This window comes from Typopeltis vanoorti, chromosome 4 (assembly GCF_054136105.1).
Source record: "Typopeltis vanoorti isolate ZY-2024b chromosome 4, IOZ_Tvanoo_1.0, whole genome shotgun sequence".
Classification (NCBI taxonomy): domain Eukaryota; kingdom Metazoa; phylum Arthropoda; class Arachnida; order Uropygi; family Thelyphonidae; genus Typopeltis; species Typopeltis vanoorti.
In genome coordinates this window covers 61,785,639-62,066,124 of record NC_143552.1, presented here as the reverse complement: position 1 = coordinate 62,066,124, position 280,486 = coordinate 61,785,639, and the positions used below count along the sequence as shown (strand labels likewise).

The 280,486-nt window shown below is 35.4% G+C and overlaps 2 protein-coding genes across 6 annotated transcripts; both read left to right on the top strand.

Annotated features, from left to right (window-relative positions):
• The first annotated feature begins 3,892 nt into the window (after positions 1-3,892).
• Positions 3,893-119,588, top strand: rnh1 (ribonuclease H1). Of its 4 annotated transcripts, XM_090391832.1 has the most exons (9): positions 3,893-4,263; positions 23,340-23,446; positions 40,524-40,586; positions 49,533-49,641; positions 61,174-61,228; positions 77,781-77,865; positions 106,975-107,099; positions 108,025-108,114; positions 119,400-119,588. In XM_090391832.1, the coding sequence occupies exons 1-8, from the start codon at positions 4,148-4,150 to the stop codon at positions 108,106-108,108; spliced, it is 744 nt and encodes a 247-aa protein (XP_090247958.1). In that variant the 5' UTR covers positions 3,893-4,147; the 3' UTR covers positions 108,109-108,114; positions 119,400-119,588. The 4 variants fall into 4 exon arrangements, 3 of the variants coding, with proteins under 3 accessions (XP_090247958.1, XP_090247957.1, XP_090247959.1); XR_016548239.1 differs by lacking the exon at positions 106,975-107,099; XM_090391831.1 differs by lacking the exon at positions 119,400-119,588 and having other exon boundaries at positions 108,025-111,903.
• Positions 119,589-157,914: 38,326 nt separating this feature from the next.
• Positions 157,915-278,799, top strand: Dek (protein). Of its 2 annotated transcripts, XM_090391225.1 has the most exons (13): positions 157,915-158,020; positions 158,108-158,242; positions 203,579-203,786; positions 222,517-222,663; positions 230,671-230,747; positions 240,965-241,059; positions 250,922-251,064; positions 255,889-256,073; positions 259,048-259,177; positions 264,562-264,629; positions 273,417-273,500; positions 274,444-274,512; positions 277,491-278,799. In XM_090391225.1, exons 2-13 carry the CDS (start codon positions 158,201-158,203, stop codon positions 277,500-277,502), a joined length of 1,260 nt encoding a protein of 419 aa, XP_090247351.1. In that variant the 5' UTR covers positions 157,915-158,020; positions 158,108-158,200; the 3' UTR covers positions 277,503-278,799. The 2 variants fall into 2 exon arrangements, with proteins under 2 accessions (XP_090247351.1, XP_090247350.1); XM_090391224.1 differs by having other exon boundaries at positions 157,916-158,242.
• The last annotated feature ends 1,687 nt before the right edge of the window (positions 278,800-280,486 follow it).

The following is a 280,486-nucleotide window of genomic DNA, read 5'->3' as shown; positions in this document are numbered from 1 at the left end:
TATATATATATATATATATATATATATATATATATATATATATATATATATACTGTATATATATATATTATATATATATACACACACACCGAGCAATGACGTTCATCTCCCACCTAGAGACAATCACAAACATCCATGTTAGTACCGGAATTCAAACCCGCTACTTGTTGGTTGGAGTGCGAATATACTAACTACCCGGCCAACGTGGCCGGCAAGTAGCGTTTTTTCTCCTCCATGAGGATAAATGCGAGTTCCTGGAAGAAAAACCGTTTCACCATCGTATAAGATCAGTTAACTCACTTTCAACTGAAAAGCTCTTATATAGGATCTTCACATCATAGACTGGATTTGAACTGAGATTTTTCCAGTTGAAAGGCACGTCAAAACCGCCTGAACTATGGGAGGAAGAATAGCTTATTCATTTTTCGAAATTTATCATTTGTAATTTTGCATTTTCTTTCCTTTTATTTATTTATTCATGTACAGTATTTCGTTATTCGCTAAGTTTTTGGTCTGGTTTTGCTATATCCTTTTCTAATGGAATAAAAGGTGAATGGAATGAAAACAGCATAATGAAATAATTAAATACATGTTTAACTGGTTTTAATGTTTGTCTCTATCACAGAGACATAATCTGGCATATAAAATAAGCAATAACACAAAAATCCACAAACAGTATGTAGATATTAGACTGGAGGCCTGATCTCTTAAGAGGTATGTCCTCTATGGGCGATGGTAGCTAGCTTGGCTATTGGATGTGATATCCAAGAATGTTACTACAACCAACCACATTTAGTAAGATTTTGCTGATTTTTGAAATCTGCTTGATTCCATAAAAAACAACAAAAAATGACTTTTTCTACCGATATATAGAGAATAATCTTATTTGTATGTTCGGTGTCTTTTGGTGTAGCAACTATTTTTTGTTTTAATTCTTCTGATACTTTGTCATTATGGCATTCTACATCACACAACCCACCATCTATAATATTTAATCCTCCATCTCTACCACACAATCCTAGCCTAATCCTTCAGCCATATGGCTGGTGGGGGGTGGGTAGCTATATGCTATCACACTAGGAAGATGACCCTGCTAATAGAATTTTTGTGTGCTGACTGTGTGTATTCTTTGACCGATTTGTCTGTAGTGTTTTTTTTACGAAACCTCTTAATTTGCATCACAATTATTGAATTTACTGAAACAAAATAAAATACTACTTAGTTTAACAAGAAAAAAATATTTCAGAGTTTTATAGCTGATGTTTTTATTATTAAAACCGGAAAATTGTCCGAGCTAATAACTATCGGAAATCAAAACCACTGAAAGATTTTTTTTTTAATTCTCCGAAGGAAATAAATGAGGTAGTTTTAGTCCTATCTAGAGACTGAGGGATGATTCTTCACTCTTAGTCAGAGTAGGTCCCAAGTTCATCAGTCATTTATAGAAACCATCAAGGAAGAATATTCAAACTGACCATAATTAATTAATTAATTCCGTGTGATGATACAGCGTTCCCCCTTTATACAGGAGTTCTCGGTACCATCTAGTGCCCCCAAATTTTATCCGTGCTCCGGAACCGGCATAGGCTGACGAATCAGACCTATGGCTGGGTCAGTATTCCTGACTGTAATCCGTATGTGTCCTCGGACCGGTTTGCCTGCTTGCGGGATGAAAAACACCAGATAAACCTGAGGAAAAAAACCTCCTGTCCATGCCCAAGACCGGCTAACTTGGCTATGACTGAGGAAAATCCTTGAGCTCCTCACGTCGTTGACGGGAATCGAACCTAGGACACTCCTTCCCCAGGCATATGGTTGCAAATCGCAAAGCCACTAGGCTTAACGTGCGGACAAACTGACCTTGCACAGCATCCATAGAAACAATTAAAGATTATTCACATTGACTGGAATGCTACTTAAATAGAATGAAGATGATGGCATTATTGGTCAGAAATTTTCTTCTTCTTCTTGGCTTCGCGTGTTAGGCAATTGTTTGCCTGTAACGTTTTCAAGGTTTTAAAACGTCTTCTGCCAGTCTTCTCCTGGGTCTTCCTCTTGATCGGTGTCCCTTTGGTTTATATTTTCAGGCAATATTTGGCCATCTGTTCTCTTTCATTCTTTTTGGTCAGAAATATTAGCTGCAAATATTTAATAAATTTCATAAAAAAAAACAACAACTGTTTGTGTTTTATTGGAATAGAGTTATACGAAACCACAGTTGAATATTTAATTAACTAAGACTGGTTTTAAAACCAATAAATAAATAAAAAAAATCAGCTAACGCCTTTTATTCCCTTATAGGGAGTAAATAGGGTATAAAGGCGAGGCTTTATGCCCTATCTAGTTTTTGGGGGGACTGAGTGGGCAGTTCAATCTCCACCGGTAGCCAATCAGTGATAGCTACCCAATGCTATCACTAATTATAGCAGTCACCGATGAAGAGGCTGGCAAACAAGTGCTGTCATCTCTTGGTACTTAACCCTAACAAGATATGTCACTGTCTGAAATAATGTGGGTACTACGATCGATTTTCTTGAGTTTACGGGATGAAAAACCCGAGTTTCCGGCGGAAAAACCCTCTTGCCCATGCCAGAAATCGACTAACTCGGGAACCGGTTGAAGAAAGGCTTCGAAAAAGTTTCACCAGTCGGTGACTATACTTTAATTAAGTAAAATTTCGAGCGAACAAGCGCAGAGGACGCAAGCGTCACTTCCCCCTGAGCTTCACAGGACTCTGGTTTTAAACCAATATTTTAATAATAATAATAATAATAATAATAATAATAATAATAATAATAATAATAATAATAATAAATACTAGTTTTAAAGTGGTGATAACGTAAACTGTTAATTCTGTGATTTAGAAGCCTTCCCTCCCCCCACGCTGCTAATTTGTTTCCCAGCACTGAAGCATAATACGTTGCATGTGTGCAAGTATAGTAGTTCGCCCACCATTTTTAGATCCCTTCTTGGCTTGGTGCCAAGAATAGTCAATTCATGCTGAAGGGGAGAAAGAAATGAAAGATGTACGGATTGGTCGCCAACATGCGAAATCACGTGCTTTCTTGTCTGTCGCGATACTAGTACTAGCTTGATTTTTGTTGTTCTCTTTTTGCATTATTTTTTATTATTAATTTGTATGATGGATCCAGTACAGTCAACAAGTTATATTGTTACACGTTTCAGTAGCTCTTGCAAAAGAATATTGAATAATGTGCTGACATTCTGCGAAAAAGAATCGTCAGAAGGCCGTCTTCTTGTTCCCCTTTCTCAAGTCATAAAATGTGCAAGTGCAATTGCGGGCGTATCGGGGTCGACTGTTAAAAGAATTCGTAGGGAATCAAAAGGTGAAGGTAAGCCAAAACTTAAATCTCCTAAAAAAAAGCGCCAGAGAAAGAAAACCATCTAAACCGTAGCTCTGAATGATTTTGATGTAGACGTTATAAGAAGAACTATTCACGAATTTTACGTGCTCGAGAAAAGAGTGCCAACTGTTCCGAAATTGATTCCTGTGCTTAGAGAAAAAATGAATTTTCCTTGGAAAAGAGAAACTTTAAGGAAAATACTTCATGAAATCGGATTTTGTTTTAAAAAGTCCCAGAATAAAAGGAAACTTATCATGGAGCGAAGTGACATTGTTTTATGTAGAACGCAGTATTTGCACGTATTAACACTCTACGTACATTTTTCCAACTGTTATACAAGCAAAATAGTTACACTTTAAAAACAGCAATGTTCGTAAAAAAAAGCTAAATTTTCCGACATGTAATAATAAACAAACTCAGTTTGTTTATTATTACATCCCAGAAGACATACTGATTACCCTATTATCGGAATGGATTCTCCTTTTTCTGACATGCGCAGAAGTGTCGAGGGACCTCAAATCGGTGGGCGAACTATAGCTATTTAAATTTCGCGTTCGTAACACTTACAGATTGTAACAATTAAATTTCCTAAATTTTGGTTACAGTATGCGTGTGTAGTTTTAATTCGTGTAAATAAATTTTACATTGATACCTATTTTAGGTATATAAATGCTGCTCGATAAACTTTCTCATTTCTGATTAGGTTATTATAATGATATCTGTTTGACATATGTATCTCTATTTGTAAGGAGAGTAAGAGTATAATTGAAGCTTTTTTATCTATGAATCTACTGTTATTTTCTCAGTGGAGGATATTATCTCGTAGTATGGGAAAAGTACGATCTGTTACCTATTATGCAGTGAAATGTGGCCGTTTACCAGGTGTTTATTTTACGTGGTAAGTTTGAATGACTTGAAACAGCTTTTCAGGCAAAATTCGACATTCTATTTTATAGCCGAATATAACAGATTTATCATCATTCAGTTTGCAATATGTCAGATGCTTATTACTTATACAAGTACTGTTTTTTTTTTTCTTCTTTTTCCTTCTCCGTAGGGTGGTAACTTTTCCCCTTCATCTGGCAGTAAAGCCCTACCCACGTTATCTTCGAAGGAAAGAGATACCCTTTTACAGGGTGGTGCTGTCTTAAAATAATAAATCTGTAACATAAACAATACTTATTAATTTAATGAGTAATATTTATTTCTCTAATATCTAATTGAAAAAAGTTTATTTAATTGTGAGTAATAAGTAAATTTTTAAATATCGATGTAGGACATATATCAAATATTGTTATCAGTAACATTAGTTAGGAATTCTTGGATCCATGAGAATCATTGTGGGAGAACCACTTTGGATAACTTGCAGTCTAGTATACCACTCCTTGGACTTACTCCATATTGTCATATTTTCAGGCAGTGCATTCCATATATTTTAGAACGTACTTCTCAATCTTGTGTTCTCCATTTCCTTTCACAATTTCATTTAATCAGAGATGGTTCCTTTTTTTACTGTAGAAAAATCTCCCCTGTGTCCCCCTATAAATACTACTTAGCTCATTCATATCATCCTTTATCCACTAAACTGTACAGGTTGAGACCTCAGTCTGCCCTTATAACCAGTGTTCCACAATCTTGATATCATGTTTTTAACCTTTAAAGTTTCTTCAGACTTAAAAATTCCAGTAATCAGATCGGAATGTAATAATCCAGTTGAAGCCTGATATTGGGGCAGCATGCAGTTGAACTACATTATTTCTGTGGGTGAAGATCCTTCTCTGCATGGCTGCATACTTTTGGGTTGTTTTTCCTTACTTTTGCAATAGGTCCTGTAAAATTTTCAATTTCTGTCCACTATTATTCCAAGATTCCTTGAATCCTACAGTATGGTTCCACCAATAGAGCCTCCTGTCTGTGAATTCCATAATTCAACACTTAGACACATTAAAGTGACATCTCCATCCTCTTGAAGAGTCACAACATCAGCACTGTTAACTGTCTTCTCCATCTTCACATCTTCTGTAGACAACTCAATAGGTCATTGCAGTCCAATGAAATTATTGATATAAAGGATAAATAATAATACCTCCAATATCAGATGGCAAGTTACCAGTGTACTAGTCTGATATATAAATCCACATGTTATAGCTCAAATAATAACTTATTGTATGACTTTTTTGTATGTTGAGCCCATACACGAGAGGTTGGTTGATCAACATATGGTACATTAGTACCGTCTGTGGGTAATGGGTTGGGAAAGGTGGAGCTTTTTTACATTTGATTTAAAAGATTGTTTATTGTATTCCTTGGGAAACAAACAGGGAAAAGACTGTTCCACAATACAGCAGTTGCAGGGATGGAGGAGGAAAAGAAACTTGTTCTGTTGGTTTCAAGGTGTTGAGCAGCAGCTGCACATGTTCCAATGAGCTTAGTACTAGGTAGGAGAAATTATTGATGCTGTTTCAGATGTATATTTCCCATGGAAATATTTATAGAATGCACATAGTGCAGAAACCAAGTGCCTGTGCAAAAGTGGGGTGGGGGGGGAGTTAGTAAGAGATGGGGCATTAATAAGTCTAATTGCTCTTCTCTGTATTAAGTAAAGCATTTTGAGGGAGCTTTTAGGGCCCCACCCCATATGTGAAAGCAGTATTCAATAGCTGGGTAGATTTGCGATTTGTATGAAGTTCACAGCTGTTCAACTTCATACAAATTGTTTGAAGTGGGTGAAATAACGTCTTGAGTGAAAGAGAAATCCTAGTTTTTTAGAAGCTGAGGATGCAATGGTTGTAATGTGTTCATGTCAGAAGAGGCTTAATGTCAGGGTAATTCCAAGAAGAAAAATCTCAAATTATCTAGAAATTTGAGTGTTGTCAAAAATAATACTGGGAGAATTTTTATTTTTATTTTATTTTATTTTATTTTTTGAGATGAGACAGAACTGTGTTTTATTAGCATTGAAATTGACAAGGTTATCTTAACCCCATTGGAGGGTGGCTTGGAGTTCAGAATTGAGGGAGGAGTGCAATGTGTTGTCATTTGTAAAACTGTATTGGGTTGGAGGTCAACTGAAGTAGGTCACTGATATATAGCAGGAAGAAGGTTGGTGAGAGGATAGAACCTTGTGGAACCTCAGCATTAGTTGAATGGTGAGAGGATAAGGAATCATTCACCACCACACATAATATTTGTCCAGACAGAAAGCTGGCATTCCAACTACAGATGTCCTGAGACAGACCAAATGATGGTAGTTTGATTAGTAAGCCTTTGTGCCAGACCTATTTAAAAGCTTTGGAGATATCGAGTGCAACCACTTGAGATTCGCCAAACTTCTATATGGCATTTGTCTAGAGATGGGTGATGTGAGTAGATCTGTTGATCAGCAGCGACTGAATTCATACTGGTGGTCATTTATTAGGTGGATGCCTTCAAGGTAGTATAGGAGTTGGGATTTGATGATTTTTTTTTTTCCCCATTACTTTAGACAGGACTGAGGTGAGCGAGATAGGGCAGTAGTTAGATGGCAATGATGTGTTTACCCTTCCTTTGGAATGGGTTGAATATAGGCCAATTTCCAAGCTGTGGGATCGATACCAATGGAGTAAGATTATATACAGGCAACATAGGACAGGAGTCAGTTCTGGTGTGTACAAACTGGTGCACAAAGGCTTGCGATTGGAGGAATTCCATCAGGACCAGGAGACGTTTTTGTGTGTGTGTGTGTGTGTCTAATTTGGACAGTATTTTTCTGATCTCTTTCTGGCAAAAGGATATAGGGGACATTGTACGTTGGACATCTGGAATGGTTGGGGGCATTTACCTTTGTCAGTTAGGCCTGCATTTTGAAGCAAAGTGTGAAGCCAGGATATTGACTTTTCTGTGAGTGAGGATGCAATATAGCCAGCTGGGTATGATAGAGGTGGGGATAGTGTTGGGCAGAAGTTGCAGCTAGTTGCTTTGGTGAGAGACCAAAAGGCTCAGCTGCTGTTCGGACAGGCTGCTAGTGTCCTGCTCTTTTGAACTTGGGCTTGAGTATAAGTTCTAAAGGATGATGGCATTCTTGATTTGAGCCAGTTATGGTATGTTTGGTTTTTTATTTGTATAGCCTTGGCACATCTTTTGGAAAATCTGGGTTTAGTTAGAGAATGGCAGTTCAGAATAGTATGGGGGGATGTATGTTTCCATGCCAGTGAGGACTACTTTAGTGATAAGTTCGGCTTATATGTTTGGGTTGGAAGGCTAGAAGCAATAGTTTAACCATAGGAATGAGGTATGCAAGTCAGAGGCTGTCCCACTGGACACTGCTATAATGAATGAATGCCTCTTACAAAATTCAGAAAAATAGCAGTATGTGTATTTTCCTTATACAGAGTAAGTGATGGTAATTACAAGGAAAAGAGTTTTTCAAGAAAAAAACCTAATCACTGAATTCACTGACCATTATTTCATTTGCTTCAATCCTTATGATCTTAAATTGGAATTTGACAACATCCAATGTATTATGTAGCAGAATGGCTTCTTCCCATGGGAGTTTCAGCACATTCTTATCTTTTTATTAGCTTATTCCAGAACCTGTACAGACAGTTCCAGTTCTCTTATGCTGCAAGAACCTCTGAACCAATTTTGAAGATCCTCAAGAAACAGTTTAATGTCCACATTATTTTTTTTTCATGTCAACTGTATACCTTAGAAGGTAACAAGGGAGTCTCTTCTGTTTAACCTTGAAATAGCAGAGACTGTTCATCTCCTTTCCCACAGATGTTAACCAGGTCTTTGTGATTGCCATCTCTTACTTTGGAAAAACATGTTGAGAAATAACTACAGGAACATCAGCCTTTTTTATAAAAAGCCTGAGGAAGTCTAATCTATCACAGCATGGAGTTAACACTGACCACAGTATGTTCTAATAAGACTTGTCCGCTACACAGTTGCTTTCAGCTGATGAAAAGAATACTAAAATATAACTCAAAAGAAATAAGACTTAAAGTTGACAATAGGCTGAAACAAGCCAGTAGTTTTAATACTCTGAAAGGAAGTAGTAGTTTTTGTTCAAAGAGTGCTGAAGTGCTGCTACATTGCTCCAACCATAATGACCATCTTTCTATTTTGTAGGCTTATCCTTGCTAGTTGTAAGCAAATTTTTTTTTTTTTTTTTTTTAAATCACATCCTGCAATTTACTGTACTGTTATTACTATTATTACGGGCAACTCCAGGGAGTCATTAGACTCATCGAGGGAGCCCCAAATCATATTCATCACAACTATTCGACATTCATACAATATCTATCATACCTCACCTTAAACTCATTCACTGTCACAGCATCCACCACAGACTCAGGGAGTGCATTCCACTCATTCACCACTCTAAAAGTAAAGAACCCAGCTCTAACACCTTTACTAACCACACTTTTGCCCAGTTTCCATGGATGTCCCCTAGTCCTCCCACAACCAGCCCTGTTCTCAAAAATATCTTCTGAATTAATTTTATAGAAACCCTTCAGTAATTTGAATGTCTCAATCATATCTCCCCTCCTCCGCCTATCAACCAATTTTTGCAACCCACAAATCCTCAACCTGTTCTCATACGGTTCATTCCACAGACCTGCTATCATCTTGGTCACTCGCTTCTGGATCCTCTCCACCTCCTCCCCATCAAGAAGAAACCTAGGTGACCAAATCTGAGCACAGTAGTCGAGATGGGGTCTTATCAAGGCTCGATACAGAGGAACAATAACCTGCTTGTCAACGTATTCTTCAGCAACCAAGTGATTTGATGAGCTGATTTGGCCACTTTTGCAATGTGTCCCCTAAATTTTAATTCCTTATCCACCAACACTCCTAAATCTCGTGCCTCATCAATTTCCTGGAGCACGGTTCCACCAATGCAGTAAACTGCCGCCAATCTTTTCACCCCAAAATGCATAACCTTACATTTTGCCACATTAAATTGACATCCATTCTCCTTAGCCCAGACCTCCAATCTATCCAAATCATCCTGCAAAATTTTGACGTCATCTACATTCGCTATTGCCCTACCCAACTTCTCATCATCCGCAAACAAATGAACTGTTCCTCTCAGGTCCTTTCCTATATCATTTATGAACAAATTAAACAGCAGTGGTCCAAGAACAGATCCTTGTGGCACACCACTAGTCACAGGCCGTCTTGTGGACTCTACTCCTGAGTAAACCACTCTCTGATATCTCTCCGTCAACCACCCTCCTATCCATCTCACCAACCCTATGTCCATTCCCATATGCTGCAATTTACTGATTAGAATTCCATGTGGTATCCTGTCAAAGGCCTTAGCAAGGTCCAGTAGAATCACTGTAAACCCATTACCCTTATCCAGTTCAGCCGTCACTGTGTTATAATACGTGAGCAAGTTACTGATGCATGACCTACCCTTCACAAAACCATGCTGTCCCCGATACAGTATCCCATTTTCTTCTATCCAACCTTGTATTTTCCTCTTGACTATTTTCTCTAAGACCTTGATAATGATTCCTGTTATGCTGATTGGCCGGTAATTTTCAACAGCAGCCTTGGAACCACCTTTGTGCAGTGGAACTGTTTTCCCCTCTTTCCACCCCCTTGGGACTGACCCAGTCCTGAGGCTCAAATTAAACAAAATGGTCAAGGGCACTGACAATTCTTTGGCCGCTTCACGTACGATACGAGCTGGTATACCATCCAATCCCACAGATGTATTGACATTGAGGTTCTGTAATAGACTAGTTACCTCTACTTCATTCATCACAATTCCAGTATAAGCTGTTGGTTCTTCCATTCCTGCAAAGTCACCACCTGGATGATATACTCTTGCAAAGTGCTCGCTCAGTAATTCCACAATATCGACTGATTCGGTTACCTCCCTACCCTCAGCATTTTTTAAGATCATTCTACCATGAGCATTTTTTCTTTTACTTGCAACATATTGAAAAAACTGTTTGGGATTCTCTTTAGCCTGCGTGGCCAATTTCCTTTCGTAATCTGCTTTTGCTTTTCTTACCACCCTTGTTACCATCCTGGCCTGAGCTTTATACTGTTCCTGCGCCTGATGGTCACCCTTCTCCTTAAATTCCCTCCACAATTGTTTTATCTTTTTTTTGCAGCTCAAGCTTAATAGTGTTATTCATCCATTTAACCCCTACTTGATTTATTATTCGGACTCTTGGTATACAGTCAACCATTGCCTCCTGCAAACAGTTCTTAACCACCTCCCATGCGCTATCAACATCCAGCCCTTGCAGTTTTACATGCCATGGTATTGAGCCAAGCACACACCTAAGCTTGTCATACTTACCAGCCCGGTAATTCCACATGTACCCTGTCTTAATTGTAAATTCGACTCCTTTAGCCACCTCCCAAGTCATGATGACCTTATAGTCACTCTCACCAATTGGTGGCAACATGGTCATGTTCGTTTCAGCCACATTCTCATTTACAATTACTAGGTCCAGCACTCTCTGCCCCCTGGTATTTTCCAATACATGTTGCCGTAGATAGTTGTCCCTTAATAACCGCATAAAATCCAATTCCTTCCTCCCATGTGCCCTCTCCTCTTTACAGTCAATGTTACCATAATTGAAATCGCCCATAATAATTACCCTCCTTCCACTCATTTCTTCTATTTGCTTATGCATACTATCCCCACCATCCACTCCATCACCCGGTCTATAGCAGCACCCAATTGTATATTTTGTTCTGCTAGATTCTATCTCGCACCAAACAGCCTCAAATGTGCTTTTTTCCCCATCCTACAGTTCAACTTCTATACTCCTTGGCTGAAGCTCATCAGCTATCATCAATAACACTCCTCCCCCCTTTTTATTCACCCTGTCACTCCTGAACACGCTATACCCGTCGCATTCAATCCCACTAGCTTTATCATCTTCTGTCAGCCATGTTTCACTAATACCGACAACCTGTGGCCTGGAAGTGCCAACCATGGCCAAAAACTCTTCCTTCTTGTTCCTAATACTCCTAGCATTAGTGTACATGAATCGCAGAAGCCCATTTGTCCCAGCCCTACTTGGATGCCTTATACTAACTATCCCATTCTGATTTGTTGTCCGTTGTACTCGCTCGGGCATAATATACTCATTCATACACTTAACTGCCCCCCCTAAAGCCTGCATGTCTACTCCCCCCCCTTAATAAATCTAGTTTCCTTGAGTCTGTACATCCACTTCCATATCATTCATCAACACTCTTTCAAGTCTCCGTACACCAACTCCATTCAAATGTAACCCATCCATCTTATATACGTCCTTTCACCCATCGAACTCATTCCACACATCCACAAATTCCACACCACTCTCCATGCATAACCCACGCATAAAGTTATTGGCAATTATGGCCCTCCTTCTAAACACTTCGCTGTCATACCGCAGTAAGATACTCGCCATCCTAACTCTCTCACTGTTCTCTTTTGCTACCTCAAACAACTCCCTCACATCCTCTATCATTTCCATTTTGTCCTCTTTCAAATCATTCGTTCCTGCCACGATTATCATCTCTTTCAACCTCTGTTTTTGCAGTCGAATAGATTCGCTGACGTCCTTTATGTTCGCACCCAGCTGGTACGACTTCATTAAACTCTCAATTATTATGCCTCTTAATAGCGAATCCCCATACGGCACTCGCTCCTTCATTTTATTGACGTTTACGAATATTCTATTATTTGTCGTCACAGACTTCCGCCGGTTATTTGTCGGTACGTTCAACACACATTTTTCCATACGCTCCAGTTGTCTTTTAGCTCTGTGTATCGCACCATTCAAACGGGCAATTTCGCTACTCGCATTTATCTCACCAATTATGCTAGCATGAGGCTCTTATCTTTTGAAATCCACTGCTGAATTGTCTGTTCATTGATAGTTTGGAGTTGGAGGTCAACTGAAATAGGTCATTGATATATATAGTAGGAAGAGGATTGGCATTCAGTTTGAAATATTTGATTTAATCAAGTATTATTAAACTTCGTATGTTTACATTGTTCAGTGTTTGTTTTACTATGACACATGGACAATTAAAAATGCATATATTTGTCCTTGTAAATTTTGCATGTGGTCCTCAAATTTGGTGGACTATAATGCTGCATTTACAAGTCCCTTACCTCCTATGCATCTTTCATTATCACCACTAAATATACAGTATCCTATCTATGGAATCTAAAATTGGAAGTCCAGGTCTTTCTGTATACACAAAATATCTGTTCAAATTCATCTTTTTTTTTCAACCTGATTTATTCATCCCAATTTAAATAAACAACAGCTTGTCATATGGCAGTCTGTCATAGGCCATTTTACAAAATTGGGATCGCCTGTTGTTCCTTCCATCTACCAGCCTATCGTAATATGTAAGAAAACTGGTAAAGCACGACTTTCCCCTTAACAAAGCCATGCTTACCCTCGCAGATTTCTACCACTATTATCAACTATACTAGGCCAGACTATCTAATCACCTTAACCAGTATTATAATTTTGATGTAATGACAAAAGTGATGCCTTATTTAAGTCATTCCATTTTGTAAGGCCTGCATTTGGAGTTTAAACTGGCAGTGATGTCATAGTCCTGTTACATTATGAATGTCTAAGTTAATTTCTCATACCTCCTGCTTATTCACTAAGAGTTTCTTCCCCACTATCCCATACTCACTCACTCCAAGCCATTGGGGAAACAGTGCAGGAAAAAATAGATGTTATTTTGTGTAATAATAAATTGTGATATTGTTTTCATTTTGGTAAAATTTTGTGCATTTTTGATAGCTTAGCCTAAGTGTCATGATTGTGGAGCTTTGTGAGTTGTTACATTTTTCCTGAAATTTGTGTAGCTTGTGTTGAATGAGAATAAAATGGCAGTATGAATGAGATTGTCATGCCAGCAAAGATCAGTTATTTCATTATTATTTGTTGAAAGTTTTTTCATTTGGTTAGACCATAAATTAAAGATGCAAAGAAATTATATTCTTGGTTTAATCCTTTGTCTAAGTATAAGCAAACATAGTTTGCGTGTAAAGTATCTTCACTATGGAGCTACTTGTATATAGAGGCTAATTTCTTTGCTTCAATTTCCTTAGTATCCCATAATGGAAGCAAACCTCCTTTTGGACATGAATAATGCTGTGCATTGCAGGAAGGGCCACTATCCAGAATGGCTTTGACTGTTATTGAGATCTCATCAGTGGGAGCCGATTGCAGAAGAGATATCAAGGCTGAAGTAATGTAGAAGTCATATTTCCCATATACAAGTAGTGAGAAGGTGTATCACCTTATTATTAAAATACTCTGAATGTAATAAGGTAATACACCTTTTCACTACTTGTATATGGGAAATATAACATCTACGTTACTTCAGCCATGGTGTCTTTTCTAGGTGTGGCTCCCACTGATGAGACCTCAAAAGTCAGAAGTAGTAGATTGTAGTAGTAGTAGTCCTTCCTGCAGTGCATAGCATTATATATGTCCAAAAGGAGGTGTGCCTTTTGCATTATGGGATACTAAGGCAAATGATCATTAACCTCTATATACAAGTAGCCCAGTTGTGAACATAGGTCACATTAGTGGCATATTTAGGTACGCCACTAGATTAGTGGCATACCTAATACTGTAGTATAGGCCCGGGCCTAGAGCAGCAAATTTTGAGGGACGGCAGAAATTTCTGGGCTCTCATTTTTGTAATTATATTTATATTACAAATTTACGATATAAATAGGTTATGCATGTAAACATGTTCATTAAATTTGAGGGAGGGCACTTTCTGCAGGCCTAGGGGCAGGAAATACCTAAATACGCCACTGGGTTACATGCAACCTTAAGTTTGCTTGTACTTGAACAAAGGATTAAACCAAGAATATAATTTCTTGGCACCTTTAATTTATATTATTATTATGACCTCCATGGAATCTGTGACTCATTGTGGGAGGTCCTTTATCAAACACTCAGTTCATCATACTGTGACTGACTTGAATGCATTCATTATTGCCACACTTCCAGACAATGCATTCCAACCACCCACAATTCTCCACTCAAAAAAATCTACTCCTCACTCCCGTGCCCTTCCTTATGCAGATTCCAAGGATGGCCTCTTGTTCTTTCCATCTCCACTCATTCTCTGAAAAATCTGACCCATATTAATCTGGTAATAAGCCCTTACCAATTTATGTCTCAATCATATCCTCCCCACCCTTGTCTTTCTATCCACTAAACTGTCATTTGCATTCCCTCAATCTGCCCTTAAACTCTATATTCCAGAAACTACATTCGGCAATCATCTCTGAACTCATTCCAACATCTCTTCATCTTTTTGGAAACCTTTTTACCAAATTGCACATCTGATCAAACAACCTATAGAATACATTGTCTGATCAAAGCCTTATACAATGGAATCATAATATCCTTACTCCTGTATGTTGGTGTGTTTTTATTCATTTTCATAATGTTATGTGCTGTCCTCACAATTTTAGCAAAATCCCTCCAAAATTTCAGATCCTTATCCACCAACATTGCCTAGATCTCTCATCTACTCCTCTTCTCAGGTATCCTTACCAATCTTATACTCTTCATCCTATCTGTGCTTGCAAAAACTTTAAAATCTTACACTTTGCTACATTGAACTGGTATCATAGCTGCATTCATTTGCCCATTCAGAAAGTCTATTCTAGTCTTCTTGAATAGACTGCAACATCCATTGTATTTCTCTTAGTTCTTCCCAAGTTTACATCCTCTGCAAACAACTGTATAATACCTTTCAAGCCATTCTCAATATCATCATCAAATTCCTGACATGTACCCTCAAGGGGTGTAAGTATATGATAGTATTACATGAAAAATTTACATCATTACTAACTTCCTATCTACAATTTTCCTCCACATCAGTCTGTTACTTGTCAAGACTCCAACATTATCAGATCTTATATTTCTATTGTCTAATGCACTTTGTACCGTATCAATCCACCTATATCTTAGTCTTCCTCTGGGTCGTTTTCCTGCCAACCTTGCAGAGAACACTTGTTTTGCTAATCTTTCCTCACCCATTCTGTTTAAGTGACCATACCATCTGAGATTAGCTCTGCTAATGCATTCCTGGATGCTGACAATGTCAAGTTCTTTCCTAATATCCTCGTTTTTAATATGATATTGTCACTGATGCCATCTGTTCACACCTCTAATCTTTCTCAGAACTCTCATATCTGCGGTCTCTAGTCTTTGGTCAAGTGTTTTACTTCTGACCCAGCTCTCAGATCCATAAGTTAAAACTGGTTTGAACACTGGCTGCTATACAGCTAATTTAGTGTTCCAACTAATTTCTCTTTTATTCCATATGAATTTATTCATTTGACTTCCTACCATACCAGCCTTGTTGATTCTGTTGTCTATTTCCATATTTAATTTACCATCTTCACTAAAAATCATGCCTAAGTAGCTGAAATGTTTTACTTGTTCCACAGGTTCTCCGTTCACAACACAGTTGACATTTTCAATGATTCTGCCTATTTTCATTGTCTTTGTCTTTTTATTGCTGACCTTCATACCATATCTATTACAACAGTTATTCAATTTAGTCAGAGAATTTTGCAGACTAGTAGCAGATTTATTTAGAAGTATAACATCATCCACATAAACAAAAGAGCTGACATTAACATCTCCAATTTTGATATCAGGTTTAATATCACTTTCCTTCTTATATAATGTGATCCATATAGATAATGAATAACAGAGGGGATAATGTACATCCTTGTCTGACACCAGATTTAACATTAAACCATCTTCCTGTACTTCCTTCAATTCTAACTGTTACCTATTTTCATTGCTGACCTTCATACCATATCTATTACAACAGTTATTCAATTTAATCAGGGAATCTTGCAAACTTGTAGTGGATTTATTTAGAAGTATAACATCGTCCGCATAAAGCAAAGAGCTGACATTAACATCTCCAATTCTGATATGTTTAATACCACTTTCCTTCATAATGTGATCTATATAGATAATGAATAACTGAGGGGATAATGGACATCCTTGTCTCACACCAGATTTAACATTAAACCATCTTCCTGTACTTCCATCAATTCTAACTGCTAATTTACAACTCAAATAAAGACTAAGTATTGCTTGATATAATGCCCCATTGACACCATATAACTGTAGTGTTTTGAATAGCTTCTCTCTTGGCACCATGTCGTATGCCTTTTCCAGATCAACAAAACTTAAATACAGATCTTTGTTATGTTCCCATGATTTCTCAACTATTTGTCGTAAAGTGAAGATCTGATCCTGACAGCCTCTATTTGGCCTGAATCCAGCTTGTTCTTCACCAAGCTTTATATCTCAATATCATTTACATACAAATTAAACATCAGCAGCCCTTGGGACATGCTGGTGACTTTCCTCTTCTTGGATATTGCTCCTCTATTTGTAACTTGCTGATACTTATCAGACAGCCAGTCTCCAAATCCATTGCACTATTCTACTATCAACCCCATCTGTTCCAGCTTAATTACCAGCTTGTCATGTGGCAATCTATCAGAGATTTTAGCAAAATGTAAATATACTGCTGTGTATGTTTATCCTTTTGTCCAGTGTACTTGTTACAGTAAGTAGATTATTGAACATTGACCTTCCTTTAGAAGAAAAGATTGTGTGTGAGAGAGATAAATGGCAATATTGTTTACATTTTGGAGATTTTTTATTTTTGATAGCTTATCCTAAGTGTGTTAGGATTGTAAAGCTTTTTGTTGGTTGTTAGTTAACATTTTTTTTTTCTGAAATGTGTAACTTGTGTTGAAGGAGAAGATAATGGCAGTATGATTAATATTATATCATACTGGCAAAGGTCAAATGTGATTAATTGTGTAGGGTTCTTTTGATAGCATAGCATGTATGCTTGTGGTGGGGGGAGGTGGGAGGAGGAAGAAACATGTATAAGACCATGTCCTCGTGGATTATTTCTCTGGTTTTGAGAGAAATCAATTAAGGTGAAATCTGGTGTTTGGAATATGGGGCACAAAAACAGATTAAGGGAGTGGGATATGCATAGTCTCATGAATAGGAGGAGGAGGAGGAAAAGGGCTATGATTCAGACATCTTCTTCTTCTTCTTCTTCTGCAGCTTCTCCCACTTAAGTGGGGTCACTGTTTGTTATGAGTCTCCTCCACACCTTCCTGTCTTGGGCTGTCACCACATCCAAGTTCTTCATCTTCAAGTCCTCTTCTACCAGCTCCCTCCATCTCTTCTTTGGCCGCCCACGCTTCCGCCTTCCTTGCACATCCATCTGCATGACCCTTCTTCCCACATATTCGTCCTCCCTCCTAATCACATGACCAAACCATCTCAACCTTGCCTCCTGTATTTTCGCTCCTAAGTTCGTAACTTTCACTGTTCCCCTGACATAGTCATTTCTCAGATGATCCTTTCTGGTCACACCGCACATCCACCTAAGCATTCTCATCTCTGCTACTTCCATCCTGCTGATGTTATTTTTCCTCAGGGCCACAGTTTCTATAGCATATGTCATAGCTGGCCTCACTACTGTCCTATAAATTTTGCCTTTCAGATTGATCGGCACCCTCTTATCACATAACACTCCAGCCACCTCCCTCCAGTTCCTCCAACCTGCTTGTATCCTGCATCCCACTTCCTTCTCACCTCCTCCATCTTCTTCCACTGTCGAACCTAAGTATCTAAAGTCTCTCACCTTCCTGATGACATTTCCTTCCAGCTCTAGGTCTGTCTCCTGGCCACCGCCCACTGCGCAACACATATACTCTGTCTTACTTCTGCTCAGTCTCATACCTCTCTCTTCCAGTACTTTTCTCCATCTTTCCAGTTTAGTTTCCGCTTCTTCTCTTGTATCTACACACAGCAAGATGTCATCTGCATACAACATTGTCCAAGGTACATCTTCTCTCACCTCCTCTGTTACCACCTCCATCACAATATTAAACAGAAACGGACTTAATGCTGACCCTTGATGCAAGCCAACTGTTACTTGAAAACTTTCTGTCTGTCCCAAACAGGTCCGAACACTTGTCTTCACATTTCTGTACATTTCCTGCACCAACCTGACATATTTCTCCGGCACCTTCTTCTCCCTCAGACACCTCCAGACTTCTTGCCTTGGCACTCTATCGTATGCTTTCTCCAGATCAATAAATACCAGATGTAGCTCCCTTTGTTTCTCTCGATATTTTTCCATCATCTGTCGTAACCCAAAGATAGCATCTGTTGTTGATCTACCAGGCATGAAGCCAAATTGTTCCTTTGCAATCTCCACCTCCTCCCTCAATCTACCATCAAGAACCCTTTCTAGGATCTTCATTGTGTGGGACATCAACTTTATTCCTCTGTAATTTTTACAGTCTTGTGCATCCCCTTTACCCTTGTAGATGGGAACAAGAGTACTCTCCCTCCATTCCTCGGGTATATTTTCCTGTTGGCAAACTTTCATGAACAGGTTCCACAGCAGGTCAATTCCCTCTTCCCCCAGTGCCTTCCATGCCTCCACTGGAATTCTGTCGGGGCCCACCGCTTTTCCATTCCTCATCCTCTTCATGGCCTCCGTCACTTCCATTCTACTGATGTTCTGCACCATCCCCTCAGAAGGCTGCCCATCTTCTCTGTGAGTCCTTGCATTTTCCTCATTCAGAAGTCCCTCAAAGTATATTTTCCATCTGTTTCTTATGTCGACATCCCTCCATAATACTCTTCCTTCAGCATCTTTAATCTGCCTCACATGTAAGATGTCCTTAGCTGCTTTATTTCTACATTTCGCTAGTTGGTAAATTTTTCTCTGTCCTTCCTTTGTTTCTAATTGATCATACAGATTCAGATCATATGATTCAGACATAAATTGGTAAATTACACAGTCTAACACAATTTTTGCTGACTTTAATATGAGACTTGTTTTTTACTAATTTGGGTTTGAATAATAGGCTATATCTTCTGGAATTTTTCGAATTTCTTGATAAAAAGTTAGGAACAGATTTTTAAAAGTACATGCTTTCAGAAAATAATATTAAAAAAATCGATTTTTTTGATCCTCTAAATAGTACTGCCTCCTTAAAACTATCAAAAACTTACAGATTAGCGAAAAGAAAATGCCATAGAGGAAAAACGTGATAGAGAAAAATGGGTTTGATATTTGAAATCAGTGCACCCAAATTAGTAAAAAACAAGTGTCAGATCATAATCAGCAGAAAAAAAATTTTTTTGTTGTTGGCCAGTGTTATTTGTTACCAGGTTAATGTGAAAGAAATATTTCATAGAAGGGGAGATGGGTAGAACAAGAGGCCATCCCTGATAATTGTATGACCATCCTCGGAAATTCTTTGCATGGAGATTAGTTGAATGCATTACTGGTATACTGAATGTGGACATGTTTACATTTAAAGCATGGTTGGAGCTTTGTGTGTATGACAGCATGAACCTCCTGCAATGACTCTTGACTCCATGGAGGCCTGATGTTAATGATATATCACTAGCATAAAGACACTTTATCCTCTGCAGCAGTTACATTTTGCCATTTCTTCAACTAATATCCTCATAATCATTTTCTCCTATCCTAGCTGCATATCAAAAGAACTGGAACAATCTGATAAGGTGATTTTCACCTTATCAGATTGTTTGTTGACTCTTATCATTTGTTTTACGACTATATATTAATCTTTAGAATATCTTTAGAATACATCCAGGCATGTCAAGCAATGCTGTTATCATCCCCCCTCCAAAATTCCTCATTCCATATTGCACTAAGCTGTCTCTGAGTATTCTATAATCATATATCTTGTAGTTCCACATATCCTCTTCTCACTTGTTAAGTGTCTTGTGATCCATTTCACCAAATGGAACTACGATCAACACTTCAAGTTTGTGATGCAGTGATCAAATCAGACTTCAGAATCTTGTGTATCCTCTTTCACTTGCAGTCCAAATAGCTGTCTCTTAGAAACTCACTCATTTTCTTTGCTCCTGGGACTAACTCATCATTTCAATTTATATTGTCATAATTAAAATTAATTACATCACTCTCTGCATTTCCAGCATTTTATTAATATGCTAAATATCCTGTCTACATCCATCTCCTATCATACACCCTTTGTCCAAAAAGAAACCGAACTTTTTGAAAATAAAAGAAACTAGTGGCACCACCTGTTGTATCTTTTTGTTGTCGAAAGCAGCAACCTTCATTAATGTTGTGTCAACTGTTTGACATTTGTTTCATTAGAAGCCGAGTTATAGTGCCAAGAGTGACCGTTCATCAAAACTTGTGTTTTGATGAACGGTCGGTCATCACGATATTCATGCCATACGCAACGAATTCTCACTATCAATCACTTCGAAACTTCGAGATAAAACTCACCATTGACCGTTTGGCCAGGCAGAACGAATTCTTTGTGGATAATGCCCTTAGAATCATAGAAACAAATCAGCATTGTCTTTACTTTTGACTTCTCCAAGCAACTTTTTTTCGGATGCCCCTCTTCTGGTGGTCTTCACTCAGCACTCTGGCACTTTGTTTTGGGCTCATACTCAAAACACCATGTTTTGTAACCAGTAACGATCATTTCAAGGAAGTTTGAGTCCTTACGAGCGGTTTTAATGAGGTCCTTGCAGTGTTCAATTCAATACCTTTTTTGGTCGTCGGTCAACTTGTGGGGAACAAATCACAAATTCAATTTACGAAGGCCCAAACTCTCAGTCAAAATGTTGTTCACAGTTGATTTTGGAATCCCCAATTCATCTTCAATCAATCTCAGGGACAATTTCGGGTTTTCTTCGATGAAATTGTGCACTTTTTGGATGTTAACTTTGCCCAGTCCAGTTTTTGGACGGCCTGGCTTTTCGTCGTCCTCAAGCATATCACGACCACTTTGAAATCGCTTAAACCACTCATAAACTTGAGTATGGGATAAGCATTCATCACTGTATGCTTTTTGAAGCATTTGATGTGTTTCGGTAAAACTTTTACCAAGTTTAACACAAAAGTCAATCGCAGCTCTTTGTTTGAAACTCATTTTCCGACCATTCGTCAAAACACATGTCACTCTTGGCACTATAACTTGGCTTCTAATGAAACAAATGTCCTAAATAGTTGACACAACACTAATGAAGGTTGCTGCTTTCGACAACAAAATGATACAATAGGTGGCGCCACTAGTTTCTTCTATTTTCAAAACATTCGGTTTCTTTTTGGACAGAGGATGTACTCTGTCCCCATCTTGCTTTCCTCATGCAAACTACAGTTCCATATGTTCCCATCAATAAATTATCCTCATCTGTTTCACTTGTACTAGTGAGTTTACCAGTATGAATCAACTGCCACCTCTCACCTGTAATAGTACACTCCTTTATCACCACCTTACCTGTTTTTTTCTCAGACCCAACAGATTCCAATACGAGTCAGACTATCTCCCTTGCACATTTGTAATTCATCATATATTTGCTAGTTTTCAGTATTGATATTTCCCCAAATCCTGGTTTTTCCTTTTCATCTTGTACTTATTCATATACTTGCTCATTTTCCTCTGTCATTTACCCAATGTTTGATCTCATCTATCCTTCTCTTGCTTTTGATTTCCTCTTACTTCCTCAGATTGTTACTACTTCTCCCTCTACTTACAAGTTTCTTCAGATGGCTTTTGCCATTCTCAAAGTGCAGTCAATCTTTTACAGTTTGTTCCATCCTTCAAATTCATCCCACACATTTTCAAACTGCATTTTCTTCTCATGCAGCACTGCCAACATACCATTCACCTTTGTCATCTTGTTGCATGCTAACCACTCTTCTTATTAGACTAAAATCTCTTACTGTCATCAGTAACCTTCTGATATTCATTCCCATTTTATCTGTTCAAATCATGTGTATCAGCTTTCCTGCTCTGTAATTCCCTGCATCAGTCTTAATCTACCTCTTCCTAAAAACCAACTTGTCTGCATACTGTTTTATCACATCTGATATTGGAATCTTGGTGCTATACTTAAATCTTTTATTCTTTCTTCACTTTTATACCTTAGTTACTGCTCTAACTTATCATGGCACAATATGACCTTAAGTTATCTTTATACTGTCCTGATCAGTACCTTCTTATTTCTTGCCTTGATGGTTACGTTGGATTGTTGAGTACTGCTGGAATAGAGCAGTAATACCTTCCAGATTTTTTGTAGCCATATATGTTTAGTGTTTGTTATTTTTGGTTGAGTATCATTTTTGGATCTTTTTTGTATGGAATATGTTGGTTTTTATTTCACTTTATCTGGTGAACGGCTTCCTTGGGCTTTGTTCACATAACTTGTATGGAATATGTTGTATGGAATTTTTGTATGGAATATGTTGGTTTTTATTTCACTTTATCTGGTGAACGGCTTCCTTGGGCTTTGTTCACATAACTTGAGTTGTATCAAAAATAATTTTGATGCAATTGCCTTTTTTTTGACAGCTGTAACACATAATGATATATGTTCCAGATTACATGGATATGCTCCATGAAATCTGGAATTCATGGAGCATATCCATGAATTTCCAGTATTGTTTATTATATCAGTATAATTTTTAATAAACTATATGGTTTCTTGGTTTGTGTATTTTCTTTATGATGAAAATTGAGATTATATTTGCAATATTTAATAAACTTGTAAATCAGTTTTGCAATATGACAGCTGAAGATAGTTAGCCATTGACACATTCTGTAATGTAAGTTCTTCATTGAGGTTAAAATATAGTGATCTCTCAAATGATCTCTCTGAAACCCGAATTGAGGTTTGTTGTGCTCGATACAGTAGTAGATCACACAATGATTTAATTTCCTTGTTGATTGCTTGACACACATGTAGATTTGAGAAATTAAAACATGTATTGTGTTCTTATTATTACCATGATTAAGAATGCAATCAAACTAGATAATGTGTTGGATCATTGTTATTGCTGTACTTGGCATGGTTAATTCTTCTCTTTTGCTTTAAATTTCTTTAGGGAACAATGTCAGTTGCAAGTGAAAGGGTTTCCTAATGCAAAATTCAAAAAGTGTGTGGATGAAATTGAGGCTATGGATTTTATACATTCAGACATTTTAATTGAAGGTATGTAGGTAAATATTGAATATAAACTTCTTGCTCAGTTTTCTATTGAATTTTTTATTTTATTTTAAAGAATAATCATATTGGTTTAAATTTGATTTAAATGAAAATGGGAACAAATGGTTTTTAAATTATGCCTCCCTTTTTTCCCATCATGCAAGTAGATATTTCAGTGAAACAATTTCTTTTAAACTTTTATTGTGCAAGTTTACATGATTATTTCTTGACGCAACCTCCTGTGCTATTCACATCCTACTACCATCGTTCAAGTAGTTCTGTGCATCATTCAGTAGAACCAAATAGCTTATTAATGAAACAGTCTTGACTTACTCTGGGAAATGTCTTTTAAATTTTCGTTCGCTTTTGAAATCAAATGGAGATAAGTATTGGCCAGGACAACAACCAAAGTGGTGAATCTGCATTGTTTATGCAGAGTAAGGCATAGCTTCACTCTTGTGCACTGATGAGACTATACCTTTTCTTGTTGGAAGAAAAACTCTTGCTTGTCATGAAAAAAAACCCGCATGTCAGTTTTATTGCACTGGATCCATAGTGTAGCACTGCAACATATTAAGCATGAATAGTTGGTGTCAGTAGGCCCACACCATTTACATCCCACAAATTAGTCAGTACTAATGTCTACACACTCATTCATAGATTTCATTAACATTGGATATGTCAGTTTGTGGAATGTGTTTGTTGGAAACTTAAGCACTGTTTCATCTGCACCATTTTACTGTTATAATTCAGAATCCCTTTAGTGAAAAGGATAGTATAGTCCAGTGAATAAGAATAGTTTAATTTTAACTGAGCAGTGTCACTGTTGCCATGACAGTTCATCTTGCTGTACCATCATTGTCTTTTAGTGTAAGCTAATATGGAATGCAATTTTTGATATGCTAAATCCCAGCATGCCATCCCATCCTCATTTGTTCAGTACCCAGATTGGTACCTATTAATGGTGTATACTATGAGAAGGTGAGGATCGGATCTTTAGGTCATAAAGCCTAATCAGTTCTCCATATTGTTACATGTATTTTTATGTTTTCTTTTGTATTATCTTATGTACATGTGAGGTATCTGAATTCTTCTGTAATTATCTTTAAATTGTACTTCCTTAGTTGTAATGGAAACACTACTTATACCTCTCTCTTTGTATGTATGCCTACTCAGTACTTAATCTCCTTTGTGCACTGTGGCCATCACTTAGATTGATCACATGTGCAAATTAGATTAACAAGGGGATTGCCTTTTGGCTAGAGCCAATTCCCTTGTTACAAATATCTGGAGTTACCTCCTCGTTAGGTTCTGGAAAATTTATTTGTTACTGCTGCGCCATCCAGAACCCTTAGATTAGAAAAGCTTTTCAGTCAAGGAGTTAACTCTCAGACAGACACATGGTTAATCGTTCTATTAAAATACTTAGTTCAAATTAGCTAAATTTCCTATACCAATTTCCTATAACAGTTTGCAGTCGTGGTCTTCGTTAAACAATTAAATTCCGCTCAGATTCTAATAAGTGTTGCATTGGATTCATTTATCAGGCAACTAATTAGATAAAAAGTACAAAGGTTCATTTATTAAAACTCATTCAATATACTTTCACAAATATATACTCAGCTAAGATAATCACTTTCTTAAGTTACAGAACTTAATATAACAAACTATAATTTATATATCTGAATATTGGCATAAGACACTACTATTAAATCAGTTGATTGTCCTTTTGTATTCTTTGATCTACAATTCCTTCCAGGCATTAATTCAATTAATTTCGCATATGATTATACTATAACATACTAAACATAATCGACATTTATAATACATTAGACTATGCTCCTGGAGCTGTAACAGTTTGCTATTAGACAATACTAAAGTCCTGCCTCTTACATAATATGAGCTCTACTAATAAATTTTCCTGTTCACTATTATATAATAATTCTTTCTTCCACAACAAAAGAGACTAAGGTTTGTACATTACCGGATCTTTAAGACTTCTTCAGGTCTGTCCCTCAACCTTCAATTCCCTTTTACAGCTTACTTATTCTTTATCCTGACAGTCGTCTCACCTAGGCCAGGTTTGGAGCTCGCCGTCGTGATTTATCCTCTCCGATGTGGACGAGAAACAGCTCTGCTTAAGTTGGTCCACGTAGTCAGCTTCCGTAGATTTCCTCTGTACGCTGACGAAATGCCCACACCTGGCTCGCTACTTTGCCGCTTATCTCCGTCGAGACATCGTTCCGTTGGCTGGGTTCACCTACACATCTCAGGGAACAACTCGAGCTGGGCTCCATCGACTGACGGGCGCTGATGCTGAACAGGAGAGCATGAGGAAGAACTGGAATCCAAGAGAAAAAAAGTTGGTCGAACCTAGGGGAGCCAAGCCCTTCTATATTGCACCTTTAGTGGCACCTCATTCTGTGTCGCACCTTTTCACCCATCACTATTCTTCTGCACGCGGTTCCGTTCTTCTCTCTTAGCGTCTTCCTGGGAAGCTCACGTGTGCACCGTGTGTGTGTGTACGTGACTGCCGTAGGCTCTGCTGCTAATCCGACTGTCTCACTCGCATACCTTGAACTCATAATTTTATACACTAACATATATTTCACAGATTATTTTTCCTTTGTTAAACATACAAAAATAGGTAATATTCTTTATGTTGAATTTTTTCTTGACAATTATTCATAAGACTATTACACTTTTTTATAAAATCTTTATCAAGTAGCTTTATTTTTATCCTCCTACATGTTTCTATCTGTTTCTATTGGCATCCTCAGGGAATACAAATCAGTAAGCACAAAACGAAGGTTACAGACTAGGTTATAACCGATGGTTCTAAATCATACAAAAAATTGGTATTGTGCGTGTCTCGTTAATGTGATTTATTCGTGATGACTCATGACGTAATTGTTATGAAAGTTCATTTCTTTGATATTTAATGATCTGATAAAAGTTTTCCAAATTTCTGGTAAAATTAGACCTTGATTCTTGTTTAGGTTTTCAGTTTTATGGATGACTGTAGCTGCTTCTTTAAAGGTTCTCATAATGTATGGCATAAGGCTCTTATCCCACTCAATGTGATGGTTAGTAGAGGCAAAGTGGCATGAAAGGCCTGAAATGTCTTGTCTGTTATTTCTGACATATCCTATGTGTTCTTTCTTTCTCGTTTCAAAGCTTCTAGATGTCTGACCTACGTAACTAATACCACATGAGCAAGGAATATTATATACTCCAGAGTATTTGTAGAATGGGTGAGGATCTTTCGGTGATCTTAAAAATTTCCGAATAGTATTGATTGGTTTGAATGCCACTCTGATCTTGTATGGTTTTAAAAGGTTAGCTAATTTTTTGGAAAGATTGTTGACAAAAGGAATTGTAATTATACTGATGTATTGGACATCATCACGTTGTCGATGTGGTATATCAGTATAGCTCTTTTCTTGAGACTATGAATAATGCTAAGTTTCTGAGCTATATGATGAGCTGAGTCGAAATGGAGGTAATGTCCAGTATTTGTAGGTTTTCTGTATACAGATAGGTCGATACTATTATTGGATTGTTTCTTTATTAAAATGTCAAGGAATGGCACATTGTCACGCACAATACCAATTTTTTGTATGATTTAGAACCATCGGTTATAACCTAGTCTGTAACCTTCATTTTGTGCTTACTGATTTGTATTCCCTGAGGATTCCAATAGAAATAGATTGGCGAAACATGTAGGAGGATAAAAATAAAGCTACTTGATAAAGATTTTATCTTCTTTCTTCTTCTTCCTATCATGGAATATAGGCCATGTGGCCTGTTCCGGTCTCATGCCATCTCTTTCTTGGTCTTCCGATTCTTCTTTTTCCACTTATTTTGTATCTGTATAATATTTTTGGTAGTCTGCTGTTGTCCATTCAATTTAAATGTTCTAGCCATTTTTGTTTATACTGTGTTATGTAGTAATTAATTGGTTTGATTTTTAGGGATTGTAAGATTTCATTTGTTTTGTGGTCCCACTTGGTATATCCAGCTGTTTTTCTGAGGAACTTCATTTCTGCTGTTTGAATTCGTTTTTCATCTTTCCTTTTCATGGTCCATGTTTCGCTTCCGTATAGTAGAGTTGGTTTTGACAAGACATTATATTGTCTGATTCTAGTGTGTTTTTGTACCAGGGATGGCTTAAATATACTATTTATTATGCCATTTACTTTGACTAAGTTTGATATTTTAGTGTCTATGTCTTTTTCTTCTTCATATGATAGATCACATCCCAAGTATCTGAAAGTGTTTACTTGTTCTAGTATTTTATTATCTATCACTATTTTACTTCTTATTGGGTTTTCTCCTTTGAATGCCATTATTTTTGTTTTTTCTTTGGATATTGTCATATTATATTGCTTTGAGATATCATTTAATGATTTTAATGATCTTTGTAAGTCATCTTCTGATGTAGCTAATACTATTTGATCATCTGCAAATAGTAGTGTATCTATCTTCATTTGCGGGGTCATTTGTATACCAAATGGGTTATGCTGTTTCTAGATTGTTAATATTTCATTTATATATATATTGAAAAGCAGAGGTGAGAGGGTACATCCTTGTCATACTCCTCTTGATATATCTTTCCATTCCGAGGTGTGTTCTAATTTAACTGCTATTTTATTTCCTGTATATATTTCTTGAATAGATTGTAAAAGTTGGTTTGGTATGTTTAAATTGGTTAATATTTTAAACAATTTTTGTCGACTAATTTTGTCAAACGCTTTTTCATAATCAATAAACGCCACATGCGTTTCTTTTTGAAATTCTCTTCTCTTTTCTATTAATAATTTTAAAGTAAAAATTGGATCTATGCAGGATCGGCCTTTTCGGAAGCCATTTTGTTCTTCTAGTAATTTGTTTTCTACAATGCTGCTTAGTTTCTCTTTTAATATTCCTGCATATATTTTATATCCTGTATTCAGCAGGCTAATTCCCCTATAATTATTACAATTGTCTTTATTTCCTTTTTTATAGATTGGGATGACCAGTGCTTTTTTCCAAGAGTTAGGGGTTTTTCCGGACATCCAAACCATATTAAAAAATTTCAAAAGTCTTTCATTAAATTTTTCACCTGCATTTTTGTATAGTTCTATATTTATATTGTCTTCTCCTGGCGTTTTCTTATTTTTCATCTTCTTTATTATATTTTTCAGTTCTAACATTGTGATATTTTCTATTAGGTCATTCTTTGTCTTATAAAATTTTAATTCATTGTTCTCATCTGTCCAGAGATTTTGGAAATAGGTCACCCATTTTTCTAAATCTATTGTTTGTATTTTTATCTTTTCTTTTATTTCTTTATTCATGTATTTTATTACTTTATAGGTTTTGGGTTGTGGCTTAAATAAATCCTTTTCTAGTTCTGTTATGAAATTGTTCCATCTTTCTCTATGTTTTTTCCTTACTTCTCATTTTGCAATTGCACTATTTCTTTTATACTCTATTTCTGCTTCTATTGTTTTGGAATTTAGCCATTTCTGGTAACTGTCCTTTTTGGTTTTTATTATATTTTCTATTTCTTTGTTCCAGTCTCGTAGTCCTCTTTTTCTAATTCATTTGTGCTTTATTCCTAATGTTTCTGTTGCTGCTTTTGTGAGAATTTGTTTCAAATTTTCCCATTCATCTTCTATGTCACTTGATTCATGTGTGGTTTCTGTTTTTAAGTTTGTGCATTTTTGATATTGTAGTCTAACTTGAGGAGCCTGTAATGAAGAAATTTTGTAGCTCGGCTGGTAAGAATTTTCAATTCTATGTGTTTTTAGCCACTTTGGTTTAAAACGAATTTTTGCTGATACCATATAATGATCAGAGTTTAATTCAAAGCCTGATAAAGATTTTATAAAAAAAGTGTAATAGTCTTATAGGTAATATTCCTTTACATAGAATCATCCGATGTCAAGATACAATATCTTTAAGGCTTTCCAGTAATTTACAATTCTACTTATATACAAGTATATCCTTGTTGATGTGTTAAAGCTTGTTAAATCCCGAATGAAATATTTCTTAGTGAAATCTCTTCATTCAAGATTTAACAATATTCCTAAAAGGTTTTAAGGAGTTAGTTAACATGAAAGAAGTGATGAGAGATGAATTAGAGGTGGCTTTACAAGTGAAATAGCACACTTATGTCAAGTATTTCAGAAGACAAAGTGTGAGCTAGAGAATTTGTAGAGGCTAGTCAGCAGTGTAGTAGAGAATAATAAATCATGGAATTGCCATATAATACAGTGATTTCATGATTTATGGTGTGTTTAATGAGGTGACAAAATCGTTATTCCTATTGTGAAGGTCTTTCGTGTGTTTGAAGATATTACTGATGCCACTGCATTTCAGAAAGGGAAAATAAAAATATTGGCTGGAATGATTGATTTAACAGGTAAAAATTATGGAATACAAGAAATTTTCAGTTATTGAAATAAGAGAAAGAGTGATAGAATAGTTTCTCTTGCCATGATATGATAAGATGAATTAAGAAGGGCCATGATTGTGAATGAGTCATTGCATAAGCTATGTAGGAGGAATGGCATAATGTTTTTAGATCCTTTCATCCAAATAACTTTGGATGAAGGGATTTGTACATGTGTGATGAATTTGGAGTTGTTACTTGGAAAGATGCTTCATTTAGTGAGAGAATGAATGTGCAATATCAGTAAAACTGTTGGCATGGAATGCAAGTGAACAAGATTGAGAAGGATCATAGAATGCCGAGTGCAGTTTCTCAGTCTCAAATCTAAATGACTAATTAAGATTCAAGTTGTCATGTGTCCCAAGAGGATATTACAGTGCAGGAATGATGCAAGAAGTGTCAAGAATAAGAATGGATTTTTTGGCATTGGTTAACTTGGCCAAAAATTACAGGCATCACTGGCAATTCATTGCAAAAGGAAGATATTGTCATGTGGATAGAATATAAGAATATGGAGTTGCCATGAGAGAGCAGAAGATGGTCCACATGGTGAATTTTGGTGCATAAAAGAAGTTCTTCTTTGGAATCATCTAGTGACAACTAAGTCATTATTTTTTCCTTTTTATATTTGAGTATTTTTTGATTATCTGTAAGGGTAATGTGCTAAATTTTCTGATTTTTTTAATATTTGTTTTCTTGTACGTTGTATTATGCTGATGTGCAAAGCAGTGGTAGGCAATTTTAACAAGCATGATAATAACTAGTTAAAACAGCATGTGATGAAAGGTACCCATGGTTTTGAAAATATTGGATCTGGTAACAGCATCAGAATTTTGAATTAAGAAGGGTTATAGTTAGAACCACAGAGCTGGAGATTTATGTGACAAGCTTGGAACGCATCTTTTAGCAGTGTCATATGGCCTGAGAAACTAAAAGAGGTTGTCTGTAGTGCATAGGAAGTAGTAAAATGGTATTTAAGGATGCAGTATCAAATTTGCATACCCAAGACTAAGAGGATAAATCAGGTGGTAGGTAATGAATGGTGTCATTCAACTTGACCTAAAAAAAATTGTTAGAGAGTATATATAAATTTATCAGCAAGCTCATTAACAGTATATAGCATAGGCAAAAAAAAAAAAAAAGAGAGAGAGAGAGACCTTTATAAACTCAAGAAGCTGTAAAAACTCATCCAGAGCAGGCTTTTACAAACATCCATGTCCACGGCGGGATCGAACCTGTTGGGTGCAAAGCAGGTATGCTATCCACTCAGCTAACAAGACTGGCTGTTGTTTACTCACTTCCGTACCACCAGCTGAATGCTGATGGTAGGGAAGTGAGTAAAAGAGTATAATTAAAATACTGAGTGATCATCTTGCACACGTGTATCATCCAGATGGAAATGATAATGCTAATTGATGTGACAGGTATTGATATTGGAATAGAAGTAAATGAATTTGAGGTGTTTAGGATATCTAGAAATCACAATGTGAATGTACCAATGGAATTGGATGAGATATTGGCCCATGTTTTTATTTTAGAAAAGTGCAATAGAAATGCATTGGGTTGTTTGTCTCAAGGAATGAAAAAAAACAAGATAATTCCATTACATGAAGGAGGCTCCAAGACTGAGATAGCAAATTATAGCTTAGTTAATATTATTATTATTCGTGACACCTCCAAGGAGTCAGAAGACTTATCGCGGGAGGACACCTATTGTACAACTCTCCGTCTCCACCAGTACACCGATCCTCTACTACCAATCATCTACATCAGCACCATCTATTGCCCACCACCACAGCTAGTATTTTTGTCTGTAAATTGTGTGCGTTCTGAAAGGCCGGTTTGTCTGTATATAGGATGAAAAACCAGAATTTCCGGGAGAAAAAACCCTACTACCTCCATATGAGATTGGCTAACTCACCTTCGATTGAAATAGCCCATATAAAGATTCTTCCCGTCATGATGAGAATCGAACTCGGGCCTTTTTCCAATCGAATGGCGCAACATACCTTCATTCTTCCAATTGCGCTATAGAGGTGCTTAAGTCTATCTCAGAAGTAATGATAATGTTGGCTAAAGACAGAATTTAGGATGGAATGATACTACTATGAAACACGGCATGGCTTGGTAATTTCCTTACTTTCTACAATAAAGTGACAAAGTAAGGGAAGTATACCCTGACATTGTTTGACTTTGCAAAGGCATTCAATAAGATTCTGCATGGAACCCTGTTAGGTAATTTGGAGTAAATGGGGATGGACATGAAATGGGACATGGAAGGTATCTAATAGTATATAACGGAGGTCAAAGAAAGCATTAACTTTTTAATAATTATCTGACTTGATTGGTTAGCAGTCAAATCTCATGGAAAAAGAATGAAGCTGAATTTGTTGAGCTATTGTGACAGAAAGAACTCTAGATCAGAGAAGTGGCTGAGTGTGTGGCTATTCCAGTTTAGCAAAGGTTACATGCTTAACATCAAAGCAGGAAATTATTACCAACTAAAGAGTAAACTATGTTCAATTCCATGATATTAACTGCTAGATGGGAAGGATACTGGCAGTTTATGGGAGGTATTTAAAAAATACATCTGATGTCATATGAGCAGCAGTTAGCTAATGAAGCCAAAAAAAATCCTAGGGAGTTCTTTCGATATGTAGCAATCAAAAAAAAAAAAAAAAAAAAGATTATGGAAGGATGACATTGATTGGCAAAAATGGTATAAGGACAGCTGTTGTGGAAGATGATATTAACTGCTAGATGGGAAGGATACTGGCAGTGTATGGGAGGTATTTAAAAAAATACATCTGATGTCATATGAGCAGCAGTTAGCTAATGAAGCCAAAAAAAATCCTAGGGAGTTCTTTTGATATGTAGCAATCAAAAAAAAAAAAAAGATTATGGAAGGATGACATTGATTGGCAAACATGATATGAGGACAGCTGTTATGGAAGATATAGTGGAGATACTTAATGAGCAGTTCATAAAGGTCTTTCGTTCTTGTGAATGTGACTTCATGGAGAGATTGAGAGTAGTTGATGATGGGGAGAAGAGACTGACTGTAAGTGAGCAGTAGGTGTATGGGGGGGTTGAGAAAACTTGATGTTAATAAGGTTGTGGAACTTGATAATATATCATCACGTATTCTGAAGGAATATGCCAGGGAGTTGACATCTGCCTTGACATAGTTTTTTAATATGAGTCTTGCACTAGGTCAAGTTCCTAAGGAAGGCAAGATTGTGCCCCTTCATAAGGGAGATGATAGAACTCAAGTATCAAATTGTGGTTAAGTTGTTGGAGAAGCTTGTGAGCACCAGGGTCCAGAATTGGGTTGACAACAATGGTATTATCTTTGGACAGCATGGATTTGCTAAAGGGAGGGCATGTTTTAGTAATCTACTTACTTATTACAAAAAGGTGACAGCCTCCTTAAATAGAGGAGAGGGATACACAGTAATATACTTTGTAATAATTACAAAGTAATATTACACAGTAATAATAGCTTAATATTTTAATAGTTTCATATTACACAGTAATAATAATATTACACAGTAATAATAGTTTGATTTTGCAAAGGCTTTTGATAGATTACCACATGATAAGTTGATAGCTCAAACTAGAACCGATGGGGTTGGATATTAGATTAGTGCATTGGATTGGAGACTGGCTATCTGATCAGTATCAGCAAGTTCTGTATGGGGAGCAATATCCCGGAAAAGGAAAGTCACTAGTGGTGTACCTCAAGGGTCTGTTTTACAGCCATTACTATTTAACTTGTATATTAATGATATTGGCAAAGATTTGGATGGAGATATCAGTTGTTTGCAGATGATGCAAAGTTGGGATGAACTATGAAGAGTAGAGAAGATGATGTTATGGCCTTACAAGAAGACTTGAATAAATTGAGTTAATGGGCATGGGAATGGGATTGCGAGTTCAATGTTGCAAAATGTAAGGTTTTAAAATTTGGGAAACAAATATGGGATGTAGAATTTATGCTTGGTGGGGATATATTGTCAGATGTGGAGGAAATAAGAGATCTTGGGGTGATAGTGGATGAGGATCTGAAATTTAGGGGACACGTTGCCAAAATTGTGAAGACAACACAAAGACTTCTGGGAATGATGCAGAGGACAGTGACTTGTAGAAGTAGGGAGATTCTTTCATTTTAGAAATTATGGACTGTTATAAAGTCCATAATTTCTAAAATTAATTTTGTTATAAAGTCCATAATTTCTAAAATGAATGCTGATCACCGTGTAACACTAAATGAAAGGAATAGGGAGATTCTTGTTCCATTGTATAAGGCCTTGATTAGGCCATACATGGACTTCTGTGCCCAGATTTGGTTTTAAAAAGGACGAAGAGATGTTGGAAAGGGTGCAGAGACGACTAAGTTTCTGACCTCTGGAATGTCAAATATGAGGAAAGATTGAGAAGGTTCAATTTACAGAGTGGTGGATATGAGGAAGACGGGAGATATGATAGAGACCTACAAGTTAGTAAGGGGTTGTTATAGGATCAATGTTGGAGAGGTTCTATGGAAAATAGTGGGAGATCAGGGGAGAACCAGAGATCATCCCTGGAAACTGTATAAAGAGGATGTGAGCAGGAGAGTGAGAAGCAGGTTTTTTGCATGCAGAGTTGTGAATGATTGGAATTGCCTTGCCTGAGAGTATGGTGTCTGCAGAGAATTTGAGTGTGTTGAAGGCACGGTATGATGAGCTGTATGTATGATAAAAGGACCTCCTAGGTGAGTCTTTGACTCATTGGGGGTCTTGGGGTAATAATAATAAATTATACTTGAACTTTATATTGGCTTTATTAGTTGACCAGAGATTTTTTGAAATATATATACAATTGTCTACAAATTTCACAAGCGGTTCTGTCTGGCTTCTTCAGGACATGTGTAACGGTACATGGAACTCAGCGTTTGCTAGTAAAAAAGAAGAATGGAGTGACACTGTGAAATAAATTAAACTGACGTGTAACATCATAAGCATGGAACGTGGTGTATCAGTCATTGTTTTTTGAGCACGTTTATATAGTTTTTAGCGAATGAAATTCTGTTAAGCTGAGCGAACTTATTAGACTTTTCCAGATGTCTTTCAGAATCATTCCTTGATTTCTGTTTAGGTTTTCTCCAGAGCGGAGTACAACGGGGCCGCTTCTTTGAAGTTTCTACATTGAAAATTCTCTTCTGTATAGGGCATGGAGCTTTTATCTCAATCAGTGGTGTGGTTACTGATTGAGAAGTGATGGGCTAATCCTGAAGTGTCTGTTCTAAATAATAATAAATTATATTAGAGCAAGTGGAAGAAGTTTTGAATGGTGATTGATTAGAAACTTGAGGTTTGGGGGAAATATTGCAAAAGTAGATGAAGGTAACAGGCTACTGCTGCAATACTAAAGATGCTGAAATGTATATAGACCTGATAAGGCTACGTCTGGATTATTATGCTCAGATTTGGTCACTGTGATTTGAAAAGGATAAATTAACCTTGGAAAGAGTACAGAGCTGGATAACAAAAATACAGGTGGACTGTACAACGTTATGAGCATAATGCATTTGGAGTGCAGAGTTTTTTTTGTGTGTGTGTGTGTGTGTGTGTGTGTGTGTACACACAGAGAGAGAGAGAGAGAGAGAGAGAGAGAGAGAGAGTGTGTGTGTGAGTGAGTGCATGGGAGGACAAGGGGCCATCTTGAAAATTTATGAATGGAAGTGGTGAGCAGGAGGAGAGGGAGTGGCTTTTCTGCATAGTGGCAAGTGGTTGAACTGTGGAATACATTGCCTGATGTTGTAGTGAGAGCATGATCAGCAAATGAGCGAGTGGCTTAATAGACTTAATTTTGTCAAAAATGGGCATCACTGCAATGAAGCTTGAGACTCCATGGAGGTATTGATTGATAAGATTCACACATTTTATGTATTCTCTAAACGTATCTTAGATATTTTCTAAACATCTAAAATGTGTAACCTGTCATGTAAGTTCTCCATTGAGCATGTTTTCTTGTTCCTGTTTATTTTCTTAATTTGATATGAAAATCAGAATAAGAAAAATTCTTGCAGGTATTTGCTGGCTTAGTAGAATAGCATACTTTCTCTTTAGTTATCAAGTTCTGGTTTCAGATTTTTTTTTTTTTTAATGCCTTTTGGGTGATAGGTGAATTTTATTTCTTGGTGCAAAACTGTAATTTCTTCTTCTAGATAATGTTAACAGATCTACTGTGTCCGAAGTAGGGTAAGTTGCAGACACACGGAACCTTATACTCCAGAATAGGAAAGAAAGTTTGAAAAAACATTTGCATGCATACAACGGAAGTCCAGGCAAATATAAGGCAAGTCATCGAGAAGAAATTTTGTCTTAGGGTTTTCTAAATCTTCTCTTACCTGGGTCCACCGCTATGTAAGGTTCACAGTCAGAAATCTAAAGAGAAGCATCGTAGGTCTCGGAATCTCTTATCTGGGTCCGTAGTCACATCAGGTTTGATATTGGGAATCAAAAGAAAAGAAAGAGCTGCACATTGCCGTCATGTTAAGGGTTCTATCAGGGCATGGAATAATCAACAACTTGGAGAAGGAAGAAATTTAGCGGGAAATCAAGAATGAGCCAGCAGACAGAAAGAAAGAAAAGAATGAGCACTTATGTGTGAACAAAAGATTCATGTGAAAGGCAGTGTGCTGAACAAGAATGTATATCAAGTGCATTCTGTTTGAGATAATATATATTGATATTGAATTAGGCTAACACAAGGTATGCCTTATTGTCAGTTAATGTATATATGTCAGGCAGGTTTATGCTAGATTGTGAATTAGCTTGAAGGGAAGAAAATTAGAACTAAGCTTGCATTAGGAAGAATTGAGAATAACAAAAGAATTGTAGTTAAATTGTATATATATGTTAACGTGAATCATTCTGAAAATATTCCCTTGTGACTTAATTAAATGGTTTGTGAATAACACATTGGATTGATTCTGTCAATGCACTATCCTAAAAAATGTGAACCTGCATAAGATAGAAGTTTGTGATTAAAATTAAGCCATGACTAATTTAAGGAAAGAATTAATATAAGTGGGGAATACAAACGATATCTGCTTTGTCTTTAGTTTAAAATCTTATAATCTCGCACTCAATATATAGTCTGACACAGTCGTAAAACAAATTTGTTAGACTATAGAGTGTGAAAACATAAGATATAGTAGAAATAGATAGATGGCAGCAGTCATTAGTCAAGACAGTTGACCATTTACGAATATTAAATAAAGAAAACAAGGACAAAGCAGGGTGATAGAAAAACAGAATGCTATATTATTACACCATCTCTATTTGGATGCATGATGGACATAAATGGGTGGTTGACCATGAATTCCATGTAACAGGATGCATTGAGAATCATTGGTACACATGCCAATGGTCAAGAAAGACTTAACTGAAGATGCCCCAGGCCATCACTGCACCACCACCACCAGTTGTACAGTTCTTACCTGATATGCAGGATCCATGGCTTCATGGGATTGGCACCATATCCTCAGTCTCCCATCAGCACTATGAAATTCAAATCACAATTCATCACATTGCCAATTTTCAATTGTCCAGTCTTGATATTCTTTAGCTTATAGGCAAAGTTTTCAGCCTGGTGTTGTGCTGTTGGAAGTGGGACTCTCGTAGGTCAGCAGCTTCCAAAGCCGAGATGGTGAAGTGAAAGTTGCATGGTTCTTGCACTGACTTTCCTGCTGGAACTTCGTTCAGATGGGCGGTGATTTGAGATAACGTCTGACCCCTGTTGGTCCATATGATGAGTCAGACGGTAAAGCCCATGATCATTCAAGGCTGGTTGTCCTTTGCAGTTTGTCTGAGGTGCTTGTTTTTTTGCCAGAATTTTCATGTTCCTGGAATACTCCTGAAATTTGTATGAGAAAATCCAAGTTTGTCGACAGTTTCAAAACTCCGGTGACATTTCATCAGGCACCTACGATCTGCCATCTGTCAAATGCATCTAAATCCTACACCTTTCCCATTATACTTCTCATGACAAATGCTTGGGGAAGCCAACACTGACAGCTAAATATAACCACAGTTTCAGGCATGCATGTAAATGTGGGGTTCCAGTACAGAATTTGCATAGCATCTCCTATCCCTAATTCAATGGCACTTCAGTGTATTTCATCTATAGTGATCATAGCCACTAGCTTTAAAAAATAAAAAATTAAAAAAAAAAAAAAAAAAGTGGCATGAGATTTTACTGAAATAAATGACTATGTCCTTATATGCTTAAGGATACCACATTTGTTATGTTCATTGCTGGTATAAGTGGTTTGTTCTTGTGTGTATGTGTACATATATACATGCATGCATTGGTTATAGAGCACTATCTAATTCTAGGGAGCACTAGGGAACACATCTAATTCTGAGTTTTTAACTTTGTATGTTAAAATGGAATTTGAATTGTTTTTGTAGTGCTTTGTATCCAGTGACAATTGTTTTTAAGATTAGAAAATTAAGTAAAACCCACAACACCTTAATTATTTGTATTTTGTTTTTTATGATGAGTCAGTACCATGATGTTAACATGAACATTAATTTTGGATAGTTTGATATGCAGCATAACACAATCTCTGACCAACTATAGAACTATACATGTTTGGCGTGTGAGCAGGTGCAGCAATCCCTTGTTTAATGTGCCCCCAATTAGTGCATCATTATTTTTCGATACCCAAATTCGATTAGTGCGCCTAATATACATTTTTAAAAATAAATGTTACAGATTTTAAAAATTTTCGATCTTTGCATTTTTTATGGCTAACTATTTAAAAAATCACTCGCCAGGATGAAATAATTTAGTTACCAATTTGAAACATTTTAAAAGTTATTTTTTAATGGCATACTACACTATTTCCATGTACACTGTTCCAAATTTACTGCCAAAATTTATGTCATCTGCTTTACATGGCATTTTGCTGATCATATCTCTTGCAATTGTTTTCCTTACTTTTTTATTTTAAATTATTTTTCTAACCTTTAATCCTAACCTAAAAAAATGAAGGACATGGCTTGAAGATATAAGATCATGGACAGGATCACGTGGCTATGCAGAAACAAAAAAGAAAGCCACCAACAGAGAGAACTGGAAGGACATGGTGCTGCACCCTCTCACTGAGGAAGCTACATGAAGAAGAAGAACCTTTAATCATGAGTAAAAGAATTAGTGAGCAAAAAATAGAAGTGTGAAAATGATTCGAAAAGTAATCTCATTGGAAGAAAAACTTGAAATAATAAAGAAAAACGAACAAGGCAAGTCCAGAGCAGAGATAGGACAAGAACACAAAAATGGGTGAATCAACTGCTGAATACAAAGAGAAAGGTAAGGCTGCTTCAAGTTCATCATGCATGCACTCGAAATCAAAGTCTTATAATGATTGAATTGAGATCTTTTTACATGGATCGAAGATTGTAACCAAAAACGGATCCCACTAAACACTGGCCTTATTAAATCAAAAGCATTGTCTCTTTGTAACCTAGAAAGAAAGGGTTATCAATGATGGAAAAGAAGAATTCCATGTTAGTGCTGGGTGATTTGAGCGTTTCAAAAAGAGAAATAGCCTACATAATGTTCTAATCACAGGAGAAGCTACAAGTGCAGATAAGGAGATATCCAGAGATTTTGAAGAAAATCGTGTAAGAAGGAGACTGTTGTGATCAACAAATATTTAATGTCGATGAAACCGGCCTTTTTTTGGAAGCAAATGCCTTCCAAGACTTTTCTAGCCAAATCAGAGAAATCTTAGCCTGGTCATAAAGTTGCAAAGTTGAATGAAATTACTGCTAGCAATATGCGAGCCGTTTGGAAGCACATTCTTCCACATTGTGCAAATCATTTTAGAGGTTTTCAAATGAATCTAAGTTAATTAAATCTCATTCCGAGAAGTTGAGTAATTCCGACCTGTTAAATTTAGATACACAGCGGGAAGATCCTGAAGAATATGAAAAAAATTTAATCACTGACAAGCCCAAAGAGGTTTCACAGAAACAATTTCAAAATAGTTTTTGTACAATAGAAGTTTTTAAGCAGCAATGCTTAGAAACTGACCCTGGTGAAGAGAGAACCTGTGAAATTTGCAGAAGAGGCAATAGGGCCATTGTATGAAAAAAAGAAACACAATGCCTGCCAAACTATGTTAGCTCAATTCTTTGTTAAGAAGTATAATAATAAATTTATATTCTGAATATGTTTTGTCTTTCAGCTTCATGGTTTTCCTTTAACTAGGCCCTGAGACATACCCTAATTCTTTTATAAAAAAAATTAAGGGTCAAAGAAGAAATCTGTGGAACGAATTATACATTTTCCCATAGGTTATTATATTCAATTAGTGCGTTTTTGATTAATGCACCTGTTTTAAAGAATGCATTAGGCACACTAATCGAGAGATTACTGTATTTTGTGAATTATAGAACTTACTTTGAATTGTGATAATTCGCTTTATTAAAAGGCAAATTATGATTCTCAGTGGTAATATCTAGAAGAGGAAAAAATTTTTTCAGCATCTTTGTTTTTCTAGCTTTTTTTTTTAATCTTAAAATCAGAATGAAATTCATTTTTTAATAAGGATTATAATTTAATTAGATTAAATATTTTTAATTTTAGATTTAGAAACATTTGAACCACTCCCAAAACGTCTGAAAGTAGAGACAGTGAAGTTGGAGTGTGGTAAGTACTCTGCTGTTCATTTATTTATTTATTTTGATGCTGTTTAACATTGAATTTTAATGTTTTCTCTCAATCAATTCGACAATAATTTGTCTACAGATAAATTGAATTGATTTATATAACCTCTTCTCTTCAGGGAGATTTGAATAGACTACTGGCATGTGAAGTAAGAGGGGAATGTGTCACTTTAATATAGCTAGGCATAAGGTTTAAACTTTGAAATGAATGGGAGAGGGACTGTGCTCCAGGAGGTAGGGAGCAAGGAATCCTAGAATGATGCTAGACAAGAATCTGAAATTCATGCATTTTTGAGGCTGATAAGCTAGAAAATTAACTCATTCGCATAAAGGACGTTTGACCAGGAAGAAATCTGGATGTGGCAATTCCATTGATCAGGCTTCATCAAGATTATTGTGCATAGATTTGCTCAGCTCAGTTTCTGGGGAAGAGGATTTAAAAAGGAAGGGTAAGGTAGGTAACATGAATTATATCAAGCTTCCAAATGATTATGTGGATAATGTGACAAATTATACCTGGCTGTATCTGAAGAGCTTTGCAGATAAGAAGTGATGTAATTTGAAAGTTCTCACCTTTTGAGAGAAATACCTTCTTGGAGAATACAGAATAACCCCTAGAAATCCCATAAGGAAGTGGGTCCCCCCTCTCTCCATATTGAGCAGTGGGAATATGAAATACACTACCAAGAGTCAAGAATATTCAAGAATACTTAGTGAATGAAAATAATGTGTATTGGGTTTATGGCATCTAAAATGTTATGTTGTTGCATGTGCTGATAGAGAATTGTGTTGAAAAGGAAGCTTATTCTTCCATTATATTTGCAGCATTGGGAGAAGGTGGAGGTGAGGAAGGGTTATGTTTCATTAATTGTACAATAATACTATAACAATATATAACAGAAACTTGCAGTTTTCTTAGCTTGAATGCTAAAAATATCTTAAATAATTTGTCATGTGCTTAAGTGAGTTGTGAGCATGAATATTGACATAAATAAAATCACTTCTGGTTATTTTGCAGTTTTTTTTTTTTTTTTTGTAACAAATTACTATAAATTAGTACCAGAAATGTTAATAATGTTAGTTGCTAAAGCATCTAAGAAGGCAGAAGTTGTGATTGCATGTGCTAATAGAAGTGTATATTTAAAGCTTATTCTGTTATGTGTGCAGGATTAGGAGGTGGTAAGTGTGGAAGGGATATGTTTAGTTATGTATTTGATGTGTGCATATGTGACAAAAATACACATTTATCTGATACCATTCAAAGCATGAGATTCTAATTTTTATGACTATTATTTTATTGGCAAACCTGTGATAGTTTTCTGTCCAGAATTAATGTTCTTTAAATCTGGATTCCTTGTGGTTTGATTTAAAAAAAAAAAAAAATGCTTGCATAGATTACTTAAAAAGTATGATATAGTAATTCTGAAAAATCCTTATTCTCTTTATTATTCTTTTTTATATGCTGATATGATACACCCAACAAACACTCACAAGTTGGATGCATTGATAGTTAGATCTGTGCCCCAGGAAGCAGAGGAGGTATAGGATCAAGACATGATAGTTCAGAAAAAGCTGGAGTTCTTGTTTCATGTTCAGATTCTCTGGAGAGGATTATGTGACTAGTGTTTATTTATTTATTATATGGCTTGTACTCATGGTTAAAAGACAATAAGATGTGACTAGTATTAAAGCAAGGATTCAGATGTTAGTTTTGAGGGGTAGATTGAAACATATCTGCAGAGTTTAATGAACAGAAAAGAAAAAATGGTTGGTTATACATTAAAGGTGGTTAGGGAATTTTATTAGATGAATACCAAAGAAAATATTCACCATGAAGGAAGAGTGGAAAAATGAAAGGTCCTCCTTAGAAATTTTTAAATGTGTAGTAAACAAGGGAGCAAGAAGCAGTTGAAAGTTTATTTTTCACTTGGTTAGACTATAATAAATTTAGTTTAATCCTTTATCCAAGTGTAAGCAAACAAAGTTTGCACCTGAAAGTATCTTCAGGACTGGGGTAAGGTAGTACAACACCAGGAAACTCGTTGCAAAGGTAGAGCAAGCTAGCATCACTCCTATCTCCTAACCAAGTGAAAAATAAACTTTCAACATCTTTCTCTAAATCCAGAGTAATTTAATAAAAAGGTAGCACCCCTTTTGGCAACTCGTATAGGTAGAGATGACCTTGCTATTGCTTCTGCCTAGTATCTCCACGTCTGGGCCTGGCTCCCACCGAAGAGACTTCAATAAAGGTTGAAACTAGTCTGGGTAGTGGCCCTCCCCTTAATGCATAACATTGTACATATCTGCAAGGAGTTGTGTTTTGCATTATGACAGATATTGAGATAGGAGTGATGCTAGCTTGCTCCACCTTTGCAACAAGTTGCCCGGTGTTGTACTACCTTACCCCAGTCCTGAAGATACTTTCAGGTGCAAACTTTGTTTGCTCACACTTGGATAAAGGATTAAATTAAATTTATTATGGAGCAAGAAGCAGTTTTTTTTTTTTTTTTTCAACTTTGAGAGTGGGAGAGATACGGGTTGAGTATCCATGCCTACAACCTAAATATTGTAGGTAGGAAGATGGTGAATGAGTTTCAATCATCAAATGACAGAAGTTGGTGGTGGTTTGATCTCCCATGATTAGTCATTTGACTGCTTGGAGGTCTCTTATGGTAATAAAGCAGTATTAATAATACTTAACTATGTTAAATTGTTTAAAAACATCCAAGATGGACAAACCTTTTGTTAACTAGTCCCAAACACCATTCTTCATATTGTAGATCAGGGGTGAATGCTGGTCTGTCTTGAAATTCATGCTTGCTCTTGTTATCATCCAGGGAATGAGAGGTGTGATTGAAGTCTGACACCTCTCGCTCTCTGGATGATAACAGGGAGTGAGAGGTGTGATTGAAGTTTGATTAGCGGAATAATGAATTACTGACCATTTAAAATTATATATTTAGAAATTTATGTACATTTAATCATACAAATACAACATTTATTTTACAAATGATATTCTATTTTTTTCAATTTAGCTACTTGAATACAAATTCTACCCTACAGTTATTTATGAACTGGTCAATAACATTGTCATAAAAAGTTGGTTGTAACTTAATTTTCCCAAGCAACACACAACACACACACAACACACACACAACACACACACACACACACACACACACACACACACACACACACTTGTGAAGGCTGGCTAGAGCTACTTTGATTGCATATGGCCTATGTTTAAGACTACATGAAGGGAGCGGAAATGGCTATGCGTGCACATGAAATCATAGTGCTGCAGAGATGACCTGGAAACTCCCACAACTGGGCAAGCCAAGGTAGCTTTGACTAGGCGAACAAGCATCGGCCTTTGATACACAACGCAAAGCTCAATTATTGCCGCACAAGCTTAAGACATCTTCTGTCTATAAAAATAAAAGCCTAAATGGAATGCTTATAAATGCATGCATTTATTAACAAATAAATATTACTTCTTTCTCAAGTAATGAGCTTGCATAGCAAGCATGAAGAATTTGCCCCTCTTGTAGATGCATAATTTAAAACATACATTTAGTTAGGAGATAGCTTTATGAACCACTGAGCTTTAGATAATTGGTACCTAGAATTTTTCTAACCTGTTATACTAATTTCATGATTGACTTGTTGTAGTTACATTTTAAAAAAATTTAACATTGAATGTTTATATTTTAAAATCGGTTTAAGATGCAGAGTCAGCTAAGGCTTTGAAGTCATGTCACTCCTATGCTGTGTTATGATAACAAATTGAAAGAATGAAAATTTCCAGATTGGGTGATACATTATTAAGAGAGTTGAGAGAGAGAAAAAGAAATCCATTTATTTTTTAGTTTGTCATTATATATCATGTATGAAAAAATAATTTCAGTTTTTTCTGTCTTATGAGCATAATGCTCTAGTAGAGTGCTACAGAAGCATAGTGTGATCCTGGCAATGCTGATTTAACATCATTATGTGTGATTCTACATCAGGTTTGGTCATCTTTCATTAAGAATACTGGTGAGTTGAATTTAAATAAGGAATTGATAAGATTCTTAATTACCATAGAGTTGGGAGAAAGAAAAATTTGCATGATGAGGAAAACTAAGATGATTGGATACTCTGATTTTGTTCAGAAAATTGATTAGTGAACGAACCTGATATAATTCTTTACCAGCTCAATCCTTCTAAAAAAAAAAAAATAGGTATAACACAAATGGTTGATAACATTCTAATCCAGCAATAATACTCTTTGTTCATTTGATCATGGACAAGATATATATCAAAAATGTAGAGAAAAATTACGTAAATCAGGACTAGCAGCACATAGAACAGACATTAAGTACTAAGTACTATTGAAATGCTAAAATGACATACATTGACTATAACTTCTATGCTGGATATTCAAAGAGTCATCAAAACTGTTTAGAAAACCCCACCAGTGCAACAAGAAACAAAGTGATTCTACATCAGGTTTGATGATCTTTCATTAAAAACGTGGTGCATGCACACTTCTGATGCTCATCATGTCGTTACCCACCAAGATATGAGCATTCACACTTTCTGTTGTCTTTTCAAATTTATACTAATGTTACCATCATGCTTCTTGCAAAACTCCAAATGAATTATAAAACAATTCCTTTTTCCCCCTTCTCCTGATGCAGTGTACTGTAATCACAAAACTAATTGAGTAATAAAATTGTTCTTCACAGCCATCTTCACAAGTAGAATCAATACTCTATTTAAAATAGTAATATGTTCCACAGCAATCCTGAAAAGCCTTAATAGTGTAAAGGTTCCTCTCTTCTAATGATTGGAATCAAATACAGGTTTTTTCCAAAGGCATTGCTAAGGGCTAAGCTTATGGAGGTGCATGAAAATTGATTCAAGAGGAATCTTAATATTACAGCTGGTAGCCTTAGCTGTATGAATTCTGATTATAGTAAATAAAGCTAGACTCATTTCATTGATAAAGTAAGTATATATTCTATGTTTATAAGCAGATAATAGTGCTGCATATCTTGTGTGTATTAAACATTCGCTGTTTGTGTACTTTTCCCTTGTTCAGTACCTGATCCTACAGACAAGGAATTAGTGTGATGGAGATTTATTATAGTTAATGACTATTGCTACCATTTTTCATAATTTCAGTTAAAATTTATGTGTGATGATATTGTATAATTTCTGTGTCATATTTGTGTGTGGAACATGTTTGGTTAAATTTCTTAAGTAGTATTGTGTTAAATTCATTGTTTCTTGTAAGTGCTCTGGTACAAAATGGTGACAAAAGGCAGACCATTGGATAAGTCAGCATGAAAGACAAAGTGAATGCATGGATTTTTCAAGAATGGTACAGTGTGGTGAGTGTAGTATGTATGGGTGGGAAAATGTTGCGGATGCTTATATGAAAAGATATGTAATAAGAGAAATGAGCAAGTGGATATGCAGTAAGTGTGATATGCTGATGGATCACAAGGCTTCTTTGAATTAGAATAGGGAACATGGTGTCATAATTGAAACTGTTGTGAAACTTTTATGAATATTAAAGCATGTGAAACTGAAGAAAAGAGTGTGATTGACAATAAAGTGTGAAAATGATGAAAAAGAGTTCAATTAGCAGCAAGATGGTAAGTGGGCCTGATGGCAAGATATCGAGCATGAACAATAACAAAAAAAAAAAAAAAAAATTATACCAGATTTGAAAGCAGAGTTGGTAAAGATGATGAGGCAAGAGATGTAGAATGAAATAAAGAGAATTGGATATGTGTGAAAGAGTGAAGAAGGAAATGAAGATTTTGGTATGAAAGAGGTAACAAGACTCCCTCGTGAGGGCCATATCGGGATTTGATTATAGGGGTGTGGTGAACAATAATAGATATACAAAGTTTGTTTTCTGGGAGATAAAATGTGTAGCAGTTGAGGCATTGGATATGAGGAGTAAGTGAGCAGAACAGATGGTAGTGATAGCAGAACAAATGATGATTGGAAACAAGGAGAATATAAGGCTGGAGATCAGGAGTTTGTTGAGAGGGATAAAAGATGATGTGATAGAAGAGGTAGTCTGTGTTGCCCAAGTATTGAGAGTGGTGAGTTGAGGTTGGAGAGCAAAGATTATGAATTATGTTAGTGGAAATGTGTGAAGAGAAAGGAGTGCAGTTTGGTAATGTGTGGAAGGAGCTTGAAGGACATATTAAACTATAGAGTGATGGACTGAATCTAAATGGTTTTTGGTGAGTTATTTCGAGAGACTGCTGCTGGAAGGGAGAGTAATGAGTGCAGGGAATGAATTTGAGTAAGTGTAAGAAGTGATGTGAAAGAGCAGAAGGTAAAGAAGGAATCATTGAAATGGTGCATATGAATGGAGAATTGGATAGCACGAGTGTAAAGAATGAGAGAACAATCATGCAAGACAGACTGGAAAACATGAAGGAAGGAGGTAACTCAGGGTGGACAAGGGAACAGTGTGAGAAAGGTGTGTGTGTGTGTAAACAAGAAAGGAATGGGGTGGGCTAGGATGTTGGAAGAACGCTTCAGTTTGAAAAAGGTTCTTGGGTGGATAAAAGGAGAAAAAGGAATGGCTTGAGGAAGCCATGGAGAAGTTGCATGTAATAAGTGGTATCAGCAAAACTTATTATAGATCCAGAAATGAGCTGTTCTATTTATATATGAATTATAGAAGTATCAGAAAAAAGAAATGAAATTGTTGCAATTATGAGTTCATTTACTCAAAAATAGTTGGATAAGGATGACTTCTAGAAATTGGGAAAAAAGTGATCATTATGGATGATTTTAATTATGGCAGTATAAATTGGGAATGATGAGTTGCTATAACTGAATGTAAAGAAAATGCATTTCTTGAGTTTGAGGGACAACTACCGTAGCAGTATGGAATAGAAGGCATGCGAGGATTGAGGAGGATCTTCGATTTGATGCTGCTTGGGTGATATTTTAGAACTATATAATAGAAGTAATGTCTAAATGTATTCCAAGAGTGAGAAGGTTAAATAAGGTAGGTGCGAAATGGATGAATTAAAAGATTAAGCATGTGATATAGAGGAATAAAGCATTACGAAGGTAACATAAAGTGAGCAGTAATAATCATTTCCAAGAAGAACAAATGGTAACTCGTAAAGGTAGCAAAAGTCCAGTATAAGCAGCAGTTAACTAATAAAGCAAAAAAAAAAAAAAAAAAAAATCTTGGGAGCTCTTAATATGTCGACAGCAGGGAAACAAAAGTGATTATGATATTGTGGCATTGATTGATTGAAGAAAATGATATAAGGATAACTGTTGTGTAGAATATAGTTGATGTTAAATGAATAGTTCATAAAGGCCTTGTGAATGTGACATCATGCAGAATTTCATAGCCATGGAATAGGACTGACTGAGTGAGCAAGAGGTATGTGTGGTATTGAACAAACTTGATGTTAATAAGGCTGTGGGGCTTTGATATATTGCTATTTATTTTGAGAGAATGTGCCAGGAAGTTGACATATTAAACAACCGTGCCTTGGTGTGTTTCTTTAATATGAGTCTTACATTGGGTCAAGTTCCAAAGGAGTGGACAAAAGGCAAGATTGTACTACTTAATAATGGAGGTGGATAGAAATCAAACATTAAATAGGCCAACTGTGCGTGTCAAGTGTTTAGAGGTTAGTAAGAAACAGTGGTATTATCTTTAATGGAGCATGGATTTGCTAAAGGGAGGTTGTTTAGTAATCTACTTGATTATTACAATAAAGTGATAGCTGTATTGGATACACAGTAGTATATTTAGATTTTGCAAAGGCTTTTGATAGATTACCGCATAAGTGGATAGTCAAACTAGAGCAAATGGGTTTAGATATTAGATTAATGCATTGGATTAGAGATTGGTTGTCTGATAGGTATCAGTAAGTTGTGTATAGGACAACAATATCCTGAAAGAGGAAAGTCATTAGTGGTGTGCCTCAGGGATCTGTTTTAGGACCATTGCTGTTTAACCTCTATGTTAATGATATTAAGGAAGATTTAAATGGGATATTTCATCTGTTTGCAGATGATGCAAAGTTGGGAAGAACTGTGAGGAGTAAAACAGATCTTGTGGCTGTACAAGAGGATTTAAATAGACTGAGTGAATGAATATAAGAGTGGGGATACCAGTTGAATGCTACAAAGTGCAAGGTTTAAACATGGTGAGTTTACATGTGGTGAGTATGTTATTGGAAGTGAAAAAAATAAGAGATTTTGGGTGATGGTGGACACGAATCTAAAATTTAGAGGATTAGTTACCAAAAATTGTAAGGACAACAATGAATTCTGCCAGTGACCTGGAGGATACTGACTTGTGAGAAGATTCTTGTATCATTCTATAAAAGTTCTTGATTATGCCACATATGGACTACTGTGCGCAGATATGGTTACCCCTTTTTAAAAGGATGAAGAGATATTGGAAATTCAGAGATGATTGACTAAGGCAGTTTCTGGTCTCTGGAGTATGGAGTATCAAGAAAGGTTGAAGATGCAATTTACAAAATCTAGTGGATAGGAAAAGGAGGGATGATATGATAGATATATAAGTTGGTAAGAGGCTCTTATAAAATTAATTGAAGATATATTTCAGAGAATATTGGGAGAGAGGTGGGTGAGAACAAGAGGTCATTCCTGGATGCTGTATAAGGAGAGGGTTAGCAAAGGCATGGGAAGCAGGTTTTTTTGCATGGAGAGTGGTGAATGATTAGAATTCTTTGCCTGAAAGTGTGGTGGTATGCTGTGTGTGTATGTTGTAGGGACCTCCTGCAATGAGTAACTCCATGGGTCTTGGGATAATAATAATTATGACATTCTCTTGTATCATTTTTCATTAAAATAAATTAATGCCAGTCCAGTTTCATTTATACTTACAATTTTTCCTCTCCCCCTCTCTCATTAGAAAAGCAGAGTTCTATGGTACATATTTATACAGATGGAGCCTGTTCTCATAATGGAAAAAAAGATGCAAAAGCTGGTATTGGTATTTACTGGGGTCCAAACCACCCTCTGTAAGTTAACTTCTTTAAAATAAGTGGATGTGATGCTGCTGAATTTTAATTTTTTTTTTTTTTTAATAATTCATTGCAGAATTAATTTCTTTTTCATTAGAGTAAATATCTAAAGAACTATAGGTATTTACTCTGTATCCCATGTGAAAATTCCACATGAAAGCCGTATTTCTCAAGTTAGGAGTATAAAGTAAGCACAAAATGAATAAGATTAAGCAGGAATTTAAGAAAACAATTCCTTGAGAAAGATATGCAATAAAAAAGTAACAGGTGGCAAAAAAAAAAAGGAAATACAAAAGTTAGCTAGCAACCAAGCACAGTGAAAATGAGCTCAATCTCTGCAAACAGTATGAATGTTGTGACCAATGGAGACAGACAGACAAACAGACAGAGAGAGTAGTGAGTGGAATATATTGCTAGAACATGAATGCTTAGATTTTGCACAAGTTCATGGTCAATCTCCTACTTGAGTCAAAGTTAGATTTTCTACTACTACTTAAATGACTTGTGTTTTTTGGGTCAGTAATAGCTGTGTTGACAGTATTATTATTCATTCTTTGCTCCAAAAAACACAAGTCATTTAAGTAGTAGGACAAAATTTACTGCTACTAACTACATTTATGTAGTTAGCAATGACATTAACTTTTTTATTAGAGGGAAGTTTTATATTAGAAAATCTTGTGTATCTTGAAGGAAAATCCTAGTACTGACTTAGTGCTAGGCAGGGAGAATTTTTTATTTTTTTTTATGGGAATCCCACCCTCAGAAGACTCGAGAATCTTAAGATGTTGGTATCATTGACAGATTGAGGTTTTTATTTTAATTCACTTTATTTTGAAATGATTGGATTAGTCATGTGAAACCTAATTAACTAGACATTTTTATAGAAACATGTTGTAGATTATTATACTTGAAAAAAATGACTTAACACATGTAAGGGAAATTTGAATTTGTTAACTCCTAAATATTTTGCTCCCTGTAACGTGAACATCATTCAGATGGGGGGAGAACAAAAGAATCGGTTGCAACATTCAAAATATGAATGCAAGAATGAATTATATATCCCAAGTACATCCACTTGTCTCGGTTGCAGCTAAATGAGCAGGAGGGTAACACTATTAAAGCTCCAGGAAACCAAGTATAGTTGTACAATTCAAAATTGATTTAAAAAAAAAAAAAAAGAGCACTTTATGGCAGTAACTTTTCAAAATTTCATGCAGTCTGTTCAATTAAGATTCGGGCGATGATGCAGGATGATCGAATTAAATCTGTTGTAGTACAATATCTTTGTCTGTTCCCAATGAATTGTGTCTAGCATTGATGTGAGAAACAAGATCTGAGCTCTCTGATTCTAGAAATCTTATCTAATCTTGGTGTTTTGGTATTCTGAACTTAGCAGAACAACCCTCTATCCAAAACAGCAAAGTTGACATGAATAGGGTGCTTGATATATTCAATTTGTTATATTCCCATGATTTCTCAACTTGTTGTCTTAGTTGAAAAATCTGAATCCGATGACCTCTGTTTGGCCTGAAACCAGCTTGTTCTTCTCTAAGTTTCCACTTGCACAAATTTTCTTAGCCTTTTTTTCAATTATACTTGCACAAATCACACCAGGCATACTCAGTAGGGAAATTCCTCTGTAATTCTCATTCAGTTTTTTTTTTTTTTTTTTTTTTATATAAATGGGTACTATGGGAGTTCTACTCAGATCATCTGGTTACATTGCATGTGAATTACACAGTGTAGCCACTGTAAAACTTTTGTACTTCCATATTTGTGCATTTCTGGTCAAATGTCATCTACTCCAGCTGCCTTTGCACATTTCAGGATTTTCATGGCCTTTTCTTTTTTTTTTTAAGTATGGATATGTATTTCTGATGTCGGAAGTTTATTTTTCACTTGGTTAGACTATAATAAATTTAGTTTAATCCTTTATCCAAGTGTAAGCAAACAAAGTTTGTGCCGGAAAATATCTTCAGGACTGAAGTAAGGTAGTGCAACACCAGGAAACTCCGAGCAAAGATGGACCAAGCTCTCATCACTTCTTGTCTCAGTATCTCCCATAATGCAAAGCACATCGCCTTGTGGACATGTATACTGCTATGCATTAATGTTGGAAGTTTATTTTTTTTTTTACTTAGTTTATTTAGTTTATTACCTTTATCCAAGTGTAAGCAAGTCTTGCTTACACTTGGATAAAGGATTAAACTAAATGTATTATAGTCTAACCAAGTGAAAAATAAACTTCCAACATCTTTCTCTAAATCCAGAGTAGTTCAATAGTAAGGTGGTACACCTGTTGGTAACTCCTATAGGTAAATATGACCTCTCCAATTGCTTCTGCCTTAGTAACTCCACGTTCGGGTCTGCCTCCCACTGACGAGACCTCAATAAAGGTCGAAATCAGTCTGGGTAGTGGCCCTTCCCTTAATGTATAGCAGTATATATGTCTGCAAGGAGATGCACTTTGCATTATGGGAGATACTGAGATAAGGAGTGATGAGAGCTTGGTCCACCTTTTGCTCGGAGTTGCCTGGTTGCACTACCTTACCTCAGTTCTGAAGATATTTTCAGACACAAACTTTGTTTGCTTACACTTGGATAAATGATTAAACTAAATTTATTATGTATTTCTGACTGCATTCCTGTTGAGTGTTTTCTACCACCATACTGATACTCCTTGTTTCATATAGCCATCTTTCAAAGTAATTACTCCAGACATCTAAAATATCTTTATCTTCAGTTTTCATGTTGTCTTTATCATCTTTGATTCCTTTTTATAGTACTCTTTTCCTCCATTTCTAAGCTGTTTCAATAGCCTCCAGAATATTTTGCCACCAGCCTCACCACATACCTCTCTGGCTGAATCAGTCAATATTTTCTTCAGGGTTTGCCACTGAATCTCCACCAAGGTTTGGTTCTTGTTTTCAAAATGTTTCATTTTTTCATAAATAATGTGTATATTTTAGTCTACACTTCATCTCTGCAAGCTGCTCAAATTTTATTCCTTTTAAAACTTTCTTACATATGCTTTTCAGTATGAAATTCAATTTTATCCTGCTCAAAACTAAATATGATCACTTCCTATTTCAAATCCTCTGTATACTGTTGTGTCCTGAACAGTGGGAAACATCACTGTTGACAATAAATAGTCAGTGAGACTTTTTTTTTTCTTTCTTTCTTTCTTTGCATCTTCTCTCCGTGTGAATTTGTGCAAATTTTTATGTTGGAACATGGTGTTAGTAATTACCAGCCCATGTCCTAAACAGAAAACCAAAACATATTTATTATTAGCTATTCTCTTTTCTCTTAATTTTCCCAAAACATTTTTACATGTCCATTTTCTACTCTGCTGTTAATATTTTCAACATTAACGTTTACCTTTTTGTTGTCTGCTTCTTTCTCTAGCACCTCAAAATTCCTCCACTTTTTCCTTAGTAGAATTTCTGTTACATAAGCACAAATAGTCTCATTATCCCTTTTCCTATTGTGATAGTTGCCCATATCACTCTGTTGATATTGTCTGAATATAACATCTTATGTATATTGTTTAGAAAAATCTCTCCTGTTTATCTTTGTTTTGTCGGTAACACATTATATTTTTCTGACAGTTGTATTTCTTTTCTATTGATACTTCTTTTGTGTGTGTGTGTGTGTGTGTGTGTGTGTGTGTGTGTGTGTGTGTGTGTGTGTGTGTTGCTTGTGACAGTCTTGAATTGATATTGATTTGGAATATTTGAAGCCATTAAAAGCACAATTTTGTCATCTAATTTCCAAATACAGCCCGTCCTCATTCATTTCAGTATCCAGCTAGGTACCTAACAGGGTATACCATGAGAAGGTAAGGATTGGACATTAGGTCAGAAACCTTGGTTAGTTCACATTCCTCAAAGGCTATGTTGGAGCTCTTCTCCCAGTTATTCAGCTTTTACCCTTGAGCACCCCACCTTATTTTTCTTCAATGGAAAATGAAGTTGGGAAAAAACTAGGATAGGAATGAGATGTATTGTAAATTATACCAAAAATGACACTTGTATAAATGTTTTGTTCAAGCATTGCTAGCCTGGTTAGTTGAGTGGTTAGCGTATCCACTTTCCAGCGAACAGTGGGCTTGAATCCCACTGTGGGCATGGATATTTGTCATTGTCTTTAATTGGAGATGAATTTTATCACCAGTGTGAGACCACTACCTCACTTATTGGAGGCTTCAATAAGTTCCATGCTTTGTCACTAAAGCAGGGTTTCTGAACTATATTAAAAATAAATACAAAATATATAAAAATTGATTAAAAAAAACTTAAATATATATTCTTAGCCCATCCATGGTACAAATGTACTATAGATTTGCAAATAACCTTTTATAGGTGGGAACCACATAAAACGTAATTAAGTTTTTATTTTAAAAAAAATACAAAATATAGTAATATATTAAGTATATTTACACAAAGGCAGAGACAGACTGCATTTCTCAGTGCAGTGGTTGACTTTATGTAGTGTTTACACTCGTATGTTGTGATATAAAGCAGGTGGCAAAATAAGAGCATGAGGCTGAAAAGTTCTGATAAACGCCTAGAACAAAAATGACATTAAAGCAACTGATATATATCCACAAGAAAGAACATATCTTAAAACTCTTTTAACCTCCATGTTTCATCAAACTGTAAAAGAAAAAGATGTCAGAGGTTTTGAAGAAATTCGAAGTTGGAGATGCGGGCCATCAAGTTTTTCGTGCTGCAAGAAAAGTCCACAACTGGGATTCACCAAACTTTGCCTGAGACTTTAGTGGACTGTGCCCCAGCATATCCAACAGTTATCATATGGGTGATCAAGTTTAAAATCGGCATCCTGAGACAACAGATGTCCCCAGGTCAGGAAGACCTTCCACAGAAATCACACCTGAAAATGTTTATGCATGCCATGATCCTTGACGATAGACAAATACCAGCCAAAAACATTGTAAAGACTTGTTTGAGTCATTATCCAACAACATCTGGACATGCAGAAGCTCTCAGCAAAGTGGATCCCCAAATGTTTGAATGCTGACCAAAAGAGAGAATGTGTGTTGTCATCACAAGGAATTTTGGGTCATTTTGAATAATCAAGTACAAACATTTTTGGCTCATATTGTTACTGTTGATGAAACATGGCTTCATCACTATGACCCAGAGACCAAACAACAGTCAATGGAATGGAGACACAATGGTTCTCCATGGCCAAAGAAGTTCCAAACCCAAAAGTCAGCAGGGAAAGTTCTTGCCATTTGTCTTTTGGGATATGGATGGTGTAATTCTTACCAGAGTACCTCAGAAAAAAAAAAAAGTGAACCATTACAGCAGCAGTTTATTCAACAGCTCTGAAGGAATTGAAAGAAGTACTTATAGAAAAATGCCGTGGGGAAATTAGCAGAGGTGTGTATTGCTTTTTAAGAACAATGCACCATCTCACACTGCTCATGAAACCCAACAGACAATACACAGCTTGGGCTTTCAACATCTGCCTTACCCACCCTATTTGCCAGACCTGGCCCCATCTGACTATTTCCTATTCTCAAATGTAAAGAAACACTTGACAGGAACAAAATTTACCACAGATGAATCATATCTGCAGCTGAGGACTGGTTTGTGCAACAAAGGAAAGACTTATCTTAGAGGATTGCAAATGATGCAGCAGCATTATAACAAGCGTATAACACTTCGTGTGGAATATGTGAAATAAGGTGTAACTTACATGGTTCTATCTCTGTTCTTTCATGGTGATTATCACAACTTTTTAGCACACCCTTCATGTGCATAATCTTTATATTGAAATTAACCAGATTATGTAAACTTTTAATTACTAAGATTTTTAACATATATTCTAAATTGCATCTGAAAATTTACAAAGTAGGATAAAAAAAATTAAAAAATTTTAGTAATAAAATTTTTCTTGTGGGCCGTTGCCTACACTTTGAGAAAGGCTCCTCTAGGTGGTGCACATCTTTCATCACCTGCTGAAACACTACCACCTTGCTTATTTGGAGATCTGAAGTGGTTTAGTACCACTTTTGGTCTTCACAGCATGCCCTTCAGAGATCTTCCATTTGAGAATATAGCAGTAAAATGGTTCTGCCAACTGGCTGCTAGATAATACACAGAATTGAACTTGATAGTAACAAATCCAGAGGCTTTCTGCTCAGCTAGTGATAATTCCTGCTGCCAGTTACTCTAATAGTGATATTTCAGCTAGTGATAATTCCTGTTGCCAGTAATTTAAACAGTATTCACTGCTGACGGTCATCAAAACCAGATGTATTCCTAATGGAGCCTCAGCAACTACCGTCTACCTGAACCTTCTCCCCAAATAATTGGCTTTGGCTCAGAATTTCTCAACCAACTCATGCCATTCATTTGCTATGCCTACTGTTCTCCAAATTCAGATGACCACTAGCCTATTGGGGTTCATATTTGTAAAGCTTTGATTTTCAGCAGTCAGTTAACCCGAATAATGATCACCTTCCTTGGTGATTTCAGTGTCCACAACTCAAATTGTCTTCTCTTATCCATATCTACTTGATCAGGCAGGCAGTGTTCTAGGTATTTGCCATTGGCAGTGACCTAACACAGATGGTCCATCTTCCACCAAAATATCGGACAGTTCCCCTACCATCTTGTTAACACCCTAACCTCTTCCTCACAAGCATTTTCTTCCAAATCTACCATGGATGTCAGTTCTCTTTATAACTCAGACCACAACCTGATCAAAAGTTTCCTGCAATTTAGAAATCTGCACCCCGCCATTCTCAGTCTCTTGTCCTCCAGAATCACGAAGATGCAAATGGAATGAACTTGCTGTTTTCTACTATTTCTTTTCATAGTCAAACTACTGTCTCCTGATCCAGATACCTCAAAGCAAATAACAAATCTTCATAGGAATGAATGCCTTCATTCCTCATATCACCCAACATTTCTCACCACTATTAAATGGATAAGAATCCTATATTGTTATATAGCCAGTAAGTGAAACTCAAGATAGATAACTACGATCTATGAGTTTCAATGCCGAAAAACTATCGGCAAAGGCAATTCGAAGCAAAGGTGGAGCAAGCTCCTTGCTATTCTTGATATTCTCTCATAATGCAAAACACAGCTCCTAGGAGATGTAATACTGTCATTACATTATGAGGGGAGGTCACTACCCAGACCGGTCTCATCCTAGGAGCTGTGTTTTGCATTATGAAAGAATATCAAGAATAGTGAGGGATCTTGCTCCACCTTTGCTTCGAATTGCCTTCGCCGATAGTTTTTCAGCATTGAAACTCATAGATCGTAGTTATCGATCTTGAGTTTCACTTACTGGCTATATAACAATATAGGATTCTTATCCATTTAATATCTATTCAATTGCCAGAAAACTAGCCTTTTGGCTTTTTATTTTAATTTCTGACCACTATCGAAGCCTCAGTTGTCTAACAAGTGTGTTAATGCAGTACAATTCTGTGTAATTTCCCATTTTAAAAAAATGCATTGCTTCTTTTTTAATCCTATTTCTCTTCTTGGACTGACTTACACCCTCCAGTCTTTTCTGGTACAAACATCTCAGCCATGGCTTCTGCAGTTGCCAAAATACCTCACTGTACTTTTCCACACATGGCACTATTTTTCAACTCAACCACTAAGATTGTATGAATCCCAGATCTGCTCACATGTGAATTGCTGCTCATTTAGGGTGGTGCACCCAAACATATCTATTGTTGCTTGATGCTATTCATAAGAGGGGGTAGTCAGATTAAGTGATGCTGCTCCTTTCAGAATCACTTCAGTCTCTCTCTTTCACAGATATTCAGTTTGTTTTGTGCCTCTTCTACAGGTACTTTCATAATCATTGCTCTGTTGAATTGGCCACTGTCATTCTTCCACTTTCTTGAAAATCTGTAAGAACAAGATCAGCTTGCTTGTCAATATCCATTTACCATATACTTCAAACTCATCAAACTAACTTTCATTCAATCTGCCTGGAACGGCTTTCCTTACTGTCTTCTCCAAAGACAGCCTTTAACTATTAAAAAATTGTTGATCAATTTCTTCTTTCTTTTTACCCTCTAACCCATAATCTGCACTGATGTACTGTAAGTCTTGAAACTTTTCATTTTCAAGTCAGAAAAAATAAATTAAAAACAGTTATTTTTTTTGGTATTTTCAAAGCATTAAAACATTCTTTCAGAAGTGAGACTGTTCAGAGAATCAGTGTATGTACTTTGAAGAACCCTCCTAATTTAAGAGACAAAACTGGGGATCTCCATATAATGTATTAAGTAATGTAGATAACTTGACTTGGTAATCTTTGCCTTCCTTTTGTGTACTCCATTACTATTTGGATGCTAAATAAAGAGGGCTGGACTGTTAGCATTTCAGGACTTTTCTGTATCCTATATTGGATGAAACTGCATTAATATGATATAGCATAATCATATATCAAGCCATTTAAGACATTTCAGTGTTTTTTTAAAAATCTTCCTGTTTTTGTCAGGAAACTACCAAGTACAGAATTTAGCTTCTAGAACAACTTCAACACAATTGAAGATATGCTGTCAACAAAGAAGCATTAATGGAAAAGCATATTAAGTATATGTCAGAAAAAATAGCCACAGATCTCTGGATATTTCTTCATTTTTTTCTGATGTATCCTTAACATATGGAATGGGAATGGTTTTGCTGTAATCCTGTGTGTTGGGCGTAGGAGTGATGGGTGATGCATATAATATTTTATCCATTTCATATGGACTATAGTCATTGGTTAAAAGGTTGTTGTGAAGATCCCTAAGCTCAGTTTCAAGGGCTGTGTCATTTGAGCAAATAGCCCTGGTTTGGTCAGTAAGAGTTTTGAGGATGCCATACCTGTGGATATCTCCATATTTAAATCTTTCAGTCAGCTAGCTACCTTCATATTCTCATTCTGATTGATTACATCCTCCTGAACATTCAGGAGTGTATAGAGTTCTCTATGCTGCAAGTTCTTCTTTGAACAGACTGGTAGATCAATTAACATATTCCTTGAAGAACATAAAAATTACATCCAAGATCATCTGTATGTCAAGTCAGGATTGTCAGACCATGCTCTGGATTCTCCTTCACATAGCATCAGATAGAGAAAAGCATGTTTATTACATAGAAATCATTACAGGTGTGAGAGACTATTCTTAACATCAGCTATGGAATACTCTCCAACCTCAACAAGTGTGGTTGCATTAATTTACAAAGATCTGGAAAACTATCATTTTAAGACCTACCATATTTGCCGGCATATAAGACGCACTTTTTTTCTTTTGAAAATAGGTCTGAAAAACAGGGCGCGTCTTATACACCGATACTCAATTTTTTTTTACTTTCATTTCTGGAAATTTTCTCTGTTCAAATTACGCGATTTCTTTCTTGCTTCCTTGCGGTGTGTGAGGGTATTCCAGTTACGTAGAGTTCAGTGGATGCGCATGCGCTGTCATCGACAATCACAGCTGTGTTCCTGTTTGTTTAAACTTTCCAATTGTTGTTGCGGTTGTTGTAAATGGTGATAAATTTCTGCCGTTAAATTTTCTTAAATTTCTTGGCAAATTATGGCTGAGAAACGTCAGCATTGCTACAGTATTGTATAAAAGCCACGTGATTGTGTATGCTAAAGAACTTGGAAAGAGGGCTGCAAAGAGGCATTTTTGCCCCCCCCCCCCCCAACTGAGAAAATGATAAGAACTTGGTGGAATCAGGAAGAGGATCTAAAGAATCTTTTTTTTTCCTAAAAATTGTGTTCAAAAAAGGAGTGCGTCTCATACACCGGCAAATACGGTAATTGTCTGACTTCTTTAAAGTAACTTTAGTTATCTGGCCCAAAGAGAGCATCATATAAAAATGCCAGGTGTCAGTTAACTTATTTCTATTTATACAATTTAACTTATTTCTACAATTATTTATTTTGTGCTGTGTGTCTCAGTTATCATTGTGCTATGATTATGCTGGGTAGAAAACCAGCAAAATAGTGGGTTTAATAAATGTATTTTTTTTTTTTTTTTAACTCTTGGTGTTGTTTTGTATCATTTAAGTGTCATTATGTTCCTTGCAATTTTGGATTGAACTTCTGTGCTACCCTTCAGAACACATTTTCCAGGACTCACTAAGGTAATAATACCAAGGAACGTTTTGTACATTTTCAGAGCTGAAGTGGCATCCTCACCTTATCCATCAGTGGATAATATTGGATGGTGCAGTCTTCTATGCATGCTACATTCTGTAATTGAGTATCACTTTTTAAGATTAGTTGTTGGTTGCAAAAATTCATTGCTAATTTTATTATGTTGTAATAACTTTCATGTGACTGAACGTTGGTTTACTGTTTGGTTTGTAGAATTACATTTATGCCCATAAAATAATGGTTTATTGGACTTATAAATATTTTTGACATTTTGATTTACTTACAAGGTGTTTTTTTTTTTTTTTTTTTTTTTTTTTTTTTTTTTTTTTTTCTTATCCTGTGTTGGAAAATCTTTGTATATTTCTTAAAACATGAGAATTGGTTTGATTAATCAGTACTGATGAAACTTTTTTTTTTCTTGTTATATTCTACAGGAATCAGGTATTCTAATTTCAAGATTTGTTAGTTTGCTTCTGAAAAATTATTATAAATGTTTAATTATTTCAAAGATGAAGTTTTAGATGAGATGAGATTGCTCTTCTCGGAATTACCCTGACATCAAGCCTCTACTGGCATATACACATCACAACCATTGCATCCTCAGCTTACAAAAAACTAGGTTTTTTCTTTCGCTTAAGACGTTACTTCACCTCTAAACAGCTGTTAACCTTGTACAAATCGCAAATCTGCCCAGCTATCGAATACTGCTCTCACATTTAGAGTGGGCCTCCTAAAAGCTCCTTCAAAATGCTTGACTCAATACAGAGGAGAGCAATTACACTGATAAATGACCTATCTCTTACCAACTTGCTCCCCTCACTCTCACATAGACGTTTGGTCTCTGCAATTTGTATATTCTATAAATATTTCAATGGGAAATGTTCATTTGAAACGGCATCAATAATTCCCCCACTCTGTACTAAGCCCATTGGAACCCATACAGCTGCTGTCCAACATCCTTTCAAAGTACACCTTGAAACCCACAGAACAAGTTTCGTTTCCTCCTCCTTCATCCCTGCTACTGCTGTACTGTGGAATAGTCTTCCCCCTGACGTATTTCCCAAGGAATACAACATACAAGCTTTTAAATCAAATGCAAACAAGTTTTTCCTTTCCATACACTACCCATATACGGTACTAACGTACTATACGTTGACCAGATAACTTCTTGTATATGGGCCCAACATAAAACAAAAGATTCTGCTTTAAAAAATTGTAATGCAAAAAAAAAAATCACTGCACAAAAAGTCACAATGACAGCAACTGAAACATAGTGAAGGATCACTTCCTCCCCTCCCCCCCTCCAACCTCTGTATATATTTAGGAGTATTTATTTCTTGAACTGTTTGATTTTTCTTAATTATGACATTTCAGAAATGTAAGTGAAAGGCTTCCAGGAAGACAGACTAATAACAGGGCAGAAATCCATGTAAGTATATTCAGTTGCAAGCTGACTTGCATCAGTTATCAAAATGATTTTGAAGTCATAGTTAAATTTTTATATATTAATTTAATTTGATTACATAATCAAATTCTTGATACGTACCCTCAAGGGCTGTACAAGCTATTTTGTTAGAACCAGTTAAGTTTCCATTACTAATCTTAAATTTTCCTTCGGATTAGTCTGATACTTGTCTGCACTCTCAGCAAAATAACTAGGAGAGTTCCAATTAGCCTTTAAGGAATGCAGAGAAGCAACTGTGGCTTTTGACCTAATGTTCAGTCCTTGCCTTCATATGGTGAATGAGGAGAGGCTGGAAATTTGGAACTTTACTGAAAAATTTGTATTCTTTACTGTTTTAAATCAGAAACAAAGATGATGACTACTGACTTTTGTAATTTCTTGTTTCATGCATGATGCTATGAAAACAACACTAAAAAGAAAAAATAAAGCAAACTGTTAGGCTAATATTTTGTTTGTTCAGGAAATTGTAGAAAGAATTCAAATTGTATCTGGGATGTTCAGACTGGATAAGTTTATTCAGTTGTTAGATCATTTTGAAGACCATCACTAACATCTCTCCAAGATTTTTTGTAAATTAAGGAAGCCATACTTATCAAAGTTATGCGATTGCTTAACTTTTCATTCTGGCTTTTAAAATAGTCTCGTAAAGACTTCTTTGCAGCACTTTAGTTCCTCCATTTAATCCTGCATGAAAAGATATCAAGTGCATAATCTGTTAGACTTACAATAATGATGTTAACAAATAATTCTCTATTTAGACTTATATGCTGGTTTGAACTTATTATGGAGTTTAATGGAATAAATACAGCACATAAATAAACAAGTTTAATCACTCCTCCTATATTTCTTCTCAGTCACGGAGACATTGTCACAGAAACAATATTTAAAATTGCAAAAACACACAAATTTGAACAAACACTAAGCTTTGTCTTATCTTAAAGACCTATGAGGAGTGCCCTCTGTGAGCAGCACACAGATGCATCTTCTTAAGCTTCCCACCCAACACAGCTAACATTAGCCAGCAGCACCCATAGTGTACTCCTCATAGAACTTTCAGTCTAATTTTTTCCACTTTGTTTGTTCAAATTTGTGTGCATTTTTGCACTTTTAATATTGTTTCCTTGACAATCTCAGTGACTGAGATAAATATAGGAGTTATTAAATGTGTTATTTAATTATTTATATATATGCTGTATCATCATCTTCAAATTCTTGCCATATACCCTCAAGGGGTATACAGGATATGATAGTACTACATGAAAAATTTACATCATTACTAACTACAATTCCTATTTACAATTTTCCTGAAGATCAGTCTGTTACTTGTCAAGACTCCAACATTATCAGATCTTATATTTCTGTCGTCTAAGGCACTTCGTACCGTATCAATCCACCTATATATTGGTCTTCCTCTGGGTGGTTTTGCTGCCAACCTGGCAGAGAACACTTGTTTTGCTAATCTTTCCTCTCCCATTCTGTTTAAGTGACCATACCACCTGAGATTAGCTCTGCTAACGCATTTCTGGATGCTGACAATGTCAAGTTCATTCCTAATATCCTCGTTTTTAATATGATATTGCCATTGATGCCATCTGTTCACGCCTCTAATCTTTCTCAGGACTCTCATATCTGCGGTCGCTAGTCTTTGGTCAAGTGTTTTACTTCTAACCCAGCTCTCAGATCCATAAGTTAAAACTGGTTTGAACACTGTCTTGTATACAGCTAATTTAATATTCTGACTAATTTCTCTCTTATTCCATATGAATTTATTCAATTGACTTCCTGCCATACCAGCTTTGTTGATTCTGTTGTCTACTTCCATATTTAATTTACCATCTTCACTAAAAATCATGCCTAAATAGCTGAAACTATTTTCATTGTCTTTGTCTTTTTATTGCTGACCTTCATACCATATCTATTACAACAGTTATTCAATTTAGTCAGGGAATCTTGCAGACTTGTAGTGGATTTATTTAGAAGTATAACATCGTCCACATAAAGCAAAGAGCTGACAATATATGCTGTATTTATTTATTAAACCCCATAATGCATTAGCAAGTGTAGTTTTAATTTCAAGACGGGTGTTAGCTGATCCTTCTCTGTATATTGTAGGCCAAGTTATAGGGAAAGAATTTCATACACATCCTGGATGAATTAATGAAAAAATTTGTCCTTCAGAGAGCAGAAAAAAAGCTGGTTGGTGTGCTTTAGCTTTCTTTTTAGATGTACATTGAATGTAGTGGATGGAAATAGTTTTTGTTGATCTTATGTATCAGGTACAGGGGAGAATGGAGGGACACATATTTCATGTATTTTACAAAGGTTGTAGCTATTGGCAAAAAGCATGGTGAAGATAAGAGTTCTGTTCAAGTGACCATACCACCTTAGATTAGCTCTGTTCATGCATTCTTTAATGCTAATAATGTCAAGTTTGTTCCAGTATAGTTGATTCACTCTATTCATTCACTGTAGGGACCACAGAAACAGTTTGTTAATGGACTGATGTTGTACAGTGTTGTACTACCTTACCCCAGTCCTGAAGATATTTTCAGGCGCAAACTTTGTTTGCTCACACTTGGATAAAGGATAAAACGAAATTTATTATACTCTAACCAAGTGAAAAATAAACTTTCAACATCTTTCTCTGAATCCAGAGTAATTTATTAAAAAAGGGTGGCACACCATTTGGCAACTCCTATAGGTAGAGATGACCTGCTAATGCTTCTGCCTGGTATCTCCACTTGGGCCTGGCTCCCACTGAAGAGACCTCAATAAAGGTAGAAACTAGTCTGGGTAGTGGCCCTTCCCTTAATGCATAACATTAGACATATCTGCAAGGGGATGTGTTTTGCATTATGGGAGATACTGAGATAGGAGTGTTGGTAGCTTGCTCCACCTTTGCAAGGAGTGCCCTGGTGTTGTACCACCTTACTCCAGTCCTGAAGATACTTTCAGGTGCAAACTTTGTTTGCTCACACTTGGATAAAAGATTAAACTAAATTTATTATGAAATTCCTTTGTTAAATGTATGCAGGAATGCCACAGCCCATTTACACAGGAATCCATGTGTAAACTTAGGCTGCACAATATCAAGTTGCTGTTCCTTCAAGAAACTTGCCTCTGCAGATCTAAAGATATAGAACTTTTCAAGGCCATTTATTATTCTTAGATACTAATAGATATTCTTATTCATACTTATTGTCTTATTGTACTATTCAAAAGACACAGAAAAGTCAATTTTTTGATTAAGTTGAAATACTGGGTATGTTATACAGAGTAGCCCATAAGTCACGAAAGGATTTAAACATTTAACAACTTTTATTATTTTCATTCTTTTTGTTATAATGAAATACAGAATCTATAGTGTTTTATTCGTTATGAAAAACTATATCAAGTAAGTGCCTTCCATTTTCATATTTACAAAGACAGAGCCCTTTCTACATCATATTCCATGACAACTTTAATGTTTCAGGCTTTAGCACCTTAATTTCTGCATGAAGAGAGCTGTCAGATCTGGAGAACATGATGGCCAATTAATTGCAGATCTTTGTGAAATTATTCACTTGCCAAAAATGTGCCATGGGGGGGGGGGGGAATCGTAAAGTGATAGTCTATATTTGACCTCTGTTATACAAACTGGGTAGGCGATTTTCATCACGTGGTGTAAAAGCACCACTTGGTTTATTTTGGAAGCTGGGGGGATGGTTATCTTTAGAGAGCATGATTCCCAGACTTTCATTTGGTTATACTATAAATTAAGATGTCAAGAAATTATATTCTTGGCTTCATCCTTTATCCACGTGTAAGCGAACATAGTTTGCGTGTGAAGTCACTTCATGACTGAGCTACTTGTGTATAGAGACTGATGACTTCATTTCAATTGCCTTAGTATCCTATAATGCAATGCACATGTCCTTAGGGACATGTATAATGCTGTGCATTATGGGAAAGACCAATACCCAGATTGGTTTCGATCTTTATTGAGGTCTCAGTGGGAGCCAGACCCAGAAGTGACACCAAGGTTGAAGTAATGCAGAAGTTATATTTCCATATGCAAGTAGTCGCACCTTTTTTTATTAAAGTGTTCTGGATTAGAGATGGATATTGAAATTTTTTCACTTGGTTATACTATAAATTAAAGATGATGTAATACTTCAACCTTGGTATCACTTCTGGATCTGGCTCCCACTGATGAGACCTCAATAAAATCAAAACCAGTCTGGGTAGTGGCCCTTCCCATAATGCATTGCATTATGGGATACTAAGGCAACTGACATGAAGTCATCAGTCTATATAGCCCATCTGTATCAGTCTATATAGTTTATAAGTAGCCCAGTCATGAAGTGACCTCACATGCAATACTTGGGTAAAGGATGAAACCAGAATATAATTTCTTGGCATCTTTAATTTATTCCCAGACTTAAGTAACACTTGAATCATTAATCATTAAAGGTACAGCATATTCAGAAGCTCATCATAGGTGAGATGCATTGCAACAAAGCTGATAGCAAACACAATTTTGTAACACAACTTGAATTTTTTGTAGTATCTGTTACTGGCTTTAATTGATATTGGTATACTTGATCTTTGCATTGGTGTGTCAATTTTTTACTAGGTTCCTGAACAGATCAGCCACGTTGACTTCTTCATAGTCATTCACAAATATCTTTGCCTATGATTGGATTCAAATTACTCCCCTAACTCTCCATAAGCTATTGATTACAGAACAGATGTGCTATTTACCTACCAGGCTGACAGTAATGGGTAGAAGAATAGTTACTGCTAAATGGCACTAAACTTGTGTTAAAATAATACATTTTTAAAAAAAATTAAAGGATGAAAGTAAAAGTAGCAGATTGAATAGCTACTCATGATGGCTTCATAATGAGACCATCATGAGGTTCATAACAGTTCGTGAATGTCTTGGCAGTAGATGTATTTCATTATCTGATGTGAGACTGCCACTCTGCTTATTGGAGACTTAGCTAAGAGATGTGATTTAAATATGATACTTGACAAGAAATATTCTTGCTTTAATTTTATATCCAAGCATAAGCATGATTGTAAAGTAACTTTATGCTTGTGCTTGGCCTACTTGTATATAGAAACTACATTCCCATCAATTACCTTTAGTATCCCCATAATCTAAAAACATTAGATTATGTTTTTTTATATATATATATATGTAATCATAGACCTACTTGATTGTTGTGATATACATTTAAAAAAAAAATATATATATATATATATATATATATATATATATATTTGATGTTGTGATGAAAGTTATTTAAATGAGCCAAGAAAACTTTGAGGTTATCTGGGCCATGTTCCCATATAAGAAAAACATCATCAATATAATGGAGCCAGATTTTAGGTTTCAGCTTGGCCGAACAAAAAGTTCAACATTAAAACGTGCTTCTCTACTTTACTGAAACTCCGATCTATCCTTAGTGATGTTTTTCTTTAGGCTGACTATCTTCAGTTTCCAGGAGTATTCAGAATTATTTGTAGTTGTAGTAAACCTTGTTACGGACAAACTGATAAATCAATCTTTCTCCGTCTTGAAGAGCACAAAAGAGACATCTCTTATAATAGAATCCAAGCCAGCACCCTTTCAAGCTATATCTTGTTCTCTGTAAACTCTGATGAAGGCCACCAAATAGACTGGATTCAAGCTTCTAATATTCACAAATGTTACGATGAACTTGAAAGACCTATCCTGGAGTCGAAAGAAATTGCCCTCGATTCTACCCACATGAATAGCAACCTTAGCTACAATTTACCAGACTCTCATAGCTCTGCTATTCAGTACTGGTGTTCTCGCGAGATCACATGCACAGGTATAAATGTAGCTAGAACTGAAGCGCGGACTCCAATTCAAATTTAACTACAGTTTTTGATAGCTCTGTTGTTGTTCGTAATGTTTCTGTCGGTCTTTTTGTATATACCTTTGTGCTTTGACACCTGATGAAGTTGGCTTACCAACAAAACTAGTTGTGTCCTTATTAAACTTTTATTCTTAATTATCACAGTGTTTTAAGTCATTAAAATTATTGAACATACAGATAAACCAAGTCAATCTGCATATAAATAATGTGTGTGTGTTCCATATAAAAATAGCTTAAAACTAGATGTTTAATCTCTAGAGCAGAGTTGTTGAATTATCTATTCTTAGCCTACCTGCATGTAATGAGTTTATAACTGTTTGTGGCTGGGATTTACTTAAAATATAATTCTAAGGTTTGATTTATGTACACCTGTTATTTATCTAGGGAATATTTTTCACAGTGACCCTAACATCTTGTTTTAATTTTTCAGATGGCCACAAAGTAGGCCCTATTTAGTAAAGAATCTCACCTTAAAATGCATTGTAATTATTATTAAGAGGCTCCTCCAGGGAGTCAGGTACTCATCCAGGGAAGCTACATACTGCCAGCACCAGATGTCATACTTGTTCTTCAATTCATTCACGCTTGCACATACATCCAGTGGCAATCCATTCCACTTGCACACCATACTGAGAGAATAAACTAGATCTTACCCCTTCTTAGCAGCAGTCTACAAATTCTCCTGTTTGAGAATTTGTGTAGACTGCAAACACTAGCAATCTGTCTTCATAATCAGTATTCCACAATCCTGGTATCATTTTTAATGCTCTGCTAAACAAAAACCATGAGACCAGACCTGTGCACAGTAGTCCAAGTGAAGTCTTATCAAAGCTTGTAAAGAGGCAAAATTATTTATCCTTACATGTCAATGTTTGTTTCAACATTATAGTTATCCTCAGAGTTCTATTTGCAGTCCTGCTTTCTGGCCCTTGAACGTCAACTTCCTATCTAAGATCCCTAGCCTGCTCAGTTTCTTCTAGCATAAATAACAATGGACAAGGTCCATTGTTTTAGTGGTGTATCACTGATCTTTGTGATACACCACTGGTTACTTTAAATCTTGCAGACTTGCATCCCCATTAGATTACATTTTGATATGTCAGTCAGCAATCCTATTATCCATGCTAATAGTTTATAATAATCCATTATTCTTCAACTTATGCAGCAGTCTTTCATGCTATATTCTGTCAAAAGTCTTAGCAAAATCCAAAAGTATCAGTGTGCCCCTTCTCCTGTGAAGGAGAATTTTCCATTCTCCGGGTTGTGATAGCTTTTAACAAAACTGGTATTCATCAGTTGAACAACCTCTTCTGCATCTCACTGTCACACCCTCTGCATTCAGTAATTATTCGTTCACATTTATTCTTTTTTTGCAGCATAATGATAGAATTCTTTGGGGTTATCTTTAGTTTGCAGAGCTAATTTGTTTTCATACTCACTTAGCTTTCCATACAACAGTTGACTCTTCTGGCCTGCTCATTATAATTTTTATAACTCTCATCATCCTTATGCACAAAGTATTCCTTTCACATCATTCTTTTCTTTCAAATCGCTTAATAAAATTATACATCCATTTCACTCCTTTCCTATTTATGCTTAAAACTCTAGGGACACATCATAATATTGCATCATTTAGGTAATTCTTAAATTCTTGTGCCCTAGCAATATTTTTGTCATCCAACAACCGATACCATAGTGCAGAATCTAGCATACATATCATGTACTCCCATGACCTTATCAAACCACGTTTCCTCCACTGACATAATTGAATTATTCAGATTCACAATATATGCGGATTATTTCTGAATTAACCTTGTAGTTATGTGATCCATAGAAGGTGCCATATAAGGACATTAGGTATCAGTTAGAACTTAAGTTGTTTCTATAATTACTTAGTTTAGTGCTGTGTGTCTGACAGTTATCACCGTGCTCTGAAGATTCCAGGTAGAAAACCGGTAATATATTAGTAAGTTTAATAAATAAATATTTTTTCTGCTTGGTGTCAGTTATACTGTTAAGCTTTATTATGGATAATGAACAACACCTAAGTTTTTATGTAGTTTCATATTATTCACTAAGGACTTAAGGCATCTCAGTTGTTGCTACTGTTAGTGCAATTATTTTCTAATATCATGGTTGGATCTTCAAATGGTTATTGAAAATTGATTTGCTATTAGTTTATCATAATTGATTACCCATGCTCTGTTGTATGTACAATCCTGGACAATCTTGAAATGGAAATCCTAAATTTCTTCATTATGAAGAAAAAGTAGTTGGCTCATGGAAAAAAATCTGAAGTTAATGTGAAATCTTATATGCAGAGTATATACCAATAAATGGTGATTAGTTGAATTTTTTTTAGAGACGCTTGTTTCATGCCTAGTGATTGCACTTGTCATAAGTTAAAGAACAGTTGATTGCTCTCGGCATGTATAAGGAGGGCATTCTTTGAGCTTTACCATTAGTTTGTGTTTATGCACAGCTGAAAACAAGCCTCCATCTGTATGACAGCAGATTACTGTAGTTTTGTTATAAATCCAGCTAAACAAAATATGCAACTGTTTTCCGAATAGCTTAGGAAATTGAGTCTTTGGATAGTGGATTTTTTTAAGTTCTTAAAGGCCTAGAATACAAAGAATACACGTGTGTGTAGAAATGGCAACATCATGTCAGATTTTTTTTTATATTGCTCCCACCCCATAACCTATAAATCTAGAGTACATTTGTACCATGAGTAGTCAAAGAATTTTTTAAAATATTTTTATTAATTTTTTTATATATTTGTATTTTTTTTTAAATTTATTTTTTATGGTTTGGAAACCTTCTAGAGACCAAACATGGAACTTCAAGTCACTTTAGGCCTCTAATAAGTGGGAGAGTGGTCCCACATCAGGTTATGAAATTCATCTCCCAACTAAAGACGATCATAAACATCCATGTGCATGGCTAGATTTGAATCTGCTTCTTGGTTGGAGCTGATATGCTAACCACTCAGCCAACCAGACCAGAATGTGAATTTCATTTTTACACAAAAAAAAACAGAGTTTGGGGTTTCATTTTTTCCTTTGCTGTTAGGCAAATGTGGCTTAAATGACAATGTACAATATTTTCTTTAATTTATTTCCAGTTATGAACTTTTTTAATTCTCGTGGAAAGGCTTAGACGTTGGTTATACATTCTTACTAAATAGCTTAAGGAAATTACAATGTACAATAGAATATACATTAAAATAAATTTTAATACACTTCCAATATTTCGGCAACGTCACGTTGCCATTATCATAGGAACTTAAATGCAAGACACGTGCACGCAAGCACAACACGCAGTAAATGAGGAACAAAGCAGGAAGCTATTCTTTACCCTAAAAGTCCTGATGGTGCCTCCTAGCAGACAATGTTGGTATTCTTGGCTGATTGGGCTGAAGGTCTTCTGATGTAGGTTTCCTAAATTTGGGACAGTCTCATGCAACCAAATTTGTTGAGGTTTGGATTGTTTCTAAGGGCTGAGGCTGATTCCATGAATAGCCTTTCATATTTGAATTTACTACGGTGTATTATCGTGACTTTCTTCCACCGTATTCTATGGTGGGTACACAGCGCATGGTCTGCAAGACCAGAGTGGCTGTATTGGTGAAAACGGATGTAGTTCTTGTGTTCTGAAATTCTGATATTAGCTGTCCTACCTGTTTGGCCAAAGCAGACAGCTTACAACTGCAAGGGACTTGGTATACACCAGGTAGGTTTGGGGGGAGGGGGGTTGGTCTTTAGTGGAGTGGATAAGGGATGCCAATTTTTTATAAGGTCTGTAACAAGAAGTTAAGTCATGTTTTATTAGGATTTTTTGCAATTTTTTCCGAGGTGCCTCAGATATAGGCAATGGTGATGGATTTAGAGTAATCCTTGTTGTGAATGGGGGGGGGGATGGAGGTTATTGGTTTCAATATTTTTTGGATTTTTTTTGGGGGTAGCCATTGGCTAAGAAAGTGTTGAGAATGTGGTTTAGTTCTGTGGTTAAGGCATTGTCATTGGAACAGATAAGTTTAGCCTTGTTGTGTAGTGTCTTAATGACTCCATATTGTTGTGAGGGAGGGGGGAGGTCACTTCTTAGCCTGTAGAAGTCGCTAACAAATTAAAACCGTTTAACTCCATATCCCCCCCTCCCCGTATATATGGACTCCCAAAAATACATAAAGAAAATGTGCCATTACGTCCCATAGTGGATGGCATTGATTCCCCTACATACAAACTAGCTAAACATTTAGCCAAAGCCCTCACACACTATACTGGCAACACACCTTCACACATAAAAAAAACTCGGCCCACTTCAAAGCCAGCATAGAAAACCTTACACTCAAACACACTGACGTAATGGTCAGTTTTGATGTCTCCTTCCTATTCACAAATGTCCCACTCAAAGAATCCTTAGAGCTAATCCAAGATAAATTTCCTCTCGATATCACAGCCCTATTTCAGTTCACAATGAACTCGGGATATTTTGTTTGGCAAGGAAAATTCTACAAGCCATGGATTCTCCACTCTCTCCCCACCCTTAGCCAAACTTTATATGGAGACTTTTGAAGAGAAAGCCTTAAACTCTGCCCCACAAAAACCAACCATATGGCTTCGCTATGTTGATATGTTCGCTACTTGGCCACATAGCTCCGATGCACTCCTTTCCTTCAAAAGTCTCCATAGAAGAAAAAAAAAACAACTGCCTTCCTTTCTTAGACACACAAGTCACCTGCCAGCTTGATGGAACCTTGGTTTTCTCAGTTTATAGAAAACCCACCCATACAGACAGATACATTCACCAATAACCCCCCCCCCATCACAACAATATGGAGTCATTAAGACCATACACAACAGGGCTAAACTTATCTGTTCCAATGACAATGCCCTAACCACAGAACTAAACCACATTTTCAACACTTTCTTAGCCAATGGCTACCCACCCACCCCCCAAAAAAAAAAAAAAATTGAAACCAATAAACCACAACCCCCTCCCCCCCTTCACAACAAGGATTACTCTAAATCCATCACCATTCCCTATATCCGAATTACAGAGAAAATTACAAAAATCCTAAAAAAACATGGCTTAACTTTTAAAAATTTCTCTAAGTGTTCCAGGTAAGATGTATGCAAGCATACTTGAAAAGAGGTTGAGAAAGATTGTGGAGGAGAAGCTTGGAGAAGAACAAGCTGGGTTCAGGGCAAAAGATAATCTCTATGCAAGTATGCTTGCATAGAGATTATCAAGATCAGATTTTCACCTTGAGAAATCGTGGGAATATAACAAAGAGCTGTACTTCAGTTTTGTAGATCTGGAAAAGGCATACGACAAGGTGCCCAGAGAAATACTTTTTCAAAACACTACAATTATATGGGGTGAATGGAAAATTATACAAAGCAATACATAGTCTATATTTAAGTTGTCAGTCAACAGTTAGAATTGAAGGAAATACAGGAAGATGGTTTGATGTAAAATCCAAGGATGCACATTATATCCACCTTTATTCATCATCTATATGGATCACATTGTTAAAGAAAGTGGCATTAGGCCTGATATTAGAATTGGAGATGTCAAATTTAGCTTTCTGCTTTATATAGATGTTGTACTCCTGAACACATCCAGTGCCTAGCATTCTGCTTTATATAGATGTTGTACTCCTGAACACATCCAGTGCCTAGCATTCTGCTTTATATAGATGTTGTACTCCTGAACACATCCAGTGCCAGTCTCGAGAATAACAGCTGTAACAAATTTGGCATGAAAATCCACTATAAAAAGACCACAACTCTGAAAATAGGCATGAGCATAGAAAACTTCAGTTACATTCTGAATGGAGATCCTATAGAACAAGTGAAAATATTTCAGCTATTTAGGCACAGTTTTTTAGTGAAGATGACAAGTTAAATCTGGAAATAGATAACAGAATAAGCAAAGTTTGTATGGTGGGTAGTTAGCTAAATAAATTTATATGGAACAAGAGAAATTAGCCAAATGCAAGAGTGTTTTTAAACTAGTTTTAAGTTATGGATCTGAGAGTTTGGTTAGAAATAAAACACTTGATCAAAGAATAGAGACCATAGATATTGAGGATACTGAGAAAAAAGTAGGGAGTGAACTGATGGATGGTATCAATGACAGAATCATATTAAAAATGAAGATATTAGAAAGGAAGTTGACGTTATTAGCATTCAAGAATGTGTCAGCAGAGCTAACTTAAGGTGGCATGGCCAGTTAAATAGAATGGGCAAGGAAAGGTTAGCAAAACAGGTGTTTGATGCCAAGATGGCACGAAGAGGCCCAGAGGAAGACCAAGGTCTAAATGGATTGATCAAGTCAGAAGTGCCATAAAAGTATGAAATGTTAGATATGACAATATTGTAGTGCTCGCATGTAATTTGGAGAAAAATTGTTGATAGGAGATTAATAATAATAATGTAAACTTAATCATGTAGTGCCGTCATAGTAACCTGAACATCCCTTGAGGACATATCAGGAAATTGATTATGTAATTCTTCTTTCTGTTATGGACTCCAGGTGTGGCCTCTTCTAGTCTCATGTCATTGCTTTCTTGGTCTTCCAGTTTGTTTTCCCTTTATATCTGTATAGTATTTTTGGCAGTCTGCTATTGTTGATTCGGTTTAGATGTTTTATCTATTTTTAGAGTATGATTGAAATGGAAACAATAACAATAAGTCCAAAGTTCTGGAATTGTATAGTTTACATTTATTTGTAATTTCCATAGGTCAAGAGGTAACCTTTTTAAATAGCCTGAGAAGGGCTGTGTGTCTGTAGGATCATAGTCCCAAGGGTAGTTAGTAGAATGATTCTTAAGAAGGGAATTAAGTTTGTATGTATAATCGTGTCAGTTAAGGACTACACTGGCATTTCCCTTATCTGATTTTCCAATTGTAATTCTTTTTGTTGTTCGTTATATTTTAAATATTAGTTTCTTATAATTAATATATTGTCATCATACGTATCAAGGATTTAGGCCTAGCATGGCCTGTTCTGGCTTTAGAAGTCATCGTTTAAGAGGACGTCCTGGTTTTCTTTTTCCTAATGGCTTGTATTTTAAGGCTTGTTTTGGTAATCTTTCTGTTTTCATTCTTTGAACATGTTCCATCCATTTATGTTTATATTTTTTAATTTTTTCTATTACTGGTTCTTTTAATTCTTTCATAATATCTTCGTTTCTTTTGTGATTAAATAGGGTATACTTTGCAGTTTTTCTCATAAACTTCATTTCTGCTGTTGTTAATCTTTGTCTTTTTTTGTTTTATTGTCCAGATTTCGCTTCCATACATTAAGACCGGTAAGGCTAATGTATTGTATACTTTTAGCCTGGCCTGGTTTGTTTTTGAACTAGGTTTGGTTTAAATATAGAGTTAATTACACCTGTTATTTTTAAATATTTTGCAATTTTTACGTTTATATCTTTTTCATTTTCATATGTGATCATACATCCTAGGTAGTTAAATGAATTCACCTGTTTTAAGATCTTGTTATCTATTACTATTTTAGTTCTTGCTGGATCTTGTCCTTTAAAGGCCATAGTTTTTGATTTTTCCGTTGATATTATCATACCATAATCTTTGGATATCTCATTTAGATTTAAAATAGCTTTCTGTAAGTTATCTTCAGAATTTGTAATTATTATTTGGTCATCTGCAAAGAGGAGAGTGTTTAAATTAACTGTAGGTAAAAGTTTAATTCCTTGATGTAAATTTTTACTCCATTTTCTTATTGTTTCATTTGAGTAGATATTAAAAAGGGTTGCCGAGAGGGGACATCCCTGTCGCACCCCTTGGTTTATCTCTCTTGTATATGATAGCTCGTGATTTAATCTTATTTGTATTTGATTATTTTCATATATACTTGTGATAGCTTTTAGGATATTATTTGGTATTTGTCTTTCTTTTAATATGTTAAATAATGTTTCTTTTAACTTTGTCAAATGCTTTTTCAAAGTCAATAAATGCAATATGTGTTTCTAAATTATATTCTCTTCTTTTCTCTATTATTAATTTTAGACAAAATGCTGGGTCTATACATGATTGTCCTTTTCTAAATCCATTCTGTACCTCTAGAATAAAGTTTTCGGAATATTTCATTAGTTTGTTATTTAAGATTCTGCTATATATTTTGTAACAGGAATTTAGTATACTGATACTTCTATAGTTTTTAGGGTAATCTCTATTACCTTTCTTAAAGATAGGAATCACAATTGCTTTTTTCCATTCTATTGGGGGGGATACCAGTTGAGTAAATTTTATTTACAAATAATAAGAGTCTTTCTTTGAATCTTGTTCCTGCATATTTATATAGTTCTGAACCTAGTTTATCTTCTCCAGGTGATTTTCCGTTTCTTGTTTCTTTCAGGCTGATTTCTAATTCTTCTTCAGTTATTTCCTTTTCATTTTCGTTAATTGTTTGCCAGTTGTCTTTTTTAAAATATTTGTCTGTTCACAGTTCTGTGTAGTAATTTAGAAATTCTTCTAATTTCAATTCAGTGTTTAATTTTATGTTTTCTTTGGTATCTGCATTTAGGTGTTTCAAAATCTTATGTACATTTGGTCTTATTTTATATAAATCATGTTCTAAATTAGAAACAAATTTATTCCATGATTCTCTGTCTTTTTCTGACTTCTCTTTTAGCTATGGCTCTTATTCTTTTATATTCTATTTCATCTTCTAATCTTTTACTGCTTAACCATTTGTGATAGGCTTCTTTTTGATTATCTCTTTGATTGTATCATCCCAGATCTTCAGTTTTTTTCTTTTATTGAATTTTTTGGTCTTTCCTAAGCTTTCATTTGCTGCTGCATTTAGTATCGTTTTTGTATTAAGCGATTCTATTTCTTCATTTTGTTTTATTTTATCCAGATATTGGTTAATTCTTTGTTCATATAGCCATTATACATTTGTGTCATTCAATAGTCTAGTTTTATAAACAAATGTTTCAATTTTTCTTTCTGTTCTTGTTACTTGTAGCCATTTAGGTGGTAATCTTAATTTTATTTCGACAAGGAAGTGGTCACTGCTTATTTCATATCCTCTGTGAACTCTAACATCTAGTGAAAATTTTGACTTTTCATTTAATATGAAATAATCTAATATTGATTTCCATCCTCTTGCTGCCCAAGTATATTAATGTATGTCTTTATGTTTATACAAGGAATTCATTATTTTTAGGTTATTATAAACTACAAAGTCAATCAATTTTTTACCATTTCTGTTTAGAGTGTGTTCTCCATGTATTCCTATATTATTATTAATTTTCGTGTTTCCAATTCTTGCATTTAAGTCTCGTGCTAAAATTATGTAATCATTTTTATTTATTTTATTATATATGTTTTGTAGCTGATTATAAAAATCAATATTATCCTGTTCTCTTCCTTCTTCTGGGGCATATAAACCAATTATTGTTAAATAGCCTCTATCTATTTTTATTCTAGCTTCTATTATTCTTTCATTCCATAATTTATAATGTTTTAACTGTTTTGAAAGGGAGTTATGAATCCAAATCATGACTCCTACTTGTGCTCTTTGGTCTCTGTCGACTCCACTGTATATCACATTAAAATTTTCAGTTCTCGTAGTTCCTTTTAATTTCTTTTTTGTTTCAGTGATTACTGCTATTTTAAAATTTCTTCGATTTAATAACTGGTCTAATTCTATTTCTTTATATGCTATTCCTCTTACATTCCAGTTTGCTATGTGTATTATATTTTGTCATTTCCATTTTCATTTTCCCTTTTCCATTCCAGGGTCGTTTTCCATAGATTCAATCTGATTATCTTTTTCTGTCAGCTTACAAGTAGGATTATGTTCTCCATGTCAGGGGACTAGCCTGACGATGGAATAGTTCAGTGGTAGGGCTGCTACCTTAAGGCTTCTGAACTAGCCTTCTTCTGAATTTAAACCCATAGGAGGAATAGGGTATATTGAAGGGGAAAGAGTAGATTATAGAAGAAATATAGTAAGGTTCATAGAGAGGGCATAGTTGTAAGGCCAGAAATGAAATGACTCCATGGCCCTCGAGTACTCTAATAGCATAAGGGTCATAAAGCAAGAAGAGTTGGTTGATAAGGCCTTATAGGAAAGATTAAAGTAAGTGGATCTTCCTCAAAGTAGAAGGAGGGGAGGATAGATCCAGCTAGGGGTCCATGGGAGTGCCACTTCCCTTACAATCAAGATGATTGCCCCTTATGGCCCTGTTGGTTCACGAGTCCTTATTCAGTATATTCGGACCACCCTACCACATATATACATGCACGCGCATGTACACACAAATGGTGGGCTCCCCTATCCGCCACCCAGGGGACGTGCTCTCTAGGGGTTACAGAGTCCCCTGAGAGATAATATATAGTATAAATTATTAATTTCCTTAAATGCCATTTCATTTGTATGTGAACTGTTTTCCAAAACTTCCTACCAAGTACACTGAGAATTTATAATTTTAACCTTTGTGTATGAATTGATGTTGAGTTGTCAGACTAAGTTAACGTGCCTCTTTTCTGTTAGAACTAAATAATTACAAAAGTCTATAATAACGTTTGTATTTTAAAGAAACATTTAATCTTGCATTATGCCTTTTTATTTTAATTTTTTAATAGGCAGCTGTAAGGGCTCTAAAACAAGTGAAAGAAATGAATTTGAAGGATGTTACCATATATACAGACAGTAGTTTTCTTATTAAAGGTTGGTCTTGTTAAAAGAACGCATAGGTTTGATATGAAACTGAATATACTTGAATCCTTTCAGCATTTTTAATACTACTGCTGCTCAGTAACGTCTGGTGACGTTACTGAGCAGCTTCATTTTGTACAAAATAAAGGCCCTTAATTTTAATGTTTGGTGTGTTATATTCTCAGCCACATTGGAATTAAGAAAAATGACATCACAGAAGTTGTTTACAATAGAACACAAGTTTAACTGATTTATTGTCATCTGTGATGTCAATAAATCAGTTATTTATTTATTGTACTTTTCCAACACTGTTTGATGATACCATATACTTGACTACACACAGTTTATAAAATTCAAGTTAATTGCCCAATGGCAATTACTCCTGGAAGGAAGCACTGACAAACAACTTGCATGAAATTAAGCAGTGGTAGTCTAGTCAGCATAGGATCAGAAGAGAGGAAGTTGTTCTTGCTAGGCTCCGAATAGGTTGGTCATCTTAGACATTCTTATTTACTGAGGGCTGATGATCCACCTGTGTGTGAGAGATGCAACACCTATCTCACTACTAGTCATATTCTGGTGGTGTGCTGGTTCTCTTGTGTGAAGTGCCAAGAGTATTTACATTGGGAAATTAACTTGGATTTTATAAACTGTGTGTATTTTACTTATCTGGCTGAGCCCTATACACTCAGACAGATGTTATTAGAACAAATTATAACTAAGATGAAAAGCCAAATGGCTATTTTTTCTGGCGAGGTTGATAAGTAAAGTGGATAAAAATCCCTTATTGTTTTTCAGCCAATATACAAAACTCTAAGATCGAAAACTACGATCTAAACGTTTCGTGCCGACGAACTGTCGGCGGATCCAAGCAGAAGTGGCCACTTGGTAGCGCCACACCAAGGCAACTCGATGCAAGGGTGGAGCAAGCTCCCTCACTATTCTTGATATTTTCTCATAATGTAAAAACACACAAGTGGCACACCTTTCTGGCATTCATATAGCGAAGGTATGTAAGTTCTTTTCACTTAAACTTTGATATCATCTAGGTCTAGCTACTCACTGATGAGACCTCAAAAAAGGTTGAAACCGGTCTGGGTAGTGACCTCTGCTCACAATGTAAAGCAGTACTACATCTCCTAGGAGCTGTGTGTTTTTACATTATGAGAAAATATCAAGAATAGTGAGGGATCTTGCTCCACCTTTGCATCGAGTTGCCTTGGTGTGGCACTACCAAGTGGTCACTTCCACTTGGATCCGCAGACAGTTCGTCGGCATGAAACGCTTAGATTGTAGTTTTCGATCTTAGAGTTTCGCATACAGGCTGAAAAACAATAAGGGATTTTTATCCACTTTACTTATCAACCTCGCCAGAAAAAATAGATGTTATTAGACTTTGACAATTTGCATGTCATTTTTAAATGTTTAAAAAGAATTAATTTATTCAAACACATTTGATTATCAATTTGTTTATATGTAGATACCACAATGTAGATACTAAACCTTGTACACATTTTATTTACTTATTTATTTTCTTATAACTATTTATTAATACCTTATATAGATAACTATTTATTGATGCATTTTAATATGTAGATACTCTATTTTTTGTAGATATACTTTACTTTATTTATCACTCATAACTATTTATTAATATCTTTTAATATGCAGATTACTTGACACTTAATACATAAATTTTATCTTATTCACTAATTTATCTCCTTATAACTATTTATTAATACCCTGTGTACTGCTGTAACCTGCGTCATGGCACAGTATGATATTTGCTATCCCTGCACCATAAAACCACTAATCAGTCATTCTCTATTATTTTAAAGCTCACTATATTTAGAAGTTGTTTACAATAGAACACAAGTTTAACTGATTTATTATCATATTATACAAAAATTAAAAAAAATATATATACAAAGCTTTGCCACCCAAATAGCTAGTTGCTTTTTCAGGATTAGAGGAAACTAGCACAGAAAAAAAATTAACACAAATGCGAAGAATGTTAATTGATGAGAAACATTAAAAGTGCCATTAACATTATCAAATTCCTGATATGCACCTTTGAGAGGGGGGGGGGGGCTGTACAGAACATTATGATAGTACTGCATGAAAAGTTTACATCAATATTAGCTTGCATTTCAGTTTTCCTCCGGATTAATCTGTTATTTTTTAGCACACCAATATTGTCAGATCTCATGTTTGTTTTTAAGGCACTTCTTACTGGAAGTGACATCACTTTGGTGATTGATGAGCTACCATGCAGAAGACTGGTAACCTGTATAGAAAATTTCAAAAATAGAAATAAACAAAGTAAAAAAAAATAAACCTGTAAAATTGGGGAAAAAATGACAAGCAATATATCAAGATTATCCTAAGCTTAACTTAAGGATGTTTTGTGGGGTAAGTGGGCATGGTAGTACACTTGCCCCTTTTTTTTTTGAGGTGGAAGAAGGGGGAGGGAGGGGGAAGGTTGTTGGCAGAGTAGGTGATTTGAGGGGGACAGCAGTAATGTTTTTTAAGATAGGGAAGATATTTAGCTCTCGAGAGTTGCAGGCCAGACATATTTGGTCCTCAGTGCATGCATTTCTAGTATCAGTTTTTCATTTTTCTGGATATTTTTGGTTTGTATTGGTGGTTATTTGCAACTACCAAGAATAGGTTTTTGATTCATTTGAATTATCGTGTAGTGTCCTTTCACCTCACGTAACACTTTCAAAGTCATCCCCTTTATTTCCATTTGTTCTTGGTGCCTATACAAATTACAGACTAAGTATTGCTTGATATAATGTCCCATTTACACCTTATAACTGTAGCATTGTGAACAACTTTTCTGTTTCCACCTTGTCATATGCCTTTTCCTGATCTACAAAACTTGAATACAGATCAGTATTTTATTCCCATGATTTCTCAACTACTTGTGTTTAAAGTAAAAATCTGATCCTGACAACTTTGTTTGGCCTGAATCCAGCTTGTCTGTTCTTCCCTTTTAATTTTTCTTAGCCTTATCTCAAGTATACTTGCACAAATCTTACTAGGAATACTCAGCATGGAAGTTCCTCTATATTCTCACATTTAGTTTTATTTTCTTCTTTTATAAATAAGTACTATAAGAACTCTACTCCAATCATCTAGAATTCAACCCTCTATCCAGGCCGTCTTAATTATGCAGAGTGGCCACCACTAAAACTATTATGCCTCCGTATTTCAGCATTTCTGGTCAAATATTTCCTTCAGTTGCCTTTTCACATTTCAAGTTTTTGATATGTTTTTTTATTTTGTTTAAAGTATCAATATGTATTCCTGATTTCATTCCTATTGAGTGTTTCGACATCTGTGCTTGTTTCATTTAGTAATATTTCAAAGTAATTATTTCAGGCATCTAGAATATCTTTATCTTCAGTTTTCATATCATCTATCTCTTATTCCTTTTATAGTACTCTCCTTTCCATTTCTAATTCTTGTTGAGAGGCTTATACGCTGGTTAGACATAATAACTAATATTTAAGGAATTGACAGCGTATACTGGAAATATAGATTAAATAAACTTTAATATACACTTTCCGATATTTCGGCGAACGTTACGTTGCCATCTTCTTGGGAACTTACTAAAAAGACACGTGCACACAAGTACTAATACAACAAATGAGACTGAGGCTAGGACGCTAGCGTTTTCCTAAAGTCCTGATGGTGCCCCCTGGCGGGCTATATTGGTAGTTCTTGGCCTTTGGGCTGAAGTTCTTTTGATAAAAGTTTCCCAAATTTGGGGCAGTTTCATGCATCCAAATTTGTTGAGGTTTGGCATGTTCCTAAGGGCCGAGGCTGATTCCATGAATAGTCTTTCATACTTGAACTTGCTGCGGTGTATTACTGTGGCTTTCTTCCATCTTATTCTGTGGCGAGTATCCAGAGCGTGGTCTGCAAGCCCAGAGTGGCTGTACTGGTGAAATCGGATGTAATCCTTGTGTTCTGAGATTCTGATATTTGCTGTCCTGCCTGTTTGGCCAAAGTAGGACAGTTTACAGCTGCAAGGGACCTGGTATACACCAGGTAGGTCTAGGGGAAGTGGTTGGTCTTTGGTGGAGCGGATAAGGGATGCCAGTTTTCTATGTGGTCTGTAACAAGTGGTCAAGTCATGTTTTTTTAAGATTTTATTGATTTTTTCTGAGGTGCCTCTGATGTAGGGAATAGTGATGGATTTAGAGTAATCTTTTTTGTGAAGGGAAGGGGGTGGTGGGTTGTGGATAACTGGGTTAAGTATTTTTTGGATTTTTTGGAGGGGGTAGCCGTTGGCTGAGAAAGTGTCACGGATGTGATTTAGTTCAGTGGTTAGGGCTTGATTATTAGAACAGATTATTTTTGCCCTGTTGAATAATGTTTTAATAACTCCATATTGTTGTGAGGGGGGGTGGTGGGATTGTTGGTGAATGTATCTGCCTGTATGGGTGGGTTTTCTATAAACTGAGAAAACCAAGGTTCCATCAGGTTGGCGGGTGACTAGTGTGTCTAGGAAGGGGAGGTTATTGTTTTCCTCTTTTTCCAGGGTGAATTTGATTCTAGGGTGTTGGTTGTTCAAGTGTGTTAGGAAGGAGAGGAGTGAATCCGGGCCATGTGGCCAAATAGCGAAAACATCATCAACATAGCGAAGCCATATGGTAGGTTTTTGTGGGGCTGAGTTTAAGGCTTTCTCTTCAAACATCTCCATGAAGAAGTTGGCCAAGGGTGGGGAAAGTGGTGAACCCATGGCTGTCCCCTCTATCTGTTTGTAGAATTTTTCCTGCCAAACGAAATAGCCTGAGTTCATTGTAAACTGAAATAGGGCTGAGATATCGGGAGGAAATTTAGCTTGGATTAGCTCTAAGGTTTCTTTGAGAGGGACATTCGTGAATAGGGAGGAGACATCAAAACTGACCATTATGTCATTGTGTTGGAGTGTAAGGTTTCCTATACTGGCTTTGAAGTGGGCTGAGTTTTTTATGTGTGATGGTGTATTGCCAGTATAGTGTGAGAGCGCTTTGGCTAAATGCTTGGCTAGTTTGTAAGTGGGGGAATCAATGCCATCCACTATGGGACGTAATGGCACATTTTCTTTGTGTATTTTTTTTTTTTGGGAGCCCATATATGCGGGGGGGTCTAGAGTTATAGGGTTTTAGTCTGTTAGTAATCTCCACAGGCCAAGAAGTGACCTTCTTAAGGAGCCTATGGAGTTTTCTAATTTGTGAGTTGGTGGGATTGTAATTAATGGGGAGGTAAGTGGAACGATCTAATAATAAAGCTTTGAGCTTACCTGTGTAATCTTTAAGATTAAGTACCACAGTGGCGTTTCCCTTATCCGCTTTGGTGATCACTATATTTTTGTTTCTTTTCAATTCTTGTAGTGCCTTGTATTCACTACTGGATATGTTGGATTTTGGAGGTTTTGCTTTGTTGAGAACACAGGCTACATCCAATCGGATATTGTTGGCGATGTGGTTGGGCTGTTGGCGAATCCCGCGTTCAATTTGAATCATTAATTCCTCGGCCGGTAATTTCCTAGGAGCAATGGCGAAGTTGTGACCACGTGACAGAGCGTGGAGTGCTTCTGGCTTTATGGTAGCTGACGATAGGTTAACCACAGTGTTGGTTTGTAGTTTGGGCGCCGAGTTCTTTGTTAATTTATCAAACTTGTTGATATGTCGGCTTCGTACTCGTTCAAATTCTTTTTTAGCTGCCGTACACGAGACGTCATGTAGTACCGACCAAAGCTCGTGATTCAGCGTATGTGAAAGCTCGTTTTCCAACGTTTTCCAGCGTTGTTTTCCAGCAACTTCGCCATTGCTCCTAGGAAATTACCGGCCGAGGAATTAATGATTCAAATTGAACGCGGGATTCGCCAACTGCCCAACCACATCGCCAACGATATCAGATTGGATGTAGCCTGTGTTCTCAACAAAGCAAAACCTCCAAAATCCAACATATCCAGTAGTGAATACAAGGCACTACAAGAATTGAAAAGAAACAAAAATATAGTGATCACCAAAGCGGATAAGGGAAACGCCACTGTGGTACTTAATCTTAAAGATTACACAGGTAAGCTCAAAGCTTTATTATTAGATCGTTCCACTTACCTCCCCATTAATTACAATCCCACCAACTCACAAATTAGAAAACTCCATAGGCTCCTTAAGAAGGTCACTTCTTGGCCTGTGGAGATTACTAACAGACTAAAACCCTATAACTCTAGATCCCCCCGCATATATGGGCTCCCAAAAAAAAAAAATACACAAAGAAAATGTGCCATTACATCCCATAGTGGATGGCATTGATTCCCCCACTTACAAACTAGCCAAGCATTTAGCCAAAGCGCTCTCACACTATACTGGCAATACACCATCACACATAAAAAACTCAGCCCACTTCAAAGCCAGTATAGGAAACCTTACACTCCAACACAATGACATAATGGTCAGTTTTGATGTCTCCTCCCTATTCACGAATGTCCCTCTCAAAGAAACCTTAGAGCTAATCCAAGCTAAATTTCCTCCCGATATCTCAGCCCTATTTCAGTTTACAATGAACTCAGGCTATTTCGTTTGGCAGGAAAAATTCTACAAACAGATAGAGGGGACAGCCATGGGTTCACCACTTTCCCCACCCTTGGCCAACTTCTTCATGGAGATGTTTGAAGAGAAAGCCTTAAACTCAGCCCCACAAAAACCTACCAAAAACCACTGAACTAAATCACATCCGTGACACTTTCTCAGCCAACGGCTACCCCCTCCAAAAAATCCAAAAAATACTTAACCCAGTTATCCACAACCCACCACCCCCTTCCCTTCACAAAAAAGATTACTCTAAATCCATCACTATTCCCTACATCAGAGGCACCTCAGAAAAAATCAATAAAATCTTAAAAAAACATGACTTGACCACTTGTTACAGACCACATAGAAAACTGGCATCCCTTATCCGCTCCACCAAAGACCAACCACTTCCCCTAGACCTACCTGGTGTATACCAGGTCCCTTGCAGCTGTAAACTGTCCTACTTTGGCCAAACAGGCAGGACAGCAAATATCAGAATCTCAGAACACAAGGATTACATCCGATTTCACCAGTACAGCCACTCTGGGCTTGCAGACCACGCTCTGGATACTCGCCACAGAATAAGATGGAAGAAAGCCACAGTAATACACCGCAGCAAGTTCAAGTATGAAAGACTATTCATGGAATCAGCCTCGGCCCTTAGGAACATGCCAAACCTCAACAAATTTGGATGCATGAAACTGCCCCAAATTTGGGAAACTTTTATCAAAAGAACTTCAGCCCAAAGGCCAAGAACTACCAATATAGCCCGCCAGGGGGGGCACCATCAGGACTTTAGGAAAACGCTAGCGTCCTAGCCTCAGTCTCATTTGTTGTATTAGTACTTGTGTGCACGTGTCTTTTTAGTAAGTTCCCAAGAAGATGGCAACGTAACGTTCGCCGAAATATCGGAAAGTGTATATTAAAGTTTATTTAATCTATATTTCCAGTATACGCTGTCAATTCCTTAAATATTAGTTATTATTTCCATTTCTAAGTTTCTTCTTCAGCACCCTCCAGAATATTTTGCCACCTTTCTGATATTTACTTGGTGTTCTTACTAAAGTCTTCTATTGACTTCTATTTAGCTAGTTTTACACAGTGTGCTTTGCTTTCTTACATTTTTTTTCTCTGTACTCTCTAAGAGCACAAGCTGAATTAGTTGCCAGGAAATGTCAGTATACTTTCTTTTCCTTTAATGCTTATTTAACTTCTTGAGTCCACCATGGAGTTCTGATTTTTCTATCCTTGAAGACAACTTCAATCACAACATACCTCTCTGGCTGAATCAATCAGTTTTCTTCAGGATTTTACCACCGAATCTTCAAGGTTTGGTTCTTGTTTTCAAACTGTTTTTAATTTTTTTCTTGAATAATGTTTGTGTATTTTAGTGTACATTTCATCTCCAAAAGCTGCTCAAGTTTGATTTGTTTTTAAAACTCTCTTACATATTCTTCTTTTCAATATAAGAAATTCAATTTTAACTGCTCTAAATGGTGATCATTTCTGGTTTCAAATCCTCTTGTGTCCTGAACCCATTAGAAACATCGCTCTTAACAGTAACATAGTCGATGAGAGACTTTCTTATTTCTTGCATCTTTTCTTCATGTGAATTTATGCAGCATTTTTATGTTGAAACATAAAGTTAGTAATAACTAACCCATGTCTTTCCTAAACTGAAATCCAGCAGGTATCTACCATTATTATTAGCTTTGCTCTTTTCCCCAAATTGGTGCAGAATATCTCTCTCTCTCTCTCTCTCAATGTGTGTGTATATATATATATATATATATATATATATATATATGGTAATTTCCTGTTCTGCTGTTTTGATCTCCAACAAGGAACAACATCCTTTTTTGTTGTCAGCTGTCTTCTCTAAAGTCTCAAAAAATTCCTTCGCTTCTTCCTTAGTAGAACCTTTTGTGGAGCCATAGGCACAAATAAGTTTCATTGTCCAATTCCCCATTCTGATAATTACCCACATCATTTTACTTTATATTTCCTGCCATTGAAGAAGATTATCCTCATAGTATCGAATACTATAGATACCCCTTCTTTTCCCTGACTTGTGTTGTCTGAATATAACATTTTGTATTTCTTGCTAAGAGAGAGAGAGATCGCACCTGTTTGTTTTCTTTTTCAGTAACTCCTATTATGTCAATCTGCTACTCATTCAATTCTGCTACTAATTCCATTTCTTTTCCATTGATATTTCTTATGTTGATAGTTCCAATCTTGAGCTCTGCTGATGTTGAGTTGGGATTTGTTCCAGTATCTGAGTTTTTTCCCTTTTTGCACTGGTTACCTGATGAAAACAACAGGAGCCTTGTTTATCTGGGTGATGCTCCAGCTGGCATGAAATTCTCTCATTGTACTGTCATATTGCATTATGGTAAGTCAATAAGAATACAGTTTGGTCAGCTAAATCCCAGATTGCTAGCCCATCCTTGTTTGATCAGTATCCTGGTAGATACCTGACTTGGGTGCACCACCAGAAGGTGAGGATTAGACATAAGTCAGAAGCTGGCGAGTTCTCTGCATTCCTTAAAAGGCTACATGGAGATCTCCTTCCAATTAACCAGCTTTGACCCTTTAGCACCCCTTATCCTTGTTAGAACCTTGTTTTACATATTTTGATAATTCTTCCAGACTCTTCACAGGAATATAATTTACAAGAGGTGTCTTCACAGGAATATAATTTGTAGACTTTATTTTCAGTATTGTTCTTAACATAAATGGCTACCTCACATTTAGATTGTGAGTATTACAGATCAAAATGTATCCTGGAATTTTTTTCTTGGAAATTAGTTTGATTTCTACGTATTGACACTCTTGTAACACATGTTGATTTATTGGTTGTTTAGATCCTATTTTGATCTAGAACTAACTTTTATATTCTATTGCCCCAGTCTTAAAGTTGTACTAATGTAAGTTATTTCCAGAGCATTTCTATATTGTCCTGTAGTCTGTGGCTTTGATTTCTGTGAAAGTGTAGCACCATGGTTGATGTACACTTATGCATTATCCAGGGTGCACAACAATGAGGCAGTCTATTTTACTTCTTGTTATACTGGTTTTGAATGCCTTACTACATTAAGTACTAAATTTGATTTTACCATGTAGAAAGTTTTTTACCATGGGTATATTGTATGTTAAAGATACCAAGCAATTTTATAAACTTGGTTTTAATCCTTTTTCCCAAGTAAGCAAACAGGCAGGTAAGTCAAGTTTGCGCCTGAAGTATTTTCAGGTCTGAGGCAACTCGGGATAAAGATGGAGTAAGCTCTGATCACTTTCCTTAGTATCTCCCATAATGCAAAGCACATCTCCTTGTAGACATGTATGATGCTATACATTAAGGGAAGGGCTACTACCCAGACTGCTTTTGACCTTTATTGAGGTCTCGGCAGTGGGAGCCAGACCTTGAGATGCCAAGGTTGAAGTAAAGGAGAACTTATAAATTTTATCCACACAAATTACCACAAGGTGCTTTGACCTTAAGTAAAAATCTCAAGATGAGAGAAAGATATAGATAGCTTGATTTTACCTTGCTAAATAATTTTATGTGAAGTATAAGCTTTCAGTTTACTTTTGGCTTATATTTCTATTCATCATCAGTACTTCTGCATTTTCAGATTACTTGGGCCATCAGTGAATGAGAACACTCCAAAGAACAAATCCTTCCTGCCATCAAAATCACTTCACACATTAATATACAGCATACTAGTTTTCTTACAGACTGTTCACTAAATCATTTTAAAATCACTGCTATCTTTCTTGCTTCTGTCTTTAATTAGTCTTATTGTATATATTCATTTTGAGTTAGTCCATTGATTGGATCTAACTGCTCTGTGTAATTTTATTTCAAAACAAAATAATGTGGTTTTTTTTTCTGGAGTTGGCCTGCCTTAACATTTTATACTGCTCTAGCTTTTGGCATTTTTGCAGAAGATAAGCAGTTGGGATTCAAGAACCAGAGGTTTGTAGTCCACACAGCACAGTTTTGAAGAAAGATAAATATGGAATAGGAGGAACATAAACTGAAAATAACTCCACTCCATCCTTATTTTATTCTCCTCATACTATTCTTTAAATATCCTTCATGAAACTATAAAATCTGCCTTTTCTCTATAATCTCATTTGCTTTTTTCCCTTTCTAATAGAAATTGACAAATTGCCAAAACACCAGAACTTTGAGTCAACAGACAAAAGTTACTCTCCAAATTTTAAAATTCATTGTTTTGATACCTCTTTCTGAAGATGGGGAGGGGGGAAAACTACTTGTCTTGAATGTATATCTTCACTTTTTTCTAGTTTTTCTTTCTTATAAATGGCATATGTCATCTGATGTATAGATACCTGAAGTCACCTGCATTTGGCTTTGTATTATTGTAATAGAATTTTCCATACTTTTTTTTTTCCCCATATATAGGCATTTGCTGTGTTTCATTTTTTACAATAAAATAATTCTTTACACTTGTTTTTGAGGAAGAGTGGGCGAGGGAACAGGTATTTAAATGAATGTTATAGCTTTCAAAGATTTCTACACAACTCATTTTTAGTGATGTTTGTTTTTGATCAGTGTGAACAATAAATATATTACTATATGGTTCTAAAAATAGCTACTAAATTGAAATAATTTGAATAAGATGCCTTTTTTCATTCTGTCCTATGAAAAAAAAGAAGAAAAAAAAAGAATTACTGACTTCGAAATAAGTAAGATTTCAAAATCCTTCCTCTCCAAGCAAGTCTTGTGTACTCAATTTAAAAATGCAAAATGAAGACAGATTTTGAATTTTGTACTCCTTATTTATCTACCAAACATACTCTTGAAATAAGTAAAATTTTATTTATAATATTAACTGTGGGTCTGCAAGTTTTTAAAGTTATACCATGTATTCTCGTGTTATGAGCATACGTGGTTATATATCCATAACACAGTATTATTATTATTTTTTTTTTAAATCAACAAGTTTAGTAGGCTCTGTAGCTTGTATCTTTAGGTTAAGGAATGCATAAAAATAAATGAAAAGATGTTAAATGTAAGTATCAACTTTCATTGAAAATAAACATTATGTGGTTTCTGGTAAAACAAGACGTCCGCGCGGTTAGCCTAGTGGTTATGCGATTCGCAACCATATGCCTGGGGAAGGAGCGTCCTAGGTTCGATTCCCATCTGTGACGTGAGGAGCTGAAGGATCTTCCTCAGCCATAGCCAAGTTAGCCAGTCTTGGGCGTGGACAGCGGGGTTTTTTCCCCAGTTTATTCTATGGTTTTTCATCCCGCAAAGCAGACAAACTGGTCTTGAGAACTTAACACTACCTGCCATAGGATATACTGGGGCATAGGGCTGACCACCTTATCCTGTAAACGGATTGAGGTCCGATGATCAATGGACCCTCGACAGCGCAAGGTAAAAGAGGGTATAAAGAAGAAGAAATAAAACAAGACTATGATGAACCTCTGTGCATTTGTTTGTTGAGCTGACATATATTGCCTTTCATATCTCCCCTAACTTGAGTAATAATAACTTACACTGATCATAAGTGGTACTATTAGTGGTTGAGAATTAAATCTTAATTTTAATTGCACTCTGTGAATGGACAAAGAATTCTGATGATTCTTTGAACTTCAGATGTAAGGCTGGAAGTTTGCTGCCAGGTAAGATTTCTTCCTTACTTTGGAAGGCTAGAACATATTTTCAATGACTGTTCATGAAATGTGGTAAACATATAGTACATTAGTGTGTTGGGCGAGTTAAGACTTTCTATTTGTTACTTTTAGTTAGATATATTTTATTGAATCTGGAAACCCTGGTCTAGAGACTAAACATAACTTTTTTTTTTTAAGCCAGTTAATTGGAGTGGCGATCTCACACTTTGTGATGAAATGCATCTCCTTTCTATAAACATCTGCAAAACCTCCATGTCGGTAGTGAAATCTACAATTTGTCGGTTTGAAAGCAGAGATGCTATCTACTTAGTCTACAAGGCTGATAGTGGGTAGTATCTCTGATATTTTTCCATTTTGAATGTTTGTTTCTGAGCAGTTCATTCCAGTCTACCTAACAAATTCTGCAAGCATGGTACATCTTGTAAACTTGCTCTAATGGCAGATGAGGCAACTGGCGATTGTAGACTGATGGATTCTTTGAAGAGTGAAGTCAACCTTCATATTGTATTGTGTTATTTGAAGACCTATGATATTCTTATTCTGTCAGTCATGATTTGTATGCAAGGTAAGTGACATTTCTATAGATTTCATGTTCACAACTGTTGGATAACTCTGCATATCTTGCTGTAAGATGTTAATGACTTCCATATTATAACCATTTTTATTAGGATATCCTTTAGGTATTCATGCTCCTGGTTTTTGTTCTCATTATGCTTGGTTCAAGTGCTTGAAAATGGCAGTTTCTGTGCTATTATCAAATAAGTTTCTGTGCTGGGTGGTAGTACAATATGGCATGGCATGTAGCATCTTCCTATATTCATCTTCTCTCTCTCTCTATCTGCATACATAAATTCGTACTGGCTGAAAATGAAGGTTAATACATCAAAAAAAGGAAATGTTCTAGTTTCTTCTATTCTGAGTATGAATGATGTCTAAACAGTCTTAGAAATTTCTGAAGGGGGATCATGAAGTGATCTTTTCTGGTGGCTAAAAAGTTTGATTCTATAATCACCTTAGAAAAAATCTCTACAAGTCCACATTTTTTTTCACTGTGTGGGACTAATAAAGTATCTTGATAGGTTGTATGTTAGGAAATAATCTCTGGCATCCCCAGCTGCAAAAGGAATGAAATTTGTTAGAAGATTTGTTTGATATCTAAATATCTAAGCTGTACAATTTTCCTACCTTAATATAGACTTCTGAGTATTATTAACAAGTGACCTCCATGGAGTCAAACTCATCTCTCTCTCACACACACACTCGCACACAAAGCTCATCCAAGTGCCTTAAACTGATTCAATGTGCTTGCATTCCATTTACCAACCACTCTCCATGTAAAGAAACTGATCGCACCCTCCTTACAGTTTCCAGGGATTGCCTCTTGTTCTACCCCCCCTCCCATTCTATGAAAAATCTATTGCCAACATAACCCTTGACTAGCCTATATGCCTCAGTCATACTCCCCACCCCCCCATTCATGATGATGATTAGTTTCCTTTCATCCATATGGATGGTAGGGGCTGCTATGCTACCATATTAGGGAAGTGACTATGAGCAAGGTTGTTGCCTTCCTTGCCGTACTTTATCCTATGGCTGTATCCTGTATGTTCACGGGTCCGATTTGTTTGTTTGTGGGGATGAAAAACCCCAGGAAAACTCAGGGAAGAAAGCCCTACTGTCTACACCCAAGACTAGCTAACTTTGCTATGGCTGAGGAAGATCCTTCAGCTCCTCACATCTCCAATTGGAATTGAACCTAGGACACTCCTTCCCCAGGCATATGGTTGCGAAGCACAGCCACTAGGCTAACTGCACGGACTCCTATTCATAAGGCTTTCCAATTTACATTCTCTCAATCTTTTCTTGTATTCAACATTCCAAAGACCACTGGCCACATATGTGAATCTTCTCTGGACCTTTTTAACATATCCTCATCAGCACAAAAACCCAAATCTACACACAATCCATATGAGGCCTAATTAAGGCCTTATATAATGGTATCATTATATAAGACCTTATTTCTGCATGTCGGGGATCCTCAGCATCATTGCCATTATCCATCATGAGGTCTTTACAACTTGTGTGGTGTGGCCCCTGAATTTCAGGTCCTTGTCCACCACCATTCCCAGATCTCTCATCTCCTTTACCTTCTTTGAAGTTTCTCCATCAAGTGTATACTTTGCAATATATTCAAGTCCTCCTGTAAGGCTATAACATCTGCTTGACTCTGCATTGCTTTCTCAAATTTTGCATCATCTGCAAAAAGCTGCATATTACCAGTTAAATTCATCCCAATATCATTAATATACAAATTGAACAACAATAGTCCCAAAACTAACCCCTGCTGCACACTACTAGTGACTTTCCTCTTTTGGGATACTGCATCCCCATATACAACTTTCTGATACCTATCCTACAGCTGGTCACCGATCCAACTCAATATCCTTACCAAATTCCATCAATTCCAATTTATTTAATTAACAGCTTGTCATGTGGCAGTCTATCAAAAGCCTTTGCAGAATCTAAATCATTGTATATACATCTCCTTTGTCCAAGGCATTTGTCACCTTGTTATAGGACATAAGTAAATTAGTAAAACATGATCTCCCTTTAACAAATCCATGATGATAACCACAGATAATGCTGCTGCTGTTATCAACCCATTTCTGTATCCTGCTTCTCACCAATCTCTTTATTCCTTAACCACAACCCCAGATATACAATTGGCCTATAATTTATAGCCATAACCTTATCACCACCTTTATGCACTGGAATGGTTTTACCTTATGTCCACTCCCTTGATGCCTGTGCTGTTATAAGGCTCTTAAACAGGCATGCCAATGCTTCTGCCAATTCCCTGAAACATTCCCTTAAGATGCACTGATATGTCATCAAACCCTGTTGCCTTATTGACCTAAAGGTTAGTTATTTACTCATATGCTATATATCATAAGCTGCTTTGGTTATTTTCCGCATTTTGAGATTACAGTATCTGTTATCTCAAAATGTTATCTGTTATAAGAAATAGTTATTGGTTTCCCAAATTTAAAAACTCATTTCTAACCAAGCTAATCACTAAAAGCAGTCCTGAAGGAATATTGTCCTTTTCCTTAGGAAACTCATTCACACTAAGAAACACGTACACCAACTTTCTCACCTTCTCCACACTTGCCAGCAGATTAAGATCCATTTGTTGCAATGATACTAAATACTGGATATCCTTTAGGTATACTTTTTACACTATAACTTATGTATGATCCAGTAAGGAAATGTGTATCCAGAGCACTTTAATACATTATCCTTTCAAGATGTTAATGACTTCATTTCTGGAATTAGCTCTTCACTATTTCTATGGTTCAAGCTCTTACTCATGAAACCTGAATAAAGATAATGTAAAATATAATGTTTTATTATTATATATTTCCTTTATTCTTCTTATATACTTATTTAACTCAACTTACTTAACTTAACAGTCATAACTCTGAGTGTAATCTCGTTGCTTTTATTACCTGAAATAGACTATTACCTTTTAATCAGTTCAATTTATCAATTTAACCCACCCACCCCTCTCTCTCTCTCTCTCTCTCTCTCTCAGGATTGTGACTATGCTTCTTCACATGTACATAATTTTAGAATTTAGGAATTGCCTCTGGTTGGAGCCAATTCCTTTGTCTAAACAGCTGGCTTTTTTTTTTTTTTGCAGTGATTTCTGAAAATTTATTTTTATTTATGACTGCGCCATCAGGAATTGCATATCTTTCCTGTACAACAATGAAAGATATAAGCAAGAAAAATACCCAGCACAACACGGAAATATCTCAAAATTTTATCTCTAAGTCAAGCAACATTTAAATCTACTATTCGTCAGTCAAAGCTACTTTTACTCTTAAGGTCACACAGGTGCTATCTTTTTATGAGAAGTGCATTGGTCAGAAAGAATCAAGTTATTTGACAAACAAAACATTTTATTCATGCTAAATCAAAGTACATAAAAAAAAAGGTTACATTACACATACTAAATTAATCCAACTAAAATTCACTGATCAAAATTGATCAAAAAAAAAAAAAAAAAACCATAAAATTCACGTGTCTGGTTCTCCACTAGATTACTTAACATTTCTCGCTTAAGCTCAATGACTAATGCAATTAGTTATGCTCACAGATAATTCAGACACGGGAGCAGACTTCATCATCATCAAATTCCTGCCATGTACCCTCAAGAGGTTTACAGCATATGATGGTATATGAAAAATTTACATCATTACTAACTTCCTATCTACAATTTTCCTCCAAATCAGTCTGTTACTTGTCAAGACTCCAACATTATCAGATCTTATATTTCTATCGTCTAAGGCACATTGTACCGTATCAATCCACCTATATCTTAGTCTTCCTCTGGGTCGTTTTCCTGCCAACCTGGCAGAGAACACTTGTTTTGCTAATCTTTCCTTGCCCATTCTGTTTAAGTGACCATACCACCTAAGATTAGCTCTGCTAATACATTCCTAAATGCTAACAATATCAAGTTCTTTCCTAATATCCTCTTTTTTTTTTTTTTTTTTATGTGATATTGCCATTGACCATCTGTTCACGCCTCTAATCTTTCTCAGGACTCTCATATCTGCAGTCTCTAGTCTTTGGTCAAGTGTTTTACTTCTGACCCAGCTCTCAGATCCATAAGTTAAAACTGGTTTGAACATTGTCTTGTATACAGCTAATTTAGTGTTCCGACTAATTTCTCTCTTATTCCATATGAATTTATTCAATTGACTTCCTGACAATTTCAAATCCTCTGTACATTAGTGTCTTGTACCAGGGAGAAAACATCACTATCAACAATAACATAGTCAATGAGACTTTTCTTATTCCTTGCCTCTTCTCTCCATGTGAATTTGTGCACATTTTTATGTTGGAACATGGTGTTAGTAATAACCAGTCCATGTCCTGAGCAGAAATCCAACAAGTATTTGCCATTATTATTAGCTTTGCTCTTTTCTCCAAATTTTCCGAAAATATTTTTGATGTCTGACAATCATTTCCTACTCTGCTATTTAGATCCCTAACAAGGACCAACTTTTCCTTTTTCATTGTGTCAGTTGCTTTCTCTGAAGACTCAAAAAAATTCCTTCACTTTTACTTTTAGTAGAACCTTCTGTGGGATCATAGGCATAAACAAGTCTCATTGTCCAGTTCCTCATTCTCATATTTGTCCACATCACTCTAAATGAGACTGCCTGCCATTGAAGAAGATTAGCCTCGTATTTAATGGTGAATACTATGGCTACTCCTTCTTTTCCTTGATTGTCATTGCCTGAATATAACATTTTGTATTTATTGCTCAAAAAGATCTCGCCAGTTTTTGCCTTTTTTTTGTTTCAGTCACCCCTATTATGTCGATTCTGGTACTTATCTGATTCCTCAGCAAGCTCCATTTCTTTGCCATTCAGGCTTTTTATGTTGATAGTATCGATCTTTAACTCTGTTGATGTTGAGTTCGGGTGTGATTTAAGATTTGCGATTTTCCGGAATGAAATTTTGTAATGTACATCTTTTTGTATTTGGGTTTAAGCCAATAAGAATACAATTTGGTCGACTAAATCCCAAATTGCCAGAGCCCATCCTAGTTTGTTCAGTATCCAAGTAGATACCCAACAGGGTGCACCACGAGAAGGTGAGGATTGGACATTAGGTCAGGAGCCCTGGTCGGTTCTCTGCATTCCTTTAAAGCCTATGTGGAGGTCTGCTCTCAATTATACAGCTTTGACCCTGACTTGCACATACTTTATATTAATTTAACTCAGACTATATGTGATATTAGGCTTGACATAACTTTCACATACTATTCCCTCTTCATTACATAACATTATCTAATTCCTTATAATTCTGCATACTACTTCACATTATTTTCGACAAATCTGCTTTCCATCCTCAATACTGTTCTTAATGCTAACAAACAAAAAAAAATTAGCAGTCTTTGCCCTTAATTTCACATCTAGGAAAGTCCTATACAAAAGTCTTACTTGTTACTTTGTCATCCGGTTCATTATTACACAAGATCCTAGAGATCGTTGACACCTTCTACTTTCCAGTAAAATTTACACACTGGCACTTTTTATGACATCGATGATTGTCAAGGAATATAGCGGTGGGACTCTGGAGTAGATTGGCACTGCTATTACGAGCCTCCCATCATCGTCGGGCATCGGCTGATGGGACGTGGGTCCTCGTCCTTGGAACGGCAGGCCACACTGGAATTACCTCACAGCGAGAGCAGAAAAAGAAAACCGGAACTGGAAAGCCTAGCTTCCGAAAGGCTCATGCCAACAAAACCTTGCACCGATAGCCTGTGCCAAAAAGCCCCATTTCCTTCGATTTGTCCCCCTTTTATTCTCTTCTCCCGACCTTGGAACGCTCAGAGATTTAATCACCTGGATTTTCTTGAAGGGGGGTCTTCTCAGCCACCCGGCGGTTGCTGAGTCAAGTTGGGAAACCCCGTACTTCGCTGAGTTGTTATCTCCTCAGGTCTTGCATACTAATCCCGTCTGAGTTAATTCTTTTTTTGTACAATTTCTTATTACAATTTATTCTAACATTTTTTTTTTTTTCAGGTTTATTACAGAAAAATTGAGTTAAGTATTAATCATAATACAAGTATATTAAATTAATTTTATTTCCCAAGTAAAATCGGTATAGAAGAAATTTTCTAAAATCTTTCTATTCAAGATTTTACATAGGTTTACTCTCTCTCTAAAAAATTTTTTTCAAGAAAATTTTCCTTTACACCCCTTGAGGGTACATGGCAGGAATTTGAGGATGATGAATTTTTTTAAAACCTCATGCCTGCATATTTTCTGGAGGAGATATGAAAACTTGTTTATTTCTTTCCTTTTAGTTTTTCTCATGGCTGTAAGTTGTACCTCTTTTCACAAGTTTTGAACCTAATTAATTCTCCATTAAACTTACTCATAAAACTTGCACAATCAGTTAGTAAGTGGGCAGCCTTTGCAGCAATAGCTAAATTCCAACCCAACAATCCACTTATAGCTTTTATAAGCATAAAAAGAAAACAGTTAGTTGGCTTAATTAAACTGCTGCTGGAATTGAATATCAACCTCATGTTTTCTGTGCCTGTTACACCTTTATTTGTTATAGGGACTTCTGTATCTTTTAGGTTTCTCAATGATGTTTATTTCCATTACCTGTTGATTACTCTCCCCTAATTTTTCTTCCGTTTTGCCTTGATCATTTACTAATTTTCCGCTTGATATCTGGTAGGTCTCAGATTTACTGTTCCTTTTGGATGCTGAAGCTATTGAAGAATCAGTCTAGTCATTTTGATATTCTTCATCACCTCTTTCAGTCGGCCTGACTTTATTTTCATTTTGCATTCTCTTTTCACATGATTTCTCAACTCTAAATTATGGTTCCCTTTTACTGACCGTTATTACCCCCATTGGGAACGTTTCATTTCGAGAGAATTTGTACCTGTCCAGAAAGTTAGTTCCCAGGATAATCTGTATGTTTGGGTGAGATGTCCTGGGGAGGACCAATAACTCTTGCCAAACACACAAATTAAACTCAGGTAAGTATATTTTTACTCTCACCTTCTTGGTTGCATAAATCTCGGATGTCAAAATTCCCAATAATCTCATAGGTTTCTTCAGGTTAGAAATGGCTCTCCATACCCTGGATTGCATTCCTTGAAAATAATCTCCAGTTATAACAGACCTGGGAACCTGTATCTAGTAATATGTCAGAAGGCAAGTACTTACCCTTAATTATCATTTTTGATTTTCTCGGATAATTTAGATTCTTGCCCTCTCTTCTCCATGGTTTATTTGTACAACCATTTGGCTTAAGGACAAGATTCGATTCATATTTAACATTCCTGTTAGAGTGTCTATTGTTTCTGAAACAGTTGCGAGCCATGTACCCATATTTATTGCAAACAAAGCATTTGGGAGGCTCCCTTCTGTCTTTTACTTCATTATTCCTGTCTGTTGGAGGTATAGTTGATTAAGAGATCTTTTCTGTTATTGCTGCCAACTGCTAAATAACCGCATCAAGTCGGTCAATCATCGGCTGTTGTAGCCTTTCTACCTCCTGTCTTATAATTGTATGTAGTTCCTCCATGTTTGTAGGTCCTACTTCTTTCGAGATGTTCATTGTATTGTCAATCACTTGATTGATGTTGACTGATCTTTCTATTTCTCCCTCTCTTTCATTTTGATTCTTATTAGTCTTTCCCTTACTTGTGCTTGTGCCTTTTCACTCTTAATTTTGCAAGAGGAGTCGTCAGCCTTTTTGATAACATTAATGTGGCTGCTAGTAGAAGCAGGACGAATGTCTCCAAGCCTCTCTTCTTTCTCTTTCACAGTGACGAAACATTCCTCAAGATTAGTGATTTGTGAGGATAAATCTTGAGGTGAGATTTATCCTCTGTTGGAACACTTAGACTGTTGGCAATTGTCAGTAATTTGTTATAGTACTCAGTCGCATTCTCCTTTTTCTCCTGAGCATAGATCTGTAATTTCCAGATCTTTGGGCCTAGACTTCTTACTCTGAAGAACTGAGAAATCAATGTTTCCTTGAACTTCAAGTATTCTAAGGTATCCTTCAGTATTGGGGATGAATACAAGAAGCTCTTGGCCTTTCCGACCAGTTTGCTCCTGAGCAAGATAAGTAGTCAGAAGTCTGACCACCTTCCAACTTTTCTCAGCTCTTCGATGAAGCTAAAACGTCGTAATTTTCTTCCCCAGAAAATTGTGGAATGACAAGTTGAGGATTTATGGTTCGAAAGCATTCGACGTTGTCCATTGTAGCACTGTTAGCTTGATTAATACTTGAAATTTCACTCTCCATACTAAAACTTAATTCTCAAAAAAATTTCTCAAAGTAACAAAAAATTTTTTTTTTCGTTACTGCCTGATTCGTTACCCAAAACCTTCTCATATAATCTACAAATTGACTAATTAATTAACATGGATTAAATCCTGCCAACTGTGCCATTGTAAAATTTAATGTTTTATTATTATATATTTCCTTTATTCTTCTTATATACTTATTTAACTCAACTTACTTAACATTAACTTAACAGTCGTAACTCAGAGTGTAATCTCATTGCTTTTGTTGCCTGAAATAGACTATTACCTTTTAATCCTTTCAATTTATCCATTTAATTCCCCCCCCATCTCAAGTTTGTGACTATGCTTCTTCACGTGTACGTAATTTTAGAATTTAGGAATTGCCTCTGGCTGGAGCCAATTCCTTTGTCTAAACAGCTGGCTTTTTCTTACACTGATTTCTGAAAATTTATTTTTATTTATGACTGCACCATCAGAAATTGCATAGAGGAATTGTATATCTTTTCTGTACAAGCAAGAAAAATGCCCAGCACAACACGAAATATCTCTAAATTTTATCTCGAAATCAAGTGAAGTTAAATCTACTATTCGTCAATAGTGGCTACATTTACTCTTAAGGTCACACAGGTTCTATCTTTTCATGAGAAGTGCATTGGTCGGGTAGAATCAGCAAGTTATTTGACAAACATAACATTTCATTCATGCTAAATCGAAGTACATAAAAAAAAAAAACATTACACTACATAAATTCACATATCTGGTTCTCCACTAGATTACTTAACATTTTTCACTTAAGCTCAATGACTAATGCAATTAGTTATGCTCACAGATAATTCAGACATGGGTGCAGACTTGCACATACTTTATATTAATTAAACTCAAACTATGTATGATATTAGGCTAACATAACTTTCACATATTATTCCCTCTTCATTACATAACATTATCTAATTCCTTATAATTCTGCATACTACTTCACTATTATTTTCAACAAATCGGCTTTCCGGCCTCTCTTCTTTCTCTTTCACAGTGAGGAAACATTCCTCAAGATTTGTGATTTGTGGGAATAAATCTCAAGGTGAGATTTATTCTCTATTGGAACACTTAGACTATTGGCAATTGTCAGTAACTTCTTTTATTCTCTTCTCCCATCCTTGGAACTCTGAGATTTAATCGCCTGGATTTTCTTGAAGCGGGTCTTCTCAGCCACCCGGTGGTTGCTGAGTCAAGTTGGGAAACCCTGTACTTTGCTGACCTTCGTGAGTTGCGATCGCCTCAGGTCTTACATAATAATCCCGTCTGAGTTGATTCTTTTTTTGTACAATTTCTTATTACAATTTATTCTAACATTTTTTTTTTTTTTTCAGGTTTATTACAGAAAAATAGAGTTAAGTATTAATCAAAATACAAGTATATTAAATTTATTTTATTTCCCAAGTGAAATCGGTATAGAAGAAATTTTATTCTAAAATCCTTCTATACAAGATTTTCCAATAAACTGGTCTAGACAGTAACCCACCATAATGCATGGTAATACTCGCTTTTGAGAAGGTGTGCTGTTCCATTATGAGATACTGAGGTAATTTGATATGAGGTCACCATTGTACAATCATGAAGATGCTTGACATGCAAACTTTTGTTTTCTCATGCTTGAATAAAGGATTAAAACAGTATAATTTCCTCTCAGTCAATAAAAATGTAATTAAAAGAGGAAGTTTCAAGAAATCTTGAACTTTATACTAGTTTATTAAACTCACTATTAAAATAATTGTTAACATACAACAGAGCTTTATATTGTTCAGTGTTGAAGAGAATCTTCTATCTTGCCATTGTTTTTGCAAGAACCATCTTGCTTTGCCACAAATTTACATTATTCAAAACACTCGGTGTCGTACTACAGTAAAAATTAGTGTGTGTGTCAAAAGTTGAGGCATTTTTGGCTTGTATTCTATATACATAAATTTGTTTGCCTGATACTGCCACTACAAATGACCATATGTGATCGAAACTAAATTTAAATAAATTTTAAGAGAATTTGTTAAATTTCATCCAGTCAGTGCAGAATCAGTATTAATCAATTTGAATCATTCAGATGATTTTAAAAAAAAAAACTATTTGAATCCACAATGACCCATTTTATATGCCTCTTTATACACATCTCAAATTTTATTAAATTGCATTCAGTGAAAATGTTTTTGTACAACTCCCATCCACAAAAAGTTGTAAATCTGTAGCACATTAGTTCTTTTGGTAGGCTAATTTTGTTTTATCTATTTTATTATTTTTTTTCTAATAAATTCAGAAATCCAGAGACTGAAGATATGGGACTTTCTCATGTAGCTTAATCCTCCAATAAATGAGGTGGCAGTCTCATTCCAGGCAAGTAATAGTTCTCACCTGAAGACATTGAAATGCATTCCAACCAGTAGTATTCTAAACTGTATGACCTATTGGAAAGTGGATGTGCTAATCTCTTGGCAGACCATGCCTATTTATGCTGTCAGCCCTCACTATAGCAAACAAACTCCTAGGGATCAGAGAAATAGTTTATTATAGTGTGCTATAATGAATTTCTTTTAGCATAACATTGTAAAATAAACACCTAAATATGTTCTTATCTGCAGAGATAAAATGGCTATCATTCCATTGTATAAGACTGATCAGACCACACTTGACTATTGTTCTCAGATCTGGTCCCCAGGATTTGAAGGGGATAAATTAACTGTGGAAAGGGTACAAAGTCGGATAACAAAGATGGTGTCGGGACTGTACAATGTTAGTTATGAGGATCAGCTGAGGAGTGTGGACTGCAGAGTTTGGTGGATAGATGAAGGAGGGGGGGGTGATATGATTGAGACTTTTAAACTGTTGAGAGGTAGTTACAGGGGTGACACTGGGGAGTTCTTTCGCTTAGTTGAACAGCGGGAAGGAGTCATGACAAGGGGCCATCCCTGGAAGTTACAAAAGAAAACTGTGAGAAAGAGGGTGAGGAGTGGTTTCTTTGTATGGAGGGTGGTTGAACCATGGAATGCGTTGCCTGATGGAGTGGTGAGAGCGAGAACAGTCAATGCATTTAAGGAGTGGTATGATAGACTTTGTGTTTCCTAGGAGGGACCTCCCGCGACGAGTCTTTTTGACTCCATGGAGGCCTGAATAATAATAATAATACATCTCCCTTTTAACTAACAGTTAATGGAAGTTTAATAGAAACATGCATATTAGACATAATATAAATTTTTAACTTCTTCATATATGTAAAAGAAACTCATGACATGTCGAGCAATATATATGAGTAATAAATTATATTTAGTTTTTTCTTAAATGTGTGAAGTTGTTATTTAAAAATCATATAAGCTAACATTTTTTTATCTGTTATAGAGACAAAACTTTTTATTTTCTTGTTTCTGCCAGAACTTTGATTTATACTGGAGGAAAATACAGAAACTGCTCCTACTTATGTAACAGCAGCATCAATCAAATTCTTCCTACATCTTATTAAGGTACAGAAATGTTAAACACAAGTATCTCTTTTTCTTCAGACACATCAAATTGCTATAATTTTCATTAAGTAAATTAAGCTTCTTTATCAACAGCTTCAAAGTACTTGTTCAGATTGAGAATTCTAAATAAAACTATGACTTGCAAACTTTTACTGGACCCATTTCTATATGAACTGAAAAGCACTAAAGTTTCAGTTTTAACTGAATAAATACCAAACAAATTATTTACCACAATAAACTTCACACTTTTTCCTTTTTAAAATGATTTTCTCTGACTGCCATTTCTAACTTTTCACATTCCAGTTCCCCTTCTGGATAGCTGATACTTAGTAATGTTTTTTCGTTCTTTTCACACATTTGGAAATACAGTGAAGTAATTTCTATTTCATGTGAAATGCTGACAGTTTTTTTCAGAATGTAGGAGTTATTAATAATTTCTTAATGAAACAAGTAGAATTCATGAGAGTTCTTCATTCCTCAATGTTTATGGATTGAGGTAAGTTCATTTGATCACTTCCAAAACATGTATATAGTTAGTAATTTTGGCTTCTCTCATAAGGTAACAGCTTACAGTAAAATTTGACAAATCATATGAAGTTCAATGAGAAACCAAAATCAGTTGCATATGGATAGAAAAAATGAAACTAATAGGTGCTTAAATTTTTTTTGAAATAAACCTATAAACTATAATAAGACTACAGCAATGCTCTTTCAATACCATGCATACAGTCAACCCTCAGAATTAAATTTTTACAACATTTTCCAGCTTAACTATATTGGTGTACCTATTAGGAAACTAGGAAACTAGCCTTCTAGATTTCCACTCTCTTCTAAAAGATTCCATGTAGCAATAACACATTCTGCTACAGGGAGGCAATTCAGAATGTTAATCTATAACAAATCAGGATAGTTAGATCATGCTCTGGAGTTCACCAGTTACAATAACATGGCTTCCTTGCTACACAGAAATGGATTCAAAAGCCCAGAGATTACTCACTGAATCAGCTGCAGCTCTTAAACACCTCTGAACTCTAGAAGCTTTCAGAAATTCAGCTGGTCTTTCCCATCATTGTCTAACCCACCAGCCATAGCTAAAAGAAGTGAACACTAACGGGCAGTAAATTCAAGATACTAATTGTTTTTTCAGTTCATTGAAGTCATAACATATATAGAGCTGTGGAAGTGTTGCCCTGATCCTTGATGTCCATGCAACATGGCTGAAATACTTGATTTAATTAAACATTGTTTATCTTAATTTCACCAGTGCTGTCTTCTTTTAGATCTTGGTATGTTTTGAATATAAGTAATGTCTTATGAATACAAGTATTCTGTTCTTCTGCACAGTGAGATGTTTTAGGGACATCATCCTAAATGTTAGTTTCAGTATTAGTTTAGCACTTGTTATAAAAAGAAATGCTACTTTCTAGGTGCATAGGAAGCTTTAAATAAATATTATGCTAAGAGTTTGATTAGAATTAGATCAAGAAGCATACAGTATTCTTATCTTGAACAGGATATTATCAAAGATAAAAACTAGTTCAGTTATTATTATTATTTTTTTTTTTTTTCAAGAAATTGATGTTGAGTTATGTGGTATTGAAACAGATTATGTTCCTACTGGAAAATGATATGGAGTTGATATGTATATAAAAGTAGCTGATAATAGATTCTGTTTTATTTTCATTGTGAAAGATATTTCATTTAAAAGAAAGGTTAGGTGAGTGTACTGTCAATTAGCAGAATTATAGAAGGAATTTAGAATCAGTGGAAGAAAATAATTGATAAGCAAAAAAAGAATAGGCAAACAAAACCTCTTAGCCACTATGAATTGTAAGAGAGATCTGGAAATGAAAAGCATCTGTCATTACATAATGAGTAGTGAGGAATGAAACATGTTATCCAGTTTAACAAAGATTGAGGATATGGCATCAATAATGATTGAATGTTAGTCTTGCCATAAATACTGTTACAACTTTCGCATACCCTAGCACTGTTTCTGTTAGTGGTGCTGTGCGCAGTCAACAGCTGTGCTGGTTAACATGCAGTGGGGAGATTATGAGAATCACATAGCTATAATAGCACTTCACAAGGTTGGAATGCAGCCACCTATTATTTTCAACATACTAAAAACACTTAAGATCAGTAGGATGTTTGTATCAGACTATTAACTGTTATAATGATATAGAAGATATGCCTGACCTCCAAAGAAAAGGTTAACCACACTGTGTGAATGCAACAGCTTGTGAGGGCTGTGAAGGCACATCTCCACCGTCATCCTATGAGGATGCAGAAAGTAATGTCACGAGAGGTGAACATTCTGCAGAGAACAATGTCACATGTACTAATTTGATGACCTGGGGGGAGGGAAATTGCGCATTGTCATTCTACTGGATAGTTCTCAACACAATTTATGCAGCAGAACATAAATTGTGTTGCCAGAGAATTATGAATTACAACATTCTTCTCTGGCAGTATGCAAACAACAGACATAGAGATATCCTATTTCTTTTTTGCACCAACAGGCACAGAGATATCGTTTAACTATCAAAATGATTGGTTAATATGTTCTGGATAGTGCCACAGCACCCAGGATTCAGAGAGATAATCATCCCATGTCAGTGATGGCTTGATGTGGGGGGTGACATATCAGGGGGGTATCAAAGCTGCATTTCTGCAAAAAAGGGGTCAAAACCTTCATCAAAGTACATAAAGATGCTGTGCTGAAACCTGTGGTATGATCCCTAAACAACTTGTTTCATGGTAGGCAGTGGTCCTCTCTTCCAACAAGACTTAATTCCTGCACACAAAGTGAGGACCACACAACAGTGTCTGAAGGCAAATGTGCCCAACCACATATCATCTGATTGGCCATCTGGAAGTCCCGATCTGAATCCATTAGACTTGAAATTGTGGTCAGAGTTTTGAGAGAATAGAGAATAAGGTAGATTTGGAGTAAGTAGTGGCAGCCTTTCTGTTGGATGTTGTGGCATGCCACAACATCCAACAGAACGCTGTAAATGATTTACTGATAGATTAAAGATTTTATGCACTGTTCAAGTTGTAACAGAACTTATGGCTAGACTATCTATCCCAATGGCTTTAACAGGCCTTTAAGGCCCACAACCTTCCAAGCATGCTTGGATTTCGTAACCGAAATACGAGAATAGAATGGTCACTCCTATGCCTCAAGGTATTCTTGACTGTATCCCTGTGTGTTCAAGGGGCCAGTTTGCCTGTTTGCAGGATGAAAAACACCAGATAAACTGGTGGAAAAAACCCTGCTATCCACGCCCAAGACTGGCTAACTTGGCTATGACTGAGGAAGATCCTTCAGCTCCTCACGTCTCCGACGGGAATCGAACCTAGGACAGTCCTTCCCCAGGCATATGGTTGCGAAGCGCAAAGCCACTAGGCTAACCGCGCGGACCTTATGGCTAGACTAGGTAAGTATATATCTTTTATAGAAATATAGACCAGATTTGGCCTGATTTCCAAATTACAAACTAAATTCCAATGAAATTAGAAGGCCCAAAAATCTGCTGCCATTAATATTGAACTCTGGAGCATTGGTTTCCCAAAATAGCTATTTTTGTGATAATTCAACAGATCAATCATGGTTCTTCTGATCTCTTTTTTTGGCAAAATCATCATAGATCTCATGGAGTGGTGTATCAATGTATTAAATAGGCTAATTGTCTAAATTGTCATTTTTGAATTGAAGACTTAAAATGTTAATGGGTTTTCTACTGGCAGTTTTCAGTAGAATCTTTTGATTCAAAAGAGACAGGAGAAAAACTAGACCAGCTAATGGCTTTACTGAGGGACCACACATGTTAAGGGACACAAAGTAGAAGGTAGTAAAATATTATGGTATGCTGTATGCATATGAACATCAGCCTGTAGATATGCTCTTGCAGAGTACAATGCCAGCCTGGTTGGCCGAGTAGTTAACGTATCAGCTCTGCAAGTTCGAATCCTGCTGTGGGCATGGATGTTTGTGATTCTCTCTGAAAATACTAGTGGTAATGATGGGCAGTAGATGGTGTAGATGATGATGATGGTAGTTGCGGTTCATTGTAGTTTGTCGATTGAGTGGCGGAGACAGAGAGTTGTAGAGTAGGTGTCCTTCCTTGATGAGCCCTTGGACTCCTTGGAGGTGTCGTGCAATAATAATAATTTTCCAAGTTTATCCACTAGCAATTAGTCTGAATTCATGTTAAAGCTGAACTAAGATGTTTGAGCTCTTCATGATATCGCATTGTTTTCAAAAAATCTCAATTAATATGGAGAAAAAACTAGCCCTACAAATCTGGACATGGTTTTAGTAATCTTAGTCCTGTAAATGTTGATAGTAATCAAACTAGATAATTTTTCCTCCTCAGTATTATTTGCAATGTATATTAACTACTATATATAATTTTATTTTTCTATTGTCAGTTTTTCATAAGTAGTATGAATACTTAAACATTCCCATCTTATGTTTTGCGTAATTATAAACATCATAAATAGGAATTAATGGATGGATAGAAAAATGGAAAAAAAATGGTTGGAAACTGATAAATAAAGAACCTGTAAAAAATAAAGATGATTTTGAAGCTCTAGAAGAAGCTAAAGAAGGACTAAATGTTACATGGGTAAGTAATTATTTGCATTGTTTCCTCTTGAAATTGGAAATGTCCTTTTCTATTAATAACAGAGAAACTCATACTATGAAACATGCTTTCTTTTGCATTACTAATTCTCTTGCTAAACACGAATATTTGAGTTGGCAGTATTTCATTTTTTTTTTTTTTTTTTTTTTTTTTTTTTTTTTTTTTTTTTTTATGCTACTACATATGTTTTGGAATTATGGAATTTGTCAAGCTAAGTAATTTTGATCACATGGATTTCAGATTACATAGAATTTGCTAGTGAAACTATATGTGAATTCTACCCATGAAAGACTACAAACCTATCACACATTATTACCATGGGGCTAGAAGGTAGATAATCCAGAAACTCTTGCTCTTACAAATCATGGAACATTCAAAGTCTCCAGTGAGCAGGGTTGACTCACATCAGGTAATGAAATTCATCCACTGTAAAGACATTACAGATCTGTGCCACATGCAGTTTAAGCTGTAGTCTGTATGTTTGAGAACAGAAGCATTATTCACTTGGCCTTCCAAGCCTTGTTAAGCTTCAGGTTATAAGTAATGCATTTTTCAGATTGTTGTAACCTCTTGTTAGTCGGTTGAGAGTTTCAAAATTTGTTTACGGGGGCCGGTTTGCCTGCTTGCAGGATGGAAAACCCTGCTGTCCACACCCAAGACCCTTGGCTGTGGCTGAGGAAGATCCTTAAACTCCTCACATCATCGACAGGAATCGAACCTAGGACACTCTTTCCCTAGGCATATGGTTGTGAAGCGCGTAGCATAGCCACTAGGCTAACCATGCAGACAATTAAAGAATGAAACTTCTTGTTATAATTAGGTTTAATATCAGTATGTTACTTTTTTTTCTATTTATCAGTATATTTATTCCATAATGAGAGTTCAAGATACTGTTGCTATTTTATAGATTCATGTGAATGGTCACAGTGGTATCCATGGAAATGAAGAAGCCGATCGATTAGCAGTTGCAGCTCTTAAAAAACCGCTATGATTTGAGGTTATGATTAATATAATATTTATTATTACATAAATTTGACTTATTACTTTTATTTTTCTATTTGTCACATATGAATATAAAGGACATGAATGTATTGTTGCTGTTATTTATAGGTTTATTTTAAATAACCAAAATGGTACTACTGAAATTGATCAGTTAAATTAAATTGTCTTTAAAAGCTTCTTCTGTAACATTGTTTTATTATATAATTAATTAGTATTAATTAATGTATGGTAATTAGTATTTTTCATCATCGTCAAATTCCTGCCATGTACCCTCAAGGGATGTACAGGATATGATAGTACTACATGTAAAATTTACATCATTACTAACTTCCTATCTACAATTTTCCTCCAAATCAGTCTGTTACTTGTCAAGACTCCAACATTATCAGATCTTATATTTCTATCGTCTAAGGCAATTTGTACCGTATCAATCCATCTATATCTTGGTCTTCCTCTGGGTTGTTTTCCTGCCAACTTGGCAGAGAACACTTGTTTTGGTAATCTTTCCTCGCCCATTCTGTTTAAGTGACCATACCACCTGAGATTAGCTCTGCTAATGCATTCCTGGGTGCTGACAACATCAAGTTCTTTCCTGATATCCTCGTTTTTAAATATGATATTGCCATTGATGCCATCTATTTACGCCTCTAATTTTTCTCAGGACTCTCATATATGCGGTCTCTAGTCTTTGGTCAAGTGTTTTACTTCTGACCGAGTTCTCAGATCCATAAGTTAAAACTGGTTTGAACAATGTCTTGTATACAGCTAATTTAGTGTTCCGACTAATTTCTCTCTTATTCCATTGACTTCCTACCATACCAGCTTTGTTGATTCTGTTGTTTATTTCTATATTTAATTTACCATCTTCACTAAAAGTAGCTGAAATGTTTTACTTGTTCCACAGGTTTTCCATTCACAACACAGTTGACATTTTCAATGATTCTACCTATTTTCATTGTCTTTGTCTTTTTATTGCTGACCTTCATACCATATCTATTACAACAGTTATTCAATTTAGTCAGTGAAACTTGTAGCGGATTTATTTAGAAGTACAACATCGCCCCCATAAAACAAAGAGCAGACATTAACATCTCCAATTTTGATATCATGTTTAATACCACTTTCCTTCATAATGTGATCCATATAGATAAAGAATAACAGAGGGGATAATGTACATCCTTGTCTCACTCCAGATTTAACATTAAACCATCTTCTTGTACTTCCTTCAATTCGAACTGCTGACTTACAACTCAAATAAAGACCAAGTATTGCTTGATATAATGCCCCATTGACACCATATAACAATAACGTATTGAATAGCTTCTCTCTTGACACCTTGTCATATGCCTTTTCCAAATCGACGAAACTTAAATAGAGATCTTTGTTATATTCCCATGATTTCTCCACTATTTGTCGTAAAGTGAAGATCTGATGTTGACAGCCTCTATTTGGCCTGAATCCAGCTTGTTCTTCAAGCTTTTCTTCTACAATTCTTCTCAAACCCTTTCTCAAGTATACTTGCATATATCTTACCAGGAACACTCAGTAGGGAAATACCTCTGTAATACTCACATTCAGTTTTATTTCCCTTTTTATATATGGGTACTATGAGAGCTCTACTCCAATCATCGGGAATTCGTCCCTCTGTCCAGGCATTCTGAACTATGCAGCGCAGCCACTGTAAGACTTTCATACCACCATTCTTCAGCATTTCTGGTCAAATATCTACTCCTGCCTTTCCACATTTCAAGCCTTTATGGCTTTTTCTACTTAAAGTATGGATATGTATTCTTGACTGCATGCCTGGTCAGTGTTTTTTACCACTGTGTTGTCAATACTGCTTGTTTCATTTAGCAATTTTTCAAAGTAATTACTCCATACTTCAAGGATATCTTTTTCTCCTGTTTTCATGTCACCTTTATCATCTTTAATTCCTTTTACAGCAGTCTTTCCTTCATTTCTAAGCTTCTTTAACAACCTCCAGAATATCTTACCACGTTCTTGATATTTATTTTCTATGTTCTTGCCAAATACCTCCCATGACTTTTGTTTAGCTAGTTTTACATAGTGTTTAGCATTCTTGTATTTGTCTCTGTATTCTCTAAGAGCACAAGCTGACTTATTTGACAGGAACTTTTGATATGCTTTCTTCTTTTCCTTCACTGCCTCTTTAACTTCCTGTGTCCACCAGGGAGTTCTGATTTTTTTTATCCTTGCAGACAACTTCACCACATGCCTCTCTGGCAGAATCAATCAATGTTTTCTTCAGAGTCTGCCACTGAATCTCCAAGGTTTGATTCCTGTTCTCAAACTCTTTCATTTTTTCTTCAATAATCTTTGTGTATTTTAGTCTACAGTTCACATCTGAGAGCTGCTCAACTTTTATTCGCTTTAAAACTTTCTTACATGTTATTCTTTTCAATATGAAATTCAATTTTATCCTGCTCAAGACTAAATAGTGATCACTTCCAATTTCAAATCCTCTGTACACTCTGGTGTTCTGCACCAGGGAGAAAACATCATTATCAACAATAACATAGTCAATGAGACTTTTCTTATTCCTTGCCTCTTCTCTCCATGTGAATTTGTGCACATTTTTATGTTGGAACATGGTGTTAGTAATAACAAGTCCATGTCCTGAGCAGAAATCCAACAGATATTTGCCATTATTATTAGCTTTGCTCTTTTTTCCCAATTTTCCCAAAATATTTTTGTATGTCTGACAATCATTTCCTACTCAGCTATTTAGATCCCCAACAAGGACCAATTTTTCATTGTGTCAGTTGCTTTCTCTAAAGCATCAAAAAAATTCCTCCACTTCTACCTTAGTAGAACCTTCTGTGGGACCATAGGCACAAATAAGTCTAATTGTCCAGTTTCCCATTCTGATATTTACCCATATCACTCTACTTGAGACTGCCTGCCATTCACGAAGATTCACCTCGTATTTTGTGTTGAATACTTTGGCTACTCCTTCTTTTCCTTGATTGTCATTGCCTGAATATAACATTTTGTATTTATTGCTCAGAAAGATCTCACCAGTTTTTGTCTTTTTTTGTTTGTTACCCCTATTATGTCGATCTGGTACTTATCTGATTCCTCAGCTAGCTCCATTTCTTTGCCATTCAAGCTTCTTATGTTGATAGTACCTATCTTTACCTCTGTTGATGTTGAGTTAGGGTGTGTTTTCAGATTTGTTCCAGTAGCTGACTTTTTGCTGTTCGCCCTGGTTCCCTGGTGGGGGAACCAGGGGGCTTTGTTTAACCGGGCTACGCCCCAGCCAGCATAAAATTTTGTTATGTTGTACCATCATTTTGTATTTTGGTTTAACCAATAAGAATACAATTTGGTCGGCTAAATCTCAAATTGCCAGCCTATCCTCGTTCGTTCAGTATCCAGGTAGATACCCAACAGGGTGCACACCACGAGAAGGTGAGGATTGAACATTAGGTCAGGAGCCCTGGTCGGTTCTCTGCATTCCTTTAAAGGCTATGTGGAGGTCTCCTCTCAGTTATACAGCTTTGACCCTTAAGCACCCCATTAGTATTTTTAGTTTATTTTAATCAGACAGCAAAAAATTAGCCTTGTTAAAGAAGTAAAAGCTTGAAATTTTACATAATTCATCAGCATATATTGAACTTGAAATTGTCAAGTTCTTATACAAGAAATCTCCGAGGCAAAAATATAAGAAGCATTAGTATCGTTTTTGTTATGTCTTTAACTATAATTGAAGAAAAATAAAATTATGCACTGCAGTGTAAATAATAAAGAAAATAAATTCCTTTACGAGTATTTTTATTTATAATTTTAGAATGTTTTTTTAAGTTATAAACAGTAAATCTTATAAAATAAATAAATGCAAAAAAAAGTTTAGAAATGAAACAGAATAAGTACTCATTTCATATAATCAACTTTCACTGTTATGAATACCACTGAAGCTAAATCTAATCAGCATAGTGTATTATCTACTAAAAAGCTCTGAGCAAAGCATTAATAGCAGTGCTATTTTAATCTGACTGTTATAAACAATGGATATTTTAAATTACACTAGTGAATTGCATTTACTGAGATGGCAGCAAAATCCTTGTCCTGAGATTGCTGATGAGCAGATTACTACATTGCCTCTCGGAGGTGACTTGCTCATTGGCAATTTCACCAAATCATCATAGTCATATGAATTGAGTTGGGATTCTTGAATTATCTATCTCTTAACCAATTCAAAAAAAAATGTTCAGGTTTATAATTTATTATGGATAATCATCATAAACAAATTAAAAAAAAACTTTTAATGTGATTGTTTACCTATTTACCTCACAGTTGACTTTCACTGTAGCAAACTTTACACTATAACAAATTTTGTGGTCCCAACAAGTTTGTTATAGCAAGTCAGCTATATCTTATTTTCATCCAGGTATTTAATTTTTGTAGAGTATGAGAGTATGAATATTGCCAACATAAAACTAAATTTTATTAGTCATTAATATCACTAATTATTGATCTGACTGACTAGTTTCACTAACTAGTAGTTGGTTGCTTCTTCAACACATAAGCAGGGTATAAAATAAAGCAAACTCAAGTAAACCATTATTAGTGTGCATATGAAAAGATGATGATACAGAGAATCATCTGTTCTCTGAGACTTTTTAGTTGATGGTTGGAGAAATGAATCTTCTGTTTAGAAATAGTTTTTAATATGACCTCTTGGCATCATTCAAGATCATTCTCTGTTATCATTAAGGGAGACATGTGACTGGATTACTTCAGTGGATTCCTTCATATGCCGTGACAAAGTTTTCTGAGTATGGAAGTTTTATCCCACTGTTATGATTTGTAGCAGATACATGTGCTGATAGGGTTGTGTGTGTGTGTGCACGCACGTCACGCCACATTGCTAATTTTAGGACTTCAGATGATCTGGATTGGTTTCCAAGCAATCCCAGTCTGATATCATGGTCTTTTGACAGTGCAGCTATCTTAGTGGATAATATTCCAATATTTAGAATAGGTATGGAGTCCCTGTACTGGATATTAGAGACTTGGCAAGGTGGTATATAGTATTTTGTAGATAGCCATTAAGGATGAACTGAACAGTAATTGGAGTTCTTTCCGTTTGTTCTCATCTTTTGTGATAGTGAATGCCTTTTTCAGAGTGTGAACAATGTAAATCTTCTGTTGAAGGAATTGAGTATGAAGGTAGCATCCTATATGGATAGTTTTTAGTATGTTTGGGTAAAGAAATTGCACCTTCTGTTTTTTTTTTTTTTTTTTAATGGTTAAGATATCTAGAAAACCAACAAGTGTAATTTCTTTGGATATCTACCAAAGATTTTCTATATAGGATGTTAACTTCATACCAGATTCTTTCATTTCCCTTCATACCTCAGAGAGCATTCACCTTCCTAAAAAGAAATAAATAAGAAATAGCAGAAAAAGGAAAGCCATCTGCAGAATACTACAGTTGACTCTCACTATAGCGAACTCAGAGATTAAGAACAGTCCTTTGTTATAGTGAATTTCTCTTGGCATGTCATTGTACCCATGGGCCTTTGGGACTTTTCAGTAATCTGCCACAGCTATGAAAAAGATGGCAAAAGGATAGAAGCAAATGATAGCAGAAACTAACATGTCCATGACAATAAAGATTCCTTTAATTACTACTGTGATGCATGACATTCATAAAAAAACTAATTCGGTTAGATAGTGTAGTCGGTATTTGACTAGCTAGCCTGAGTGTTGAGTGCATAGCATACCTGCTCTCCAACCAATAGGTTGTGGGTTTTGAAGTCTACTGCAGGCATGAGTGTTTGTAAAAGCTTACTCCGGACTAAATGACAAACAGTTCTATTATATAGGTAAAATGCAGGAGTGAGCTGTAATGGGCAGAGTTGGTAGCATCAGGTTATCCAGCAAACTGAAAATCTAGTAAATGCAAACTGCTTTAATAATTATTTATTACACGAAATCATATCAACAAATAGTGTTATCAAAATATACTTTCAAGGAGCAAGGACACATAGGGAAGCTAGATCACCCCCACCAGATGTCATATCTAACTCATTTATGCTGGATGCACTCACTATTTCAACATGTCAACTGTTCCACTATATTTTTCTCTGAAAGAAAAATATAGCCCTCTTCCCTTTCTTAACTGCATACAAAGTTAACTTCCATGGATGCTCCCTTGTCTTCTACCCACCTTCCACATAATGGAAAATATCATCCGTTGATATCCTCTAGCACCATTTCAGAAGTTTATAGACCTCTATCATATCATCCCCTCTTCCTGTTTTTCTGCATCCCACATACTTTCAATCTGTCCTTATAATCTACATTCTGTAATCCTGATATCATCTTTGTTACTCTTCTTTGCACCCTTTCCACAGCTTGTTTATCCCCTCCTCAGAGACAATCTTCACACAATAGTCCAATTGGTGTGGTCATATCTCATCATGATAAAGTTCATAACTTTACACTTAATAACATTGAATTGACAGCCATTATTATTTGCCCACTGTTCCAGGTTACCGAAATCATTCTGTATACCAGTAGCATCCCTGATTACCCTACCTATCTTTGTATCATCAGCAAATAGTTGAACATCTCCTGTCAGGACCTTCCCAATATCATTTATTTACAGATTGAACAGTAGTTGTCCAAGGACTGATCCCTGGGGAACACTACTGGTCACCTATAATGTGACAGATTCACATCCAACATATATCCTGATACTTATCAACCGCCCACTTGTCCAAGTCAGTAGTTAATTCCAATCTCATTTTCTCCAGTTTATGCAACAGCCTTTCATGTAATATCCTATCAAATGCAAAAATCTAACAGTATTATAGTGTATCTGTTAGCTTAAAAGTAGATTAATGAAAACCAGAATGTCCTCTCAAGAGATTCAACTATGACTTCTAAGGCTGGAACAGGCCATTCTAGGCCTAAATACTTGACAAGCATGATGATGATCATAGTGTGTCCACTCCCTTTATCCATCTCAGCAGTCTTGTCTTGTCATTTCCTTCCAGGAGGTTGATTACCATGAGCTTCCACCATGTACGGTTTTGTGCTTCTCTTTTGCATTCTTCATAGGACAAGAAAGGTCCAGTCCTTAATATTTCTCATCCAATCTGTTCTTTGTTTTTCTTGTATGATTCCTTCTAGAAATGTTTTTTGTCGGGATTCATGCCTTAGTATGTGAAAAAAGTAGGTGGTTTTCCTTTTCTTAATGGTTTTCAACATATTCCTAACTTCTCCAATCATCTCTAATATTTCTAAATTAGTTTATTTGGCAGTCCATGGGACTCTAAGAATTCTTCTGAGGATCCACGTCTCAAATGTTTTTAGTTTATTTTCGCAATATTTTGATATTGTCCAGATTTCTGCTCCATATAGCAGTGTTGACCATACATAGCATTTGGACAGCCTAATTCTTGTTTTTGTGTGAATTTCCCTTGAGGTCAGAATGTTTTTCATGCTAATGAAGGTTGATCTAACAATTTCTATTCTTCTTAATATTTCCTTATCACACTTTCCATTCTCTGTAATTAGTTGACCCAAATATATAACTCTCTACTTGATCTTAATGTTTATATTGGATATTTTCCCTTTTTCTCTTGTTACCAGCATGGTTTTAGATTTTTTGGAGTTGAAATTAAGTCCATATTTTTCACTTAGCTTCAGCATCTCTTCTAGTAGGTTTGAAGATTTTTTTATTTTCAGCTAGCAGTACTGTATCATCTGCTTATCTTAAATTGTTTATATTCCTGCCTCCTATGCTGACTCCTTTAAATTCTTCTAATTGCTGGAAGATATTTTCATTATACAGGTTAAACAATATAGGAGAAAGAATACAGCCTTGTCTGATGCCCTTCTTTACTGGGAATTCCTCCGAGATTTCTCCTGATATTTTTATTGAGGCAGTAATCTGTAATCTGGTATCTTTACCATCTACTCCTAAATTTCTGATGCATTTGATTAGTTGTTCATGTTGTATATTGTCAAAGGCCTTTCTGTAGTCAATAAAACATAAGTAGACTTCTTTCTGCTTTTCCAGATATCTTTCTATAATAGTTCTAATGTTGAAGTGTCCTTCTCTAGTTCCTTTATTTTCCTGAAAACCAGATTGTGTTTCGTTAATTTCCATTTTGATTTTATGTTTATTTCTTTCTAGGATGATATATAACATAACTTTTGCTATCTGACTGATCAGACTGATTATTCTGTTACTCTTCACATTTGATTGTCTTCAATTTTTTAGGTATTGGTAGGAACATTGATTGCTTAAAATCTTTTGGCAGGTGTCCAGTTTTGTATATTTTGTTACATATGTCAGTCAGTGATCTTATAGCCTTATCATCTAAAGCCTTTAGATATTCTGCCATAATTCCAATGATTCCTTAAGCTTTTCCTGGTCTCTTGTTTCCTAATGGCATTTCTTACTTCCCAGGTAAGAATAGTAGGCCTCTCCAAATCTTCTTGCATTGGCTTATCTATTCTATCATGATTGTAGAGTTCCTTTGAATACTCTACCCATCTATTCCTTATTTTGACTTTCTCCATTAAGATGTTTCTGAGAGCCTACCCTTTTGCGAGATTTGCTAATTAACTCCTTAACTTTTTCATGAAGTTCTCTGGTTTTGTGCTTTTTGTCCAGAAGTTCAATTTCCTTGCATTTGTTGTTGAGCTATAGTTCTTTTACAATTCTACATTCTTTCCTGATCTCCTTGTTTAAGTTCTAGTATTCAGGATGATTTTTGTGTTTCTTTCTTTTCCTTCATCATTTTTGTATCATTAGCAAAAGTATGAATAGAATTTGCAGTCACTGAGAGCAGGTCCATTTATATAAATCAGAAGAGAGTGGGTGAAATGACAGAGCCCTGAGGGACACTGACATCTGAGGTGAGAACACCTCAGATTTTCCTGTCAGTGTAACATCACCTAAAGACAAGGGTCTATCCATCATTACATGTAGGGATCTGAGAGAAAACTAGAAATCTATTTACATAACGAAGGCAGCCCAAATGATGGTGACTTGTTGAGAAGCTCTCAATGCCATACCCTATCAAAAGCCTTGGAGATGTCAACAGCAATGGCATAGGTTTCTCCAAACCTTTCCATGAAATGGGTCCAAATGTGCATGATGATGCTAGGAAATCTCCTGTGGATCTAGAATGGCAAAATCCATACTAGTGGTCACTAATTAGATAGTTCTCAAGGTGTTGAAGTTGACTGATAACCTTCTCCATTACTTTAGACAAAATTGATGTAAGAGGTACATGTCAGTAGAAGATTTAAGAGGTTGATGTCTCCTTTTTTGGAAACTGATTGTATATGAACTTTCTTCCATGTTTGAAGGGTCGGATTGCCAGCTGAGTACAGTTTGGTGAATAGATGATACAGAACAGGTGTTAGTTCAGGAGCACATCTCTTGAGTACAATAGGTAAAATTCCATCAGGACTTGGCTGCCTTTATGGTAATTAAAGTTATTCAGGATTCTTATGTCTTTCTGGCAAAAGGTCACAAGAGGCATGAGATGCAATGTTGTAGGCAAGGGAGGAGGTAATTTACCATAGTCATCTAAGTAGGAGTTGAAAGAGAAGAATGACGCCAAGACATCACATGACGCCATGATACAGAACTAACACCTGTTCTGTATCATCAGCCTTGTCTTTAGGTGGTGTTATACTAGTACCATTAGGGTCAAATAGAGGAGGTAGCACAGATGGACAACAGTTACAACAAATGGCTTTAGCAAGGGACTAGAAGGTGCAACTGCCAGTGACAAGCAGCAAGATTTCTATATTCATCGTTGTTGACTTTGGTCTCAAGCAACTTGTGAAAGGCTGTTTGCTCTTCTTGGCACACTTTTGGAGAAGCATGGTTTAGATATGGATTGGGAAATTTGAACAGAGTGAGGAATGAAAGTTTCCATTCCAATATGGATTGTTTCTGTAACAAGATCACAACAGATATCTGAATCGAAAAAATGAAAACTGGTTGTAAGCAGTCTGACCATGGAAAGCGGAAGTAAGTCGTGCAAGACTTCCCACTTGGCATGGTTTGCAATGCCAGATCGTGAATGTCTGAATGAAAGCTGTTCCATCAGAGATGAAACTGCGATGATATTGTGGTCTGAATTGCCAAGAAGAGCAGTCACCTGAATAAAGTACCTGGAAGGAGAACTAGTTATGAAAATATCTAGATTGTTGGATGAGTGAAGAGGATTGTCTGGAATTCTGGTAGGGAGATGATCTAAGTCATTGCTTACAGAAAAAATCTCTGCCTCTCTTCCAGTTTGGTCAGTGATATTTGAAAAAGGGAACCAATTAGAATTGTGTACATAGAAATCACCTAGGATGACTTCACTATTTGGAAATTTTTGATGGATGAAATCGAGCTTTAAAGATAGTAAGTCAAAAACGTCTGAATGATATTCATAATTGGGATAACAGTCGAGGCAGTAGATGAATGAAACAAAATGTGGCAAAGAAATTTTAAGCCACAGGAGGTCAGATTCTGGGTTAGGCATGCTTTAGCAGGGAATATCAGAATGCACAAAAGTAAGAGTACCTCCCTTATGGTTGAAGTCGTACAGGGTGTAATGTGTGGAGAAACATAAAGTTCAGTCAGAAAAGCAGAACATCAGGTTGGATGACTGGTGATGATGCACATAATTTTAAAAGTTACTGTTGATACCACAGACCACGTGGTTAGCCTAGTGGCTTTGCACTTCGCATCCATATGCCTGGGGAAGGAGTGTCCCAGGTTTGATTCCCGTTGTAGACGTGAGGAATTTGAGGATCTTCCTCAGGCATAGCCAAGTTAGCCGGTCTTGGGCGCGGTCAGTAGGGTTTTTTCCGCCAGTTTATCTGGCGTTTTTCATCCCGCAAACCGGCCCCGTGAACATATGCCTCTACAGTCAAAAATATATCCCCCCCCCCCAGGCGGCAGACCAGGCGACGGGTCGTTGGGAGTAGTACTAACAAGAAGTCGCATCTAAAAGTAACAGGCGGACCCTGCATAGGAAGCGGGAATAACGCGTAGAAGAAGAAGACTGTTGATACCACAGATGTTGGTAAAGTGACCATGAAAGAGTTTTTTGCATGATATTTGAGTTTTTAGAATTTTGGAGGCAGGTTTATTTCTTAAATTAAATGCAGAGACATTATATATATTTAGACTATGTTTAATGTTACAGAAAAGATTATTAATTATTCATATGCCAGTGATTGTAAATGGTGAATTGAACATTGATTTCTCTGATCCTAATTCCACAGGTCTTGTTGAATTTCTAAATGTTAAGTTCAACCTCACTATGAATGCATCCTGCTTTAATTACAAGAAGCAGTATTATATTGATGTAGTCTTCCAGCTGTGATCTCGCATCCATCTTATATTTTAGTTAACACAACTCAAGTTGTCTTGTATTTCTGAAAGTGAATGCTAATAAATACATTAGAAAATATATAAAATTGTATGTTTGTTTTCTTTATTTCAAACAAACAAAAAAAGAAGAAAAAATTCTACACAGAGCTTTCATTTAAAGCATCATTTATGCATGCTGGTCCAGACTTATCTGTGTAAATACTTCTGCTTCCATAGTGCTGATCACCAGAAAAAATATACTGTTTGATTCTAGTTGCCAACTTAGAAGACTGCAGTAATCTTTTTTTTTTTCTCCATTTGGTTTCTGATTTAATCAGGAAATGACTAATGATCAGCACAACCTGCAGATTCTCCCATCCCGAAAACTTGGATCATCTCCCCCCCTCCCTCCTTCCCAATAATATGCTTCCTGTTATTAAAGTTGACTAATTATTTTCTTTACATTATTTTAGAGGACAGATTATTTTAATTATCAACTGCTCATCATACTTTTACTCTTCCCTTTTAGAAATATTCTGGATATGGGACAGCTTGCAATCTGTAGGCAAATGATAAAATTTGTGTGTGTACATAGAAATGATTAATCAGAATGGAACACAAATTTCAAGGGGAAAAAAAAGTTTTGCGATGTTATCCTAAAATTTTTTGATAATCAAGATTTATTTAAATGTGTTTCCAGAGACAAAAGTAACTGCATTATTTTAAAAGGAATAACTACAGCCTGGAAGTAAGCTTTGTCTTTTTGTAATGTTACTATAATGGATACTGTCTAGTAAAAGAGCAGTGGACTAATACTCAGAGGTCAGAAGTGTTATCACTGGCTTTATCTAAACATCATTTGTACAATAAACTACTTTTTTCTTTTTCTTTTTTTGGCCGTTTACTTCTGTTAAAAACTTTTGTAGGATGAGAAAGAAGTTGGAATTTCAGTGAAATAGGTAGAATGCCTTCAATCTAATAAAAGCTGATTAAGTAGATTAAAGTAAGAGTATATTTCCTAGTATTTCTATGACAATCAGAATTGTTGCTCTTCTGCTCCAAATTAGAAATCCTTATAACTAACTTCATGATCCCTACATGTTAACAACTGTTCGTGCTCTTTATCTTACTCTACTGCCTATTATTTCTATATCCATAATGTGTGGCATACTGTGTTCCACAATTCTCTCTCTCTCTCTCTCTCTGATTTTAAGGTCTCATAATTCTGTATGATCTTTTTATGTTGAAAGAGACTAAGCAGACCTCTGTTTCCCCACACTAAGTATATATTGAAATTACAATTGGGTATTTCCATCTTTGACAGCTCCCAAAAGCTAAGACTAATTATTGATAATTTTAGAAGCACTGAGGTGAGAGTATAGCAGAAAACTTCCACCCTCTTGTGATCCTAAATTCTACGTTTGTATTACTCTCTGAAATAGTGCAAGTTCTATTGTCAATTTATAAAAGGTTAAGGTTAAAAACTTCAGTTTTCTGGAGACATCTTCTACTTACAATTGTGCAGAACTTAAACTGGCTCTAAAAGAAGACCAAGAAAAGGTCTTCTATATGGCAACTAGAATTGAAACATATAAGTCTTTCTTCATGCATGTGGTATTATGGTACAAGACCCCTTGCCATTAAGTCCTATGTTTACATTTTCATTTATGGTAACCATGTTCAGTTGTATGTTCGAACAAGGTTTTCTAAGTTGGAAAACCAAATGTCTTGACAAGGTTGAGTGTATAGCTTTAGCAAAGTGCCTTCTTGCTGCAAAGGTTGATCAGATGGTCTACTGCTTTTTTATCATTGAAAATAGCATTTGTATCATTAACAACTTTTTCAAACAGTGGTTTTTATTTTCATTTATAATTCTTGATCTTGAGCAGCAAGTATCAGAACTTGTGTCTCTTCATGGTACCCTACTGAAAGTTGACAGTCAACAGGCTGTAAACTTTAATCAAGGAATTTGAAAGCTAAGGACTTTGTCTTAAAGAAAAACAGAAAGGTAACAGTGAAGCAACCAACGTTATCTTCTGTTCTTCAAATACTAACCATGTAGTCCTTTATTTTCAAAACCTTCTGAGCTTTTTGACATTTCTTATACTTCTGTTTCACCAATTACATTCACTACTTTTTCTTTGCAAGTTTCACTGTCAGATAATCAGCCACATCATCACAGTAAACAGAGAAATGTGATTGATTATTTGGTACTTGTATGTTTGCTTCACTTATAGAAGTTCATGTCTTCAACTCTTTCCTGGACATGCATAATCATTTACATCACTGAGTGGATGGAAGGTTTGTTAACCTTTATATTTCATAATCAAATGCATCGAAATCTACAAAAATCAGCTAACACCTTTTTATTCCCGTATAGGGAGTAGGCGAGACCATTTAGCCCTATCTAACTTTTGGAGACTGAGTGGGCAGTTCAATCTCCACTGGTACCCAATTAGAGATTGATGGCCCAAGGCTATCACTAATTAAGCAGTACACAATGAGAGATGGCTCAACATGTGCTGCCATCTCGTGGTCCCTAATCTTAACACTATATATTTAATGTCTGAAATAATGTGGGTTCTACAGTCGATTTTCTTGAGTTTACGGGACGAAAACCTAGATTTTCTGGGAGAAAACAACGCTTGCCCGTGCCAGAGATCGATTAACTCGGGAATCGGTTCTGACCGATTAGATCGAAATCTACTTGTTCAGTTATTCCTATTCCGTGAAGGGTCCATTTATTGAGTATTGTTATATTTCTCTTCTCTTTGAACATTGGAATTAAAAAATTATCTTTTTTGGATGATAATTTTTAGGAAGTTGATAGGAAGTCCATATTCCTATCAACTTCTGCATGCAAAATGTGTTCTGCTTCCAGAATTGTTAAGTATGTATCTTAAGATTCATGTCAGGGGAATCTAAGAAATCGTCTTAAGTGTTTTATTCTGAATGGGAGCAAGCAGAGTTGTTTTAGTTCTGAACCTTTGGAAGAGCACAGCCAGTCTCATCTTTGAGACATCAGCATCACTGACAGCTTAGTTTAAGGCATTAGTTTGACATTGTAGGCATCATGAACGAGAGAGGGGGTGGGTGGGACATACCATCTCTTGCTCTTTATCCAGAGCCTGTAGCCTGTTTTTTGCTTTATCCCCAGGGAGCTATAGCACCTTAGGTGATCTTTGTTGATGTGAGCCAAGATTGATTTGGTAAGGATGACTATTTTCTTCACATTAAAATGAGATGCAGCACGTTTATTCTGGAAACTGTCTAGGTTGCTATACTTTGCTGGTGACTTCTCTAAGTCCAGACTAGTTCGTAACATCACTAGATTATCAAAACCCTTGCGCACTAACAAGGTGGTGCTCATGAAGAGATTGTCATTATTAGTAGTAATAGGAGTATAATTATTATAGGAACATCTCTAGGAGTCCAGAAATGTACGGAGGAGATGAGCAGGTTATCCAACGACATAAATTAAGACATATCATACCTTTCTTGAACAACTCAAACAAGAAGTTGTTGCATCTCTTACTAGCAATTTCCTCTTGATCAGCACATCATGAAAAAAAAAAAAATCTAGACTGTTTTGACCACACTTCCCTTCCTGCCAAACTTTTTGTACACTTCCCTATGGCAATCCCAAGTTGAGATAAAGAAGGGAGTTGGCAAAGAATTAATCATCCTGCCAAGTAAAAATTCCCTGATTTGGGAACCGAGAATATAAGCAACCCGGAATAATATATATTGGTTTTGATGATCTTCAAGAAAACCAGATGGATATATATATATATATATATGGAGTCTGTGTAGCTCAGTGGATGTGGCGTTTGCACACCACCGTGCTTGGCCGCACGAAGGAAGGCTTGGTTTCGAGTCTAGTCGGCGACTAGAGGAAATTTTTCTAAGCCTTTTTTCGACTGGTTCCCGAGTTAGTCGATCTCTGGCACGGGCAAGCAGGTTTTTCCTCCCGGAAACTCGGGTTTTTCGTCCTGTAAACTCAAGAAAATCGACCGTAGAACCCACATTATTTCAGACATTAAATATATTGTGGTGGGATTAGGGACCACGAGATGGTGGCACATTTGAGCCGTCTCTCTTCACTGCGTACCGCTTAATTAGTGATAGCCTTGGGCCATCTGTCTCTGATTGGGTACCAGTGGAGATTGAACTGCCCACTCAGTCTCCAAAAGTTAGATAGGGCTAAATGGCCTCGCCTACTCCCGTATACGGGAATAAAAAGGCGTTAGCTGATTTTTTTTTTTTTGATATATATATATATATATATGGAAACAGGATAGACTATGCATGGATGAAGTATCAAGTGCAATGCTGACAGGAACCCCTGAAATGAGGTCATCACTTTCACCTGAATAATAAATGCTAATGGCAACATGAAATATTAGAACTGTGTTCCAAACAGTGTGTTGTCTGGCATTGTTGGTTGAGTGATTTGGGTATCCACTTTCCAACTAATAGGCTGTGGGTTCAAATCCTGTAATGGACATGGATGTTTTTGGATGTCTTTTAATGGTATTTCATCGTGCAGAGTAAAACTGCAATCCTGCTTAAGGCTTAAATTGACTTCAAAACATTTCATGCATCATCCCTAGAGCTGAGTTTTTGGATTGTATAAAAATGCTAAAAACATTTTTTAAAATAAGGGAGAGGAATTGGTGGTGCAGATAGCATCAGCCTGGCCAAAAATTATTGGGATCACTGAGATGTGGTTGACAGAAGGGGATATAATAACAGGAATAGAAGTAGCTGGGTATAGCATTTTTCATCAGGATAGGAGGGGAAAGCGTGGTGGTGGGGTACTGCTTATGATAAGTGATGACCTATGTCCTCTAAGAGTGAAGGCTTTGGAAGGAAGTGAGACAAATGATTTTGAGAGCATATGTGTGAGGTAGAGGTAGGCAAGACAGGATATTTAGTGGGGTGTTGCTACAGACCCAGGAGCACGGAGGATGGGGACCAGGAGATGTTCAGACAGCTAAGTTTGGCAAGTGCAAGAAGAATGATTGTTATGGGAGATTTTAACTTCAGTAGTATAAATTGGAGAGAGGAAGATGCATGTAGCAATAGTGGAATGGAATTTCTAGAATTCTTGAGGGACAAATGTCTTAGGCAACATGTAACAGAGGGAACAAGAGGTTCAAGAGTTTTAGATTTGATTATAGCATCAGAAGAGTTGATAATAACTGAGATGACATCTCTCCCACCAGTTGGAGAGAGTGACCATATGGTTTTGACTTGGAAAATGAATAGACATGCAGGAGTATCAAAGAGACGGGAACTTATGTGGAATTATAATGCAGGTGATTAGAATAGTCTTACTTCGGGAAGTTTAATGGAGGGAGGAATTGGAAAGCCGGGATGTCGTTAGTGTGTGGGAAATTGTGAAAGAATATTTGTTAGCAGCAATGGTAAGTTGTATACCACGAGTGAAGAAGAGGACACAATTTGGAGTAAAGTGGATGACAAACAATATTAAACAGGAATTGCAGGTGAAAAAGAGGCTATGGAAGAGATATAAGGAGACAGGTGAAGAGAAGATGCATGAAGAATAGTGACTAGTGTGGTAAGGAAAGCAAAACTGGAATATGAGAGGAGATTGGCCCTAAGATCCAAAGAAAATCCTAGGGAATTTTTTAGCTATGTAGCCAGTAGGAGGAGAAATGACTGTGGAAGAATGATATTGTGGGATAAAAATGGGAATAGAGTGACTGATGCAGAGGACATAGTGGAATTGTTCAATGACAACTTTATTGGAGTATTTCATCCTGGAGGAGTCAGTTTTAATGCTAGAGGGATAGGGCAGGTTCAAGGTTTAGATGTACAGGAGGAGAGTGTGTTTCAGATAGTGAGAACTCTGGATGTCAATAAAGCTTTGGTACTGGATGGTATTTCACCACAAGTTTTGAGAGAATGTGCTAGGGAACTGACAGTGCCTTTTAACCTGGCTTTTCAATGAAAGTCTGGCTTTGGCAAAGGTGCTCAGGGAATGGAAGGAAGGTAAGATAGTGCCATTGCATAAGGGTGGTAACAGATTGAAAGTGTCTAATTATAGACCAGTCTGTGTGTCATCAGTAGTTAAGATCTTGGAGAAAGTAGTGAGGGACCGTATACAGTGCTGGGCAGATGAGGGTAATGTTATCTGTGAGTCAACATGGATTTGTGAAAGGGCGCTCATGTTTTAGCAATATGCTAGCCTTTTGTAATAAAGTTACAAGAACATTAGATGAGGGAAAGGCATATACTGCAATTTTCTTAGACTTAGCAAAGGCATTTGACAGGGTGCCACATGATAAGCTGATATTTAAGTTACAACACATGAGTCTGGATGTCAGATTGGTCAACTGGATTCAGGATTGGCTGTCTGATAGGTATCAGAGTTGTGTATGGTGGAGCAGTTTCAAGGAGGCAGAGGGTTACAAGTGGGGTCCCACAGGGCTCAGTACTAGGACTTATATTGTTTAACCTTTATATCATGACATTGCCAGTGGATTGCAAGGGGATATTCAGTTGTTTGCGGATGATGTGAAGCAGGGAAGGATTATTAGTAATAGTGCAGATGTGGTAGCCCTGCAAGAGGATTTAAATAAGCTAGATAGATGGGCAAATGAATGGGGGTGTCAGTTTAATGCAGAAAAATGTAAGGTCTTGAGGTTTGGGAAACATCGATGGGATGCTGCATACTCTATGGGAGGAGTTATACTGGAGGAAGTTGGGAAGACAAGAGATCTGGGGTTGATGATTGATAGAAACCTGAAGTTTAGGGGACATATTGCAAAGGTGGTGAAGGTAACACAGAGGATTGCTGCAATTATGAGGACACTGACCTGCAGAGATAAGAGGGTTATTATTCCATTGTACAAGTCTCTGATCAGACCACACTTGGATTATTGTTCTCAGATTTGGTCCCCAGGATTTGAAGGGGATAAATTAACTGTGGAAAAGATACAGAGACGGATGACAAAGATGGTCTCAGGACTGTACAAGGATAGTTATGAGAATCGGCTGAGGGAATGTGGACTGCAGAGTTTGGCGGATAGAAGAAGGAGAGATGATATGATTGAGACTTTTAAACTGTTGAGGTGGTTATAGGGTTGACACTGGGGAGTTCTTTCACTTGGTTGAACAGTGGGAAGGAGTGATGACAAGAGGCCATCCCTGGAAGTTACGAAAGGAAACTGTGAGCAAGAGGGTGAGGAGTGGTTTCTTTGCATGGAGGGTAGTTGAGCCGTGGAATGCATTGCCTGATAGAATGGTGAGAGCAAGAACGGTCAATGAGTTTAAGGAGTGGTATGATAGACTTTGTGTTTCTTAGGGGGGAACCTCCCCTTGATGAGTCTTTTGACTCCATGGAGGCCTGAATAATAATAACTAATAGGAAGCCTGTAAATCAGTGGAAGTGGGGTGTACCACTTACTGCACTAGACTGCCTGAAGGAAGAACATTGCAAATTTTGCAAATTCTATTCTAGTCACCTGCTAACTCCTAGGAACTCTGGTTTTTCGTCCCATAAACTCAAGAAAATCGACTGTAAAACCCACACTGTTTTTTTTCAAACAGTAAATTTCTTAGCATTAGGAATCACAAGATGGTGGCACTTGACAGCAGCAAATGACCTTGCCTACTCCCTATTGGGGATTAAAAGAGGTTAGCTGATTTTTTTTAATACTTGGCCCACCCATGGCACAAATGCAGCAGAGCTTCAATAAAAGCCTGTGACGTGGTGACAGGCTTTTATTGAATTAAAAAAAAAAAAAAAAACGAAAGATACAGAAGATATTTTTGGGTATATCTATGTCTGAGACTATTGATAGCCATGCAAGAGTGTACTCAAGATATGATGAAAAACTAAAAATAGCAGTAGCAATGTTGATTATTTAGAAACCTGTTAGTGATCCAATAATTGACTAGATTGTATTTGTGATCTATTCGTTTAATCATAATAAAGATTTGTGCACTCACAAAAGATAAGTATCTTGGAGAAAAGGAAGTTTTAATAAAAATAAACTGCAGAAGTGTATAGAACAAATATAATGAGATATATAGAACAAGTACAGCAGCATGAAACGATTATTTTTGTGAATGATATACGCTTATTTATATAAGTGACAAAACAATTTATGAACATGGAACAGCAGTAGCTAATGAGGCACATGTAAAAGAAATGAGAAAGGTGCTGGTACTGTTTTGCAGCATGATTAATCTTTTGATAGGAGGAGGCTTATTTAAACAAAAGAAATACATAAAATTACCTGGATCATTACAAGAAAAGCGTTGCACCTAAGGGTGCATATAAAAGCTTGCTCTTGAATGATGAAGCATGGCGAGAAGACGAGGTAGTCTGATCTCTACTTGGTGAGAACTAAATTTAAAGCATTAAGAGACTGTGTAGCTCAGTGGAAGTAGTGTTTGTGCTAAATTGCCTGAAGAAAGAGCGTCGCGATTTCGATTGTAGTCGCCGAAACAAACTTTTTCTAAGCCTTTTTTCGACGGTTCCCAAATTACTCGATCTCTGGCATGGGTAAGTGGCTTTTGCACCCGTAAAATCAAGAAAACGCCGTAGAACCCACATTATTGCAGACATTAAAAATATTGCGGGAGGGTTAGAGACCACAAGATGGCGGCACGTGTTAGCCGTCTTCACTGCTTGCCACTTCAATTAGTGATAGCTTTGGGCCAGCTATCTCAGATTGGCTACTAGTAGAGAATGAACTGTCCACTCAATCTCAAAAGTTAGGACTAAAAACGGCCTCGATCCTATAATGGTAATAAAAAGGCGTCAGCTGATTTTATTATAAATAGAAAAAAATTAAAAGGATGGCATATGCTATGCTAAGGTTAAAAATGAATGAAAAAAAAAAAACTATTTCTTGCTATGATAAAGAATTGATTTCAACGTTTGGAAGGTGTGGTTAAAGGGATATGAAAATATTTTAGAATAGTATATAATAGAGTAAAGTGGCAAGAAACTATACTAAAGAGAAAAAAAAAAAAATTCAAGATTAATTTTAAAAACGCGTTTGGAAATAAGTCAATTAAAAAATTCATGTGAATAGTTATAACAGACAACAAGATAAGTTGGTTAAAATATTCACAAAGATAAAAATTACATGGACTGCACATCAAATGTAGAGAGGGCAACACTATCCAGCCACTTCGAGAACTGTATGCAGTGATGAGGAAATATGCTATAAGAGAAGAAAATAATAATAATCAGCCAACGTCTATTATTCCATTTACAGGGAGTAGGCCAGCCAGTTTTAGCTCTGTCTAATTTTTTGGAATTGAGTGGGTTGTTCACTCCTATCTTATCCAATGAGAGAGAGTTAGCCAATCTCTGATTTTGAGCAACATCCAGTGAAGAGATGAATACCAAGTATCACCATTTCGTGATCACTAACGCAATCTTTTAGTGTCTGAAATAGTATGGTTTGTACAGTCGATTTTCTTATGTTCACTGGACGAAAAAGCGGCATTTTGGGGAGAAAAATCGGTGTTGCAAATGCCGCAGATCGACTAACTCGGGAACCGGTCTAAGAAAAGCTTAGAAAACAATATTGATTGGTGGCTAGGATCAAAATTAGGTCATTCTTTGGGCCTCTTAACGCTAATGAGTGCAAATGGCACTCCACTGAGCTACACAGAACAAGAAAAAAAAAGGAAATTATCACAATAGATAAACAGAGTAGTATGATGAGATTTTAAATCTAGAAACCTCGATAGTCCTGAGGAAATGACATTTGCATCCATTGCACTAGCCAACCAAAGAAGCATTGTTATAAATTCGATTATATCAGAGTTCCTGAGTTAGTCCATCTCTTCGACTGCTTTCTGAGTTTATCTCTCACACGGGCAAGCAGTGATATTTTTCTTTCGTTTTCATATTTTTCTTTGGTTTTCATTCCATAAATGCAAGAGAATCGACTTCAGTCAGTACCGTCGAAAGGGTGTAGCATAGAGGCAGCCTGCCTGGCGCTGCTTAATTAAGAGCGCTCGATCAGCCATATTGCGGTAGGTGCCTTATTAGGGCAACAAAATATTTTTCAACATTGGATATAGATGCAGTAGATTTATTTGAAGAATTAAAAATTCTCTCAAAAATAATACAAGAGAAAAGTGGTTCTCACCAAATTCCACAGATATATGTTAAAGATACCCAGAAATTTTATGCTCGGTTTTATCCTTTTCCAAAGTAAACAAAACAGTTTTGTGCGTGAAATATATTCATGTCTAAGCTACTTGTATATAGAGGCTGATGACTTCATATCACTTGCGTTGGTATTATCCCATAATGCAAAGTACACCTCCTTTCAGGCGTATAATGCAATGCATAATAGGAAGGGCCACTACCCAAACCGGTTTCTACCTTTATTGAGGTCTCTTCAGTGGGAGCCAGACCTGGAAAAGATACCAACGTTGAGGTAATGCAGAAGTCATATCTCATATACAAGTAGACAAAAGGTGCTTGACCATAATAAAAATCTGGTTGAAAGGAAGAAGTGGAAATATATTATTATTTCGGGCGACTCCAGGAGTCCTTAGACTCATCGAGGGAGGCCCTAAACATCATGTCCACACAACTATGCGATTACATTCTCACAGTATCTATCATACCTTGTCTTGAACTCGTTCACCGTCATAGCACCCACAACAGATTCTGGCAGCTTATTCCACTCATTTACCACTCTAAAAGTAAAGAACCCAGCTCTAACACCCCTGCTAACCACACTCTTGCCCAGCTTCCATAGGTGTCCCCTAGTTCTCCAACCACCAGTCCTGATCTCAAAAATATCCTCTGAATTAATCCTATAGATTCCCTTTAGCAATTTGAATGTCTCAATCATATCTCCCCTCCTCCGCCTATCAACTAGTTTCTGCAACCCACAAATCTTCAACCTGTTCTCATTTGGTTCATTCCATACACCTATTATCATCTTAGTCACCTCTGGATCCTCTCCACCTCCTCCCCATCAAGAAGGAACCGAGGTGACCAAATCTGGGCACAGTAGTCGAGATGAGGTCTTATCAAGGCTCGGTACAGAGGTACAATAACTTGCTTGTCTCTGCTCGTCAAGGTATTTTCCAACAACCAAGTGAGTTGATGAGCTGATTTAGCTACTTTTGCAGTGTGCCCCCTAAACTTCATCTCCCTATCCACCAAACTCCCAAGTCCCTGGCCTCATCAATCTCTTGGAGTACAGTTCCACTAATGTGGTATACTGCTGCTAATCTTTTCACTCCAAAATGCATAACCTTACATTTTGTCACATTAAACTGACATCCATTCTCCTTAGCCCAGAACTCCAATCTATCTAAATCATCCTGCAAGACTTTGACATCTTCTGCATTCACTATTGCCCTACCCAACTTTGCATCATCAGCGAACAAATGAATTGTTCCACTTAGATCCTTCCCTATATCGTTAATGAACAGATTAAACAGCAATGATCCATGAACAGAACCCTGCGGCACACCACTAGTCACAGGCCGTCTTTTGGACTCTACTGCTGAATAAACTACTCTTTGATATCTCTCCATCAACCAACCACCTATCCACCTCACCAACCCTATATCCATTCCCATATGTTGTAGTTTACGGATTAGTATTCCATGTGGTATCCTGTCAAACGCCTTTGCCAGGTCCAGCAGTATCACTGTAAACCCATTTCCCTTATCCAGTTCAGCCGTCACCTTGTTATAAAACTTGAGCATGATCTACCCTTCACAAAGCCATGCTGTCCCCTGTATAGTATCTTGTTTTCATCAATCCATTCCTGTATTTTTCCCTTGACTACTTTCTCTAAGACCTTGACAGCGACTCCTGATATGCTGATCGGTCGGTAATTTGCAACCGTAGTCTTGGATCCTCCTTTATGCAGTGAAACTATTTTCCCCTTTTTCCACACCTTCAGAACTAAGCCAGATCTGAGACTCAGATTAAACAACATGGTCAAGGGCACTGATAATTCTTTAGCCGCTTCACGCAAGACCCGTGCCAGTATACCATCCAATCCCACAGATGTGTTCACATTAAGGTTCTGTAATAGACTAGTCACCTCCACTTCATTCATCACTGTTCCCGTATAAACTAATGGTTCCTTCATTTTTTCAATGTCACCACCTGGATGATATGCTTTTGCAAAGTGCGCGCTCAGTAACTCCACTATATCGACTGATTCAGTGACGACCTTACCATCGTCATTCCATAAAATCATTTTACCGTGTACAGTTTTTTCTTGCTTGCAGCATATTTAAAGAACTGTTTTGGATTCTCTTTTGCTTGCAAAGCTAGTTTCCTTTCATAATCCGCTTTTGCTTTTTTTTACCACACTCGTTACCTTTCTGGCCTGCACTTTATACCGTTCGTGTGCCTGCAGGTCACCCCTTTCTTTAAATTCCCTCCACAGTTGTTTCTTTTTTTGCAGCTCAAGCTTAATGGTGTTATTCATCCATTTAACCCCTACCTGTTTTACTATTCGGACCCTAGGTATACAATCAGCCATTACTTCCTGTAAATGCTCCTTGACCACTTCCCATGCTCTATCGACATCCAGCCCTTGCAGTTACACATGCCATGGCACTGATCCAAGCAATCTCCTAAGCTTGTCATACTTGCCAGCACGGTAATTCCACATATACCCTGTCTTAATCGAAAATTCCACACCTTTAGCCACTTCCCAGGTCAAGACCTTATGATCACTCTCACCAATAGGTGGCAACATGGTCACATTCATTACAGTCAAATTCTCAGATGCTATTACCAGGTCAAGCACTCTCACACCCCTAGTATTTTCAATTACATGCTGTCTCAGATAGTTATCCCTTAATAATTGAATAAAATCCTTTTTCTTCCTCGCATGTGTCCTCTCCTTCCAATCAATGTTACCATAGTTGAAATCCCCCATAATAATTACCCTCCTTCCACTCATTTCATCAATTTCCCTATGCATACTATCTCCACCATCTATTCCATCACCTGGTCTATAGCAGCACCCAACTGTATATTTTATTCTGCCAGTCTCAATCTCACACCAAATAGCCTCAAATGAGCTCCTTTCACTATCCTTTCACTATACAACTTCAATTCTCCTTGGCTGCAGTTCATCGGCTATCATGAATAATACCCCTCCCCCCATTTTATTCTCTCTGTCCCTCCTAAACGCACTATAACCTACACATTCTATCCCACTAACTATATCTTCTTCCGTCAGCCATGTTTCACTAATGCCAATAACCTGTGGCCAGGAAGAGCCAATCAAGGCCGAAAATTCTTCCTTCTTGTTCCTAATACTCCTGGCATTAGTATACATGAAATGCAGTGATCCCTTAGTCTCACCCCTATATTGATAGGTTATTCTAAATGACCCATTCCCATTTTTTGTCCTTAGTGCTGGCTAGGGTACATTATATACATTCTTACACTCATCTGTCTCACTGATGTCTGCATATCCATTCCCCCCCCCCTCCTTGGTAGTTCTAGTTTCCCTGGTTTTGCACATCCATTTTCACTTCATTCAGCAACACTCTTTCCAGTCTCCGCACACACCAAGTCCATTCAAATGCAGGCCATCCATCTTGTATAAGTCCTTTCGCCCTTCAAACTCATTCCACACGTCCACGAATTCCACACCACACCGTCTGCATAACCTACGCATAATGTCTTTTGCAATTATGGCCCTCCTCCTAAACTCCACTCTGTCATACCGCCGCAACAGACTAACCATTCTAACTCTGTCACTCTTTTCTTTCGTTACCTTTAACAATACTTTCAAGTCCTCTCTCATAAAAAATTTATCACCTTTCAATTCATTCGTACCCGCCACAATTATTAATTCTTTCACCCTCTGTTTTTGCACTCTAATACTCTCACTTACATCCTTAAATTTCGCACCCGGTAAGTACGATTTAGTTACACTGCCATCTATCACCCCTCTTAATAACGAGTCACCATACAACACTCTTTCCTTCATTTCAGAAACTCTCTCATTCTTGCACTGTTTTTTTACGTTATCCGAATCACTCTGGAAAGAGTTTTGCAGGTGCTCTAATTGCCGCTGCGCATTTTGTATCACTGCGCGCAACCTAGCGATCTCACTTCCTACAAATAATTTCTCATTATTTTTATCATTTAAACCATTTTCTCTCTCAGTATGGTTGCTTTCACTCTTTCTTAGATCACTGCTCTCATTGCCATCTTGTACATCGCAATTCTCTATCACGCCACTATTTTCACTCACATTCTGGCAATTCTGGCTTTCTTCAACCATAACTATCTCGCTACCTGACACATACTTCAACTCCTCACTTTGCTTACACTTTCTACACATTCTTCCACCACTATCACTTTCAATCCAAATTCCAGCCTCATTCGGGAATGCATACATCCCACACACACCACATTGGACAAACTCTCTCACATTATAGTTTTTGTACAATAGCGTCGTATTTTTGGACGCCATTATCTTACGTCGCATTGGCGCCATATTCAAATCTATGAAACGTAACGTTATATACTAAATTAAATAACGCAATTCACACCAAAATCCCACAGACACAACAAGCTACCAAAATTAGGCAATATTACGTTATGATATTCAGACGTGAATATATTTCACGTGCAAAACTGTGTTTGCTTACTTGGAAAAAGGATTAAAACAGTGTTTCCCAACGTTTTTTGGATCATGCCCCACCTCGACGTCTCAAAGAAAGATTTTGATACCTCCACTCTAGCATAATAGTCCGCCAAATTCTGAAAAAGTATAACATAAATAGGTACTTTAAATAAAAAAGGAACGTAGGTAAAACTGTCTTTAATTTGACATTCTTCAATGAATATAAAACTTATATTACACTTTGTGTATTATAAAACATAAATCGAACTGAACTTAGGAAAAAATCCAAGTTAATGCGATCCTTGAGCTTGATGTCTGCTGCAAAGAGTTTTTGAGGTACTAATTTAGTCATTTTCAATCTCAAATCACCATGGTTTGGGATTTCCAGATGATTTATTTTTTTCAGTAGCAAGTCATCTACAGCACTAAAGCCCACATTCAACTTAATATGACGACGGGAAGGGCAACAGTTTTTTTTTTTTTGCAAAACTAGTTGAATTTCTTTTCTGTCTTGTCAGAAAACCATGCCATTGTCCTCTTATGTTGAATAAAGTACTAATAGACTCATCATTTTGCTTTTCTGAGAGTTCTTGATACTGTATTTAGGTTGACTGCTGTACTACTGTTGCCAGCTTTTTTCTTGGAAAGGCTGGGTTGCAACATCGACAATTTATCGCCTACAATTGTATGTTTTTTGAGTATATCGGTGATGAGGTGACGAATGCAACGTCATTTTCAAATTGCTCCCCAAAATATTCAAATTGCCTCCCTGTGGGGCGTACTCCCCACTTTGAGAAACACTGGATTAAAATCAAGTATAAAATTTGTTGCTATCTTTAACTTATAAGATAATAATTAAACAAGGTAAAAATTAACAAGGTAAAAAACTTTCGACATATATAAAACCAAAATCTGGTAGAAATTTATCCCAACGTAACCACCGCCCTAAGGATATTGTTAATAAATCCTGTTAGCATAGCAAGTGAGGAAAGAAGTTTTTCCAAGCTTAAATTGATTAAAAATTATTTGTGAACAGCAATGACCTAAGAAAGATTGGTTGGTCTAGCAACTATATCGATAGAGGCGGACATAGCTTATAATTTAAATTATAAGCTATGTTTATAAGCTCTTAAATTATAATTTAAGAGCTTATAAACGGTTTTATTGTGCGATATCCCCGTTGAGCAAACATTTAATTAATTTATGTAATTGTTTTCCATTAATGATTCTCTTGTAATAAAAAGAAAACAGCAATTGGAGATTTTCTTATATTTTTGTCTTATAATCCAAAGGGTGATATTTAATTGTTGGCCTCAGGGTGCGATCTAATCTGGTGAAGGCCCTGACTGGAGCCTACACTATTTGCATTAATATACTGCGTTATAATTAAAAACGAAGAGATGGAATCGCTCGTCTGTCTCATCGCCAGATGCAGTTTATAATATGTAACTGTCTTGGATAAGCTATCTCCGATGGCTACCATAGAACAGACTGTTTTAGTCTCCAAAAGGGAGATACATCCTTGGCTACTCTTTATATGGAATAAAAGGCATTCAGCGTATTTTGTTTTAATTAAATCTATAAAACAAGGTAATTCACAGCATAAGAAGTGCAATAATTGAACTATTAGTGCTGGCAATGCGTTTTATTCCCCTACTGCGAGTGAGTGATGCTATTTTAGCCCTGTCTAACTTTTGAAGACAGGGTGGAGCAATCTCCACTGATAGTCTGTGTAAGATTGTTAGTCCAAAACAAGAGAAGCAGACAAGTGCTGATATCTCGTGATTTCGAAGTAATAGAATATACTATTTTGCAAAATGGCGTGGGTCCTACAACGGATTTTCTCGAGTTTCCGGAAAGAAAAGGTCGCCCGTGCCCGAGATCAACAAACGCGCAAGTGAAAGGTTTTGAAAAAGGTGCTGTTGTCAGCTGCTATTTCGAAATCACAATAAATTTCTTTGGACAGCCTAGCGTTATGGTTGCAAACTCCACTTCTACAGTATCCATATTTCCTACAAATAGGAATTTAATTATTATCTTATGAGCAATCTCCAGTAATGAAATGAAAAATAATAATATAATTGTTAAATTGACGAGTGAAATGGCATGTGGCAATTATAATATAATATAGCAATACAAATTATCAATATAACTCAAGAAATTCCTACTGATAAATTGTACATGATCTTTAATCATGGTCCTAGAGAATGAAGAGATACCAGACATTGAAAAGAAAGAAAGATGAACAAGATTAGAAGCAGAAAAATTATTAAGACGAGCTTCGAATCCCTCAAGGAGCCTAGGAAATATTTGGAATAGCCATAATAAAAATAATACAAAGCTCAATTTTATTTAGGGAAAGTTAGAAGTGCTGCATATATTTATATTTATTTATTATTAATTATCTTAATTATTATCTTCCTACACACATATATATATATATATAAAGATAAGCCGAAATTTGAAACGTTTTTTGTCTTACCGGTTTACCCGGAAATTCAGGGGGTAGGGCGCCGTAGGCGTTAGGGGAAATATGATATGATTATATATGATTATGATATGATTAATGCCTCCGTAGCGCAATTGGAAGAACGATGGTACATTGCGCCCTTCGATTGGAATAGGCCCAAGTTCGATTCTCGTCGCGACGGGAGGAATCTTTATCTGGTCGATTTCAATCGAAGGTGAGTTAGCCGATCTCATACGGAAGTAGCAGGGTTTTTTCTCCCGGAAACTCGGGTTTTTCATCCCGCATACATACAAATCGGCCCTTCAGAATACACGCAATTTACAGACAAAAATTACTAGTTGTGGTGGTGTTGGAGGTGGGCGGTAGATGGCGTTGATGGAGATGATTCGTAGTAGAGGTTAGGTGTAGAGACAGTTGTTGGTGTCCTCCAGCGATGAGTCTTCGGACTCCTTGGAGGTATCAGGAATAATAATAATAATAATAATAATATATCATTTTTTTACTTTAAAGGTTATCATTGAACCAAGTTTTGAATTTAGAACACCTTTGTCCGTAATATCTATAGATTTTTATGAAAGCTTTTGACAGTATCCATACACAGATATTATTATTATTAAAATAAACACACGTATTAACCACCGTGAAAATTATTTAATGGTAAATATTTCATCCTAAGTATCTTAGGACTTCATCAGTACAGTAGTTTAAAACAATAATAGGAATAACATACAGTTAGGGCGCATGATTACAATAGAATCTCATTAAGCGCGCGTAATGTGTCACAGAAGTAAAAAATAAATAAAAAATAAAAATTATTTAATACAATTTTGTATGACAATTTCCCATACTTCAGGAATAGTAAGAACGTCGTTGCGGTTTAAGTTTGATCTGTGTTGTAGGGCTTCAGAACTTTCTTTGTATAAACGTTCATGTTTATATAAAGATCTATGTAAAAGTTTAGACTTATCCCAATGGATCCTATGGTTTGGATTTTCAATTCCGTGTTAAGAGAGGCCAGATTTCTGCGGTTTAAAAAACGAATGTGGTCTTGATGTTCTGAGATGCGTTTCTGAACAGACCTACCTATTTGTCCAAAGTAAAACAATTTGCATGAGCATGGAATCTCAGAAACGCCAGGCAACATCAAAAGTGAGAGTTTTTCCTTAGGAGACGGTAACAAGTTGTAAATTTGGTTGATGGGTTTCTAAGTAGTAGCAAAATTGTATTCCTTCATAATTTTAGAAAGACGTTCAGAGATGCCTTTGACATAAGGTATGGGAATCCTATGGACTTCTTCCTGTCTGGTTTGATGTGTGGAGAAGTGACTGATGATTTTTTGAGTTGTTTTAGGATTATATCCATTTGGATGACTGTATTTTTAATTACTTCTAATTCCTGGTTTAAAGATTCTTCAGAGGAGCAGAATTTGTGTGCGATGGAAACTAGTGATTTAATAATGCCAGATTTCTGAGATGGATGATGAGCGGAAGAATTATGAATATAGCGACCTGAGAATATAGGCTTGCGAAAGACAGACGTGGCGATGGAACCGTCTTCTTTTCTTTGGATGTGTAAATCCAAAAAGGAGATACCCTGTGGAGATTCTTTTTCTAACGTAAAGTTGATGCGATGATGAAGAAGGTTAATTTTATCTAGAAACAGTTGTAATTCATGTTCGGGATGATCCCAGACTGCAAATACGTCGTCGACATATCTTAACCAAATTTTTGGTTTGGGTTCAAAAGTGAATATTTTTTCTTCAAGGTGTTCTAGAAACAAGTTTGATAGGTTTGGTGATAAAGCAGATCCCATTGCTGTTCCTGCTTCTTGCTTGTAAATTTGACCTTTCCAGGTGAAGTAACCTGATGCAATAACAAACTTGAACAATCGAACTATATTAGACGGAAATTTTAGAGTTAGTAAGTCTATTGTTTCTTTATGGGGAATGTTTGTGAAGCGGGAGACAATGTCGAAGCTAATTACCAAGTCAGTTTTTGATAGTTGAATTGTCTTTAATTTTTGTGTGAAACTCGATAGAATTTTTGATTGAAGTGACTGAGTGGCCTATGTGAGGGCAGAGTAAGTTAGATAAGAATCTTGATAACTTGTAAGTTGGACTGCTAATACAGTCTACGACGGACGGGTCTAAGTGGAACATTAATTTTGTATAGCTTAGGTAAGCCATAAATTCTAGGAGATCTTGCATGGTATGACTTGAGTTTTTTGACTGTTTCTTCATCTAGGAAGAAGTTTCATTAAGTAGCTTATTTAATTTTCTGAGTTGACGTTTTGTAGGATCATAATCCAATTTGGCGTAAGTATTACCATCTCGAAGAAGTAAATTCATTTTTCGGTCATATGAGTTTGTATCAAGAACCACAGTGGTATTTCCTTTATCAGCTCTGGTAATGATTATGTTTTTATTACGTTTTAAGGAAATAATAGCTTTCAATTATGATGGTGGGATTTTTAATTCTGAAAATTTGGCATTGTAGATCACTTTAGCTACCTACTTCAAATCAAAGTCTGTTGGCTTTAATGCTGGAGAGATGGTTGACGTTTCTTTCTACATATTATGTATGAAGTCTAAATATGGGAAACATTTTGGTGAAATCTCAAATTTATGGCCTCTTGCTAGAACATTTAATTCATCTTTTGTTAGTGGACGGTTAGATAAATTGACTACCCATTTTTCCGTTGGTAATTTGTTAGTGATTTTTTTTTGATCGATTTAATAGATTAACGTATTTATTATGTAAAGCACTATTGCTTTATCAAAAGCTTTTTTCCTGAATTCTTTGAGACAGTTATAATTAATTGTAGCAATTCTTGATTTAACGTATTTGACAAGTCTGTTTCAAGTTCTGTAATATTTAAATTGTTTGTTGCTAATTCATGCTTAGAAACTTGTAACTGATTGAGTAGTAAGGAATTACTTGCTTTTTGATAGATTTTATGGGCACCTGGAGATTTGATGGCTTCCTTCAGTTTTGCAAAGGTTGGAATGAGATTATCGCGTCTGCACTTTTTTTTAAAAAAGAGATTCTAGCTCGTAGCTTACCCTGTTTTAATTGCAGTTTTCCTAGTAAGTTTGCCTTCTGCGCTGTCATCATTTCCCCGTGAAGGAATAAAACTTTTTTAAATAACAGAATCTGTGGTGCGATCATAATTAAAAGAAACACACGTATTAACCACAGTGAAATTTATTTATTTGTAACTAAATGTATGTTATTCCTATTATTGTATTAAATTACTGTACTGATGATGTCCTAAGATACTTAGGATGAAATATTTACAAAATTGTGTTAATTTTTTTTTTACTTCTGTAACACGTTACGCACGCTTAATGAGATTCTATTGTAATCATGCGCCCTAACTGTATGTTATTCCTATTATTGTTTTAAACGACTGTAGTGATGATGTCCTAAGATACTTAGGATGAAATATTTACAATTAAATAATTTTCACTGTGGTTAATAAGTGTGTTTCTTTTAATTATGATCGCACCACAGGTTCCGTTATTTAAAAAAAACAAAACATATATTATTGGTAATCAGAGGCTATGGTATTTCTGATAAATCAGCTATCATGAAATCTCCTAACGATTTTTCATTCCCTTATAGGGAGAATGCGAGGCTTTTAAACGTAGCTAGCTTTTGGACACCGAGGGGTCGGTTCTATGGTAGCCAATCAGAGATTAGTGGCACAGGAATATCACTAATTATAAGCGAAGAAGAGACTGGAAAACAAGCACCTAACCCTAACAGAATGTATATTAGTCTGAAATAACATGGGGATCTACGGTCGATTTTCTTGAGTTTACGGGACGAAAAATCCGAGTTACTCGGAGAAAACACCCGCTTTCCCATGCCAGAGCTCGAATAACTTTGGAACCGATCAAGAAAGACTTAGAAAAAGTTCTTCCACTCAGTCACTTGACATGAAAGTCTATATTCTGGCCGCTTAGTGCAGGGGTGCAAACGTCGCTTCTTGCTTGAGCTTGTTTAGCTCAAGCGTCACTTGAGCTAAACAAGCCTAATCCTGATAAATTATTAACATATAAAAGAAATCTATAAAATAGCAGTTGTATTAGTCCACAACAAACATCAGAACCGTTTGAGATAAGGACTTTCATGGGAAAACTACATCATTATTATATTATTATAACCGTGTCTCGGTGGAGTCAGAAGATGCATCACGGGAGACCCTACATCAGTGATGGCGCACCTATGACACGCGTGTCAGCACTGACACACTTGAGGGTTTCAGGTGACACACCTTGGATGTTGAAAGACATTGGTATTCTGATGAAAAAACTGTGATAAATTGTATAAGATCGCTCTCAGTTAAGGCGAAGGTAGGTTTCGGTTCATTGAAAGAATTATATTTTATAGTTAGCCTGTTTCTAACTTATTTTGTAGTTAGCTTATTTCTATTTTATTTTGTAACTAGCCTATAAACCACGAGCGTTTTAAGTTTACATTTTCTTTCTTAATCATTATAATTTCCGCATAGTCAAATGATATTATAAAAACTTATAAAAATTATTATCAATATTATACGATACAAAGTTATAAATACGTGCTTTATACGTTATAAACTTAAAGTTTTCATTTGACTTCTGCGTGAAATTCGTTCGTGCATGCATCCAAGTCTCTCGACTGAGTAATACAAGTTCTAAACATATTTAAAACCATTTTAACAGAAAATATAATTCGCAGCATTAAATATTGAATTTATCTGAGTAAATAATGAAAACATTTTTATAGTTGCAATAATTTAGTAAATTCTGTTAAATAATGCAAATAGTAACAACTTACGATGACGTCGTAACAAAACCTACTAAATAGCTGCTATTTAGTAGCATAATAGAGAGTAAAACGTAACAAGGTTGCTACGAACGTACCGGTAATAAATCTGGCAACCCTGATGAAAGAAGTAGTAGTAGTCTTGCATGGTCTGCCACTTAAGTAATTTGAGTTGCTGGTGTATAATTCATTTGCAGTAATTATTATTTCTTGTTAATTATTACTGCTTAATTACCGCTGTATATAATTATGCTCTTTTTTAATTTGTGAACCCTTTCACAATGGTAGCTAGCACTAATAAAAAAAAAAACTAAAATTATCACAGGAAGGAAGCGGAAGAAATTTCCAAGATGCCTGGACTGAACAATATGATGCTATTGAGAGAGGCGATAAAGTTCTCTGTAAATTGTGTGGTGAGCTATCTGTGAGTAGAACTTGGAATGCAAGAGGACATTTTGAAACTAAGCACAAATGGCTCCTAGAAAAAACTTTTGAAGAACGCAAAGAATACATATCGCAACATCTAAAACTGGCAGAATCACAATCAGCGACTTTAAATTTGTTTCAGGACTTTCAAATTTAGTAGCCGCAAGTTATAGTATTTCACATACTATTGTTGAACATGGGAAACCACTTAGTGATGGTGATTATATTAAAGAAGCTTTCGTAAAGTGTGCACCATTTTTATTTGAGGACTTTCATAATAAGAAAGCTATTGTAAAGTGCATGAAAGAGTTACCATTACGTAAGAATACTATTAAAGATATAGTTATATCAATGAATGCTAGTATAGAAAATCAAATACAACAAGACTTGAACTCATGCCATTGTTTTTCCATCTGTCTCGACGAAACTATAGATATTACGTCATCATCTCGATTGGCTATTATTGCAAAGTATGTTCACGGTGATTCTATGCACGAGGAATTCATAAAGTTAGAAAATTTACCTCAAAACACGACAGGTAAAGACATATGCGACTGTGTTGTTAAAGTGTTCCATGAGAAACAGACAGATTTATCGAAAATATTTTCGATTACAACTGATGGCGTGCCTAATATGGTTGACCGTAATGTCGGTCAAGCAATTTACAGAATATATTGGTCATTCTCTGGTGTTTCTATTGTATTATACATCAGGAGACACTGCGTGAGAAATCAGGCGTAAAGGATTTGGATGATGTGATGAGAATTGTGACAAAAGTAACTAATTTTATTGCTGCCATAGCTTTAAACAAACGAGAATTTAATTCACTTTTAAGCGAAGTTGAATCAGTGTACAATGGTCTATTAATGTACAACAATATTCGATGGTTGAGTCGTGTAAGTACTTGAACGGTTTGTTGAATTTTTAAATGAAATGAAATTATATTTAAATACGAAGGGCATGGAGCACGAATTTTCTTAGTTCAACGATTCTGCTTGGCTCAGTAAGCTAATGTTTTTCACAGATTTTTCATTGCACCTGAATGAATTTAATATACAATTGCAAGGTATCAGAAAATCTGTCGATGTTATGTTTGGCACGATCAAGAGCTTTGAGAATAAACTCAAAATATTTTAACGTGATTTAGAAAGTAACAATTTTAAGTATTTCCCGAGAGTGAAATTTTTTTAACGAAACCAGCCCCAAAAATAGTGAAAAACATATCAACCAATCTATAGAAGTTCTAAAGTCAGTAACTGAGCAGTTTTCTTCTAGATTTGAGCAATTTCGAATGTTGGAACAAACAATCCAATTCGTAAAGTATCCTGATGAAACAGAATTCATGGATCTTAATTAGATGGTTTTGAGTGGTTGGATTTAAAAGATCTAGAAATGCAAATAGCCGACTTCCAGTGTAATACTATCTGGAAAAGAAAATTTATTGCTTTTAGAAATGAATTAGAAGAACTTGAGCGGGAACGTCTGCATGATACTGCATGAAAAAATGCAGACTGTGAAATTCTAAGCGTGTGGATTAGTCTTCCTGAAAACTTTCATGCTCTTAAAATCTTTGCTAAAGTTCTTCTAACAATTTTCTCTTCTATATACTCTTGTGAACTTTATTTTCTGCCTTAAATAATATCAAATCGAAAGGGAGAAACAGATTGAGCAATGATTTGAGCTCTGCCTATGTAGCATTAAAATGTACACACTATAGCCCTTCTATAAAGCTACTTTCTACCAGTACTCAGCAACAGAAAATTCATCATTAAATGTAATGTAAGTTTGTAATTTCACTTTATTAAATTAATTGTATAATATGAATTCATAGATTTTATATCAATGTCCTATTAAATAAATAGCCTGATACGATATGTATAAGTCACTATCTATGATTATGTAGTTAAATTTATAATGCACGTATGCAAGTGGCACATCAACAACATCAATATTTAAAAAAAAAAAAAAGATGTTTGACACACCTCGGTAAAAAGGTTCGCCATCACTACCGTACATTGACCCAGTAACCATTATTCACACTATACCTATCATACTTCTTAAACTCATTCACAGACGAAGCACTCACAACCACTTGTGTGAAGGTATTGTGAAATTTCACTGTCTCAAAGAAAATCTAGTCCCAATACCCTTGTTGACCACTCTTATACAATTTCCAGGGAGGACCCCACGTTTTCTCCCATCCTGCACTGTACAGAAAAATATCAGCATCAATGCAATAAACCCCTTTATTAAATTATATGCTTCTATCATCCTCTCTTATACTTAATCAGTTTTTTGGCGCTACAAACCTCCAGTCTTTCCTCACAGGAAACAATCCACATACCTGCATCAATCTTTGTCACTCAGGTCTGAATTCTCTCTACCACCTCTTCATCATCAAGGAAACCAGGTGATCAGTTTTGCATGCAATAGTCCAGCTATGGCCTTGTTAATGCCTTATAAAGTGGAACAGTACCTTTCTTATCCTTGCTTGTCAGTGTGTTCTTCCATGTAATGTTATGTGGTGTTTTGGCATGGCCTGCTCTACCGACGGTGAAACGCATGCATTTGCATGGGGCAGCAATTTTTTGGGGGGCGGCCAAAATAAAAGTGAATAAAATGAAGATGTGGAATAAATATTAATAATAATAACAATATTGCGTAAGATCGCAGTTTTTATAATAAGTTGACTAGTGACTTATTATGTCCATGATGCTGTTTCTATTTCCGACAATCTGTCGACCAATGATACTCGCGTAATGCTCTTCAGTAATCGAAGCTATGTAAGTCATTCTTCGCTTACTCTCTTTTCCATTCCCTATCGCCTCTCCTTTCTATTCCTTGCATACGCAACAATGGAGTTTGCAATAAAACTGCATTTAAAAGTTCATTATGCAATATTATATTTCCATCTTGTGCTTGTTAACTTTCTATGAATTGAATATTCCACTGTTAGCTGGTGTTAAATTCTGAATGAGAATAATTATAATATAATAGTATTTTTATATAACATCTCTAAATTAAAATCTGAGACGACAAATGAGCTCTTAGACAATTGTAAAAACCTAGAAGCCATTTTAACACATGAAGAAAATAGAGACATCGATACAATTGAGATATGTGATGAACTGAAAGTAGTGTCCAAATTAGTACCAGAAAATACGCCGCCAATTGACCTTCTTCGTTTTAATGTTGAAAACAACTTTGCTCCGAATGTCGCTGTCGCCCTAAGAATATTACTGACATTGCCTGTGACGGTTGCAAATGGTGAGCGTAGTTTCTCAAAACTGAATCTTATTAAAACTTACTTACACTCACCAATGACTGAAACTAGATCGGAAGGACTTGCCATGATTTCAATTGAACATGAAATCGGTCAGAAATTAGACTATGCAGACCTAATTTCTGATTTTGCAAATATGACAGCAAGAAAAGTATATTTTTTAATCAGTAGATACTAAAAACAATACAAATTCTAATTAAAATAATGTGAAAATAGTGCTAAAACTATAATGTGTACATTCTATAGTTAAGTGTAACTCAACAGTTAACCGTTGTACAAGTGAAGATCATTCCATATATGTAAGTAATAAATTATAACTACATTTCATTTAATTGTCGACTGATGAAGTCGATGGTTTATTTTATGAATATGCAGTATTTTAATCACTTTATCAGTGCATTATTATTAATGGTACTATATTTAAAATTAATGATCATGAAACTAATGTTGAACATAATGGTTACCAAAATTCCAAAAGTTAATTTGAGGTTGGTGCTGGGGAGGCAAGTAATGGATTGCACGTGGTGACAAAAATTCAAGAGCTGGCCCTGTGTTTTGACCAACTTTGTAATATGCCTTCTCAACTTATTTTCTATGTTCATAATAACCCCCAAATTCCCTAGTCTCGTCCCATGCGCCCAATCGGTTATATCCGGAAATATTTTTAATTAGCTCATTGATTAGGTTATGAGAAGTTTACAAGTGTATATGGAGGAATAAAATGGAACACACCCACACATCACAAGTGGAAAATCTATATTCTACAGGTTAGACAGTTTTAATATAATCAATTGCCCTCTTATATAGTCAAGATCTGAAACATTCCATGATGCCTGAAAAACACTGAATTTAATATGAACAAAACAAGCTATTAACTGAATAATGATCTAACAGAAAGTTAGAGGAAAGCAAATACTGCTTTGTGAGGGAAGAATATATATAAATTATCCAAATATAATAAAGGCTTTCCATAACAATATGAAGTTTTTCTTATTATAGGAATGAGAGAGACGGAATTAACCAAGGAACAGGAAAATAAAATCCGCAGTTTAAAAGTATTTGTGTAAAATATAAAAAATTTAGTCACAGCATGTAACAAATAAGTTAATGATAAAGAAAAAAAAATTTTGCCAGTGAAATAAAAGACGTATGTAGAATTGGATTGGCCAGGTTTTTAGAATGTACAGAATAGAAATATCAAGGGCAAGTAACCTTGACTTGGACCCCAGAAGGATAGACTAAAAGCAAAAGGCCTAATCTAACTAGCTAATGAATGCAAAAAAAAGAAAGAAAGAATATCTGGTAGGAACCCTATAAAGAAATAGAATTAATCGCGAAATATGAAGATTATTAGAAAAGATCGATCGCACCATTATATACGTGGCAACCTAAACAGGATAAGTATATAGGAAAAATAAAAAATCCTCTAACCCTTTTATTCTACAAAGAAGTAGACATAACCCTTTTAGTCCTAGTAAGCTTTCTGAAAACTAGTGAGTAGCAACTCCCCATAATTAAAGCATTAACTGATAATGAATTATTATTATTATTATTACCCCAAGACCTCATGGAGTCAAAGACTCATCTGGGAGAATTCAAACTATCAATATTACAAATCTCCTTAGTCGAGATGGTTGACAACTGTTGCCATTTCATGGTCATACATAATAATACTTGTATTACTGTCTATAGTAATGCGAGTTGTACGGTCGATCTTCTTGAGTTAGCAGGTTAAAAATACGATTTTCAGGAAGAAACACCTACTTGCCTGAAATTGAGGTTAAAAAAAAAAAAACGTAGGACACAGTCGAAGAAATATCTAAAGATTCTTCTATGTGACAAAAATAGAACTAAGAATGGTTTTATCCAGACTGCCTAGCGCTATAGATGAAGCACCATTTCTACAGAGCTGTACAGGTACTTAGGTGCATATACGGGTATCTACAGTAGCACAAAAATGAATCCCAACAAGTCGAATTTTCGTCAAGTTTTTGGTTTTGTTTGGTTTTTGTTTCAGTTTACAATAATTTTAGTTTGGATTTTACTTCTCTATTTTGGTTGAGTGCTGCGTGTTTTAACTGTCTCACGATGTTTATTAATAGCGTTGTGCGTTTTTAAATAGTGTAAATAAGTTGCCAATCGTAGTTTTTCATTAATTTTGTGTAGCTACAAAATGGATACATCGCCAAGACTGTGTTTAAAATTATGTAATCTTTCTCATCAGACATCCATGACTCAAAGACAAATTGCCAATGAGTGTGGAGTTGATTTGGGTACTATTAATGCGATTTTAAAGAGGTTTAGGGAAACAGCTACCTTTCCTCCTGACAGAAAAGGAAAATGTGAGCGTAAAAAGAAAACTACAATATTCAAGATCGTTTGCTAGTTAGAAAAGCAAATGGAATACTAGACTGTCTGCTATGGATTTAAATGGACACTTGCAACTTGGGAAATTATTGTTTCTGACATGACGGTACGTAGAAGATTGTTCGGAGCACGGAGGACTGCTCACAGACCTAAAAAGAAACAACTGTTGACAAAGTTTATGCAGAAAAAGAGGTTCCAGTGGGCAAAACTGTACAAATATTGGACTGTTGAAAAGTGGAAAAAGGTCTTTCTTTCAGATGAGAGCCATTTCTATGTTAAAGGAAACCGTGTACATTATGTTGGCTAATCAGTCACTGAGAAGACCTCTCTCGCTCCCCTACAACACGCTCCTAAACACTCAAGTTCTGGGGTTGTTTTACACATGGCAGTCCAGGATTTATGTCTGTTGACGATATGGCGAAAAGTGACCAGTGCATAAAAATATTGAAGAAAACAGTGGTTTTTTTAATATATGTATTTCTCGAATAAAAATGAATATGAATATACAGTATATATATAAATATATTGTGAATATTGTAAATTATATAATTATATAAAGTTAAATATATTGTTAATATTGTAAATATATATGAATATGAATATATATAAATTGTGATATAAAATATTTATATTTTCTCCAATATTCATTCCAATAAAATATTAGAGAAAATAGTGGTTTTCTCTAATATTTTTCCCAATTTCTGGATCCCACAGATATAGAAAGACAAAGAACTCATCTTCCAACAGGATCTCCCTACATTTCCATGTTCTTCTTCCTATCTTTTCCATAATTGACTGATTGACTGTACCCTCCATTCCCTTCGAATGATAAAAGATTTTCCCATAAGTGTCATTTATAGTGATCTTTTTGTCATTCTCCAGTTGGATGAGTATAAAATGCCACACTTCAAAAGAAATTAAAGAATTGCTCAAAAATCGCAACATCCAATTGCTTATTTGGGAAAGTAAAATTTCTTGTCATTACCTCAGTATAAACGTTGTGGACGATGGGGGGAAAAGATACTTGGAAAATTAAATTATGATATAAAGTATAACTTAATTCAATTCATTATAAAATTATGCTTTCGAGATGCGGAAATGAGAAAAATGTATTCTACCTGGGGAGAGTCGATGCCAAAGCGAATTAATGAACTTATAAGGAACAGTGGAGCACATATACATTTTTGGGTAATGTTGGAGTTTAATTTTTATACCTATTTCTTGCGCAATTAAAATTTTTCTTTACCTCCCACGATGAGCCTTTGACTTCATGGAGATTTTTATAATAATAATAATAATAATAAATGTAAGTGTTCTGATTAGCATTCGCTACTGCAAATTTTGCAATCATATTAACTAATCTTCTGTGTTCCGACTATTTATGAGTTATTAATCCACATTTTCTGAGCTGTCTTTATATGAAACAATTTGCAAAAAGATATATCTTAGGTTACTAGTCTCCAACTTAGAAAGAGTCGACGCGAATAATTGTTATTTATTTATAATGAGACAACATCAGCTTACAAGTAAAAAGCACATCCTTCATCTCGTTTGCTTGAACTTTTTTTTTCTGTTTCTTAGTAGCGAAATGAGATTGATATCTAAATAATCACAGTCAGTGTTTTTGCTTTTGTACCCATGTGGTTTATTTTAGTGCTAAAGAAAAGACTTGTAGGTTCAGCTTTCTGACTATAGCATTTTTCATCCCATTACTTGTTGGTCCAACTCAACTCCAGAACGATAGGGATTGTCTCATGTCTATTTTTTAGTTTCTTTCACCTTTAACCAGGCAGTTCAGAAAAATGATCGCAGAATTCATATTTTATTTAAGAATTAGAATGACGGCATGGTGATGGTTATCTATCAGGCTCTCTCTTCGAAAACATTCAAAATCATCGCAGCCATGAATTTACTAGTTGCTGGTCACTAAGAGTAGAGACCAACTTAATTCCGACTTCCTTCTTATAATAAAAAAGCACTAGAGGATTTAACATTACTTGATTTTTTCTATTATTATCACCATTCCACTTGTAAACGTAAGTCCATCTAAGATAAAAATAGCATAACCTTGCAAATCACTCAAATTCGTACTATCAAAAATTAACATTTGTGTCCAGCATCTCACCCAGGGAGAGCTGGGTGCTTTACCTAAAAGTCCAAACTTCGCCATTGCGCCGAAATCTATACTAATCATAGATTTTTTTACACTCATAAAATTCTATGCAATACTCCTTTAGACGTTGCTGATAATATTCGGTTTGAAACTAGATAAATATTCAACAGATTTAAGTCTCTGTGTCCTAATTTATCTTATCCGGAAATTAAGGCTACTGTCTCCAAGGTGGCATGAAATTTTGTCATTGTACAACTAGAAAGCTAAAACAATAATAGTCCCGAGATTAAAAAAAGGAAATGCATAACACACGTGTTATCGCTACATGACTATTTTATTGGTCGTTCATCGTTTGATGATTCACTCTTCAGTCACTAGTGTAGGCTAAACAAAACTCATAGACATATTCATTAGTTCGAATGATGACCTAAAAAATAAGATTTTAAATACTAACCATAGTTACCTCATTCTTTTCGGTCAGATAGTCACCCTAAAATTCATAAATAAAATTTTGTTTTTATCTTTCCTCTAGGCTGCTCCATGGCTTTTATCAAAATCACTTCATATTTTAAAATGAAATCTTTGAATTTCGTTCCGAATAATGAATAATAATTACATTTTATATTTTGCCTTCTTAGACGTTTTTTTGGACAAAACACTGGAACTTCTCGGACACGACTACTTCTTATACAGTTCGTCTATTCAGTTCTGTAATCCATTCAGGTTAGATGAAATTTTCATCATCATAATACCTATCAAGCCTAGAGTGGCATGTTCAGCCTTAGAAGTCAATGGTGAACCATTTAAGTGGACATCATGGTTTTCTTTTTCCTAATGGCTTGTAACTTAAGGCTTGTTTTGGTAATTTTTCTGTTTTTGAACGTGTTCCATCCATTTATGTTTATATTTTTTAATTTTTTTTATTACTGATTCCTGGTTTAATTCTTTCATAATTTCTTTGTTTCTTTTGTGAACAAATGGAGTATAATTTGTGGTTTTTCTCATAAACTTCATTTCAGCTGTTATTAATCTTTGTTCATCTTTTTGATTTACTGTTCATATTTCACTTCCATACAACAGGACAGGTAGGACTAACGTATTGTATACTTTTAGTCTGGTGTGTTTTTGAACTAGGCTTAGTTTAAATATAGAGTTAATTATACCTTATTTTTAAATATTTTGCAATTTTTAGGTTTATATATTTTTTCATTTCATATGTAATCATACTTCCTACGTAGCTAAATGAATTGACCTGTTCTAAAATCTTGTTATCTAATACTATTTTAGTTCTATTATAATCTTTTCCTTTAACCACCTAAGCGGTCATTATGGATCAAATATGCATCCTCATACGCTTCGTTCCATCATATATTTCATTGTAATATCAATGGTATTACAATTGTAATATACAATTCTCGTCTTAAAGTTTATGATTTTTCTGTTAATATTATCATACCATAATCTTTGGCTGTCTCATTTAGATTAAAAATAGCTTTCTGTACGTTATCTTCAGAATTTGTAATTATTATTTGGTCATCGGCAAAAATAAGAGTGTTTAAGTTCACAGTAGGCAATCAGAGATAGCTGGCTATCACTAATTATAGCAGCCGCCGATGAAGAGGCTGGCAAACAAGTGCTGCCATCTCTTGGTATCTAACCCTAACAAGATATGTCACTGTCTGAAATAATGTGGGTACTACGGTCGATTTTCTTGAGTTTCCGGGAGGAAAAACCCGCTTGCCTGTGCCAGAGATCGACTAACTCGGGAACCAGTCGAAGATAGGCTTAGAAAAAGTTCCTCCAGTCCGCGACTAGACTAGAACCTAGGTCTAACTTCAAGCGGCCAAGCGCAGAGGACACAAGCACCACTTCAACTGAGCTACACAGGCCTGTTGGTGGAGATTGAACTGCCCACTCAGTCTCCAAAGGCTAGATAGGGTATAAAGGCCTCGCCTACTCCCTATTAGGGAATAAAAGGCGTTAGGTGATTTTTTTTGTAGTTCACAGTAGGACAAATTTTAATACCTTGATGGAAATTTTTATGGAATTTTATTATTATTTCCTTTAGTTAAATATTAGAAACAGTTGCTGAGAGGGGTCATCCCTGTCGGACCCCTTGGTTTATCCCTCTCGTATACGATAGCTCATGATTTAATGTTATTTGTATTTGATTATTTTCATATATATTTATGATAGCTTTTAGAATATTATTTGGTATTTTTCTTACTTTTAATATGTTAAATAAAATGCTTCTTTTAACTTTGTCAAATGCTTTTTCAAAGTCAATAAATGTAATATGTGTTTCTAAATTGTATTCTCTTCTTTTCTCTATGATTAATTTTAGGCAAAATGCCGGTTCTATACATGATCATCCATTTCTAAATCCATCCTCTACTTCTAAAATAAAGTTTTCAGAATATTTTATAGGCTCAGTGGAAGTGGCGCTTGGTCGCTCGAAATTAGACTTAGATTCAAGTCTAGTCGTCGACTAGCAGAGTAGAGGACCTTTTCCTAAGCCTATTTTCGACCGATTCCCGAGTTAGGTTATCTCTGGGACTGGCAAGAGGGTTTTTACTACAGAAAACTCGGGATTTTCGTCCGAGAAACTCAAGAAAATTGACCGTAGTGCCCGCATTATTTCAGACAGTAACATATCTTTTAGGGTTATGTACCAAGAGATGGCAGCACATGTTTTCCATCCTATTCATCGGTGGCTGGATATAATTAGTGATAGACATGGGCCAGCTATCTCTGATTGGCTACCGGTGGAGATTGAACTGCCCACTCAGTTTCCAAATACTAGATAGAGTATAAAGACCTCAACTACTCCCTATAAGGGAATAAAAGGTGTTAGCTGATTCATTTAATTGTTTTAGAATATTTTATTTGTTTGTTATTTAAAATTCTGCTATATATTTTTTAAAAGGTATTTAGTATACCAGATGAAATTTGACTCAGCAAAATGGATAGTACAATGGATCGCTATCTTTTCTCTTTCTCGGGCTAAGTATTTTATGGAAAACATTGAACGCCATTTTCTCTGAAACATGAAACTGAGTCCAATTATGATATAGAAAAATCATTTATATCTTTTCCTCATGGTTGTTAATATATCTGATCTATCGTCCTTGTTATGTTCAGTGTTATTCGTCCAGTAACTGGTTACACTAGAAAGAGAAAACAGCCGCCTATTTTGCTTTTTAGATTTCGTTTTTCAGCCTGATTAAATTGCACTTTTTATAATATATTATTTTCTATGTCACCTTCATTCATGCCAAAAACTTACGCTGTGAAACTGCTGTCCATCGATATCGCTCCCTTTCCTCTATCGAGAAATTTTTAACCCAGGAAATTTAGTATACTAAATCCACTTTCTTGCATCTTTCTCTCTTTAATCATCAGGAAGATATCCATCTTTCTGTCTTCAGTCCCTTGAGGTGGTGTTAACTGTATCACTATCCCATACATTAAAAATGTATCCGAATGTCTCCCTAAATTAATTAGTACAATTTGCATTAAAGTATCATTCACCCTTCAGAAAGAAAAAAAAAAGCTAATTTTTGAGCTTTGCTAAGTATAGACTTTTACCACACTCTTGTATTTATGAAATATCCTCTACCTGTGGCTTATCATATTTCAGCCAGACCAGTTGAACCACAATTGTCCAATGCGAGAAACATCGAACTATATTAAATTGCAAGTGCTTGAACAATCTGGATTTGCAGGGTATGCCATCTTTTCCAAATGTATGATTTTGGGAAGAATAGTAAATTCTGCCTGTGTAGCTCAGTGGAAGTGACGCTTACATCCTCTGTGCTTGATCGCTCGAAGTCAGACTTGAGTTCAAGTCTAGCCGCCGACTGGAGGAACTTTTTTCTAAGCCTTTCTTCGACCGATTACCGAGTTAATCGATCTTTGGCATGCGAAAGCGGGTTTTTTTATCCCGTAACCTCAAGAAAATCGACCGTAGTATATCTACATTATTTCAAACAGTAACATATTCCTCCCGTCGCGACGGGAGGAATCTTTATCTGGTCGATTTCAATCAAAGGTGAGTTAGCCGATCTCATACGGAGGTAGCAGGGTTTTTTCTCCCGGAAACTCGGGTTTTTCATCCCGCATACATACAAATCGGCCCTTCAGAACACACGCAATTTACAGACAAAAATTACTAGTTGTGGTGGTATTGGAGGTGGGCGGTAGATGGCGTTGATGGAGATGATTCGTAGTAGAGGTTAGGTGTAGAGACAGTTGTAGGTGTCCTCCCGCGATGAGTCTTCGGACTCCTTGGAGGTATCAGGAATAATAATAATAATAATAATATCTTGTTAGGGTTAGGCAGCAAGAGATGGCAGCACTTGTTTACCAGCCTCTTCATAGGTGGCTGCTATAATTAGTGATAGACATGGGCCAGCTACCTCTGATTGGCTACCGGTGGAGATTGAACTGCCCACTCAGTCTCCAAAAGCTAGATAGGGTATAAAGGCCTCGCCTACTCTCTATAATGGAATGAAAGACGTTAGATGATTTATTTATTTATTTATTTTTACTAAATTCTTTATAAAAGCAAATGCTAAGAAAATTAACTTTCCTTATGGAAAATTGTTGTTCTTAGCAACTAGACCTAGTTTCTTTCATCATTATTATTTTTTAAATATCGCTAGGACTGGATCATAGAATGGGTCATAATCATCAGCATCAGGTGCTCTAGCAGTGGCTTTCAAAATATCGTTGGATTCTTTAATCACAATTCTAGTATAAGATAGTTGCCCCTATGACTATATGTATTCTTTGTATGTAAATTGCATGTGTTCTACTTGCCAGTTTGTCAAGATGCAGGACGAAAAATCCGAGTTTCCAGAATATAAAATCCTATCTCCACCGTATGAGATTGGCTTACTCCCATTCAGTTGAAAAACCCTAATATAGGGTCTTCGCATCCTAACTCACTTCGAACCCTAGTGTTATCCATCCAAAAGGCTTCATCCATATCAAATATCCTGTGGAGACTCTCATGGAAAATACTGCTCTATATTGATCATCTTTTAACCTCATGGTTATGTTGTCAAATCCTCACCTAGGTTTGCTTTTTTCTTTATACCATGTTTGTTTCTTAAATTTCTTTCTTCCATAAATATTTCATAAATTTATCTTGACGATGTCCTAGGTACTTGGGTAAATATATAAAAAAAAATCTGTAAACAACTTTTCTTCTCTATAGGGAGTGGGCGAGGTCGTTTTAGCCCTGCATCAATTTTGAAGACTGAGGAAAAGTTTAATCCCTACTAGGTAGTCACTCAGGGTCAGTTGGTTCAAGTGTATCACTAATTTATAGTGCATCCAGTGAAGAGAGGCAGAGTAGTATCAATATCTCGCTTTCCTCATTGTAACACAGTATATTATTCTCTTAAATAGCTTGGACTCTACACAACGAAGAACTCCAGTTTTCGGAAGAAAAAGGCAACTTGCACCAAAGATCGAATAACGCGGGAACCTGTCGAACAAAGGGCTAGAAAAAGTTTCTCTAGTCGGATAGATTCGAAATGAGAGGTTTTATTTGGGAGAGAGACTTACGACTATGAATGCAAATGTCACTTACTCATTCTTTTGCAAAAGCCTTAATTATAATATTTTTTCGTGAGAAAACACATACACTAACTATCAATGATTATCTGCATCCTTTAGCAGTTTACAACTGATATCAGCAAATGAACCCTAATATCGGATATGTCCATCGGCTTTGATCTCCTCTTGCACCATTCGAGGGAAGCTTTCCACCAATGTGCGGCAGACATCAGGTGGAATTTTCTCCATTCTTCCAATTAAGCAGCACTGAGTTGCGCGACAGATCGATGACTTGCTGCTCTAAACCTTAATCACTGCCCCAATTCGTCCCAAAAGTGTTCGATGGGGTTTAGGTCAGGACTCTGCACAGGCCAGATCACTATCATTTCATACCATTCTATCACAATTGCAGCATGGGGCATTGTTGTCTTGATAATTACAAGGGTCCATTCTATTAAAACTCCACAGTGTAGGCAGCACCTGATTATTTAGAATATCAAGGTACTTAGCTGCCTTCATGAATTCACGAACCACGACCAGTGGTTCCACTCCAAATCAGCTGAATGCATCTCAACGACCATTAATCCTCCACCATCAAACTTTACTGTGGGTATAACACACTGTTGTAACAAGCATTCACCAGGCTGCCTTCAAACCCACACCCTGTCATCAGACTGTAAAAAGATGATCCTTCATTCATTCGATTTGGAGTACCGTTTCTACTGGTCAATTGTCCAGTTCATGCGTTCTTTGTACCAGGCTAGAGGAGCCGCGTTGTTCGTTGTTGTGATGTTTGGCTTGTGTGCCGCTGCTCTTCCATGGAAACCAAGTAAATGGAGTTCTTTTTGTACGGTATTAGTGTTCACCATGATGTCATTGGCGCTCTGGAACTTATGTTGGATGGTCTTTGCCGATTGTAGCCGTTTTTTGCATGCCACCCATTTTAACACCCTCCTGTCTTTCTCGGTCATTTTTGGCGGCCACCCTGGGTGATTTCGTGCATTAGTGATGCCTGAACGTCTCTATTTGCTGATCACATCGCCAAATGTTTATTTTGGATGCTCCAGTTGAGCGGAAATGGCAGTTATGGGCATTCCACCAATGTGACAGCGCACGATGACACCGCTCTCGAAGTCACTGAGTTCCTGTCATGTTGCTATACCACCTATGTTCAACTGCTACGATGAAATACTGCTTCCTGCTATCTAGGTACTGATTTTTATGTTATTAACAAACATGGAATGTTCCATAGATTCAAATAACATAGGTGGGCAGACAATTATTGGTAGATGGTGTATCTATTTACTCATCTAGATTCTGTACGTTAATCACGTTTTTATATAACTACCGTTTAACGTAGTATGCTGTACATAAAAGACAACACTTTGAAAGTAAAATTTCGGGCGTGATTGACCATTGCTGCTCATCCGTTTTTAAATCATGGTGGATATTTAATAATCTTTCTTTTAATATGGTTCTTCAACAAGTCAAACTTAGAGACATTTTCCTTCATTAATTACTATTTAAACTCTCATTGAAAATCCACATCTTCTAAATATAAATGTCTTCAGACCAAAATCACCTGGGTGGTATTCTCACTGGTCTTTAATATGAAGTAATCTTTTCTTTAAGCCCTGAATTGCAAGTATGAGTGAAAGTTAAAGAGCCAATTGTTTTTTTAAAGCCCTCATGTGTTTGAAATAAAGTTATCCGAATTCTACTCAAGGTTTTAATTCAGTAAGCTTTTAATCACACGACCCCTTTAAAAGTCTTTATGTATAAATATTGCTTGTCTGCTTGGTGTAATAATTCTCTCTTTCACTTTAATGGAGTGAAGGTTTTTGTGCTTGTCATTAGGTGAACAGTTCACTTATTAGTGTGCATTAATCTGTCCTTTAACAAGCTAATGAATACTAAACTTGTGATCGACAGATGATAGCTATATGCATGCTTTTCCATTATTATTATTTGACACCTCCAGGGAGAGTGTGGCAACACCATCGAACGATTGGTCCCCTTCCAACTACTAACCACACTCCAACTTACTTAACTGAGCCATTAGTAGCAGAGGCTCTACCAATCGACCAACCTTTGCTGGCTGCATGCTTAAGTGGAATGTCCGTCTTGAGCATAAGTTGGCTGAATACCAAACTACTGTAGTACAAAGGCGTAATAATTTTTTTGTTTGATATATTTTAGAATTTTTACTACAAAAAAATCCCGTTCGGATAGTTGGACCATTATCAATGAATCTATATAGATTTGAAGCAGGTTCCTGGCTAAAGAAAAATCCGAAATATATTATAATACAGGAGAATATACGAATCTCAATTGTAGTCGATTCTTCTTTTAAGTAGCCTTTACTTCCCATACACTTTCGTTTACGATCTCATATTTTTATTATTGAATGTTTAGGATGGAAGTTTTCTAATGGTGATTTAACATCTCTTAGGAATTGAAATGTGATCTTTTTGATATTTATGACAAGCCGAAGCCTGGCACAAAAAAAGCTAATGAAATAAATTACGTTATAATCTATAAGCTACCAACACACACAAAAAATCATCACATAATGTAAATGTTATTTTATAACATTTATTATAGTGTGAAATGTTATTTTATAAGTGTGAAATGTTGTTTTATAACACTTCACGCTATTCTTATGTGGAGAAATGTTTCGGTTTGATGTATAATTTCTGAGCGTGAATTTTGAGAATTTCTTACTTCTTGTTCAGTTGCGTTTTAGATGAGAATTAACGAGAAGCGCGAGATCGGTTTGTTGCTTGGCTCGTATACGTCTGGTTTGGTTATTTCTGTTCGAATTATTTAATTTAAATTTTGCAAGGCGTGTGTGTTCGATAGTCATTGTAGGTAAGACAGGAAATGGTTCTAAGGTACTAACAGTGAATATTAGTTGTGTAACAAGACTAGTGCAAATTTCTTGTCTTATTTGTTTAGGACTTGACCCTAGCCAAAGTATAAGAAGGTCACGGAGTGGCTTCGTGAAACTGCTCTTGTTTACCCGCCATTTTGAACAACACGTCGGTGAAAATGTCCGATTCAGAGAGTGCGCAGGAAGACCAGGAAAAGAGAGTAAGTATTCTATATCCAGCGAAAAGCTCCATAAATTAGATGATATATGTGCTTATCATTCATGAAAGATGAGACACGTTAAAATATTTACATCATGCTCACACCGTGCTGAACGTGTATAGTATCGGTACCTTTCTCACATTCAGTTGCACGTTTAGAAATTGACCACTCCTCGTTCGTTTTCGCATTTTCATCAAATAATAATTGTTATTTATTCTCATTGGCTATTGACACGTGATTTGAGTGTGTAAAATGATCAGTTTTTAGTTTATAACATTTTAAGAATAATGTAGAACATTTAGGTATATTTTTCATTTCTAACCCTAAACATCATTAGTAATGTAGTTGGGCATCCAATGGAGTGGTGGTGGTGGTTGACCCCATTTTGCACCAGTTTGAATGATTTGCCATCGCGAATGCCAAGCTAAAAATGTAGGAGACAGAACAACAATGTATAAATTCTCAAAGAGACCTGGTTTGTATTAATGTGGTTGTCAATCAAGTTACTGCCTTCAGTTAAAGTGAACCTCATCAATTAGCTAAGAGAGGAAACAGCTATGGTTATATATCTGCCAAAATGCTTAATGTTTTATTGAGGTAAAATCTGATTCATACTTAACTGAAATTGTCACTTTCTGTATTTGATCAAATTGGAAGAAAAGCATTATGATGAACCTAGTTATCTCCCCAGTTATGTCCTAATGAGCACCACAGTAATATTCAGTAATCAAAGTTTTAAATAAGCACATTTAATTTTCAAACTATCAAGCATTTCACAGTGACTCAAGATTTTAATGCTATTGTTTGTTATTCTAATACAGAATCTACAGTATATTATTATCTCTATAATGCTGAATCACAGTGTTATTGAGGGTATACAGATATTAGATCTCTGGAATTGGATTATCTACCTTAGTCCATCTATATTACTAAACGTATGATAGGCATGCATCCTTTTGATGTAGGATTTACATTTAAAAAATTGGATCCTTGAGCTCTCTAACAGTGGTAATAGTTAAAAGTGAAAAGGTTATAGTTATAAAAAAAAAAAAAAAACAGTGTGATTGAAGAAAACTACTAATAACACTCTCCTAGTACAAGAAAGTCTGTTATAATAAGTTTGATTTCAGTCAGTGGCAAGAATCAAACCTATAATGATTTATTTTTTCTCGGGCAGTTTCTGTGTTAATTGATCTTTGGTGCAGGAGTAGACTGTATAACTTGCACAGTTCCAGACAATATTATCGGAGTCTGGGATCATAAACTGGTGGCAGTTGACTCCCATACTCTTCCTGAAATCTTCAAATCCTTCATAGCTGTGAACTGAACGATTGGAGAGAACTAAGAGAGGAGACTTGATACCTACTGACTATCAGGAGTTAGTTGGGACTAAGAGTCCTGTCGACTTCAGAATAAAGAGGTATTAGAGGATTTCCTGGTATGATATTTGCAATTTATTAAGATTTTTTTTTTCGGCTGAATTTTTTTAATTTTAAGTTAAAGCATCTATTTCAAAATGAATCATTTTTTCTTTTTTTTTTACGTTTCACACATTTTTATCCCTTATATACATAGCCCAGCTGCACTTGCAGTAGGTGTTTTGCATAGAGCATATGGAAGGTGTTGTTCGTTTTTATTGGTTGTTGATATCTAAATGTATGTTGGATCATGGGTTCCAAAATTTTTCCCTCAGTTAGACTGGATTTGAATAAGTTAGTATGTCCATAATATAAATTACAAATATTCATCAAAATACTAATGTTTTATATCATACAGGCTTTTTTTTTTAATTCACCATTTATTGTTTTAATATTGAATACATGGCAACTTGATTGAAAACTAAATGAAGTTTTTTTTTTTCCCCATATAAATTGACTGTGTTCTACTTACATATAGAATGGTAACACTGCATATTGCTTGATGCTTTGAGGTCTTCATATCGTTTTCACTTTACCATACTATCTTAAAGGAATAATTATGCATTTACTGTGTACAAAGCATTAATGAACTCATCATAGGACCGATAGTTTGTTACTTACAAAAAAATGCAAACAGTAAAGAGATACAACAAGAAAACTTGATGATAGCAATGCTTTATATGTTTCACTGTGATGCCTTAAATATACACTTATAAAGCCCTGGAATTTATATATATATATATATATATATATATATATATAACTTAAGGATACTAAGAATTTCAACTGACTCTTGGTATTATAATTTTTACACATGTTCAATGTTGTAGTGTTAATAAACTTTGTGTGGGTGGGGAGGTTTGGTTTGGTTGGTTGGGATTATATCTGAACTTAAATCTGGAAACCTTGTTCTAGTTTTCAAACATGAAACTTTTTAATCCACTGTCTCCAGTAAGAGGTGATGAAATTCATCACCCACTTCTCCCACCTGAAGACAATTGGACCTTCATGCCCATGGTGAGAATCAAACCTATAACCTGTTAGTTATAGAGCAGATATGTTATGCACTTGGGCCCTCCAAATTGCCAACATGCTGGTGTTTTAAATACAAATTTATTGAAAAAGTTCATATAAAGCACTAATCAGTGTGGTGGATGACAGTTTGGAAGAAGTTTATTTGGGTTGAAAAATATTTATTTAGGAGCTTAGCATAAATTTAGCCTACATGTGTATTTCTGGAGCAGCTGTCATTCCCACTGATTTTATCTTTCAATCCAAGTAGAAGTTAGTTTGTTTATACTGTTCTTTCCCTATAAAAAGAAATCTAACAGATGGCCAGTAAGTTATAAAGTAAATTATACTAATGAATTTATATTGTTTTAATCCTTTACCCAAACATAACTCTACGTTTCCAGGTTTTACACCTTGGAACATCCCTAGGAACCCCTAGGGATGTGCTTCTGACTCCATTCCTGAAGTACCTTCAAGATTACACTAATTGTGCATAGGCTGTTTACTTTACATTAATTGCCTTGTGAATTATGGGATAATTCACAAGGCAATTAATGCACACCTCCTTTCAGACATGTATGTTGTTATGCTTTATAACAACAGTTAGTAACCAGACTGGTTTCAACTTTTGCTGAGATCATAAAGTGAAAAGATTTTTGTGATTTGTACACCTGTAAACTCCCTGAGGATGCATGTCAGGAATTTGATATTGATCATAGACTTAGAGTAGTATAAGGATATAAGACAGCCTAATAGTATTAGAAAAGGGAAAAAAGGGGGGGAGGAGAGAGAAAATTGGATGTTATTCATATTCACAAGATGGAGTTGATCACATAGCAGGAAGAGATATCAAACCTAAACTACTTTGCACCTGTTGATGATAATGCAAAAAAAAAAGGATCGGATCTTGTAGTCACAATTAGATAGAGAAAATGGCCACCAGTTGTTGATTGAGGTAGGATGTATGGCTGGTTACAAATTCACTTGGTATGTGAACTGTAGAGAGAGAAAGGAATTAGAGTGTAACTAGAATGAGAAGAATAAAATCTCAAGCCTTGTGGTAAAGTTCTGTCTGTAGACAAAATATGATTGAATGATTCATTCAATCATGTTTTGTTTTACTGCTTATTTGAATTTTGAACATGTATCAGAGTTCCAGGTAACAATAGTCCAATTGTAATGGAGAGGACTGGAGTTTGGTAAAAAAAAAAAAAAAAAAAAAAACTTGATGGGAAATTGCAAGATGTCTTCATGGTTGTGAATTGATCTATGTTACTGGTGTGAACTGATGTAGTGAAATTTAAGGACTAGATTAAGATCTAATATGGTAATATTAAGATGTTTAATCTGAAATTACTCTGTATAGGATTTTTTTTTTTTTTTCAGCCTATATATTCCCCACTGTTGGGTAAAGGTCTCTCCCCATTGCAGGAAGGTTTTACTTCTCCCATAGTGACCCATTCCCTCTTGGGACAGTGTTTATACATTTGTATGAGGGAATGTATGAAGGTGAAAGACAATTACAAACATCCATGCCCATGGCAGGATTTGAACCTGTAGTCATTTGGCTGGAGAGAGAATATGCTGCTAACTACTCAGCCAGACAGGTTGGCAAAGAGGAGATATAGATTTCATCAAATTGGAAACCAACCTTGATTAATGTTAATGTAAGAATCAGGGTTATAAATCCTGTATACCTTTACTAGTTGAGTATTGGTTATGATGTACTTTTATGCTGGACAAGGAATATTTTTATTTTAAAAATCTTCGCACTGAAATGCAGTGCTGCATACTATGGCCTACCAGAGCAAAGGCCAATTTTCCCATATTTTGGCTTCTGCCTTTGCCCCAATAGGCCAGAAAGGCTGAAGCCAAAATACATCAAGATCTACCCCATGCCAGTACGAGGTATTCTAGAAGTCATTTGTTGGTGATGATGCCAAGCCACCAGTGTGCCCTGCAAAGCTCTAAACAACAAGATTTGAATGCCTATAGAAATGAAGTCTTTATAACTCTCATTGCACCATACACCATGAAGGGAGATGGTAGCACTAGTGAAATGAGGAGCTGTCCCAAACTCCTCTTCAATCTGTCGAGCAAGATCTACATTCTGCCCATAATATGAGACCCTGTTCCTATGATTGACAATAAGTGGACACTCAGTACCCACTATCTGTGCATCAATAACTCCAACCTCTTTCACCCTTCTTTGCAATTAAATTGGACTTAATACCAGCTGTAGTCCTATAGTGTGGTTCAACCGCACTCTCCCAACCTTTGTTTTTCAACTGGTTATTTAATGGAGACCACGGCATCGTGCTGCTGCACCCGAATACCATGAGTTCGAAAACAACATTAGGCAATATGAGAAAGGGTTTCACCGTAATTGCAACCTGCCCTATCTACGGCGGTAGGTTGTGCAGGCCCTCATGGGCAGGGCATTGATCCTAGCCCTGATTAAGTCAATAAATTCATAACCAGGTAGGAGTCTAGTACCTTCTCGTACCCATTGATGCTGAGGAGGCACTAGATTAGATCCATAAAGTGATGCATCATCAACAGAGATATATAGCAGAGTAGCCCATTTCTTATGCTCTGCTGATGCAGTCTCTATCAGTTGACCTTGATACTTGGTCTACCCTATAGTATGTCAAAGGTCGGATAATATGATAATGAAATGCTTCTCTGCAAATTTGAGAAGTGGATATTTCTAATTTCTTAATTCTGTTATAACAGTGGAATGGGATAAGCCAGTGGAGGGAAAGGATACCAAGTCCGTCATCCTTCACCATAGCATGAAAATAGGCAACAGGAGTATCTAAAGCAGGATTTCCCAACCTTTTTGTTTCCTAGAGCACATTCTAAAATACTGGTAGGGCAACGGGCACCATCTATTTTTTCAAGCAAATTTTTAGAATTCTTTTGTTAAATGAATACATACAAAGTTTACATTATAATCAAATGTTTTATTACTTAGGAGATTACATTATATAAAAATTTAAATATACCGTATTTTCCGGTGTATAAGATGCACTTTTTTACCTTAAAAATTCATCTTAAAAAATGGGGTGTGTCTTATATAATGAAGGTAAAGATTGTTTCCTCTTTTCAAAGTCATATACACTCCCTTTTATGTTCCAAGATCTTTGTAGGCGGTTAATGGTGCAATCAAATTGATGTATGACCTTCACGTGACTTCTAGCGCGTCATTGGCTAAGAATGGGGAGTCCCTATTCAAATTTCATAATATCTTATCCGAGTAATCAGTTACCGATGTTTATCAGTATTGAGTTGATGTGTTGAGATATTTTGTGTTCAGTTTGATATTTCACCGTAGATTTTAGTGATGGAAAAAAAACAGGCAATATTCATATACTTCATGTTACAAATTGCAGGTTGTAAAATATGCAGAAGAACACGGGAATAGGGAAGCTGAAAGACATTTTGGACCTCCGCCTACAGAAAAAGTTTTTTTTAGTTTTTTTCCAGAAAATTGTATTAAATTTCTTGGGTGCATCTTATACACCGGAAAATACGGTATATATGTAAGTTAGTGTGATCTTTGGCATTGCATTTCATTATGCGCATATAACTAGCAACAGATAATGAACAACTTCGAAGGCGCGTCTACTTTACATTGTATGCGTTTAATACTCGTCATGTGTCATATAGCATGCCATGAATTGTTGCGTGATGTGCACGTGATTATTTCAAACTATACGGCACACGGTTAAACAGCGGTGGGCACACACAAATTGGGCACCATGGTTCCCACGGACATATGGTTGGGAACGCCTGATCTAAAGGAAGCCTAAGCCATGAACAAACAGCAGAGCAAATAGCCCTATCCATACAGGATAGTACTGAGACTAAGGTATGTCTGAGTATCAACTTATGATAGTACCTAGGGAGCAAGTAATTTGAAAGGAGGAAAAGTCTTTGTTGGGGTTTGAGAGGAGCTTTTCTTAAAGATGACAAAGCATTTTCTAAAGAGAGGGGGAATAGAAGACCGTCCTTTTGGTGTAAAGAAGATACCCAAGGTATCTCTGTTCCTCCAGGACAGTAAGCAATGCAGTGGCCTATCAGGGAATAACTCAAGATTATCTCCCTTTTAGCTTCTTGTCATGCCCTGAAGGGACAAGTGCTAATGAGCAGGATTTCTCTACATTTATGGTAAGACCTCTAACATAAAATAAGTTGACTGCCTGGTCAAGGAGTAAGGAATAGATTAAAGATGCCAAGAAATTATATTCTTGGTATAATCTTTTATCCAAGTGTATGCAAACAAAGTTTGCATGTGAAGTAACTTCACAACTTGGCAACTCATATATATAGAGGCTAATGACTTCACATCACTTGTCTTAGTATCCCATAATGTAAAGCACATATCTTGACAGACATGTATAATGCTATGCCATTATGGGAAGGGTCACAACAAGATTGGTTTCAACTTTTATTAAGGTCTCATTAGTGGGAGCCAGAACAAGAAGTGATACCAAAGTAATGCAGAAGTTATATTTCCATATACAAGTATCCAAAAGGTGTCACACCTTACTAAAATACTCTCGATTAGAACTAGATGTTGAAAGTTTTTCCACTTGGTTATACTATAAATTAAAGCTGCCAAGAAATTATATTCTTGGTTTAATCCTTTATCCAAGTGTAAGCAAGCAGATTGCATGTGAAGTAACTTCATGACTGAGGATCCATAAGGATATATGCTTAATATTATGTGATACTAAGGCAAGTGGTGCAAAGTCATTTAGCCTCTATATACAAGTTGCCCAGCTAAAAGGTGCCACACCTTACTAAAATACTCTGGATTAGACATAAATGTTGAAAGTTTTTCCACTTGGTTATACTATAAATTAAAGATGCCAAGAAATTATATTCTTGGTTTAATCCTTTATCCAAGTGTAAGCAAGCAGTTTGCACGCGAAGTAACTTCACGACTGAGGATCCATAAGGATATATGCTTAATATTATGCGATACTAAGGCAAGTGGTGCAAAGTCATTTAGCCTCTATATACAAGTTGCCCAGTCGTGAAGTTACTTTGCACAAACTTTGTTTGCTTAGACTTCTATAAGGGATTAAATGAAGAATATAATTTCTTGGCATCTTTAATTTATACTATAATCAGGTGGAAAAACGTTCAACAGCTAGACAATGAATTATATTTTTTGTTTTAATCTTTTATCTAAGGCTAAGTCAAACAGTTTTCATAAAGTATTGTCAAGAGTAGATTACTTTTTTATAGAGGCTGTTGACTTGACATCGGTTGCCTCAGTATACAGTAATCCCTCGATTAATGCACCCCCGATTAGTGCGTCATTTTTTTTTCGATACCCAAATTCAATTAGTGGCCCTATATACATCTTAAAAATAAATGTTAACAGATTAAGAAAAAAATTCTATCTATACATTTTTATGGCTAACTATTTTAAAAAATCCCTCATTAGAATGAAATAATTTAGTTACTGATTTAAAACATTTTACAAAGTTATTTTTAACGGCATACTACACTACTTCCATGTATACAGACCCTTTGACACTTCTACGCATGTCACAAAAAGGAGAATCCATTCCGATAATAAGGTAATCAATCCGTCTTCTGGAATGAGTTATTATTACACGTTGGAAAATTAACTTCTCTTTTGTGATCATTGTAATTTTTAAAGTGGTAACTATTTTGCTTGTATAACAGTTGGGAAATTTTATCTATAAAGCATGTGATTTTGCGTGTTGGCATCCAATTCGTATGTCCTTCGTTTCTTTCTCCCCTCCAATGATAACGTCCAAGAGTTAATTAAATCTCATTCTGAAGAATTGAGTGATTCCGACCTGCTAAATTTAGATGCACAGCGGGAAGATCCTGAAGAATATGAAGAAAATTTAACCACTGATAGTCAGCCAAAAGAGATTTCACAGAAACAATTTGAAAATATTTTTCGTACAATTGAAGTTTTTAAGCAGCAATGCTTTGAGGCTGACCCTGATGAAGAGAGAGAGAGAAGCAGTAAAATTTGTAGAAGAGGCAATAGGGCCATACTGTTGGTTGTATGAAAAAAAGAAACAAAATGCCTGCCAAACTACGCTAGCTGAATTCTTTGTTAAGAAGTAGAATAATAAACTTTATATTCTGAATATGTTTTATTGTCTTTCAGCTTCGTGGTTTTCCTTTAACTAGGCCCTGAGACATACCTTAATTCTTTTATAAAAAAAATTAAGGGTCAAAAAAGAAATCCGATGAGCGAATTATACATTTTCCCATAGGTTATTATATTCGATTAATGCGCCTGATTTAAAGAACGCATTAGGTGCACTAATCGAGGGATTGCTGTAACATAATGTCCAGCATGCTACAAGCCTTTCAGATAGTATATTGCCTAATGTTATTCATTATGGGAATGCATAGCATTGGGTAAATCCTGTATGCTTTGGTAAAGGATTTACCTAGTTAAAACAATAATATAATTTTCTGTTTGGTATAATTTACTTAACTATGCAGAAAAAAATTTATTTGTATCTGATCGAGTGGTTTAATAATCTAGTGATAGACTATTTTACAATATATTTAAAATTTAAAATATGACCTCTGCATTGAATTTCCCTTCAGGTATCTTCATGGGTCCAACTCTCACTGATGAGACTTCAATGAATCTCTTGTTTGGGTTGTGAGCTTTCCAATGATGCATAGTAATAATGTACATCTCTGAAAGAGTAATCTGCATTATGGTATATACTGAGGCATATGATATGAAGTTAGCTTCTAGTATACAAGTAGCCTAGTTGTGAAGATACCTACCCTGCATGCAAATTTCATTTGCTTATGCTTTTGTAAAGAATTAAAACAGGGATATACGGGGGGGGGGAGTGAAGAATATTGTTGAATATCAATAGGAGGACTGAAGACCGATAATTCAAAATATGAAGTGTGTAGAATATTAAGTTGCCTTGGTGTTAAGGCTGTGGGACTAGATAGAATATCCATGTATATTGCAGGAACATGCAAAAGAGTTGGCATTTCCCTTGATTTGGTTGTTCAGTAGGAGACCATTCCTGTTATGCAACAGGAACAGTCTCCTGGAAGAGGAAAGAAAGAAAATTGCGTCACTGCATAAGAGACATCACATCAGTGGTCTTCAACTATAGACCAATGTGAATATGAGACAGTGGTTGAAAGTGTGTTCGGTCATTTAGAGGTGGAATACAAACTTGGATTGATGAGAATTGAAATCTTTTTGCAGCTGATTTATTTTTAAGGCAACATCTTTCTTTAGTAACTAGGTTACATTTTATAATAGGTTGACCAGTGTATTGGATAGAGGAGATGCGTATACAGTGATTTATCTGGATTTTTCTAAAGCATTTGATAGAGTACTACATGGTAAATTACTGTTGAAAGTGGTTGGGACAGATAGCAGTTGTTTGGTTATAGGGATGCTTGACTGATATGAGTCAGTGAGTTGTGCATTAGGATGCAGTATCGCCAAAAAGGAAAGATATGAATGAGGCACCACAGGGTTCTGTTCTGAGATCACTTTAATTTTCAGATTCAGAAAAGAGTAACCAAGATGGTAATAGGTCTGTGGAATACTTACAAGAATAGGTTGAAAGTTTGTGGTTAGAAAGTTTAGTTTATAGGAAGAAAAGAGGGGGACATGATAGAAACTTAAGATATTAAGGGGTTTATAAAATTCATGCAAGTGAAATTTTTCAATGTATGACAGAGAACTGGGGGAGAGGCATCTATGGAAGTTGTGTAAGAGTGGTTAGTAGGGATGTGCAGATCAGATTTTTTGTGTGGTGAGTGGAAGGGATTGCCAGAATTGCTTGTGAGTTCCCTGACTGCAAATGGATTCAAGGAGAGTTATGATAGAATTTGTGTATATGATGGTTGATTTAAGTCTCCTTCGATGAGTCTCTGGACTCCATGGAGATGCTGTAAATAATAATAATTTATATATATCAATATAGTTTCAGGTGTGAAAGGAGATATTCAGTTGTTTGCTGATGATAAATTAGGAAGAGCAATGTCAGGAAGTTCTGATGTGTTGTTTCAAAATTTGAATAGGTTGGTGCTTTGGGCTGAAGAATGGAGATGTCACTTCAGTGTTGCTAAGTTGTAAAGTTACATAGTTTGGACAGAGTATATGGAATGAGGTTTATATTGGAGGAATTTTGCTTCAGGAGATGGAGTCTAGGGATCTTGATGGATAGGAAACTGAAGTTCAAAGGACACATTGCAAAAGTTGTAAGGGTCATTATCCCAGAAAATTGTTTCTATAATGTGAAGAACCCTGCAAGTGATAGAAGGCACTAATCATGTCTCATTTGGATTTCTGTGCATAGATCTGGTCACCTAGCTATATTTGGCAATAGGGATACATTGGAGAGAGGGTGGGGGAAATATATATGTAGAGATAATTAAGACTCAGAATACTGGAATGAGACTGAGGGAATGTGATCTGCAGATCTTGCTTGATGTGAGATTATATAAAAATTATGGAAACACTGCTGTGTTAGAGTAAAACTTCAGTTTAATATCAACCAAAATCAAAACTCAATGTTTCGACCTTCACATTAAGGTCATCATCTAGAGCAGTGCTTCCCAACCGAAGTGCTGTGGCACACCAGTGTGCCGTGAAAAATTTAACCGCAAAGTCCTGATTATGGGGTGATGGTACCAGAGGGCTAGGCTGCCAAGTGGTTCCCTTTTTGCTTTATTGCTCTTTTCTAGCTACATGTGTGAAGGCGACCTCCCAGAATGTCATAGGTGCCATTCTTCCCTCCCTCACATTTTGCATCTATGACTCAGAAGATCATTACTCTGCTTCAGTTCCAACTGTCATTAATAGGCATTTTCCTAACACAGTTTTGCGTGTTCTGGTATTTTGGATGCCCTAGTTACATGCGTATTTGATATCCTCGATTATAATGTAGTATTTTTAGTTTCATGTGATTTATATCTTTCTATTCAGGAACGTTTTACAAGATGGTCAGGAATTGATCATTTTCTTCCATACCACCTGTTCAGGAAACAGGTATCCAGAGAAGTTCCCAAGTAACCTCCTGGTTTATGTTACTCAATATTGCTACTTTTTCAAAAATTTTTATGCCACTATTTGATATATTTATCATTAATTTTATAAATTTATCTAAATTCTTGTTTCATATGTATAGTTGACTCAAGCTTTGCATACCATACAACACTGAGATTTTTATTAGTGGGATGTTTTTTATACTTGCTTTGAAAAATATTTCTATTTAAAATTCTAGCTCCCTTGTGTCAACATATTTCTTGCCTTATAAGTTTTCTTTTTTAGTAATAAATATGCGAGCAAGCCTGTGGATAAACATATTGTCAGAGCATACTTTAACTAAATGTAAATGAAGGAAGGACATAAGCATTATAACAAATACCTTTTTTTTTTGTATAACTTACCTATCTGAATCATTTTGAGAAGACAATCCAACCAATGCTTGTATAGCCCTGTGGTAGTGGTGTCTCCAACTAAGCTGTGTGAAGAAAGCTGTTTTTCAGTTCAAATCTTTTTTGTAACCCATTTTTTTCTGACTAGTTCCCAAGTTAGTAGATCTTTGGTGTGGGCAAGCAGGTTTTTCATTCCATAAATTCAGGAAAATCAATCATGTTATTTCATGCAATAATATGTTGTTCAGTTACTTTTAGGTATTGAGATCACATCTTTATAAACATATAACAGGTTTAATAAAATAAATAATATAACCCTACAAGTCTCATAAGTTGTTGGACTCATGTCATCAAGGATACCAAAGCTTATTATGAAGACTAGAAAATATTAATTACACATAGTAGATGTTATCAGAACTTCACATTTAGTACATACCAACAAGTGAGCAGAAAAAAGAATTAATTTCTCTATATGCATTGAAACAATGCTAGTTAGTGCTATCACCTACTGTGGCATGATACGTGTCATATCCCAGGTCCATGGTGGTTAATTTTTGAAGAAAGCAGACCAAAACTTAGTATAGGATCAAACCTTGGTTTATTACATTATGTGGGCATATGGAGCATTTCTGAGGCTTCTTTAAACCTTCTTGCCTTATAATAAATACAGCATCCCTTTCATAATAGGATTAACTGTTATAGCAATGGCCAACTCCTACTGAGAGGGACAAAGGTCACAAGGCACAGCCCTCTGAGGTTCAATTCAATTGAAGTGTCACTTCTAAGAACAAGCAGCAAAACAAATGGTCATCACACTTCTGATTTTTTCATGGGAAGAATGACGGATGACTTAACTCAATTTAAAGATCTGATCAGTTTGCACCCAAACATAAAATGTACTCTTGAACTAAAGATCACTAAAAATTACCATTCCTTGACTTCTCCTTCAAAGTAAACAAAGAAAAAAAAATTGTTAGTATGCCTCCGGTAGTTCCGTTACGTAAACAAGATTTCAAGAATGCAATTATGTTACCTTACATCAAGAATGTTACAAACAAAGTTGCAATGTTGTGCCATGATTATAACATTAAAGTTGCTTTTTTTGCCAGTGACAAAGTGGCAGTACCAACTTATAGCTTGTACAGTGAATTTTATTCTGTTCTTTTGGACCGAATACTGCTGTTCAGACTATCCATAGTTCAGCTACCCTTAAAGACAACATCCCTTTCATAATAGGATTAACTGTTATAGCAATAGCCCCCGTCCCTCAGCTCCCACTGGGAGGGACAAAGGTCACAAGGCACAGCCTTCTGAGGTTCAGTTCAATGGAGGTGTCACTTCTAAGAACGACAGCAAAACTAAGTACATTTTCTTAAACTTTGTACCTTAGAGAAACTTAGCAGCTCAATTGGAAAATTATAGTAGTACAACTTTGATTAACACAGAGGTGGTGGCACAGACAAATTTGAGTTCAAAAAGTCCTCAATTTGTTGCATAATGTTGCCAAAGTAAGCTGTAATTTAAGAAATGATTTTAAAAAAGGACGTACTGTAGTGAGCAAACTAACAAAGTTTTTCAGTAAAATTAAAAATAATAAAAAAAATGAAACAAAAGTGTCAAAAGAATTTCAGCCCAGTACAGCCAAGCAGGTGCAGGCAAATTTAGTTCACTCAGCCTCCTCAGCTATACTCACAAGTTATCAAAAACAATGCTAAAAACAGAAATGAATCTGACAATAAACCTTGCTATAAATTGATAGTGAAACCGATAGCTCAACTAAACAGCGAAGAAACCAGAAATATCATAAGAGAAAAAATAGACCCAAGAAAAATCTAAATCTGAATCACAAAAATGAAAAGTATTAATAATAGGAATTTTAATTGAATTCAAAGAAAAGACTAACATTGACTTACTACATAATAAAATCTCTAAGGAATGTAAAGACATGCTAGTAGCAAATCCCAGTAAGAAATATCTTCCAGGGTTGATTATATATGAAATTCCTAGAAAAATCAACATAAATGATGCATTTGACTCAAATATTCTTGCAGAAAACTCTTCAGTGGGGGGATACAAACAAGAGAAACTTAATTATTGAAGTCAATCCAGTGGTGAGGACAAAATTGCTGAAAACCAGTGTTAAAATGCTGTGGAGAATTTGCCATTGTACAGACTACATAAGCATTCTGAGTTGCTTTAATTCAGTAAGTTCTACCATCATACACGAGACTGTAGGCGAAAAACCCACCTATCCGTTCTGCTCTAAGAAACATGGGTTTAGCGGGTGCCCACAAAATGAGTCAGAGGTGAACTGTATAAATTGCCAAAATCATAACAAGCATGCGAGAACCAAAACAAACTCAAACACATGGCACTAAGCAAAGGCTGCCTGAAACTGCTACAGACAGCTCAAAATTCCAAACATAGACTATGGAAAGCAGTAATAAAGTTAACAGCAAACTGCATTACTTCCTTGGCATATCTTCAATGCTCTGTCAAGACTCCAAATAACTTATTAGAAGAAATATAGGACTAGCATAATACAAGAATCTTACAACAAAATATGTGGTTTCTAACTAATTATACAATATTTTCCGAAAGGTCAGAAAGCAATGCTCATGGTCAACCCTGAAGTAGAGGCAATATTAATTTCTCAGTACAGCAACAAGGACTTGGTACTTACTGAAATTACATACTGCAGAATTAAAACTTTTGCTGCAAGTATGTATCTAGACTATATCATAGTGACATAAAATATGACTTAGAAAACATGGGTAACATTGTGTTACCATCAGTCATGGCCTAATTCTTGGAATGGATAGCAATGCTTATTCAATGTTATGATTTAACGAGAGCACAAACAAAGGTATAAATCTGGAATTTGCTTTTAGCATAAAATTCCCTACACTTACTAAACAACAAGTTATACCCTATCATTTGAAAATACCAGAGGAAGCAGCTTCATTGATCTGACAATAGCAAACGATGCTATTTTACTCTGGATTTCTGATTGGAGATGTGAGGAAGAGGAGATCTGTTTTGAAAAATCGCATATTAAGTTTCAGCCTCAATAACAATAAAAAAAAGTTAAGCGGAATACATGAGACAAACAACAACCACTGCAGTAACTTCAAGTACTTCAATAACAAAACCAATTTAGACACGTTTGCAAAAAGCATTGAAAAGAGAATTTGCACACTACTCTGAGAGCATCATTTTACTGAGACTAGCAAACAGCGACTTAGCTTACACAAGAACTTAGCCATCTGGGTATCAGCACAGGCTGATATAGACTTCCTTGTTTCTGCACTTTCATCAGGTCTGAAAAAAATCCTGTGACCAAATGCTCAGAACAATTTTGAAGCTAAACATAGATGACAGAAAATCAGTACCTTTGTTGGAACGACGAACTAACATCCTAAGAAAATGTGTAGATGCACTCAAACAACTATATCAAAGAACCTATAGCAATCAAGATTTATGACAGTAAATGACAGAACTACTATAAAAACAAATATAGCTGTCAGTCCAAAATTACAAATGCAAAAACAGAATCTTGGAAAAAATTCTATACTGTTTCAACCATATCAAATCCTTGGAACTATATATAGAAATTAGCAGCAAGCAAGAATAAAGCACCACCTATATTATCATCTTTAGTGTAAGATAGCTCTTAAACTAGAAACTTAGGAGAAACTGCAGCAGTAATGAAAAACAAGTTTATTTCTGATGATGGTGAATCAGTAGATGAAGAAACCCACAAAACGTACAGACAAAGAATGGAAATAGACATAGGCACCCCTGACAACGATGAAATTGCATCTAATGAAATCGAATCAATATTAAGATCAATTGATCCAAGAAAAACTTCTGGAGAGGACGAAATAACCTGCAACATACTGCTAAGAGCATTTGTCGAATTCATAACAGCTTACAAGAAATGTCTAAAGAGAGGGCGATTTCCTTTATTATGGAAATGCTCTAAAATTATCCCTGTAATCAAACCAGGAAAAGAAACATCCGACGAAATTAGCAAATACAGAACAATTAGTCTCATAAATGTTGCTGGTAAGGCACTAGAAAAATTTCTGATAAACCAAATAATGCACTTTGTCTATTCAAGAGACCTATTAAGCACCAAGCACTATGCATTTAAACCTAAATCAAGAACAGTAGATGCAACTTGCTACTAATCTTACTCGATGTACAAGGTGCCTTCGATGCTGCATGGTGACCAGCCATAATTAATTAAATTAAGAGATTTCAAATGTCCAAAAAACCTATTGTACCGTACAAAAAATTATTTTACAGGCAGAAGAGCAACCATGACATTGAAAACCACAGCTGTAACGAAAGAAGCCAAATGAGGCTATGGGCCAGGTTTCTGGAACATATAGTATGACTTGTTATTAAGACTTCCTTTCTCTACTGAAACAAAAATCATAACTTTTGCCAGTGATGTGATGATAATGATTCAAGGATGTGATGTTTACAGTAAGAAGTAATGGTCAACAAAGAAATCTTTAAAGTTGCATAGTGGGCACCTGAGGAGAAAGTGATCTTCAATAGCACTATCTAAAGTTCTCCACATCTTGCATAAAAAAATCAAAACAACCTGTAATGGTCTTCCTAAACAAAGAAGTTCTTGAGGTAGCTAGTGAGCTAACAATGGATGAAAAATTTATCTTCAACAAGCTCATTATATTGCTGAAAAAGCTTACAAATAGTAAACCTTCAGGCTAAGTCAGCAAGGATAAAGCAGAGATTAGGCCAAGAGTGCTGAAAGCAATATATACTGGAGCTATATTACCAGTGACATCTTATGCTGTACCTGCTTGGAAAAATGTACTAAAATCTAAGAAAAACCGACAGAAGTTAAACAGAGTTCAGTGCCTTATAGCCATACAAATGATTAAAGGATACAAGACTATGTTTTGAGGCAGCTTGTGTTATTGCTGGTGTAACACTGATCTGCCTGAAAATGCAAGAATTCTCTCTTATATGTGAAGTCACTTCTGGAAGAATTATGGAAATGCCAAATTGCTATAAAATTTTGCTTTGCTACAGTAGGTGGCCTCACCCAGCAAAGAAAACACATATTAAGGAGAAGAAAAGTTCTAAAAGTAATGATTTCCTTATATATATATATATATATATATATATATATATATATATATATATATATATATATATACACACACTGACAGGAACAAAAGCGGAGGAAATGTTGGATACTCTTTCATTGTATATTACAGACAGTCCATTATATAAGAATATTGCTCTAGACTGCATCTCCAATGTTCCAACGACCAAGCAGAACAACTTGCTATATAGTGAATTCACTTATATATCTAAGGTAATTAGAATTCAATACCTCTCATCAAAAGACCGCAACAATTTACAGTGACAGTTGAAGCGCTATAGGCAGCATAAAAAAACCAGAACAATCATCTAGCATTAATAGAACAAGAAATCTGGTGTCATATTTCTCATATGTAAATAATGAAAACTTGTAACACTTTATTATTCAACTACTCTGGATTAGATTTAGTTGAAAGGGATACTTGATTAGCTGTCAGACAGTTATCAGCAGGTTGTGTATGGGGACATGGTATCCCTAAAGAGGAAGGTCACTAATGGAATACTGTGGAGGTCTGTTTTTGGATCATTGTTTAATTTGCATGTTAAATGATATTGAGGGACAGGCTATACTGGAAACATTCAGATGATGCAAAGTTGGAAAGAACTATGAAGAGTAGAGCCGATGTTTGTGGTTGTAGAGGAAGGTCTGAGTAGGTGGATGAGTGGACAAGAAGAGAATGGTGCTTTTATGTTGCAAAGTGTAAGGTCTTGAAATTTGGTAGGCAATTGTAGGAAGCAGAGTATACAATTTATGAGGAAATTTTGAAGGGGATGGAAGAGATGAGAGATCTAGGAGTGGTGGTGGACAGAGACATGAAGTTTAGGAGATCACATTGCTAAAATTGTGAGAACATCACACCAGATTATGGCAGTGAAGGAGGACCTTAACATAAAAAAGTACAGGTTATGGTTTCTTTGTATAAGGCTTAGATCAGACTGCATATGGACACTTAGTTTTCAGGAAGATAGAATATCTTGAAGTGATCCAGGGAAGATTCACTAAATCAGTGTTGAGCCATTTGAATGTTGGATAAGAGGAGTGAATGATGGATTGCAATTTGCATAGCCTTGTGAATAGAAGTATTCACAAGGTGGGATATAATTGAGACATATACAAGTTGGTGAGGGATTGTTACCAGATAATGTGGCAGAGACAGTACTAGCCATCTCTGAAAGCTATATGAGGAAGGTTTTAATAAGGGAGTGAGGAGTAGGTTCTTTGCTTGGGGGAGTGATTGGTGAGTGGAGAAACTGTGTGAATGTTTAAAGCATAGTTTGTGCGAGAGTGTGAATCTCCACAATGAGTCTTTTGACTCCTTGAAGATCTGATGGTTAATAATGCCAAAAGAAAAATTAAAGTTGACCAACATATAGTAAGAAGTTAAGAACTTTACATAGTTGGGAGCTAGTGTTGATACTGAAAGTGAAATTGACAACAATCTAAGACAGGGCGACAAAAGAAAATACTGCTTTCAGAAGATTGAATGATTTACATACATTATTCAGATAGAATAATAGCAAAATAAAGATGTTCAGTAGCAATGCAAGCATTTGCCAGCTTGGTTGGCAGAATGGCTACATACCTGTTCTACAACCCATAGGCTGCAAATTCAAATCTCATCATGAGCTTTGAAGTTCATAATTGTCTTTTAGGTAGTAGATAAATTTTGTTACCTGGTAGTTGGAGGCCCAATGCTACTTGAAAAAAAGTGCCATATTTGATTAAAGATCAGGGTTTCCAGATTATGTAAAAAAAATAAATAAATAAAGGACATCCTTTACCTGTCCATGGTACTAATGTCCTGTAAGTTTATAACTTTTTCTAGGTTGGAGTCACATAAATAAAAAAGGAAAAGTGAGGCATGGTTAGCAGATATATATATATGGAAATGAAACTCTTCATTCCATCAACAGTTATTTCATTTATTCAGGCAGAGCAGATATTTGAATCAGCATAATGAAAATAGTGGGTGGGGCACTAATTCTTGTTACACATGCTTTTGTTATATGCAGTTTAATTCCAGTATACACAGACTATCACTTTTTCCTATCTCTGTATGCTGTGTCGGTGATTCTGTGTCCATTTTGTGTCCCATAGTGCTTTATAGATCTATTCAATATTGTCTTTATCTGTAAATATTGTCCAACATCTTATCTTTATCGACAAGATGTTTGGCAAGAGAAAAATAAGTAAGAGTGAATGTGAATAAAGACCAAGTGATGAAAAGCATAGGAAATCCCATTCTGTAGAAGTGAAGTTGGCCATTCTGAATCGGTGATAACCATTTGTGATAATGCCGATACAATTCGTAAGAGCACTCATTCATTCATGAATCTCAGCATGACTGGAGAAATAATTTCGATCTCATGCAATTGAGAAAATGGAAAGATTGCTGGCTATATGTATTTAGCATTGGGAACCAATAGAACATGCCTCTGTCTGAAGTAGTCATATGAGAGAAGGCAAAAAATTTGTATGATTATGATGTCAAAAGATAAAAAAAACATCAGACACCTTTTGCTGAACGTTGTTGGTAGTTTGACTGTTATAAGAGTTGCAGTGCATTCTACAATCTCATCATGACTAGTGAGGCTGCAGCTGCAGGTCATTTTGCTGCTGAAGAATTTCATAATCTCTTCAAAACAAAGATAGGAGGTTACACACTGAAGCAGGTGTTTAACCTAGATGAAACTAGCCAGTTTTTGGAAGCGTATGGCCAGTTTTATATATATACATATCCATCGAAGAGAAGTCAGCACCTGGGTTTAAAGCTGCCAAAGAACATTGCATGTTTAGGAGGCATTGCTTCTAAGATTACAAAATAAGACTTCTCATGGTTTATCACTAAGAAAACCTGTGGTTATTGAAAGGATATGCAAAGGCAAGATTGCCTGTTGTCTGGAGAGCAAATACAAACGGCTGAATGACATCACAGTTTTCCAGTAAATATTTTTGGGAAAGTTGCACGAAGAATTGAAAGTCTGTTCTGAAAATGAGAAGCCATTCAAAATCCTTGTTATTCTGAATAATGCTCCTGGTCATCATCTGTCACTCAACACACCACCACAACTCCAACCCATGGAACAAGGGTGCTACATAACTTTTAAAGTCCATTATCTACAACAAGTTTTATCTCAAGGAATTCTGGTGGCAATCAAGAAGGCAATTTATATTATTTGCAATGCTTGGAATGAACTCACTCCTCGTTGTATGAACGCATATGGAAGAAACTAGCCCGACACTAAATGTTATTAGAGGTTTAACATTGGAGAATGATGTTACTAACACAAAGAAAACTATTACCGGCATGGTTCATCAGATTTGATTTGAAGAGGTCAGCAAAGAAAATGTAGAAGAGTTGTTTGAATCTCACCAGGAAGACCTGAAGATTTGACCATGGAAAACACGTAGTAACAACGAAGCTTATGTCTCAAACGTTTAATGTTGACGGACAGTGCCATGCCCGCTTCAAGAATATGACTGTGGCCACTTGAGGAGTTCTAAAGCGAAAAGGGAAATTGAAAATGTCTTTAAATGCTACAAGGATAATCAGTAGTTGAAAACTGCAAGTCAGGTTTCCACTGAGAGATTCTTGACAAAGCAGCCTTCAACTTCAGCATGCCAGCTAAAGAAAATGTGGTTATAATGTTTTAATCTTGAAAATAAAGAACTATTTTAATAGTTATTTGTTTTATATGTACTGAATATTTTATTTACTACTCTTATGCCTTCATATGTATGAAAAATAGATGCATTTTTGATTAAATTAATCTTGAAAGATCAGAATTTCTCATTTGGGAACGCAACCTCTGCCTCCTGTTTTACATGTTTTTATAAAATTACTTCCTAGAATTGAAAAAAAAATGTAAACCTTCGTTTCTGGTCAGGTCTATGTGGCCAAGCTTTAACACATTCCTGCTAGGCTGTCTCATTTGCACATTGAGCAAGAACCTATTTATAAACAAGCGAGTATAGCATTACAAGAACAGATAAATGCTACTTGCCTGGAGCCATCAAATTTCAACAATCATGGTGCTATGTGACCAACTATTTAATATTTTAAACATGAACTGTGGGGGGGGATCCTAGACATGATCTCTGACAGAACAGCTAAAAATTTTGAATTTGTCAAAATCAAAAACTGGCACCAGAGAAAATTTGAAATTCTCTAACAATGCAGTGCTACACGACTGCAATTGCAACAAGATCATGTCATTGTGAATTTATAATCGTTAACCTTAACCAGAGAAGCCATTAGTGCTTTAAGTCGAGGGCACAATTTTGCTGTTACTCCCAAGCAAGTTCCAAAAGCCAAAATAATGGTATCCGTTGAATGGGGAATATACGTCCTTCCTCCAGCAACAGCCACTAACTTGCGTTTAGATGTGCCAACATCTTAATCCATTCTAAGCCTTTCAAAAATAATATCCCACACAAAGAAATCATTGCTCTAAAAGCGCTATGTAATAATAACCACATCCACAATAGGCCGTAAGGGTGTACCTTGTTTGTGAATTTTTGGTGCTCCATATCCTGGGTATTTTAACTTGGAAGGGCTTAAGTTTGTTTACTGTTTCTTTAGACCAGGAAGTGACTTTTTTTTAAGTAATTTACGCACCTTGTTCTTTTGGGAGTTGGTGGGATCACGATCTGTAATTTTGTATGTTGACCGATCTTGTAGAAGTGTGCATTTTGTTTTCATATTCTGTTGCATCCATCACCACAGTCCCATATACAAACTGGCTAGACATTTAGCTAAGCTACTGGCCACTCTCACAAACAATTCTCCCTCCTTTATCAAAAATTCTGCCCACCTAAAAAGTATTTTAGAAAACCATACCAAACCATACAAGTTCAGACATAATGGTGAGTTTTGATATCACCTCACTATTCACAAATGTACCGCTAATTGAAACACTTGATCTGCTAAAGTTACACCTTCCACCTGATATTTGTGCTATTTAAATTTACAATGCATGCAAGAGTTATTTTACATGGAAAGTGAAAATATATAAACAATTAGATGGGACAGCTATGGGCTCCCTCCTTTTGGACCCCTTATCCAACTTCTACATAGAATACCTGGAAAAGCTAGCTGTCAATACAGCCACTCTCAAAGCAATGCTATGGCTACACTATGTTGATGACGTGCTTGCTATTTGGCCACATAGCCCAGACACATTGGATACATTCTTAGCACATTTAAATAGCCAACACTAAAAAATCCACTTTACAGTGGAACTGTAAGTTAATAACTGTCTGCCCTTCCTGGATACACTAATCACACATCTTTCACATGGTTCCTTATCACTCTCAGTTTATAGAAAACCCAATCATACAAGAAGAACAGGGAGATATTTACACAAACAATTACGCCATCACCCATCCCAACAGTATGGTATCCTAAAAATGCTAACCCATAGAGTGAGAGAAATTTGTTCCACTGACAATGCTCTTATGGCTGAACTTTCTCACTTATGCCACACCTTCTTAGCCAATGGCTATAATCGCCATAAGATAGACAAATCACCATCCGATACATTAAAGGCACTTTGGAAAAGATATCGAGAGTGCTCAATAAACATCAACTATGCACCACATTTAGACCATATGTCAAATTGGTTACTCTCATCCATTCGTCCAAGGACAACATCTCCCTTATCACATCCAGGAGTCTATGAAGTACCCTGTTCGTGTGATCAAGCTTATTACAGTCAGACAGGAAGAACTGTGGATATCCATCGCTTTGGCAAGTTGGGTCTAGCAGGCCATGCCTAGATACCCCTGCAGACAGGATCAACTGGAAAAAAACCAAAGTGCTGCACAGAAGCTTTTACAAGTTAGAGAGAGAGATTGTTCATAGAATCAACAAAAACCTTGAAACATACTCTGAACCTCAACAAGTATTGCTGTATAGATTTGCCTAAGATTTGGGAGACAGTCATCTTAAGACATACCATATATGTCGGCGTATAAGACGACTCTCAAATACTACAGAAAACTCCTTGAAATTATGGGTCGTCTTATATGACGAGTATAAAAAAGGGAGCTTAATTTCTTGGATGAACATTTAGGTAGTTACAATACATCATTATATAAGAAAATTTGCAGTGTTTATAAACAAATCAGATTAATTTTTTGCTACATAAATTTATTTCAAATATTACAATAGATGTATGTCTTAAAAAAACAAATAATTATTAACTTCAATTTTCATGTTAATTTTCTTCATCATCTGCTGAAAATAGTTCTTCAGATTCATTCTTTAAATGATCGTCATATGGATCCCAGTTCGAATCCGGTGAATTGATTTCGTTTTCGTCATCAGAGTCCCACAACAGATCATCTTCCATACCATCCATAAGCTTAGAGATACCACACTTCTTAAATGATTTTATTTTTTGTTGCTACTTTATTGCTTATCATATCAAAGCTAAAAGGAGTTTCATCCATATTTCCAATATTCGACAATAGAAATTTATGTTCTTGTCTCAATTGAATAATAAATTTATGGAAACTGGTAAGTTTGTGGTCAAGATCTGCTGGTAGTTTTTGAGCAAGTTTCGTTTTTTGTCGTTTACCAGATTTTGCCTGTTCATGAAACTATTACACCATCCTCAAGTAGCTTGAAATTCTATACTTTCATCCAGATTCAGTGTTGACCATTTTAGTGCATATGCTCTAATCATATTTCTTGTAACAAGATAACCATTCTGCCTTAGTTCGAATACCCATTCTGCAATGTGATTTTCCAGTTGTGGCCATTCTCATCGCACATTTTTTCTTTGGCAATTTTTTTAAAATATTTTCTTTCTTCCTTCATTCTCTTACCATCCTCTCGGTTATGTCAAACTTTCTTGCAGCAGCACAATTATTAGTTTGCTTTGCCATTTCAATTACCCTTATTTTAAATCGAGCTTCATACTTTCTTTGTTTTGTTGCTGGTTCCAATTTTAATAATCCTAAAATTTAAAAAAAGTGCAAAATGAATAATTAATTAAAATTGGGGCTAATCACTTTTAGTTAGGGTAATTCACGTAAATACTAAATCTATGCTATGCAAAAAAAAAACGGATATAACAACAGTGCCTAACATTGCATTACTTCAAGAAAGAAGAAATTGGGAGGTCTTCTTATACAACTGACATAAGCTTAAAACCTAAAAATAGCCTAAAATTTATGCCTCATCTTATATGCCGACATATACAGTAATTAGTACCTGCTTTCTCTTTCTCTCTTTTTAACATAGAGGGTGCCTAATTAGGACTTTAGTCTTTGTGTTGTAGCTACAATTGTTCTAACTAGTTCCATTGTTATGCCAGATTATTGTTGTCTGTGACAAACTGTTTTTTTTTTTTTAAGCTTTGAAGATGCTGGGAATATCAGCAATAAGTCAATAAATAATTATATATTTATCAGTCTGTGTTCTAATATATACCGTCAAAATTAATCAACATTTGTCTCTAATTGTCACTAACTAGTATATGAACTAATTGTTTTGCTTGCATCTGTGCAATATTTATGTGGGGGAAATGGATAGAATTAAAATCACTCTGTTAGCAAAAATTAACATGGACATTTTCATTCCATTCTTTGGAAAAATTAGTTGTAGTGACTAAAAAAATCCATTTATTTCTGTGATTCAAAATGACTCCCATGTTTAGGAATAATTTTGACTGCATCTGGTGATCTCCAATAAAATATTAATATATCTGGGATTTATTACTATGTAAAAAACAAAAAGTCTACACTGATCATGATTCTTACTGTGTATAAAAGAAAAATTCTTAGAAAACAAAATGTGAATTATAACTAAATAAATAAAACTACAGTAATTATAGCAAACTCCCTACGGACCAGAGACAGTTCATTATAAAGCAAGGTTTTGCATAGTGAATTTAGAGTAAAAATGTTAGTCCTGCACTCTGCTCCATTCCCACAAAAAAAAAATATATATATATATATATATATATATATATATACATATAAAAGAATTAAAAACAAACGAAATTGCCAGAAATGAACGAAATTATGGAGAAACAACAAAGACAAATCATAGGAAACAGAACAAAGGAAATGGAGAATAAATTAAAGATGCCAAGAAATTATATTCTTGGTTTAATCCTTTATCCAAGTGTAAGCAAACAAAGTTTGCATGTGAAGTAACTTTACAACTAAGCAACTAATATATAGAAGTTAATGACTTGATATCATTGGCCTTAGTATCCCATAATGCAAAGCACATCCTTACAGACATGTATAACGTTATGCATTATGGGGGGGGGTGGAGTCACTACTCAGACTGGTTTCGACCTTTGAGATCTCATCAGCAGGAGCCAGACCCAGAAGTGATACCAAAGTTGAAGTAATGCAGAACTCATATTTCCAATAATACGTATTTCCATATACTAAGATTAGCCTAGTGGCTGTGTGCTTTACAACCATATGCCTGGAGAAGGAGTGTCCTAGGTTTGATTCCTGTCGGTGACGTGAGGAGCTGAATGATCTTCCTCAGCCAAGCCATAGGCAAGTTAACTGGTCTTAGGCGTGGACAGTAGGGTTTTTTCCCCAGTTTATCCTGGGGAAAAATCCCTATGGGTTTTTTTTTTTTTGTGGAATTTTTCATCCCGCAAAGCAAGCAAACCGGCCTTAAGACCTCAACACTGTGATCATAGGATTCACCGGGGTGTAGGGCTGACCACCTTATCCTGTGAATGGTTTGAGGTTCGATGATTAATAAATCCTCGACACTGCAAGGTAAAAGAGGGTATGATGAGATGATATATGCTTAGACAAGTGATGTGAAGTCATTAGCCTCTTTATTTTAATAAAGAGGCTAATGACTCTTTATTAAAATTACTTAAATTTAAATTTAAATTACTCTTTAATTTATACTATAACCAAGTGGAAAAACTTTTAACAATAAGGGAACAGAGGGAAATTGTACAGTGATGACAGAACACAAAGGATGGGTTTTGAACAGTGCATAAAGCACACCATATCATAGCATTAACCCTGTAGAGATCACCTAAAAATTGCAACTTAGGTCACTGAGAGATACATTCAGTTACAATCTAGAAATTGTCGAACAAAGGGGAAAAAAAACAACAAAACCAATACTATACTGACATCGGAGTTCGCGGTATCTCAGATTCAATTTACTGCCAAATATTACACACCTTTACATAACACGTGTTAAACCAAAACTGACCGCATAAACAGTGTGGAATATCACTCGTAATATATGCATTGCCAGCTAGTCATGACCTCCAAGCTATACACTGGATATGTGTAAGAATATTTATATTAAATATTCTTACACATATCCAGATACAATTTGTTTGTATCTGTCAGATCAGCCGTGACCTCCACAGGGTTAAAACATACAAATGTAAATGTTTAATGGGAGATGAAAGAACTGGGAGAGTGAATTATACAAATGAAAATCTCTATTTAAGTTTAAATTTCAAAATGCTACTAGCTTAAATTAATGTCATTTCCCTGAAACCTTCGTAACAAGCTAAATATGTGCAGCATGTACATTTAAAATCAAATATAACCTGAAAACTTCAATAGTCAGTCTGCTTGGTCCCTTCCAGTTACAAAGAAGGGAACAGAGGTGATGAGTATTAGTCAGCCTGAGGTGAAAGGAGAGAATAAGTGGTATTCTCAACTTGTGTGAATGTCAGTTTCTTGATTGGACAGTGACCCAGTTAAACCTAATTATGAATTTATAGCTGGCATAAATTAATCAATACAGTTATCTTAGAACTGTAAATTGAAGAAATTAAAGAAATAATATATAGTATTTACTAAAATTATGCTAGATCTAATTATCCACTTCGCTTATATAATATAGTATTTTTGTAGTTGGAAGTTGAAGTAAAAGTTAAAAAATTAGAGTAGACTCATTTTATGTTTGAAACAGTATCTGTAAGGTAAAAAATTAAGGTAAATTTCTGATTTAATTTTTTGATCTAAATATTCAATTTTAATTGTAAAAATGCGAGTTATTTTAGTCTGCACTTATTTACATTAGTTTGTTAGGAAGATTTCAGGTAAGTAACATTAATTTAAACTGATGTGACCATTTGAAATGTAAATGTTAATTCTAGATTTTCTAGTTCTTTCTAATGTCTTCTACTACTGTTTGCATTTCTACTTTTTTCATGTTGTCACTGTGTGCTTTACGTATGGTTCTTGCCAGTACTTTGAATACTGATCTCAATGTAAGATTTCCCACCATTTCCATTGTTTTATTTCACATGATTTTCCTTTGTTACATTTCCTGCAGTTTTCTTTTGCTATATTTCCAGCCATTCTCTTTCTCTCCTGATCATGATGTAATTTGCTAGACAATTTAGATTGCTATATTAAGGATTTTCAGCTTAAAATAGCATTGGGTCTATGGGACTTCATCTGAGACTTTCTTTAGTTCATTATAGTGCAACATTTTGTTATAGTGGTATATTGGCTATGGTGTGTGTTTATTGCACACATGACAAGCATAACAAATTTGACAGAATGGTTGGCTTCATCAATACACATTCAAATCATGCCATGTCTAGATGAGTCATTTGATCACCATTATTAGTTGGTGGATATCTCTTCTCCTTATATTTGTTTGATAAGCTTTCAATGTAAACACTTGTCATTTATTATTGGTTACCTATATTTCCCAAACATCTTTCCCTCTCATCATATGTTTTTATATATTTATTTTTTTAAATTATTCATATCATAAATGTGAACATGAATGTTTAGAGATTGTGTAATTTATTCTGCCTCACAGCCATTTATTGGACATAAACATAATATCGCAACTATAAATTATTAGTAACTCATTTGCCTCCATTGAAGGTATTTCTACTCTCGCCTATTCTTTCTTTTATATCTGTTGGGCCAATCATTCTCTCGTGGTTATATTAATATCAGTTCACATATTTATGCCTTTTAGTAATTTAAATATACCAACCAAATATAGAATTCCCATTAATTATTGATTTCTAATATATCCTGAAATAAATACATTCTTCCCTTGCCCCCTTGCAGTTTTTGTTTTTAATCAAAGCACATGCCACAATTTGTAATATTAGATATTCTTATGTTTTGTCCCACAATTGAGTACAGCATGAAATCTGTCCCTGCTTGTCATGAATGGATTAATGCTTGTTTTATAGTCATTTTATTAGAAACCGATTTTCATTAATAATTTCTTCCCCTGGTTGTGGCGTTTGCACACCACGGTGCTTGGCTGCACGAAGGAAGATTTGGTTTCGAGTCTAGTCGCCGACTAGAGGAAATTTTTCTAAGCCTTTTTTCGACTGGTTCCCGAGTTAGTCGATCTCTGGCATGGGCAAGCGAGTTTTTCGTCCCGTAAACCCAAGAAAATCGACCGTAGAACCCACATTATTTCAGACATTAAATATATTGTGTTAGGGACCGCGAGATGGTGGCACATTTGAGCCGTCTCTCTTCACTGTGTACTACTTAATTAGTGATAGCCTTGGGCCATCTATCTCTGATTGGTACCAGTGGAGATTGAACTGCCAACTCAGTCTCCAAAAGTTAGATAGGGCTAATTGGCCTCGCCTACTCCCTGAATAAAAAGGCGTTAGTTGGTTTTTTTTATTTCTTCCCCTTTCCCTGCAACATTCTTTCTGACTGACTGAAATCACACTAACGCCTGAACTCATGTTCATGATAATGCATTTGTGATCCTTATGAAGGATTACTAGCTCTTGAGTAGACCAAACCTGAATAGAAATAATGGTCCAGCTTGCCCTATTCTAGGAAATTAAATAACAATTAATGCATTCACATCTAGTACTCGCTGTTTTATTGCATGTTTCTTTTATGTGTACACTGAAGATCACCCTTCTGTTGGTCAAAAATTGTGGATGATGATAATCATATGCAAGTAAACTAGTTTATTGCATTTCTTAATTGTTTTTATGTTAAACCCACTCATGAAAGGTTGTTATTAACCTAGATACATTAGTAGTTTGGGCGAGCTATGAATTACATAAAGTGGAACTCCTGTCCTAGAGACCAAACCTAGAACTTTTACAAACCACTTAGGTCTCTAGTAATCAGGGTGATTGTCATTGAAATGCATCTACCACTTTACCAATATCAACTTATGTTTCTGTACATACTCATGTATAAGTGGAAAAACTGTGTTTGGTAGTTAAAAGTAAAATTGTCCTGAAAGTTATTCAGGAAAAAGAAGAAAAAAAAGGCTTTTGTTTTTTTTTCAGATTTGAAATTGGGCTATCTCTTCATTCTCATTACTGCACTTCCATTCTTCTCTCATCTCAGAATCATTCACATTTACATGCACATTCTGGCTTATGTTTTCACATATCATTTCTTTAATTAGTTTACATTTCCCACATATATATAAATCCTCCTTAACTTCATACCATGTTTTTTCTGAAACCCTGAGGCATACATTAAACAAACATAACGTTGTTTCTAAGCACCATATCCTTGAGTACTGGTGACGAGAAAAAAGGGATGCACTGCCAGTTACTCCATCTGTCAAATTTTGCTTACATTTGCTGAAGTCCTTTGCATTGCTAGACGTTGACTCTGTATTTCCTTGTGGTTGTGAATGAGTTTAAGGAGAAGTATGACAGGTATTGTGTGAATAATGATTAGTATGTCAATGTTGGGTCTCCCACAAAGAGTCTTTTGACTCCATGGAGGCACCTTATAATAATAATAAAATTATGAGAGTTTATGTGAGATTTTAGGGGACTGTGCCCAGCATATCCAACAGTTTCCAAGTTTAAAACTGTGCATCTTGAGATGACAGCAATCATACCTGAAAACATAGAAGCAGTGCATGCCATTTATTTATTCATATTGGATTCCCCCATCCCTTTGTGGGGGGGAGGTTGAGCCCTCCTAATGAGGGATTAGATATATATATATATATATATATATATATATATATATATATTTTTTTTTTTTTTTTTTTTTTATGACTAAATCTGTGTGTATTCATGGGGCTGCTTTGCCTGTTCTGAGAATGAAAAACCTAAGTTTCTGGGTGAAAAAAAAAAACCTCTGTATGAGACCAGCTAATTCACCTTTAGCGACTCTCATATGGAGACCTAACTCACCCGATAAAGGTTCCTCATGTCATCGATGGGAATCGAACCTGGGTCTTTCCGACCAGAGGGCTTCATCTATACCAGCGGTGCTATGGAAGTTCTAGTGCATGCCATGATCCTTGATGATAGGTGAATACCAACCAAAAACATTGCAAAGATTCTGGGGATATCCAGGGAACAAGTTGGAGTCATTATCCACCAATGTCTGGACATGCAGAAGCTCTCAGTGAAGTGGATCCCCAAATGTTTGAATGCAGACCAAAAGAGAGAATGTGTGCTGCCATTTTGAGAAATCAGGTACTAATTTTTTGGCTTGTAGTGTGAGTGTTGATGAAACACTGCTTCATCACTTTGACCAAGAGACCAAACAAAAGTCAGTGGAGTGGAGACACAAAGGTTCTTCATAGCCAAAGAAGTTCTGAACCCAAAAGTCAGCATAAGGGTTCTTGCCATTGTCTTTTGGGATATGGATGGTGTAATCCTTACCAAGTACCTTAAAAAAGATGAAACTGTTACAGCAGCTGTTTATTTGACAGCTCTGAAGGAGGTACTGAAGGAAACTCACCATGGGGAAACTGAGCAGAGGCATGTTGCTTTTGCAGGACAACATACTTGCTCACACTACTCATGAAACCCAACAGACAATATGCAACTTGGGCTTTCAATGTCTTCCTCACCCACCCTATTCACCAGACTTGGCCCCATCTAATTATTTCCCATTCTTCAAATTTAAAGAAACACTTGATAGGAACAAAATTTTCCACAGATGAAGTCATGTCTACAGCTGAGGACTGGTTTGTGCAACAAGGGAAAGACGAAGACTTTTTTCTGTCATGATTGCAAATGATGCAACAGCATTGTACCAAGTGTATAACACTTCATGAAGAATATGTAGAATAATGTAAGTTACATGGTTTACTTCATGGTGATTATCACAACTTTTCAGCACACCCTTATTTTACTTCTTACATTCACAGAAGTCTTTACTGCACTGCAACAAGTTTTTTGAATGAACTCCATAGCATCTTCAAAGCAAGTAGGTAGTGATAGTAAATAGGAAGCTGATAGCAACATTTGTTTACTATTTCATTTGTTTTCTTCCATTCACATCAGTCATCATCAGTTGTGACTAGTTTCTTCACTAGTCCAAATTCAGTATTTTAATAATGGGTTTAGTTATAATAGATTAAGTTGTTGACATTATTAGGCTGGATTTGAATTGATATTTTCAGTGCAAATTAATTAATTTTTGGAATTAATTTGAGTTGAATTACTATTAAATAGACTTTAACTTAGACAGATGAGTGGGGTTTGACTGATGCTCGTGAAACATTAGCAATGGATGCTATCTTCTTTTGAGAATGTTGAGGTGGCTCTAATAATATGATCACCCACTTTATAACATGTACAGTGTTTTGTATCATTTAATATTGATATGTAGGTACTGACAGACGATTCATCTTGTATACACGCAATAAACTTACAGTATCGATAAATACACTACACTACTGTAAATGTCAACTGTAGTCTGAATGCTAAAGAAATGCAAACTTCTGCACAACTTTCAAGTCCCGCTGAACTATTTCTCTTATCCATTCCATTAAGGACCATCTCTCTCTCCTCTCTCAGTTCCTTGTGTATATAGAATTCCTGTTCTTTCAAGTTTGTCTATGCAGACGGGAAGATCAGCCACTATCTGCATAGATGAAGATAAAAAAATACATCTGCAATCATGACTAAGGTCCGTGAGGCCTTGCAGACCATGCTCTAGATACTATGCATAGAATCAATTGGAAAGGGAAAAAAATTCAATCCTTTTTAGATCTGCAACTGTCCTTAGAAATCAGCCTAATCTGAATAAATATGGATGCATAAAAATTTCCCAAAATATGGGCAACATTAATCATTCAAGATCCTAGTTTATAACCAATGCTGCCAATAGACACCCACGGAGGGTGCCCCATGTATTTATAACTCAAGTATTTTGTCCACATGTTTCACTTAGTTTTATGTTCTTTCTCTCTCTCTCTCTCTCTCTTGGGTGAGTGTGTGTGACAAGTTTCATATTTTACTCCCTGAGACAAAATAATTAGTGTTCTTAATTCTTTCCTAGTGTTGTTTTACTCAACTAAGCATCCAACATATAAGAGAGGTATTGTTTCAACCTGTTTTGAAAATAAGAATGCTATCATTTGTTTTCAGTCATCTTTGAATAATCCTGATTCTTTAATTTATTATGCTATATTTAAAACAAGCAAAGACCGCTTTTGTTGGGTGCATGAGACTCATGTTAAACTGTTAAGCAGCAACAATATCACTCTTGTAGAAGAGTCTAGATACTTTTATCATAGTTGTGAAATATATCATCGCTAGGCCGCTTGCATATTACAGGTGATGGGCTTTACATCAAGTTGCCCTGGTATTCCATTGTGCATAGCTCATTCCTTTCTTAGGCATGTATAATGCCATGTGTTGTAGGAAAGTTCACTATCTAGACTGGTTATCCAGAAGTCAAATTTTGTGAAGATATTTTAGTTGCAAACTTTTAATTCACTCTTGCTCAGGTAAAATTTCAAGTCATTTTCCTTCTAGTACCTGCTCCACCATCAATACAAGATATTCTGTTACTGATTGTTAATATTGTAAGAATGCACTTAGAAATAAATTTCAGTACTTGAGGTAAAAAAGGCAACTGAGAATTTCAATTTCTTGAGAGTCAGCTGGAGTAGATCAATTTGTTTTGAACCTCTGAAATAAGGCAATATATTGCCTGCTTTGTTGGCCAAGTGGATACCATATTTGCTACGTTAACCACAAGTGATGGATTTGAATCTCATTGGCATGGATGTTGTGAATGTCTAGATTGCTGAATTTCATAGGCAGGTGTGAGATCACCACCTTGCTTGCTGAAAACATTGAATTGGCTGAAAAAGAAAGTACACATATAGTCTCTGAAAACAAGGCTCCTAAATTATCTAACTCCTAAAATACTCATAATACTAGTGTACTATGCATTTGTATTAAAAAAATTATCCATGCATAAAAAAAGTTTCATTGGCTATACTACATAGGGATAAATCAGTTCAGAGGCTCAGTGCAGTTGACAAAGCCATATGTTGGTAAGATTCTGTATTATGCCATATTTATTGATTTCCTTCTCCCAGAGTGTGGATAATTCGTTTTAACATATATTGCTACTAATATTGCAGTTTCTGTTTGTTACTGGAGAAAGAGAGAGAGAGAGAGTAGTAGTTAGAAATAGTGCCATGTGATAATGGCAAATTACAGTCATCCCTCGATACGTCCATGATCCCATAAGGGAATTTTATTTTCAGCTATACTTTTGAACAAGATGCAAGCGAGCGTAAAGTAAAAAGGTTTCTATTTAGAACAATGCACCATATGTAGTGGCAACAGCGGCAACCTCCCTCGTCAATAGCCACATTTCTTCAACCGTTCCTCTGTTGTTTTGTGTTTAAGAAATAGGTTATTTGTATATTTATCGTTAAATATTTCACGATATTTTGTGCAACATGGCTATATACACCCAATAAAAAAAAAAAAAAAAAAAACCTAGTGAAGAATCACAGAAAAAGAGGCGAGCAATTGATCTTGAAACTAAGTTGCATATTACAGAGTAACATGATGCTGGTAAGCCCGTCAATGTGATCACAAATGATTTCGGATGGTCTCATTTTGCAGTGATGACCATTTTGAAAAATAAGGATAAAATCGTAGAGACTGTGAAAGGATCTGCTTCCATTAAATCGGTGATATGAAAACGCTACTTGCATCATGGATAGAGGACCTGAACCAAAAGCACGCACCCCTTAGTACTATGATCATAACCGCTAAGTCTCTTCAACACAGTGAAGGAGAAAGCAGGGCCTGATTATGAACTACGAATTCAACACTTCTTTCGGTTGGTTCATGTGATTCAAGCAGAGTTTTGCACTGACGAGAAGGCTGTCAAGGAGTTTGTGGAGAAATTGGATAAAATTATTACAGAGGAAAATGAGACCACTTTATTTTGGAAAAAAATGCTGGAGCAGATATTCATCCACAAAAAGCTAAAATTTATGCCTTGTTTCAAAGCTGTTAAAGACCATATTATGATTCTGTTAGGGGGTAATGTGACTGATATAAATTGAAACCATTTGTGATGTGGCACAGTGAGAATCCAGGAGCCTTCAAAAACATTAGGAAGCATACTCTTCCAGTTCATTATCGGAGCAATAAGGAGTTGTGGATGACTCAAAAATTGTTTGATTGCCTTAACTGTTATATGAGTGAAATGGAAAGCTATTGCATGAAAGAAAATGTAGAATTTAAAACTTTATTAATTCTAGATAATGCTCCAGGTCATTCCACTTTACATCAGTGTTTTTTTTTTTTTTAACCAGAGCTCAGGCCAATAATTGTTGTAACTGTTGGTCAATAACTTTAACAAACCATGTAGATTGTAGTGCAGCTTGTTTCTCTGTATATAGTATATATGCTCCAGAAGATAACCTTGATATAAAAGTCGGAACTTTGAATGTGGATTTTGGTTTATATTAAACTAAAGTTTTACTCAAACATGGTAGTTGTCTCCATAATTTTCCAAAATGTATAGGGATCACTGCGTGTAAGCCTAAAAGAAAGGATTGTTCTAGTGAGGTTTTAATTTCTTTTTATGGTGCTGCTTTAATGTTTTAGTATTTCAACAAAATATCAGAAAATATACCAAGTACAGTAAAAACACAAATCAGCAGTAATATACTATAAAAAAATTAATTCTATGAAAAAGCAAATGTAACATATGAATTTTTCCAATATAGCCAGGATATATGACTATCATTAGTTCGGCTGAATGTCACCCGACATCACTTCAGCACATCCTGCTTTCAATAATCTCATTTAATGGACTTTGTCAAAATAAGTGTACTATAGCACTCAAATCTCTGGACAAGATGAGATTTCCCTTCTGAGAATTACCTTGACATTAGGCCTCTTTTGGCCTAAGCACATTACAACCTTTGCCTCCTTGATATCCAAAATAGTAAGGTTCATTTTGTTGCTTAAATTTCACACCCACTTCTTAGCAGTATTCATTCTCAGCTTCTAAGGATGTCCTTTCCCCCACCATCCATAAACAGTTATAACACTACAAATCACAAATCCACCCAACTAGCAAATATTGCTCTCAATATTTGCTAGTTGGGTGGATTTGTGATAGTGCCACTAAGAACTTCCTAAAAGTATTTGACTCTTCATAGAAGAAAGCACCGCTTTCACACAACTGTTCAGTTTAAGAAGGGAGATTGTTCCTCTACACTGGCACATCATCCTCTCGTGTGTGTGTTCCCAAGGAATATACAATATACAGGTCTTCAAATTGAATGTAAAAAGGTTTCTGTTTCCCTAATCTCTATCAATCCATGGTACTAATGTACTAAAGTTGACTGGCCAAACTTTCATCTATGGAATCAAATAAAAACTAATGAAAGAAAGCATGCTCCAAATGCTACTGTTAGTGTAGTGGTGATAGTGTATGAAATTGCTGGAATACAGCATTAGGATGTGGTGTCAATGAGATTTTACAGATTATTCAGCTTTTGATGGACTTAAATTTTGGAAGGTTGAAATGCTGAAATTCAAAGGAATAGCAATGAATAGAATGAAATAATAGATAACTACTTACTATAATACCTGTGGATGAGAACTACAAGCATAGCTTTCTAATTGGATTGGATTGGAGTATGTTTGCTTTTTTTTCTTTTACCCCTATGAAACAGTTGTGCCTTTTTGTTTGTAATTTTATATAATTGTTTATTGTCAGTTGCATATACTGTTATACTTCTGTACAACTTCTACAGTATTCAAAGAACTATATGGAATGGTGATGCTTTAAAAAAAAACAGTGTGCCATAAGGTATAGCTTGGTGGTTTATGAAATGTCAGACCATTTTTGCTACTGCAGATCGTCCATTTGACTTGAAAAATTTTAATACAGATCCCAAAGGCAATTCTGACATTCCCTTTCCCAGGTCTATTAAATCCATTGTAAGAATGCTCGGCCTAACCAAATATGCAGTTGTAGATTTCTTAGTGATCATCATTGATTTCCTAATGATCGCCACTCATTTTGTTCAACAACCCTCCACTTTGTCACAATACTTTGATGCGAGTGTATGTGTGCGTTGGGGGGGGGGGGATTACATAAAGAGAAATATTTGAGGTGAGATATTCTGCATACTGTAACAAAGTAGTAGTGGTAATAAAGAAAAAAAAATTTCTCTTTCTCATTGTAAATTTAGCTTATGAGGAAAACCATCAGGTATAAAATATTGTTTTCGTACTTCATACACTTTTTTTAATCTTTAGTATTAATAAAGGTGTCTCAGGAATTACTCTTTCCTGTAGTCTGGGTACCTGTCCTAGGATTATTCCAGAAGGAAGAACATCATTCTCTTTTTATATTTATTGACTAGCCACATCATCTCCAGCCATATCAGAAATTCACATGCTTCCTATGGCCATGCTCCAGAAAGACATTGGAAGAATCTTAAATAAGATACCAGAAAGTTTTCTGGTTCTGATGATATCCTAAATAATTCTAATGTTGTGCTCTCGAACTAACACCCATTCTATATAATTTGTTTACCATTTGCATTTACACTTCATTTGCTGACCCACAAAACATCGCTTCTACTCTTGTTTGATCTCTTTCTTCTGTTTTTTGTAACAGCCTCCTTCACAAAGTGTTCTCCCCACCCCACCCCCATAAAACTAATATAACCTGTGGCTATTCAAAAATAATATTAATACATTCTTTGTCATTTTAACCCTCGGCAACACATGGCAGTTAATGAGCTATAGATTTTGAAACCTCCCATGGGTGGAACTAAGGAAAATGTTCTCCCTTCCCCTGTGAGTGTTTCATCCTCAAATGTTAAGCGCTGAAATTGTTTTATAAACAGTGCTTTTCTTCCACTTTTTATAGATGAGCTATTAGAGTGCTTCCCTGCAGTCATCCAGAATCCCATCTTCTGAATTATGCAATACCACTGTAAAATGTTTCATACTACCATATTTGAGCATTTCTGTTTGAATATCTTCAACTGTGTTCAGACAGTTTGGTGTACCCCTGATTTGCATTCCTTTTGATGAATATTTTATCTGTTTTCATGTTTAATTTGCCATTATTATTAAAAATTCCTGCCACTGTTCTTTCACTGCTTGTTTTGTTCAGTATATCAGAGTGAAATACTCTGGACATCTGAAATATCTTGATCTTCAGTTTTTATCTTTATCATCCGATTCCTTTTGCAGTGCTGTTTCCTCCATTTCTGAACTCGAGACTTTTTGGCAAGTCATCTTAAGATGCGTCTCCTACACAATATTACACAAACTTTCTTACATTTTTCTCTGTATTCTTTCTGGCACACGCTGGCTGACTTAAGAACTTCCAAAGGAGAGGCAGTCTTGTTGTACAAGGCTGCGTCTTTTTAAACTAAATAATTGCTTCCTATTTCAGATTGCTTGTATGCTGTTTTGTCCTGAACCAGAATAAAGATATCGCTGTTAATAATAGCATATTCAGTGATCTTTCTTATTTCTTGGGTCTTCTCTCCATGTAAATTTGTGCACATCTTTATATTGGGGCATGGTATTAATATTGCTAGGTCCATATGCTGAATAGAAAATCCAGTGGGTACTTACCTTTATTATTAGCTTATTCAAAATTAAGTGGATATTGAATACCACATTATTTGCTCTTTATTCTGAATTTTTTTAAAAAAAACTATTTGTATCTGGTTTTCATTTCTTACTCAGATGCTTCTCCAACAAGGATCAATTTCTCCTTTTTCTTTAGGCCAGCTGCCTTTTTTCTAATAACTCAAAAAAATTCTTCCACTTCTTTAGTAGAACTTTACATGGGACCATAGCACCAGTAAGCTATTGTTCAATTCTCCATTTTGTTAGTGTTAAATGCTATAGCCACCCTTTTCTTTCTCCGATCACTGTCGTTTGAATATGAAATCTTATAGTTATGATTTAGAAGCACTACTTGACAGGCTTAGATGGTGGGCCAAACAAAATACTAAATTATAAAAGAATGTTTATTAATTGGCTTATATTTTACTGGATTTCAAACCAGCATCCTCAGAAAAACAATGTTCCAATTTACACATGACAAGCAAATGAAATAATTCAAATCATATCTGAAGTCCTAATTTGGTGCCCTCTAATGTTATATAAAAGAAATTGTGTAGGAGACACATCTTAAGATGACTTGCCAAAATTTAATGCAGCCATGCTTAAGGTTAGGAGAATGCTCCATAGCCATGGCTGACTAAAAATATTCTCCCTGACCTGTAATAACTTCTATATAGCACATTGGCTTTCTTCCATCTAAACCTGTATGAAGGGAGGGGGTTTCCCAAAGTGTGATCTACCAGCCCTGACTTGCCATAGTAACGATAGCAAATATGTTTTTTTATGATCTCCAAGGTGGTTGTTAATGGAACGTCATACACTCCAGGATATGTTGGAGGATGAAGTTTGTTATTAAGGAGCAAATCAAAGTTACTCAATTGACGTGATTTGGGTATGGTGGGTGGATTATTTTATTAGTACTTTGACTGTCTTTTCAGATATACCTTGCATATATGGAATAGGAATAGTGGCACTGTTTTTGGGGAAGGAGAGTATTGGGGTGGGTTATTTAGTATTTAATTTTGTAAAAGCTGATTGGCCAACAAAGAATGCAAAGATAGCTGAGCCCTTTGTAAAGAGCTGCATCATTAGAACAAATAGTCTTAGCTCTATATGCAAGTGCTTGGAGAATTTCATACACATAACCCTTTCCACAGAACTCAGTTATTACTAGAGAACTGTTGTTATAAACTTATTTTAATGGTATAAATATTCTTTTATTTTTTATTTTTATTTTTCATTGAGCGAGTTTAACACTTATCTATGTTAAAAAGAAACAACCATTATAATTACTTAAATATAAAGAGCCAATAGGCTTCATTTCGGTGATATAAACATTATTCAAATTAAGGGGATATTAAATCCCACATTGTTTTAAAACTGAATAAGAAACTAAAAGATTGGAATCAGAGTTTCATGCCGAATATGGTAAACTATAAAAGTATCGGCGGTTACTAGAGTGAGCTAATGCAAGTAGTCCTAGTACGTAGTACAATCTCAGGCAACTCATTGCAAAGGTGGGGAAAGTTCTGATCGCTAATCTTGGTATTTTCCATAATGTAAAAACACATTTCCTAGGAAATGTATGCTGTTATTACATTATGGTGGGAGGTCACTACCCAGACTGGTTTCAGCCTTTTTTGAGGCTTCATCAGTGAGTAGCTAGACCAAATAGATAGCAAAGGGTATTGCGAAAAGAACTTATATACTCTGCTATACGAGTTGTCAAACAGGTGCAACCATTAAGTTACTTAAATATAAAGAGCCAATAGGCTTCATTTCGGCGATATAAACATTATTCAAATTACGGGGATATTAAATCCCACATTGTTTTAAAACTGAATAAGAAACTCAAAGATTGGAATCAGAGTTTCATGCCGAATATAGTAAACTATAAAAGTATCGGTGGTTACAAGCGTGAGCTAATGCAAGTAATCCTAGTACGTAGTACAATCTCAGGCAACTTGTTGCAAAGGTGGGGAAAGTTCTGATCGCTAATCTTGCATTAATTTTACATTATGGAATATACCAAGATTAGCGATCAGAACTTTCCCCACCTTTGCAACGAGTTGCCTGAGATTGTACTACTTACTAGGACTACTTGCATTAGCTCACTCTAGTTACCGCCGATACTTTTATAGTTTACTATATTCGGCATGAAACTCTCTGATTCCAATCTTTGAGTTTCTTATTCGGTTTTAAAACAATGTGGGATTTAATATCCCCTTAATTTGAACCATTATAATTTCCAGTTAGACATACTCCAGTGATACGACACATTAGGTTCCAGATTACTGTTGTATAATGAATCACTTTCTCCCCACACACACTTGTGGATGTCTGTAATGGATGACTGCTTAAGCATTTACTGGATTCTATCTAGAAAAGGGCAGTTAGATTGATTGATGCCCCCATCTCTAGTATACTCTGGTCACTTTCACATAGGCATTCAGTTTTTGTAGCCTGCATCTTCTATGACTGCAGTTCATCAGAATTAGCTTCAATAATCCCCCACCCTCTGTCAGATTTGTTCATATGTGTGCAACAGCCAATCACCACCCTCTCACAGTTCAGTTTTATTCACTGGTAATACATTTGTATTTGTTATCTAGTCACAGCTGCTGGCTTTAATATTTTATCCTTAAAATGCTTTTTTTTTATCACTGTGATGGGGAATGCATATCATATAGAATTAACCATATTCAAAGTTTCAATTTAATTTAGATTCTAATGTTTATATCTGCTACTGCCATTACAGATATAACTGTGGATCATTGATCAAATTTATTTTAACAAATATAAAAGTTTATATGGTATTTGTATTATAGGAAGAGACATTTTGTGATTTCATCTATTTCACCAATCCCTCGCTGTATTTATCCTCTTAACTTTAGAATACAACTACCATTAATCTCAGTAACTGAGTGACAGTAGATTGAAGTTACTATTAATAATTTCACCACTGTTTCTTTAGTTTGTAATAATCTTCTGCTCTGTTGATCACTTTTGCTCACTGAACAAAATAGATGCTCACATCTACTCTGATGTCAAATCACAGGATTACTCTTGCAACTTAGTTGCATCATGGCAACTTCTATTATTGCAGCATGAGAATGTTATTAAATCTGATACCTGTATCTTGCTTCCATGACATTCTCTGGAGTGGTTGTGAAGATTTTGGAAAAGTTGTTAACAACTCACATATAGAATTAGGTTGACACAATCTATGTTTTGCAATGAACAGCATGAATTTGCCAAGGGATGGCCATATTTGAATAACTTGCTCACATTTTATACTGTTACTGTTGAGTTAGACTAGGGAAATAGATATGCCGTGATACTTTTGGATTTTACCAAAACTTTTGGGAGAATACATCATGGAAGGCTGTTATATAAGTAGGAGGATATGGGTTGCATTATGAAGCTTGGATAACAAGATGGTTGATTAACAAATGTCAAAAAGTTGTGTTGGGGGGGGGGTGCAAGTGCAAAATTTAAGGTGATAGTCGGGTATCCCAAAAATCCAGTTTTCTTGGTCCATTGTTATTCATTCTTTAATTAATAATGGCATTGGAAAAGATTTGGCAGGAGACATATAGCTGTGTGCTGATGATGAAAATTGGCAAGGTAATCAGGAATGTGACTAACATGCAGTACTTGCAGAATAATTTGCATAAGCTATAGTTGTAGGATATGAAAGGTCTTATGAAATATCCAATAGTATTATACTGGTGGATTATGCTTGAAGAAACTAATCATGCTAGGGATCTTGGAGCTTTAGTGAATAGGATATTGAAGTTTAGGTAGCATATTGCAAAGATTGCAAACACAACTTAAAGGATAATTGCAGTGCTGAAACAGGCATTTACATCTAGGGATAAGGAATCCACCACAGAGCCTAGTCTTCATTCTGCAGTTTTTTTTTTTTTTTTTTCTCTTCTCCCTTCCCTGTTTAGTGATATATTCAAGATATGCTGTTTTTGAAGTGTTGTATGCTAGTTAAAATTCCTCACAGTTAGGGCTATTTGTTCTAATGATGCAGCCTTTTCCACAGAACTCAGTTATTACTAGAGAATTGTTGTTATAAACTTATAACAATAGTTATAAGTTGTTAACTTATAGTTGTTGTTATAAGGTAATCTTCCAACAATCAACATTTGCATGCTACATTATAAGAAAAACTGTCTTCTTAGATCTGTAACAAACAGGGACGAATTCTCCATGCTTGCTGCACAAGCTCATTACTTGAGAAATAAGTAATATTTATTTGTTAATAAATGCATGCATTTATAAGCATTCCATACACAGTCAAAGTAGCTCTAGCCAGCCTTTACAAGTGTGCGTGTTGCTTGGGAAAATTGTTACAACCAACTTTTTATGACGATGTTATTGACCAGTTCATAAAGAATTCTATCGTAGGATAGAATTTGTATTCAAGTAGGTCAGCTAAATTGAAAAAGATAGAATATCATTTGTAAAATAAATGTTGTATTTGTATGATTAAATGTACATAAATTTCTAAATATATGGTTTTAAATGGTCAGTAATTCATTATTCCGTTCAGCATATAAAAAACTTGCTTTTGAATTTTGAATGGGGATGTTATGAACCAAATGCCTTCCCTCCCTTCTCCAACCATCTTTATCCTTTTACAAATCAAATATATGTATGCAACTTACATTTCGTTTTAGATAAAGTTCTGTTTGTTCAGAAGCTGTTAATTATACATGAATAACAGGAAATTAATACATTCAGTACTGTGCAAGCAGAATTGTTGTTTAAAACAAAAGAACATAAAATATATATTAAAATGTTTGTCCTTGTATTCCTATTAGTCTCATGGTTGAATAAAAAGCATAATGTATACCTTTCATATTTTCTGGCCTTTATTAAATACTAAATACATCTGAAAAACTTGGAATGAGCGTCAGCATTAGAAAATTTACCTTATTATTATTAAGAGATCCCCAGGGAGTCAGGAACTCATTGAGGGAGGCCTCGCCCTCCATAAAATGAAAAATTTCATCTACTGAAATTCTGTATAACCCTTTCAGAAGTTTGTAAGTCTCAATCATATCCTCCCTCGCCCTGTTTGCTGGTGTCTGCAGCCTACAAATTCTCAATCTGTCTTCATAATCAGTATTCCATGATCCTGATATCATTTTTGACACTCCTTTTCACTCTCTCACCACTATCAATTGCCACGAGGAGACCAGACCTGCATGCAGCAGTCCAAGTGAGGTCTTATCAAGACCTTGTAAAGAGGCAAAATGACTTCCTTATCTTTATAGTCAAGGTTTGTTTCAGCATTGCAATTATTCTCTAAGTTGTATTTACAGTCTTTACCACATGACCCTTCAACTTCCTGTCTACTAAAACTCAAGCTAAAACTTCTTCTAGCATAATCTCACCAATATAATATGACATTGGATATCTAATCCCACCAAAGTTCATGACATTTGATAACATTGAACTATAGCCACTTTCACTTGCCCACAATTCCAGCCTATTCAAATCATTCTGCAAGTGTATTGCATATCAGGAGCATTCCCGATTATCCTATCTATCTTTGCATCAGAAAATAGCTGTATGTCACATGTCAAATTCTTCCCAATGACATTACTGTACAGATTAAATAACAGTGAAATAAGTACAGATTGAATGGAACAAGGACGGATTCTTGAGCACACCATTATTTTTTTTTGATATTTAGAAACCTGCATCCATTCCTTCTAGACAGCCTATGCATGAAATCTTTTGCCATCATAGCCCTTCTTCATAATTCATTTCTATCATATCTAGGTAATATACTAATGATTTTTTTCTTTCTCACTCTTCACTCTCAACTTCTCCCAATAACCTTTATATATCCCCTCTCTCTCTGAGTTTATCACTAGTCATTGGTATCTAACAGAATTATGACCTCTTTTGCTTTGCTTTTCTGTTGCTTGTGCTATATTTTTAATTTTTCTTTCCAGAAAAATCATTATAACCTGCTCATCAATAGCATGTTTTAATAGTCAACTTTCTTTACCTGATTTTTGTTATTACTCATTAACTTACCTGATTCCGTGCTTTATCATTTTACTGCTGAACTTTTATTATATTCTCTCTCTCTCTCTCTCTCTCTGGGTTCCTCTAAATGCTGCTCAACTTCATGTGATTCACTCATCATCTGTCTAATAATCTGCCTAGTGATTTCAGGCGGTCAAATTATTTTCAGTATCATCTCTAGTGGTGAAAACTTTCTTGTTCACTACTTCGCTGTTCTTGTTAGCATTTCTTCTGCATTTTTGATGCCATTTTACAGCTGTATTTAATATTAATATCACAAAGATACTTATAAAGACACTAAATTATCTAAAAACACAAAAATCTACTGTAATATACTATAAAACTCTAGTTGTCTAAGGAAAAAACACAATAAAACAGTTAATAATCACCAATTTTACACGAGAGCCAAATACATTAACCACTCACCTTGTGTATATGGCTTTACAAAACTGTCTGAAATTTCTCAATTAAGTCCATAATGTTGTATGTCACACTAAAGAAATATACTACATCATTCAATGATCTGTTAGTAGTATTAAATTCATCTGGTGTTTTTTAACATCACTCCATTGTTTGTCATTTTTTGATGTATTTTACAAGATGTGTAAGAACTTATTAGATTGATTTTATCTATCTGTATACAAATCATTTCTCTATTTGTCAAATTTGAATTGTCTTTGGAATTCTGACACAAATTTGTCAAACCATCTCGTTTAGACCACTTGCAGGAAAAAACAATATGAAATCTTTCAGTAACTCTGGATTGATATGAAATTTAATGAAATTTGGTAGTTTCATTGGGATCATTTTATAGGGGTAAAATTATGCAAAACAACTTATGTCCACAGAATCTAAATCGGAATGGTTTGACTTTCACAGAATGTGTAACGTGACTTTTCATATGTATGTCAGATTTTTACATGAGTACCACCGTTTGATAGAACTTATGCTGTAATTTTGAACAGACATGGTAGTTCTTGCAAACATGATGAAAATAGTGGCAAATAAAAACTCAACTTGGAAAGTTTATAATTGAATTTTCAATTGTATATAAGCAATATACAGTTCAAGCAATTGTATGAGCCTGCTAGTATAGTCTATATTTGATATATGTGTACATTTTAGTACAGTTTGCAATGTCTGTTTCAAGATTGGTTGATAAAAGATTTTGTCAGTATAATTAGACTAAATTTATTGGCAAAACCATTAAAAATAATTCTCCTCTAGTTTGATTGAATTTAATGACCAGATGGAAATGCCATGACAAATTATGGTGTATAAAATCTTTTAATTTGTCATGCCATTTCCATCTGGTCATTTTAATAATAAAAGTAAGTTTGTTTTTTTATGTTGGTTAATATTAGTTTTTCTTTCAAAGTTATATAAAAACTAAGAGAATAATGTTATCAGTGATGCTTTCTTGCATGATATTAATATGAAAATTCTGTTATAGCCACCTGAAGAAAATAAAGAAGAAAATGCTGTTGAAGAACAAGATTTAACCAAAAAACAAAACAGCAAAAAGGAAGAAAAAACAAAAGAAAACAATAAGAAATTACCTAGAAAGACAAAGAAAGATGATGATGGCTCCGGAAAAAGTGAAGATGAGGAGGAGGAGGACGAAGATGAAGATGAAGAAGATGAAGATAGCGAACCAAAATGTGAGTTTTTCTGAGAACAACATATAATATAGAAAAGTTTTCCATTTAAGCATTAAAAGCTCTACTTTGAGATAATTTTTCTTAGTTTTCTCAATATTCATTACAGCACTAGTATTTGCTGCTGTTCTTGATAATATGCAGCTTTTTGGGAACTATACTTATATAAATTGTATAACTTTCTTTTGAAGTTTTTGTTCATTTTATTCACTAGAATTACAGCTGAAATCTGTGATGACTGTAGGAATTATGTAGCAAATAGAAGTTTTGCAGAATTCATGTCAGATGGTATATGATATCTCCTTAGCTAAGTATGCTAGACTAACCAACAGTATATATGATATTTGATAGTTTCATCAAATATCATATATTCATATGATATTTATTTGATAAATTCATCAAATACTAGAATCACATTACAATCATCTATGGCTAAGGAGGCTGGTAAATTGCCTTGTTTGAGGAGTTATTATTCTCAATGCTTGTACTGGTAGTTTAAAAAAGGAAGCATTGTGTGAACTTTTTTGAACCTCTTTTTTCCATCAGGAAATATTGTAACAAACCCATCTGTTAATTATCTCTTGTGCTCAAACATACTTGAATTTTTTGTTGACTGATTCACTTATTAGATCTTTCAGTACCTGCTCCCCCAATTAACTCAAGATATTGAATTACTGATGGATGACACTTATGCAGATGGAAGTCATTGATGTCAAATTGAAAGCATTTATGAAATTATCTGCAAAGTCTGATTGAAAATGAGGAATCAAGCTGCAGTAGGATTAAGAGCTCTTATCTCATGAAAATTTCTGTTTTGAAATAGAAACAAAATTTTAGGTTCATAAAATCATAGCTTAAATCACTGCTGTGACACAGATTTTTTTTTTTTTTTTTTTTTTTTTTTTGTTGTTGTTGTTGTTTTAGAAAAATGACAATGAGCTGAAAGATGGATGCTTCTTAGTAAATTAAAAAAAAAAAAATTAATTTAAAACCTATTTGGTTTTCATACTAGCAACAGGAACCTTCCATTCCTATATCACCTATACTAAAAATCTGTAGTAATCAACAATAGCAATGTAATGAAAACTGTATGAATTAGTAATTGCTATTAATAATCCATATTATTTACCTACAGTTCCACCCATGACTAGTTAACTCAATCTTTGTTTTCAATCTTTTTGATATGTTTTCCACTCTAATCATTAGGAAAAAAAAATCCTTATTTTGGTGTTTTTTATATTAAGTTCCAGTTATGCCTCTGTAGGGCTTTCGTCATCCAAGTGCGGGAGATTCTGCATATTCTCATTATATGTAGTTGTCGGAGCACAGGTAAGAATGTTGAACATCATTGTAATGAGGACAAATTAGGTTATAAAAGGAAATTAGCTGAACAAGAGCAGTACAAAGCACAGACAAGATAAGTAATAACCACTGTGGTGAAGAAGGCAAAATCTTATTATGGAAGGAAATTAGCAGAACAGGCCAACAGATATCCATTAGATTTCTTTTGTTATGTAGCAAATAAAAGGAAGGATGATTATGGAAGCATAGCTAATTAATATAGCAAGACAAAGACAATGAAAATAGTCAGAAACATTTAAAATATCAACTGCATCATGAATGGAGAACCTATAGAACAAGTAAAACATTTCAGCCACTTAGGCACAATTTTTAGTGAAGACAGTAAATTAAATATGGAAATAGATAACAGAATCAACAAAGCCAGTATAGTGGGAAGTCAACTGAATAAATTTATATGGAATAAGAGAGAAATTAGGCAAAACGCAATTAGCTGTATACAAGACAGTGTTCAAACCATTTTAACTAATGGATCTGAGAGCTGGGTTAGAAATAAAACACTTAACCAAAGACTAGAGACCACAGGTATCAGAGTCCTGAGAAAGATTAGGTGAACAGATGACATCAGTGGCAATATCATATTAAAAATAAGGATATTAGGAACTTGATATTGTTAGCATCTAGCATGTATTAGCAGAGCTAATCTCAGGTGGTATGGTCACTTAAAGAGAATGGGGGAGGAAAGATTAGCAAAACAAGTGTTCTCTACCAGGTTGGCAAGAAAAAGATCCAGAGGAAGACCAAGATATAGGTGGATTGATATAGTAAAAAGTGCCTTAGAACAGTGCTTCCCAAACTGTGGGCTGTGGCCCCCCTTGGGGTCCGTGAAATAACGAAAACAAATTCAAAATGTTTTAAGACTAAGTAGATTTTTTTAATCTTAAAAGAAACATATTTAATTTTTATTATTTCTTCTTTGTTGTTTTTTATATTTTATTGGAAAAAATCGTACACTGATGTTGGTTCACAAATTTTGCTTCCTGTGTATTTCGGTGCTCAACTAGTATTAGTAAATATATGCTTATTCATATAAGTTTCATTTCAAAGGTATTGATAAGAAGCACAAAAAAGCTTACAAATGCAAAATCTTGAATATAAATACAATAAATATAATAATATATGTCTGTATTAGGATTTTTTTTTTTTTAGATGGGGGCCTTGAAATATTTTAATTTTTCCAAAGGGGGCCTTTACATCCAAGTTTGGGCAGCACTGCCTTAGAAGACAGAAATATAAGATTCTGATAATGTTGGAGTCTTGAGAGATTACAGTTTTCATATCTTCCCACTTCATGTTAACTTATACAGCTAGACAATTCTCTCTCTCTTTCCTGATAAACATGAATGTTGCCTGTGCACTGTGCTACTAATGGAACCAATTTTATAAAATTCTGTGGGCAGCACCTGGGTGTGCGGAAGTTATAACAATATTTATGGCAAGACTGTGTACTTTATACTCAAGTTGCAGTTGGGTAAGATAAGAAAAGTTGCTACATCGTTATATGACTGGTCTTTATAGAGGCATTGGAGAAGTATCTTCTCAAGAACGTTTCTTTTAAATTTGAGCAAATGGGTAGGAAGATAAAAGTTATTGACATGTATAAGAGGATGGTTGATGAAATATATTGTGGAGTTGAATCAAGGAGAACACAAGTGATCAGTAGTATGTCATAGGGTGTACTTTAGTGGCTTCTGCTTAATATAAACATCAATAATATAGAGGTGGTTTGAGGTGGGAATATCCAGAAGGGAAACTGGGGTAAGAATCATCAGATTCCCCATATAGTAGACACACTCACTATAGCAAACATCTAGGGACTAGAGAAGTAGTCTGCTATAGTGCAAAGTTATCAATTTAATGAAATTTAGGAGGTGAAAATACTGATCCTCCCCAATTCCATCCAGAAAAAGAAGGAAATGTTAGAACATAGGACAAAGGAAATCATAAGAAATAGCATATTGATGACAGAACACAAAGGATTGGGCAGAATCATAGATGAGGCACACAAACTGTGCTATACATGAAAAAGTACAAATGCAGGCGAATATGTAGTTATAGTAATGAAAATCCAAAATTAACATTTAGACTTAAATTAATATAACTTACTTAAATTTTAATGTGTACATATTTGGCTCATAGTAAACTAAATATGTGTAGTCTGTCAACTTATTGGTCATGTCCAGTTACAAGGGGAGGTGACAGGTGATGAACAAAGACTGCATTAGTCAACCTAAGGGTACAGCTTGTGTGAACAAGTCTCTATCCAGTTAAAAAGCTAACTTCTTCACTTCATCTGTACCAATTACTTACAGCTCCTCTTAAGCTGATAAATAGTCTAGCTATTTGTCACTTATGTCCCTTACCTCTTTGTAATTGGATGTGACCAATTGCAAAGTTAATCGGCCAACTGGAGTTTCATGTATTTTTGATTTTAACACAGGCCACACATTTTTGATTCATTATGAGGATTTCAGGTAAGTGACATTCATCATCAGCCATTTTTTGTCCACTGCTGGATGAAGTCCTTTGTCATTCCCCAAAGTCCTCTATCCATTCCTATCTTGAGCCTTTCTATGCCACCATCTCTTTAATCTCATCCTTCTACTGTTTCTTTGGTCTTCATGTAACTCTTAGCATCTCTAGGATACCATTCTGATATCAACTTTCTCCATTTTTGTAACTTCTTGCACTATATGACCTGTCCATTCTGAGTTCTGACCCAGGTATTGCATTTTCTAGCTAGAATGGTAATACCAAGTAATGATCCTTCCATTTTCCTTTGGGTGATCCTCATCTTGTTGGTCAATTTTTTAGTCAAATTCCATGTTTCACTTCCATTTGTCATAACTGGAAGTATATAACTGTTGAATATTTTTCTTTTAAGGTAGACTGGGATGTTTACCTTGAGTTCTTCACAGTGTTTTTCCAAAGACTATCCAATCAAGTTGAATTCTACATATAATTTCTTCTTTGCAGTCACCCTGTACTGTGATCTTTTTTTCTCTAGGTAAACATGGGAGATTACTATATCTATTTCCTGGTGTTACATTTGTACTGGCTTTTTGGCAATGTATTTATACATTATTTTTGTTTCGTCTCTGTTTATATTTAATCCTTTCTTTTTACTTTTTGCATTCAAATTCAGTTGGAAGTTTTTTCCCACTTGGTTAGACTATAATAAATTTAGTTTAATCCTTTATCCAAGTGTAAGCAAACAGTTTGCCCCTGAAGTATCTTCAGGACTGAGGTAACTCGTGATAAAGGTGGACTAAGCTCTCATCACTTGTCTTAGTATCTCCCATAATGCAAAGCACTTCTCCTTGCAGACATGTATCCAGAAAGGGAAGAATATTGTTAAAATCATGTTCAATAGTGAACTTTAAACCATTTTTAAAATATATACTGATAGGAATAGGAAACTGCACAATAATTTATTCATTTTTTTTAACAGAACAAAATTAACAAGAAATTATAGGTAGATTTTAAACAGCATACAACTTGAGAAACCTTGTAAAATGAATCTGAGCAAATCAGATAATTTTACAGCACTAACTCAAATAGTATCAGTGATGCATAATTTGTGCTACTGAAAAAATTAAAACAGATACTGCTAAATAATAAGTATAAGATGTGGTATTCAAGGAGTAGCTATAGTATTCAAAACTAAACAACAGCTACAACAACCTTTCCCAGGTCACTGATGACTGTGTGAGTTTGAAGCTAGGAAAATCTTGTTCTTGACATTTCTATGACATTAAATGGATTAATTTGAGGAACTTCTAATGGGAAACTGGCAATAATGCAAACATAATTATGTGGTATTATCATAGTTTCTATACATCACCCAAAAATACATACATTAGAGAAATACTAGAACATCGCTATAATGAAATGATATACTATAAGGAACTATGAAAATGACTCAGCAGGAGTCCCACAGAACTCCTGCTGGGTCGTTTTATTACAAAATGACCCGTTTTGTAATAAAATGGGTCATTTTGTTATTACAAAAAAACTGACTTTCTTCACAAATGACATCGAAATCTAAGCCAAAAAATGCAGCTGTCGGGAATAATCCTCTGGGAAGTATTGCATAAAATTTACTCGTATTTTGTGCAGAAGAATTTCAACAAATGATCACTGAATTGAAAGAAAGCAAAAAAAAACTATGGCTGTAGTCAGTAAACAAAAAGCAGCAAACAGAAGAAAGGGAAAGGACTGACAAGAATTATACTTTTTTGTGGTTTCCACTCATGAAAGGATATTTATAAACCTACAGTATATTTATCCTGTGAGTGGACTAAGGATTTTTGTTTTTTTTAATGTTTATCAATTTTTTTTTGTAATTTTTTATTTATTTATTTTTACAGTCTGGAAACCCTTTTCTAGAGACCAAACATTGAACTTTTTCAAGCCACCTCACGCCTCCAATCAGCGGGGGGGGGGGGGGGTCTTACACTGCACAATGAAATTCATCTCCCACTTAAAGACAATCACAAACATCCATGTCCAAAGTGGGATTTGAACCTGCAACCTGTTGGTTGGAGAACACTAACCACTTGGCCAACCAAGCTGGCAAAGCACTACAAAACCTACAAATGCAAACAATAATGGGAGACATCACATTAAAATTATAAAAATGAAAACCCAGAATTAATGTAAAAATTTCAAAATGCTACATTAGCTTAACCTAACATCACTTAAGGGAGAAAGAGAAGATATTAAAAATTACTACCCTAACAGTCTCCTTTCAACGATATACAATAATCGAATATTAGCAATAGAATACAAAACGGAATAGATTTTTACCAACCTCCAGAACAAGCAGGATTTAGAAAAAAAATTACAGCATTCATTGATTTTGAAAAGGCATTTGATCCAATCTCGACATTAGCTATTTGAGAAGCCCTTAAGAATCGATGAACTGAAAAAACATGCATTGATATACTTAGTCTCACACACACACACACACACACACACACACACACACACACACACACACACACACACACACACACACACACACACACACAAAATTCAACTGCATCTCTAAAATCAGGAACAAATATGAAATTTTCTATAAAAAGGGGAGCTAAACAAAGAAATGCTATTTCACACCTGAATTATTTACAGCAGCCAAAGAAATTTTTATAAACCTGGATTGGAAAAATAGAGGAATTACAGTAAATGGAAAAGAACCAAATCACCTATAATTTGTTGATTATATTGTTCTTTTAGGAAAGTCGGCAGAAGGACTTCAACAAATGATCACTGAATTAAATATAATAAATTTAGTTTAATCCTTTATCCAATTGTAAGCAAACAAAGTTTGCGCCTGAAGTATCTTCAGGACCGAGGCAACTCATGGTAAAGGTGGACTAAGCTCTCATCACTTGTCTTAGATAACATTAATCTGTACCCCTACACGCAGTATTAAATTTTCTATTTATAGAAAACTGTCCTTCACTGGCAGATGCATCCACTGTGCTTCACACCATCATTCTTCACAAAAGAAGTATTAGCAAGTCATCCACAGAGCTAAGAATTATAAACACGTTAATACATGAATATTTTAATGTTTGCCAAATATTTCAGTCTGAAACTAACAGACTATCCTCAGTGGCTTGATAGGAACAATTTTTACAAGGTGGAATACTGCTCGTTCTACTTTTGATCATTCAAAAGTAGAACGAGCAGCGTGATGTTACATTGCTAAGCATTAAAGAGAGAGAAATTTCATCAGAGTGATGAATAAATTCATCGTCATCATCATATGTATCAAGGATTTAGGCCTAGTATGGCCTGTTCCGGCCTTAGAAGTCATCGTTGAATCGTTTAAGAGGACGTCCTGGTTTTCTTTTTCCTAATGGCTTGTACTTTAAGGCTTGTTTTGGTAATCTTTCTGTTTTCATTCTTTGAACGTGTTCCATCCATCTATGTTTATATTTTTTAATTTTTTCAATTACTGGTTCTTGGTTTAATTCTTTCATAATATCTTCGTTTCTTTTGTAATCAAATAGGGTATACTTTGCAGTTTTTCTCATAAACTTCATTTCTGCTGTTGTTAATCTTTGTCTTTTTGTTTTATTGTCCAGATTTCGCTTCCATACGTTAAGACCGGTAGGGCTAATGTATTGTATACTTTTAGCCTGGTTTGTTTTTGAACTAGGTTTGGTTTAAATATAGAGTTAATTACTCCTGTTATTTTTAAATGTTTTGCAATTTTTATGTTTATATCTTTTTCATTTTCATTTGTGATCATACATCCTGGGTAGTTAAATGAATTCACCTGTTAATTCACAATTTCATATAACAATCTTAATTTATAAATTCAGTTAAAGATAACATTAGACTAATGTAAGAATTAAAGGTCTCAATTAAAAAAAAAAAAAACTTATTTTTTTCTTTAGTGTGTTATCCAGATTAAACTTTCTCATATTTTTGACAAGGAAATATAGTCATTTCGATTCAAGTTAGGGCATTGAAGTAAGGCCTCAGCACTCTATAGGCGTTCGAATTTATAGCGACATCTGTATAGAAGGTGAGTCTTGGATCAGAGAATGTTGTGGCTTGTCTGTATCCTGTGCTGTGCCAATCCAAACTTATCGGATTTGTTGTGAAGAATGTATGATTGATGTGCTTGTATTCTTTTTTCTATAGAGCATCTGGTTTGTCCAAAGTACGACAGATTGCAGTTACCAGGAACTTGATATACACCAGGCAGAGACATAGTTGAATGTTTATCTTTAGAAGAGGGGGAAATGGGTGGATATTTTGTTAATAGGGATATAAGTGGTTGTTAAATCATATTTCTACAGAATTCTTGAAATTGGTTCTGAAATTCCGAATATATATGGAATTGGAACTCGACGTATTGATTCTTTGTTGTTCTGGATTGGATTGTAGGAATCGAACAGATGTTATATAGTTTTTTCGGAGAAGCCATTTAATTTCATGTGATCTTTGATAGTTGAAAGTTCTTTCTGTAATTCATGGGGAGTTGAGCAATTAGTTCTAGCTTGTCGAATTAAACATTTTATGATTCCTATTTTTTGATAAGGATGATGGACAGATTGTTTGAGAATGTAATCCAGTAAAAGTGGGTTTTCTGTAAACTGTTGTTGTCAGAATACCTGAAGGTGAGCAGATGAGGAGGATGTCTAAAAAGGATAACTTGTCTTTTTCAATGTCCATGGTAAACTTAATACGAGGATGTACGGAATTGATTTTAGCTAAAAAGGAAGGTAAGGAATCTCTGTTGTGAGGCCACACTGAAAAGATGTCGTCTATATATCTAATCCAAAAGGATGGTTGAGGGAGTATAGATGAAAACAGGATGTCTTCTAGATGTTCCAAATAAAAGTTGGCTAAAGCAGGTGAAAGTGGACTTCCCATGGCCATTCCTTCCACTCGGTTGTAGAATTTGTTTTGACACAAGAAATATCCAGAGTGTATCACGAAATTGAATAATTTTACGATATCTTGTGGGAAGATGTCAGCAAGTAATTGTAAAGTCTCTTTGAGAGGTACATTAGTATATAGAGATTATACATCGAAGCTCACCTTAAGATCATTCGGTTGTAATGAGATATTTTTTTTAATTTCTTTAAGAAATCCGAAGAGTTTTTCAAAAAAGCGTGATTTGCCTCTGTGATTTCAATAATTTCGCTAAATATTTGGCTATGTGATAACTAGGTGAATCAATACAGTCAGCTATAGGACAGAGAGGAATGTCTGTCTTGTGAATTTTTGGTAGACCATAAAATCTAGGAGGTCTTGCAAAATGTGTTTTTAACCTTTCTATCTTGTCTGCATTTAAACTTATCACCTCATCTAGAAGGAAATTTAGTTGCCTGTTAGTGGGTTTGTGATCAAGTTCTTGGTATGTTGAGTGATCTCGAAGTAAAAGAGAAATTTTTCTTATGTTGTTTGAAGAATCCATAATTACTGTCGCTTTTCTTTTGTCTGCTTTAGCGATAACAAGGTGACTTGCTTCTTAAGGAATGTAGCACTTTCTTTTCAGAAGGAGATATGTTGGAAGGAGGAAGCTTGGCTTTAAGTGAAGTACAAGTAACTTCTAGGTGGAGAGAATTAGCTTTTCACTGGAGAGACGACTAAGGTTCTGTTCGATGTTAACCAGAAAATCTAAATAAGGAATCTTTTTAGGAACTATAGTAAAATCATGTCCTTTTGAGAGGATGAGTGTTTCACTACTCGTTAAAGGGCGACCGAACACGGACACGTTGACGACCCAATTATCTGGAACACGGAAAGGCTTGATTTGTCTAGAAACAAGGACATCAAATTTATGGTTTAAATGTTGATTCTGTTTTTTATATGAACGTTGTATAGATAACCACAATTTAGCCACATTAAGAACTATGTCAGAAAGTTGTGGGTCTAAGTTTGCAGAGATAAAGTATGGAGATCAGCAACTTGATGGATGTTAATAGCAAGATCATGTTTAGCTGCTCTGAGTTGATTATGGATTAAAGCTAAGCTGGTGTTCCTGTCGGTTTTTTGGGCTCCAGGAGATTTGATGGTTTCTTTTAGCGAAGTTAGGAATAATCTGATTATCGCGGCATTTTTTCAGAAAAATGATCCTTGCTCGTAACTATGGAAAAGTTTAATCCAGATAATACACTAAAAAAAAAAAAAAAAATTATTTAAAAAAATTTTTTTAATCGAGACCTTTAATTCTTACATTAGTCTAACGTTATCTTTAATTGAATTTATAAGATTGTTATATGAAATTGTGAATTAATACCTATAATTTATTCAATACTCTGAATTTTACCTCTCTTTAATGCTTAGCAATGTAACATCACACTGCTCGTTCTACATTTGAATGATCAATTCCATCTTGCAAAACTGTTCCTATCAAGCCACTGAGGATAGTCTGTTAGTTTCAGACTGAAATATTTGGCAAACATTAAAATATTCTTGTGTTAATGTGTTTATAATTCTTAATTTAATGTCATAAGTGTCTCTCACGAATAGAATTCACAGAGCTAGCATAATTTGTTCTTCAGATTCCCTTTTTATTAGCACAGTTACATAAAACGGGAATGGAATCCACCTTCTTGTCATAGTTATAGCAGCACATCATAACATCCTGTCTTGTGACCTCCTTTTTATCTCTTCAAAACTCAACTCCAGTTAGCATCATTATATTATTTATATATGAAATTCTTTGTCTGCCTCATGGCCTCTTTCCTTCTACAGTCCCCCATTCCTCAGATGGTGTCCAATTAGGCTTTTTCTTCTCTTATTGATGTGGTTCATTAGTGACTGCTCTTCATGAACTATATATTTAGAACTTCTTCATTACTTTTTCTTTCTGTCCAACTAATTTTCATCCTCTTTCTTCAGCACCAAAGTTCAAATGTCTCCAACTTTCTGATGTCTTGTTTTGTTAGCGTCCGGTCCTCACAACCATATAATGCAGTGCTCCATATGTATGTTTTCTCTAGCCTTTTTTTGAGCTGGGTGCTAAGTCATTTACTGGTAAAAATGTTTCTTCTGTTGTAGAATGCTTCTTTGACCGAGATTATTCGTGCTTTAATATCTGATTGGTTTCTTCCATCTTTTGTGAAAAAATTTCCAAGATATTTAAAAGAGGATACCTGTTGTTATTAGGTTATTATTTATTTTTAAGTTTATTTTCATTGGATTTGCTTTACTTGTATTAATAGTTTTGTTTTCTTATAATTAATTTTTAGGCTGTACTGTGTGAAAATTTCTTCCATCTTTGGGTGGATTTCAGTTTGCTTTCGTTATCAGCTATAACTGCTATATCATCCACAAACCATAGCCAGTTAATATCAATTCCATTTATCTTAATTCCTTTGTATTAGTTCTTTCAATTTATTTATTGCATCTTCAATGTAGAGTAGAGATTAAACAGTATGAGTGAAAGAGAGCACCCCTGTCTTACACCTCTATTCTTGATATTGTGGTTTTTGTTTTACTGCTAGCTGTTTCTATTAGGGCTTCTTTGTGCTTGTAAAGATTAAATATGAGCCTTCTATCTCTCCTGTCTACCTTTTATTGTTTTTAGGATTAAACGTTTGGTTCCAGTCAATACTATCGAAGGCTTTCTCCAAGTCAAGAAAGACTATCAGAGTATTTTGATTCTTCTCAAATCTTTATTCGATAACTGTTCTTAGAGCTAGGATTGCTTCTCTTGTCCTCTGCTGTTTCCTGAATCCAAACTAGTTATTGTCAGTATACTCATTTCTTCAGTCTTTTTTGTATAATTTTTCGTAGTATTTTTGAAGCATGTGATATTAAGCTTATTGTTTGATGATTTTCACACTTGTTTGCATTATTTACTTTAGAAATGGGTATGATAGCGCATTGTGTAAAATCTTTGGGAATGATTCCCATTTCATATATATCCTTTATGATCTTGAAAAGGTATGACTTAGTTATGTTTTCTGAATATTTTATTTAATTCTGAGGTGATGTTATCAATGCCTGGTGCCTTGTTGGCCGACAATTCATTCAGTTCCCATTGAAATTCATCTTTTAATATAGTTAGACCAATTTCTTTCACATCAAGTCTTGTTTCATTTAGATCTTTTCCACTATATAGGTCTTCTAAGTACTCCTTCCATATTTCTGAAATTTCTTCCTTATCTATAAGTATGTTCCCTTGTTTAATTTTGATAATTGTACACCTTGTCTTGTTTTGCTGACTTATAATGTTTATAAGTTCTATCAATTCTCCCAGTCTTTGTTAGAATCTTCTATTTCTTGACATTTCTCTGTATACCATTTCATTTGCTTCTTTACACTTTCTATTTATCATATTTTTTATATCTTTATATTTGTCTTTGCTTTCTTCATTTAAAGAATTTTTGTATTTTCTTCTTTCGTCTGTTAGATTTAGAATGTCCTGGATTATCCATGAATTATCCATGACACTTTAATTGCTTGTTCCTTAATCCTATGCAGTCATTGGCAGCCTTGATGATTTTATCCTTCAAGTGAGTCCATTTTTCCTCTGTTTTTCTTTTCCCTCTCTCTCTCCAGTTTTAATGCTTTCATCAGTTTGCTGTTTATAGTTTCTATGGTTTTTCTCTGTTTTCAGGTTATTTATGTTCCATTTGGACCTTTTCCTTGGTTGTGACAGCTTTTTAAATTTCAGATTGTATTTCAATAAAACCAAATTGTGGTCACTGTCAACATCAGCTCCCAGGTAACTTTTGCATGATTTTACTTGATTTTTAAATCTATTTCTTGTCATAATATAATCTATTTGGTACCCCTGGCATTTTCCAAGTATACCTTCTTCTTTTTGGGACCTCATATTATTTTCAGATTATTTTCTGGATGTATCCACCATCCAGAAAATAATCAGTGAATATCATCCCACAGTCCGACTACAATCTGCATTAACAAATGTAAGCATGAACAACAGTGTGAAATCATTTAAATATCACAATGAATATGTTATCTCCTTAAAAGCATAATAAAGAGCAGTATATATTTTGTCAAACCTCTATGGTAAATACGTAACAGAAAAGCTAAAACAATATTACAAGAAATATAGCGATTCTTTTTTCCTTAACTTGGTGCTCAGCTCAGCATTCAAATCTGTCTTTCTTTATTGACTAACATGTACCCTTCAGTTGCTAATTCTGTACAAATCCAAATCTTCTTGGAAACAACTTCTTTATCTCCCTTTGAACATAGGAGACCAAATCTATATACTTAATACAATGTGCAGGGCTACTGTGCATTGTATTAAGGCCTTCTAAAGCCCTACCTGTGGGACACCTGTTCGTGGTGGAGGGGGACCTCCCAGTGATGGTACTGACCCTTTTTAATGCTTCATCTTTTTTTCTTTCCTCTACTTCTCTTGAGTCTTTTTTTTTTTATTATCCTTTCTTCCAAACCACCATCACTGAGATCCAAAACCCTGCTACCACGTGTGCTGTGTAGTGTGACCTGTGGACATCTGGAAAGAAGAGAAGGATCCTGATAGTCTTGCATTACTTTGGCCTCTACTTCAGCAAGATGGGCAGTCCTGGAGTGTTGCAGTAGGTTACTCCATGGTCTGGTATTGGGACACAAGGCTTGCTGTGATGCTAGTATACTGTTCAGGGCAGCCATTGCTCGACAGTTATTGGTCATTCATGTGTGGTTCCATGGTAGGTGGGGAGCTCCGGCACTGCATGCACACACACACACACATATGCATGCATGCATGCATGCAAAAAAAAAAAAAAAAAACCTTAAGCATGAATCCTTCATCCTCAGATGTTTCAGAGGGCCCCCAACAAAGTCCCAACCAAGTACTGGTACTGTATATACATCATTAATTAACAGATGTAAGGAACAAAAGATGTGATGTATCTATGGTTATCAGTACTTTGTTGAATACCTCTGATCATCCATGCTACAGGGTGAGAAGCCAATAGGGAAAATGTTGCCCTTTATTCAAGAGAGTTTAGGACTGGCAGGTTCTCTGAAACCAATTAAGAAACTCCATTCTGGTAATATACTTATAGAAGCATTATGTCAACGACATTTCAAAAAAACTGCTCGGAGCAACATCAATTACAGTATAAACATATAAAACACTGAATTTTTCTAGAGGCATGACCTCAGAATGGGATCTCCTTGATGTTCCTGATGAGGAAATTTGTTCCAAGCTCAAAGATCATCGGTGACAGTTATGAGGGACATGCTGATTTGTATGGATGGTCATTTGGTTCCAACCAAGAACATTATCCTTACTTTTGATACACCTAAGTTTCCACTATCTGTAAAGTAGGGTGTCTCAGCTGTCCTGTTAACTATCATCCCTAATCCACAAAAATGCTTTAAATGTTAGAAATATTGCCATGCCCAAACTGTCTCTTGCCTATCCTGAGATCCTCTTATGCTGAGAAGGTAGCAGTTAAGAAAATATCAACAGCAATTCAAACTGGTATACCTGTCCCACAGTTTCATACTTGAACTTTGTGATTGTGATTGCTTCTCTGTTGAGTGCCTAAATCACATGACCTACAGGCTCATTCCAGAAACAACTCCAAAAATGGTTCCATTTGATGAGAACCCACATGTCAAAATATTATGGCAATGATAGCACAGGATTAACCACCAAATATCCCCACAGAAAAAATGGAATGCTTTGGTATCCACTGAAAGTAAATTAAACTTTCCAACTAATCCTGACACATCAGATGATGTATTGAATTTTTTCCAGAGAAAGAGATGAATACTGGCTGTTAATGCTTCCTGAAATCAGCTGATGGATATAAACCTGATAAAGGTAAGCCCTCAGCCTCCTGGAATTTGTACAAGGCTATGAAACCAAAACAATAGGAAAATTTTTACAGTGTAACCATCATGGGTTTTACTAGAATATCAGTGATATCAGGATTTTGCTGCAGAAAAACAAGCCTTTCTGTTTCTGTCTGCAGGAAACATATTTAAAACCTAGTGGTGGGAACCCTACCTTAAGGAATTGCACTGTACACTAGAACAGAACCAGAGATGGTTCTGCATCACCTATCTGTGGAATTTCTTATTACAGTATGTTCAATTTATTTACCACTGGGTTGTGAGATGTATGTGATGGAGTTTGATAATCTTAATTGGCAACTCCCTGTGCCTGTGCTTTTTTATGGATGACTAATGGGGCACAACACTGTGTGATAATGCCAAAACAAATGGACAAGGTCATAACATGAATGAGTCCTCGGCTATAATATATTTGGTAATATACTTATAGAAGCATTATGTCAACAACATTTCAAAAAAACTGCTCAGAGCAACATCAATTACAGTATAAAGTATGAGTCCACGACAATAATGACTCTCTCTTGAGTCATTGTCAATGAATGATAGACTCAATACTTTCTTCCATATGCCTACCTGCTCATATTCTTTAATAGATATTAAAATCTACTTTGCTGTTCACATGGGATGTTGAAGAGAACATATATGGAAGTGATCATTTTCCTGCTCTTTGCACAATGTCTTCACAGGAATTGTGTTCTCCTATATGGCTTCCCAGGTAGTCAAGTATGTAACAGATTGTATTGTATAGGCAGCAATAACCTCAATTCTGAAATCATCTCAATTCTCACTCTGTCCAAAGCATTGGTGGAGTGCCATGCAACCAAAAAAGAATCAAGACAGATCATAGCTGGAAGTATGCTATCTCAGCCATATCAAGAACATGTTATTCTCCAAGGCTCTGTCTTAAGTGTGACTCTTTTTGCTATCAAAGTTAATTCATTCACTTCAGTTAATTCAGCTTCCTCCCACTGTAGACCTTCTGGATTCAGTAAATTCGTTCACATTCATTCTATCTTTTATTTATAGCACAGCTTTAAAATTAACCTGCATAGCATTTTTTTTTTTTTTTTCTCCTCTCTCTCTCTCTCTAGTTTCATTTTTTGTATGATACTTGTAACTTTTCTGGCCTGCGCTTTATATATTTCATAACTTCTCATAATATTCCTTCCAGATCATCTTATGAATCTCTTGCTCAATAAGATTGTACATTTATTTTACTCCCACCCTTTTTGTTCACATTCTAGTGACATATTCAGATATTGCTAGTTAGCACCAAAGCTTCCTATGCATTGCTCGTATCCTTCCTATTCAGCAATTGATACCATGGGACCAAAGATAGTATTCTCCTGAGTTTTTCTTAATTTCCATCTTTGTAGTTCAGCATGCAACCTGTTCTAATTGGAACATCCATATGATTAGCTACTTCCCAGGATAGTACGGTATGATCAAAACAATCACGTTCTTAACCGAGACTCCTTCTTTCACATGCTGATTTTGAGAAAGTTGTCTTGCAACAAACCGCTAAATAAATTCTCCTTCATTATTATCATGAGATATTATTATCTGTTCTGCCCAATCAATGTTTGGATAATTTAAGTCACCTGTAATAATTACTTTCTTACTACCCATCAGAATAATTTGGTGCTGCATTTCATTGTCTCCAGCAGTAGAACGACAGGTCTGTAGCAGTATCTCACCATGTGTTTTATCCTATTAGCCTTGACTTCCCATCAGATAGCCTCAAACTCACAGCTGCATATCACATTATTATTGCCTTCATGAGTTTCTACCCTAAACTACTCAGTAATCATTTATGCTTTCCACATTCAGCTACTAAAATATGGAGAATAAGTCTATACAGTGAACTCTTTAAACAAACTTGTTGGAATTAACTAACGGTTTCATTGTGTAAGGTTTGTTATAGTTATTTCCTTCCTTAGAATAGAAATGTTAGGTTTTTGTCTGGGATTTGTCAGTAATTTTAACAAGTGTAATTAATTGGATAGGTGATTACCGTATATTATCGCTTATAATGCGAAAAATTTATGGTACAAAATACTACTTAAAGTTAGGGGTTCGCATTATATGCGAATCCTAAAAAATATAACATCTTATTAGACTTGCACGCACAATATATACTACCTAATGCCTATGCAACCAAATCTACTTGACCCACTTGCATTTGGGTGGCATGCCACCCGAATGCGAGTGGGTCAAGTAGATTGAGCGAGCGTGCATCATATCTGCACACAAAGCTACTTACATTACTGGCTTTATGCGCAGATATGATATGCACTCGGTCGCCGAATGATAGAGCACAGTTAGGTATATCGGTTTAACCACAGTTCATTTTAAATATTATTCGTTAAATAAACATAGCCTTAAAATGAGCCAACAGAAACGTAAACGTTCATCTTTTGAAGCAGGATTTAAATTGTGTGTTGTGCAGTTTGCAGAAGAACATAATAACAGTGTTGCTATGAGAGAATTTGGTGTAGCAGAGAGTAATATTAGACTTTGGCATAAGCAAAAAGATAGTCTTGAAAAAATCCCCAAAATGAAACGTGCCCGTCGTGGAGATGTAGCACCCTTTCCAGAACTTGAAGAAGAGCTAAATGAATGGATTTTGACGCAACGACAAGATGGCATTATAGTAACAAGAAATGCAATTCGTTTTTAAGCTCTACAACTCAAGAATGGTAAATTCAAGGACACACCAGGTATTTCATCTTTTCTTGCTTCGCCTAGGTGGTACAACAAATTTATGGAATGCAAAGCATTAGCATTATGACACCGAACAAAAATTGCGCAGAAGTTACCAAAGCAGCTTGAAGAAAAAGTGTAGTCCTTCCATAAATTTATCATAAAATTACGGAAGCGTCACGGATATGAACTTTCCCAAATTGGCAATATGGATGAGAAGCCCATGTACTTTGATATGCCTGGGAATCGAACAGTAAACTCAGTTGGTGAAAAGGGTGTCTTCGTAAAAAAACGGGACATGAAAAAATGCATTTTACCATTGTTCTAGCATGCATGGCAGACAGAACCAAATTAAAGCCGACAGTGATATTTAAAAGGAAGAAAATTGTTCGTGCCAATCAGAAAGGTTGGATGGATGAAGAAGGTGTACAATTGTGGCTGGATCAAGTATGGAACATACGTCCAGGTAGCTTGTTACGTCAACAAAGCATGCTAGTCTGAGATTCGTTCTGGGTGCATTTAACGGAGGCAATCCAAGAGAAAGCACATGAGCTCCATACAGACCTAGCAGTCACACCGGGTGGTCTAACTTCCCTTTTGCAGCTGCTTGATGTCAGCTTGAATAAGCCGTTTAAAGATCACTTACGTGAAAAATGGAGAGAATGGATGTCATCTGGTTTGGTGAAGATGACAAAGGGTGGGAATTTTCAGAAGTCTGAGATCACCCTAGTCACCAGCTGGGTTAAAGAAGCATGGGATTCGATACCATCTGAAATGATTCAACTCTCATTTCTTAAATGTGGACTAAGTAATTCAATGGATGGATCCAAAGATCACGTCATATACGAAAGCAAGGATGATGCACAACAAAATGGAGAGCATGAAGACGATGACGACAACTGCTACACTGATGATGCAATCCCTACAGATGAATTTATAAATGAAATGTTTGATGACTCAAAAGATGAAGAATTTAAAGGATTTTGACATTTTGTTTTAAAATAAATATTTCTTTCGTTAATTCATATCGTATTATTTATAATGTTATGGAACAAGATTAACAGATCACATTATACGTGGACATGGCATTTTAGGGCTAGTTTTCAAACAAAATTTCTAGTTCACATTATACGTGGATCGCATTATACACGATAATATACAGTAATCACTTTTACATTACTCATATGCCACTATGTGGGTGCATGGGTGTGTGTTTCATTCAAATGTAATGTTGCTATTTAAGAAAATAGTTTGGTATTCTGTTGGTTAACAGGCTCCATCTAAAGTTTAATCATGTTATAATCTTAGTATTTGTCTATAACTTTATAACTAATGATCATTTTAAATATTATAGTGGGCCTCTTAGACAGACCTGTTGAAGTATCAGGATCTAGGGAAAGGAAGAAGGTTGAGCGTCTTGAAATAAGCTTTTCAACGCCATCTAGAGAAAAGCATGAAATTCCTGAAGGCCATGGTGAAAAATTAGGAGACTGTCCTAGAAGTATGTTTGTGGTTTTGGTTTTGTTACTTATTATATTTATTCCATTTCATTTAATGTCTCTACATATGTGTAAGCATGAACGAGGGTTGTTTGAAAAGTTTGGTAAAAAAATAAGTTAAACACATTTTTTTGAAAAAAATCTCCTTTATTTCTCAACAGTCTCCATCAAGGTCTACACATTTGGTCCAGTGAATTTCCAATTTTTTTTTCATCCCATCTAAAAAGTAGGATTTGTCAAATTGTGCAAAATAGTCTTTGACAGCTTTGATGACATCCTTGTTCAAAGAAATTTTTTTTCCCGTTGAGCCAAATTTTTAAGTTTGGGAACAAGAAGAAGTAACGCTGGGCCAAGTCCAGAGAATATGGTGAATGCAGAACCAATTTGAATCTCAATTCATGTAATTTTGCCATTGCGACAACCGATGTGTGGGACAGTGCATTGTCTTGATGAAAGAGCACTTTTTTATGTGCCAATCTTGGCCATTTTTTCTTCAGTTCTTCTTTTAAATGTTCCAACAATGATGCATAATAGACTCCAATTCTGTGTCTTACCCTTTTCAAAATAGTCTATCATGATAATTCCTAGGGATTCCAAAAAACAGTGGTCATCGCCTTCCTAGCTGACAAAACAGTTTTCGCTTTTTTCGGTGCTCTTTCACCAGGCATTGTCCACTGTTTTGACTGCTGCTTGGACTCAGGTGTGTAGTGGTGGATCCAAGTTTCGTCTACAGTCATGAATTGATGCAAAAAATCCTGTGAATTGCGATTAAACATCACCAAACATTGCATTAAAATGTCTTTTTGCATGCATTTTTGATCGACAGTCAACAATTGTGGCACCCATCGTGCACACGGCTTTTGCATGTGCAATTTTTTGTGCATGATATTATACAACTGTTCAGTTGAGATGCCTACAATCTCACATACCTTCACTCGACGGGCTTTCATAACAATACCATGGATTTTATCAATCATTTCCTTCGTAGTGACCTCAGTCGGGCATCCAGAGCACACTTCATCCTCAATGGACCACGTTTAAACTCATTTATCCAAAAATAAATAGTCTTTAATGCTGGTGCAGAGTCCCCATGAACTGCATTTAACTCATCTTTGATTTAAATCATCTTTTATTTGAAGAAGTGGCTGTCCACTTCTTCAAATAAAAGTGTTTTATCACTGTATGAAACTCGTTTTTCTCCATTTTTATGAAATATGTGAACACTGTCATTTTAAATGTTTGCCAAACGAGAACTATGTGTTGCATGTGGCTAAAATTTTGCTAGGAGTCATAAAAAAGATTGTGTCGACACTGGTATACACGAATGAATTGTGTCACCATCTATTGGAAATTTACCTAACTTTTCAAACAATCCTCGTATATCACCTCATCATTGCTTATGCTTGTTTTCTTGACAGTTAACGTTCACAATTAACTTTCTGTGATCATAGCATTATCTGATCAAAAATATTTGGACACTCCTTCCATGGTAGTGAATATGGCTATATACATCACAACCATGGTCCATACAGGTATAAAAGGACTCAGTCTTGCAATCTTCTTAGACAAACATTGCCAATAAAATGGGCTGTACTTGAAGAGCTTGATGACTTTTGACATTGTGCCATCTTTGCAACAACTGCTTGCAGCAGCAGCTACCACAGTAAGTGATTGTTTTGTGAAATGGAAATGGCTAAGAGCAACAACAGTGTAATCATGACCTGGTATACCACATAGAATCACAGAGCAGGATTGCATAGTGCTAAAGCACATGGTTTCTAAAAATCACCTGTCCTCTGTTAACACTCAGTGCCAAGTTCCCAAATGCCCCTGTGAGCAATGCCAGCACCACAACTGTTTCTTAGGAGCTCAGAAATATGGGTTTCACTGGCCATGCAGCTGCACATGGGCCTCACACTAGCAAAGGGTTGGATAAGTGGTGTAAAGCTGGAGTAATGAATCATGTTTTAACATCTAGCAGTCTGACAGCCAGGAGAACACTATCTGCCCAGCTGTGTTGTGCTAACTGTGAAGTTTGGCAGTGTAGGCATTAATGTCTAGGGCTGTTTTTGATGGTTTGTGCTGGGCCCCTAGTTCCAGTCATGGAGATTTTTAATTCTGTTATCTATTATAATAACATTCTTGACAATTCAGTGCTTCCATCTTTATGGCAGTGGTTCAGTGAAGGCCCTTTTCTGTATGAACATTACAACCCCCCCCCTCCACCAGGTAAGGTCTGTGCAAAAATAGTTTGATGAGGTGGGTGTTGAAGAACTTCATTGGCCTACACAGAGCTCTTACCTCACCCCCATTGAACTCCTGTGGGATAAATTGGAACACCAATTTTATGCCAGGCAAAATCTCTCAACATCAGTGACCAACCTAACTAATGCTCTTGTGGAAGAATGGAAGAGAGCAGTGTACAAAATCTAGTGGAAATATTATATATAACAGCCTTTCCAGAAGATTGAAGGCTGTTATAGCAACAAAGGGTTGACCATCTCCATATTAATGGTCTTTTATATCAGAATAAGAGTTGGGATGAGCAGGTGTCCAGATATTTTTGATCAGATAGCATACCATACAAGACCAGTTTAGCCATTATATTTTGCTTTGGGTATTCATCATAGATTAATTTGCTTTACTTCTTTAATATATTTATTTAAGGTTGGAGGCTAAAATCCTGTGCCTGTGTCAACATACATATAATCCCTTTAGATGTATAGATCTTCCTAGCTAGATATACTTCCAAATTAATAGTATTGTATCATATTAATATTTAGGTGGTCTTTTCTTATAAATTCTGAATTTCATTTCATTTTTTAGAATAGTTTCAAAATATCCCCAAACAGTTTGTAAGCAGTTTTTCTTATTGATTTTACCACACTTCTCACACTTGTTTGAAGAGCATTTAACTCTTTGGTGGATGTGTGAATGTATGAAACATAACTTTATTTATTTCACTTAATTCTCTACTGCATGGTTTCTTCATTCTTATTTAAGACTCCTTTTGAACTTTTAACATTAGCACTACTACTTTTTTTTATCTCAGTTCTAATAAATTTCTCTTATAATAATTCTTTTAAATTTAGTTTGTATGTGTCTGAGAGAAAGAGTGAATAATATGGGCCAAATTGCTGTAAATACTTAATAAATACTTAATTCTGAAGTTTTTTCCATCATAGCTTCATATGAATCAGTACCATATTGGCATGACTGGTACTGATGTTAACAAAACAAAAGGAAAAAAAAGACAAAAGGTGAGATTCTTCTGAATAACACCTACGAGGCATTATATTTAGACCCTGATGATCAGGGAAGAAAGGAAGGTCTTGGATGTCTGGAATTAAGGCTGAAGAAAATAAGGCTATGAGGTTGGAGAGAAAACGCTGCTATCTCCATGTGAGACTTGTAACTCTCCTTGAGATGAAAAAAAAACCTCTATACAAAGGTTATTTCCATCCTGCATAGGATTGGAACCCAGGCTTTTACCATCCAAAGGGTACCACCTGTACTGACCGAGTTATGTAGACTCTGGGAAAGGATGGCGCAACTATTATATTGCTCCATTCTTTCCCAGAATTTACATAACTCGTTTCTATGTGAAAGAAAAATATTAAAGATATTTTCTTTCACATAGAAAAAGCTTATAACACTGCCTGGAGATATGGTGCATTAAATGACCTCTGTAACCTAGCTTTCAAGGATATCTTGTTTTTATTAAAAACTTTTCCCTTTAGCCAAATCTTCCAGGTCCAAGTGGGAAGCATATTATTGCCATAGTGTCGAAGTGACATCCATCCCAAGATTTTGTTGTAACAAACTTTTCTCTTTAGCCAAATCTTCTAGGTCCAAGTGGGAAGCATATTATTGCCATAGTGTCAAAGTGATGTCCATCCCAAGGTTAATCACTAAACAATTTCCTTTCATAGTAGGCAGTACTCTCTATGTCGATGTAAGCTTGAATACTGAACAACTTCCTTCCATAATAAGCAGTACTCTGTTTGTTGCTGACTACAATTTTCTGTTGTTCTTGTAACATGACTGTAGTCATTGAAAGGCAATTTTGACATTTGATGATGTCTTTGTAATGGTTTTTTCATCAGTCTTCATCCAGACCCAAAGTGTGACAAACTATTATTCCATTAGTAACAGAAGCCAAGTTCTTAGGACTAATTTTTCACAGAAAGCTTACGTTCCTTGCACACATTCTTCATCTAAGAGAAAAGCATAAGAGAGTAATGAACATTCAATTATCCTCTACAGAATTTGTCCACCTTTGCTACGAGTTGATCAGTGTTCCTTGCTTCAGTTGTATCATTCACTTAATTATGCTTATGCAAGGGAGAGTATCCTGCAATGGTTAGATCTTATTCATCATTAGAATATATAAATGGTTATTGATGCATTTCACTCCTCACCCATTCAGAGCCTTTATCAATGGGTAATGAGTGAATAAAGAAAGGGACCCGCTCTCTCGCTTTGATAGTAACTGTTGTCACTTAAGTGTTCCATAAAAAGAGTTCGCCTAAACATGCTATGTGGATTACTTTTGTTATACATATCTGATTATTATACATATTTTATAAATTATATATTTAGTTTAATGTTTTATCTAAGTGTAAGCAAACAAAGTTTGTGCCTGAAGTATCTTCAGGTGTGGGCAACTCGTAGCAAAGGTGGACAAAGCTTCACAATGATGCAAAACGCATCTTCTTGTGGACTTGTATAATGCTATGCATTATGGGAAGGGTCATTACTCAGACCGGTTTCAATCTTTATTGAGGTCTTTTCAGTGGGAACTAGACCTAGACCTATTTAGTTTAATCCTTTATTCAAGTGTAAGCAAACAAAGTTTGCGCCTGAAGTATCTTCAGGACAGGAGCATCGCGTAGCAAAGGTGGACCAGGCGCAAACTTTGTTTGCTTACACTTGAATAAAGGATTAAACTAAATATATAATTTATAGTCTAACCAAGTTGGGGGTGGGGGGACTCCCAGCACGTTTTATATTATACACACTCTAACCATGGTCCACATGTTTAGGTGTGTAAGTAGTGGCAGCTCATGGCTTGAAATCGTGGGGTGTTGCAATTTTCGAAATATACATACACAATGTAAATACAGTGTATACGTGTTTGGATAAAATATCAAAATTATAGTAAAAAAATTTTAAAAAAACTTAAACATGAAAAAATTTTGTTTATTATTGATTAAAATTATACAGTTTGGTTACTTAATTACTTAAAATTACTTAAAAATAAAATATATTCTTCTTGTTTTATTTCATGATAAAATTATACAGTTTGGTATAATTCAAAATTACTTAAAAATTACTATAACAAATGTTATGTCTTTAATTCTAATGTAAAATTTGATTGTAATGAAAATATTTAAAGAGACAGAGTAAACATGATAAGCACTACAAACACTCTACTACTGGCGCAAACTGCATATAAACAACAGTGGAACTGCATGACGGACAGTGCTGCATTACGCTAATAGCTCGCATCTCACTATGACGTGCATATGCTTGCACGCATTGCAATATGACAATGTGGAAAACACAGTGCCGCTAGCGTCCTTAGCCCTCCTAAGAGCTACAAGATGGATTTTTATTATTTTTTTTTACAAAATAAGAGAATTGTATAGGATTGTTGATGATAAAATTAAATATTACAAGCATATATAAATATATTTATATATCAAGAAAAATTGGGGGTGCTGCAGTTCTGCAGTGCCTATGCATGAGCCACCTCTGGGTGTAAATATGAAAATGTAAGCAGGTGATATAATGATAAAATTATTGTACAATATTGGAATAACACTTATGTTAGAAAAATGTTTATTCTTTGTAGCATTTCAGCTAAGTTTCCTAGCCATAGTCTGTACAGTCGATAGCTGCATCTACAATCCACATCCAGTACTCTATGATGTTCTACATTGTATCAGATAAAGATCCTCACTAACTGTAGATCAATCGTGCTGGATTCCCAGCTATGTTGGAATCCAAGGAAATGAGACTGTAGATGCAGCTTCTAGGACAGTTTCTCCACAAAGTGTTTATCACTGGCCCTCATCCTGACAGGAAGCATTAACAAATAAATTGCATGAAATTAAGCATTAGCTTCCACTCTACATAAAAACAAAAAGACAAAGTAGCTCTAGCTAGGCTTCACTTGGGTCGCAGTGTCTTCCACATTCTTATCTACTGAGGACAAATGCCCCACCTATGTATAAATGCTGTAATAGCTGTCTTACCATAAGTAGAAGACAGGATAAAAAAAAATGATGAATTCTAATAATGTAGATGTAATTATCCTCCTGAAATAAACAATGCATGTATTTTCACACTCTTGCAGTTTAATTGTTCTTTGTTTGTATTTCTCTTTTCTACTGTATTGATAGTGGTCTACAAAACATAGCTGAACATTCTGCAAAAATAAGATAACTTGAGTGTGGTATCTGTATTTTGTACTTTGTTTGTATTTCTCTTTTCTACTGTATTGATAATGGTCTATGAAACATAGCTGAACATTCTGCAAAAATAAATAAGTTAACTTGAATGGTATCTGTATTTATATATTTTTATTCTAATATCTTCTACTTGCATCTCAATTTTAAAATCTATTCATATGCTTTACAGAGAGTGTATTTTCAAGAAAACATTGCACTTGGAAAAGCATTATTAAAAAGAGCTAAATGTATGAACAGAATAACCTTTTTAAAGCACTACAGGAGAGAACAATTCCTTCCAACTTCCTGCAAAATTAAAGAAGTTTTTTATTCTCCTCAAGCAAATTATATATAATGGCTTGCACATTTTTCTTTACTGATTAATCAGATTCATGAAGCAAAAAAAGCAACTATTTTACAGTGTAGTGTTGTTTCTATTACAACTGAATTATCTAATGCTTTATCCATTGAAGAATATACTATTTATAACACAGTGACTGCCGAACTGGATAAGGGTAATGGGTTTACAGTGATCCTACTGGACCTTGCTAAGGCCTTTGACAGGATACCACATGGAATTCTAATCAGTAAACTGCAGCATATGGGGGTGGATATAGGGTTGGTGAGATGGATAGGAGGGTGGTTGATTGAGAGATATCAGAGAGTGGTTTATTCTGGAGTAGAGTCCAAAAGACTGCCTGTGACTAGTGGTGTACCACAGGGTTCTGTTCTTGGACCACTACTGTTTAATTTGTTCATTAATGATGTAGGAAAGGATCTGAGAGGAACTGTTCATTTGTTTGCTGATGATACAAAGTTGGGTAGAGCAATAGTGAATGCACAGGATGTCAGAATTTTGCAGGATGATTTGGATAGTTTGGAGGGCTGGGCTAAGGAGAATGGATGTCAATTTAATGTAGCAAAATGTAAGGCTATGCATTTTGGGGTGAAAAGATTAGCAGCAGTATACCACATTGGTGGTGGATAGGGAGTTGAAGTTTAGGGGGGGGCACATCGCAAAAGTGACTAAATCAGCTCATCAAATCACTTGGTTGCTGAAAAATACTTTAACAAGCAGAGACAAACAGGTTATTGTTCCTCTGTATCGAGCCTTGATAAGACTTACTGTACCCAAATTTAGGTGCCAGGGTTTCTTCTTGATGGGGAGGAGGTGGAGAGGATCCAGAGACGAGTGACCAAGATGATAGCAGGCCTATGGAATGAACCTTATGAGAACAGGTTGAAGATTTGTGAGTTGCAGAAATTGGTTGATAGGTGGAAAAGGGGTGACATGATTGAGACATTCAAATTACTGAAGGGTTTCTATAAGATTAATTCAGAAGATATTTTTGAGAATAGGACTGATGGTGGGAGGATTAGGAAGACTTTTTCTTCAATAATGTGTGTATAGATGAGTATACAGTTTACCTATAAAAGCTGCTCAACTGGCCATGACCTTTGTTTAGCTAGTTGAACACAGTGTTTAGCTTTCTTACATATTCATTTATTATTATTATTTTATTTAAAAAAAAAAAAAAATTTTTTTTTTTCTAGTTGAATTCCAAATTCAGAAGACAAAAATGGAAGAATTAAAAGTGCTGCATAGGATACTATTTAATAGGCCTGGCTCGGTATGACATTTTCGAAAATATTTTGCTAACACCTGTAATTGTTTATATATAGTATTGAATAATATATTGAGTAATATGATAATAATAATAATGTTGAATGAAAACAAAGTTTCAAGAAATTTGTATTTCAAATTGCTTTTATTTATTTGTTTGTTAATATCTTCTAAATATATTCATAATAATGTTCTTTGATTAAAATGATTTCGAATCATGGTACAAGAAACATTTTATAAGGGCTTTTCAGTCAGGTTGGACAGTTAGTCTTGTATGATATCATAGGGTTTATTGTCATGTCCAACTATCTATGGAGCACATTGTGTTAATGATTGCTCTGTCAAATAGTTATATACGAACCAGGGTTACATGATATGATATTGAACCTAACATGCTAAATAAAGATGTGATGTAAATAGGGGAAAATTTCCCAAAGAAATTCGGTTAATTGGATTAGATTTTTTATTTTTTTTTTATTTTTTTATTACAAACTTAGTACAAGCTTCACAAAAAACTGATTAAACTCCAACATTTTTATTTCACCAAGAAATTTGTATTAATATGAATTTCTCTTTGTCATAATTACCACACACAAAATAAGACTAGCAAAATTTTTCTCTCCATTTATTTTATTAGCATCTGTTAGTGTGTTTTTTGAATTGATTCATTTCAGATTCTTTATTATGTGAAGTGAAGTTCATAAAGCTTTTTAGCAGCTATTAAGAAAATGATGTATACCTATATGTAAGGGTGAACAAAAGCAATATTCTCCTTTTTATATATACTGCAACAAGATATGAAAACACTATCTACCTTATTTTCTCTGATTCTTATTCCTTCAACTTCAAATTATTTTGAAACATGAAAATTAGTTGCACAGGAATCATTATCAAACTTGAGAATGTCGTTCTTTTCAGTGATTTAACAGCACCACAGTTAGAAGCATATCATGAGTAGGTGGAGAAATAAGTTGTTTCTGTTAGCAATACTAACAGAATAGACATGCACAAGGATGATTATATTGAAACCATGGCTAGTATAAGAATAATGTAGATTAGCAGTTTATTTAATTGGTTAGAAGTTGTCTAATTGATTCTGCTGTTATAAATCTAAAATGGTAGGATTATCTATTTATTTTCATTCACTGTTACTACTTGCATAATGCATAGTTAAAATTGTGTGCCTATTCTGTTAGTATGTAGCACTGTCACACTAGATAAGTGTTTATATAAACAAAATCATCTTCCCTAGAGAGGAAAGCTCATGCAGTCACTTATGGCCCACTGAATTCACAACATTATTTTTTCAGTCATTCAAGTGTTAAATTCAATTTATAGCTTAGTACTTTCTGCACAAGTCATAAAAATTGTCATAAGTAGCACAGAACCAAACTTTGTTATTAGTGCAGGTATAGATCCATTTCCCCTGGTTGAAATTTTTTAAACAACAGAATTCCTTTCTACTGAGCTATAAGAGAACTACAAAGAATCTTTTGATGCTCAGCCTTTTTTTGTAAAGATATTGAATTTTGAAGATCTTCATTATTTAGATGTTGATTAACTATGGCATCACCTGGTGCAGAGGTTAAATTTTACTGTATGGCTTCATTTGAAATGCGATGCCTGCAGTTAGCTCTGTATTTTTTTATAATGGGGATGTAGATAGCATGTAGAAGAAAATACATTTAGCATGAAATTAGTTTCTATATTTTCTTACAAGAGATGAGGTTAGGCATTTAGAAAGAAAAAAAAAAAAAAACTCATGGTAGCAAATGCAGTAGAAACAATTTATTGAGACAGCAGTTTATTTCAGACAAGAATGAAACCGAATCAAGAAAATTACAATGGTTTTCTTTGTTTATTTGAGACAGCATGCCAAATATTAGGCATTTAGAAAGAAAGAAAAAAAAAAACTCATGGTAGCAAATGCAGTAGAAACAATTTATTGAGACAGCAGTTTATTTGGGACAAGAATGAAACCGAATCAAGAAAATTACAATGGTTTTCTTTGTTTATTTGAGACAGCATGCCATTTAATTGGAACAGTGGACTGCAGCACTTGGTTATCAAGACATTATAATTGTTTAATTAATATGTCAGAAATGTGTACATAATAAGCAGATGGAAGATTGTAAAATGTTGAATGCGAGATTTTAAACGAGAAAGATTGGCGAATAGTCACACATGCTAGGAGGAATGCGAGCAAGAATTAGAGGTGTTGAAGTGCATGATAGTGTTGAGGAAAGTGGTATGAAAGTAATGGAGCAAATATGAAGAGTTGCATGATGCTGAAAATTTTAAGTCTTTCTTGAGTATTCATAATTTTACATGGTGATTGAAGAGACTAGGAAAGTGCTGGGCATATGGCAGTAAAAATAAGAAAGGAAACTCAAAGAATTAAGGTACAAGAAAGCATACATAGATGGCAAAGGATTTCATAAGATACAATAATTCCACGATTAGGCACTTTCTGGACAAATGCACAGTGAAAGCATGTTTTCCTGGAGTAAAGATTCATGACTCGAATGAGTTTATATGTAAGCAAGCAGAACAAGTGGATGATGTGATGCTCTGGAGAAGAATAAATAATTTAAAATGAAATAGGTATAGTATGAAAGAGTTATTATGAAAAAGAAGAGCAAAATTGTTAAAGATCATAAGTGTTGCTGATGGTGTATGGCAGGGATGTTCAACCAGTCGATCTCTTGTGTATTCCTCCTTACTTACAAATTTAATTAAAACTGAAAACATATTTTATTTACCGTTATTTTGTATTATTTTTAATTCGCTTTAAGTGTATTGCTGTTGTTTATTTATTTTTCGTTAAAATTGTCAAATCAGTAATTTTCTTATAAGTCGGGGTAAATGAATTAATTTGGATCAGTGGAAGTCAAACAGCGAGCTGAGTGAATACGATTATAAGCAAAGTGTAAAAACTCGATTGTAACTTAAATATTGAATATTCTGAAGCACGTTACATCGATTTTTTTACTTAGGTTAAGTCCCGTGTGAATATTGTAAAAAAATAAACTGTTTGTCTCGGTATAGTTTGTATTAGATGTTTTTGTAAATAACTTTTGAAGCTAACTGTATATACTGCTTTAATAAGAATAAGTTAGAGTGTTAAAAACAAAGGCAATGTTTTTGTCGCCGAAGCTGTACATGGTGCCATTAGAAAGATTGTTATTGAAACTTGTATGTATGAGAAAGGCTTCAGGCTCTAAGTGTAAACATCTCCGAAGTCAGTCAGAAAGAGTTCAAACAACTTTCTGATGGCCGGCAACTTACAGTCAAAAGAAAGCGGAGGAGAACAAAATGCATGCCGAACTTGAAACTTAACGATGAAAGACTCATACTGATTCTTTGGGGTTGCCAAACTTTATGCGAGGTCTCAGAGGAGGCCTAATAAAAAGGGACTGAAGCAAGCAGAAGGGGTCCCAGTTCCAGAATTGCTGTCAGAGAGGAGACCGTCTGGTCCAGAGTCGCTGTCAGAGAGACTGCCCGGATCCACATTGCTTTAGAGAGGAGTTTCCTGCTTCCAGAAAGGAGGTCCGAGACGTCACTAGAGAGAGACTACTTCTAGGCCGCAGACAAGGTTTCAAATTGCCGAAGAAAAGTTTCTAGGCCAGGTTAATGTCGGCCATTCACCAGGGTGTTGCTTTTGAAAATTATACCATTATTGGGAAGGACTAGGGGAGAAGACGTTTTTTCGGCATTTGATGAATTTGTGAAACAACACAAACGTCCACTTTTTAAACTTGTGTCTATTACTACTGATGGTGCTCCTGAAATGATAGGTAATAAATCAGGCTTCATTTCATTATGTAAAAAAGATGACAAATATCCAGATTTTTTAACGTAGTACTGTGTAGTAAAAGATTAAACACAAAAGATGTTTTGGATATTACATTTAAAATTGTAAATTCTGTTTGTGGAAAAGCCCTGCAACGGCAGTTATTTAAATTACAGGCAGATGATGATAGGGAACTTCTGTTGTATAATAATGTTTGCTGGCTCAGCAGAAGTCAATTTTTAGAAAGATTTCTTGTATTAATTAACGATATAAAAAATTTTCTTGATGAAAAAGGAGATATTTATCCACAATTGAGTGATAAAAGATAGTTGTTACACTTATCATTTTTAGTAGATTTCTGTACGAAATTAAGCAATTTAAATTTAGAGTTACAATGTAGAGATAAAAATTTAATTGACATGTTAAGTTCAATAAAAACTTTCCAACAATACTTACTTTTATTAAAGAAAAATATAAATGCCTGCAAATTTAGACATCTCCCATATTTATTAACATTTTTTGAACAAAATCAAGAAATGCTTTGCTATGATTTAAAAGAATTTATTCGTGAAATAGAATTAGTTGAGAAAGAAAGAAATTCAAGATTTAAAGATTTTAATAAAACTGAAATGATTGTATCTTTTATCAATAATCCATTTCAAGAAAACTTGAACATCACAGAAATTTCAAATAAAATTAGTGGGCTGTCTGATATAAATCAAACTGAAGTAGAACTTGAGATAATAAACATTCAGAATAGTTTACATTTAAAATCAATAAACAATGAAGTTATTTGGAAGTATGCACATGAAAAATTCCCAATATTAACTGATATTGCGCGAAAAATTCTGTCGTGTTTCAGATCAACATGCTTGTCAGAATCCGCTTTTTCAAATATGACTGTCATAAAAAATCAATTAAGAAACCAAATTACAAAGGATCTTTTTTTGTTGTATTAAAATAGTTAAAAGTGATAAATAAATTTTTAAATACACAAATAAAGTTTTTAGTTGTGTATTTTTTTTTCTTAGTTCTTTATTTGTGCATAATCAGATATCAGGTTGGGGAACGCGATCTATATAATAGAGTAGATCACCGAATAACTTTTTATAGAAAAGTAGCTCGCGTAGTAAAAAAGGTTGAACACCACTGGTGTATGGGATAGTTTTGATGGTTGAAAGAATTTGCACTTCCAGGATGGATTATATCAGATGGGTTTAGTGCTAGTTGTTTGGAGAAAGTGTTTGCTTTGTGAAAGAGTGAATGCGAATTCAGGGTGGTTTTTCATATAGATGCATGCATTAAATAATGAGGTCAAAATTATCAGTCTAACATTGAGAGAGGGAGAATTATAGTATGTTATGGATGGCCATGGTAAATGTGGGACTAAATTTGTAAAGAAAGAAAAGGAAGAGGTGTGAAATATGGTGGAGGATAAGGAATAAAAGTGGCAAGTTCTTAGCATCAGCAGATATAGTGGAACTAGAAATTAAAATTATTGATATGAGTGAAGCGCTGACAGAGAAGCTGTATCACAACAGCAATAGAATGTGATGGGCACAGTCAAGCATATTCAGAGAAGACATTCAGGATTATAGGTTCATAGTCCCCTTCAGATGTTTGTCTGAAGGAGCACCCAATCCAAATACTTTTGGATTTTACCACAGCACATTTGACAGAATGTACATGTGGGTTGTTACCCCAAAGATAAATTGGATGGGTATGCAAAGTTAACTTGTTTTATGGATAGGAGGATGACTAACAGATATCAGAAAGCAGTTTATGGAATTACTGAGTCTAAGAGGAAGGTGACCAGTGGTATGCTTCCGCCATGTTATTTATTTGTATATTAATATTATTTGCTGATGATGCCAAGTTGGGGAGAGTGATAAGGCACATAGCTGACACAAAATTTTCCTGCAGATAGACTTGAAGAGATTGGCTGTATGATCAAGTCAGCGTTGCCAAGTATAAAGTTATCCATTTCAGATGGAAAATGTTGCAAGCTGAGTACTTCTACTTGGAATTTGCTGTAAGTAATCATTGAAGTTAGGAAATTGAAAATCGTAGTGGATATGTTTAAGGTCACATTGCTGAGGTGATATGTTGTCACATAGCTTGTGATTAAAAAGGAAGTTATTCTTCCACTTTTCAAGTCTTTAACCCTTAATTAGTTGCACTTTTTTTGTTACATAATTAATCACATGAGGTCAAAAAATCACTCCTTATGTTGAATTTTTTCTTGACAATTATTCATAAGACTATTACACTTTTTTTTATACAATCTTTGTCAAGTAGCTTTATTTTATCCTCCTACAATCTTTTTCTATTGGCATCCTCAGGGAATACAAACTAGTAAGCTAAAATGAAGGTTACAGACTATGTTATAACTGATGGTTCTAATTCATACAAAAAATTGGTATGCGTGTCTCGTTAACGTGATTTATTCGTTATGGCTCATGACATAATTGTTATGAAAGTTCATTTCTTTGATGGTTAATGATCTGATAAAAGTTTTCCAAATTTCTAATTAAAATTTGACCTTGATTCTTGTTTAGGTTTTCAGTTTTACGGGCGACTGTAGCTGCTTCTTTAAAGGTTCTTGAATGGTAGTTATCTTCTATGTATGGCATAAGGCTCTTATCCCACTCAATGTGATGGTTAGTAGAGGCAAAGTGGCATGAAAGGCCTGAAATGTCTTGTCTGTTATTTCTGACAAATCCTATGTGTTCCTCCTTTCTCGTTTCAAAGCTTCTAGAGGTCTGACCTACAAACTATTTAAAAAAAAGTGTAATAATCTTAAATCACTCCTTACTCCACAACTGATTGCCCCGATGGTCGGCACTTAACTGATTCAGCCAGTGTGGGAAAAGCAAGAAACTCAGAAATTGAACATCAATGATGGCTGGGGTCAGATCTCATGCACCTAATTAAAGGTTAATAAAACCATACCTGGACTACTGTGCTCCTAGTTGAAAATATCCAGCAGCAGTTATCCAACATAGTAACTGGCCTGTTGAATTGCACATACTGATTTGAGGGAATGTAGCATTCAAAGTTTGAGGAATAGAGAGAGGAATGGGATAGAAAATAAATTAGTAAGGGAATTACAGTATAGACACAAGTGAGATTTTACAGGTGATAGAGATAAACCTCGTGATCATCCTTGGAAGAGTAAGGGTGTGTGAGTAGGAAGCATGAAAGTTAGATCCAGGTTTTGTCAGCCATGTGGTGAGTGCATGAATGTGCTACTGTTAGATGCCATGTGTCTTCAGTGAGAAGAGATATGAATTACTAAAGGAGTCAGTAGAGTCCTTCCTGAATCAACCATTAGACTCCTTGGAGGATCATGAATAGCTGTAACAATAACTAAATTTCATAACTTGAACAAATTTGTGAAAATATGCAGGTACATAGTAAATATCAACTGTATTCTCAAAGCCTATAGAACAGACACATTTCTGCTATTTAGGCACATATTGTAAATAGGAAATAGAATCTGGGAAAGACTGTTAAATAAATTGATATGGAATAAGAAAGAAATTAGCCAAAACACCAAACTAAACAGTTTATAAGACAGCCTTCAAAGCATTTTTAACTTGTGCAGCTGAGAGTTTTGTTAGAAATGAAATACTTCATTAAAAATTAGAGACAGTAGCTGTGATAGTTCTGATGAAAATTGAAGAAGTGAACAGATCAGAATCATATTAAAAATGGAGATGTTAGGAAGTAAATCTTAGCATTCATGAATGTGTGGGCAGAGCTGATCTAAGTGTATTGATGCAGTTGATGCTTGGCCTTGATTGGCTGTGTGAATAGCTTCTCCAACTCAGATCATTGGTTTGAATCCCATGTGGTTATGGGTGTTTGGAAATGTCTTTGGGTAGGAAATGACTTGCATTGCCTAATGTGCATTCTGCTTACTAGAGGCCTGAAGTGGCTTGAAAAAAGTTCCATATTTGTTCTCTCAGTCTCTCTCCAGAGCAGAGGTCGGCGAACTTTTTAGACCATTGACCCCTTCATGGAATCCTTGATTCCTCATCAATGCCATTATGGGCACTATAACTTAAAAAAAAATTACACAGTAAATTCAAAGTTATCACTGAACACCACTCTGATAGCTATGGTCGATAAATGCGCACTAGCCCTGATTATCTCTGTTCTAGATGTCTTCATTGGGGAGAGTGTGTGCTTCTCCCTCATTGGCTCAGCCAGTTGGCATTGCATGTTTACTAGGTGTTTATAGACACCCTTTGGAAATCTAGACATTTATCAACCCTCTTGATAGCCACATCAACCCCCAGGGGTCGATATCGACCACTTTGCCAACCCCTGCTCTAGAGCTAGGGTATTTGGATATTTAATCCTTAGTCCACTGATAGATTTACAACATTTTGTGGGTAGGATTTACATTTAAAAAAAAAAATATGTTTAGATTTGACAGCATACAAGACCTGACAATTAACGGATTAATTTTGAAGAAAATTGTTGAAACTAAGTTAATAATGTAATTCTAATTATTTTGCATTATTATTGTGTCCTGTGAGAATACATATTACGAACTGATGAAGAAGAAGAATGAGTTTTCTATAATTCTCATAAGATGGACTATTATTGTTCATCTACCTATTACTGTGTTTATCAATCAGCCATGGCCAGTCTTGGCTGATTAATCTGACATTTTAAAGAAATGTAATGCTATGATTAGGCTGGTTGATCCTATTTGCATAGTCATCTATCTCTCATTTTTCTAGTATGAAAAAAATCTTGTCCGTATGGACTGGCCAATTCATGCTAATTAACTCAAAATTAACATTTGATGAGGCCTTTTTTTTATTTGAAAGCCCCTTTATTAAAGTTCTTCACATCTAGGCATGAAGAACTTTTATCAGGGAAGTTGAATCCTGGTCTTCCCAAAACCAAAAGGCATTGTCTTTGCCATTTGAGCTTAAGACTGTCTAAACTATTCATTTTAATTAAGTATTATAGAAACATTGAAACAGCAAAAGTTATATAGGTATTGATAATAATCATTAGTTAGCATATCATTTTTCCTGATTATGCATTAGGAAAATCTAATCTGGGTTTGTTAAACCAAAAAAAGTTTTTGAATAATGCTATTCAGAAATGCTGCCGGACCTGCAAACATCAAATAGTATAGTGCCTTCTCCCCTCTGCTAAAAAATTTTCTAGCTCTATACCCAAGCCAGAAAATCTGATAATCTGGATTATCAGATTTTCTGATCTGGTTGGCTGAGTGGATAGTCTCTGCTGCAGTTAATAAGCTGTAAGATTGAATTCCACTGCTATGTGGATATTTGTTAATTTAATGTTTCCAGTGGTATAGGAATTTCATCACCTGGTATAATCCATCTTGCTTATTGCAAGCCTGAAGTGGCTTGAAACAATACCATGTGTTTATTCTCTAGATTAGTGTTTTGTTTCAAGCCACTTTAATATTCAGGCACCAAAAACATTGTGCTTTTTAATGTTTCCTTATTGCCAAAAATTGGGAAATGCTGTATCAGACAACCCATCAAAAACATAACATTATTAAAACTTCCCTATTTTTAATGTTTTCTTAAATGCAGAGATCATCTTAGCTTTGAAGAAGAATGGACTGTTTGTGTTTCTGTTTTCAAATTAAAAAACAATTTATTATATAAAACTTGCTTGCTATAGCACATTAATCAAGAGTCCCATCACAACACTCCATTTTTAAGGAAATTCATAAAGTGCAAATGGTAGAGAGGTAACAGAGGCAGACGAAATTATTGAGTTACTGAGTAACCATTTTGCAAGGGTATATCTGTCATCCAAGTGAAGATATTGTTATGGAGAACAGAGGTTGATGAATTGGAGGTACTTAGGATATTACAGTTATGGGATTGGAGGGGATATCGGCTTGCATTTTAAGAGAATGCGCAGGGGAACTGCCAATGCCTTTGACTAGGCTGTTCAAGTCTCAGCTCCGGCAAAGTCCCAAGAGAGTGGAAGGAGGGCAAAATAATTCCTTTGCATAAAGGAATTATTCAGAATATATTCCAGTTTTATTTTTTCCTTTAATGATCTTATGACAAGATGTCTTTGAAAAACTGCCAATCTTTGAAGGCCATCTAAGTTAAAAAAAAAAAAAAAAAAAAAAAAAAAAAAAAAAAAAACTAACATCAAAAATGAATTCACACTGGACAGTGCAAAACTGATTTGTCTTTCTTGTCAATGTGCATTTCATCTGATTTTTTACTATTTCAGTTTTGAAACAGTGGGTAAGTTCTGCTGGAGATTTTTTAAAAGAAATTGTGTTGATGAAGAAGCAAAAAACTTGATATATTGTATTGCTGCGTTATATTTTGTATTCTGTTAAATCATGTGAATAAATTTGAATTATACTGTTTGATGAGTATGTGGTGATGTGAATTTTTTTCCCTCAGGGGAATGAAATTAAGAAGAATATCCGAAAATTTAGTGGTTTTCCTTTCACAAAAGATTCTGCAGATTATGAAAAAAAAAAATCTCATTTGGATAAGTAAGTTCTTATATATTTCTTAAGTATTATTAGTAATTCTGTTAACAAATTTTAAAATTTGAATGGCAAATGATAGTTTAATTTATGAAATAAGAATTAGCTCATGAAGCCATAAATAGAAAATGAAAAATGCAGCTAAATTCACTTCAGGTGGCATTCCATATTGGTCTTAAAAGGTAAAGTAATTATAACACCGCTGAATGTAGTTTATCTAATAGGATTAATGTGATATCCTTCTTCATGAAGGCATTGCTCTCCGTGTTTTTCATATTTTTAATGTCCTGAAAGCTTTTTTAGAAATGCTCTTTTAACTTTGATTTTTGCTTAATTTTATAGTGGTTTTCCACCTCTATTTTGGTGGAAGTCATTGGTACTAGATCAGAAAAATAATATTGAGCAAATCTTAGAATGCTGTCCTTTGTCAATAATCACAACTCCTGTCTTATAAAGGCTATTGTGCATATGATGAATATTCCGACTGTGCAAGTGACACTTTTATAACTGGTTCTTTTACTCATAATACTGTCCTTTTAATCTTTTCCAAACTATTTATAAAATTTAATTGACAGTCTGATCATTAAGTACAAGTTCATAGTGAAACGGTGTTTCAGTTATTTAAGAAATATACTTCACTTTTCACCTGAACTTCTTTTTCTTGATGTTTGCAAGGTTAATTGTTTTCACTAATAATGGCAGCTTTTATTTTTGATATTGGTCATAAACTGAAATAGTTAAAATGCAGTAGTAGTCACTATCATTAGTAGCTGAAGAATTCTCTTCAACTACTAATGATAGTGACCTGATATACTTACATGAATTTTATTAAAACAAGAGCTCTCACAGAAACCTTGTATATTCATTAAAAGGATTGAAAGTTCATTTTGTAAGCAATTTCCTAATTGTTTATCATCTACTGTATGAAATTAGCTCTTGTAAAGAGGAGACAATGATGCTATCTATTCCATTAGTTTAAGGATGTGTGAGATATACATAATTTCTGTCACTGTTGGTCCAATGTTTGAAACAATCATACCACTCAAATAGAAGTTTTATTTAGAACAATGTTTCCATATGTTTTAACATTTCAAGAATTTAGTTGTATGTTTATCATTTTTTAGGCAAATTTGATGTTGAGTTATTTCAAATTTCACTTAAAATATGTTCTCTTTACTGCATTCTAACATGTAGATGCATAACTGACAGACACTTCACAGAACTAGTTTAACTTGTTAGTGAATCAAAAATGTAATTTTCCTTGCTCAGGAAGTGCAGGAACACTAGTTTTTTATTATAGCATGCATATAATAAAAATTCATTCTGTTATGCACAACCCACATGCTCAGATTAATACCAAGAGGGGAAAAAATACATTTATTAAGCTCACTAATGTAATAAAAAAACAAACAAACACTAGTTTATAGGTCATAATAATTATTTAATAAAACCTACTAGTGTTTGTTACTTTTTATGACATTAGTTTTTTTTTGAAAAAATCAACATACTCATGGCCAGCCTGGTTGGCTGAGTGGGTAGCGTATCCGCTCTCCAGCCAAAAGGCTGTGGGTTCGAATCCCACCATGGGCATGGATATTTGCCCTCTATGGGTCAGATAACTACAAAGTTTATTCAGAGAAGTTGAGCTATTAGGTTTTAAAATCATAGTCTCCCAGGTCTTTGGTAAATTAATGCAACCATACTTATTGAGGTTGGTATCTTCATAGCTGATGCTGATTCTAAGAATGGCCTCTCAGACCTGTAATGACTTCTAGATAATAAAAATCTTTTTCTCCATCTGATCCTGTGCAAAGTATCCAGAGCATGGTCTGCCAATCCCAGCCTGCCATACAGTTGATCTGAGATGTAATTTTTATGTTCTTCAAGACATGTTAACTAGCTACTTTTATATGTTCTCCTGAAGATCGGTCACATCCTCTTGAACAACCAGGAGCATATAAAGTTCTCTGTGCCTGCAAGTTAGTCTTTGGACAGACTGGTAGATTTGTTAACATAGCACCTTGAAGAACATAAAAGTTACATCCGAGATCATCTGTATGGCAAGCCGGGATTGGCATGTCAATACAGCATACTGTTAATATACGTAAAAAACCTCAGCCCACTTTAAACTCAGACACCTTAGACCTCATTCAAGCTATATTTCTTTCAGATATCTCAGCCCTGTTCCAGTTCACCATGAACTCTGGCTATTTAATTTCATTGGCAATAACAATTCTACAAACATAGAGGAGCCAGCCATGGGTTCTCCACCCCTATCCAGCTTTTTCATGAGACCTTCCTTAGACTAAAAAAAAGCCTTAGACTCTGTTCTGCATGAACCCACTGTTTGGCTGTGCTATGTAGATGATTGTTCTCCATTTAGCCGCATTGTCTGGATATGCTCAACACTTTTGTAACACATCTAAACAATCAACACCCTAGGATCCAATTTACCTTAGAAAAGGAAAACAAGTCTCCCATTCCTAGACACTGATTACACACCAGCCAGATGGATCCCAAAAAATACCACCATCAGTAATGTATGTGATTATAAAAACACTATATATATATAACAAGGCAAAATTAATCAGTTCTGATAACAGTGCCCTTACTACTGAAGTTGACCATATTCTCAACACTTTCTTAGCCAATGGATACAATCCCTCCCAAAAATCTTAAAACCCTGTAACTGCACCTCCCCCCCCCCCTTCTTGTCACCTTTCAGAGCAGAGATTATACAAACTCTATCACCATTCCATATATCTGGGGCACATCTAAAAAATTAGCAAACATTCTAAGGAAATACAACCTTACAACTACTTACAGACCATATAAAAAATTGGCATCCCTCATCCACTCCACCATAGACCTACCATATCAGAAGTTCTGAATGTGAGGACTACATCTTGTTCCACCATTACAGCCTCTCAGGACTTGCTGACTACACTTTGGATATGCTGGAAGAAGGCCACTCTATTACACCCCATCAAATACAAATATGAGAGGCTATTCCTTGAATCTGTGTCAGCCCTGAGAAACTTTCTAAACCTCAACAGAGATTCAGGCACAGCATTGCTCAGTGCTTCGTTGTTAAGAGGCAGTGATGGGCGATGTAGTACAATTTTAATTTCACTACCTTGTTAAGAGCAGAGATTTAAATTTAGCAATTGTTGAGAGCGTGCAAGGTAGTGATTAGATCCTCTCTGTAAATCCTAGTTTTCTGCACAGAATTTTCCCATTTATTAATTAAAAGATAGAGTTCTTGCAGATTACCATCAGGCAAAATCCAAGCATACTTGTAAATATCTAAATATTGACCTAAGAATTCCAAACACCTATACTCAAATAGGTGTTTGTGATTCTTAGGTCCATTTAACTTGCATAACTTGAGAAGTCTCTCACAATTGTCACTGCGATTACCAATGCAAAATGGTCCAATTACTTCTACCCAGTAATTGGAATCGGTGCTACCCTTGGTTCTCAAGTCCCCTAAAGTAACTGTTACATCACCTTTCTTAAAACTGCATAGTATGTTTTGTAGCTGGTTAAAGAAGCACTCTTTTGCTCCATCTTTTGAATGCTTGGTAGGTGTTCAGGATGAAAACTGAACCACATTCATTAATCCTAGTTTTAAATTTAGTAATTAGCATCCTTATATTAATATCCAAGAAGTGCATTATTCGCATTTCTATTAAGTAACAGTCCTATACCATCCTGGGTCTGCGAATCAGGTATTGCTGTTCTGAATATCACCATATCCCACAGATTTTATATATGTAGAGCAAGAAGCTCTAATTGTACCTGTGAATTTCTTCAGTGAGGATAGCAAGCAAAAATTCTTGGTTCATTGTCAAGTCCTTATGGAAAGGAAAGTTTTACTAGGTCTGTAGAATTTTTTGTTTTCCCCAGGACTTGGCAAAATCAGTTCCTTAATTGCAGGTATGGGGCAATTACTCATATCTTCCAACTCACTTCAGCTTAAGCCTTCTTTTCAGTAGTTAGTTTGAATAAAATGGATTTTTGTTTATTTTTATCTGACTTCTACCAGTGAATGTTTTCTTGTGAACTTATGGTACATTTATACAATGAGTGGACTAATACAATTTTTTTTTTCTGCTTTTTTTTTTATTATTAATTATATATATGTATACATTGCATTTTTATTTATTTTTAAGTAGTCTTGAAACATTTTCAGTCAAGTGTTCAATAAGCAGAGTTGTGGTCTTATACCATGTGATGAAATTCACCATCTTTCACCTAAATACAATTACAAACATACATGCTTTCACCAAGATTTGAACTTGCAACCTGTGGCATTCTTAATCTTTACCTAAAATAATATTGCAGGTTTAAATTAATTATTTATTTCATTCTAAGGGTACATTGCAGAAAGTTATTTAATTTTATGGCTTGTTTTTCACAGCAAAGCAGATCACAAAAATCCCCTGGAGAAGATGGAATAAATATAGAACTTATGAAATATGCAGGCATCCTATTCATAAAACAACTTTTAAAATTATTTAACAATATCTGGCAGCAAGGAATGATCCCAGAAAGTTGGAATAAGGCATTTATCATCCCAATATAAAAAAAGTGATAAATGCAACTCTGAAAACTACAGATGAATAAGTCTGCTAACTGGTTAGGATACTTAGTGGTTATAAGTTATATGTACGAATGTTAACTTCAAAACTTAAATCGTATGTAGAGGATAAACTTTCTGACAAGCAAAATGGATTCTGAAAAGGACAATCATGCATTAACCCAGCTTTTACATTAAAAATCTTAATGGAAAATCATTATGAATTCAACATAGATTACCAGATTAATGGTAATTCAACGTAGATTACCAGAAAGCCTTTGGTAATCTACAAATAATGAGTCTTAAGGAGCAAACTATGAACCATACTTAAGAATCTAAACATTCCAAATCAGCTGCTTGCTGCAATAACTAACATCTACCAAAACAACCAAATAGCTGTAAGAATCAATGAAAAAGTTACAGAATGGAAATCAATAAACAAAGGGGGTTCCATCGAGGATGTCCATTGCACCACTCTTATTTAATATCTAAATAGATGAAATAGTAAAAAAAAAAAAAAATGGAATTAAAAATATAAAACCAGCATTTAAACTGGATTGTGGAACTATACTTATTTTGTTTTTCCAGATGACCAGATAATTATAGCAAAAAGTGAAGATGAATTCCAAAGATCATTATACATAATTGCTAAAACATTATTAAACATAATTGTTTTAAGCTTTTAAAGGACCATCTCCTGTCAGAAGTGATATCATGGTTGAAAATAAAATTTTAGAAAATTAACTGCTTCAAATACCTTGGATGTGCTGTGTCATATACAAAAGAAGCTGACATTGATATCAAAATTTTACTTTCTAAAGATAGCAGGAATGATCAGTAGTATTTTCAAACCTAACCAAATTCAAAAGTATACATTAATAAGAGTTTATAAAGTTTTGACAAGACTGTCTCCACTGTATGGAAGTGAATTATTAACCACAAAAAGTGCAGAAGAAAAAAGAATAGAAACTGGAGAAGGGAAATTTCTGTGAAGCACAGCAGGCTATACTCTCTAGGGCAAAAAAGATGCACAGAAATAAAGAACTAAAAATAATCGTATTGGACATAGTATATGAATACCAAAAGAAGTGGATATGAACATATCGAAATAATGTACATTCCAAGACTACCTAAAGAAAATTACTACAATATCACCCAGTTGAAGGATATAGAAGTCAGGGATGACCCAGAAAAAAGATGGAATGAGACTGATACACAGGCTATGAAATGCTCATGCCTTTAGCTGTAGCATTAGTAACAACTAAGAGTATGAGACTATTTTAATTATCATTGTGCCAAAATCCTATTGGATTTCCACAGGTTTCATAGTTGAAATGTTTATATATATATGTATATATATCAGTGGTGTCATGTAGCCTATGCAAACCGCACTATAAAATTCACGTGGATTTGACCGTGTGATTGCATTATTATCAATGTATGAAAGTTTTAAGAGTGCATAGTGCATCAGCGTTCGTCTTAATTGGAATGAAATTAATTTTATGATAACTTTGAATACTTTAATTTATCAATTAATTGTAACCAAATCTGCATAGATGGTGACAACATGTTTGTTTTAAGATATATTAGAAATCAGTAATGAAGGAGAATGCTATATTTGGTTGGTATATTTGAATTACTCATACAATCTGCAAAAGCTCTGGCAGAAAACAGGACATTCAGTAGATCGTCAACACTTTCCCATTGTAAATATGGATACAAAAAAGATTATACTAAAAACTTGTCTATATCGGTGTTCTGTACCTGTCATTTCACACTTGATACATCAAAACAGATGTAACTTAGAAAACAAAAACAGCAACTCATGACAACATTCAATTAGATTGGTTGAAACAACCAATTACAGCCACTGATTTCTGGTTGCTATTGTCTCGAAGCCAACCTGCCTTCTGTGCCATTTAAAACCACTGGAACATTAATAATTGATACCTGGGCTATTAATGCGAATGTGATGCAATGTTTATGCATTAAAGTGTCCTCTTCATGAAGCATTAGTATGTTGTTTTTAATTTTAGGAATCACGTGAAACCAGGAAAGAGTTAGGGGAGTCTTTAACAGGATATATAACATTGCTGATAATTCTATCCCATAGGTGGGCACCCTGAATAAACGTCCCTTTACAAACCCCAACTCAACATCACCTGAGTTAAAGATCGGTACTATCAACATAAGAAGCCTGAATGGCAAAGAAATGGAGCTAGCTGAGGAATTAGATAAGTACCAGATCGACATCATAGGGGGTGACTGAAACAAAAAAGACCAAAACTGGTGAGATCTTTCTAAGCAATAAATACAAAATGTTCTATTCAGGCAATGACAATCAAAGAAAAGAAGGAATAGCCATAGTATTCAACACAAAACACAAGGCTAATCTTCTTGAATGGCAGTCAGTCTCAAGTAGAGTAATGTAGGCAAATATGAGAATGGAAAACTGGACAATGAGACTTATTTGTGCCTATGGCCCCACAGAAGGTTCTACTAAGGTAGAAGTGGAGGGATTTTTTGAGGCTTTAGAAAAAGCAACTGACACAATGAAAAAGGAAAAGTTGGTCCTTGTTGGGGATCTAAATAGCAGAGTAGGAAATGATTGTCAGACATGCAAAAATATTTTGGGAAAATTTGGAGAAAAGAGCAAAGCTAATAATAATGGCAAATATCTGTTGGATTTCTGCTCAGGACATAGACTGGTTATTACTAACACCATGTTCCAACATAAAAATGTGCACAAATTCACATGGAGTAAAGAGGCAAGGAATAAGAAAAGTCTCATTGACTATGTTATTGTTGATAGTGATGTTTTCTCCCTGGTGCAGGACAATGGAGTGTACAGAGGATTTGAAATTGGAAGTGATCACCATTTAGTCTTGAGCATGATAAAATTGAATTTCATATTGAAAACAATAACATGTAAGAAAGTTTTAAAGTGAATAAAAGTTGAGCAGCTCTCAGATGTGAACTATAGACTAAAATACACAAAGATTATTGAAGAAAAAATGAAAGTTTGAGAACAAGAACTAAACCTTGGAGATTCAGTGGCAAACGCTGAAGAAAACATTGATTGATTCTGCCAGAGAGGCATGTGGTGAGGTTGTCTGCAAGGATAAAAAAATCAGAACTCCCTGATGGACACAGGAAGTTAAAGAGGCAGTGAAGGAAAAGAAGAAAGCATATCAAAAGTTCCTGTCAAATAAGTCAGCTTGCGCTCTTAGAGAATACAGAGACAAATGCAAGAATGCTAAACACTGTGTAAAACTAGCTAAACAAAAGTCGTGGGTGGACTTTGGCAAAAATATAGAAAATAAATATCAAGAAGGTGGCAAAATATTCTGGAGGTTGTTGAAGAAGCTTAGGAATGGAGGAAAGAGTGCTGTAAAAGGAATTAGAGATGATAAAGATGATATGAAAACGCGAGAAAAAGATATCCTTGAAGTATGAAGTAATTACTTCGAAAAACTGCTAAATGAAACAAGTAGTGATGACAGCACAGTGGTAAACAGCACTCAACAGGCATACAGTCAGGAATGCATATCCATACTTGTCAAATGTGGAAAGGCAGCAGGAGTAGATGATATTCGACCAGAAATGCTGAAGTATGGTGGTATAAAAGTCTTACAGTGGCTGCACTGCATAGTTCAGAAAGCCTGGACAGAGGGACAAATTCCAGATGATTGGAGTACAGCTCTCATAGTACCCATATATTAAAAGGGAAATAATTTTAGGGATATATCTCTGTGAGAATTACAGAGATATATCCCTACTGAGTGTTCCTGGTAAGATATATGCAAGTATACTTGAGAAACGATTGAGAAGAATTGTGGAAGAAAAGCTTGGTGAAGAACAAGCTGGATTCAGGCCAAATAGAGCCTGTCAGGATCAGATCTTCACTTTACGACAAATAGTCGAGAAAGCATGGGAATATAACAATGATCTGTATTTAAGTTTTGTCGATTTGGAGAAGGCATATGACAAGGTGCCAAGAGATAAGCTATTCAATACACTGCAGTTATATAGTGTCAATGGGGCATTATATCAAGCAATACTTAGTCTTTATTTGAGTTGTAAATCATCAGCTAGAATTGAAGGAAGTACAGGAAGATGGTTTAATGTTAAATCTGGTGTGAGACAAGGATGTACATTATCCCCTCTGTTATTCATTATCTATATGGATCACATTATGAAGGAAAGTGGTATTAAACATGATATCAAAATTGGAGATATTAATGTCAGCTCATTGCTTTATGTTATACTTCTAAATAAATCCGCTACAAGTCTGCAAAATTCTCTGACTAAATTGAATAGCTGTTGTAATAGATATGGTATGAAGGTCAGCAATAAAAAGACAAAGACGATGAAAATAGGCAGAATCATTGAAAATGTCAACTGTGTTGTGAATGGAGAACCTGTGGAACAAGCAGAACATTTCAGCTACTTAGGCACGATTTTTAGTGAAGATGGTAAATTAAATATGGAAATAGACAACAGAATCAGCAAAGCTGGTATGGTAGGAAGTCATTGAATAAATTCATATGGAATAAGAGAGAAATTAGTCGGAACACTAAATTAGCTGTATACGAGACATTGTTCAAACCAGTTTTAACTTATAGATCTGAGAGCTGGGTCAGAAGTAAAACACTTGATCAAAGACTAGAGACCGCAGATATGAGAATCCTGAGAAAGATTAGGGCCGTGAACAGATGGCATCAATGGCAATATCATATTAAAAACGAGGATATTAGGAATGAGCTTGACATTGTCAGCATCCAGGAATGAGTTAGCAAAGCTAATCTCAGGTGGTAGGTCATTTAAACAGAATGGGCGAGAAAAGATTAGCTAAACAAGTGTTCTCTGCCAGGTTGGCAGCAAAACGACCCAGAGGAAGACCAAGATATAGGTGGATTGATACGGTACAAAGTGCCTTAGACGATAAAAATATAAGATCTGATAATGTTGGCGTCTTGACAAGTAGCAGACTGATTTGGAGGAAAATTGTAGATAGGAAGTTAGTAATGATGTAATTTTTTTCATGTAGTACTATCATATCCTGTACACCCCTTGAGGGTACCTGTCAGGAATTTGATGATGATGATTAAAATACTAATTCTATGAACTATTATTTTGGTCTAAATAAAATACTATTTATCAGTTGAATTTTTATTCAGATATAATTCTCTTTACAGATTAAAATTGCATACTCTTAACTTCAATGTAAATGAAATTATTATTTTTATATTGAATATCCATGTCTCATGACATATGTTTTTTTAGGTTAACTAATGGAATGTTGAAACATGTTTGTGAAGTTCTTGATCTTGAAAGATCGGGAACAAAAGAAGAAATTGTAACTAGGGTTTTGGAATTTCTTATAAATCCAAAAGCTTCAGGAAAGAGCATTCCAAAGTCAAAGAAAAGTATGTATGTTAGCTATTTAATAACTAATTAATAGTCTTGATAATAATTTTTTATTAATAATAAATTCCTCACTTGGAAAATTATTTGCAGTAAATGACACCACAGAATTTTTAGATATTATTTTATATAATGCTTAGACAGTTGCTTGGAGAATGGTGGATGAGCTGACCATGTCAGAAGGTGCTCTTGTGTGATATGACTGAGGTATCAGCATATCAAGATGGATTACAGGCCAACCTTCTGGTAGTATCTTGCATATACTCCTGCTTTTATTTTATATACTTATCCAGAATATCTCGCATGTGCTCTGTAGGATTTAGAGATCTACTGGATAGAACATACATAGGAACTTTTTGTCATGTTCTTCAAAATGAAATTTGTCTTAAGGTTTTTTTTTTTTCTTTCACTGTTGGATAGTAGTATTTTCATTCTAGAAGATTCCATCACCTGTGAGATAGTGCTATCTCACATGTGCTGCAGATGATGCATACATGACATGATTCTTACAGGAACGGTTTTCATATTGCCCACCTCCATTTCCACCTAAAACACCAAACCAATACCCAAACATTAGTGCAAGTTTCCAAAGAATTCAGCATATTGCAAGTAACCTGAAACCAAAACTCCAGTAGCCACCCATTCAGCTACAAATCATCCTACAAATCATCCTATAAAGCCATCAGCAAGTTCAAATCTGACTTTAAAATGGCTAAGTGTATAAATTTGCTTCTTGCTCAAATGGCATTTGAGCTTTCCAGTCCCTGCACAAAGGCCAATGCCACTACTGCCCATCCATATTTCTATTTCTCTCTCTCATTCAGATCTCGATAGTACTATTGTAACATCACCCAAAGATAAGGTTAATGTCTTGACCTTATCTTTGGATAAGGTCAAAACATTAGTGGAGCACGTGTGAGATAGCATCATTCTCCTGAACTTTTGCACTGAGAATTAAGGCAAATCTCCCTCCCTCCCTTTTCCAGTTTTACCAAGAACTGCTTGCTGAATGCAAGTCTTTCTCCTAGACAACACATAATATACATATCTTTTGATCCTGATGGTGTCCTTCCCCAACTGTACCTAAAATTTGTTTCAGAACTAATATTCATCTTGTATCATCTTCAATCTTTCATACTCATCTACCTATAGCATAGAAAATTACCCTAGAATGGCAGTTCTGGTCCTTACCAAGATGATTGAATGTATCTTCTGCCTGTCAGGAGTATTGGGAGGGTGTGAGGATTTTCAGGTATTTGGGTGAGGAAGTGAACAATTCCGATTGTTGTCAACAGCAAATAAATCTGGATCGCTTCCAGCTTGAATGGTGGAATTGGAGAAGGAAAAGCTTTGCAGTCAAATGATGGAAAAAGATCAGAATGGTTATCAGAATATAGAGAGTGATTGATAGAAACAGCAGATGAATGCAGCAAGTAAACCAAGTCAAAATCGATTGTAAAGAGGGGATACTCAATAGAGTTAATAACATTAGTCTAATGGATATGAATCTGATTTCGTTTGTTAGAATGGGGTTTTGTTGATTTTTTTTTTTTTTTATGCTTTTTCAGGTAGTTTTTTCCCTTATTAATTTTGGTGTGTTTTGAGTGCAACATGAGTCACATGCAATTACTATCACACATACAGAGAACACCCAGCCTCCATCCCCCTTTCCTTGGCCTCAGCAGTCCTGCATACTAGTCTACTCAGACTCTTCCAGGAATGATGAAAGTAAGTGGCAGTTGAATTATTTGTTAGCTGATTGCAAAGCCTCCTTATGCATTTGGTTTGGTTCTCTCTATGAATAGTCTATAGAACTGTTATATTGTTGAGTCTTCACGATTAGGATTGAAGTCCCTACAGTGTGTTTATCATACCCATGAAGCTCTTATCAACAGTATGTAAGGGCCCCTTCCCCTCCACATAGATACCTGTTCGTGGTGTTTATGTGGAGGGGGGGGGGGGGCTTACATAGTGTGGATAAGAGCTTCATGGGTATGATAAACACATTGTTGGGACTTCAATCCTAATCCTGAATTAGTACCATCCCAGTGATGGTACTAATTCTTTTCATTCTTCCTTTTCTTTTCTGCTTGTATTCTTCACTCTACTTCTCACTGGACAACCATTGTTGGGATCCTAACAGAAATAAGAAACAAAAGGCATCTGTCACCAATTTAAATGTATCAGTGTTTCTCATCACCAAGCAACAGGTGAAAAGCCAATAGTGATCAATTTTATTAATTCAGAAGGGTTTAAAAGGTCATGCAGGATCTCCCAAAACAGTTAAAAAGCTGGATTCTAGTGATATTCTTGTTGAAACATTGTAAGCAACACTCAGAAACTGAGAACAACATCAGTGGGTGGAAGCCCAATTATAATAACACCTCATGACACTCAACTATTCTAGATGAGTGATATCAGAATGGGATCCCTATGTACCATATACCCTTGTCTTGCAGACAACCTCACCACGTGCCTCTCTGGCTAAATCAATCGGGATGTTTTCTTCAAGGTTTACCACTGAATCTCCAAGGTTTGCTTCTTGTAAAAGGAGTTAGAGATGATAAAGGTGACATGAAAACAGGAGAAAAAGATATCCTTGAAGTATGGAGTAATTCAAAAAAATTGGTAAATGAAACAAGCAGTGATATCACAGTGGTAAAAAAACACTTAACAGGCAGTCAGTCAGGAATACATATCCTTACTTGAATTAGAAAAAGCCATCAAAGGCTTGAAATGTGGAAAGGCTGCAGGAGTAGATGTTTGACCAGAAATGCTGAAGTATGGTGGTATAAAAGTCTTTCAGAGGCTGCACTGCATAGTTCAGAAGGCCTGGACAGAGGGATGAATTCCTGATGATTGGAGTAGAGCTCTCATAGTACCCATATATAAAAAGGGAAATAAAACTGAATGTGAGAATTACAGAGGTATTTCCCTACTGAGTGTTCCTGGCAAGATTTATGCCAGTATACTTGAGAAACGGTTGAGAAGAATTGTGAAAGAAAAGCTTGGTGAAGAACAAGCTGGATTCAGGTGAAATAGAGGCTGTCAGGATCAGATCTTCACTTTACGACAGTTGAGAAAGCATGGGAATATAACAAAGATCTGTATTTAAGCTTTATCTATCTGGAAAAGGCATATGACAAGGTGTCAGGAGAGAAGCTATTCAATACACTACAGTTATATGGTGTCAATGGGGCATTATATCAAGCAATACTTAGTCTTTATTTGAGTTGCAAGTCAGCAGTTAGAATCGAAGGAAGTACAGGAAGATGGTTTAATGTTAAATCTGGTGTGAGACAAGGGTGTACATTATCCCCTCTGTTATTCATTATCTATATAGATCACATTATGAAGGAAAGTGATATTAAACATGATATCAGAATTGGAGATGTTAATGTCAGCTCTTTGCTTTATGCGGACAATGTTATACGTCTAAATAAATCCGCTACAAGTTTGCAAGATTCCCTGACTAAATTGGATAACTGTTGTAATAGATATGATATGAAGGTCAGCAATAAAAAGACAAAGACCATGAAAATAGTTAGAATCGTTGAAAATGTCAACTGTGTTTTGAATGAGGGAACCTGTGGAAACATTTCAACTACTTAGGCACGATTTTTAGTGAAGATGGTAAATTAAATATGGAAATAGACAACAGAATCAACAAAGCTGGTATGGTAAGAAGTCAATTGAATAAATTCATATGGAATAAGAGAAATTAGTCGGTACACTTAATTAGCTGTATACGAGACAGTGTTCAAACTAGTTTTAACTTATGGATCTAAGAGCTGGGCCAGAAGTAAAACACTTGACCAAAGACTGGAGACCGCAGATATGAGCGTCCTGAGAAAGATTAGAGGCATGAACAGATGGCATCAATGGCAATATCATATTAAAAACGAGGATATTAGGAAAGAACTTGACATTGTCAGCATCCAGGAATGAGTTAGCAAAGCTAATCTCAGGTGGTATGGTCACTTGAACAGAATGGGAGAGGAAATATTAGCAAAACAAGTGTTCTCTGCCAGGTTGGCAGGAAAACGACCCAGAGAAAGACCAAGATATATGTGGATTAATATGGTACAAAGTGCCTTAGACAATAGAAATCTAAGATCTGATAATGTTGGAGTCTTGACAAGTAACAGACTGATTTGGAGGAAAATTGTAGGTAGGAAGTTAGTAACGATGTAAATTTTTCATGTAGTACTGTCATATGTTGTACACCTCTTGAGGGTACATGTCAGGAATTTGATGATGAACTCTTTTTACAGCGCTATTTCCTTCATTTCTAAGCTTCTTCAACAACCTCCAGAATATTTTACCACCTTCTTGATATTTATTTTGGTTTATATTAAACTTCAGTTTAATATAAACCAAAAATTGAAACATCGAGTGATTATTTTGGTTTATATTAAACTTAAGTTTTACTATAACACAGTAGTTGCTTCTATAATTTTTAATAATGAATAAATTTTTTAAGCCAGGCTTTACGGTAGGCAGCAAACACTTTCACAGACATCCATGATGACCTATTGGACTGTGAAAGCATTATCCACTGCTAACTAGGCTGGTTCTTAAATAAATACATTAAAACTAATGTTTCTTTTTAGTTCCTTAGAAAATTATTCTTCATACTGTAGCATGCATTGTGATTCATATATTTTGTACATGTGCATTACTGTTAAGCCTGACATACTTGTATCTCAAGTACTTGATCAAAGATCAATAATAATTATTGTTTAATGTGTAATACACTGTGAAGCAACATCGTTGTAATAATAATATTTTTAATTGTAATTAGTGTATTTTCCTCATTCATTTAGAGGTTTCTGCTAAAGCTGAAAAGAAAAAACGTAAGTTGGATAAAAAAGAAGCATCAAATAAAAGGGATAAAAGCAAAAAGAAGAGTGATTCTTCAAGTGAAGATGAAAAAGAGGAGGAAGAAGATGAAGAATCTTCAGGAAAAGAAGAGAGTGAAGAGTCAGAGATAGAAGAGAGTGATGAGGAGGTAATTACAACACTTTGTTGATAATTAGTTCATTCTGTTAATGCAGAATCAGTTTTCAGTAGTAAGCTGTCCCATTAAGTAGTTAAAAGATGCAAACTTGCTGATTTGATATAGTTTATATTTATATATATAATGTCCAAAGTTAAAAGCATTGTTATTTGTAACCTTATATTGTTCCTTATGACAAGTAAAGGCATATTGAGAATCAGAATTTGCAAGTAAATATCAAAATGCCTCCAGAAACTAATGAAAAGGATAATCTGACATGGGCATTTCATTAGAAAAGTCAAGTCTCACTTCCAATGTGATTGAACATTTCTCTGAAATAAAGTTTTTTTCACAAACAGATAAACTAAGTTTTAAAAGAGATAAACTGGCTTGAGACATACAGCAAAGATGGCCTCATTATTGGGGTGTACAATAGACTTACAACAAGTGAGTTTGGGGCTGGGGAGACTACCAACGTCTTTAATGGATTGAACAAAGGAACTAAATCTAAAGCTGAAATGTTGGAACCTTGTTCATGAAGCTAAATAAAAGGAAACTGCCTTGAGAAGCAAATGGGACTGCAGCTGACTGAGTAACACAGTCAGGATTAATACTCATCCTCAATATATAATATTTTGGTTATATATAATATAATACATTGCTAATATGGGAAAGTTTATGCATGAAGTATCTTCACAACTAGGCGACTTGTATATTCACATGCATGAGTTTTTCATTAATTTAGCCTTCTGTTCTTGATCTGGATAGTGGCTCTTCCCAACAATGCAGAGGATTATATATGTCCAAAAGGGCGTGCTTTGCGTTATTGGATACTAGACTACAGAGGGTTCAACAAGATGCTGCTTTAACCATGTTATGGAGTTCAAGCAGATGGTAACAGAGAAAGCATGGTCAGTACCAGATTACCATAAGGCTCTGCACTTGGGCTGCTGTTATTTCATTTGTACATTAATGAAATATAGGGAATGATTTTGGATATCCAGTTGTTGTGCTACATGTCCATATAAAGATCCTTCAGGATGATTTAATTAGACTGACAGTGGGCAAAGTATTGATAATGTTTGTCATTTTGATCTGGCGGAGTCTACGATTATGGACTGAAGAGATTGCTGGCTGTGTATTTTATTATATTAATTGAATTGTGCTGTAGGAAATAGGTGACACTAGGTATTTTGGCAGGGGGGGGGGGTTAGTTATTGTGGACAGAGAGTTGAAGTTCAGAGGACATATCACACAGATGCAAAATAGTCCAAAGGATCACAGGTTATTAAGAAACACAGAAAAGGAAGTTATCTGTCTTTGAGATTGACCAAACCCTGGACTGCTGTGCACAGATCTCCCCCCCCCCCCCCCTTTTTTTTTTTTTTTTTTTTTTTTTTTTTTTTTTTTTTTTTTTTTTTTTTTTTTTAAGTGGGGGGAGGATATGGAAGTGGTGAAGAGGATTCAGAGGAGATTGACTGGTCTATGGTGTGCTTCTTGTAAGGATGGATTGAAAATTTGTAATTTTTGTTACAGAGTTTAGCTAATAGGCAGAAAAGAGATGTGTTTTTTTTTTTTAATGGAATGTGCGCTACACATTAAAGTAAGTTTCATAGCTTATACATGTAACATATATTGTATAGAATTTATTCAAAAACTCCAATATATTTCATCCAACATTACGTGAACACCTTGAGAAAGATAGACCATTAACTACATTCAAAAGTTAAATCAAATATTGAGGCGCAAATCATGCGTATATTAGCTCATGTCTTGGTCACAGCTGAAGTATATGCTATTACACTATTATTAGAGTTTCAATGAACAATTGTAGTAAGTTGCTTAGATTTAAAAATAAAAAATAAACTTATGAAAAGTTAATGGTGATCACATCCCAAAACTTGTAAAAAATTTTAAAAAAAATTATTTAATTTAATTTTTAATCTACACAATTTACAATTGTTCCTTTGAATGTAATAGTGTAATACCATATACTTCAGCTGTAACTGAGACATTAGCAAATATATGCATGGTTTATGACTCATTATTTGATTCGTCTTTTGAATGTAGTTAATGATCTATCTCCTTGGCAATGTCCATGTAATGCTGGATGAAATATATTGCAGTTCTGAATAAATTCTGTATAATTTTTGTTGCATGTGTAAGCCGTGAAACTTACTTTAATGTGTCTAGTGCACATGTTCCGTTAAAGCTACGAGGGTGGTCAGAAAATTTATAGGCCTAACAATGAAAAAATGAATTTATAATTTCAAGATTATTTTTATTTTTCGACATAATCTCCCTTAAGACTAATACATTTATTCTAGCAATGCTCCATTACCCCTTTCCTGTAGTGGTTCTCAGTAAGATCTGCAAAATACCCCTCTACAGCTGCAATCACCTCCTGATTCAAAGAAAAACGCTGACCAGCGAGGAAGATTTTAGTTTTGGGAAGAGATAGAAGTCAGAGGGAGCCAAATCTGGGGAATAGGGTGGATGTTCCAACAATTCATAGTGCAGATCCCTTAATTTTCCCATTGCCAAAACACCTTTGTGGGCAGGTGCATTGTCCTGGTGAAAGGTGATTTTTTTCTTCTAGTCTGCTTAAAAGATCAGAATAATATTCCCCGGTTCTGTTCTACTACAGTGGATTTGCTTCCTTTAGACACATCCTCTTACATAACATATATATCAGCTTGTGATATTGCTAGATTGAAATAATGTTTCTAAATGATTCCGTTGACGCTGTGAAGGTCATAATATCCAGCCAGTGCATTTGATTATTGGCATCCTTTGGATATTCTAAGGTTCCTATGAGAAAACTCATTTTACAGTATATTTAAGTAAATTTCTCTTCTTGTGTCTCTTATTTGAAATAGAATAATTTCAGTAATATATTGAATTTTTCAGAATTGTCTGAGCTGTTAGCTCATACTTTCACGATTAAAACTGAAGCACATTATAAAAGAAGTCTATTTACTTTTAGCCTAAAAAGAAAAAAGTAAAAGCCAATGTAAATAAAAAAGAAAAAAAAGAAAACCTGGTAAAAGATAAAAAGAAAGAAAAGAACGATGAAAAGAAACCAATTACAAAGCCTTCAAAAAAGGTCAAAAAAGGTAAGTAATGCATTCAATAAAGATTAATGACATTGCTTGTGATAAAAAGAAATAGTTGTTAAAATATATTTATTTAAATAGTAACACTAGTTATTACTAGTCTCTCTGTAAAAAAAAAAAAAAAAAAAAAAAAAAAAAAAAAAAAAAAAATCTAGGTGTAATTTTTCTGTATTAATGTGGAGGTTCCTAAATGAAATTTTGACATTGAAAAATTTATATTAGACTAAATTTCATTTGAAATTACACATATAACTAGCAAATCTGCTACATGCGGTATTTCCTTAAATACCACTGCTATTATGATGATGTAACCATACCAAGTGCAATTGATACAAGAATTCCATTTCTTAATCCATATTTGAAATGGAATCCTGTAATGATCTGGAGTTTCATTTGGATCTGACAAAACTAGTGTGATTGCTTAATGGTTAGAACATAACTGGAAGTTCTGATCTAATATCTACATTCACATTGCTCTGGTACTGGATATCCATCTAGATGCTGAAATGAACAGGGATGGGACTAGTTCTTTAGGGCCTGTCTGACTGAACTGTACTCTCTATTGACTGAAACTACAGGAATCTGATTGTACAAAACAGTTAGATGGTATGACATTGTCCAGCTTTACATAAGAACTGCTGTATTTGTTGGGTAACCAAGGCAAACATTGAAAAGTCAGCTACTGAAAAAACATGAAATTATGATTCTGCAAGAGGACTTTGATGATATTAAGGTGTTCTTGCAAAACTATATGAGCCCCCATAGCTCATTTGATATCACTGATGCCTTTTGGTTGGAAAGATTTAGGACTTGAAGAACCTTTTGTAATGATTTTTCAACTGAAGGTGAGTTATCCATCTCATACAGAGGTGGAATGATTTCCCTTCTGGAAACTAGTTTTTCATCCCACAAAAGAAACAAACCTGCCAGAGGAGCACATGCAATTTACAAACAAAATACACTAACCTCATAGCCTTAGTTGCTTCAGCCTTAATCCGTAATCTCGATTATTATTATTTGACACCTCCAGGGAGTCCAAGGACTCATCGAGGGAGGGCACCTGCTCTAAAACTCTGTCTCCACCATTCAATCACCAACTGACCGCAACTACAACAGCGCCATCTACCACCGACCACTGGTATTTCCACAGACAATCACAAACATCCATGCCCATGGCTGAAGAGCAGATATGCTATCCACTTGGCCAACCGGGCCAAATTAACAAGAGACTTGTTTAAAACCTGATGAGAATCTACATTGCAGTTTGTATTTATAATCTGTAATGCATTCTAACAAGCCCCTTTCTCAACACCACCAAAGAGGCAGTTATCCACATCTCATTTGGTCCACTTAGTAGATAAATGGCAGTATATCATAATGTGTGATGCTGATATTTCTCAGAATGACCTTGATGATCTCATTATGTAGTTATCTCCCATTCTTGTTTTGGGAGATTTAAATAGCTAGAATGCTGTGTGGAGAAGCAAACACTGGTGGGGGAGGGGGTTTGTATAGCATATGTGCACTATCTACCAATAATTGTCTGGACACTTTACCAATTTACACTTGATACCAGCAGGTGAACTGTATCGGGTATGTCTGCCTTTGGCTTTTGATCACCTCCTGCACCTTTTGAGGGAGGCTTTCCACCAATGTGCAGCAGACATCAGTTCCCCCATCAAAGTATCTCAGATCGAGGATGTGCTGTTCTGGACCTCAATCTCAGCTCCAATTTATCCCACAGGTGTTCAGTGTGTGTGTGTGGGGGGGGGGGGGGGGGGGGTTGAGGTCAGGACTCTGCACGGACTAGGGCATTGTCTTGATATTATTATGGGTCCATTCCATAAAAACTCCATAGTGTAGGCAGCACCTGACTATCCAGAATATCAAGGTACTGAGCTACCTTCATGGAACCACAGACAAAGACAGGTGGTTCCACTCCAAACCAGCTGAATGCATCCCACATCATTTATCCTCCACCACCAAACTTTACTGTGGTTACAACACTATGGTAACAAGCGTTCACCAGGCTGCCTCCACATCAAAACCCTGATGTCAGATTGGGCACAGGTGAACCTTGATTCGTTGCTCCAGAGTACCGTTTTCCACTGGCCATTTGTCCAGTTCACATGCTCTTCCATGGAAACCCAGTAAATTAAGTTCTTTTCGTACAGTATTAGTGCTCACCATGGTGTTACTAGCACTCTGGAACTCATCACGAATGGTCTGTGCCAATTGTAGCCAGCTTTTGCATGCTACCTGTTTTAACACCCTCCTGTCCCTGTTAGTCATTTTCAGCAGCCATCCTGGATGTTTTCTTGCACTTGTGATGCAAAACAAATTTGTTGATCACAGCCACCTGTTGATTTTGGATGCTCCAGTTGAATAGCAATGGCACGTATGGACATGCCACCAGTGTGACAGTCCATGATGACACCTCTCTCAAGTCACTGATTTCATGTCGTGTTGCTATACCACCTGTATTCCACTGCTACAATGAAATACTGCTTCCTACTATCTGTACACCGGTTTTTGTGTCATTAGCAAATCTGAAATGTTCTATAACTTCAGATAACGGGGGGGGGGTCTGGACAATTGTTGGTACATAGTGTATTTCTTATGTTGTTAGGCATCAGCAGAGATCTTCCCGTCTGCCCATAGTATAAGCCGTTTCACAAGTTGACTTACTATGGACAGAGGAAGATAGATACCAAAGCTCTCTGCTACAAGATCTGGACAACGAACTGCAAATAATGAAAAGTCAGCTACTGGAACAAACATCAACAGAATTATAGATAGGCACCATCATATCAGTGGAAAAGAAGTTGAAGTAGTGAGGTGCTACATGGATATAATTAGTACTGAGACAAAAAAAAAGTAAAGTAGGTGAGATACTGCTAAATAAAAAAAAAATAGGATGTTATATTTGTGCAATAATGATCAAAGAAAGGAAGGAGAAGAAATAACATTTAACTCCAACAATGACGATCTCAGCTTACAGAAATGTTTTGGGAAAATTTGGAGAAAAAGGCAGAGATAATAATAATAGTAAGTACTTGCTAGATTTCTGTTCAGGACATGGACAAAGAAAAACTTCATTGACTGTGTTATTGTTCACAGTAATATCTTCATTCTGGTTCAGGATACACGAGTACATAGTGGGTTTAAAACTGGACATGATCATCACTTAGTTTCAAGTAGGATAAAAATGAATTATCACATTGAAAAGAAGAAATACAAGAAAGTTTTAATACTTTTTTTAAAAAAAAAAAAAAGGTGATTAAAGTGGAACAGCTTTTTACAGGTGAAGTGTAGGCTGAACTATTACAAATGTTTATGGGGGGGAAAATTAAAGCATTTGAAAACAATAACTAAAACTTGGAATCTCAGTTGCAAGCTCTGAAGAAAAACATTGATTCAGGCTAGCAAGACATGTAGTGAAGTAGTCTGCAAGGATAGAAAAATAAGAACTTCACAGTGGACTAAAGTTAAAAGGTCAGTCTTGGGAAATAAAGCATGTGAAATCGTCCTAGCAAGCAAAGCAGTGTTTAAAAGCAGCTAAAAAATCTCATGGAAAGACTTTGGTAAGAATATACAAGATAATTATCAGGAAGGTGGCAAAATGCTAAGACAATTGAAGAAAAAGTACAGTAATAGTAAACAAAGTTGATAAAACAACATGAAAAAAAAGCTAAAATGATTCTGGATATCTAGAGTAATTATTTTGAAATACTTAAATGAAACAATGAATGCATCAAAAGTTTTATTTAGCATATGGGTAAAAATACAAGAAATTAATAAGCAAAACTATATGCACATTGACTGTTTGGTTAACCAATTGACAGCACTAGCTGAGTAAATGCAAGTTCATGAGGCCTCCAGGGAAGGAGTGTATGTGTTGGACAGTCATCAGTGATATGATACATAGTTTGCACAGCATCACACATTCAAAAGGGGCAACCATGAAATTCCTTACAGATGTAATAAATGGTCATAGTGGCTTTGTCCAGTCCTAAATCTGTTTAGGTGTCGAGGTAGATTAAATGCTGGAGTTTAGATAGTTGGATCTGTCATCAGGTACGTGTTTGTAGTTCATTCCAGAGTCTTCTCCACCAGTCCTGTGGACCATCATCTGATATTTCCACAAGACAGATGGGCAATCTCAAGGTAACACGTGAGCTGGAGGAGAAGAGATATCTTGATGTATAGGAAGGTTCGCATTATTTTGATTTTATTTACATCTTTAATGGTAGCGTCTTCTCTTCTGAAGCACAGGTAACAATGAGAGAGGAGTAGATCTTAAGGTAACAGAGATGGTTCTCATTATTTTGCTAAGCTATGTGTCCAACAAGAGTCATATGGTTATTACTTCGACTTCAAACTAGTAAACAATACTCTGCCATGGGGAAGACCAGAGCCAGGGCTGCTGTTCTAAGGGTCAGTATCAGTCTAATATTTATAATGATGGCTGTGACAGTTAGTTTGACTGAATCACCATTTGTTGCTTCAGTGATATGATACATATTTTGCACAGCATCACAGATTCAAAAGGACAACCATGAAATTCCTTACAGATGTAATAAATGGTCATAGCAGCTTTGTCCAGTCCTAAATCTGTTTAGGTCTTGAGGTAGATTGAATCCTGGAGTTTGTAGTAATTACTTTGGTATTTATTTTCTGTCATTAGTGCTTTCTCTCCAGGGCCTGAGAAACTGCTAGCTCACTAGTCAGGTAATTTTTACTCTGTTTAATTACAGTATCCAAGCAGATACATTAACTACTCACATATTAACATGTTTCAGTCTATGAGAAATGAAGAAAAAATTCATATTTTTTATTATAATTATTATTATCTGAGACTAACCAACCCATATATCCATGAAAAAAGTGGAGCCAGTACATGAGTAATTACATATTTTTGCTGAGAACATTATCTTAGGTGTTAACTGAAAAACAGTTAATAGCCAAGGCTTGGTTAAAAAATCTGGAAAATGGCATGTGCTTGTTGGAGTGGGGAAGTGTCTGTAATTTTAAACAAAAATTTCTAGAATCTCAATTGTATTTATTATTTTCACAAGAAGAAAATAAGATTCTACTCAACGATATTAAGTTACTTTGTTCCTTAATGGGAATTTATTTTTCCTTCAATAAAATATAATTCTTCCTTACCTATCATTGCTTTGCAGTTAGAGAAACATGCTTTAAAGGAACAACCAGAAAACAAAACAATTTATTTATTGTAAGTTTGAGACATGAAGAAATAGTAATTCATCTAACATCTGGAGTGATTATAAAACAAAAGTTATGTTAAGCATCTTAGCATTATTTTGAACTTTTATGTTGTTTGTTTCTGGAGTAGATATATTTGCTTGATTTATTTTTAGAGCATGATTCTGCCGAAGAAAGTTCAGATGATGAGCCTTTATCAAAGAAAACAAAATCACCTCCAACAGTAAGTTTTTACACATTACTGAACAAATGTGTTGTTTTTGTAAATAACTTGGTTTTGATGAGTGAAACTACTCTTTCATGTTAGATTGACCATGACATTAATTTCTTTTGCTGTAGACTTTAAGACTTTTGCTCTTACACATGTGTAAATTAGTTACATCACTTCATTTATTGTTTGCGTATTCTTTTATTAATATTTTAAAGTGCATGTATATTAAACACATTATCTGCATAAAGTTTCAAAATATAAAAGAACATGCCACCCGAATAGATCAAAAAGCATCTGAAGCACAGTGAGTTAACAGGATAAAGGTGCAAATAGTTATAAAAATCTCCCATGTGATATTTTTCCTTTGGTTAAAAAATCTGAGTTCAAATTCCATCTAAGATGAGAGAACAAGTAAGGTATATGATTGCAGGGGATTCATAACAGCAGTTTTATATGGTGTGAATGAGAACATCATCAAATTCCTGTCATCTACCCTCAAGGGGTGTACAGGATATGATAGTATTACATGAAAAAATTACATCATTACTAATTTCCTATCTACAATTTTCCTCCAAATCAGTCTGTTACTTGTCAAGACTCCAACATTATCAGATCTTATATTTCTATCATCTAAGGCACTTTGTACCGTATCAATCCACCTATATCTTGGTCTTCCTCTGGGTCGTTTTCCTGCCAACCTGGCAGAGAACACTTGTTTTGCTAATCTTTCCTCTCCCATTCTATTTAAGTGACCATACCACCTGAGATTAGCTCTGCTAACACATTCCTGGATGTTGACAATGCCAAGTTCTTTCCTAATATCCTTGTTTTTAATGTGATATAGCCATTGATGCCATCTGTTCAGGACTCTCATATCTGCGGTCTCTAGTCTTTGATCAAGTGTTTTACTTCTGACCCAGCTCTCAGATCTATAAGTTAAAACTGGTTTGAACACTGTCTCGTATACAGCTAATTTAGTGTTTTGACTAATTTCTCTCTTATTCCATATGAATTTATTCAGTTGACTTCCCACCATACCAGCTTTGCTGATTCTGTTGTCTATTTCTATATGGAATTTACCATCTTCACTAAAAATCGTGCCTAAGTAGCTGAATTGTTTTACTTGTTCCACAGGTTCTCCATTCGCCACACAGTTGACATTTTCAATGATTCTGCCTATTTTCATTGTCTTTTTATTGCTGACCTTCATACCATATCTATTACAACAGTTATTCAATTTAGTCAGAGAATTTTGCAGACTTGTAGCGGATTTATTTATAAGTATAACATCATCCGCATAAAGCAAAGAGCTGACATTAATATCTCCAATTTTGATATCATGTTTAATACCACTTTCCTTCATAATGTGATCCATATAGATAATGAATAACAGAGGGGATAATGTACATCCTTGTCTCACACCAGATTTAACCATCTTCCTGTACTTCAATTCTAACTGTTGACTTACAACACAAATAAAGACTAAGTATTGCTTGATATAATGCCCCCATTGACACCATATAACTGTAGCATATTGAATAGCTTCTCTCTTGGCACCTTGTCATGTGCCTTTTCGAGATCGACAAAACTTAAATACAGATCTTTGTTATATTCCCATGCTTTCTCGACTATTTGTCGTAAAGTGAAGATCTGATCCTGATAGCCTCTATTTGGCCTGAATCCAGCTTTTCTTCCACAATTCTTCTCAATCGTTTCTCAAGTATACTTGCATAGATCTTGCCAGGAACACTCAGTAGGGAAATACCTCTGTAATTATCACATTCAGTTTTATTTCCCTTTTTATATATTGGTACTATGAGAGCTCTACTCCAATCATCGGAAATTTGTCCCTCTGTCCAGGCTTTCTGAACTATGCAGTGCAGCCACTGTATGACTTTTATACCACCCGTACTTCAGCATTTCTGGTCGAATATCATCTACTCCTGCTGCCTTTCCACATTTGACAAGTATGGATATGCCTGTTGAGTGCTGTTTACCACTGTGCTATCACTGCTTGTTTCATTTAGCAGTTTTTCGAATTAATTACTCCACACTTCAAGGATATCTTTTTCTTCCGTTTTCATGTCACCTTTGTCATCTCTAACTCCTTTTACGGCACTCTTTCCTCCATTCCTAAGAAGCTTAGGAATGGAGGAAAAAAAAATAGCTAAACAAAAGACATATGAGGACTTTGCCACCTTCTTGATATTTATTTTCTATATTCTTGCCAAAGTCCTCCCATGTCTTTTGTTTAGCTAGTTTTACACAGTGTTTAGCTTTCTTACATTTGTCTCTGTATTCTCTAAGAGCACAAGTTGACTTATTTGCCAGGAACTTTCAATATGGTTTCTTCTTTTCCTTCACTGTCTCTTTAACTTCCTGTGTCCACCATTGAGTTCTAATTTTTCTATCCTTGCAAATAACTTCACCACATGCCTCTCTAGCTGAATCAATCAGGGCTTTCTTCAAGGCTTGCCACTGAATCTCCAAGGTTTGATTCCTGTTCTCAAACTCTTTCATTTTTTCTTCAATAATCTTTGTGTATTTTAGTTTACAGTTCACATCTGAGAGCTGCTCAACTTTTATTTGCTTTAAAACTTTCTTACATGTTATTCTTTTCAATATGAAATTCAATTTTATAGTGATCACTTCCAATTTCAAATCCTCTGTACACTCTGGTGTCCTGTACCAGGGAGAAAACATCACTATCAACAATAACATAGTCAATGAGATTTTTCTTATTCCTTGCCTCTTCTCTCCATGTGAATTTGTGCACATTTTTATGTTGAAACATGGTGTTAGTAATAACCACTCCATGTCCTGAGCAGAAATCCAACAGATATTTGCCATTATTATTAGCTTTGCTCTTTTCTCCAAATTTTCCCAAAATATTTTTGTATGTCTCACAATCATTTCCTACTCTGCTACTTAGATCCCCAACAAGGACCAACTTTTCCTTTTTCATTGTGTCAGTTGCTTTTTCTAAAGCCTCAAAAAATTCCTCCACTTCTACTTTAGTAGAACCTTCTGTGGGACCATAGGCACAAATAAGTCATTGTCCAGTTCCCCATTCTCATATTTGCCCATATTACTCTGCTTGAGACTGCCTGCCATTCAAGAAGATTAGCCTCGTGTTTTGTGTTGAATACTATGGCTACTCCTTCTTTTCCTTTATTATCATCGCCTGAATATAACATTTTGTATTTATTGCTCAGAAAGATCTCACCAGTTTGTGTCTTTTTTTGTTTTAATCACTCCTATTATGTCGATCTGTTATTTATCTAATTCCTCACGTAGCTCCATTTCTTTGCCATTCAAGCTTCTTATGTTGATAGTACCGATCTTTAATTCTGGTGATGTTGAGTTGGGGTGTGTTTTCAGATTTGTTTCAGTAGCTGACTTTTCGCTGTTCGTCCTGGTTCCCTGGCGAAAACAACGGGGTCCTTGTTTAACCGGGTGACGCCCCACCCGGTTAAAATTTTGTCATGTTGTACCATCATTTTTTATTTTGGTTTAACCAATAAGAATACAATTTGGTCAGCTAAATCCCAAATTGCCAGCCCATCCTCGTTCGTTCAGTATCCAAGTAGATACCCAACAGGGTGCACCACGAGAAGGTGAGGATTGGACATAAGGTCAGAAGCCCTGGTCGGTTCTCCGCATTCCTTTAAAGACTATGTGGAGGTCTCCTCTCAGTTATACAGCTTTGACCCTTCCTACAAATCACAAGGATAAGTGACACAAATTTAAAAAATTGCCAAATATTTCAACCCAAAAATAGCAGATCGTCAACAGTGCAGGCAAGCCAGTTTAAGTACAAAATAGAACATTGAATTGTTGAGAATGAGACTATCCCAAATTTTTGGTAAGAGAGTGGAGTAGGCATATTCTAGTCAAAAAGATTCTGTGATTGTTGTCATTCCTCTTCTATATTAGGCCAGATTTCTTATTAATGATGTAAGACTGGTGTTCTTGTAATGTTTTTTTCCTTATAATGTCCATTTTGTCTGAAATAGGTGAAGTGGCAATCACAGGGAACTTGGTAGATGCTAGGTAGTGAAGGAGATCACTTCTCTTTAGAAAACCATTGTGTGAGTTGTTGATTGTAAAATATGTGGGCACTAGGTTCTATTTCTTGAGCATTCTTGAAATGATTTTGAAATATTTCAAGGTTGTTGAAAACATGCTGTGTAGTTTGTTGTGAGAAGCTATTCAGTTGCATAGGATGTTAAGAGGTTATTGCTTGAGATCCTGTGGATTAGAGCATACAATATGAACAGTTTGATTTCAATTTTTTGAGAGGGATGGTGACAGGATGCAGCTATATGTAGTGATCAGTGAAGGCAGGTTTAAGTAGAAAGAGGTGAGTAGCTCGCTTGAAGGAGAGTAAGATATCAAAAAGTTCCAATTTATCGTACTTTTTTATTTCCATGTTGAAATTTATTTCAGGATGTAAATTGTTTTTGCTAGAAGAGCTGGCTGGTAAGGTATCTTAAACATTGCTCACAGTTTCATATATAGTGATGGTGGTACTTATTTAGAACAAATGAAAGAAGTGTTTTTGGCATAGATGGACATACTTTTTTTTGCCTAAAATAGTCCAGTTGAAGTAATTTAATATTGTCATCATTGTTAAATTCCAGATATGTATTTTTGCAGAGTGTATAAGTACTGTCATAGTATATATATTAAGTTTACATTATTACTAACTTCCTATTACCAGAATAGTAGATTAAAAAAAAAAACTTCTTGGTTTAAGTGACCACAGCACTGTAGATTAGCTCTGTGTGCACATTCTCTTTAATGCTAACAATGTCACGTTCCTTACTAATATCTTCATTTTTACTATGGTTTTTTCAAGCCTCATATCTGTTGTTTCTGGTGTTTGATAGCGGTTTTTATTTCTAAACCAACTCTCAGGTGTCTAAGTTAAAATTGGTGTGTATGCTGCCTTGTGTTCTACTAGTTGTAACTAATTTCTTTCTTATTTCATATGATCCATATTGAATAAGAAAGAACTTCTCACCATGTCAGATTTGTTTATTCTGTTATCTATTACCAAATTTAATTTGCATCTTCACTAAAACTTGCACCTCAATAACTAAAATATTTTGCCTTTTAAGTCCCAAATTGCCAACCAATCTTTCAGTTGGATATCTGGTTAGAAGCCCCAGTCTGTTTTCCATATCCTTAAAGGCAGTTCCTCTTAGCTGTCTACCTTTAATCCTTAAACTCAAATTTTAAATCAGTTAACGCTTTTTTTTTTTTTTTGACATTATGCGAAATGTGTTACATTACTCAATTTTTTGTCGCCAATCTGCAGTGAGTGCCAGCACTTGTTAATGTGGTGGGCGGCAACACTCACCAGTTGACTCAAAGCTATCATCGCACATGCAAACTCTGTTCTCTTGCTCAATCACTTTTCTTTCATTTGCTTTAATTTAGATACGTATAAGGGTTTATTATATTCAATCCCTGATATGGAAAAGAGAAAGACTGATAAAGAAGGTGGCAGTAATAAAAAGAGAAGAAAAGCTGGAAGTCATTAAGAGAACTACAGGGAGTCTGCTGTTTGGACTATATTAAATAAGAGCAAAGAACAAGGAAATGCTGCTACTGCTTCTTTAAGAATGCAGATCACCCGAAATAGAAGTCATGTAATGATCGAGATGGAACGTCTTCTATCACTCTGGATTGAGGATTGTAACCCAAAAAAAAATAATTCCTCTTGGTACAAGGAATATTCAGACAAAAACTCAATATTTTTACATCATTGAAAGAGAACAAATTTTAAGAGGAATGTGAAAGCTTTATTGAGAGTTTAGGAGGTTTGACCGCTTTAAAATCGAGCTGAACTGCATAGCGTAAGAATAACTCTGGAATCTGCTAGTGCTGATAAAGATTCTGTGGCCAAGCTTCCTGAATAATTGCAAAAGATAATTCAGGAAGGTAATTATGATGATTGTCAAATATTGACAAAACTACTCTCTTTTGGTTGGAAATGTATGCCAACAAAAACTTTCTTAGCTAAAACTGCAGCATCTCAACCAGGATACAAAGTATCTAAAGATTGTCTTACACTTTTATTAGGAGCCAATGCAGAAGGCAACTTTAAACTCAAGCCTATGTTGGTTTATCGTGTGCAAAATCCAAGATCTACCATTGTTGAAGAAATCAGCATAATTGGAAAAAGAACTTGGATTTAATGAGCTGGATAATGAAGATGTGAGAAACTTGATAGATTCCCATTCAGAACAGTTAAGTGAGAATGATCTCTTTCAACTGGAAGAACAGTGTGCATATGAACAAGAAGAGAATGTTACGAGTAAGAAACTAACTGCAAAAGAACGTGACCTAGTTTTCAATCACGTTAAGCATGCTAAGAAAATTTTGTTTGATGCTGATCCTGATATGGAACGAAGCATTGCAGTCCACAAAAATTTTGATAAAGGGATTGCCAGTTATCGCAAATTGCATGACAAGATGAAAAAGTAGAGCATTATTCAAACATCTTTACTTAATTTTTTTGTAAAAAAAAGTAGCTCAATCAAATGCTAAGACATTAAATAAAAATTTAAGCAATTGATTTTTATTAACTTTGATTTTATCCTCTAATATAGCTTATATTGCAATTTATTTTTTATTTTTATTTTTCAAATTTATGCTGATGGATGAATTATAATTATTTCTATTGTTTATTTATTCACTTAATGTGGTTTTGCTTAGCACTCATTAATTGCATTAGGTTCTTATTTTTTGAAAATCGTATTCAAAAAACTAACTGGAGAATGCATGCAATTAGTAGAAATAATATATTGTCCTTAGTTGCCCTGTCATGCTTGAAACTAATCAATATACAATTTCAAAGCATATCAACAAACTTTATGAAGGGAGTATTAGACACAAGCTTGTATTACTTCTTAGGTTAATAAAACTTACCTTAAAGTTGTATAATTTCCCATCTCGTAAGAAACCAAGTAATTTATATAAATCTAATTTTAGTTATAATAGGATAGTTAATCCAGTCTTGTGGGGTAGGGTGACCAAATTTCATTACAGAGGAACTTGGCAAAATTTGAGACTGGCTTACTATCATTTGCAACATGAGGGTTATTGAAAGAGAAATGCAACCAACCAATTATAGATCACTGGTATTCTGTTTTTTTTTTTTTTTTTTTTTTTTTTTTTTTTTTTTTTTTTTTTTTTTTAATATGTGGATTCAGGTCTTGTGGCACTTTATCCACAAGTGTAACCCTCACTTGGATTCAGAGCAGTCTAGGGCAGACATTTTATCCAGACTATAAGGAAGACAAAATTCCTGAATTTATATTTGCTAAAAACAAACAGCCAATAGAATGTACTATTGGCTATTTGCAAACTGAATGACAAGCAGCAGAGTCAACCATTTCAGTTCTCTAATCCCAGCATTTCAGTCCTCTAATCCCTCTGGGATCAAGAGAATCAAAAAATAGAAAAAAACTGTTTGAGACTTCCGAAGTTGATAAAGACTGATAGTTGTATTTGCTGGTCCAAAAATCTTAGATTCTGTAGAACATGTTACTCAACTTGTCATGATGAAGTAAACACACATGATTCCCACTACAAAAGTGGTGGGGCTTAAACTTTAAGACTGTAGGCTAGGTAATCCAGGATTCTTGGTCTAGAGATCAGACATGCTGCTTTTTGAGTCACATGAGGCATCCAATTAAGCATGGCAGTCTTATGCGAGGTAAATGAAAATCATCTTCCATCTAAAGACTGTCATAAACATTTATCACAGTGAGATTTGAACCAAGAGCCTGCATGCTGGAGATGTCCACTCAGCAATCAACTGTTAGGCACAAAAAAGAAAAAAAAGTTCGACAGTAACGGTTTGCATGGTGATTGTAGAGAATGAGTGAGAATCATAATCACTGAGCTCTGCATGCACAGTCATCTGACACATTCTTTCCTTCCTTTTGAGGGAAAATGATTCACTCTGCTGATTAATTACCAGATTGAGCTTCTTTTAGCCAGTAATAATATACATAGTTACAAATTTTCTGAAATAGTATCTCATGGGACACTTGCATCCTCATGGAGTCTGAGAGGCAGTAGGCCTACACTAACTGTTATTCAAACAATATCTATCTACTTGTACTCATGCACTGATAGAGCTTATGATGAACTCTGGCGACACATTATACTCATTCGTTGCTCTCTAAGCAAAATTTCAGAGATGATCCAGTGTTTTCTCTCTCTCTTTGTGTCAGGTATTGTAAAAATTCCTATAACTGCTTTTCCTCAGTAACTTATGTTTTTTGCATAACAGCAAATTTACTATTACATTCAGTCTATTCTTATACGTAAATGTTTTTTGGATCATCCCATGGCACTCAGGTAACCAGACATATGGTCAAATAAAGCCTCACAAAAAAGGAATAAACCTCTAGCTCTGCTTTCCAACATTCTTCAACACAGATAATCTTAAGATTTATTTCGGCCACTTCTGTAATATGACCTGAAATTCAGCTCCTTGTTCTCTCTCCCCATATTCTTAGCCTCATTAATTTTACAAATTAAGTACCAACAGTAAATTAGCTAGCTAGTCTTTGAAATTTTCTTTCTTAAATCTCTATGAACACACATTTAACAAACACAAGACCAGTTGACTACTGTGTTCCCTTAGACATATTTGAAGATGCTACTGAACATTATTAAGGTAAAACTTACTAAACATCAGTTGAAAAAAAAATTAAATTCAACATGTGGAGAAAAATGATTTTTATTATTTTTTGTATTCTGTATATACATATATAGCATGATGAAATAAAACAACTAGTAAAGAAGATCCTCGACGGTGCAGATCTAGAAGAAATAACAATGAAAAAAGTTATTAAGCAGGTAAGAGAATGGAAATAACTTAATCTGAAACAGATATTACATATAAGTAATTGCAGTGTTTTTTTTTTTTTTTTTTTTAAGAGAGATTTTTTACTCTGACTGTTCAGCAACCCAAAAGATAACTGAAAATTATGTGATTGATAAGTGTCTGAAACTTTGATGGTTGGTTGTATAGTGAGTCTTCAAACCTTCCAATATAAAGGCTATATGGCAAATATAGAAGCTTGGGCAGTGTTTATATTTTCTAAGTAGTCCATGCTAAGGCAAATTGTAAATGCCAGTGAGTGTATTCCTGTAAATTCTCTGGTCAACTTATTTTTTTTTATTTTTACAAAACTTTCATAGTTTCTACATTTGGTTTTGAAATAATTCTGGATTCAATATCCACTTATATATAATTTTGCATTGCTGAACTGAAGCCTTTTGGCTCTTTATTTTAGTGTCTGGGCAGTTTTGTCCATTACCTTGTGAAATTTAAAAAAAAAAAAAAGTGATAGAACCATCTTGTTTATTTGTTGATATCTCAGGGATGGGGGTAAAAAAACACCAAGCCCTTTGGCGGAAACAGGTTGCACCTTCAGAAGGCAGATTTGAATATGAGCAGCTGTGTCTTGCTCTTCACCAGCTCATTAGTGGCCCAAATGTCTAGCAGTTTTGTTGTCATTGAAACAGAAGAATGTAAAAAAATCGAGATATGAGACAAAAATTTGCTAAATATGAAATCTGGTTGCAATTTTGCTGATCTTCTTTTGAACATTTAAAAAGTATTAATAAGCATTTTGGAAATAGGTAAGTTCTTTAGGTAGTCGCATCAAAACATTTTGTGAAACTTCAATGACTGCCAATTGATATAAACAATTTTATTGGTTGTATGTCTACAGACTTCATTATTTACTTTGTATGAATACTATTTTGCAGTAATTCTTATTTTATTTAATTTTAGGTATTTGATGAGTATCCAGACTTTGATCTAAGTGATAAAAAAGATTTCATTAAGTCAACAGTGAAATCAGTAAGTAAATTGCTTGTGGAAATAACATAGGTTAGGCATTTTAAGTGTTGTGGTTAAAAATTTTGCTGTGAGATTTTTTTATGTGTCATGCACATGGTGATGGACCATATTTGTAAGTAAGAGGCATGGAAAACCAGTGAGCTGTTAATGATTAATGTTTTTATTATCTTATAACCTTTTATGAAAAGTTCATGAAACAATACACACTACCAAGAAAAACTACTTTATTTGGTTGAACCAATAAAAAATAATCTTTTTTTAAAAATTGATAATGACAGATGCCCTTTGATTGGAAAGACTTTAGTTCAAATTCTGTCCAGAATTCAAGAACTTATAGTTGAGTTAGCTGATCTTATATAGAAATGGTAGTTTTTAGTGTGAAAGACAAGTATATCAGCTCTGACAGACTACTCAAAAGTGCACGTAGGCACAATACTACAGTAATAGGAATTCCCTCTAACATCTCCGAAGGGCTATAATGAGAGCTAGCCAATTAAATTTCTGTAAAACGAAAGTTACTTGGTCCTAATATGATAAGGACTATTGAGCCTATAATATAATATAAAGGCAGGAAGATGAATAGTTAATAAGAGACTCTGGATTAATATGGTTGCGTTGCATTACATTTAATTACTAAATTAAGCTGATAACAGTGCTAGTGGCCATATTTAGAAACACCTTTCAAGACTGCATCATACAGTTTTAAACTCTGATTACATAGAAAACATTGAGCATATGCTAGTGGAGGGGGGCATCTAAACTCTAACCAACAGATTATGGGTTCAAATAATATCAAATATTTGTTCCTTTGTTTGTGGAAATATTTTGTTGATTTCTGTGACTTGATGTGAGCCTACCACTTCTTTTGAAGGCCTGAAAAGTTCTTTAGACAGCAGCATTTCCAAGCCATAGCTTATCCATGTAGGCGTCTACAATGGTAGAAAAATAATCCTATGGCAGATGCAGAAAGTTAAAGAAGCTGTTCGTGAAATGAAGACATCATACGATACATTCTGGTCTAGTAAATCAGCATAACTCGTAATTATTTTGTAAAGAATTCAAAAGATATAGGCCATAACAACACTTAATTGCATTGCACTTCGAAAGTGCAACTAACTATCGCACAGCTTTCAACACAGGAAAATGTGACCTTGTTACAGTGTGTGGGAACATAGATACATAATACATACATTGTACTATGTTGTGTTGTATTTGAGTAGCAGCAAATGAAAATTTATGAAGTCAAATTTCTGGGGGTGGGGTGTTAAAAAAACAACTATTTTTGATATCTGTAAGAAGTGATAGAATACACTTTTCTAGGGAAAAGTGTATTCTAAGAGGAATATAATCAGCATTATACCAGTAGCTGATGTAGAAAAGCCATTAAAAACATGAAATAGTGAAGTATTTCATGGCTTTACAGTGGCTACACTTCATAATTTATAAAGATTGATTAGAATACTGAATGTGATTGCTCGGTTAGAGCTATAATCATACTGATTAAAGAGAGAGAAGTGGAGGGGGGGTAGTGCAAAAATTATACAGAAATTTTCATATTGTGTGGTCTAATGCAAGCATTAATGAGAAGAGTAAGAAAAATTTATACAGGGAAAATTAGCAAAGAACAAGTGAAATGTTTGCGATACAAAACAATTTATCTTATGACAAATAGGGCAAAATCAGGGGGACGATCTCTAATTTAAAGTTTTGTTGATTGGGGGGGGGGGGGTAAAGTATTTAGATCACTAACTCGTATAGTATAAAATCAAGCCTTATACATAAGCTGCAAATTGGCAATTAGAATTGAAGGATACAGGAAGAGTTTGCTATCTTCACTTTTATATACAGTTGAATCAAATCACTATGGCAAACACAACTGTATTGAATTCATTCACTATAAATACGCTTCCAAAAAGTCCTGGCAACATGAATGGCTGTGCTAAATTTCAGTATAGCAAAATATCCGTTTGGTCCTTAAAAGTTAACTATATAATCTGTGTGGACCACGTTATTAAGTAATTCATTTCAATCGAGCATGGGATAACTATTGGTCTCTTCTAAGAGTAGTATAAAATCTGTGTTAAGAGATTCATAGTTATCCCTGCCAACCCATGCTTAATTGAATTTCTTCATTTTGACATTCTGAGAATTGGCTCTTTCATTCAATGCTTTGTTATAATTACATCTGAATTCCTTTGGCTTATGCCAGCATGGACTCGTATATGTCACTGAACACTCACCTGGGCTGTTGGGAGAATCCTGGATTCTGTGCCTTTCTCTGGACAAAGACATTCTCGAAAGCCAAATTTTTACAGTGGGAACTCTTCTCCGAATTCCCATCAGTGATCACTCAAACAAAATGAAAGATTTTCATTAAAATAAGACCCAGTTGTTGGTGAGTGATGCATTTAAGATTGTTTTAAAAGATTGTGTATGAGTTTGAGATCACACATGACAAATAATAAGATATATTTAGAAGAGAGTTGATTAGAAAACTGGTGAAATCTTAAGTGTGTTAAACCGTTACACAGTGATGTTGAGAACATGCACCAAATAACAGATCTATCTGTTAGGTATGTGTCACCCTACTTTATGTATTCAATACAGTTATTTGTTCTGGCCAAGTAACTTGGCTTCTTGTTAACTTCTTCATTACTAAAATTATTGGTCACTCATTTATGATATATTTATTTACATAGATTGTGGAGAATAAAAGCAGTAATTTTTGTTAGTCATTCAGTGTTGAGATGACTTCTGTTGTTTTCATGTCTTTAAATTCTATTCACTTGGAACGTTTGCCATGCTATAGTTTCAGATGTTTTCTAGATCTGTATACATTTGCAAGATAAACTACAAGCATAAATGATTGTGTGCTGGTAGCTTGATAGATATAAAAATATACATAAATTAATTATATTAAGTGCAGCAGTAATTGTCTTATGTCTAAGGTATATTTTCTCTCCAATGTCTTTTGCTAGCTCATTTCCTGATCACATACAAGATCCAAAAGCCTGCCCTCTCCATGGCCAGCAACATGCAGACTGTATGTTACCATAACTACATACCATTTGGGAAATACCAGAAGACAAGAATTGGGTTTACATCGGTCTGTTTGTAAACATTCATCTGTAAAATGCACACTGTTATGAAAAGATAACCTGTTTCTATAACCAAAGTAATATTAATGGATGATGGCAGTTTTACTGTGGGACTTGGCATTATACTTTGGATTACCCTGTATATAATTACATTTTCATTTTTACAATTCTTGTGGGCGTAATGTGTGTCAAAAAGTATATGCCACCAGTGCTGTGAAGGGGGAAAAAAGTAGCTGCAGGTTGTCTGGTACAGCATTGTCATGCTTTTAGATGTTTTAGTTACTTAATTGCATCATCTTAAGCTGTAATAAGAGTATTTGTATCATACGTTCATAAGTTGCTTTTCTGTAATTTCAAGGGGGAAAAAATGAATTGCATACTACTGATTCATTTGTGTTTTGAATATATGTGAAAATTCTGCATTTAAATAGTGTTAATCAAAATCAGAAATTTGTTTTTATTGTTTATCACAGTTCATATATATTATGTTTATTTCTGTGTTTTCAATAATTCATTGTATAAATTTTCTGAAATGATAATGCATCTTCACATATGTCAGAATTAGTGTTGCTGCAGTTTGGATAAGATAGTAGGAAGAGAGGGAGACTTGCTTAATTTATTGTTTGCATGTGTTCCTCTCTCTTTCCTCAAGTTTTCAAGATGGGACAAAAATGTATGAATACTTGTCTATTCATAGTGTAAAATTTACTGTTTTTTATTGACGGTGTAAATGAACAACTATTTTAGATACAAATAAAGAACGGTGCTAATGTGATTTTAATTTTATTTAATTTTAGATTGTGAGTTGTGTGTTAATAGTCCAGTTGTGTTCAGTTCAATTTGTGCTGGTGGCATATCCTTGAAGAGTGATTTTAATCTTGGTTATATTAATGGGATAGGCTACACAGCCGCTTAAGTGAGTTTTTCATTAGTTGTGTGCACAGCAAAAAATTAATATTCCATCAGCATTATCTTGAAGTTCATTGCTACAGTATTCTGATGCACTTTTGCATTTACATTACCTTTTGTTATCAGTTTTTTCAAGTAGTTCTCATTCCAGATTCATGTCATATTAATTCACTTTGGATAAGGATAGTTGCTTTCTGCTACTGTGTCATTGCTTAATGTGACTCATCTGCATTTTGTAACATGTAGGACTCTCTGTTTCTAATAAATTGTATCACCCAGATTGTGTGATGTGATTAATAAATGCAGAGCATTCATCTTTTTATATGTTAAAAAGTTATTTTATGATAGTTGTTTTTAGATACTCTATATTATTATTTGACCATGGAAGAGTACTGAATAACTGAGCTATAATAGATAGTAAACACTAACCTGGCTTCCATTTGCCAGATAAGACACCTTTATGAGTGTGCTATATCTTCCCATTATTATTTTAAAGCTAATAATTAAGAGCAATCTTACAGTTTATTGAAAGCATTTGATAACTGTTCCTAGTTATCTTTCAACCTCATTGTATTGGATATTTTGTCCATTTCTCTATATTGAAACATTGCAAAATAAAGCAATTTTTTTAAAATTTAAATTAATGAAATTCGTTTATAAATTTGGTAAGTTGTAAACATTTCCTAAATATACAAGGATGACAGTTCTCAAATTCCAGATGGGCAATTGGCCTTGGAGCAAACTGAACTTCAAATCATCATATTTGTTTATTATAATGAAGTAGTACTGGGGAAAATGTGAATGGCAATACTGTTTGACATTAGTGTAAAACACCAGAAGAAGTGAAACTTGGATTAAAAGACACTAGCCTTTCCAATTTAATTATTTATTTGCTAGATCTGCATTGATTCAAGGAGAAAAACCCACTTAAATTTCAAAAGATCAGAGTAACATTTTTATATATATGCATATCAAAAAATGGCATACTGAAAAATCCCCCCCCCCCCCTCCACCTCTAGATAGCCTAGCAGAATATGTGGAATTATGCACTAACTGGTCCACAACACTAGTTTTACTGTTGTATCCTTGAAATCAAGTATGTTTGGCATGTGCTGGAATGGTATCACTTGGGCTGCATGGAGACAAGGGTCATTGATCATGTAGTGGAAAGCTGGCATTTCCTCCACCTTAAAGATATCCTTTAGAACAAAGTGATAGAAAAGACAGGAATTTTTCATTAGACAATATATAAATTGTCTAATTGCTTCAGAGCTTTACTTGTTTTGACTATAATTCTAATCATACCAACATTATTTAATTCTTTGACATTCCTGCTTCGAAACTATAGAGATTAGTTAGAAAGACCAAAAGTTATTAGACCCCTTCTGACTTCTGTATTTGAATATAATATTTCATAAAAAGTTTCATGTTTTGCAGTTTTCCTTTCTCTATCTGCACTATCTTTGTGACTCTTTAAATAACTCGTAAAAATTGCATCCACACAATTAAATGATATCATAGTACAGGAAATAATTTAATAACAACCACTAGGAAGGCCTCCATGACTCAGTCAGTATAGATGAAAGACTCCTCAGAAATACATGTTCAAATCCCATCCCTAAAAATCTTTATGGACTTTTTCCTCCATCTGAGGTAAGTTAGCCATTTCATACAAAGGTTGTCCCTTCTGGAAACTCAAATTTTCATCCCACACAATAGGAATACTAACCAGAAGAATGCATGCAGTTAACAGACAATGCACTAACCAACCTCATAGCCTGAATTGTTTTGACTATATTCAAAATAATCACCATTTGAGATCTATTCCTCATTTTTCATTACTTTTGCTAAAAGCAAAAAAAAAAAAAAAAAAAAAACTTTTCACCATTGTCGCAATAGTCAACCTCATTGGTAGCTGCTAGATCTCTTTGCTTTGAACTGTTTAACCCTCATTCTTACATAATCAC

Coding starts and splice junctions, on each gene's coding strand:
- rnh1 (XM_090391832.1), top strand. CDS start 4,148: ATGAATCTACTGTTATTTTCTCAGTGGAGGATATTATCTCGTAGTATG. Junction 61,229..77,780: donor ATAACAGGGCAGAAATCCAT/GTAAGTATATTC, acceptor ATTTTTTAATAG/GCAGCTGTAAGGGCTCTAAA. Junction 77,866..106,974: donor CAGTAGTTTTCTTATTAAAG/GTTGGTCTTGTT, acceptor CATCATAAATAG/GAATTAATGGATGGATAGAA.
- Dek (XM_090391225.1), top strand. CDS start 158,201: ATGTCCGATTCAGAGAGTGCGCAGGAAGACCAGGAAAAGAGA. Junction 222,664..230,670: donor ATTAGGAGACTGTCCTAGAA/GTATGTTTGTGG, acceptor TTTTTTTTCTAG/TTGAATTCCAAATTCAGAAG. Junction 251,065..255,888: donor CATTCCAAAGTCAAAGAAAA/GTATGTATGTTA, acceptor TCATTCATTTAG/AGGTTTCTGCTAAAGCTGAA.